Genomic DNA, 275,506 nt, shown 5'->3' with positions numbered 1-275,506 from the left:
GCGCTCGTCAGCAAAGGCACATGAACGGGCGTGAACATGCGCCTTTGCTGACGAGCGCTTGTGCACTATGGGCATGCGTTCATCCATCTTCGCCAGCGGGGACCGCTGGAAGCCACTTTCGCCGCCGGCTGCCCCCCCTCCGGAGGGCAGAGAGGACTGTAAGAAAAAGTAAGTTAACTTTTGTTACACTTTATTTACAATATTTTAATAGCATGTCGAGTCGCTTTTCGCCCTGCGCCTTAGGTTTTCTTTTGATTAAAGTTGGGATCCACTTCCTGGTACCTGTCATTTCAAATGACATTTGAAATGACAGGTACCAGCACACCCAGGATACTGTATAGGCGCTGTATAGCACCTATACAGTAAAATGGATTGTGCTTCATGGACGCGCGTTGGACGCGGCTTGCATTTGCATGCCATTTAAATACAGTATCGAGCGGTAGGTGATCCGAACTGTGTGTGCGGCAAACGTGGGTGCGCCGGGCACTAACGCACCTCTTTCTACCGCACCTTACTGTATCGGCCCGTAGGTTAGACAAAGGGTCCATCAAGCCCAGGACCCTGTTTCCAACAGTGGCTAAGCCAAGTCACAAGTACCTGGCAGGATCCCAAGGGGTAGACAGATTCCAAGCTGCTTATCCAAAGAATAAGTAGTGGATTTCTGCAACTCTCCATTAATAATGGTTAATGGACGTTTGCTCCAGGAACTTATCCAAACCTTTTTTTTTTTTTTTTTTTTTTTTTTTTTTTTTAAACACAGCTATACTAATATCTTTCACGACATCCTCGGGCAATAGATTCTAGAGTTTAATTATGCGTTAGTACAAAAATATTTCTATTAATTTTAAATGTATTACCCAGTAACTTCATTGGGTGTCCCCTGGTCTTTGTACTTTTCGAAAGAGTAAACAACTGATTAAACAATTACTCGTTCCATTCCACTCATTATTTTATAAACCTCTATCATATCTCCCCTCAGCCATCTCTTCTCCGAGCTGGAGTCCTACCCTCTTTAGCCTTTCTTCATAGGGCAATTGTTCCATCCCCTTTATCATCTTGGTCACCCTTCCCTGTACCTTTTTTAAATTCTGCTATATCACCCTGACATGTGGTGACCAGAACTGAACACAATACTCAAGATGAGGTCACACCATGGAACGATACAGAGGCATTATGATATATTCGCCATTCCTTTCCTAATAATCACTAGCAGATGAACAGATTTCAATGTATTGTCAACGATGATACCTAGATCCTTTTCCTGATGGTGACTACTAATGGGCAACCTTGCATGGTGTAGCTATAATTTGGGTTTCTCTTCTCTAAGTGCATCACTTTGCACTTATCTATATTAAATTTAATTTACCATTTGCATGCCCAGTCTTCCAGTTTTGCAATATTCTCTTGCAATTTCTCACAATCCTCATCATTTAACAACTTTGAATAATTTTGTATCATCAGCCAATTTGATTACCAAACTTGTTCCCATTCCCAGGTCATTTATAAATATATTAAAAAGCAACGGTCCCAGAACAGAGCCCTGGGGTACGCCACTATTCACCTTTTTCCATTGGGAAAATTTACTATTTAGCCCTCCTCGCTGTTTTCTATCTTTTAACCAGTTAGCAATCCACAACAGGACACTGCCAACTATCCCAAGACTTTCTAATTTCCTAAGAAGTCTCTCATAAAGGACTTTGCAAATGCTTTCTGTCAATCCAGATACACTGTAATCAACGGGTTCACCTTTATCCACGTTTATTTATGCCTTCAAAAAAATGTTGCAAATTTGTGCAGCAAGATTTCCATTGGCTAAATGCATGTTGGCTTTGTCCCATTAAACTACGCTTATCTGTAGGTTCAGCAATTTTATTTTTTTTTGTAATAGTTTCTACCATTTTGCCTAGCACAGACATCATACTCACTGGTCTGTAGTTTCCTGGATCACCACTTGATCCCTTTTTTAAAGTTGGTGTTACATTGGCAACCCTCCAGTCTTCAGGTACCATAGATGATATTATTGATAGTTTACAATTTCATTTCTCAGTTCTTTCAGCACTCTGCAATGTATACCATCTGGTCCAGTTGATTTGCTACTCCTTAGTTCGTCAATTTGCCCTAGTACATCTTCAAGGCGCACTGATTCAGTTCCTCTGAATTATCACTTTGAATATCATTTCTAGCATGGGTATACCTTTTACAACTTCCTCAGTGACTACTGAAGCAAAGAATTTAGTTAGTCTCTCTCCTGTGTCTTTGTCATCCCTAAGTGCTCCTTTTACCCCTTGATCATTTAATGGTCCAACTGGCTCCCTCACAGGCTTTTTACCTCAAATGTACCTGAAAAAGTTTTTATTATGAATTTTTGCTTTCATGGCAAGCTTTTTTTCAAATTCTCTCTTTGCCTTCCTTATCCGCGCTTTGTTTCTGATGTGCCAGTACTTATGCCGTTTCCTTCATTTGGATCCCTTTTCCATTTCTTGAAAGATGTTCTTTTAGATATTTAGCCTCTTTCACCTCACCTTTCAACCATGCAGTCAGTAGTCATTTAGCCTTCTTTCCACCTTTTCTAATGCATGTAATACATCTGTTCTGGGCTTCCAAGATGATATTTTTAAACACCCATGCCCGAGTTAAACTCTTAACTTTTGCAGTTGCTCCTAACCATTTTCCTCATTTTATCAGTCACCTTTTTGAAAGTTAAATGCTGTTGTAGTAGATTTTTTTTTTTTGCACTCCCTCCAATTATTAAATCAAATTTGATAATGTTGTGATCACTATTGTCAAGTGACTCCAACACTGTTACCTCCAGTACCAAATCATGTGTTCCACCAAGTACTAGGGCTAAAATTGTTAGCCCTCTTGTTGGTTCTTGCCCCAGCTGCTCCATGAAGCAGCCATTTATTTCATCTAGGAACTTTACTTCTCTTGAACGTCCTGATTTAACATTCACCCAGTCAATATTGGGGTAATTGAAATCACCCATTATTACGGTGCTGTTTATTTTGTTAGCTTCCCTAATTTCTTTGTAGTATTCAATTGGCTGTTAGCTCATTCTGGCCAGGTGGATGGTAATACACCCCATTTCTATTTTATTCTCTTTTGCACCTGGAATTTCTATCCATAAAAAGATAGGAAAATTAGTTCTTACCTGTTAATTTTCATTCCTGTAGTACCACGGATCAGTCCAGACTGTTGGTTGAGCTTCCTTTCCAGCAGGTGGAGACAGACTAAAACTGAAAGGGTGTCCTACATGAGGACAGAGCCTATCCTGTAACCCTTCAGTATAACCATTATCAAAGCAGAAAACAACAAAACCAGAATAGGATCAAGCAAGTAACCATAACACTCAAATGAGCAACTGTAGAACAATGTGAGAAATATGATATGACTATACGCTCTTGCATATACTTGGAATATGAACAACCAAGGCTTCCGGTGTAATTGCTCAGTATTCTTGCAAAGAATGAAATATCAAAATCTGCAAGAACAAGCTTCGAGAGGACAGAAAAAAAAAAAAAAAAAAGAGTCAAACAGGGAAGGGTGTCTGGACTGATCCGTGGAACTACAGGAACGAAAATTAAACAGGTAAGAACTAATTTTTTTCTTTTCCCTGTACGTACCCTGATCAGTCCAGACTGTGGGATGTACCAAAGCTTCCCTATCCCAGGTGGAACAGAGACAGTCCCGCTCGAAGCACTTGCCATGAAAAGGAACCAGAAATCGGTGCTTGCACATCCAGACGGTAGTGTCGAGCAAAAGTATGGAAGCACGTCCAGGTGGCGGCCCTGCAAATCTCTTGCGGAGAGACTGATTGGCTCTCCGCCCAGGAAGTAGCCTGAGAACGTAGCGAGTGAGCCTTTAAGCCCTCTGGAATTGTCCGTCCTTGACAGAGATAAGCCGAGGAAATGGCTTTCTTCAACCATCGAGCAATAGTGGTCTTAGAAGTCGGCTTGCCCCGATTGGGACCACTCCAGAGGACAAAAAGATGGTCCAAGACCTGAAAGTCATTGGTAACCTGAAGATACCAGAGTAGAACGCGTTTAACATCCAGTCTACGAAGGTCACCTCCAGCGGTACCCGCAATCTCGTCTGGAGAAAACGCTGGAAGCTCTACCGACTGGTTGACATGGAAGGCGGACACCACCTTCGGAAGAAAAAAAAAAAAAAAAAAGAGGGCACCGTTTTGAGAGAGACACCGGAGTCGGAGAATCGCAAAAAGGGTTCCCGACAGGACAACGCTTGAATCTGAGACCCACTGAATGGAGGCAATCGAAACAAGAAAAGTTGTCTTGAGCGTAAGATCCTTTACCGTAGCCTGACAGAGAGGTTCGAATGGAGCAGAACAGAGAGCCCGGAGGACCAGATTGAGACTCCATGAAGGACAAGTATTGCGAGCAGGCGGACACAGGTGTTTGACTCCCCTCAAGAACCGAACAACGTCCGGGTGAGCCGCTAAAGGATGACCCTCGACCCGTCCGAGAAGAGAGCCAAGAGTGGAAACTTGCATGCAGAGAGAACTGAAGGAGAGGCCCTTGGAGAGACCCTTCTGTAGAAAGGAAAGAACTAATGAGACCGGGGCGGAGCAAGCTGAGACACCTGACTCCTCACACACAGTCTCAAAGACTTTCCAAATGCACATGTATGCTAGAGAAGTCAACTGCTTTTGGGCTCGAAGGTGGAGATGACCTCTTCCTTATAGCCCTTACATCTCAGACACTGCCGTTCAAAAGCCAGGCCGCTAGACAAAAGCGATTGGCCTGGTCGAAAAATACGGGCCCCTGCCGCAGTAGACTAGGAAGATGGCACAGCCGCAGAGGTCTGTCCATCGCCAGGTTGACAAGATCTGCGATCCATGACCTGTGAGGCCATTCGGGTGCTACCAGGACCACTGGCCCCCTGTGGAGTTCTCTTCTCCTGAGAATCTTTCCCTCTAGGGGCCACGGAAGAAACACGTACAGAAGGACGTCTGTGGGCCAGGGAAGAGCCAGAGCATCCACTCTCTCTGAGCCATGCTCCCTCCAGCGGCTGAAGAACTGATTGGCCTTGGCATTGCGCACGGTTGCCATTAGGTCCAGGTGGTGGGGGGCCCCACCTGCCGATTAGATCCATGGCTGCGTCCGAGAGTTCCCACTCTCCTGGATCGAGCGATTGGCAACTGAGAAAATCGGCTTGAACATTCTCCTTGCCTGCAATGTGGGAGGCCGCCAGGCAATCCAGGTGTCGTTCTGCCCAGGCGAAGAGACTGCTGGCTTCCAGGGCCACCAGGCGACTGTGGGTGCCCCCTGACGATTGATGTAAGACACTGTGGTGGAGTTGTCGGACAGCACCGCTTTGCCGTGTATGAGGGGCAGGTACTCCTGCAGAGCCAGACGCACCCCGGGCCTCCAACCGATTGATGTGCCAGCAAGTCTGAATGGGCGACCAGACACCGTGAGCGGACCGGGACAGGCAGACCGCACCCCAGCCTGAGAGACTGGCGTCCGTGGTTACTATCGTCCACTGTGGAGACTGAAGGGGCATGCCCCGGAGAAGAGGAGGGAGCGAAAGCCACCATTGCAAGTCGGCGACGATAGAGGCTGAGAGGGGGAGGACTATGTGGAACTGTTCTGACTCCGGCTGCCAACGGGATAGCAAAGCTTTCTGTAACGGTCGCATATGAGCAAAGGCCCAGGGAACTAGATCAATGGTGGAAGCCATAGACCCGAGGACCTGCAAGTAGTCCTAGGCCGTTGGCAACGGCAACGAGAGCAGATTCCGAATCTGGCCGATCAACTTGAGGGCCCGTGCACGAAGCAAGAAGACCTTGCCCACCCGAGTGTCGAAGCAGGCTCCCAAGAACTCTAACTCCTGGGAGGGCTGAAGGTTGCTCTTGGAAAAATTCACTAGCCACCCGAGAGACGCGAGGAGGGCTAATACCCGATTCACTGCCTGTTTGCAGAGAGACTCCGACTTGGCCCGCACAAGCCAGTCATCCAGACAGGGGTGAACTAGAATGCCTTCCCGACAAAGGGCTGCCGTCACCACCACCATGATCTTGGTGAAGGTGCGAGGTGCGGTCGCAAGGCCGAAAGGAAGGGCCCGAAACTGGAAATCCCGGTTGAGGATGTGGAAACAAAGATAGTTCTCGTAATCGCAGTGAATCGGGATATGGAAGTATGCCTCTGTTAAATCGAGCGAGGCGAGGAACTCTCCGGGGCAAATGGCCGCAATGACCGCTTGCAAGGTTTCCATGCGAAAATGTGGGATCTTGAGAGCTCGGTTGACAAGTTTGAGGTCTAGGATCAGTCGAAAAGCCCCGTCCTTCTTGGGCACCATGAAGTAAATGGAATACTGGTCTGCGGCGAGCTCCCTTTCCGGGACCGGGACAACTGTGCCCAGACTCAGGAGTCTGGCGAGGGTTTGCTCCACCGCTTCCCATTTGGAACACCCGCAAGGAGAGAACAGAAAGAGATCCGGTAGGTCGCGAACGAGTTCGAAGGTGTACCCGTCTCGTACAATGTCAAGAACCCACTAGTCCGTCGTGATTTTGACCCATTCCTCGAAAAAAAAAAAAAAAAAAAAGAAGTGGTCATCCGGAAACGGGACAGAGGAATGGGCAGACTGACCTTCATTGAGTGGCAGGCTTAGGGGTGGAGCGCGCAGGCTGGCCCTCGCGAAAGGGCCGACGCCCACGAAAGGGCTGCAACCAAGACAGACCGGGAAGAATAACCCCTCGAGGAGCCACCCCCGTCCACATGAGTTATACAGTCTCTGTCCTCGAAAACGAGGACAGGAGGGTGTAAAGGAGCGCGACTGCTTCGGACGATCCTCCGGGAGCTTATGGACCTTAGGTTTCTCCCAAGGAATCCATAAGTTTCTCAAGGTCCTCTCCAAACAGCACTTACCTTTGAAGGGCAGCGAGCCCAGCCGTGCTTTGGAGGATGGGTCAGCTGACCAATTGCGCAGCCAGAGGAGTTTCCTAGCAGACACCGCCGAGGCCATTGCCTTCGCCTGAACGCGGAGGAGGTCATAGAGCGCATCAGCTCCATAGACGATGACGGCTTCCAGACGTTCGGCCTGCTCCGCCTCTGCCGACGGGAGGTCCTGGGCGCCGAGTAACTGCTGAGTCCACCTAAGACCTGCGGGCAGCATGAGACTGCTGCAGGCAGTTGCGCGGACCCCCAGAGCCAGGACTTCAAAAATGCATTTCATATGCGCCTCGAGCTTGCGGTCCTGTCCGAACCAAAAGCAAAAAAATATTTCAAAGTGCTGTAAAAAAAAGTTAAAAGAATAAAATTTTAAACTTTTAAACCTTTATATCCTTTTTTTTTTAAACTGAGCACAGCACCGGGGTGCTAGGCCCCACAGCAGCCAGAGGAGGGAGAGACTAGAACTGGACCACCAGACTCGGTCCCCACACCTGGAAGCACTGACAGACTCAGGCTATGCTCTGCACAAGGGGCGAACCACCCCCCCCCCCCCCCGAGTCCGGCAAGTGCCAGGAGACGGTACCGTCTCCTGCACAAGAAAAAAGACTAAGTAAACTTTTTTTTTTTTTAAAAGAAAGAAGAACCAATCCAACACTAAAAAGAAGTACTTGCTTGAGCCAAAGAAAGAAGGATAGTCGGCTAACTAGCCGAAATCAGGAGACCGAAGGGTGAGCTGATGCACCTGCTGGAGACAGACAAATACCGAAGGGTTACAGGATAGGCTCTGTCCTCATGTAGGACACCCTTTCAGTTTTGGTCTGTCTCCACCTGCTGGAAAGGAAGCTCAACCCACAGTCTGGACCGATCCGGGTACGCACAGGGAATCAGCATTGCATTTTGTTTCCTGCAGAACTTTTATCCTGTTTGACTCAATGCCCTCTTTCTCATGTTGTGCCAGCCCTCCACCAATTTGATCCATCCTATCATTTCCATATAATTTGTACCCTGGTATCACAGTGTCCTATTGGTTATCCTCCTTCCACCAAGTCTCTAAGACACCAATCTTATCTACTTCTTCATCCAGTGCTATACCCTCAAACTCTCCCATCTTATTTTTTAAGACTTCTAGCATTTGTATATGGACATTTCAAAGTATGCTTTCTGTTTGTATTAACAATCTGCTCAGCAGCTGACAGGGCTAATTTGGAATCTTTCTGCACTTTGCCAAAGGGGATCAAGCGCCTTTAAGTATTTATTGCAACCTCTCTACTAGGATGCCCTACTGTCCCTGTTCTTTTAGTATCCTTCAAAGATAAATCATTCTGCCCCATATGCTTCTGAGCAACTATCTGCTCTCTCCCATCAACTAGTTTAAAAGCTATGCTAGCTCCTTTTTAAAAGGTTAGTGCCAGCAGCCTGGATCCATCCTTTAGGAAAAAGCACCCCCCAAAAATGAAGCTTGGTTCCTAACAAAGCTAAAACCCTCTTCTTTGCACCATTATCTCGGCTGCACATTGAAACTTTGGAGCTCTGTCTGCCTCTAGCGTTTCAGAGAATGCTACCCTGGGCGTTCTGCATTTCAGCTTTCTACCTAAGAGCCTAACATTTGGCTTCCAGAACCTCCCTCCTGCACTTTTCTATGTCATTGGTACTCACATGTCATGTACGGAGGCAGCCGGCTCCTCCCCAGCACTATCTAACATCCTATGTGATGCAGGAGGTCCGCCACCTTCGCACCAGGCAGGCAAGTTACCAGGCGATCCTCACATCCACCACCCATCTACCAACCTTCCTAATAATAAATCACCAACTATAATGGCTGTCCTAACCCTTCCCCTCCTGGGCACGTGTCCCTGGTGCCCTAGCCATGGTACGAGAGGATACTACATCACCTTGAGGGCAGGTCCTAGCTACAGGATTGCTTCCTGCCTCATCAAGCTGATGCTCTCCTTCCACTCTGTGTCCACTGGGCTCGATGTTGGTTTCTGTTTTGAAATAAAGAGAACCTGGAGTCGAATGGCAAGCTGCCCTCTATTCTTTATTCCCCCTGACTGGGAAAGCAAGAACATTTTGCTGAAGCAGATGGACCAGTAATTTTACTTTGTGCCCTCTTGACTTCTTAACTTTAATTAAGCCCTGCTTTGTAAATACATTGCCACTGGGAATGTGTCATCTGCCGGCCTTTTCCATGTTAAAATGACTTTTCCAGTGAAATTAAGCAATCATGCTGGCCCAGCAGCAACAGTGTGCAGAACAGGGTTCGTTTCCCAAGCCTGGTTTTTGTGCCTCGGACCAGCTAGGTTTGAGGCTACTGCACAGCTGTCTGAATAGCCCCTGGGAAGAAGGACATCCAAGCCCCAGCTCAAAGGCAACAGGTCCCAGCTGACGCGAGAGCACACCCAACCAGCTTCTGAAGGGCGCTGTAGTCTGCCTTTCACTCAGGGGGGGACGATAATTGCAGTACTTGGGTGACAAAGAGAGGAAATAAAATGGAGAAAACCCTTGGCTAGCTTCATATGAAAGCTCCTGGTAGCCCAGTCCAGGTTAGATCAGCTTGTTCTTAATCTGGAAGCCCAACATAATAGGAGGAAGTTTAGATCTAAATAAATATTTTTTATTTTTTATATGGTTGAAATCAACAACTTTGTGGCAAGATCACCACTGTGCTCCATCTATTTCAATGCTGACGCCACAGGGCTGGGCTGGATGCAGCCCAGCTAAATGTATCCATGGCCAACTATATACAGTAGTAAATGAATGATGGCAGAAAAAGACCCAACTGTTGCATCCAGTCTGCCCAGCAAATGTTTCTATTTATTTTTATTCTTTTATAGTAGTAACTGTGGCTGCATGCAGTTTACCCCAATTAACACAAGTTGTCTTTTTTTCTTCATTTAGCTGCTAGGGATCCTGAGTTTATCCCATGCCCCTTTGAATTCCATTACAGTTCTCATCTTCACCAAGTTTTCCAAGAGACAAGCTTTCTTTCCATCAGAAAGTGTTTGATTCTTGTGCATCATTAATACCTTTCAGGAACGTAAAGATCTGCAGCATTTTCCCCCCCATCTCTTCTCTCTTTATACACATTCATGTCCTTCAGTCTCATCTCAAATGGCTTTTGATGCAGACCTCTCACCCTTTTGGTTGCCTCTCTCTGAACTGTTTCCATCCGGTCTCCATCCTTTTTTGAGATACGGAGTTCCCGCAGCTGCTGCCCTGCACTGGGGCAGGGATCGCTGCTATGCATCGGGCTGCAGCCATGTGTTCTGCTGCTGCCGTGAGACTAACATTAATTAATGCTCTCATCTGGGAGTTGTTTTTTTTTTTTCTCTCTCAACTAAGAGACCCACATTGGGACTTCCTAACGAAGCGACAGTCCCTGGTGATGCAGCCAGTGTCTGTCCCTAAAACTTGCTCTACACATTAGCTTTGTTCCTCACAGGTGTACGAGGCTTACGTGCATTAATGATTTCCATACAACATCATCAAAGCTATTTGGACCAGTCCAATTCTCGTTTGTCAAAACATTGGGGAAACCAACATTTTAAAGCAAGAGAGATCAAATAAAATTGGTATTTCTTACCACTCCGCTTTCATAGCACAACCTTTAGGGTCCACAAAGATTTTGTTTCAAAACAAAAGATTGTTTTAATTCTATTAATCAGAATCAAATAAATAAATAAAACCCCACAACCTTTCACACTGTAATTTTTGAATGCCCAGTGTGTTGATAAATGCAGTCAGTGGCATATTTGGCTGTACTGAGGGCACGCACTTAATCTTACAGCTCGCATGCCTGGTTCCCCATATGTACTGGAAGTAGCAGAGTCTGATAAAATGGGCTGGCTCTATACACGGATGGGCCTTGGGTTCTTGTAGCCATGAGCAGGCCTTTTCAATTCTGATCATTGCATAATCTGTTAATGGCCTTGACCCGCTTTCATAAAAAACTCTCCTTCCCCTGTATCAGTTTGAGCTCTACGAAGGATTCTGATGACGATCAGCACAGCAGCACCCAGGTCATTATAGTAAGAGTGGTTAAGTTTTCAAAAAAACCTAGAAATTAAGATCAATAAAAATATATATATATTTTTTTTTATTGGACTAACATAATACATTTCTTGATGAGCTTTAAGTTAGCCCAATAAAAAGGTATCACCTTAAATATGTTTTGTTTGTTTATTGACCTTTATTTTCCATGCATTCAAGAGGACTAACACCCGCAATCACACTACCCTACCCAACCCCCTTCCCCATCCCTGAAAACTGATCTCCTCTTGGGAACAAAAAGGTAAAATCATAATCTACTAAATGAGTTCCCTGAAACCAAAATTATTCTTGCAGGCATTGCTGGGGTGAAATAAGCCAGCAGCTAAAACACGAGGGAATTAAAAACCAAATGATCAGCACATCGAATGCAAAATCTTAAGTAGCAGAACTTTTCCTGTAGCAACGGAAGATTTTTGTTTTGGTTTTTTTTTGGTTTGGTTTTTTTTTAAATGGGCTAAATTCTAAACAAAAAAGAAACCTCAGAGGAAAATATTCACCTGTAATTTTTAGGGTAGCCAATCGAGGTCACTATGGCAACAGAAACTTTTGCTCTGCAGAAAAATCACACCACACAAATTTGTTCATCTACTAATAATTTCACAAGGAAAAACCTTAAAAGAGCTGCAGCCTGAATGTTGTTGCTCAGTATTTCGGACCCAAGCAGGAGATAAATAAATGTGAGATATGCTCGCCACTTTAGATAGATATTGTTAAGGTGTTTGAATAATGAATGCATATTAGAGATGTGCAAATGGACAGCAGCCAGGGATAAAGTTTCGAGATTGGCGCTACTGCTCACAGTTTTAAAAAAACAAAACAAAACCAAAACAACAACAACAACAACCTTGTGCTAACTCAATCCCTTTTTCTAGCAGAAAAATCTGTCATTCAGCTGCCTGGCACCCCAAGATCTAACTTTCCAGACTAGCAAAATATGAACAAATGTGACCAGAGGACTGAAAGCTCCCCAGGGTTAAGGAGTCGGTAAATAAGATCCATCCATGGAAAAGTCTAGGAACCCCCTTTTGCCCAGGCTCCCAATAAATCTTGTATCCCTGCTTCCCCCACCAGGGGATAAAGGCACTGTCACTAGAGAGCATGGCCAAACACAGCTATGCTAGGATGGAGAGGGCCCAAGGTCCAGAAAATTAAAAAAATACCACGGCATGAATAGTTTTTGGGTGCCCCAGGAAAGCAAATGCTCTTCTGCTGCACTCTGCAAGTTACATCGGCTCCCAATGGAAGCGCAGATCGGGTTTAAAAATCCTCACCCTGACGTTTCAAACCCGCAGGGGGAAAGGCCCTGCATCTCTCAAGGGCAGACTCCGATGGTATCAGTGTGGAAGGAAACTTAAGATCCAGCCAGGGAGGCTTTGCTTTGTATCCCGGCAGGGCGTCGAGTTGAGAGAGCTAGGGAAGTTTTCCCATTCCCAGTCTTCCAATCGAGAGGACGCGTGAGATGACCATATTAATATTCAGGAAAAAAAGGTAAAAACCTGGACATTTCTGGTTTGATTTCTAATTCTGGTGACTGATATGGAACGTGGGTAATTGTGACTGCAAGACAGTTAAGTGGCTGTAGGAGATTATTGGATGTAAGTGGTGCTTTCGGTGGCTCTTGTGTTGTGTGCTTTGACGTTCATGATGATTAATATGTATGTTAGATTGTAAATTATTTTGGGAGGGTTATGAATGGGGAAAGCAATCTAGAAATGGTTTATAAAACAGTCACCTTCCCCAGCACCTAAAATACGCACCCACAGAACAGAAATGAACCAACACATTAATTAATTTCTTAAACAGATTAAGATTTCTTCATTATGAAATTAAAAATGGCAGGTAAATAATACAAAATAAACATCAAAGTAAATCAGTGCTTTCACACCTAAAAGTGCAGATTTTACACACAATTCTGTTAAATAAAAAATATCTTTTTTTTTTTTTCCAGGTTACAGAGATTTGGTCAGTAGCATGTTGGGAAGGTTTGAGGCAAAGCCGGGGAGGGCGAAAGTCAGGGGAACAAAAAAAAATAAAAAATAAAAAAAATCAGCACCCATGTCTCAAGCAGGGAGAAAGCAATGGCAGAGCCCATAGACAAAGGAAGACAGGATACATCATTAGGAAGGGGAGGGGCGAGAAAAAAAAAATTAGGCAGAATACCCAGCAATGGAAACCAGGAACTGTCAGATCTCCAGACATTCAAAGGACCGCGACTGGAACTCTGTAACTAGGACAGAGCCGTCAGGAGGGGGAATCTGAGCCTGTGGGACAGGAGAACGCGGGGGGGGGGGGGGGGGGGGGAGCACGGGACCTAAGGTTATCCTGTCCCCCCGACCTGGCATTTCAAGGGCATGGCATGACGCGATGGGCGTGACAGAGGAAGAACTGGACGGATTTGCCCTGGGTTGACCGGTTTCCACGCTGCTGAAAAGGAAGACGGTAAGACATGGAAGGGCACAGCCCGGGTACTCCTCTCTCAGTCAACGTCAGCAACTCCTATTCATCCCCAAACCAGCCCCTTTTGGAACAATAAGTGCAAACCAAGCCCCGCAGCGGAAGCCCGTGGCCCCCCCCCAGGACAGGATCTGTAGATTGGAAATGAGAAGGACCACACTAGGCTCCCCTCCCCCACTCCACCTCAGAGAAAAAAAAAAAAAAAAAAGGTCCAAAATAGGTTTACAACCTTCCAAACAGCCGGCACTCCCCTCCCTTTCATGCCTTCCTATGCACTGACAAAACAGAATACTTCTTTTATCAAAAGCATAAAATACTGCCAAAGAAAGACTCGAGATTCTCTCAGACTGCTCCAGCTTTACGGACGACAGGATGGAGGCAGACGAGGAGCCCACAAGGAGGTACTGAGGGGGGTCTCCTGCAGCAGTAGCACCAGTACTGATCTCCTCCTGAACCTTGCCCCCAGAAAAACAAAAAACAACGGGGCTTCAAGCTGTCAGCCTCCAGCCCCCCCCCCCATCTCCTCTTACCAAGGCTCCCAACATGCAAAGCAAGCAGCAGCGCCCCTCCCGTGTCAGCCTCGCAGGCGCTGCCATCCTGCAAGGGAGAAGGAACATGGTCCCCATTCTGCGCTCAGCACTGCCACTAGGAGAGGGGATGGACACCCAAGACGCATACAGGGACTCCAAGCAAGTTTGGGAAGTCGATGCCAGCAAGAAGCTGGAAAGAAGGGGGGTACGGTTTATGGACATTGGGCGTGCAGTCTGGAGAGAAAGGAAAAAAAAAAAAAGTCATCACAACTGCCCATCCGGAGCAAGACATTTCCCAGAGAAGAGGACAGGGGAATATAAAGTCATTCAGAATTAATCCCCGTTCAATTACTGCCATCAACACACACACACAGACCCTTCTCTCGAGACACACAGAGCAAGAGAAACAAACACCACAAATTGAGATTACTGTCCAGATTTCACAATGCAATAAAAGGCTTCCCCATCCCAGGAAGAAGTTTGTCAGTCAGTCAGAGCTGTCCATTTCCACAGTGGCGGAGGAGAGAGGCTACAGTACATTTAAATCAGCTGGGAAACCAGCAGGAGCTTTCCCCCTCTCCTGCCAAGTCCTCCTTCAGTATCTCCCCAACTGCCCTTCTCCAAAATACAAAAAAAAAAAAGGGGGGGGGGGAAACTTCGGAGGGAGAGGGAGGGAGACAGGCCACCGAGGTGGAGAACCACATCTGAAAGGAATGTGAGAGAGCTGTGCATGGAGCCACCTTCTGCCCTACAAGAGGCTACCACACGCCAAGGGACATCCAGGGCGTGCATCCCGCCTGCGCCCGTCTCCCAGCTCCAACGAGTGCATTTCCTCACGAGTCACAATGAACGTGTGTAAATCCGAAAGCAAAAAATAAAATGGCAAATGGATCCTTCTTCGCTTTCCCCCATCGCCGTCTTCTTCCTTCCCTCCCCCAGCCAACCAGGTTCGGTTTTCATTGAACAAAAATGATAAATCCTCCAGCGCTTCACACACACACACACACACACGCGCGCGCGCTACTTTTCCGTTCTTCCGGCGCTCTCCGAGATTTTTGGCAGTGGTATGGACAGCTCCAGGGCCTCTGGATGGACTTCCTGGGGTCTAACAGGCTCCTTGGGTGATCCACTGGAGATCAGCGGGGCCATGGTGACCTGGAGAAAAGAAACCGGTAGAATAAGCAAGATGGCTGTTCGTGTTAGTTAGCGCTCAGAACCAAAATACTCAGGTCACACAGAAAAGGTGAAGGAGAAAAAAAAACCAAAAAAAAAAAACCACCACAGCAAGAGAGGTAACTGATCAGTACAGCACCCTGGGCACTGCCTGCTCATCCACCTCCAAAAAAGGTTCACAAGTGTATGAGACACGAAGATAGCGGGGAGGTCTCTGGCCATGTTCCAAAGAGAGGCAGCACTGCTTGCTATGCACAAAGGAGGAGCAATCTGCAGACCTCTGCTTCCCCCGTAAGCATCAACTCAACTTTGAGATCCATATTAAAAGACACAGTCTGGATAGCAAAGTTTATGGGGCTAACTTTCTATCGGGCTAACTTTGGAGGTATATTCAGTAGTAGTGCAGCCTCACTATTGACCTCAGCCGGCTGTATTAAAGCTAGCCGCTAACTTTAGGACAGCTCTTTGGACCAACCAGACTTAGGGCCTGATTCTTCAAGGCATTTTCCCATAGACACAGACTGGGAGAAATGCTTTAGTGAATCAGGCCCTTAGCCGGCTAAGTCATCCAGCTAACTTTGAATATCAGAGTGAGCCGGTTAACTCAGTTCCTACCAGTTATAATCCTGGAGCATCCCTAACTTATTCAGCTAAATTCTAGCTGTTTAAACTTATTAGCTGGATTGAATTTAGCTGGATAACTCCCTAAATATTCATTTAGCTGGCTGAGTTAACTGGCTAAATGCCACTGAATGTGGACCTCAACATTTCTTATACACCTTTCTATATAAAAAATGATAAAAGGTTTGAATGCAGCACCATAAATAGATACAAACAGTCAATCAAAATTAGATGAACAATAGATTAAATAAAACCACATTTAGCTTAAAAAACCTGTATAACACAATAATCAATGTACAAGCAACACAGAACAATAAAAAAACAAACAAACCAAGGAAAGAAATATAAACAAAATAAAATCACAAGTAAGAATGTGAAAACCTCAATTAAAAGATAAACACCAGAGAAATGGGGGGAGGAGGATTATCGTACAGCTGAGATGGGAGTTCCCCTGGAAATGCTGTCCCACCAATTCCACGAGTTGGGGGGACAAAGACAATGCACCCACACAAAAAAAGGACACAAATACTGAATTAGTACAAAATTCATGAAGCATCACTGCTATATAAATGATGACCTCAACTAGCAACTGCAATGACGTCAGTCGCTCTGCTACAGCACAAAGGCACAGTCACCTGTAAAAGGAGGAGATCTGTCCTGCACAGCGCGCCCACGTCAATGGAAGGGCCCCCCGAGGCAAGCATGCAGCTTTACTTACCGCACTGGGTGGAGGAGTGCAGCTCTCCTGCGGGGGGGCCAGTCCCGGCAGGCCATTCTGATCCTGTAGGATCCCCCTTCTATCCAGCACACTGCAGGCAACAGGACCAAAGGATGCTTACATACACACAACCACCGTTATTTTTACCCTTCATCAGCTGCACCACCTCCTCCTTTCTGAAAGGTCTGTGGTGAGTTCTTCCCTTTGACCATGCTCCCCCCACCCCACCCCCCCCCCTTCCTCATTCAGTCCTAGTCCTGCTGATACGGATCGTGGCTACACTGGCCCACGTTACTGCCACGGCCTCCAACCAATACTGGGGAGCTGCAAATGCTGTCTGGAGAAGAGAGAAACATCTGAGCACAGCCTGAGGTAGTTTAAAGGGTTAAAGAGGAAAAGGAAGAAACGGACACTGGTGACAAAAAGCAGTGCAACCCACTCAAAGCTCAGGATTCTTTCAGAACCCCGACATCACTTCAGGTAAGTCATCCTGAATTCCCTGATCTGCACTTGCTGAGGCAATTTTTAGTCAGTGACGACATAAAGTGGCTACAGGCAGACAACCAGGCCTCTTATTGACACAAAACGTCACATATCACAAGGCACTCTTTAAAAGGAGACTACATTTTATTCTATCCTAGCTGAAAAAGCACTTTTCAATTATTAAGGCCTTCATTTTTCTAATCTGTGTTATTTGAAACCCTGAAGCGGAGCACACTCCTGAGCACTCTGAGTTGCTGTTTTCTTCTCTGCATTCTACTGGCCAAGGCCTCTCTGTGCCCAGTTATTCTTTCCAACAATACCTTCGGGCACAGAGCATTCAGAGAACTCATCCTGGACCAGCAAGCATCCTCGCCAATAAAAAGGAAAGGAAAGAGCCGTTTCAACAAATGTAATGAAGGAAATAATCCCCTCCACCACCACCACCACAGGCTCTACCAAGCCCCCTTGGGACTGGGAACCCCCTCTTTGACAGAAGCGCTCTCCTGGGCATACCAGGAGCCTGGCCCAAACTCCTGCTGCACCACCAGCGAGTCCTCCCGCCTGCTGGAGGCAGAGTGTACTGGGATCTCTCTATGCTGCACCGCCTATTCATAGTGGCGATGATATCATGGACAAATCGGTGTGCTCTGCCTCCATCTGCTGGCAGAGGCTGGGACTGGACTGGTGTAGCAGGATGACCCGGCATCCAGAACTGGATGGCAGAGCAGGACTGTAGGGTGCATCTAGTCTGCCACGTCTTTCCTAGAACAATGCCTTACACCTCAGCGCAAGTAAAGTTAAAACATGCTTGAAATCTATTTCAGACTGACTGTGAATACGAGTGACAGTATCCTGCACATGCCAGCATGGGTAAGTCATAAGTCCATAAAAAAACACAACTACGGTGACTGAGGCTGTAGACAATTCAGTTTTGAGAGAATGGACCAGTGTAAGAGTGCCTGTCCACAATACTGGGATCATGGAAAACGCAAATTTATTTCCTTTTCACTGGCACAACAGTACCACATCACGGGGCACCCGTTGTCTGCCCATTCCGAAGTCAGGTCTCCATTTCCCCCACCCCCTCCTGTCCTGTCACACCTCCCACCATTGCACAGATTCAGAGTCCCATCACTCCTCTCATAGTTCTCATCCGGACTGCTCAGGCCCCATATCCCTCCCTCTCACATCCCATCCTGCCCCCCTCGGTTCTCACCCGAACTGCTCAGGCCCCATGTTCCTCCCTCTCACATCCCATCCTGCCCCCCTCGGTTCTCACCCGAACTGCTCAGGCCCCATGTTCCTCCCTCTCACATCCCATCCTGCCCCCCTCGGTTCTCACCCGAACTGCTCAGGCCCCATGTTCCTCCCTCTCACATCCGATCATGCCCCTCTCGGTTCTCATCCAGACTGCTCAGGCCCCGTGTCCCTCCCTCTCACATCCCATCATGCCCCCCTCGGTTCTCACCCGAACTGCTCAGGCCCCGTGTCCCTCCCTCTCACATCCCATCCTGCCCCCCTCGGTTCTCACCCGAACTGCTCAGGCCCCATGTTCCTCCCTCTCACATCCCATCCTGCCCCTCTCGGTTCTCATCCAGACTGCTCAGGCCCTGTGTCCCTCCCTCTCACATCCTATCCTGCCCCTCTCGGTTCTCACCCGGACTGCTCAGGCCCCATGTTCCTCCCTCTCACATCCCATCCTGCCCCTCTCGGTTCTCATCCAGACTGCTCAGGCCCCATGTTCCTCCCTCTCACATCTCATCATGCGCCTCTCAGTTCTCACCCGGACTGCTCAGGCCCCATGTTCCTCCCTCTCACATCCCATCCTGCCCCTCTCGGTTCTCATCCAGACTGCTCAGGCCCCATGTTCCTCCCTCTCACATCCCATCCTGCCCCTCTCGGTTCTCACCCGAACTGCTCAGGCCCCATGTTCCTCCCTCTCACATCCCATCCTGCCCCTCTCGGTTCTCATCCAGACTGCTCAGGCCCCATGTTCCTCCCTCTCACATCCCATCCTGCCCCTCTCGGTTCTCACCCGGACTGCTCAGGCCCCATGTTCCTCCCTCTCACATCCCATCCTGCCCCTCTCGGTTCTCATCCGGACTGCTCAGGCCCCGTGTCCCTCCCTCTCACATCCCATCCTGCCCCCCTCGGTTCTCATCCAGACTGCTCAGGCCCCGTGTCCCTCCCTCTCACATCTCATCATGCCCCCCTCGGTTCTCACCCGGACTGCTCAGGCCCCGTGTCCCTCCCTCTCACATCCCATCCTGCCCCCCTCGGTTCTCACCCAGACTGCTCAGGCCCCGTGTCCCTCCCTCTCACATCCCATCCTGCCCCCCCTCGGTTCTCACCCAGACTGCTCAGGCCCCGTGTCCCTCCCTCTCACATCCCATCCTGCCCCCCTCGGTTCTCACCCGGACTGCTCAGGCCCCGTGTCCCTCCCTCTCACATCCCATCCTGCCCCTCTCGGTTCTCACCCAGACTGCTCAGGCCCCGTGTCCCTCCCTCTCACATCCCATCCTGCCCCTCTCGGTTCTCACCCGGACTGCTCAGGCCCCGTGTCCCTCCCTCTCACATCCCATCCTGCCCCTCTCGGTTCTCATCCGGACTGCTCAGGCCCCGTGTTCCTCCCTCTCACATCCCATCCTGCCCCTCTCGGTTCTCACCCGGACTGCTCAGGCCCCGTGTCCCTCCCTCTCACATCCCATCATGCCCCTCTCGGTTCTCATCCAGACTGCTCAGGCCCCGTGTCCCTCCCTCTCACATCCCATCCTGCCCCTCTCGGTTCTCATCCAGACTGCTCAGGCCCCGTGTCCCTCCCTCTCACATCCCATCCTGCCCCTCTCGGTTCTCACCCGGACTGCTCAGGCCCCGTGTCCCTCCCTCTCACATCTCATCCTGCCCCTCTCGGTTCTCACCCGGACTGCTCAGGCCCCGTGTTCCTCCCTCTCACATCCCATCATGCCCCTCTCGGTTCTCATCCGGACTGCTCAGGCCCCGTGTCCCTCCCTCTCACATCCCATCATGCCCCTCTCGGTTCTCATCCGGACTGCTCAGGCCCCGTGTCCCTCCCTCTCACATCCCATCCTGCCCCTCTCGGTTCTCATCCGGACTGCTCAGGCCCCGTGTCCCTCCCTCTCACATCTCATCCTGCCCCTCTCGGTTCTCACCCGGACTGCTCAGGCCCCGTGTCCCTCCCTCTCACATCTCATCCTGCCCCTCTCGGTTCTCACCCGGACTGCTCAGGCCCCGTGTCCCTCCCTCTCACATCCCATCCTGCCCCTCTCGGTTCTCATCCGGACTGCTCAGGCCCCGTGTCCCTCCCTCTCACATCCCATCCTGCCCCCCTCGGTTCTCACCCGGACTGCTCAGGCCCCGTGTCCCTCCCTCTCACATCTCATCCTGCCCCTCTCGGTTCTCACCCGGACTGCTCAGGCCCCGTGTCCCTCCCTCTCACATCCCATCCTGCCCCCCTCGGTTCTCACCCGGACTGCTCAGGCCCCGTGTCCCTCCCTCTCACATCCCATCCTGCCCCTCTCGGTTCTCACCCGGACTGCTCAGGCCCCGTGTCCCTCCCTCTCACATCCCATCCTGCCCCCCTCGGTTCTCACCCGGACTGCTCAGGCCCCGTGTCCCTCCCTCTCACATCCCATCCTGCCCCCCTCGGTTCTCACCCGGACTGCTCAGGCCCCGTGTCCCTCCCTCTCACATCCCATCCTGCCCCCCTCGGTTCTCACCCGGACTGCTCAGGCCCCGTGTCCCTCCCTCTCACATCCCATCCTGCCCCCCTCGGTTCTCACCCGGACTGCTCAGGCCCCGTGTCCCTCCCTCTCACATCCCATCCTGCCCCCCTCGGTTCTCACCCGGACTGCTCAGGCCCCGTGTCCCTCCCTCTCACATCCCATCCTGCCCCTCTCGGTTCTCACCCGGACTGCTCAGGCCCCGTGTCCCTCCCTCTCACATCCCATCCTGCCCCTCTCGGTTCTCACCCAGACTGCTCAGGCCCCGTGTCCCTCCCTCTCACATCCCATCCTGCCCCTCTCGGTTCTCACCCGGACTGCTCAGGCCCCGTGTCCCTCCCTCTCACATCCCATCCTGCCCCCCTCGGTTCTCACCGGACTGCTCAGGCCCCGTGTCCCTCCCTCTCACATCTCATCCTGCCCCCCTCAGTTCTCACCCGGACTGCTCAGGCCCCGTGTCCCTCCCTCTCACATCCCATCCTGCCCCCCTCGGTTCTCACCCGGACTGCTCAGGCCCCGTGTCCCTCCCTCTCACATCCCATCCTGCCCCTCTCGGTTCTCACCCGGACTGCTCAGGCCCCGTGTCCCTCCCTCTCACATCCCATCCTGCCCCCCTCGGTTCTCACCCGGACTGCTCAGGCCCCGTGTCCCTCCCTCTCACATCCCATCCTGCCCCTCGGTTCTCATCCGGACTGCTCAGGCCCCGTGTCCCTCCCTCTCACATCCCATCCTGCCCCTCTCGGTTCTCACCCGGACTGCTCAGGCCCCGTGTCCCTCCCTCTCACATCCCATCCTGCCCCTCTCGGTTCTCACCCGGACTGCTCAGGCCCCGTGTCCCTCCCTCTCACATCCCATCCTGCCCCTCTCGGTTCTCACCCGGACTGCTCAGGCCCCGTGTCCCTCCCTCTCACATCCCATCCTGCCCCTCTCGGTTCTCACCCGGACTGCTCAGGCCCCGTGTCCCTCCCTCTCACATCCCATCCTGCCCCTCTCGGTTCTCACCCGGACTGCTCAGGCCCCGTGTCCCTCCCTCTCACATCCCATCCTGCCCCTCTCGGTTCTCACCCGGACTGCTCAGGCCCCGTGTCCCTCCCTCTCACATCCCATCCTGCCCCTCTCGGTTCTCACCCGGACTGCTCAGGCCCCGTGTCCCTCCCTCTCACATCCCATCCTGCCCCTCTCGGTTCTCATCCAGACTGCTCAGGCCCCCGTGTCCCTCCCTCTCACATCCCATCCTGCCCCTCTCGGTTCTCACCCGGACTGCTCAGGCCCCCTGTCCCTCCCTCTCCCATCCCCTCCTGCCCCTCTCGGTTCTCACCCGGACTGCTCAGGCCCCGTTGTCCCTCCCTCTCACATCCCATCCTGCCCCTCTCGGTTTCTCACCCGGACTGCTCAGGCCCCGTGTCCCTCCCTCTCACATCCCATCCTGCCCCTCTCGGTTCTCACCCGGACTGCTCAGGCCCCGTGTCCCTCCCTCTCACATCCCCATCCTGCCCCTCTCGGTTCTCACCCGGACTGCTCAGGCCCCGTGTCCCTCCCTCTCACATCCCATCCTGCCCCTCTCGGTTCTCACCCGGACTGCTCAGGCCCCGTGTCCCTCCCTCTCACATCCCATCCTGCCCCTCTCGGTTCTCACCCGGACTGCTCAGGCCCCGTGTCCCTCCCTCTCACATCCCATCCTGCCCCTCTCGGTTCTCACCCGGACTGCTCAGGCCCCGTGTCCCTCCCTCTCACATCCCATCCTGCCCCTCTCGGTTCTCACCCGGACTGCTCAGGCCCCGTGTCCCTCCCTCTCACATCCCATCCTGCCCCCCTCGGTTCTCACCCGGACTGCTCAGGCCCCGTGTCCCTCCCTCTCACATCCCATCCTGCCCCTCTCGGTTCTCATCCAGACTGCTCAGGCCCCGTGTCCCTCCCTCTCACATCCCATCCTGCCCCTCTCGGTTCTCACCCGGACTGCTCAGGCCCCGTGTCCCTCCCTCTCACATCCCATCCTGCCCCGGCCCCGTGTCCCTCCCCGTCCCTGGCGATTACCTGGGCTGCACAGGTCCACAAAGTACTTCACAGCAATTCTTCATAAAGTTCCCATGGCTGTAGGGATTCTGCACCCGGTTCTTACCCGTCCAGGAGCCCTTAATCTGAGAAGGAAGGGGAGAGTAAGAAAGTTACGCCAAATTTAAAAAACACAAAATGCACCCGATGCCTCAAGCTGCTCCCCTCCGGTTCCTCCCTCACACAGGGAGAACACCGCATCTGCCCGAGCTCAGAGCAGAGTTCTGGTTCGTCATCACACTCTGCACTTCCTGCCCTACAGCTCAGGGGAGTAGTCACTGGGGCAGATTTTAAAAGCCCTACGTGCGCCAAGCCATAGGTCCGGCGATGCGCGCAAGCCCCGGGACCAGTGTGTGTCCCAGGGCGGGACAGAGGCCTCCGGCACAGCGGCCGTGCCAGGGGATCGGGCACCAGCACGCACAACCTACGCCTGCCCAGAAGCAGGCGCAACTTCCAAAATAAAGGTTAAGGGGGGGATGGAAGAAAAGTTCCCTCCGATTTTGGAGTGGCCTCAGAGGGAACAGGGAAAGCCATCGGGGCTCTCCTAGGGCTCGGCTCGCGCAAGGTGCACAAGTGTGCACCCCCTTGCACGCACCGACCCGGGATTTTATAAAATGTGCGCGGCTGTAGATTTGTGCGCACCGGGTTGCGCGCACAAATCTACACCTGCACATAGGTACTAAAATCTGGCCCACTATGTTTAGAAGGCCTCACCCTGTAGTAGCTCAGGAAGGGAGATGGAACGGAAATAAAGAGGCATTTTTCCTTTTAAAGAAGACCTGACAAAAACGAGGTTTCCAAAGCATTCAGGTCAAAACTGCAAATCTGCCAAGCGCAGGTTGCCTGTAGTATGGGTAAGAAGCTTTAGCCCAGATAGAGGGAGGGATAGTACCACCATGGGGGTCCTTCTCGTTAAATTAACAGCAGCCATGACTTTTCCTAAAACGGCTTTAGAATCCACCACCCTGGCGACTGTTCACCCTCACCATTTTCAGGGCTGTCCTACTCTCTTTAAAAATAAATAAATAAGTGTGATTCGTGCTGTAAGCAAAAGGACACAGATGCTTTAGACAGTGGATATAGCTCACAATTTGTTCCAAGGCTTAAAAAAAATAATAAAATAAAATAATAATAATAATAATTTAATGCTAGGAAAGGGGCGGCAACAGCAGCCGCCTAGACAAGAAACTGCCTGTATTCTGTGAGGGCTGCACTCAGAGGGAGAGCAAGCTTGAGAGAAAGAAAGCAAGATGTGCTTCCCGGAGCTTCCGAGTCTTGTCCTCTGTTGCTACTGCCCACCTCTGCAAAAACATCCTGCAGGAAAATGGTGTCTATTAGCAACCCACTATACACTGCGCTCTGAAGAATCAATAACTATTCACAGCCAAAGCAAGTCAAACCCAGCTCCGGGCTCCTGGGCAGAGGAGGAAACATTGCTAAGACAAGGAGCAGCAAGCAATCCTTCCATACCAGAGGAAGAGAGGTCCAGCAGCAACAGAGACAGTGCAGAGCTCGGCAAAAGTGTAGGGGGTGGGTGAGTGCGGTTGAAGGAAGAAGAGAAGCACCTCAAAGCGACCTGAAATACACACTACGATGCAAGATACTGCTCTGTGCACACTTAAATTACATACTTAGGCCACACTACCAATGCTGATTGTGTGTGTAGTGCTCCAAGACATATGCAGTGCTGTACAGATACGCATAAGAGATAGTCCCTTCCCCCCTACATCTTAAAATCTAGTTAAAGCAGACAAGCCAAGTAAGTGGGAAGAAACGCAGAAACAATTTAAAGCCTCCTGACGGTTCAGAGACAGCACTGTGCACTGCCATGCAGGGCCCCAGTCCAATCCCAGAATCTGATCATCTGCTTCCCAAAAATCGGATGGGGAGGCTGCGGACAGCTGTCATATTCCTTGCTCAAGGGTGACACCTAGTGGACGGGCTCAGGGTCTGTAACTGCAGGGTTCCGGAAGGAGCCCTGCGGCATGGCCTCTGACCTCTGGCCCAGGACCATTGCTGCAATGACCAGACCAAGTAATTTGGAAGGGGTGGGGTGGGGAAGATCCCTGGGTAGTTGTCAATGAAGGCTCGTGGTGCCAGATCCCAGCCTTGGTTCAGATTGAAGCAGGAGGAAACGGGGGGTGAATAGGTGGAGTTTAACAAGGCAATGGATCTTTAACTGGGTAAAACTGCAAGAAATCAGGAGGCCTCTATTCAGACTCAACCTGGATAGCAAAGTTAGCCAAATAAACTTATCCATCTACTTTGGAGGCATATTCAACAGTGCAGCCAGACTACTGAACATAGCCGGCTCTCTTAAGTAGTTAGCAGCTAACTTTAGGACAGCTCTTTGACTCAGACTCAGGAAGCTAAGTCATCTGGCTAACTCTTGAGTATTGGAGTTAGCAGAGTTCCTTACCTGTAGCAGGTATTCTCCTACTACAGCAAGATGTTAGTCCTCACACATGGGTGACATTGACAGCATGGAAAACATGTCAAAGTTTCTGGAACTTTGAGCATGCCCAGCATGCCCTATTCCATGCGTCCACGCGGGATCCCTCTTCAGTCTCGTAACATAGAATTACAATAAAAATTAAAACAAAAAAAGGAGAAACCCAACTCTGTGGGGTGGCGGTTGGGTTTCGTGAGGACCAACATCCTGCTGTCCTAGGAGAACACTGGTTACAGGAAAGCAATTCTGCTTTCTCCTAGGACTAGCAGGATGGTAGTCCTCACCCATGGGTGAATCCCTAGCTACAGGCTGCTCCCCAAACCAAAAGGAGACCAACATGCACAACAACCACATCTCACTGTGCTGTTGGTAACAGAGGGGGAGACAGCCTGAACCCAAAGCAGCGAGAGTTGGGTTCTACATCTCAAAGAGATTCTGAAAGAAGACTGGCCGAACCTATCATCACGTCAGCCATCCCTAGCCAAACAGTAGTGAGATGTGAATGTGTGGAGAGAACGCCACTTTACAGCCCTGCAGATCTCCATGAGAACTGCTTGCAAGTAGAGCCATGGCAACATCGATGGCCCAACAGAATGAGCCTCGACATGATCCCTGACAGGACCCCCAAGATGCAGTCCCGCCTGGGCATAACAGAAGGAGATGCAATCTGCTAGCCAATTGAATAGTGTCTGTTTGGCAATGGCAACTCCCAACCTATTCTTGTCAAAAGAAAAAAAGTTGGGTGGACTGTCTATGGGCTTCTGTCTGCTCCAGATAGAAGGCTAAGGCTCGCTTGCAGCCAAACTGTGTTTGTTCGCCTTGGTGCGAATGTGGCCTGGGAAAGAATGTTGGCAGGACGATTGACTGGTTAAGATAGAAATCCATCGCCACCTTAGGCAGGAATGTAGCAGCATGTGTACTCAAGACCACCCTATCATAATAAAACTTGGTATAAGGTGGATACGTCAGTAAGGCCTGGAGCTTGCTGAGCCTGTGTGCTGAAAAAAAAAAAAAAAATGACCTTCCAGGTCAGGTACTTCAGGTCACAGGCGCACAGCGGCTCAAAAGGAGCTTTCATCAGCAGAGCTAGCACCATGTCGAGGTCCCAAGATACAGTGGGAGGCTTCAATTGAAGCAGGCTCCGCATAAACGCATACAAACTATAGGCTGTATAGAGATGGGTGTACCATCTATACCTTTGGTGGCATACGCTAATTGCACAGAGATGAACTCTAATGGAGTTGGTCTTCAAACCAGCCTCCAATTGGAGTAGAAGGTAGTCAAGCAGTTTTTGCGTAGGGTACGAGAACGAATCTAGCGCCTTCTGCTCACACCACACAGAAAACCTCCTCCACTTCAAGTCCGTAGACTTTTATGTGAAAGGCTTTCTGGAAGCCACCAGAACCAGACACACATCCTCAGAAAGATCAAGCAGCTGCAGAATTAACCTCTCAACATCCAGGCTGTAAGCGCCAGAGCTTGGAGGTTAGGATACCACAGCCTATCCTGATCCTGCGTGATGAGATCTGGGGAAGTCCCCAGACTGATTGGTCTCCGGATGGACAATACCTGAAGGAGTGGAAACCAAATCTGTCTCTGCCAATGAGGAGCTATGGAGGATCATAGTCCCTCGGTCCTCACAAAGCTTCAAGAGTCTTTGTGATTAGAGGAATTAGAGGATACGTGTACAGAGGACCCCTTCCCCAATGTCGGGCAAAGGCATCTGAGGCTGGTTTGCCATCTGACCTGTACAGGGAACAGAACTTAGTCACCTTCCTGTTGCAGGGGGACACGAACAAGTCCACATTCAGGCTTCCCCAGAAACAGAAGATCTGATTCGCTATCCCCTGGTCCAGAGACCACTCGTGAAGTCTGAAGGCATGACTCAGTCTGTCTGCTATCACATTCTCTGTTCCAGCCAGTTACATTGCCCCGAATACCATCCCCTGGGACAGGGCCCAGGACCAGATCTGGACCGCTTCCTGGCACAGGAGGTACGACCCTGTGCCTCCCTGCTTGACGACATACCATATCACAGCTTGGCTATCTGTTTGTATCAGGACAATTTTGCTGGCAGCCTCTCTCTGAAAGTCCATAGCGCGTACCTGATTGCCCAGAGCTCCAGGAAGTTGATCTGACACCGTGCTTCCTGGGCAGACCATAAGCCCTGGATGTGGAGCTACCCACCCCAGGGTGGACACATCCATGGTAAGGCCAATTTGGGTAGGGGGATTTTGAAAAGAGATATTCCCCATTCCATATTCGAGAGAGCCTGCCACCAGGACAAAGAGACCCGGAGTGACTGATGCGAGCCTAGAGACTGCTTGGCCTGGTGCCACTGCAACCTCAGGTTCCATTTGGCTCTGCACATGTGTAAACGTGCCAAGGGAATAACATGGACAGTTGTGGCTATGTGGCTCAACAGCCTCAACATGTGCCGAAATGAAACCTGTTGGCTGTGTTGAATCACCAATGCTATGGACGCCAAAGTGACCACCCTGGAGGGTGGCAGGAAGGCTCTTGCCTGAGCCATGTCTAACAGGGCTAATATGAAGTCCAAATCGAGGTGATGGGCCAAGATGGGACTTTGGGTAGTTGATGATGAACCCTAGTGACTCCAACACCCGAATGATCAAGCCCAAAAACTGATCGTTCCCTGAGAAATGTTTTGACCAGCCAATCATCCAAGTATGGGAAAATATGCACTCCCAGTCTGTGGAGGTGCGCCCCCACCACAGCCAGACATTTTGGGAAGACATGTGGAGCTGCAGCTAACCCAAACAGCAACACTGTACTGGAAGTGCTGTTTTCCCATCACAAATCTGAGATACTTCCGGTGACCTGGGAAGATATCGATGTGCGTATATGCATCCTTTAAGAATCGAGGGAGCATAGCCAGTCCTCTTTTTGCAGGAGGGGAATCAGGGTGCCCAGGGAAGCCATCTTGAACTTTTCTTTTTTGAGAAACCTGTTCAAGGCCCTTAGGTCTAGGATGGGATGGAGTCTTCCTGTTCTCTTTGTAATCAGGAAGTACCAGGAATAGAATCCCTGCCCTCTTTGCCTTGGTGGGACAGGCTCGACCACTCTGGCCATTGAGAGGGTGAAGAGCTCCCAAAACAGTACTTCCTGATAGGCTATTAGCCCCCAAAACAGGCAAGGGGGGCAATTTGGTGGGACACCCAATAGGTTTGATTGGTACCCTTGACGGATGATAGACAGAACCCATTGGTCTGAAGTTATATTTGGCCACCGATCCGCAAAGAGCTGTAGCCCCAGTGTCTTGGATACAGGGGGCTGGCTTATGCTCCCTATGATCAAAACCCTGTCCCAGGATTTGGCTAGGGAGCTGCCTGGGCCTTGGGAGCTATCTGTTACCTGGGACGGTCATGAGCTCTGTGAATGGGGGTGAGGGGCCGGAGGATAGTACTTGCAGACCTCCTGGCTGAGGTGGGTGGGCCTGAACTGCTGGCAGAGAGCTGCTAGAGGGTCTCGAGGTAATCCCACACTTGGGCCACTGTGTCCCTCACCTTGTCTCTGAAGAGATTCTCTCCTGTGCACGGGAGGTCTTTCCTGTGCCTCCGGTCGGAGATCAGAGGCCCACAGCCATGCCATTCTGAGGGCGTTGATTCCCACTGCAGGGACTCTCGCTGCCGTCTCAAAAACACTGTAGGTTGAACGAATCTCGTGTTTTCCCCATTCCAGGCCTGACGCACCAGCGATAAGAATGGGTCTCTTGCTGCTGAGGCAGCTGCTTGGCCCCCTCCTACACCTGCTTTCAGAGGTTGCGCGAGTATTGGCTCATCTAGAGCTGGTAAGAGGCAATGAGAATGAACCCTTGGAACACTTTCCTCCCAAGAGCATCCATAGCTCTATGATCCTTGCCCGGGGGGCACCAAAGCATGGGTCCGAGAGCGCTTGGCCTTCTTGAGAGCAGATTCGACCATTACCGATTAGTGTCACAGCTGATGCTTCTCGAATTTGGTAGCTTGCTGAAGTAAATCCCATCCAAGTTCCTACTGATGGGTGGTACTATGAGGGGGTGCTCCCACAGCAGCAACTCCTTAAAGATCTTGTGCACCAGGACCACCATGATCTCTTTAGGAGCTTCCATAACTGGAGGATTTCCAGCATCTTGTGCCTGGCATCCTCCTCAGTCATTAACTGAAATGAGATGGCCTCCGCCATCACCCATACAAAGCCTGCAAAGGTCAAGGCCTCTAGAGGAGACCTCCTTCACTCACCTGGAAGAAACAGTTCTGAAGAGAGAGACCCTCAGAATAGGATGCTGCAGTATCATCCCCCCAGGGGTCATATGGGGCCACATCCTCACTGTAGTACACAGGGGGATGGGGCACTGGGTGCTTGGCCTTTGTCCAGAGGCAAGGGCATCGTTAGCAACAGTGCCGGCCCTGGCAAAGCTGGATGGGGAGCTACAGGGTTGATGTCCCTGCTGGCCTTGATGGAGCTTCCTCCTCCTTGGAACCGGCAATGAGCACCGTATTGGTCAGGGGAAGCGTCGGTGCCCCACTGGGCATTGACGGCCTCCTGGAAACCGGGGCCAACTGGGTCAATAACACACCAATAAGCAGGTTGAACTGTTCCAGCAGGGCGAGTGCTAGCATCTGCATCATCAGTGCCACTGGTTCGATGCCCTGCAACGCCTGCTGCACCACCACCTGGACTCTGTGCTCCAGCTCCTCCTCGAAAGTTGCAGATAACAAAACTAACTGGGAGGCAGGAGGGATGGCCAAATCTTCCTCAGATCCCCAAGGTGGATCGGCGACTGGCATAATCGCAGACTCCCGGCATCAGTGGAGGATGGGTACTCCTCGCCGCGAGGTCGTTTCGGGGGCATCAAGGCATGAGCCGGTGCCTTCCCGAGCCCGGAACCGTGCAAAGGTAACTGGTGCCAATGGCTTCCCTTGGTCTTTCCCAGTGCTGAGGTCGATGACAATGAACCCAGATGTCTTCAACCTGAAAGAGACCAACAGAAGCCGATCCCCAGTTCCCCTATCTGCCGATGGCGTCAACGGAACAGACGGCCCCACCGATGCCAATGGCTCAGTGTTCATCGGGGCAGATGCCACCAATGGCAATGTCGATGGCTCAGACTTCCTCAACCCGAAGAGTTGTCAAGTGGAGCGCGACATCCCTTATGGGTCATCCAGGCACACATGCGGCAACCCCAGATGGCATGCGATGCCCCCAGGCAGGAGACACAAACACACCTCGAGGGGGTCCATGAAGGACTGGAAAAAGTTTCCAAAGGCAATTTCTTAATGAAAAGTCATGAATTCACTCTACTGCGAGGCAAAAGCTCCAAGAAACTTTGACATAAGTTTTCTGTGCCGGGCTCCATCCGATGATGTCACTCGTGTGAGGACTACATCCTGCTTGTCTTAGGAGAAAGCCAGTTAACTTAGCCAGCTAACTCAACTCTCCCAGTTACACCCCTGGTGGCCCCTAACTTATCTGGCTAAGTTCTAGCCACCTAACTTATTAGCAGGCTATAATTTATCCGACTAAAGGCTGAATATAGCCAGGTAAGTCAGATTAAATGGCTTTTTAATATGGACATCCAGAGCTTTGCCCCACAAATATAAGAAAAGGAGGAAATGGCCAGAGGAGGCTGGAAGGAAGTGTTTTCTCCTTCCCTCCAGTCAGGCTTTTTAGGCAGATATCTGAATAAACTAAAAAGAGAGATTTTTAAGCGCAAAGATTAGACAAGAATGAAAAAACAGTACAAAACCATAGCAGCCATCAGACATTAGTAACTCTGGCCTACAGAAGCAAATCCACAGCTCTCGTGCTAAACTTTCAAAAGGGAAACTTTGATAAAATGAGAAAAACAGAAAAAAAACTGAAAGGAGCAGCTAAAAAGGTCAAAAGTGTGGAAGAGGCGTGGTCATTGTTAAAAAAAAAAAAAAAAAAAAAAAAAAATACCATCCTAGAAGCACAGTCCAGATGTATTCCACACATTAAGAAAGGAGGAAGGAAGGCAAAACGATTACCGGCATGGTTAAAAGGGGAGGTGAAAGAGGCTATTTTAGCCAAAAGATCTTCATTCAAAAACTGGAAGAAGGATCCAACAGAAGAAAATAGGATAAAGCATAAGTGTTGGCAAGTTAAATGTAAGACATTGATAAGACAGGCTAAGAGAGAATTTGAAAAGAAGTTGGCCGTAGAAGCAAAAAGTCACAGTAAAAACTTTTTTTAAATATATCCAAAGCAGAAAGCCTGTGAGGGAGTCAATTGGACCGTTAGATGATTGAGAGGTTAAAGGGGGACTTAGAGAAGATAAGGCCATCGGGAAAGATTAAATGATTTCTTTGCTTCGGTGTTTACTGAAGAGGATGTTGGGGAGATACCCGTACCGAAGAAGGTTTTCAAGGGTAATGATTCAGATGGACTGAACCAAATCACGGTGAACCTAGAAGATGTGGTAGGCCTGATTGACAAATTGAAGAGTAGTAAATCACCTGGAACGGATGGTATACATCCCAGAGTTCTGAAGGAACTAAAAAATAAAATTTCAGACTATTAGTAAAAATTTGTAACCTATCATTAAAATCATCCATTGTACCTGAAGACTGGAGGGTGGCTAACGTAACCCCAAATATTTAAAAATTGCTCCAGGGGCGATCCGGGAAACTACAGACCGGTTAGTCTGACTTCAGTGCCAGGACAAATAGTGGAAAGTGTTCTAAACATCAAAATCACAGAACATATAGAAAGACACGGTTTAATGGAACAAAGTCAGCATGGCTTTACCCAGGGCAAGTCTTGTCTCACAAATCTGCTTCACTTTTTTGAAGGAGTTAATAAACATGTAGATAAAGGTGATCCAGCAGATGTAGAGAATTTGGATTTTCAGAAGGCGTTTGACAAAGTTCCTCATGAGAGGCTTCTAGGAAAAGTAGAGAGTCATGGGATAGGTGGCGATGTCCTTTCGTGGATTGCAAACTGGCTAAAAGATAGGAAACAGAGAGTAGGATTAAATGGACAATTTTCTCAGTGGAAGGGAATGGGCAGTGGAGTGCCTCAGGGATCTGTATTGGGACCCTTACTTTTCAATATATTTATAAATGATCTGGAAAGAAATACAATAAGTGAGCTAATCAAATTTGAGATGATAAAATAGTTCAGAGTAGTTAAATCACAAGCAGATTGTGATAAATTGCATGAAGACCTTATGAGACTGAAAAATTGGTCATCCAAATGGCAGATGATATTTAATATGGATAAGTGCAAGGTGATGCATATAGGAAAAAATAACCCATGCTATAGTTACACAAGGTTAGGTTCCATATTAGAGGTACCACCCAAGAAAGATCTAGGCATCATAGTGGATAACACATTGAATTCATCGGTTCAGTGTGCTGCAGCAGTCAAAAAAGCAAACAGAATGTTGGGAATTATTAGAAAGGGAATGGTGAATAAAACGGAAAATGTCATAATGCCTCTGTATCGCTCCATGGTGAGACCGCACCTTGAATACTGTGTACAATTCTGGTCACCACATCTCAAAAAAGATATATAGTTGCGATGGAGAAGGTACAGAGAAGGGCGACCAAAATGATAAAGGGGATGGAACAGCTCCCGTATGAGCAAAGACTAAAGAGGTTAGGGCTGTTCAGCTTGGAGAAGAGACGGCTGAGGGGGGATATGATAGAGGTGTTTAAAATCATGAAAGGTCTAGAATGGGTAAATGTGAATCTTATCTACTCTTTCAGATAATAGAAAGACTAGGGGGCACTCCATGAAGTTAGCATGGGGCACATTTAAAACTAATCGGAGAAAGTTCTTTTTCACTCAACACAATTAAACTCTGGAATTTGTTGCCAGAGGATGTGGTTAGTGCAGTTAATGTAGCTCTGTTTAAAAAAGGTTTGGATAAGTTCTTGGACGAGAAGTCCATTACCTGCTATTAATCAAGTTGACTTAGAAAATAGCCACTGCTATTACTAGCAACAGTAGCATGGGATATACTTAGTTTTTGGGTACTTGCCAGGTTCTTGTGGCCTGGATTGGCCACTATTGGAAACAGGATGCTGGGCTTGATGGACCCTTGGTCTGACCCAGTATGGCATGTTCTTATGCCTGAGAACACCAAAAACACATCCAGAAATGTAGACGATTTACTTACATCTTCGTTGGTCGTCTGGTTCATCGACACTAGGAAAGTATGAAATCCAGTTAGGCCCACGACAGACCAGAGGGTAAAGAAACAGATGAAGACCTCCAGCACCGTAAAACACTGGTTAAGGAGTCAAAACTCTTTCCAGCCCTCTGCGGCAAGCAGACCATAGATTTAGGAGCAGTTCTGCAACACAGCAGGACCCTAGAGTTTGGCCATATGAAGAAACCATGCAATCAAGTCACAAGGTGGAGTCGGGGAAGTGCACAAAAAGTCCCAAAAACGAAAGCAGGTAACACTGCAGTGCCAAAGTTGCAAGGCTAACGGGGACAGTGGATTCACTTAGTCCCCGGCCTTTTACTACAAGGAGCAATGTAGCTTTGTACAGCAGAACGCATGGCTCCCCCCATCCAGAAATTCTAAGAGAACCTCCCTTAAAACCAAGGCATCTACAGTTCTTCCCAGTCGCCTGGATCGCAGGAAAAGGATATGTTCCAGGAGTTTCTTTCAACGTGTTCAGGAAACCAACTTTCAGGGAATCTATGAGACAGATCAAGAGGAAAAAGGTCATCCTGCCAGAATTACCCTGCACCGTCCCATGCCCCCCAATCCCACCCTCCCTAAGCATCAGAAACGGAGGAGGAGGACTATAAAGAGCAGCCAACTTACTCAGAGAGATGTAGACGATGTTGAAGGTGAAGATGTAGATGGTGAGGAGGGAGAGGGAGAGGATGAAGAGGTAGAAGTAGCGGTAATTCCTCTTTCCAACACAGTTCCCCACCCATGGACAGTGATGGTCAAAGCGCTCTGCGGGAGGAAGAAGAAAGCAAGCACATCCCAAAGTGACTTCATCTCGGCAACCCTGAATCCACGCACCGCCAATCCTAGCATTCCTCAGTCAGTGCCACACCTCCGCTTGTCATGAACCGGAGCTCCCATCACGAACCCACCATCCTCAGTCACAGTGGTGACCACCCCCCCCCCCCAGAGCTCCTATAACCAAACTCAAACAGCAAGCTGAAGGCACACTGGGCATCCCACCTCCCTAAACCCAGATCTGCTATTATTAACCCGTCACTCACTACTCTGTGACCTAGGGGAAAAAAAACCCAGCACCTTACCACTGATCCCCCCCTCCCCCAGTCCTTCATCCCGAGAGCCCAGCAGCATCACTCACCCACGCAGTTATCACAGATGCTGCAGTGGGAGGCCCGTGGGGGACGGAAGATTTTGCACGTGTAACAATACTTCAGCTTCACAATCTGGTTGTTGATCTGGACATTTTTAATACGGGGGGGAGGGCGCTGGCCCTGTGGCACATTTCCATTGGCTGCCTCTGGAAAAAAAAAAAAAAAAAAAAGCTAATCAAAGAAAAAAAAAAACCAAAAAACTTGATACTCAAGAGGCAAGGGGAAACCATGGAGAAAGCACCAATCATCTATCAGACCTTCAGGCAAGGGCACAGGGTAGGAAAATCCCTGCAGAAAACAATACAAACCTACCAGCAGCTCCCGTTGCCAGGCTGCTGAGGAGAGGCTTTATCAAAAGGCATCAGGCCCAGGCTCAAAGTCCACTCTGCACAGCAGAGATAAGCCAGGGAGCTCAGTGGCAGGTATGCTGATGCCGAAAACAAGCCCTCAGACCTTTCAAGCAGGGCAGGATGGGCCTAGGGCTAGTTCATGAGAACTAAGCAGTATCTGCACCCCGTGGCTAAACCTGGAGCACAGCAGCAACTGGGGTCCCCTCCTCACCCAGTCAGCTGGAGAGGCAGATCCAGTCCTGGTTTTGCTAAGGTGCATGCTGGGTGATGTGGTCCTGATTGCCTTAAGAAAAAGTAGAACTAATACTCCATGCATGCAAACGGGTAAAATCCAGGTCTGAGTCAACACCTTCATGTTGAACCGGGCGAGGAGGCAATTCCCACCGCATAGACAGTGCCGGAGCCATACCCCGACAAAGGACTGAACAGTTCCTGCAGCTACAGAATTAAGGACACCGCTCCTTTACACTATTGTACAGAAATACACCTAGAAAAAACAACCAAAACCCAAAAAGGGCACTGGCCATTTCTGTTTCTTTGCAAAAATCAAAGAGAAATGTCTCTAAATAATGTAAATTACTAGTGGGCTGTGACTCTGCCTTGAAACAACCACATCTTCATCTCAGAGCTTGGTCTCTGCTCTGCCTCAACATTCAGCTGTCAGTCCCTCTTCTAGGGGCCGACCTACAAAAGGCACATTGAGTATAGGGCAGCTTTTCATTCCCATTTCAGTATGGGTATTTTGGCACATTACAATATTGGAGTTATCGGGATTTCGCTGCTGAAAAAGCACACGGTAAAGCAGAATATTTAAAAACGCACGCTAGGATTGGCGCTGGAACATGTAAATTGCAGGGTAACGAGCTTCCTAGCGTGTGTCTCTTTTTACCACTGGAAATTTAACTCCTGCTCAAATGCAGACATTAAACTTCCCGCGTTAGAGAACTGGTACCCAGGTCTATTGAACACAATTTTCCTCAGCGGGCAGAACCTCCTCCCACCCAAAGTAAAAAAAAAAAATAGCCAGGTCAGAACAGACTGGGGTGAACCCCCTCCTTCCCACAGTCCAAAATTCGCTGGGCCAAGCTGTCAGACCACCTCTCTCCCAACCACCATCTTTATAAAATTAAAATAGCTACAAGCCCTCAAATTGGGCTGCCTAAATTTTAAACCTCCCCCAGGGAGCCTCAGCCCTAGGAGAAGCCATTACCTCCTCAGCAAGGCTGCTGTCCATGCCGGCACAGCTCACAGCTGTTCACGCATATAATAAATTTATTCACACCTTCACAAGCTGCTGATTGGTCCTTTCACTGACAGTTGTCAGCAAGCCAGTGACAGAGTGAATAAATTAATACTATCAGGCCAATTCAGTAAAGTGCGTGGGGGAGCGGGCGCTCCGAGGCGAGCGCCCGCTCTCCTGGGCGCGTGATTCAGTATTCAAATGAGGGCCCGCGCTAATAAGGAGGCGCTAGCGCCTCCTTATTGGCAGAAGCGGTGGCTGTCAGCGGGTTTGACAGCCGGCGCTTAATTTTAACGGCGTCGGTTGTCAAACCCGCCGACAGCCACGGGTTTGGAAAACGGACAACGGCAAAATTGAGTGTCTGTTTTCCAACCTGCGGGCAGTTTTGTTTGTTTTTTTTAATTTTTGGGGCCTCCGACTTAATATCGCTATGATATTAAGTTGGAGGTGGACAGAAAAGCAGTTTTTTCTGCTTTTCTGTACACACTTGCCTGGTGCCAGCAGGAGTTAATTTCTGAGAGTAAAATGCATGGTTTGGCCGCACATTTTACTTTCTGTATTGAGCGTGACTTAACTAATAGGCTCATCAACATGCATTTGAATGTGATGCGCGCTATTAGTTTCGGGTAGAGGTTGGTCGTGCGTTTTCCACGCACTATTACTCCTTATTGTATATGGGGTAATAATAGCGCGTCGAAAACATGCGTCCAAACTGTGCGCTCGGCCTGAGCGCACCATACTGAATTGGCCTGTATGTTCGGGTACAGCCATTGACAGCAGGCCCACTGAGGAGGTAAGGTCTTCTCTGAGGGGGTTTCGAATGTAGGTAGCCCAATTGAGGGCTTTCAGCTACTTTTGTTTTTGGAAGGGGGTGGGAGGAGTGGGTTTGGCCCACTCAGCCTGGCTAAATTTTTGAATGTGGGAGGGAGGGTTTTCAGCCCAACCCAGTCTGGCCATTATTTGAACCTGGGTGGGTCGGTGAGCAAGGAGGTTCAGCCCACTGGGTCACAATTTTTCGCTTGGGTGGAGGGTTTTTTGTTTTGTTTTTTTTAAAGCACAGGTTTTCTCTTACTGGCATGCAAAATGGCAGAAGTGTGTAAAAAAGCCCCCTGCCCCCCCCCCCCCCCACCCCCATTTAGCATGATTTTTTTTTGTTTTACTTTTGATCAAATTTGCATGTCCTTAGCTTCCTGCATCGCTGCCTGTTTTTACCTCATGTGTTAAGTAAAACCTGTGCTAAGGTTTAACTCCGGTTTTAGCAGGTGTTTTATTGGATTGGTCCCACACGGTTTAGCAAAGTTAACAGCTTTCCCATTCAATTGGCAGAGATTCTCTCCAGCTTGGGATGGCTTTCCCTGAAAAGCCTGCATCTCATTACCGAGGCGTCTGATGTCACACCCACCTCACCACATTCCAACCAATCAAATTAGTCTTCTTTCAGCTACCTTCAAACTGTAACATTTCCTTAAAAAAAACTTCAGCCTTCCTTTCATTTTTCTTTAACTTATATTAAAAGTTAATAAAATATAGTATTAGGTTTTTTTAAATTATAAAGATCAGACTTTTGGTCTCTTTCATCTAAATTTAAACATATTCCAAGTTAATATAATAATAATGGTATTTCCCTACTTAAAGCAACAGCATCGATTCAGTTCCATAAAATATCACCTGGGACTGACTGCATCTAGTCTTAGTCCAACATCTCTCTTCTTTTGTCCCCTCATAGTTGCCTTTTGTTTTTTTTAAACAGGTCATTAAAATAAAAAGGTGTTAATCTGTTTGTGTGTCAGCCTCCTTTCTCCCAGGCCAAATCCAGCAGCTTATGCTTAACATGACACCCACCTAGGGTTCCCATGATGACGACCGCACAGCAGCACCCTCCCCCCCAGTCACCCAGCTAAACCTACCCTCAGGAAACCATCAGCAACGCAACATGAATCGGAATGGGGGAAGAAAAAGGGGAACCTTAAAATTATTATTTTCTTTCACTGCCAAATGAATTACCTGCTACTAAATGCACTAGGCCTGTATCTTATGTGTGTATCTGTACAGTGCTGCATACCTTTAGTAGTGCTATAAGTAGTATTCATTTTAAACATGCAAAGTTCTGAGCTGTTGAAAAGGATGAGCAAAAATGGCAGGATGTCAGGCACAGGGGGCACCAGGGTGCCAGTGCACCATGCCGCTGCCTCTGCAGCAGCTTTTTGATTTTTTTTTTTTTTGGGCTCCCGCGCAGTCGCATCAAAGAATGACCCAGGTGATGGGCCTGGCCGAGTCCACGGCTGCTCGGGCAATCCCAGGCCAGTTGGCACGCAGCAGGGCTGTTTCATGGCCCTCCCCGTCTCCTTCCACCCGCTCGCCAAAGCGGCAAAGGCTGTGGAGAAGCAGTCCTCCAGAGGCGAAGCTGTGTCAGAGGCTCGCTGAAATCCTTGCCAGGGGCCACGTGCCAAAGCATGAGCAAGAGGGGTGGAAAAAGATCCTGACCCTCTTCTAAGCTTAAACCAAGCTTTTTTTTTTTTTTTTTTTTATTCTTTCCTACTAATGTCCCCATCTAAATGAAGCCTTTAATAACCTGGAGCAGTGTTTCCCCACCTTTTCAAGCCCGAAGTACACCTACATTAACAAAACGGTGTGCGGCGCACCAACCTCCATGGAGAGGAGAGGTCTCTGATAGCCAAAGGAAGAGCTAGGAAAGTACTGAAAGCCCAACCAGTCTCTCTTCCAAATTTTTAAAACAAAGGAAGAGAGGGGAACGAAAAACACATAGGAGCCTGTGACAATGGACCAGCTCCTTCTGCCAGTGCAGGAGAAGGGAGAACTCAGCGTGATGCAGTCAGCCAGCTCGGTGATTACCTTGACTGCCAGAGTCCCTCCAGTCTGCTCCTCATTTCACTCAGCCTGGGGATAAGATAGGAGACAGAAGGACTCAAAGGAGGGGGGAAAGAGGAGGAGGGTCTGTGTTGCAATCTAGTGCTAGGCACTACAGGGCCCAGCTCTTCATGCCCTGCATGCTGCAAGTTAATTACCGCCCTTGGGAGCTCATGCTGTAGCTAGGAAGAAGAGAGACGCAGGATTACACATGTTCTCAGAAAGGAGCACCTGCGTGTTTCAGAGCCCCTGTGGGGGGGGGGGGGGGGTCTCTTGCTGCTGCTGCAAGGTGCTAAGAGCACAGCCCAGAGGCTGCTCTGGATCCGAGCACCAGATGGTGGGGACATTTTCCTCTGCAGGCACACTGATGCATGGGCCACTGCTTCAGAAACGCTGACCGGGAGAGGGAGGGAAGGAAGGAAGAGAAAAAAAAAAAGACGTTGCTCTAAATTCATCGCCACAATTTGGCTCTGCTCTCCTAATTTAACCCCTTTTCGTGGTGCCCTTTTATTTGTAAGCTTGGCTGAAAATGGTTTAGGATTCTTCTTGTTTTTACATTAGCCAATTACCAGCAAGGGTCATTTTTCCCTGCGAGTACACTTCATTATTTATTTTTAAAGGGCCTTCTTCCATTCTGCCTTGGAGAATAATCCGTAGCAAGCGCCATGCCCTTGCTTGGGAGGGTGCGTTATGCAGGATTTTACATACAGGCCGCAGGCTCCTTCGATTCCAAGCAGCAGCACTTTAATCTTCTGGCTTGCACAGTTACTGAAAAACATCCAGCAGCCCAGCTAACCCTTTCCTGCCTCCTAGCCCTTCCCCAGAGCAGGGGATGGATTACGCTGGCTATCCTGGCAACAAAGGTCTCACTGGCCAGGATTTCATCTGAGCACAACAGTGAGGTGCACAGGATGCCGATCATCAGCCTGCACAGCTCCAGCCTTCAGTCCCAGGGCCAGCACATGACTGACGTGTAGCCCTGAATTTTCACAAAGACACATTTTATTCTGGGGCCCTTTTAGTGGTTTAAAGCTTAAAAGCTGCTTGTGTGTCAACACAGCTAACACTTGAAACACCAACCCTGGGCATATCTCCATGGAAGCAATACACTGATCTCCAGAAAGCAGGAACAAATATAAACTCAAGAGTGCACACAGGGAAGGAGATGGTTATTGATTTATTTGTTTAAAAAACAAAAAAAACACACACCACAATAAAGAATATTTGTTGCCATTCATATCTGGAAGCTCTCTGGATTTGCCCAGAAGTCCCAGGAAACGTGCATCAGGGATAACACTAAAAAAAAAAAATCTGCAGGTTTCTCGGTTTACTGCTCCTGCCACTCCCCTTCAGTAAGGCTGCAGGTAGGAGAGAAGTAAGCCTGGAGCACAGGCACTGCAACTGGGTTTCCAGGACTCGGGAGTCAGCCGAGGGTACAGGAAGGGTGCACAAGTTTGTGAGCTGCGACGATAATGGGCTAGTAAGAAGGCGTGCGCTGGGGTCAGCGAGAGAGATGAATGGATGAGGGTCAAAGGGGGTAGACTCAGGAGTAATGTAAGGAAATATTTCTTTACAGAGAGGGTGGTGGATGTGTGGAATGGCCTCCCCATGGAGGAGGTGATGATAGGAAATTTGGCTCTTACCTGCTAATTTTCGTTCCTGTAATACTACAGATCGATCCAGACCAGTCTGTTATTCATGCCTCCCAGCAGATGGAATCAGAGAACAAAAAACATTGAGGCATTGCTACTTAACTGAGTGCAATACTCACCTGCAGGACCTCAGTATTGCCCTGTACCCAAGCCAAGATACTTTAGAAACTCCTCCACACAGACATAGGAAACTAAAGGGTGGATACCCCTGAGCTATAAAACCTTGTTCCTCAAGAACCAAACAAGACAAAGAAGTGAATTCCGTAACTGCCCTCTAAGAAAAATTCTTTATTAAAACAGAAAATTTCTGTACTAAGCAGCAAAACTGGGCAGAAAAAAAATCAGTCTTTCGGAATCAAACGGGAGGGGCCTCTGGACTGATCTATGGAATTACAGGAATGAAACGTAGAAGGCAAGAACCAGCTTTCCTTTCCTGAACATACCCAGATCAGTCCAGACCAGCGGGATGTACCCAAGTACCCCTAAACCGGGTGGGGTCCCCGAAAGACCCGCGCGCAGGACACTCTCCCCCAAGGACGGCTCATCCTGCGCCCTGACATCCAGACGATAATGCCTGTTAAAGGTATGAATTGAGGACCACACTGCTGTCCTACAAATCTCCTGTGGCGACAGAAGTTGACTCTTAGCCCAGGAAGCAGCCTGCACCCTAACGGAATGCACCCGCAAACAAAAAACAGGAATTTGTCGTCCCTTAGAAATGTAAGCCGAACAAATGGACTCCCTAAGCCATCGAGATATGGTAGCCTTAAGAGGCTTTGTCCCCTTTCTTCAGTCCGCTGAAGAGGACAAACAGATGATCTGAGTGATGAAAGACATTATTAACCTCCAAATATCGAAGTGGTGTCTGCTGCACATTCAGAAGATGTAATTCTCTATGCGGAGGAGAATCTTTCAACCACTCTGGAAAACCCAGAAGATCTACCATCTGATTAACATGAAAGGCAGACACCACCTTAGGAACAAAAGGAAGGTACTGTTTTCAGAGAGAGATACTATTCCCGGAAAACCACAAAAACGGATCCCTACACGACAGAGCCTGAAAATACGAAATCCTTCAAGCTGAACAAATAGCTACCAAAATGACCGCTTTCAGAATCAAAATTTTCAGGGCAGCCCTTCTACAGGGTTCAAAAGGGGGGTCTGCAAATGACACGAAGAACTAGGTTGAGACTCCAATCCGGGCAGAACTTTTGCACCAGAGGACATAACAGCTCAGCTCCTTTGAGGAACCTTACCAAATCTGGATGAACACAGAGTCCTACCCTGAAATCTGCCTCTAGGCACACCCAAGGCAGCCACCTGCACACGAAGCAAGTTGTAAGCCAATCCCTTGGACAACCCCTGCTGCAGGAAATCCAGCACATGCGACACCTCCACCGCCAGAGGATCTAGATGATGCTGAAGACACAAAAAACTTTAAAAGTTTCCAGACCCTAATATATACCATAGAGGTCACCAGTCTTCTGGATTGAAGAGTGGAGATACTTTGATTGAAGGGTTTTCCAAACAGGTTATCAGTCTCTCAAAAGCCAAGCTGCGAGACAAAAGCAATCCTCCTGATCTGAAAATATGGGACCCTGATGCAACAGGTCTGGAAGATGAGTCAGACAGAGATCTTCCACCACAAGGAGCACCAGATCTGCAAGCCACGGTCCCAGGATGTGATTCTATGCGCCTGAGGACCCCACCTATGAGGGGCCAAGGAGGAAAGACGTACAAAAGAATTCCCATCTGCCAAGGACACACCAGAGCATAGAGGCCCACTGAACAGAGTTCCTTTCAGCAACTGAAGACTCTTAGTCTTGGAGTTGAGCCACATTGCCAGAAGATCCAATTGGGGAGCACCCCACCTCACACAGATGAGATTCCTCACCTCCGGCAACAACTCCCACTCCCCAGGATCCAATTGCTGCCTGCTAAGTAAGTCCACCTGCACGTTGTCTACTCCCGCTACATGCGATGTGGCTAGGCCTTTGAGATGATGCTCCATCCAGGCAAATCTCCTGGCCTCCAACTCCACTGCATGACCGTTCATGCCGCCCTGCCAATTGATGTATGCCACAGCCATCACGTTGTCACTTGAACCATGTGACCCCAGACCAGGGGCAGAAAAACCTCCAGGGCTCGACAGACCACCCTCGTCTCGAGATGACTGATGGACCAGAACTTCTCCTCTGGTTGCCACAGAACTTGCGCCTACCAGCCCAAGCACACTGCTCCCCAGCCAGAGAGGCTTGTGTCCATGGAGACCACCACCCAGTCCGGAGGCTCCAGATCCATTCCCTTCTCTAAACTGGATTGAGACAGCCAACATGAAAGACTGGACCTGGACTCCCAAAGCAGAAGCAAGGAAAGATGAAATTCCTCCGAGCAGGGACTCCACTTGGACAACAGCGCACATTGCAGTGGTCTCATGTGCGTGAATGCCCAAGTCCAATGTGGATGCCATGGACCCCAGGACCTGTAAATAATCCCATATTTTGGGTACCTCCAAACAAAGAAGATGCTGAGTGTCGAAGTGGGCCCCTAAAGAAACCAGCGACTGAGTCAGCACTGACTGACTCTTGTTCACATTGATAACCCAACCGAGAGTCTGTAAGGTAGACATCACTCTTTGGATGGACTTCTCACATTCCTCCCTGGACTTCACTTGAACCAACCAATCGTCCAGAAACGGGTGGAACAAAATTCCCTCCCGGCAAAGAGCCACAGCCACCACCATTACCTTGGTGAATGTGTGGGGTGCCGTTGCCAAGCCGAACAGGAGAGCTCTGAACTGAAAATGTTGACTCAACACTTTGAAGCGAAGAAACTTCTGATGTTCCTGCCGAATGGGGATATGCAGGTACGCTTCTGTCAGGTCTAGGGAGATGGGAAATTCTCCTTTGCGAACTCCTGCCATCATGGTGTGCAGTGTCTCCATGCGAAAGCGTGGAACCCAAAGGAACAGATTCACCTTCTGCAAAGCAAGAATGGGCCGAAAGGAGCCCTCCTTTTTCGGCATCACAAAGTAAACGTAATACCTTCCCTACCCTGCTCCTCCAGAGGGCCGGGAATAATAGCCTTTAGGGTGAGCAGCCTTTGCAATGTCCCCAACACTGCCTCCTGCCTGACGTGAGAGACTACATGGGACTCCAAAAGGCCACCAGAGGTGGGCACAGAAAATTTAGAGCGTAGCCCTCTCGTATCACCTCCAGCACACAACAGTCCAAGGTAATTTTTCCCACTCCTCCTAGAAGCTGGACAATCTGCCTCCTTCAGAGGAGAGACCACTGGCTTCATTAGGCTGATTTTCTGCTCCCAGTGCCCTGCCCGACACAGTCTCTGCTTGCAGGTGCAGTTCTACCATCTGCTGGAGTCAGAGAAATACTGAGGTCCTGCAGGTGGCACTCTCAGTTATGTAGCAGTGCCTCAAAGTTTTGTTCTCTGACTCCATCTGCTGGAAGGGGATTAATAACCCACTGGTCTGGACTGATCTGGGTATGTTCAGGAACAGGACAGAATGTGAATTCAAGAAAGCTTGGGATAAGCACAGAGGATCTCCAAGGGATTGGTAAACCTTGCAAAGCAGAGCAGTTGATGTGGATGGGCAGATGGGATAGGTCTTCACGATACGCATTACTCCTTCCTTTTACTTCCCACCCCACTCGCTAATCAACAGTGATGGCAGAGTGGCCACAACTAAAAAGGTGCACATCTTTTATGCTGAAAATAAAATATCAGGCCAAAAGGAGGATGAAGTGAATAAGCACGGGAGGGCAGGCTGGCAAACAGAAATCTCTGCTATTCTAAGCAGCAGAAGAGGGTGAAAGTGGGCACATGAGGGCCAGGCCTCCTCTGAGCTGCAGAATGCATTAACCACCCGATTCCCCAAAGCATGAACCTGATAAACCTTTGCATGTCTAAAAAAAAGGGACAAAGAAGATATAAAAGTTTGGGGATTTTTAGCCTTTCCAAATGATACTCAAGGTGACTTACGGTCTTCTTAGAATTCAGGATGAGGAAGTCCCTCTCCTAAAGAGCTTCCAATTTAAGGGGCTACCTGAGGCAATGAGAAATAAAGCAAGGAGTGTGGGATTTGAACCCTGGTTTCCTGGCTCATTGCTCTAATCGCTAAGTCACTCTGGAGGCATCGATCCACCGCAGAAAAAGATGAGGAAACCACACAGCCTGCTCAGGCTGTGACGTCAGCATGATCTATAGGCAAAAGTCAAAAGCCCCCCCCATCCATGTCTATATCTGCACACTCAAATGAGAAACAGCATTTAGTCAGAAAACAAACTGTCCTGCCGTAGTCGGCACTTATCCAAACATAAAACCAAATGCTGCCCCCAGCCCCCATCTATAGTCTTTAATTCTGCACCCCTCAGTGAAAGGAGAAAACCCACAGGCCCTTCCCTACACCAATAGCATAGTTCCCTCTAAGCTGAGTGCAGGAGCTATTTCTCATACATGTCAGAGCATCACTCACAGGTTTTACATGAGTGCTCACATACATTTTTCTTTGTGCTGTATACAGAAATGCAAAACTGACACGAAAACTGTTGGTTTAAAAAAAATTATTGCTCACACAAAAAAATTTAAAAAAAAAGTGCACACCCTAGTCATTCTCTGGAGGGAGCAATGACCAATAGCCTTCACCCCTGCACTGCTGACATGATCTCAGTGTCTCACAACCCCCCTTCTACCCAGGCCAGAGCCACTCGCTTCTGTAGCCTCATCTGTCAAATCCATTGGCTCCACCACAGCATCACCTACCCTGCATCCCTGCCACGACTGAGGTGGGTCTGCCTTCATCTAATGCCACTCTTGCAAGCTTCCTGCCACTGTCTGCAACACAGCCATCATGCACAGTGGCTGGCAGAATAACCTTCTAGGCCAGGACGCTCTGCTCACACCTGCTATAGATGCTCTGAATAGGGCAGCACACATCAGTGCAAACAAATGACACATCCGGAGACCAAAACAGAGAAGGGGGCAATGGTCACTATCGCCTGCTGCTCATAAACGCCAGAGAGCATGGGATGCTGCTCAGCTGCGGCTAGCCCATACCAACGGAGCTAGCTCCTTTAAAAGACAGGTTATGCACCGCCCCCAGCAGCGGTGGCACACAGGTTCATACTCGCTGCCTGACCAAGGGACAGGACGGCAGCCAGCACCTCAGCCGCAACCTCCGGTCGCTGCCTGCCTGCAGCTGGCCCTGCAGGACCAAGACTACTCTGACTGATCTTCCTGCCAACTCCAAGAAGTCTGGCGTGTCTCGTCTGGAAGAAGGCGAGGAGCCACATACTTTACAGATGGGTCCGATGTACGTTGCCACAGCACGTGACAAGTTTTATTTTTAGAGGAATACGTTGCTTCCCACGTATTGGCCTCAGTCCACCAATAAGTGTCATTGTTTTGGGGGGGGGGGGGGGGGATGCTTTTCAGACCAACCCAGACCCCGTGAAAGAGCCGACCCTGGTCTCTGGCTCGGAGCACTATTTTAATTTTTATTTATATTCCGCCTTTTGTGACTGGTCAGCTATTTCAAAGCAGATCACATTCAGGTACCGGAGGTGTTTCTCCATCTCCTGAGGCAATGGAGGGTGAAGCGACTCTCCCAAGGTCAAGCAGTGCCAGTGGCATTTGAACCCTGGTCTCCCTGGTTTGCAACCTGCTCCTCTAACCACAAGGCTACTCTTCCTGGATACTGAAAGGCAGAAGGGGGTCCCAGTGGCTGATGGAAGACCCTTGATTTCATCCCATCCAGAAGTGCAAAACAGCCAACACCATCCTTCCTGCAGGAAGGCTGGAAAAAAAACCAAAACATACTACTTTGTTTTTTTATGTTTACATGTTGCAATAAGAGACTCTTCTTTTGGTGTTGACATTGTGTCTCCTTCGTGAGTTTTCCTGGGCTTTGTGGTGTGTGTTTTGGAGTGCGAACACATAAAAAATGTAAGCCCTGACACAGTCTACTTATGAGCGGAATGAACAGGGCAGAGGCAGGAAGCCATGCGCGTGGATAGTGTGGAGAGACGCTTGTGCGGCAGGCAGCGTCCAGCACCACCACAAACGCCATGACGTTCTGCAGCCATCGCACTACTGTCTCTACACAAGCCGCCAAAAGCGGTGCTAAAAAAAAAAAAACCAACCACACCACACTTACCCAGTTCTTTTCCAACAGAATCACAAAGAAAAAAAGAAAAACAAAACCAAACAAAAAATATATGGACTGGTGCTGCCCATGATTTTCCATAGGAGGAAAAGGAAAACAAAAAAAATGCATCTTTCCTCCTATCGCAGGGCTTCTCAAACCTGTTCTGGGGACCCTGCAGCCACTCGGGTTTTCAGGCTATCCACAAGAAATTTGCATGAGATAAATTTGCTTATCTTGGAGACTCAGTACATGCAATTTATCGTGGATATCCCGAAAACTGACTGGCTGCGGAGTCCCCATAACAGGTTTGGGAAGTCCTGTCCTATAGGAAACCATGGGAGCGAAGCAGGCAAAGGAGAGGCCAGCTAAGCTATTTGCTGCAGAAGCCCCCGGAAGGTGAAGAGAAGCTGCGGGTGGCAAAGAGCTTGCTAATGAAAAGTAAAAGGTGTACCCCACCTCCTGCTTTTACTGAATATCTTCATTCAGACCTTGTGAATAACTCTGAGATTTCTATTTCAGTTTTAAACCCCACCTTTCCAGTCAAAAAGGCCATGAAAAGTGACAAGCAGTGAATCCAAATGAATCAATTACAAATCAATATATCATCAGAATATTACCAATATAAATATAAATGTAATAACAATCTAACAAGAATATATGCAACATTATGAATTCAGAAAGATTTTTCATTGAAAGGCAAGCTCAAACCATATTTAGATTAGAGGAATGGCTTAATTGGAGGTATATTATATTCTAATCTAACCTAAAAACTACCATCAATCCTAACCTATCCCAAATCCCCCCCTCTCACAGACAAGTTGGGAAACAATTGCAATGCAAACCAATAACTAACCAGATAGCCAAACCACAAGGAGGCATAAGCTGCTAGGGAGAAAGAAAGACAGAACAGTTATGTGGTAATAAGGGTATTCTATAGAACAGGATTTCCCAACCAGCTGTGCCTTCAGGCCGGGTCAGGGGTGCCATGGAAAAAAAAAAAAGTCACCTCAGCTTGATGCTCAGCTCTAAGTCAGCACCTGGCCTCTGCCCTTAGCACCTCGAGACACATCATGCAGGCTCCGTCTTCCTAGCTACAGCATGAGCAGCTCTGGCAGCCATGGGTAACTCACCGAGCCGGTTGCCCACATCATACAGACTTCTCCTCCACCGTATACAGCGTGAACTGGCCTACTGTGACAAGCTCATCTGTCTGTCTGCGCCCTCTCTTCCTTTGCTTTAAAATGGGGGGGGGGGGGGGGGGGGAAGACTGGAGGGGGCTCTGAAGCGCTTCCCTAATCGTGCCTTAGGCCATATGAGTCCTCTGCATGTCCACACTGCCTGCCCCACAACATTTTTGTTGATCTAGGTGTGCCTTGGGCTGTAGAAAATACACGGGCAGATGTGGGCATACCACATCTGACGTGATGCCAGTAAAGGCATGCTTCATGTGTAAACAGTTTATTCAATGTTTGCAATTGTAAGCAAAAAAAAAAAAAGGCTGTATGTGTATGTATTAAAAGGTTCCCAAGGCATCAAACCATATTGCCAAAAGGAGGAATAAATGATTAACATTTCCCCTTTAAGGAACAAGGAAGAGCTATTCCTATACGTGTGTCAATTTCACAGGCCATCTTTTTCAGCCACTTGGCCTGCCAATTCTTCCAGGAAAGGAGTTTACCCATCGACTTAAGCAATGGATTTATTTATAGTACCTATCTACGCTGCATATATATATAGTCACAAGAAATAGATTATAGATGCAGTTAACGCTCAAACAAGATATGGAAACTGTTCCTTTCAATTTCAGCTTGAAACGATATAACCCATTCTTAAATTCAAATACTCCCCTGGGCTGCAGGCAGGAACTGTTGTTTAGTAAACTCTCAAATTTGGCTACAGGTCTTTAATTCTGAAGGTTAGGACATTTAATTCTATTAATTCTGGCCATGCAGAATATTTTTTAAAAGCTTCTGTGCCACAAGAGGGGAATTCAATGTCTATTTGCGAGCACAGCGTGAAAACCAAAGCGCAGCCACCATTTCCCCTTTAAAAACGACGGCAGATATTCAGAAAACCCGCTAGCCCTGCTGCTCGCCTCCTAGGGTGGGGGAAGCAAACTCCACTTCCGCAAGCAAAAACAAAACTGAACGGACCAGGTTATCTGGTTCATGCAAAATCATTTGTTCTTTTCAGAAGTAATGAAGTTATTTGTGGCGTACTAATCCAGCTCATACAGGTAATAAATAAATAAATATATATCTCCCAGACACACATGAAAATAAGAGGGTTATGCTCAAATAGAAATCATTCATGAAAAATGGGTTTTACAAGTTTCTACTAAAGGTATTCTGGCAACAGGGAGCTCACGCACGCTGCCAGGACACGTGGATTTCAATGCGCGGACAGGCCTCTGTGCCGAGGTTACACGACTCAGTATGGGGTTGTACAGTTCTGGGTTTCTTTATCATCTCTCAAGGAACCTGTTGACTGGACTCTCCACCACATACTAAGCTAGATGCTGGGTTTCAGTTTTCCTGCTGTGGCGTTTGGACTAATGAATAGAACAATCAGTATTTTTAGATCACTTTTCAGTCAAACGGAATCCCAACACACGCAGCCACCTCTGGGGGGTGAAAGGCCAGGCAGCTCAGTCCCATCAGAAAATTGCAAGGAAATGTCCAAAAAAAAAAGGGGGAAAGCAAGCGAGAGCACTGTTGTCATGGTCCTGTTGCAGCTGATATTCAATTAATCCACAGGAGAAGGCCCAACAATGACGACTTGCTTTACCTCAGCCTGTGCCAGTTCCGCACAAGAGAACGGTGGTAACGTTGGGTCTCCATTGCAAGTGAGTGAATGCAAGGGTGCGTGAATGTGTGCACACGTTTGCATGTGTGTCAAATTTAGTCCACGGGGAGACCAGGCTGCGACTGCGAAGAACCGACGACACAAGCTGCACAATTGGTGCATCACTGAATGAAATACCAGTCTGATAAGTGAAATGGTTTAAGTGTATTTCCCCGTTTCTGAACAGTGCCCCGACTTCCTAGATAGGGGGTGGTGGGAGAAGAGGCGCCAGGTGGAAGAGCACAACCTTACACCCCCACCCCTGTAACCGCTGCTCATGCAAAAATAGGATTATCTACCTGCATTTCCACCCTCTCTCTCTGGAAACTTGTCTGGACTTGTCAACCTCCCGGTTTAACCTGTTATACATGTTGGTTTCTAAATACAGGATCTAACATTCTTGTGAGAACAAAGAAAAATAAAACCCGATTTATGCAAGCAATGGAAACGTAAAGCCCATGTGCAGTCAGGTCAGAAGGCCTCCAGGACACAAGTGTCAGAGAGAGTTAGTCTGCCCGAGAAAAAAAAAAAGCAAACCATCAATTCTGGAGCCACCCCAGTGAACAAGAGCAGGCTTCAGAGAAAATGTAAGCAGCCCTGGGTTATGGAAGCCCAGGTCAGCCCCTGTCTCAGTGACCTGCAAACCATACGCACAAAGTATTTGGTTTAATTAGTTTTCCTACTGTGAAAAGCTCTTAGGATTTACACTTTAAAAAAAATAAAATAAAAAAATGAATAGCCTCTAACTGCATTTTCTGAATAGCAAGATTCTTTTGTTCCTGTTCATGACATCAGAGCTCTTGGCAGCTCCCAGAGACTGGCGATGCAACTATACACCCTTAACCCATACCTCCATAGTGCACCAAAAGAGTCATGTTAAATGCTTATATTGCCTCTCAGCTACTACCGGTAATGTGCAATGCTGTCTAAATCTATAGCATTAGATTTTATTGTTTCTTTTTATACAACATCCCTCATGGTCTTTCCACAGTAAAAAAAAAAAAAAACAACACAACCCCACACTCAAACTTTATCAGAGTTCCCCCAGCCAAGAGAGAGACCCACCTATCTCCATCTCGATAAAAGCAGCTTCATCAGGCAGCGCTCGGGGGATCACCCCGGGGTCGCTAAAGCTCGTCCGCAGGAGAGTCGCCAGGGCAAACAGGAAGAGGACCACAGCAAAGACGGGGATGGCCGGGGACAGGTGCACAGCGAGGTAACGACACCTGAAAGAAGACAAAAAAAAAAGACAGTCAGCACCCCCTCAAGATCAACACAGAAGCTGCGAAAACATCAGAGAAATGAAGCCAACATCTGCCAGGACTGCCGAAACTGCCGACAGACCTGACCTCAAAGATGTGGCCCCCGAAGCTCTTCGGCAGGGCCAGGACTGTCATTTCTTCCAGAGGCGGCACTTCCCTACTGGGCATCTGGGACACACTGCCACCATCCCTAACCGGTCAACTTCAAATAAACCTTCAGTTGAGTCGTCCTACATGCCAGGTTGAAACCTGAACGTATTCTATTTTCAAAACTTTTTAATGCAGCAATATGAATTTAAAAAAAAAAAATGCTTTAGACCAGTCAATCAATAGTTAAAACAATCATGGCGATTGCCCCTTTAGATTCTGGCTTTAAATTTCATTTCAGAGAAGAAATTAAGATGTCACTTTCAGAAATTCTAGACATCTATTTAGTCTTCTCCCAGCCCTTCCCCCAATTATGTACCAAGTATATCAAGGTGCACTGTCCTGACCACAACACACAGATTCAGGGAAGCAGATTTAAAATTAAAAACAACCCCCCCCCCCCCAAAAAAAACAAAACAAAACAGGAAGCATAGGTAGGATAAAAGATGTAGAAAAAAAAAAGTGTAAGAAAGTAAATCTTTTCAGCCAAAATATAGAGGTGATGTAGGAAGAAGCCTCAATGCAGCAGCGGGGATTCCCTTCCCCTGCCTTAAAAAAAAAAAAAAAAAAGAAGAAACGGAAGACAGCTATTTTGCTGACTCTCCCTGATACTGCCACTTTCCAGCCACGTGAATAAGAGCTGCCATTAATTACAACGCAAGGCAATGCAGGTCAGCTTGGTGACATCCCTGTAATATGGCCCTACTGACACAACTGCACACCTTCAAAAGTAACAAATGCAGCAGGATGTGACTTGGGCAATTCAAGGGAGGGTGTGGGGTTGCCCTGTATAGTCAGTAGGCTCCCAGGATTTTTCACTAGGTTTAGAACTCCTGGTCAGGGCAGAGCTGTCGAAAATGGAGTGAGCTGGAGGGGGAAGTGGGGGAGGCTTGAGCGAGCCACTACATGCAGCACTAAATCAACGTCATAATAAATCAAGTCAAAATCTTTTTTTTTTTTTTTTAGCTGCATTAAATTCTCAAGGGCGAATATCTCAGGAGATTCCTCCATTTACGTCACTCCTGAATTCAGCAGTAAAATAATTATGTGGCACTCTAAAGGCCCGATGCCCCTAAGGATTTTCTTCCATGCTGTATCTTTGAGAGAAAAAAAAAAAGGCATAGCAAGTCAAGAATCACCAGATGACTCTGTGTCTAAGAAAGCTCAAGCTAATCGTGGTTCTAGCCCACTGCAGGGCTGGAAATGCAATCCTGTTGCTCCCTTGAAGAAATACATATCTAAACTACATTTCCATGCATGCAATGGGGCAAAACCCAGGACCGGCTCAGTCTGTGCTAAGCAACATGGAGCCCGTGCACCTCTATCGCCAGCAAGGCAGCACCCGCTAGGAACAGAAACCCCGCTCATGGATTACGTTCCTTCAAACCAAACTCGTTCCAGTTACGAGTTTCCAAAACAATGCAAACAGATAGCTAAACTTATTAAGAGTCCAACGTATTAAGAATCTTCTAATCAAGACTGCTTTTAAAAAACGCATGTTCTGAGGGAAAGCCGATTTCTCACCAGGCTGAGGGCAAAATCTGGATCCCCAGCATCTGCAAGTATCCTGAGAGAAGGAAATTTATCCCACTTACCTTACAGTTTAAATAAATAAAGACATTGCCAGCAAAATAAAAGCTGGAGGTGGGAACCTTAAAGCATCGCTGCTTCTTTTTCACAGTATAAATTCATTGTGCCACGAACAGGAGGAAATAATAAAACAGAGGAGCCACTTTTCCTAAAGCAATCACGTTTAGAAAGCTCTCCGTTACCCACCCCCATCCCCCCAAAAGCCACTGAAAATAAGCAAAAAAAAAAAAAAAAGAGAGACTATGGTTTACATTTAATTAACATGGAGCAAAAAAATAAAAAAAAAAAAGGCCAGTGGCACCAGGATTCCTCTCCCTAATATCTTAAACCCAAGAGTTTTGAAAGAAAAGGTCTTATTCCTAGTTCTTCTTCCTATTTTTTTCTTTTCACATTTTGTTCCTTATATTTTTGTTACTGTTTGGAACCCAAAGCACAGACCTTGGATGTTACCTCTTGTATAACTCACAGCCCTGCCTCCTGTGTGTTAAACATCTCCTCTGCTGTGGTTATTCTGGAGTGGTGCTTTATTTTGCTTTAGGTACATAGGGTCACTACTAGCCCAGGTTTCTAACTACCAGCACCCGTATTTTCAGAGAACTTGGTAGCACTGGGGGGGGGGGGAAATTCAGGGCCAGCTTGGTTGGCAGCTCCAAGGGAAACACCGGGCACTGCAAGGGGCGAGGCAGGGAATGCCGGTCACTGTGCGATGGAAGCACTTACCGCCTGGAAGTAGGGCCCAGGGTCTCAAGTTTCTGGAAGGCGTCCTGGGTGTGTGGCCCCCATCCCAGGGCTCTCGCTGCAATGAATTGGCCGAGAGAGTCGACGGCGGACAAGAAGCGTTCAGCAAAACCCTGGCCAGTAGTGAATAAGAGTTCCATGGCGCTGCAGCCCAGTGGAGCATGGGCCCTGACTGAGCTGGAAGCCCAGAAGGAGCAAGAGGAAACTGCCAGACCGGGGGGAACCCCTGGAACTAGTGTGTTCTTCCTGCTGGCTAAAAACAGTTTCTCCTCCCCCCCCCCCCCCAACGTCCCTGATGGTGCTATTGCTTTAATAATGATCTGAAGAGCTTCCAGCTTTGCTTAGACGCCATCCTGAACCCTTCGTCTCTCTGTGTGTGGCCAGCATGACCAGGGCTCAAGGGAGCCTCAGCACAGCACCCCCCGCCGGGGGCCTGTCTGCCTGTAACACCATCACAGCTCTCTCCCTGCCATCCACAGGGACCTCCCCGGGACTTCCTAATGCACTTCCTGTCCTGACATCCAGATTTTTCTGGGAGGAAGAACCAACCCCCCACCCAGAGAAACATTTAGAGCAGAAAAAAAAAAGGAAACGGGAAAAAGCAAGGCACAGGTTAATGTAGTTGGGGGGGGACAAGAGAGAGGGGGCCCTCCAGTTAGGCCACTTCTAAGGATATATTCATGAGCAGACTCCAAGATCAAGAGGAAGACAAAATATACAGCTTCTGCTGGAACCTGAGATTCTGAGTCCTGCTGGCCAAGCGCCACCCCCCCCCAACACAAAGCTTCTTTCTCAAGCCACCCTGCCCACCGGGATGGAACGTCCATTTCTGCCGTGCACAATCCACATCTCAGCTCGCCCACTATCCCCACCACTTGGCAGGGAGCATTACCTTCCCCTCCCCATCACAGCCCCTGACCCTACATCCTGCGCTGCCCGGAGGCTTGCCAACTCTCGAGGATCGTCCTGGAGTCTCCAGAAACTTATAGGGCTGCCTCCGGGACACTGCCGCAAGCCGTGCTGGACACCACATGCAGGGAATTCTCAAAAAAAAAACAAAAACCCTCAGGACTGGGGAATCAGCTTCCTCTTCATTTCATGTTTTCCTGAAGATTGGCATCCAGGCAGGGTTTGCAACGACAAGGTGCAAGGAGAAAGTCACGAGCCAAAAACAAAAAAAAAAAAACAAAAAACCACACACTCCTTTACCAAAGGAGAACCAGCTTTTCTAATAAATACAGTAACAATTATTTAGCTATTCTTATGTCTGGCATGGCATCTGGATGGCCCCGACATTTCATAGTTTCCTATGCCTAATTTTTCTTTAAGATTTTTTTTTTTTTTTTTTAAAGAACACTCACATCGGGTAAACATTCATTATTAAGATATCAAACAAACCCCATCAACCTTTCAAAAATAAAGCAACCCATTGCCATGCAAGGAGCTGGGTTCCGTTCTGCTCAGGGCTTCCCATTCCTCGGTCAGCCAGAAAGACTGCAAAAGGCAGTGTTCCCAGATCCCTGGAGAGCGAGCTAGGGGTGGGGGGGAGAGAGAGAGTCTCAGGTTATTACACAAATGGAGACACTCGGTAGCCAGATTTAGGGTCTGGGCTTGCAAGATTCTGGAAGGAACCCTGGGGCTTGAGCGGTGGCCAAGGACGGACATCAAGAAACTGAGCCGGGAGGAGGGTTATAAAACAAGGACCCCCACGGTAGTTGCGAAGGAAGGCTTATGGTACCAAGAGAGGCTGGTTGCAATTGAGCTTTTTAAAAGCCCAGAGAAGCAGGAGAATACCGCCAGGCAAAAAAAAAACAAAACAAAAAACATTGTCATGCTATTATTAATGCTTCAGCATTGCTCTGTTTGTGTAGCATGCTTGAATTTTACTTATGCATAAAAATCTGCCACGCACAGGTGTTTGTTTTGTATTGGGGACCATTGAGAGAACTTCTCTCGCCATCAATAGCCATGTTTAAAAGGCGCTAGTCGTGTGATGAAACCTCCAGGACTAGATCCAAGCAGAGCTGGCAATCTTAACCACCTTATCATCCTCTACCCAGACTCTCTGCATCACTGGGGCCCAGCTCTCTCCCCCCCCCCCACTGCTTAATCGACCCAAGCTCATCTTCTGTCCGTTCTCTCTCTCCCCCCCCCCCCCCCCCCCCCCCCCCCCAACTCCTCCACATCCAGCACAGTCCTTCTCATTAAAAAACACTGACCAGCCAAACCCACCTGCACTCCCTCTCCTCCCCAAAAGAGCAAACACTCTGATAAGCACATTAGGGTACTGATATGGTTCTCAAAACACAGGCCTTTTTATTCCACACTTCAGTTCTGGAGCACTTCAAGCTGCCTTTGCTATCTGGGTGCAGTCACCCTGTGGAACAACTCCAGAATCAAGAGGTGGAAAGCTTTCTGTGTGTGTTCAGACTTCATCCCGGCGTCAGCTTCAAACCACCACATGTACCCATTTAATCTAGAGTTCGTTACTCCTGGAATGATTAGTTCAGGAGTAAAACTACCACCCTGATAAGCATTAATTATTCCAAAAAGAATACGGGACGCAGTGTCTCCTCTCTTTGTAGTGTGAACACAAGCAGCAAATGAGGACTCATTCCTTGATTAGAGAGGAAAAAGGCGCCATGCATGCGTGTACATGTAAACAGTACAAGGAGAGAAGGTCACAAAACAGGTTTTTTTCTACCAGGACATAGCAGGAAAATGACAACCCAAGTTCTACCTCATTTTATGTAAGGTAACCCTATAGGGTAACCCACCACCCCAGAGTAGGTGATTAAGGATGAATATTTGTTGTTGCCAAACAAGTGAAATATCTCTGGTTTGCACGGAGCAAGGAAAACCAGGTTTGGTTGACATGTTCCAGTAACGTGCATTTATTAATGGCGCTGAGACACGTCAGGCTGCACGAATCGATGTTGTAACCGTAACCACTGCCATCACAAAACACTGACGGCACTACACGGGCACATTACACAACCAGCCCCGTGAAGTGCTTTGCTTCGTTAGCCGAAAGCTGAAGCCAGTCAACACGAACAGGCCGGTCACCCGGCAAGACTCGTTATCCAACCAAACGTTTCAAAGTGGGGAGAAAAAAAAATATTCAGGGTGTGCTAAACACATTTTATATCATTTCTCCACAGGCAATTTCAAATTCTCCTGCTCTCTCATTTTAATCTAGAATGGGAAGTACTCAGCCTTATACATTATAAGAGAGTGGAATACTTACTGGGATGGCCAGACAGCGTGACTGGGGGCGTTTTAAGTCAGTCAGCTTTGATTTAGGGGGGGGGGGGGTGGAAAACCCCAAAATGGGGAAACCAAGAAAACTTTAAAATGCTATATCAAAGCAGAGTGATAGCAACCATGGAGCACGTATACGAAAAGGACTCATTTTTACCCAAAAGAAAAACCTGGAATTTTGGCATAACGTATCCTGGAGAAAAGGTAACCAGCTGATATTGCTAGGTTTTGCTGCAAAGTGCTTACTGGTTTTGGATTGTCTCGCTCTCCCCCCCTTAGAAAGTCGCACCGCACTCAATGGACACTTTGCCCACATCAAAGATGACCCCTCCCCCCCCCCCCCCCCCATTCACTCAAACACCTCCTTTCGGCAGGGCTCTAGCCTGTCCTCGCTTTCTACGATTTCACCGTCACCTGAAAGCAGCGTGTGTGTGTGTGTGCGCATGCGTGGGAGAAGACACTTAATCCCATGAAGCGTTCTATCCGCAAGGCAGCGCCAGACACTTATCGGAGAAATCCGGGCTGGGAGCACGGCTCGCGGAAAGCTAGCATCATCTGGGTGCGAGAACTCACTCAAAGGCGAAGAAGAGCGAGCAGGTGCCCAGGATCAGTATCAGCGTCAAGTAGAAGATGCCCTTCTGCCTGGCCATCATGATCCTGCCATCGCAGCAGAAGGAGTTCTTGCCGGGCAGCTTCTCCCACTTCCTCGTCACCTTCCTCCTCACCATCATGACCGACATGGCTCCAGCCCTTGCAGTGTCCAAATCCGGCCCACACGAGAGGTCCTCCCCTCACAAGGGGGCTGCTATGCCAGGAAATCCAGGCCTCTGCTCCAGCAGGTCAGTTACGCAAAGCATCTTCCAGCCCTTAAAAGGAAACAAAAAAAAAGAAGATGAGGGCCCATGAAAACTCCTACATGCGTTTTCTAGTCCCCCACCTCCTCCCCAATAGCCCAGTGCTTGCACTCTCTCCACTCCCTTCCCATCTCTACTCCTATCAACTCTGTCCCAGATATTTGTCAATTCTCTCCCCCCCCCCCCCCCCCCCATCTCCACCCAATCCGAACAACCTTGCTATCTTTCCCTCTGCCACCATCTGCCTGCTTCTCTCTGGTTCCGCGGCCCTCTTTTCCAGGCCGCCCAGCACCGTGGCTCCATCCAGTCCCGCAGCTCTCTGGTTTCCTGTGGTCCTGCTGACAAGCCCCGTGCCTGCTAATCTTTCAGCGGCACATAAAACGGGCACGAGCGCATACATGCATTAATTTGGAATTCACGTGCACGCACGTATGCACGCAACTCTGAACTTACATGCACCCGCCTAGCTCGGCGAATATGCATCTTACTTCCAAGCTATCTGGTCAATTTTAAAAGCCTTGCATGCGCCAAAACTGGGAGAGGGCAAACCTTAAGTTACCTTGGTTTAAATGGCCCGCAGTATTTATTAGTTAAATTGGCGTGGCATGAGCCTGTGCACTCTCTCAAGGGGCTTGGCTGGAATCGCCTTTCAGCTGTAAAATTTAGATCCGGCCGTGGTTCAGAACAAACTTTCACATCTGGGGCACCACAGCTTTGGATTAAAGCTCGCTGGTTTCCTTTTACGAGCTTGGGTGAGGGGGAGCTGGGAATGAGAAGATTGGAAGCATGGTGTGGGGCTGGCTTTTTTTTGGTCTAATCGTATATGTATAATATGGGATTTTCATGAGATTTTATTGTGTATGCTACTTTTGTTAACCCCTTTTATTGCACTTTACTGGTTATGCGGTATTTACATTTTTTTTTAAAATAAATAACATATCTTCAATCCAGCAGGTTTCAAGGCTTTTTTTTTTTTTAAGCTAGACAGAGGTCCTGTCAAACTGATCAAGTTGAATGGGTGACCAGAGATTTAGACTTGAGGCAAGCACTGGATGCGATTTATTGATATTAATAAGGATTTGGATATTGTCCAGCACAGAGGCTCATAAATAAACTAATCATAGCCCCAAAACAACTGGGTTAGAAAACTGGTTGGTTAACAGACAAAGAAAGGAGTGATCATCAGTGGAGAGCCTCAGAGATCAGCCCAGCGCCTGGTTCTGTTCAATATCTCCATTAGAATATAAGACGCGCCATGCTGGGTCAGACCAAAGGTCCTTCAAATCCAGCATCTTGTCTCCAAAGTGAACAATCTGGGTCAGAAGCACCCTGCAGGATCCCAAACAGTAGATTTAATCCTTACTGCTCATTTCTAGGGATAAGCAGTGGCTCTCCCAAGTCTACCTGGCTAATATTAGTTTATTGTCTTTTCCATCAGATACAAAACCCTCTTTTAAAGCCAACCACGCTAGATGCCTTGACCATATCCTCTGGAACCAAAATCACACAACTTGATTGTGCACAGAGTGAAAAAATACTCTCCCCAATGTTTTAAATCTGCTGCCTGTTAGTTTCATGGAGAGTTCCCTAATCTTAGGGCCACCTGTAAGCGTAAATACCTGTTCCCTATTCCACCTCACTCATGATTTCATAAATCTCAATCATCTCTTCTCCAAGCTTTTCTTTCTAGGGGAGCCGATCCAACCCATCTACCATTTTGGTTGCCCTTCTCCGTACCTTTTCTAGATCTGCTATATTTTTTTGTGCATTATTAATACCTTTCAGGTATTTGAATGTCTCAATCCTATCCCCCATCTCTCATTTCCTCTTGGGCAGATATATTTAGGTCCTTAAGTCTTATCCTTCAGGGCTCCATTTTGGAAGCTCTTCTCTAGACTGCCTGTGGCTTGCCTAGATCCCTCCTGGAGGTGAACCTGGCAGAAATGGACCCAAGGCTCCAGACGAGACCTTACCAAAGATTAACACAGAGGCATCATCACCTTTAATCTAAAGATCATACTTCTCCCTGTGCACCTTAACATCTCTCTGGCGCTGGCCACTGCCAGATAAGCCTTCCCTGAGATTGTTCTCTTCTTTGGTGCACATCAGTAAAATACTCTTGGATTTCTGCACCCTTTTTCCACATTGGCAACTAGGATTCAATCCCTTGATCGCTCAGTTCTCATAGCTCCCTCCTCACTCTGCTGCTAGCCTTTAGTATCATCTGCTAAAAGACAAGCCTTGCCTACTAACCCCCCTGTAATATCACTTTGTGAGTCTCTGTAAAGGGATTAAGGTACTTTTATCTTGCAAATATTTCTCCCAGTGGAGAAAGGTAAAATATTGGCATGCTCTGTCCTGGGACCTGTGCCATTTAAACATTCATACATGACCTAGAAATGCAGGCAACGAATGAAGCGATCCAATATTATTCAAAGCTGTTAAAACACAAAGTGAGGAGTTGCAGGAAGACCTTGCTTGACTGGGCATCATCTACACGGCAGACTAAATTTAATGTGAACTAGAACATAATAAAAAAAATAATCCTAGTTATAGGTACACAATGCTGGATTTCATAGTAAGAGTCACCATCCAGGAAAAGGATCTCAGAATCCCTGTAGGCCATACACCGAAATCCTCTGCTCAGCGTGCGCTAGCCATCCAAAAAAAAAAAAAAGCAAATAGGATGTTAGGAATTATTTGGAAAGGAAAGAGAATAAAATGGAGAAAACCATAGTGTATATGCATTGATCCATGGTGCAACCACATCGAGTACTGTATTGGAGTTCTGGTTACCCCATTTCAAAGCAGCAAGCATTTTTTTTTTTTTTTTTTTTTTAGAGAAAAGGAAACTCTCCATAAAGGAAGTAGATTCAAGAGTAATATTTGAAAATATTTGAGTCAGCTTGTTAGCTCCGTGGCATGAGAAGAGACCTGGATTGAATTCCCAGCTCAGATCTGCTCTACAGGTCGGCTGAGGATGCTGCAGAGGCAGCACTCACAGCTCCTAGTGGGGAGGAGGTGGTAGTCATTGTGCAATGGTGACCTCTAGTGGTTGGATTTGGAGCCTACACGTGCAGGACTCCAGAACGATCCTGCCCAAGGCCTGTCACTGCAATGACTGGACTGATGTAAGCTGGGAGCAGCAGAATCAAAAAGTCCCTGCACAGTTATGAATGAAGCCACATAGTGCCAGATTCTGGCCTTGGTTCTGACTAATCGGGAGGAAACGGCTAGCTCAAAATAAAAAAAAAAATAAAAAATTGTTCACAGAGAAGAAGGTGGTGGATGCTTGGAACTGCCTCTCAGTTAAAGCGGTCAAGGCAAAAGACAGCAGAATTCAAGAAAGCAAGAGGTAAACACAGAGGATCCAAAGCCGTGAAAAAGTGAAGGCAAAGACTGAGATCAAATGTGTTCTGTGGCATTTTAAAAGGAAAGAAATTAGGCCTTTGGGTCCCCATTTACCATCACAGTCTGTGCTTCTATTTGTGAGAGGCAGTAAATGTGGAAAGCTCCTATAAAACAAAAAAATGTAACCACTCCCACGACTGGGAACCTAATGAATCAGGACCCTGCTGCTCTGCTTCTTACTACAGCCCAGGGCAGACATCACAACCAGAGGCGTAACCTAGGAACGCCACACAAAACGCTGAAGAGCACACTCGGGGAGAAGGAGGGGCTTAAGGTAACTGTCACTGCACAGCTTTATTATAAAATTATGAATAATAATGTAAGAAGAGGAAAAGCAGGAGCCAACAAACAGGAAGTGGCTATTTCAAGCCGAGCAGTGCTGCTCCTTTATGTTGGGAAGCTTTTTGGGTGGGTGCACATGAAGGGAGGGGGGGGGGGGGGGGGGGAAGAGGGGTTTAATCTGGACTGAAATGCAGTAGATAAGTTTTTGGAGAGTAGAATGGTACACGAGCGGGCATCTTCCTCCTGATGGGGCAAGCCTGGCAGCACTTCATAATGTAGGTAAACAGTGAGTCTCGGTTAGAGAGAGGCTTAGGAGAAAACGGATCTGAGAAAGAGACTCTCTCTCTCTCCATAGCCAAGTGAGAGGGTGCCTGGCAAGGGCAGGGATGCCCCCACTGACCTGACCACACATACGTGCAGACAAACAATGGCAGACCCAATTGCATAACCATGCAGGGCCCTGCTCGATAAGAGGACACTTCCCGTTCACAGCCGCAGGAAAAGTTATCATTAAAGGCCCAACTTGCTAAGGGCTTTTCTCCCATTCTGTATGAGGAAGGGGGGAAGCTTAGTCAATCTGGCCTTAAAAACGAGGCCCACCTTAGACTCTACAAAAAGATTTAAAAAAAAAAAAAAGAATTCTTGACCCAAAAGAGAGACTGATCCAAATTCACAAAGGTTACAGATAGGAGAGAGAGCAGAGCAAGCGAGGAAGAAACTGCTCGTTTCAAAGAAAGCAGTATACAGTTAGGCTTATGCTGCTTCCTTTCAAACTAAGGGAGAGAGCTCCCTGGGCAAGCAATATTTATCTTGAGACGATGACAAAAAAAATGCCTGGAAGTTCCATCATCACAAGAGTCAAAACAAAGATGGTGTGCTGAGTCCTGTGAGACAAGCAGGCGATAGCCCAGAATACTGCCGATCAATATATGCACGCACGCATGGGAACGCTCCGGAGAGAAACAGGAACTGCACAGTCAGAAGCAGCACCAGTCCAGGCAATTCCAGAAAACGCACCACACAACCAGAACAGTCAAAGCGTTTTAAAAACTATAGAAGGAACAGTTCCAAATGTATCTATTTTGTATTGTGCACCCACACCTAGTAAACTGCTCCTCATGCAGGCTTGTAGAGGGAGAAAGCAGTCTTCCCCAGAGACAAAGTCTTAACAATCAGAAAGATGCAATTATTATAATGCACTTACCAATGTGAAATCCCTAAGTGTTGTGCAAAAATTGAGTAAGCACTGAAGAGGACGCCTCTTATTAGGTAACGCTGGCAGGCTATGCAGGGGCCCAAGGAGGCCAGATGTTTGACAACAGCCATGGAGGTATTAGTAACTATTGAGACTAGGCATCAGCGGTAATTAAATTAGCTGGTTAGATTTGCAGGCTGCAAGTGCCCCAATAAATACAAGTCCTAGTAGAAAGAAAGGCACTCACATAGCTTGAGTCTGTGTGGCAGGCTAAATAGGGGGTTAGATGTTTGGGCAGCGGCCACACTACAGTAAAGTGCGCTCAGCTGAGCGCACTGTTTAACCCGGGTTGGATGCGCAAAATTAACAGCGCACATTCACATGTAAATGCATGTTGGTGAGGCTGTCATTCACCCCAGATACTGTAAAAAAAAAAGTGCACCCAATCTGTACATTTTACACTCAGAAATTAATATGTACCCTTGGGCAGGCGTTAATTTCTGAGCAGCCCAAAAAAAAAAAAAAGTGTACAGAAAAGCAGAAAACACTGATTTTCTGCTCGTAAAGCTGAGCGCCCATTTTCCTAACTCTCTTGACAGCCACCTCTCCTGGGCGAAGGAGGCACTAGAGGCGCACAATTGTCCTTAGCGCCTCCTTTTAAAACAACCCCTCATCTGAATGCTGTATCGCGTGCCCAGGAGAGGAGGCTGTGCGCGCGTTGAAAGAGCAGGCGCCCTATCGGACTGTAATATTGGTAGCTGTGTATATTATTACAAAGCATTGTGCTTAGATGTGGGAAGGAAGGGGGTGCTAGGTGTGAACTAAACAGGGGGATCCTGTATGCTCACCTGCCCAAAGATGATAAATTACAAATGAGAAAAACGAACAGAAAAAGAGTAATAATCACCAGGACCAGATGGCATCAACCTCGGCGACCTAAAAGAACTCAAACATGAAACTGCAAACCTGTTACTAGTAATTTGTAACCTATCATTTAGAACAACCACAGTACCTGAAGACTGGAGAGTGGCCAACATAATACCAATTTTTAGAAAGGGCTCCGAGGGTGATCTGTGAAACTATAGACTGGTGAGCCCAATGTGGTATCAGGCAAAATGGTAGAAGCTATCCTTAAAAATAAAAATCAATGGCCATAAAGATAGTCGTGGCTTAATCAGGAAGAGTCAGCATGGTTTTAACAAAAGGAAGCCTTGCTTTATGAATGTTAGATTTTTTGAAGATGTAAATAAATGTGCAGATAAAGGTGTGCCAGCTGATATAGTACAGGGCTTCCCAAACCTGTCCTGCGGACCCCACAGCCAATCGGGTTTGCAGGTTATCCACAATGAGTATGCATGAGATAAATCTGCATCTAATGGGGACCCAGTATGGGACAGAGGTATTTGGCTGTGGGGTCCCCAGGACAGGTTTGGGAAAGCTTGATATATCCGAATTTTCAGAAGGCATTTGACAAAGTCCTCAATGAGAGACTCCTCAGAAAAATTAAAAAAAAAAAAAGTTACAGGGTAGGAAGCAGTGACCGTTTGTGTATCGGTAACTGGGTAAAGAAAGGTCAGAGTAGGACTAAATGGTCAGTTTTCCAAATGGAGAAAGGTCATTAGTGGAGTACAGGGACCGGTACTGGGACCTGTGTTTAACATATTCATGAAGTTATCTGGAAAGGAAACTGAGTGAGGTGATCACCTTTGCAGATGACACTAAATCATTCAAAGTTATTAAAACAGCAGCAAATTGCAAGGGCATGCAGAAGGACCTTGTGGTACTAGGAGACTGGGCAGATGAAATTTACGGCGGAAAAGTGCAAAGTGACGCACATATGAAAAAATAATCCCTATTACAGATACATAATGCTGGGTTCCGGATTGGGAATCACCACCTAGGGAAATCCTCAGCTCAGTGTGGGGTAGCGGTCAAAAACAAAAATAAAATCAAATATTAGGAATGATCCGATAAGGAACAGAAAATATCATATCGCCTCTGTGTCGATCCATGATGTGACCACACCTTGCATGTTGTGTGCAGTTCTGATCGCCCCATGTCAAAAAAAAAAAAAAAAAGACATAGCAGAACTAGAAAAGGTGATGAAAGTGATGAAGGAGATGGAACGGCTCCCCTATCATTGGGAGGCTACTCAGGTTAGGGTTCTTCAGCTTGGAAAAGACATGGCTGAGAGGTTTATAAAAACACGAGTGGAGCAGAATGGGTAAACTCAGGATGGTTATTTACCCTTTCAAGTAATACTAAAAACAAGGGGATATGCCATGAAACAAACAAGAAAGAGATTTACAACAAGTTGTAGAAACAGAACTACTCTTTGGGATCTGAGTGGTCACAGGATGCCGGGTTTGACGGACCTTGGTCTGACGCAGGATGGCATTTCTTATGTTCCTCACTCAAGAAATGTTCTGAGTGAGGAACGATATCTTACAAGTGCTCATGATCTTATGCCTGGTAGCTGGGATAGCTCCTTAGCATCATAAACGCGAACATCTAGGCAACCTGGCTAGGTCGGTTGGATCTTTTTCTGCTGCTGTCATCTGTTACGTTACTACGACGTAACACTCACTACGTACACAAGCAACACCACTCTTACAAAGAAAAACATACCAGTGCCAACACATCCGGATGTACTGTTTTTAAAGACAGCCTAAGGCAGAAGACAGGGTAGCCTACTGTTCATTTTGAAGTCGGTATTCAGTGGTAACAATTATAGAGACAAGGGGTTTGGTTTTTTTAAACATCACTCACTCACTTTATTCACACCCAGCGGGGTATTCCCCAGCTTGTATTCCTATCTGTTCTGACTAGGATGTTACGTACTTGTGTGCAAAGAGCAGCAGCATCTTCCCTAGCACCACTGTCTTTCCCCTCTCAACCTCATAAAATGCCTAAGACTGGCTAGCAGTCCGATCGCCCAAGAGATGGCTGCACACAAGGTTGTCAGAGTAACTTAATGTTAACAAATACAGCTTGCTTTTTTTTTTTAAGAAGAAGAAAACGGAAATGTACTTCTTTTAATGACTTTGCACAATTTTACCAGCCATCACCAATACTCAACATAGTAAGGCCACCTGACATTTAAAGCTTTTCCTTTCTGCACTTATGACAAACTTTTTTTTTATTAATTTCTAGAAAAAGGTAAACAAAAACCTAGAATTCTTCAAAACTAATATTAAGAATCCTGGCTGCATGTCTTCTGAAGTGCTACAAACACTAGAGCACAGTGGGATCCTGTTTAAAGGAAAGGTGTTAAGGAAATGTAAATTATTTTGACTTCCTTCTCCCCATGACATTTGCAACATCTCGATGATGTCCTGGCCCATGCACATACTGGAGTACTTTAAATTCAATCTTCCACCCCTCCCAAAAAAACATGTTGTATTCCAGTTTAAATCTCTCTCTGAAGTGCTGGAACAGTAAAGTTCTGAGAGAGAGAGAGAGAGAAAGTGTGTGTGTAGGGACAAGGGGGGGGGGGGGTCTCAAATCTCCAGTGACCACCAGTACAATTCTAGCAGCTGCTCCCTAAATCAGCAAGGGTGGTTACTCAAATCCCAGTACACGATGCTAAGGTTCTGGATGTGTTTGGGTAGGGTAAAAATACAAGGCTCAAATTCGTATAGGACAGGTGTGGGTGTGTGTGTTTTCTAGCAAAGAAGCGGGACTCGTTCCATGCTCCAACCCTGCCATTTTAGTCCGTGTTGAGAATGAGGGATGCCACTTACTGATCCAGTGCGTATGCTCTGTGCCGAGGAAGGAATGGGAGGAATACAAACACCAAAGGAGAAACGTATTTGGGAATCTCCATTGTAGTGATGTGAGAAGAAAGGAGTGGGTCCTCTCCGGCCTCGGGACGCTCTGATTCAATGTGGGGGGGGGTCATCAGTCCTTCTGTACTGAGGGGCGCTCATGCAGCATGGGGATCATCAAACCCATTCTCTCTACTTTAACATGTTGGGGGGAAGGCATTGGCTAACTCCAGTGTCCTCCGCTGATCTGTCTCTTATTTCACCATTCCTCCTAGTACCTTCCCCGGTACTAGGAGGAATGGGAAGTGAATATTTTACGAATCAAGACACAAATATCTTATCCAGTCCGGGTCGCACTCGCAAGCTTTGTTAACAACACAATCTGATCGCGCCTCCGGGGATTATTTATACGACTCTTGTCCGGCAACACCACACCCATTCCACTCTACCCTGCGCCCCGAGTTCTGGGCGACCCCAGACAGGGTCAGGGTGGGGCCAGCCATGCCGCCGCCCCCCCCCCCAATGAGATCCCGCAGCACACGGTTTCCAGATGCGGCGTCTTTATCCCCCGCTACACCCGGTGAGTGAACCCAAAATAAAAAGCCTTCTCAAGAGAACACCGCGCCCGTGGAGAAAACGGGATGGATGGGGGGACTACATCAAGAGCCTCCCTCCACTTCCCTTTGTCACACCTCACCTGCGCCGAACAGGAGAAAAGGGCAATAACCTGGCCTGTGTGACGTCACAAGGGGGGATAATCCCCACTCCCCTTCTTCCGGCCACCGAGTTCCCAGCTTTTTCTTCTCCTTTTCCTTAGTATTTCGGTTACGATTGTTAGGGCTCCCCAGAGCGAACAGCAGTTCCTTTCTTACCCCGGGATTCTCGGGCTTTACACCCGATCGTATGATCCCCAGGGCACGGTGCAGTCCTCAGATTCCGAGCTTTTAATTACCGATCAGGCGTTCTGGGCTTTTGTTTGGGTCAAAGTCTGTTCCCAAGGGAAGCGGAAAAGGTTTTCCGGGAAGCAGCCAAGCCCCCGCCCTGGCCACCTTTGCCAGCACCGATATTCTGGTAATTTGTAATCTAGTACCCACTAGAGCGGCAGCATAGATTTCAGAGAATCGGATCGTACCTCTAGATCAGGCCCTTCCGCGTCAGGGCAATGGCTTCCACTTTTCTCGCGTTCGTGTCTGGTGCTATGATTGAATTGTATAAATACTGAATTAATTATTCCTGTCCCCCTTCTCCTTGGACCACAGGGCATTGCAAAAGCTCTTTAATTGAATGTCCTTGACGTCACAATCGGAACTCGAGCGACCTTCCCGATTGGCGCTCTGTCGTCACGAGCCCGGCTTCTCCCGTGTACTTTACCTTCCTATTAGTCGGCTTTGGTGTCACTCGGCTGCTTCTGGTTTGCTGTCAGGTCTTAATGCCGTTCGGCTCTCATTGTCTCCGAGCCCTTGCCTGGATCGCTTGGGTCTATAAAGATCTGAAGCCTGACAGAGTGGGATCTGCTAGGAACCGAACCCAGGCGGAATCGCTGCATCGTGATTTCCAAATGTATAGAGAGAATAAAATAGCATTAGCTGGAACCTCTCACCCTTGTACTCCCTTCCCATACACGTGGTTTTGCCGTACAATGGCAAACGAATCTTGCAGCCGCTCTGAGGGGACTACAGGGGTGGATGAGGGATAATGGACCACGCCGCTTTCGATAGCTATACCAGGGAGGCTATAAAGCCAAAAAAGGTGGGGTTTCTTTGGAAGATGTGCGGTAGGGTAGAGACTATGAAAATACGTTTCAGTGAGGCCCTTTAAAAATAGAAGGCTGGGTTAGGAGGATGTAAATGACAGACGTCCCCGCCCGAATTTTTGTTTATCAAAACTTAGGGTCTGATTACTAAGCTTTTTCCCCTTCCCACCGTAGAAATGAGAATAAGGTACAAAAAAAACCTTAGTAAATCAGGCCCTTAGACTAGTTTAGCTAATCTTATTGGTCATTTTTATTTTTTTCTTTCATATATTCTCAGCTTGGAGAAGAGACTGCTGAGGGGGGATATGACAGAGATCTTTAAAATCATGAGATGTGTTGAACCAGTACATGTGAATCCGTTATTTACACTGTCAGATAATAGAAGAACTAGGGGGCACTCCATGAAGTTAGCAAGTAGCACATTTAAGACTAATTGGAGAAAATTCTTTTTCACTCAATGCACAATTAAGCTCTGGCATTTGTTGCCAGAGGATGTGATTAGTGCAGTTAGTTTAGCTGTGTTTAAAAAAGGTTTGGATAAGTTCTTAGAGAAGTCCATTAACTGCTATTAATCAAGTTGACTTAGGGAATGGCCTCTGCTATTACTGGCATCAGTAGCTTGGGATCTTCTTGGTGTTTGGGTACTTGCCGGGTTCTTGTGGCTGGTTTGGCCTCTGTTGGAAACAGGATGCTGGGCTTGATGGACCCTTGGTCTGACCCAGCCTGGCAATTTCTTATGTTCATGCTTTTTGGAATAAAAACTGCACATTTGTTTTGGTAATAACTCCATTTTTAAATACATTTCTATAAACAATGGCAGGGAACCAAAATAAGGGACTGATGTAATAAGCTGCAATAGACCTGCTGAGGGTTTTTGCACATGGAATTGTGCTCGTTTCCCCATGCTAATCTTATAACCCACTCAAAAAGCTGTGGCTGGTTTAGCGCAAGTCCATGCTAATGCCATGCAAAGGCTGCACTTAACTATTCATGGGCAATACAGAGAACCATGCTAGCAGTAGTGTGGATTTTTTAGCTCCTGGGTCAGGGCAGAGTAAATACTTGTCTGGAAGTTGAAAATTAAGCGGCAGAAGAGAGGTCAGAGAGGGAACAGGCAAATGTCAGAAATGCTGAATGTTTTTGTAGCCCCTTCCAAATCTCTTTTGCATTTACCCCGCTCACCAGCATCTGCCATATTAGCACCCACGTGCAGCACGGTAGCTAGCCTATGGCCGATGTGGCCTCAGCCATAGGCGCCATCCTCTAGGGGCGACATTATGTGAAAACTATTGACCTCCAACCTCCTCCCTTCCCTCCACCCTGGCAGTAAATAGCGGTGCGGCCCATGGAGCCTCGAAACCAATCGATCTCCTCCTCCCGCCGGGACACTGCAGAACAATGCCACCCACAATCCTGACCCCTCTCTGCCCTGCCCATAGGGCAGCAAAAAATATTGGCCTCCTTCTTTCCCCGCCCCAGTAGTGCAGAGCAGGCCACAAAAAGCACTGGTCTTTTCCTCCCTTGCCCTGCCCGGCAGTGAAAAGTAGCACAGCTGGCAAGGCAGGCAGAGCTCTGGAGTCTCAATGCATGGATGAGACGATGGTGCAAGGAACAGGGATTCAGTTTTGTAAGGAACTGGGGAACCTTTTGGGGAAGGGGGAGTCTCTTCCAAAGGGATGGGCTCCACCTTAATCAGGGTGAACCAGGCTGCTGGCGCTAACCTTTAAAAAGGAGATAGAGAGCTCGGGGGGGGACAAAATGGCCGCTTACTGAGAGCACGGTAAACGCTCTGCTCTTACCTTTTTTCATTTTCCTTGTTGAAATTCTGTTTTTTGCTTACGGAGAATGCCTCATACGAAACGTAAGGCAAAGCTGAAAAGCCTGCCTGTTGCCTTGACTACAGAAATTTCACAAAGAACCATTACTGAGTGTTTCGGCTTACCCCCTGCTACGCCCATCGAGAGGACCGCTGACGGGCAGGAGCAGATCTCTCCCGTCCAGGTCGACGAAATATCTTTAAGTCGCGGGGCACCGGAAACGCCGTCGCCGGCGGGAACTGGTCTGATGAGACCAGGGGACATATCGGAGGAATTCCTGGGTGCTGTTTGTGAACTAGAAACCCAGCGGGAGGTGATGAAGGAGCCGGAGCTCCTCGCAGAGAAGGGAATTGAGCAGGGAAAAACTGCGGACCCAGAGCAAGGGCCGGCTGGAAACGCTGTGAAAATCCCCTTCGAAGCTAGCACACCAACTGCCGAGGACTCAGGCCGGAAAATCCAGCATGACCAGGGAGCAAAGCCTAAGGTCAGTAAAAATATAATAATTAAACCCATGATAATCACTCTGGACGCTATATGGAATGTGATTGTGAAACTGGATGCTTCTATAACATCATTAACAGAAGCAGTGGTGGAGACAGATAAATCTTTAAAAGATAATACTGAAAAAGTGAAAGAACAAGAAAAGAAAATACTGAGTATGGATGAGAGATTGAATAAAGTTGAGAAGATACAACAGTACCAAATTCAAACAGAAGGAGAGACTTTTCTAGATTTTCAATTTTTTTCAAACATAGTACGTGCAATGAACTTAAGAGTACTCAATTTTCCTGTGATGGATCAACTATCACCAGTGGAATTATTTAAAGAATATATGACGCATATCCTTAAAATACCATCAACATGCCTCCCTGTTATTGTTAAGGCGTATTATCTTAGAGCAAAAAAAGATTATAGGAATAATCAAGAAAAGTCAGAAGGACAAGACCCCATAGATTTAGCTCCAATGAATATTTCTGAAATTTTACAAAGCTCCATGGAGTTAGAAGTAAAAAAAGAGAGAAACACTTTTGATAACTTTTGCTTTTACTTCTGAAAGAGACATGATAATGCGATTCTTTTTTCGATCAAGATTGTCTACATTCTATGGACAAAAAGTATGGGGGTATCCCGATCTTGCTAGAAGTACGCAATTACGGAGAAGGAAATTTATTGCCCTTAGACAGGATTTGTTATCGAAGGGGGTAGTTTTACCTTGAAATATCCATGCAGATGTATGGTAAACTATATGAATGAAAAATATGTTTTTACAGACCTGGAACATCTAAAGGGGCTTTTGGGAATAAACGTATAAATTTCCGATAATTATTAGCAGGGGGTCCAGTATTTTCCTGTTGTAACATATACATGGTATTTGACTGCTCCGTTTTCTTGATGTCTCTCTCCCCAAGTTTCCTATAAGAATGGGGTTAGGTTCATTTCAGGGGTAGTGAAGTTTACTACATGTTAATTTCTATTTCCTATTTCTGTAATCTCATGTTTTTCAATGCAAGGTCATTCTTGTCAGTTTGTTTAATATGCAATAAAAATAAATAAAAAGGAGATAGAGCAGCTTTTAAACTAGACCACAGGGGAAAGCCAACAGTCGCTCAGCAGCACATGGTTCGGAGGAAGGTATCTTCAAAGGATACTAATGAAGTACTTGAGTTAGGGCATCCCAACAGAGAGATTCCAATAATAAGAAATGTAGTACATGTGCCTATAAGTAAAGATTCACCTGAGCTAAAGATTAAAAATTATCCCTGACAACTGAAAAGCAGAATGTTAAATCAAAGAAAAACGCTTTGAAATGTTTAGATGCCAGAAGTCTAAGAAATAAGATGGGAGAATTAGAGTGTATTGCGTCCGTCGATCTCAGATGGCTTCGACCTCTGTGCCTCACCTTTCTTCCTTCTTTCTCCACAAGCCTTGGGAAGATGGCTGCTGCCGCGTCATCATGCCGCTCTCTCCAGCGACCCCGTTACCGCTACGGTGATCGCCATGTTTCTCCTGAGGGCCTCCTAGGGTGTGTGCGCGCACGCCACCCACATCTTTATCCACGTCATGGCGGGAACCTCGGTGGCGGCCCCTCCGAGTGATGTCACGCCATCCAGGTATTTAGCCTGCCCTTTGTTTGCTAACAAACTGAGTTAGCAAGGATTGGAATGCTTCCGCTCTAAGCTACTCTGCCGCTTCCCAGCTGCCGCTGGAAGTTCTCTCTCTGTCCTTCGGGGACATTCATCTCTAACCTGGGTACCTGCTCCTCAGGGGCCCTATGGTTTCTTTCAGTTGCCTATCTGGGTACCAAGTACTCGCTCCTCGAGGGCCTGCCCTTCCTGCCTTGGTGCCTGCAAACCAACTTCTTCTGCCTGTCAGGATCTTCAACAACTACAGCTATCTGTTCAGTGAGTAAACTAACCTTGTCAGCTTGTCTCACCTCCAGCTTCAGCGCTGTGAGTCTACATCCGGGACTCTCTCTTCTACCTAGCGCAGCCTACCATCATTGGAGCGTGGGACGGATCTCCTCTGCCGAGGACCCCTGGGCTACTCTACTGGGTTACCTCATTGCTGCTACCCCTGGGCAGTATCATCAAGCTGTATAATAAACACGAATTCTCTGTGTCTGCATGAATAGAGTCTAGTCTAGTACTGCGGTTCCTCACGGGGCTCCTCCCCGTGGGAGTGGCCATCTCAGCAGTACCCAAGAATCCACTCAAACACCTCGAAACCATAACAGAGTGTATAGCAGTGAATGATGACAGACTTAATTGGCATCTCAGAGACATGGTGGAAGGAGGATAACCAATGGGACAGTGCTATACCGGGGTACAAATTATATCGCAAAGAGGAGCAACTTGGTGGCGGGGTGGCACTTTATGTCCAGGATGGCATAGAATCCAACAGGATAAAGATCCTGCATGAGACTAAATGTACAATTGAATCTTTATGGATAGAAATCCCTTATATGTTGGGGAAGACTATAGTGATAGGAGTATACTACCGTCCACCTGGCCAAAATGATGAGACAGACAGTGAAATGGTAAGAGAAATTAGGGAAGCTAACCAATTTGGTAGTACAGTAATAATGGGAGATTTCAATTACCAAGAAATCAATATGAGCAAGTACTGCACCTCAGGCAATATCGCAAAATACAAACAGTGCAGAGAAATGTTCAATCCTGATGGAATACTCTGAAGATAATGTAAAACATGAAGTGTTTTATTATTTCAATATGGCAACTCCACAAGTTTATACAAGCACCGGCTTAATGGCGTCCCCCGACATGGTCCTGTGTTTCGCCGCGGGCTGCATCGGGGGGGGATCGCCACCGCAGGGATTCACAGAAAAGCTGTAATATAAAGAAATTAACAAATATCAGGATTGTGAAAGGACTTACAACCGACCAAAATAAAGTACAAACAGTATAACATACCTGACAGCAGAATTTAAAGAATGACAGGGAGCGCAATGCCCTTCATAGTTGACAGGTATTTAAAGGAGACAGAGGCGCCAAAACCTACAGGAGAATCAACCACGTGAGTCAATCGACTCCGTTCATTGGTTCCCATTCCTGTAGTGCACCGTAACAGTAACATGGACCAGCCTACCCTGCTAGTGAATCTAAGTGAATAGAAACCATTCAATTTCCCGATTTAAACCTTTAGGAAACACTGTATCTAATGTGAAGATCCAGCGTTGTTCAATCCTGCCTAATAACTCAGCATAATTACCCCCCCCCCGTAAAGGACGTGGGACAACCTCAATCACGCAAAATGAAAGATCTGAAAGGGAATGTGACTTTTTAATCCAATGGTCAACCAAGGGTTCTTTTTCTCGCTGCAGACGTATGTTAGAGCAATGCTCTATAATCCTGGTCTTTATCATACGGGAAGTTTTCCCGACATACATTAAGGAACAAGGGCAAGTGATAGTGTAAACTACTCCTGACGTAGTACAATCAGAGTGAAAACGCAGTTGAAACCTTTTCCCTGTAGTCGGATGCATAAACCAAGTAGTAACGACCGTATGAGCACATACTGTGCACCGGCCACAAGGGTGGTGGCCGGGATCACTGATAGGATCCCGTGACACTGGCAGGTCCGAATGGATAAGTTTATCTCGAAGATTTTTGCCCCGACGGAAAGTAAACCGAAGGGGACCAGAGAACAACGTGTTTAAGGATAAAGCCTCCCAGTGTCTCCGGATCATGCCAGTGATGGACCGGCTGAGGGTGGAAAAGGGGAGAATGCAGTTTGTGACTGGAGGTTCAGAACGTCGGGAGGGGAGAAATAATAAATCCCGGTTAGTGTATAAAGCACGTTTCATCGCTTTTTTAACTATAGACTTAGGATACCCCCTTGATATAAAACGGGATGCCATATCATGAGCCTTATCCAGGAACTCACCATTGGTGGTGCACAGTCTGCGAAGCCTAAAAAATTGGCCAGTTGGAATGTTCTTACGCAGTGCGCTCGGGTGACAACTCTGGAAAGAAAGCAGGGTATTTCGGTCCGTCTCTTTCCGGTAAATGGTAGTCGAAAAACGACCGTCATCTACCGAAACGAGCACATCTAAAAAAGAAATCTGAGACCGATGTAAACAAAAATTAAACTGGAGATTCGGGTCACTTGCGTTAAGTTGATCAATAAACCTAAACAATTGGACCTCTGTGCCTAGCCACAGTAAAAAAATATCATCAATATAGCGGAGCCATAGTGCAACATTTTCAAACCCTTCTGCTGGGTACACAAAAGAATTCTCAAAGTCCGCCACGTAGAGACAGGCCAGACTCGGGGCCATAGTGGCACCCATGGCAGTCCCTTTTATCTGGAGATAAAAGGTGTTGTTAAAGCGGAAAAAATTCTTTGTGAGTGCCAAAGTGGCTAAAGATATTAAAAAAGAGGTGGGAATCCGTTGAGGGCCGATCCGAGAGTCCAAAACTTGTTCAATAACCCGTAAAGCAGCAGATTGGGGAATACTAGTGTAGAGGGAAACAATATCAAGCGTAACAAAAAGAAATGCTTCTGGAGGGACCGGTATCTGGTCAAGCAGAGTAATGAAGTGTGATGAATCCCTAACGTAAGACCTGATCTTTGGCACAAAAGGTTTTAAAAACAGGTCTACGAATTGGGACAGGGGTTCTAAAATAGAACCTATACCTGCCACAATGGGACGACCTGGGGGGTCCTGGAGACTTTTATGTACCTTGGGGAGAGTGTAAAAAATGGGAATGATAGAATATGATGGTGTGAGAAATTTAGCCTCCCGAGATGTAAGAAAGTGGCGGTCTACTGCCTCTTCCACCACTTGTTTGATCTGCTGATATAGCTGCGGAGAGGGATCTTCTGGTAAAGGGAGGTAAAAGGTGGTATCACTCAATTGCCTCAATACTTCAGACAAATACCGAGATTTATCCTGGACTACAATGCCGCCACCCTTGTCGGCCGGTTTTATGACTATAGAGGGATCGTTCTGAAGAGATAACACAGCCTGAAATTCAGATTTGGAAAGATTAAATTTAGTGTATTGTCGACTAGCTGACAACGTTGCAAGGTCTTGGTCAACCAACCGTTCAAAGGCCAAAATGAGGGGATCGACAGGACCCGGGGGGACCCAACGGGATTTTGGACGAACTAATGAAAAGTCTGAGCTAGGTCCGGTGTCTGCAAAGAACAATTTGATTTTAAGCAAACGGACAAAGCGGTGCAAATGAACTTTAAGATCAAACAAATTGCATTGAACCGTAGGTACAAAAGACAACCCTTTGCTTAACAGTCCTAGTTCAGAAGGAGATAACGGAGATAAAGGAAGAAGAGGTCTTGATATTGGGGGGTGGGGAACAGGAGTAACTTGTTAATATTTCTTCATAGAAAAGATGATGGATACATGGAACATCCTCTCAGTAGGCCAAAACAGTAACACAATTCAGGCAAGCATGGGTATCCTTAGTTGCAAGAATGTAAATATAAAGCCTGAGATCAAGTACCCTCTGCCTCAGGGCTTACGTTGTAGAGAAAAGGAAGTGGAATGGAGAGGAGAGACAGAGCAGGACCAGTTTGGATCTATGCAAGGTGGCCGGGGCCAGATGTGAACTCGTTCTCTCTCACAAATATACACACACACACACACACACAGACGCTTTCTCTTCCTGCTTCTCCCAGTGAACCTTCTTCCCCAGCCCCCAAGCACTGCTCAAGCCCCAGCCATTCTTCACGTGATGAGAAATGGTGGGCAAAGAATGCCTGGGGGTTCAGCCCTGCTAGGGCTAGAGGATCACTGGGAGTAAGGAGGAAGTTAGTGAGAATGGGCCCATTTCTCTCCCCCCCAGATCCTGTTCCTCCAGACCTCATCTCCCCCCAAGTTTGGTTCTAAGGTCTCACTTCTAATCCCCTAGAGGTCCTTAAGCCCCCCTGAAAATTTTCCTCACCAGCAACTCTCCTGTTCCCTCTCCATAGCCAGTAAAGCATATGTCTCCTCTCTGAGCCAACATCAACTGGCTCTCCTCTGCCTTGGGGAATAATAATAACAGGCTGGAATATTCCACCCAATGATTTCAGCCTGAGGCTAGAATTTAAAAATGTGGCCTTAGCTATGTCTCCTCACTCAACCCCCTTCACTCTTCCCCCCACCCTCCAATCACCTCCCTCATAGAGACTGCTGCCCCAACTCTCCACACAACCCACAGCCCCTCTGAGCTGCTCACTCTTTTGCTTTCCCACATCTCCCCTCACTCTTGTCCTCTCCTTCCTCTACTCCCTCATTCTCTTGCCTTCCTCTATATCCCCTCCCTTCCTTATCCTCCCTTTGATCACTACCCCCCCCCCCCCCCCCCCCCCCCCCCCCCCCCATCTTCTCACTCTTGCTCCTTTCCCCTCCTCCAGTAAGCTCACTAGGGCCAGAAATGATGGGGCCTAGGAAGCCAGCACAAAAAGCAGCAGTAGGGCCAGTCAACCAACACATCAGGTGGGGCAGACAGGTATTCAATTTGTGCATCTTCGACCTTGGCCATTCTCCAGTTGTACTGGGAATTTGCACAAAAATCAAGGCCATACGGCTGCCCTCATCTCAGCATAAGCAAATCCAACATTCGCTGCTCTGCTTCTTCTAGGGGCACTGTTCTGTTTTCATGGGGGAGTCAGAACGGCTTCCTTGGATCCCAGAAAAAAGCTGGCACAACACTGTGCTGTGTCATTCCACTGTAAACTAAGCACTAACGAACAGGCACAAAAAGGGATTGAATTAATTTAGCACAAGTTTGAAACTTGTGAGCAGTGGCAACATTCATAAGGCCCAGGTTGAAGCCTTAACAATTGGCGCTACAAACCTTACAAAACGTGTGCTAATTCGACCTCTTTTTGTGTTTGTTCTTTTCTCTACAGTATCTGCTTCAGGATCACACACTGGCCCCCGGCTCCCTATAGAACAGGTGAGAGGAGAAGTAGAGGGGGCTGGTCTCTTCTCTTTCTTCTCAAGATTCACCCTCTTCCCTCTTCTTGCTGGTTGCCTGGGTGGGAGGGGGCTGGAGCAAAGCACTCCTGGCCCTCTGTTAAAGCTGAAAAGAAGTGGCAGAAGACTGTTCCAGGCTATTCCCTCACAAATTAAGTCCTGTTAGATGGTCTCTAACTGATTCAATCTCAACCAACACAGAATCATGTTTTGAGTGATCATCTGCTTCAGGGAAACTTGACTTGGCTCAGGTCCACCATAATCCCCACAATGGATTATTTGCATGTCTAAAAATTGATTTATCATTAGTTATTCCTACAAACTAGGTGGCTTTTTTTTTTTTTTTTTTTTTTTTTTTGCAATTCCAGGATTTCCAATTTATCCATCTTATCTTGGTTCTTTTTAAGTATTGTCACATTACATGATGGAGTCTGCACAATGGAAACAGCCCTTCAGCTATACAGATGAGCATTTAGCAGGCATTCTGAAAGAATCATCATTGCTTCAGGAGCCCACGTCATATATTGATCCACATACTTGGCCTGATCTTTTGAAATTGCATAAACAATTAGTAAAGGCCAAGCTACACAGAGCAACAATTGTTGGATATATAAAACACATGATAGCCCGTGGATTGCATAGTCTTAAAGAACTGAAGATGTGTGTTGCGATACAGATTCTTTTTTACATAAATGGTCTTATATACTTAACGATTCATTGGTATTAAACATTGACCTTACTAAGAAAACTTTTAGCAACATCTAATTATTGATATCTAAATAGGAAGAACAGATTAAGAAGACTATTCCTCTAGCTGTTTTACTTCAATAGTTTTAAGAGAACTCAGGATGAACAGGATTATGTTTGAATGCTTAGACAAGAACCCAACAAAACCATCACATGTTACATTTCAATCCTCCAATGAGTCTTCTAATCAGCATGGGCACAGGTTGCATGGGCGGGCGGGGGTTCAGGAGTTGATGCAGAGGAGCAAGAGAGGAGGACAATGTATGGTGCAGACTAGTGACCAGATCCCAGACCGAGCTAGTACTGGTTTTTAGATTTTTAAGATCTCTACAGCTAAAGTGTTTTTCCCAGAACATTAACAAACCAGTACTGATAGATCATTGGTTAAATCCAAATCTAGGTGGATACCTGTGCATATTCTTAACCCTATATTGCAACTTTTAATGATCTAATATTATCTGATTTGCAATGCATTGGGCAACAACTGAAGATTTATTACAATTTGAATACCGAGGAATGATGTGATTTATTACAATTGCCTTGTGATCTTGATATAGAAATCAATAAAGATAAAGATGGAGCAATAATCCTTATGTCCAAGTCACATTTTACTGCCAAGATACAGCAGCAACTGTCTCCAACAAGACATTGCAAATTTTTACAAACACAACATGCAATTTATAAATTGAGGAAGCACATATGGTTAAGTCTTTAGCTAAGCAAGGATTTTTAACCATCAAAGAAGTAAATTATTTGATAAGAAAACATCCAAGTATACCAATGATTTATGGGTTCCTCCAGGTGCATAAGTCTAAACCAACAGTTCATTGCCATCTAATAGTATCTAATAGTGTCTACAAATTTGTCTATTTTGGAGCCCTTATCTGACTTTGTTGATTTATTCCTGCAATCATAAATATGTACCACTCATTCATATATTCAGGATATGTCCTATATGTTAAGAAAGTTATTGCGAGTGATAGATATTGTTGGTTGCCATAGATTTGGCATTCTTGTATATTAATATGCCACAAACATTGGCAATCTAAATCTTGTCACCTGTATTAGGTAGTGAAGATAATACAGTAATGGAATTGAAAAGGGCATAGGATAAATAGAGGATCCCCAGTAGCTAAAGGGAGGAGATGAAAACAAGAGGTAACCCATGTTGACTGGGGTAACCTGTGCAAAGAAGCAATTACCCTAAGAATAAAGAAAAAAAAAAAAAAGCTTGCTGGGCAGACTGAATAGACTACTTGGGTCTTTTTCTGCTGACATCTACTATGTTACTATAAACATTTGTCCAGTATCAATACATCATTATATAAAAAACCATTAGGATGAAATAGTTTACATTTCAAACCTATCATACTAGACCCTTTAAACTGGTTTTGTTTGTCAATCAGTTTTTTTACACTGTCATTTTTGTTCTGAAGTAGGAAATTTCAAGCAGCAATCACATCATATAACACAGAGGTTTGTGAATCATAGATACCCTATTATAGCAGTAGATACCTGGTACACCAATCTGGAAAGTTTTACATTATAAAGCTTCCACAGATATTGGTAAAAATGTGTGTACACTTCTTTTCCAACAAATTCCATGAGACTGCAGCAATCATTAGGCATCACTGGCATATTTTGGCCATTTACAAAGAATTAGCTGATCAACTTCTGATATTGTATTCTAGACGATGTAATATCAGGGAACTTGGTTAGAGCAGCTTTGCCTATGTCACACGTGCAAAATTCATTAGAAGGTTAGACATTATGCATATGGGTCATATTCATTTTGTCAGCAAACTGTTGGAGTTATATGGATACATCCTACATTAGGTATCAGGATATAAAATCTTTCATAAACAGCATACCAATTGTCAATCCCAACTTTGTTGTATATGCACTGCAGCGCCCTTGTCCATATGTATATGTTGGTTATATGAAAATTGTGGCCTTGGACACATCAAGGAATATAACCACAACTTGTTACCAAGATAAAAATTCTCTTTAAGCCTAAAAAAAATAGTGTCCAGTTTTTCAGACCACAATGCATAGTTTACAAGCAATGTCACAGTCACAGGAATTTCTTCCCGAGACTCATTAATTGGAGAAAGAAAATTATTACCTAGATAAATCTAGACTTGCTGAAGAACTAGCTACAGGCACTTCAATCCCCTAAGTATAAAGGCAAAACTTTAACAAAAGGAACAGCATCTGAAAAAAACATTTAACAATTCAATATACAACTTCAACATACCTGTAGCAGCAATTGAGGAAGATTTGGGAAAAATAAAAAAAGCATAAATTACTTTGCATAGAATGATTCTCCATATTCTCTATTTTCTGATGTAAATCTCATTATCCCTTATCAAGGCCAATGAAGATGTCTGTTAAGGTAATGATTTTGAGACTCCAATTATCATCTTCTTCTGTTCTTGAAATAACTGGGGTATCAACTTGTAGATGCAATTATGCAAAAGAAAAATTCTAACAAATCTGCTTATAAGATTGTTCCAGGATCGTGACTGCAGTCCATAAAGTCTCCAATATAATGAGAGAAGGTTTAACCAAAGCCGGAGAGTAGTTCAGTAAGCTCCATCACAAAGATAGAACTAGTAGTGTCCAAATCCCTTACCTCAGCAGAAATGGACCCAGTGCTGGGCAATACAGCAGAAACCACTCTCAGGTGTCCTAACTCCCTCCAGAACTGAATTCCTGTTCACACTTAAGAGATACTGGGGGCCTAGAATGAGGGCTGAGAAATGTAGGTCGCTCAAAGGAAGCAGAAGCAGAGCCCCCAAGCATTCCAATCCCTGATACTTGACTACAATTGGTGCAAAATGAATCTAAATTTGCCTGAGAAACAAAGGATGAGACCACCGTCTTAGCTGGAATCGGATAAATGGCTCCTTTCGTCTCTTTCTTCCCGCAGGTTCTGACAAACAACTGGGCTGGAATCTGACCCTGGGGCATACCCCTTTGATGCATGGCTTTGGTGTGTGTTGGTGCCTGCATTCCATAGGTGCCCTGTGATGACATCACTGTGATCATGACGGGCTTCAATGTAAATCAGATGTCCTTAGTCCCAGTGTGTTCCAGTCCAGGTTCCTCTGGAAATACAGTCTTTTAAAAGTGTAGGAAGTGCACCTTGCAGAAGACTCTTCTTCCAGTCTCGTGGAAAGGGTCTGGACTGCCATATTTTGTTCATTTGAGCAAAATGTTCCTCTGAGCTTTTCTCCTTAAATGTGACCCCCACTGGCAGCGGATGCCTGATAATTTGCCATGGACATCATGTAGGCTATGGCCCTCAACCTAGCCAAGCAGCATGCTCAGATGGATGCTGTTGAGATGCATGCCATGGTACTGAACACTTCATAGAGGGATCAAATAAGATGGTGTATACCAGGGGTGGGCAATTCCAGTCCTCGAGGGCCACAAACCTGTCGAGGTTTTAGGATATCCTAATGAATATGCATGACATAGATTTGCATACAACTGAGGCAGAGTGCATGCAAATCTCTCTCATGCATATTCATTAGGGATATCCTGAAAACCAGACAGGTTTTTGGCCCTCGAGGACCGGAATTGCCCACCCCTGGTGTATATACTCTGCATTCATGAGTGGCTGAGGATATGTCATGCTACCTTCACCAGGTGGAAGAAAAGGATTCAATTTTTTGTATACAATTGTGTAACTACTGAGCCATGTAGACATGAGTGGAATCTGTGCAGTTTTACTGAAATGGTCCAATAAGCTGGGATCCTTCCCTGGTGGAGTGCTAAGTATATCTTTGGGGTTTTTTTTTGCTCTTTTAAGAGCAGATTTTACCACAATCAACTGATGGAATAATTGCACTATGCCAAACTCTAGGGGTTTTTTGCATTTTATATTTGAGGTCTAGCTTTCATGCAACCTGGACACAGGAAAAACTGGATTTTTCCCCATATACTTGTTTGCAATTAATGCAGGATATCATAGATCCGCATAGCTGCCGACTCCAGAGTTTCCAGAATTTGGAGGAGACCAAAGACCTTTACCCAGGGATTTTTGTCCTTATACACATTAACTCTGAACACTAAAAACCTGGAGTAGGAAATGTCTTCGGTGGAGACGAGTGTTCTGGAGGCTCTGGGAGAGGATTAGTGGGGGGTTCCCCATCTATCCCCTCTTCTGAGGCTAGAGGTGAGAGAACTCTAATCTAGGACCCCAATGATGAAGGTGGTTGGCTGAAGAAGGATCCTTGGTCACCTTGGAGGGGTATATTCCTGGCGTACCATCCTCTGAATGGCTGGACTCCACTACAAGTGAATACCATGGGCTAGATCTATCTTGTGGGAGCTCTGATAGCATGTCCATATGAACTGGGTATAATGGGACTCCTCCTTGTGGGAGTAAAGTAGATATCTTGAAACCTTTTCTTTAGCCACCAAAGATTCATCAGCTCCACTATTTGGTCAAAAGGCTGATGTGCGCTCTGTCTTGGCATGCATGGTAGAACTTCCTCTTCTGACATTAGAATGGAATCCTGTGTATCAACTGGGCTCTGTAAAATCTGGACTGGAGGTCAGTTAGATGTGAAAGGTACTAGAGTGAAAATGGTATCTGGGGTCTCCAGGCTTAGCCCTTGTTCCATTAATTTTGCTGGTGAAAGTGCCCTGGTAATTGGTGGGGGCAGAGGGTATTATATACCCTTGTACCCTGTTATTGTCAGAAGGCCAGCATACAGCTGCTTGGGAAGTTTTGCAGCACAATGCTTTGATGATGGAACAGCTTTAATAGCACAAGGCATTGAGGAACGTAGTTCTAGGGCTCAAGATTGAGGACTTATGCATCAACAGCGCAGATACATCTCACACTCTACTTCTTCAGCACTGGCTGTTCTAGCAGCTCCACAGAGTGGCGCCTCTTCTTCAATATATGCTGCTTCTGTTTATTTGACCTCAAGGATTTGGCCAGTTCCTGTATCGGAGGGAGATGTTTTTCAGGAGCTCCTGTTCAACTCCATTCCCAGCAAGGCAGATGAAACTGTGTTTCAGGAAGAGGCTTCTGAGAGTTACGCAGTTCCTCCAATTTGCAGGCCCTCGATCTTTGGGTACACGTGGACTCCATCCACAATCATAAGTTGGCCTAGTTGTGGTCTGGTCCTAGACAGTGGTAGCATTGGTCATGTTCATCAGAAATTTATCAGTGTTTATTACAACAAGAACAAAAACAGGAGAAAATCAGTGGAAAGAAATTACTTTAAGTAAATAGTTTTGTTCTTTTATAATAAACTGATTAACTTCTGAGTAAAATAAAATAATTGAAAACAAAAGGTCTCTACACATATTCATTCCTTGAAACCACCGACTGTGGTTTTCTTCTTGCTGGACATTAAGAAAAATGTTTCCTTTTTTAAAGGTAGCATTTAAAAGTGCTGTTTGGGGACTGCTCAGGCAGTGATGCAAGTAAAGAAAAATAATTAGAAAGATTTACACAAAAAAAAGAGAGAGAGGTACATGTCCGTGGTAGTGCTGAAATGAAAAAAAAAAAGACAAGGGGGACCTCACAAGGCAATGCCTGCACTGGAATTCCCGCACATGCTTGGAAGAGGATAAGCTCTACTAGCTATGAAAGAGAGGTCCATTCGGTGCTACCAGATGATGTCACCCACATCATAGCCAGTTCAGCCCTGCTTGTCAACAAAGAAGTTGAATTATGAGCAATTCTTGATTTTTACCCTCAAAAGTGTTAAACCTTTTGTTTTGAATGAAGAAATTGAGTTTCACAGTTTACATTAAATGTGGGATCTTATTGGTTTAATGATTATATCCAATTTTGGTATTTTGCATTACTAGTACCGCATTCATTTTTCTACAATCGTATTGACTCAAATTTCAACATCTCTTATAGAAACACGTTTTTATTCACTGTGCAGATGATGGTGGACCAGAGCACAGCCAAATTTCCCTTAAGCAGAGGATCACTCAAAACACAGCACTGTGTCGGTTGAGCTTGAACTATGTTTGGAGACCATCTAAGATTGTTTTCACGAGTTTGAGATTATGTAAAGTTTTCACATGATCAAGTTTGGGAATTTATTTCAACTCAGACATCACGCATATATGTGAAAAAAGGCAGAGATCAGATGAATACTGAATATCATGAAATATGATTCTGGTGTCTGTAAATACTTTAGCATTTGACATATTTGCTTGTACTGCTAGACAGCCAATTAAGCCTTTGATCCAGTTTCAGGAAAATCAGAGGGACTCTGTACTTAACTTCCAAAATGTTTATTAGAACAATGAATTATAAGACACTCACTGTGAAGAACTGGAATCAAGAGTAACTGCAAAGGTGGTAAGAAGCAATGCCTCTCTCAGGGGTTTGTGGATAAAGGATACAGAAGAAGCAGCTAGCTAGCTAGCTTGAGATCCTTTTTCAAGTTAAAACCCTCCATGCAATAAACTGTCCCAGGCAGCATTGGGTCAAAGAGACCAATTAAAGAGAGAAACACTGAAAAAGAAACAGCAGAACAGGCAATGTCCAATCAGAAAGTTCAAAACAATCAAGCAGCAGCTCTAATGACCTATTAGAGCAAAGCTCTTATACTCTGCAAAAAATCTAAACTAAATAATATTACAACAGAACACAGGCTGGCAGTGCAATAAGGGAAACATATCAAATATAGTTACTAATAACTTTTTGTTATTTAGTATAAATAAGCATAGAATATTCACCACACTTCTATGTAAGAAACTAAGAAATGTACTCCAAGTCTATAGCCCAGAATGATTAAACTGTTGTAGGAGTAGGAACAGTATCCTCAAGGATCAAGCAAGCAACCTTCAATGTTTCATGAAGTTTCATTTATTTTCAGCTAGTGAGTTTCAAGATACCTGGATCCCATATCAACCAGAGCCATAACCTGGCAACTTGGCGCCTCACCTTACTCAAAACACAGCACTATGAACTGGAAGATGGTTACATTTTTCTCCTCCCTCATCAGGAACATCTTGTCTCCCATCCCTTCCAGCAACCCCCTTCCTCCCCTCCCTGAAACACCATTCTACCCTCATCCCCTCACCTTCCCAGTATATATTCCAGCTTTAATGGAACTCTTTTCAGCTCCTCCCCCCGGCATGGTCCAATGACTTTTTTTGTTTGAAGTTCATGGGGTTCTGTCATACAGATCCCTGCGAGGTTCAAACAAAAGATCATTGAATAATGTGGGAAAGAGGGATAGCAGCAAGGCTTCCTAGACTCACTAGGAAAAAAGTCATGAGCACCCATTACTCCTATATCACCAGACCCTTCTCCCCACCCCAGGTAACTGCATGGGGACTGTAATAAGCAGAAAAAAAAATGATATAACAAGGGGCTGAACCCCTGTTTGCTTCACTCACCAACCCCACCAATGGGTTTTCCACTGTGGAGGGGAGGAGAAAGGGGAAGGAGGAATGTGCACCGTTTCCTCCATGCGCTCTTCCCTTTTTCCTCTTCTCCCTCATCCCGCCCCTCTCTCATTTACTCCTTCCTGTCTCTTAACCACCTACTCTCTCTCATCCTTCCCCCTTCCTCCTCACTCAACTATCCTCCCCTTTGCTCACTCCTTCCCTGCCCTCTCCCACTTTCTCCCCCTTCCTTGAGTTCCTGCCCCTCATTCTCCCACCCTACTTTTCTTCCATTCCCCACCTTCACCCTTTTTCTCTCACCACCTCTCCCACTTCGATCCATATCTTCTTGCCACAGGTAGGACTGGGAAACCCCAGCAGCCTATTACAATTGCATCTATTTCCTCCTTCTCCACGCTTGGGGCCTGGGAAACATTGCCAGCCTTTCTGCTGCCACTACCACCCCTCACCCCACTGCCTGTGGTGGGCTGGCCCCACTCCCTACTGCAAACCTGCCACAGTGCCCACCCAGAGCTCCTTACAAAAAAAGGGGGGAAAAATGGATAAAGTGTGTAGCTTGCTGGGCAGAATGGATGGGCCGTTTGGTCTTCTTCTGCCGTCATTTCTATGTTGTATAATATAAAAAAGAAAAGGTTTTCTGGAGTTGGGGGGTTGCCTTGTCCACGCAGGTTATGGCCTTAGATAGGCTGTAGAGACCCTAGAGGTAGGGGGATGGAATCTGCCCTAGAGTTTTTGCCCTTTTCTCTGCTGCAGCCTCATCAGTTATTTGGCCACCACAAATTTTAGTCAGGCTGGCGGCACAGACTGCAGAAGGGGAACTCGCAATCAGCACCCTGCTACTCCAGAAGGCAGTTGGGGGGGAATTCCAGAGAATGTGGCTTGGTGGCCTCGGTATGCCACTGCGAACCCGGAATTAAGATCAAATCGCAATGCTGCCTGAGCTGCTACTGTGGGAGCCCATTAGAGGGAGGAAGCACAAGAAAGCAGTGGGGAGCACAGGGGCAGCCATTACTGTTGCTGCAGAGCTCTTGGGGGGGGGGGGGGGGGGGGGGGGGGGGGGAGGGGCAGTTGCTGTGACAGGTGACAGTCTCAGAAGCATCAGGCCACCAAGAAGAAGTGCTATGGCCAAGGGCATATTGGCCATAGGCTAGTTAAGGTAATAATAGCTACTATTTTTACTTATTTATCTCATGCCTTTTCATTAGTAGATCAAGGAGAGGGTTACCTACAGTTTCCGAATGTTGTTTCCTTATCCTCAGAGCGCTTACAATCCTAAGGGCCTGATTTATTAAGGCTTTTCTCCCGTTCTGAGTCTGTGTGAAAAATGCTTAGTCAATGAGGCTCTAAGTTTATATTTGAGGCAATGGAGTGAAGCAACTTGCCCATGGTCACAAGAAACACTGGTTCTCAAGGGTATATACCTAATAGTACACAGGAAAGATTTGATTTCATATGAAATATGGTGCATTAGAATAGCTTGGATTCAGGGATGGCAAACACCAGTGTGAGTTCCACAATAGATTTGAGTATTAGGATTAGGGAGGATGGACCGGAAGGCATCTACATGTATGTGACAGACCAGTACTCACTAAAAAATGAAACAGAGCAAGCAATGTAATTTATAGCTTACTGCTTGAGACAAAGAAATCTGGTCTGTGTACCGCCCAGTATAAATCCTCGTCCTCAGCACCAATTGCTCAGAATAGATAGAAGACACCAGATGCAGATCTGTTCTCCTGTGCAGTTTTGTCCTCACGTTTCAGGGGAGAATTGCTTAAGCCTTACGCCAACTCTTTGTGGGGTCAAAACCAGGGTTGTAGTACTAGTCTTTGGGGCCGCAAAAAGGGAAGTTAACTTATGATTTAGTGTGTTGCTATATTTACCTTTTTTCATTTTGCTGTTCTGACCATAAGCACGTTGCTAACAATTTTTACTCTATTTTCTTATATATACTATGTGTCACCTTACTGCACATATTTTTGTATTCAATTACTGTTTTTTAAAAAGTAACTTTTCTATTGATCTCCTTTGTCGTCTGCTTCCCTACATGATTTACAATCATTACAGGCCATTAAGTCTGCCTTTCAGGATTTCCACAATGAATGTGCAATATAATTGCATATATCTGATCCAAGAAACCTGGTTCATTTGGATAGCGTGGGTATCCTGATCCTGAAAACCAGATATTTGCTGCACTCAAGGACAGAGATTGCCATCAGTGAAGAACCCATAGCTCCAAATTAGATTCCGGAACAATAATTTGCATTTATACTGCATTTTATGCATGAGCGCTAATATGTTATGCTACTTAATGTGGGTTGAACATGTAAAAAGTACTAAACACTATCACAACCATATTCTATTCTAGTTTTTAAGGGACATGGGTAAACATTAAGCAAGGGAAGTACTGATTTTTTTTCTAGGTCATAATCCTAGTTTAGGCATTAAAGCAGCAAGTATGATCCTATGTACAATATATTTTGTTTACTGTAAGTAATAGGGATCTGGGGAGGGAACTGGAATAGAGGCATTGATGGCTGTTAGCTTTGGAAAGGCTAGAGGTATTCCCTGATGCTATCCCTTGCAGCCATGACACTGCAAGAGGCTGAACCTCCATGCTGCATCTAAATATGAACTAAGCAAAACTTCTAAGAGCATCGGGGACACACACTTCTCTTTAATAAATGAAAACGTATTAAGTATTCATTCATTCCTCTGGGCAGCAAAATTATGAATAATTAAAGCAGCCCAGACAGCACTGTCAGGAAATCAGCTGTTGATCAGACCTGAATGCTTAATTTTTTCTAGTTTACAGCCAGTAACTCAACAAAAGTCAAAGGTTTAAAAACAGAATTAATAATGAGCTTTTCATTAAGGCATTTCAACACCAATACCATTGGCCTCATTAGCTGTGAGTTTGATCCCCAGAAGTATGTTACATATTTCACACTTTACCACCTTGTTTCAGAAATATGAACCCAAAGTGATTTAAATCAGAGATAAAAATACCATAATATAAAACACCCCCTAATACAGAGAATAACCTCAACCCCACTCTTACTGAAGGATAGGCTGAGCAATTACAAAATTTAAAAACAGGCATTCCAAATAAACCCACATAAAAGTACACTCTTAAATGGATTTTGTTATATAGAAACGAGAATATAATTTAGTATTCTTCATATAGTGAAAAATGTATAGCATTTAGGATTCAATTTTCAATAACTTGGTAGTTCTACCCAGTAATCTTTAGCCAAATGTTTAGCTGCATATAACTTGGCTAGATTTGCAGCTGAAAATCCTAAATTTAGCCAGACAAGACCTGCCTAGCTAGATTTAGGACAGCAATTTGCACAACTGAAGATGTCCACTGAAAATCTACACTGATCATTAAATCTAAAACTCATCCTGGGAGAACCTCCAGAGCCTACTCGTTTCTGACCAGTTAAATTTGTGTGCTCTGTGAATTTGGGTGGGCAAATTTAGCTAATCATAGGGGACATCTTTCAAAAGCAGAGGGTTATCTGGCTAGCTTCTGAAGTTAAACCACAAATCACATGGCCTTGCAAGTCCTCCCTATAAAACAAATGGAGAACAATATTATTACAATGTACATTGGTGTCCGGTATCACTCATATGTGCTATAACCATATGTCGGTTATAACTTGAATATTCATGAGTAGCATTTTTAATTTTTATAATTCTTGTGAAATGAGAGTGCTCCCAAATAAAAATCTTTTTAAATGTTGTTTTTATAATCATGAAAAGTTTGGCTTAAACGCATCTTAAATTTGCATTTGCGTGTGGTTTTCCCAATGTACACCAGATTGCATGGACACCAAAGGGCATATATTATGCTTTCTGAAATACAAGATAGGCATGCTAGAAGTGAACAAAACATCTTAAATGTAAGTTATTATGACACAATGTCCACGAATTGGGTGGGGTTGCATTATTAAACTGTTGGCTTATTTTCAAAACACAGCTCTCCTAGTCCCTGAGGAAGACGGTCTCGACGAAACACTGACAGTGTTGGGCAGACAGCCCCATTTTTCACAGAAGTCTATCAAACGAAAGCAGTGATGGCTTTGTCCTGTATTGTAACAAGATAAGTATGGAGACTTCTTTTAAAAATAGGCGAATTGGGTTGACTGTGTGGGAGAGAGTGGCCTTCAGACAATTCATTCATCGTTCAATACATTGCTTAATAAGCCAAACGTTCATGATATAATAACTTAAAATTTAAAAAGATTTTTATTTGGGAGCACTCACATTTCACAAGAATTATAAAAAATTAAAAATGCTACTCATGAATATTCAAGTTATAACCAACATATGGTTATAGTGCATATGAGTGATACCGTACACCAGTGTACATTGTAATAATATAGTTCTCCGTTTGGTGATTGTTTAGCTTCTGAAGTTAGCAAAGTACACTTTCTGAATATTGACCTGTAAGATTTTTTTTTTACACAACATTAAATATGAATACAGACTAGATAGACAACCAACTATAGAAAAAAAAATACTGTTACAGAAAATATTTGGTTTTCTGCAGAATGTGACATTTAAATTCATAGCTGGATAATCCTAAAGCCTAGTGCAAGTCAAAAGCATCACCAGCAGACAGTTGGGTTCCCATTTCTTGTAGTACAAAGATTGTTGAAAATGTCATGCTCAGAGACCCTGAAGCGAAAATAAAGAATAAAGTGGAGGGAGTTTCAGGCATCATTTCAAGGAACATTTATACTGGGTTCTGGAACAACTTATGTGCTCTGCATGGGGGACTACTAGGGTTACCATCTCACCCCAGTTCAACCAAACAGATCGATCCAGTACTATTTTTGCCCCAGTATATGCAAGGAATATAAGGTTCTGATTTTCCCCATTGAGTTTTAGAAAATCAGAACTCCAAATCAATTCATGCAATGGGCAGAACCAGGACTAGATGACAGGGACTGGATGACTAGATGACTGTGGTACTACTTAAGTTAGGGGCTGAGTAGACTAAAAGAACAAACAGCTATCAACATAAGCCTTGGGTACTCTGGCTTCAGACCCTCATCCACTTGCCAGCATGCAAAATAGGAGTTGGTTCCAACCATCATGGAAGCCCAGGAGCAAAAAAACAAAAAAAAAGTCCAAGCGAAAGAATTAAACTACAGAGCTACAAATTGTTGGTAAAAAGGTGCAGTCCCAATTAGTTTAGTTTTCTAGTATTTGAACATATTGCTGTAGATTAGTGATTCCCAACCCTATCCTGGATGTACATCTATTCAGTCGAGTTTTCCTGATTACTACAATGAATATGCACGAGAGATTTACATACACCAAGAGTCCAGTATATGCAAATCTATTTCATGCATATTCATTACAGATATCCTGAAAACCCAATTAGTTAGGTGTGCCACCAGGATAAGAATATAAGAACATGCCATACTGGGTCAGACCAAGGGTCCATTCAAGCCCAGCATCCTGTTTCCAACAGTGGCCAATCCAGTACATAAGAACCTGGCAAGTACTTTTTTCTGCTTACTAGCTGCCTTATAGACTATTAAAAATAAACACACTAACTACTGCTTACTAGCTGCCTTACTGACTATTTAAAAATACAAACACACTAAATAATATTCCCAAATAGTTAACTTCGCCCCAATACTTTTAAAAAAGACAATGTCCCAAGCAAAAGTTACTGATTCCTTTCAGCCACCAGCAAGGTGATCCTCTCTTCTCAGGATAGGGTTAGGAAACTATTGTAGATAGTGGTCACAAGATGAGATTGCTTAGCTCACAGAGAAATATGATATAATATATGAAATGTATGACAGTAGTGCAAGTTTGTGCATGTTATTACCTAGAAAACCCAAATAAAATGGAAAAGCAAGTTTCTTACTGTAAACGGTGTTTTCCATAGATAGCAGGGTGAATTAGCCTGTGGGCAGAGCTTCTCTCACAGACCACAGAGCTTTGCCTCCGTGCAACTGCATGGCTCTTCCTGCGCGATACCGACTCTCCTCGGTCTGTAACATAGCTTTCTCAGTATCTTGATCTTGTAGAGGCTGTCCACGGAGGCAGGTGGGTTAGCATGGCTAATTCACCCTATCTACAGAAAACACCGTTTATGGTAAGCAAACTTGCTTTTTTCCCCCATCGATAAGCAGGCTGAATTAGCCATGCTGTCTGGGAGTCCCCAGCTTAGGGGTTGTATTCTGCACACTGATATATTCTGAGTAGGGGTGGTACCCACCTCCTGCAGGTGTAATTGATCTGGTGTGCTCAACCCACATGGTCATAGATAGCCTCAAACCCTTGCTGAGTGGTTTAACTCCACTCCGCCAAGCACTGGATCCGAAGATGCTTGCTGGTCAAGATAGCAGCGTGATGTGAAAGTATACAGAGATGGCCACATTGCTCTTTTACAAATGTCCAGCACTGATACCATGTGTAGATGTGCAATTGAAGCCACTACTGTGTAGGAAAGCTCTGCCAAGCACTTCGAGTAACAAAAATGCATGCATTATGATATAAGAACATAAGAAATTGCCATGCTAGGTCAGACCAAGGGTCCATCAAGCCCAGCATCCTGTTTCCAACAGAGGCCAAACCAGGCCACAAGAACCTGGCAATTACCCAAACACCAAGAAGATCCCATGCTACTGATGCAATTAATAGCAGTGGCTATTCCAAAAGTAAACTTAACAGCAGATAATGGACTTCTCCTCCAAGAACTTATCCAAACTTTTTTGAACCCAGCTACACTAACTGCACTAACAACATCCCCCGGCAACAAATTCCAGAGCTTTATTGTGCGTTGAGCGAAAGAATTTTCACTCAACGCACAATAAAGATTAGTCTTAAATGTGCTACTTGCTAACTTCATGGAATGCCCCCTAATACTTCTATTATCTGAAAGTGTAAATAACCGATTCACATCTACTCGTTCAAGACCTCTCATGATCTTAAAGACCTCTATCATATCCCCCCTCAGCCATCTCTTCTCCAAGCTAAACAGCCCTAATCTCTTCAGCCTATCCTCAGAGGGGAGTTGTTCCATCCCCTTTATCATACTGGTTGCCCTTCTCTGTATCTTCCCTATTGCAACTATACCTTTTTTTTAGATGCAGCGACCTGAATTGTACACAGTATTCAAGGTGTGGTCTCACGATGGAGCAATACAGAGGCATGATGATATTTTCCGTTTTATTAACCATTCCCTTCCTAATAATTCCTAACATTGTTTGCTTTTTTGACTGCTGCAGCACACTGAGCCGAGGATTTTTAAGTATTATCCACTCTGATGTCTAGATCTTTTTCCTGGGTGGTAGCTCCTAATATGGAACCTAACATCATGTAAATGCAGCAACGGTTATTTTTCCCTATATGCACTTATCCACATTAAATTTCATCTGCCATTTAGATGCCCAATCTTCCAGCCTTGCAAGGTCCTCCTGTAATGTATCACAATCCGCTTGTGATTTAACTACTCTGAATAATTTTGTATCATCCGCAAATTTTATAACCTCGCTTGTCGTATTCTTTTCCAGATCATATATATATATAAATTGCATGTTTTAAAACGATTACGTCCTTTTTTATTTTACCAAGACTATCGATCAGTTTTGCAAGCACTGATTTTGTCAGGCTTGGATTACTGTAACGGCCTATATATAGGGCTTCCCGAAACCACCATTAAACCTCTTCAATTGGTTTTGAATTCTGCTGCAAGACTCCTCACAGGTACACCTTTAAAACAGCATATTACGTCAATTCTACATAAGTTGCACTTGTTACCAGTTAAATATCGTATTCAATATAAAATTATCATGTTAACTCATTCCTTGTTAAACATAGATTCCACTTGGCTATGCACTGCGCTGCGTATCTATAAACCTCAAAGACAACTCAGATCAGAGGGAAAAAACCTATTGGAGTCCCTTCCATAAAAAATGCGGCACTAAATGTGACTAGAAACAGAGCTTTTTCAGTTGTAAGTCCTACATTGTGGAACGCTCTGCCTGACCCTCTAAGGCAGTGGTTCTCAACCCTGTCCTGGGGACCCCCCCCCAGCCAGTCGGGTTTTCAGGATATCCGCAATGAATATGCATACACTGCCTCCATAACATGCAAATTTTCTCTCATGCATATTCATTGCAGATATCCTGAAAACCCGACTGGCTGGGGGGGGGGGGGGGGTCCCCAGGATAGGGTTGAGAACCACTGCTCTAAGGCATATACTTAATCGTAATGAGTTTAAGAAAGCGCTGAAAACTTATTTGTTCCAGGCAGCATTCAAGGGCATTGAGGTTACCCATAGCATGCAGACTCTCTAGTTGTATTTCCTTCTTACAAGTCTTTAGGAGTTTTTAGGCCTTGATTTATACCCAGTAATCGGATTTGAGCTGTACTAGATTAATTCCTAATGTAGATCAGTGATACTGATACTTTGCTTTATTTTCTGCTCTTTAAGTTTTAAAAATAATAGCCAGATTTCTTATCCCATGTCACTTTAATTTTTATGTTATTGATAATATTATTTATTGTATTTTTTATTCTTGCTTTATTTTATTTTATGTTATTTTATTGAAGTTTTATTCCTTAGAATTTAATTTTTGTTTGGAAGTATTGTAAACCGCTTTGGTCAGCATTTAATGTTGGTAAAACGGTATATAAAACCATTAAATAAATAAATAAATAAATAAATAAATAAATATTGAAAAGCACAGTCCAAGTACAGATCCCTGAGGCACTCCACTGTTTACCCTTTTCCACTGAGAAAATTGACCATTTAATCCTACTCTCTGTTTCCTGTCTTTTAACCAGTTTGTAATCCACAAAAGGACATCGCCTCCTATCCCACATTTTAGTTTTCTTAGAAGCTTCTCATGAGGGACTCTGTCAAACGCCTTCTGAAAATCCAAATACACTACATCTACCGGTTCACCTTTATCCACATGTTTATTAACCCCTACAAAAAAATGAAGCAGATTTGTTAGGCAAGACTTCCCTTGGGTAAATCCATGTTGACTGTGTTCCATTAAACCATGTCTTTCTATATGCTCTACGATTTTGATCTTTAGAATAGTTTTCACTATTTTCCCCAGCACTGAAGTCAGGCTCACTGGTCTATAGTTTCCCGGATCACCCCTGGAGCCCTTTTTAAATATTGGGGCTACATTGGCCACCCTCCATTGTTCAGGTACAATGGATGAATTTAATGATAGGTTACTAATTTTAAACTAATAGATCAGAAATTTCAATTTTTAGTTCCTTAAGTACCCTAGGATGCATACCATCCAGTCCAGGAGATTTGCTACTCTTTAGTTTGTCAATCTGGCCTACTACATCTTCCAGATTCACAGTGATTTGGTTCATTTTGTCTTACTCATCACCCTTGGAAACCATCTCTGGAACTGGTATCTCCCCAACATCCTCATTAATAAACATGGAAGCAAAGAATTAATTTAATCTTTCTGCAATGGCCTTATCTTCCCTAAGAGCCCCTCTAAACCCTGTCATCTAACATTTTAAAAAGGATTCAAAAGGTGGGAGCATGAGCTCCTCCAGCAGCAAATTTATGTCCCAAGGGACCGGAGGCTATGTCACATGTGGTCTCAATTTCAGGATCCCTTTCATGAATCTAGACACCAGAGGATGGCTCAAAATGGGTAGGCCATTGAATGGGTGATGATAGGCTGCTATAGCACTCATGTGAACCCTTTCAGATACTATAGCTAGCCCTGCCTGGTAAAGTGCATAAAAGTAGTCAAGTAGAATTTCCAGCGAGCAGGAGAAAGTGTTGACCCTCCTCTCACCACACAAGGTCGTATAACGCTGCCATGTGCCCTGATAGTTTTTCCTTGTGGAAGGCTTCCTAGCTGACACAAAGATGTCCTGGATATTCCCTGATAACTGGAGGTGGTTCAATACTGTCCTTTCAGTCTCCAAGCTGTGAGATGAAGTGAGGAGTGTATGGGATGTAACAGTGAATCCTCCTCCTCCTCCTGAGTTAGCAGATGCACACTATTTCCTAATGAGATAGGAGGATAGATAGTCAAACTAGATAAGTGTACCAAGGCTATCTTGGCCAAGCTGGGGCGATGAGTATCACATCCACTACATCCGCAATGCATTTTTGGATCGTGGATATGAGCAGTATTGAGGGATAAGCGTAGTAAAGTCCTTTCATTCACAGAATGATGAATGCATCTTGGATGCATCTCTCCCGGCTCGCAAAGGGTGCGAACCTTCCAGTTGTATATTGTCACAAAGAGGTCCATGCATGGGAATCCCCACGTTGCAGAGGTCATCCACAACCTCTTGGTTGAGAGCCCATTTGTGGGGGTGGAATATCCTGCTGAGTCTGTTTGCTTCTTTGTTTATGATCCCTGGAAGATAGGCCGCTTCTAACGAGATGGAATGCATCTCCATCTACTACAGGATCTGGATCACTTCCCTGCAGTGTCCAGGAACCTGACCCTCCTTCCTTATGTAAAACATGGCCACCTAGTTGTCCATGTGGATGACTACGTTCCTTCCCCACAGATGATCTCGGAATGTGCAGAAGGCATTTATCACTCGCATCTCCAGGATATTTATTTGCTGGGCTCTCTCTGACAGGTTCCATAGACCCGGAGTCTTTATGTGCCCTAGATGAGCTCCACCGCTTCGTTGAATCATACGTGGTCAGAACTAACTTGTATACTAGGCTATGGAACAGGGCTCCCATAGAAAGGATCGGTGGGGACAACCACCATGTGATGTCCCACTTCATAGCTCAGGACAATGTCACTTTTCTGGACAATGGTTGGGAGAAATGCATCCACTGGGATTTTAGACCCCATTGAAGGTGGCTCATATGCAGACCAGTGTGCGGAACTATATATAAAACTGCTGCCATGTGGCCCAGAAGGGTTAAGATCTGGTGGGCCATGGGATGGGCGCAGTTCTTCAACTGTATTGCTATAGTGCGCAAGGTTTGATGTTTTTCTTTGGGAAGGTAGGCCTTCCCCACGATGGTGTTTATGGTGGCCCCTATGAACTCAAGAGTTTGTGTCAGATAAAGGCTTCCAAACAATCTATCATGACTAGCAAATGTGTTTGGAGTGTGGTCACTTCCGTTGCCACCAGAAGCCAATCATCCAGGTAGGAAAATAATTGGATTCCCTTCTTTCTCAAGTGGGTCACCGCTACAGCTAGACATTTTGTGAAGATTCTGGGGGCAGATAAGTCCATAGGGAAGAACCTTGTAATGGTAGTGCTGCATATTCACTTGGAAGCACAGGTATTGCCATGAAGAATGGTGCATAGGCATGTGGGAGTAAGCATCCTTGAGAGCCAGCCAGCACATCCAATCACTGGGTTGGAGAAAGGGAAGAATTGATTTGAGAGATGTCATCTTGAACCTTTCCCTCCGAATAAATTTGTTGAGGTCCCTCAAATTAAAATTGGGCAGAGGCCTCTTGTTTTCTTGGGAATGAGGAAGTATTTGGAGTAGAAACCCTTGTTGTGCTTGCTCGGAGGTATATGTTGTTGAAGTAGTGTTGAGGAGGTGGACCCTTGAGCCAGAGCGAGAGAGGGCGATGACTGCCGAGGAGATCTTCTCTGTGAGGACTCGTCTCCGGAAGGTGGCGTGGAGGAGAAGAGGACTCACAGGGCTGGATCCGGCCGGACGACCTCCCGCAAGGAGCGGGTGACCTATGGACGCGGGAGAGCCTCCGAGGAGCGGTTACTCAGGGCATCCACCAAGCCGAATAGGAACAAATCTTCACAGGCGAACGCTGGGAGTGAGACTGAAGATCCGAAGCAAAAGTGAAGAGACGGACCGAGGTCAAGCCTGCAGATCCAGACGAGGTACTGAGACAGGAAGTGGAGCCCAACACTGGAAGTAAAGCTAAGAGGCGTGAAGACACCGACAACAGCAAGTACTGGAGTAGGAACAGCCTGGGAGCAACAGGGAACTGTTGCGAAGGCAATTCCCTACTGTCTGAATGGGGTTTAAATACCCCTGTCAGCTGACGTCCTCTTCCGGGCCTGATCGGGATTTCCCGCGCTTGTCCCTTTAAAGGGGCAGGGCCTCCCGCATGTCTAGGGAGAACCCCGCTGAAGGGAGGAGGTTGGCGTCGGCGGCCATGTGGCAGGCTGCAGGAGGCCTGCCGCGGGTCGGGACGTGTCGGGCAGGGCCGCGGCGACTGGGGGCAGCGGCTGAGGAGGTAGGAAACCCGTGGGCTGCAACAAGTAGAGAGTTCATTTCCTTTTGCAATAGCTTGGCCTGCATATGGTCTCGCGCTGAGGGCACCAGCTGTGGAAGAGAAGGGTTCATTTTGAAGTTCAGCTGGCATCCCTCACGGATGATGTTTAATACCCAACAGGCTGATGTGATCGCCTCCCAAGAACTGTAGAATCTGGATAGCCTGCCCCCCACCCACCATCCACACAGGTAATGGTAGCTGTAGCCAGGCCCTCCTCAAAAACCCTGTTGTGGTTTTGCGTTGCTGCCCTGCTGTTGCCTTTGTTGACATTGGCCCCTTGCCCTATTTCTGGGCTGAGACGGTTGGGGTTGCTACATGGGCTGCTGGTACGCAGTTGTACGGTAGGGTGTGTATGGTTGAAAAGAGCGCCTTTGATAGTAGGACTTTTTGAAGGTTGGGTAATATCTTCTGATTGAAGATGGCTGTTCTGCCGGGGAAGCTAGGGACAGAACTGCTACATTCTGCTCCTTAAGCTGGGATACTGTTTCTCTCAGCTTGTCCCCAAACAGGTCAGCCCTTTACAGGAGAGATTTGCCAATTTCTCATTTACATCCTCACGTGTGGCACTGGCACGTAGCCAGGCCATTCTCTAAGTCACTATGGACCCCGCCAAATGCTTCGTATACTGTTTGAAAAAGGCACCGCAAGCCCTCTTCCAGATCCGTAAAGGACCGAGGCAGTGCATTGCCCGAAGGTCCCATGGTAAGGTGCGGCTTTAGGAACTGTAAATACTCAGATATTGAGTGATACAGAATTGGTGTTGCTGGATTTTGGCACTCAACATCGCTGCTTGGAAAGCTCTCCTTCCGAAGTCAACTAGGTATCGGTTGTCTTTACCCGGCGGGGTACTGGAATGAAGAAGAGACTTTTTACATTTTTTCCTAGCCGATTCTACAACTATCAAGGCTTGAGGCAGTTGAACTGTTCCATAGTATGGGGATTTCCTCATCTTGAACTTCAAATCAGTTTTCCTGGACGTTGCTGGTCCCGAAAAGGGATATTCCTATGCCTTATCCATTACCGCTTCCAGTACTGAGAGGTATGGCAAGGCTGTTGGTTCAGCTGGGATTTCAAAGATTTTCACGATCCCCAAGAACTCCAGTCTGGGATCCAGTTTCTTCCTGGTTTCAATTTTAAAAACTGCCCCCACCTTTTCTATAAACTTGGAGTAAGTCAGGTCTTCTGTGGGTGAAGATGGTTCAGGTGGTTCCTCCGGTGGCTCCAATGGAATTCCCGTAGAGGAGCCTGGTGAAGTTGGCGGGGAGTCCCCGGGCTCAGAAGCTGACTGGGGGGAGAACTGCGGTTGGAGGTCTGTCGCTTCGTCCTGTGGGCTGTGATTCTCGTGTGCAGGGGATAGTGACTCCTTCTCTTGCGAAGAATCGTCATATGGGGGGGCCAGGTGGTAGGAGACAGTGCTTGTCACTCTCTAGGGACGTGAAGAAATTGCTCAGAATTGTGGAGATCTGTGATATCGCCTATGAAGCTAGTCCCCCTTCCATAAGGACCTGATGTCCCTTTCCCTGGACTGTGGGTGTGATCCCTTCAAGATTTTGTTCTCCTTGGGCTTGACCCTCCTGAAGGCACTGCGGCTAGGAGGATTGAGGAACCTGGCCCTCTATTATGCACTGTTGGAGTGTGGGCCCTGTGCGATAGCATGTCTCTGTTAGTGGCTCTTGTAATTGAGGCGAGCGCGCCTTCCTCTTGAAGACACATGACATGACCAAATAAACCCTCTGGGACGATCCTGAATAATTCAATGATCAGTGGTTGTCCGAGAATGGTTCCATGTTAGAAAAACCCATCTCCAAGAGCTCCTCTGGCAAGAACACAATCTGAGGATCCTCTGTTTTGGGGGAAGCCTGAACTTCTATGCCGTCTTTTCCTGTTGAGGGCTCAACAGGAACGGTCTTTTTATTTTATTTATTTTTGGTTTTTATATACCGGAAGTTCCTGTATACAATACATATCACTCCGGTTCACAAATAACAGAGATAACTGTCGCCGGGGAGGCGGTTTACATGGAAGCACTTGCATTGTTCGGAGCAGTGCTTACAAGTTTCATTTTGGTGCATCGTGTGCGTTGCTACACAGCACATCCTTGCGTCATGCATTGTAAGGTTTTCCTCGATGCATGCATCGACCCCTCCTTGCGTCATGCCTGCTTTGTTTCAGCACATGCATCTGTCTGCGTGATACGACACTGGCAACGCCATCCCCGGCCTGGTTTTTGTGGTGTATCCCCCAAAGCCTGTGGTCTTTTTAGGGTATGAGGGAGCTTGAGCACTGCAGCAGCCTGTACTGCCTGGCTCTGCCTCTTTTTGTTTCCAGATGGCTCCAGGGAAGAGGCCCTCCTGGCCTGCGCAGCTCTTTGCGTTTTTGGCCCCGGGGACAATTGCAAGGACAGTCGTTCCAACGTTGCAGCATAAAAACCTGCCTCTTCCTCACAAAGTCTGGCTATCTTCAAGGCCCGCTGTTTCTGGGACCTGGGTGTCATTGTCCCGCAGTCCCTGCAGGTGGATTGGTCGTGTTCCGAACCCAGGAAAAGATAGCAGTAGTTAAGTCCATCCATGATGGATATAACCTTCCCGCATTGACAATACTTGAAAGCAAGGGGTTTCGGAGCCATGGTAGCACTTAAAAGTGTTTTCCCTTTTTGAATTCAGAGAAGGATGAAGAGAGACAAAAAGCTCAGAGTGCAGAGAGTTGGTATCGTGCAGGAAGAGAAGCTCCGCCCAGGGCTGCTCGGAGCTCGTCCCAGACAGCATGGCTAATTCAGCCTGCTTATTGACAGGAAAAAAAATCCTTTATCTTTGGCAAAAAATTACTTTTATATCGTCACTGAAAAAAGTTGAAGTACCTTAATGCATTTCTTTAGATGGTGAGGGATTGGCAGAAATTAAGACCTGCCTCTCACCCGCCTTAAAAGTCTATTCTTTTTTTGTAGTAGTAGTTTCCAAATGTTGGCATGAATGGGAATCCACAGCCTAACAGGGAATCTTCTCAAAATGATCCTATTTAAAACTAGTATTGCACTTGCTTGATTATTATTACTGTTTCTAAAGAACTACAAGACATATGCAGCACAGAACAGAGAAATCTCAATTATTTCCTCTTAGTTCAAGTGTTGAAGGAGAAAAAGAAATACAAGCGGATACTTAGACAATATCTGGTAATTTCCTGAGTTTTTGTAAATAAATAACAGTCCCCAATAAAGGTCTTACAATGAAGGTATTGCTTAAGTGATATAATGTTCCACTTTTTTTTTTATTTTAAAAATGTTTGTTCAATATTGCAAGAATGTCAATTTTGTTTTGGCTAAATATGAAAACTTGAAAATAAAGAATTAAAAAAAAAAAAAAGACATATGCAGCACAGTACAGATACACATAAGACAGTCCCTGCTCCATGGAGCTTACAGTCTAATCAAGAACCCAACAATTCCAACTGCAAGGCAGAAACCAATCAGCTGTAAACCAGATTTCTTTGCAAACTCACAGTACAAAGTAGTCATATAATATTTCTTTAACAGTAGCAATATAACCGTGCTTACAGCACAGAGCTGAAGGCCACAGCTCCATTCCCCATCCACCCTTTGTGTAGCCTTGAGCAAGAGACCTAGTCTGCCTGAGGCCCAATACAGTAGTGTGCACATCAGCGGTACCACATCAGACGTATCAAACTGTAGCTCTTGAGGGATTTACACAAGTAAATCTCATGAATATGCATGGTCTAAACCTGCAAACCAAATTTATTCTGAGGTCTCTGAGGCTTGGAGTGTGACACTCCTGCATAATACAGACAAAGATTATCTGGGGAAGGAGCTGCTTTTCAAGAGACAATGTTCCACTTCCTGTTGCAATGCATTGGACTAGCTAATATTTTTGGAACAAGAATAGTCATTTTCTACTTTGTGAAAAAGTTAAAATAAGAAGCATTTATGCCTCCAAAAAAAAAATAAAGAGGTAGGAAATTTAAAAAGTTCAAATTGGGAAAATAAGTAAAAGCCCCTACATGCAGGTAAGAGAGAGAGAGTTAATGATGCTGCTGAGATCATTGCTTCTACTGGGCAAGGAGGGCAGTGGGTTCCAGGACCATCTCTTCACTTTGGAAGAGCAAGGAAGCACAATGTGAGGGCTCAGGTACACAGAGGAGAAGGGAGGAAGGAGAGCAGCAGTGGCTCATGAAGGCATTTTTTGTCAACCCCTATAGCTTGTTAGCCTAGACCAGTGGTTTTCAACCTTTTTCCATCGTGACACACTTGAGAGACCACGCTCACACACACTGCTCATTAAAATTCACAGAAATTGCCATAAATAGTAAACATCCCATACCAAAACACCAATTTCCAGCACTCAAACAGTAACCACCTTATCTAAGAAAAGGCAACACTGAAAATATTACACCAGGCCGTAAAATTCCAATACACCTCCTATTAGGAAAACGGACCAAGCCAGGCTACTATAGAGCCCTACACAGAAACTACACGCCAGCAGAAAACCTCACCTGAATCACATGTGCAGACCCTCACCTGTTACGTCCGTTGGTCTCAGACGGCTCCGACCTCTGTGCCTCACCTTTCTTGCTTCTCTCTCCTCAAGACCTGTGAAGATGGCTGCTGCCGTGTCTTCATGCCGCTCTCTCCGGCGTCCCCGGATAGGCAGCGGCGACGGTGTACGCCATGACTTTCCTGAGGGCCTCCTAGGGTGCGCGTGCGCTTGCCACCCACATCTTTATCCACGTCATGGCGGGAACCTCGGGGGCGTCCCCTCCGAGTGACGTTATCACATCCTGGTATTTAGCCTGCCCTTCGTTTGCTAACAAACTGAGTTAGCAAGGATTGGATTGCCTCTGGTCTAAGCTGCTCTGCTGCTTCCCAGCTGCCGCAGGAAGCTCTCTCTCTGCCCTTCGGGGTAATTCATCGCTAACCTGGGTACCCGCTTCTCGGGGGCTCTTCTGCTCTCTTTCAGGTACCTATCTGGGAAACCGGGTACTCGCTCCTCGAGGGCCTGCTCTCCCTAATCTGGTGCCTGCATCTGATCTGTTTCTGCCGACCAGGATCTTCATCAATACAGCTAACTACTCAGTGAGTACTAACTCTCTCAATCTGTCTCACCTTCAGCGCTCGGAGTCTACATCCGGGACCTGCCTCTGCTACCCTGCGCTTTCATCTACTCAAGTGTGAGACTGGTCTCCTCTGCCGAGGACCCTTGGACTACTTCACTGGGTTACCTTCACTGCTGCCCACCCCGGGCAGTACCATCAAGCTGTATAATAAATACAAATTCTCTGTGTCTGCGTGTATCGAGTCTAGCCTAGTACTGCGGTTCCTCATGGGGCTGTAAATCGATGTGATATCTCAGATCAAATGTTGGTATATAAAAATAAAAAATAAAATAAGTTTGGGTAAGGAGGCCAAATCAGGGCTGTCAAAGGATGGGAATTATTACAAAATGGAAAACAAAGACAACAGTAAAATTGTTCTTACCTGATAATTTTACACAAGAACATAACATAAGATTTGCCATACTGGATCAGACCAAAAGCCAACCAAGCCCAGCAGCCTGTTTCCAACAGTGGCCAATCCAGGTCACAAATACCTGGCAGAATACCAAAAAGGTCAATAGTGGATATTCCCAAGTCCATCTTAATAATAGTGTATGGACATTTCTTCCAGGAACTTGTCCAAACCTTTTTTAAACAGCTTTCACCACATCCTCTGACAACGAATTCCAAAGTTTAATTATGCATTAAGTAAAAAAATGTAATTTTCTCCTATTTGTCTTAAATATTTTATCTAGTACCTTTATTGAATATCCCCTAGTCTTTGTACCTTTTGAAAAAGTAAACAAATTATTCACATTTACCCATTCCACTTCACTTATTTTATAGAGCTCTATCATATCTCCCCTCAGCCATCTTTTACAAGCTGCAGAGTCCTAACCTCTTTGGCCTTTCCGCACAGAGAAATCATTCCACCCCTTTATCATTTTGCTCACTCTTCTCTGTACCTTTTTTTTTTTTTTAATGTGGAGACAAGAACTGCAACGAATACTCAAGATGAAGTTGAACCATGGAGTGATATGGAGGCATTATGATATTCTGTTTTATTTTCTATTCTTTTCCTAATGGGTAAATATGAATAATTTGTTTACTTTTTCAAAAGGTACAAAGACTAGGAATGGATCCTCAATTCCCTAGGGAAAAAGCAGGGATCCACTCCTAGGTTGCCTACTACCAGAGATCCCTGGAAGGCAATTCAACTGGGCAAAATCAGCCCCAAAAGAGTGCGGATCCAGGAGCTAAAGGAGATTTATCAGACTGGGGCCTCACCCTGGCTCTGGGAGGATTTAGAAAGTCTGCTTGTCAGTAGCTGCAGGAAATAGAAAGTACTGGCAAGGACCTACGATCACTCCCCCTTTATGACAGAGGTCATGAACGGGGTGTGCCCTCTCTCTCTGGCAGCTGAGGAGCAGGGAAATCCCAAGTGTAAGGACTAGTCTAGCTTGAGGAAAAAGAAAGATCATTTATAGGTTCATCTATGACATCACACTGCCCTTGGTCTGGACCACCAGTTGCCAGGTGTCATCTAAATTTATAGTCCAAAGTAACTTCAAAACAAGCCTGTTTTTTTAAATGGAAACAATGTACCGTAAAAATTTGTTCTACTTGATAGAGGAGTTCAGCATTATCCATGAATTTACTAAAAAGAGAATTTGCCATTTCACATACACAGTAGAGTTAAACATTTCACATTTGGCTGTGTTTGTAATCAGAGTCCCGTGTGTGTAGCATAAATTGATTTCACTTCCCTGCTCATTTGCTAACTCCAAGTAAAAAGCAAAGAAGCAAAACTTCACACCTGATCTGCGTAAAGAAATGGATGCCTGCGCCATCTTCTAAGATGGCGCCGGCCGTCCAATGGCACCAGTAGCCCCTGTCACATGGTAAGGGCAAGGGGCCACCGGGCCTGGCGGCCCGAGAGCGGAAGATCGCTCCCGGGACCCCACTGGACCACCAGGGCTTTTAGTAAGTCTGGGGGGGGGGGGGGGGGGGGGGTTGTAATTAAGTTAATTTGAAGGGTTGGGTTTGGGGGTTTGTTTTGTTTTTTTTTAATAAATGTGCCCCTCCCCCTGCACTAACCTGAAAATGAATTTTTCCCGAATTTCAGGAAAACTCCATTTTGGGATTCAGGTATCCTGAATCCCGACGAATTAGGCAATTTCATTTAAATTGCCTAATTCATTCTAAATGAATGCACATCCCTACGGCTTTCTACAGTGTTACTATCCTTGAGGTAACAAACTCTACCTCTTTAAACTGAATGCTGGGCAGCTTGATGACATCATAGGTCTATTAGTCAATTTCAAGCAAATAACTGACTTTTAGACATTCCACAGGTGCAGCTTCTTACTATTTTTCATATTATTTAGCTGGCTTCTACTTGAAAAAGCATTTCTTTGAGCTGCCATTATTTATTTTTGTTACAACAGGGGCTAGTGCCCATACGTAGCATTCGTTGCCAAGCACGGAACAATGTATTGATGAAAAAAAAAGTGATTTATTTCAGTGGCTTTGAAAAGCTGTGAATTCTGATAAACATTCTTTCCCCTCTTTAAATCCTGGATTCATGTAGAGAAGATGGATTTCCATTCAGAAGCCTGATTTCTACAAAGTGTTCAGCACTTGCTTTTTCTTGCTTACTTCCTGATTCCACTGTAAGTTCCGGTCATGTACACACTTCATTTCCACAAAGCACTTCAGAACATAGATCTAAAAATAAAACAGGGTAGGGTTGAAATACTCTAGTAATAAAAAAAAAATAGGTAGCCCAATAACTAATAGTCTGAACTGTAAATTAAAAACTCAAAATGGATTCCTGGATTAAGCACTTTGGATGCACTCACTGTCCCTGTGCAAAGTAAAGTCAACTATTGCTCTAATAATAATTGTTGTTTATCATGCAAGAAGCTAATCCATGCACTGTAACTCTATAAAAGTAGCAGTTTGCTGTTTAAGCCAGGGGAAGTTGCAATAATATTTCACTTGCATGTGAAAGTTGAATTTTGGAAAAACTGTCAAGGCTCATGCTTTATAGCCTACCTACAAAAGTTGTGATGTGCCTTTCAAGATAATCAGTTAGGAGTTCAAGGAATCCAGTATTCTACCAATAAGCAACTGAAAACAGAATGCAATTTTCACACTTTTCCAGCTAGTAAACAGCAGTTTATTCACAGTAAAAAACCCTCTTGAAAACTGCTCTACCTGCAGGTAAAATTACCCACATTATTTATAGCATGATTATGACTACTCATGACAGAAAAGAAGCAGAATGAAGTCAGGGGATGGAAAATTCACATGCTTTTCCATGAGTACATTTGCACCTGCTTCAAAGCAGGTGTGAATGTACACGCTCAAAAGAGAAACCCATTACCCAATGGCCCGCATTTCAAGGGGCAAACCCCCTTTGAAATGGATTTGCAGGCCTTCAAGCACCGCAAGCTATTTAAAAATTGTCCCATAAAATATTTTGAAGGGCATGTATAGCTTGATTATTGAGAGCATGGCAAGAACTGCTTTGTGCATAAGATGGCATCTGCTAAAAAGTATTAATCCCCGGTTCGAATGGAACTGCTTGATCGTATAGGGTGCTTTATAATTGGAAAGCTAAAATCAACACTTAAAACACAATATGGGAATTGAAATGTAACTTTTTCTTCAAAACTTTAGTACTATTATTATTCGCCCTGCCAAATGCATGGACATATCGCCAAACAGAGGCTCACAGATCTTTTGTAAGTCTAAAAAGCTAAATGTTTGAAGGCTTATTTTAAGGCAGGTTCGGCAAGGAATCCCAGCTTCACTGACAGTGCCCAAGCTCTGAAAGATAGCTTTATATTGGGAGGGTGGGGGCAGTGCCTCCTCAAATGCTCCATGTGCAGATTATACTAGAGCTGCACTGGTCCTTGTTTGCCCTCCCTACATGTTGTCCTCCCCTCTCCCAACCACACACTAAGCTAAGCGAGCTACTCCTGGAGTTACTGAATATTTATACTTCAGTGCCTCTGGACGGACAGAGCTACAATGGCAAATATAGGCCACCAGCCCATCAGTTACAGAGATGTATTCATTCAATTATCGTAAGTACCGGTACCGGTTCACCCCAGGACCCACTGCTCAGAGCGGCACCCAATCCGCTTGCTGGGCAGACTGGATGGGCCGTTTGGTCTTCTTCTGCCGTCATTTCTATGTTTCTATCCCGCTGCTCTCGTCGCATCCTTTACACCACCCGACCTTCACCAAAGATTAGGGCCTTCCATCCCCAATCCGCCCCTTCCCTCCCCAACAGCCTTCGGGCAGAATGATGCACATATTCGCTCCATAATACATTCGAGATTTAAAAAAAACAACAAAAAACCTACTACTATCGCCAATGAAAATGGTTAAAGATCTCTTACCCCTTTCAAAATATTTCATCTGAACTCAACTTTGTTTCTAACTACAAAGGTTGATTGAGCTCCTCTGCCCGTGACGATTATGATATACTGTACCTGATCGATTTGCAGCAATAACCACAACGAGCATGCGCAGTATTATTAGTCGCCTCGGGACCGGAAGCAGCGGTTGAGTTCCAGGCGACTCTCGACGTCAGGTAGCCTTTGACCGCCGCGTAATGGTGCGCTTGCGCAGAGGCCCTCTGTTCCCCTCCCTCCCCTTTCCACTGTGTGGGCTACAGATAAATGTAAAAGGAAGAGTTGTGACTCATTGGTCGCGACAGCGCAGTGAACATTTTCTTCAGAAAATAAAGACCGCCTGTAAATTTAAAAATACATCCCGCTTTGGCGGGGAAATCGCTTATTTGGCAGCTTGAGCTCGCAGTGGTTTCCAAGGCGATACTTTTACTACAGTCAGCCCCGGGACGGAAGAGAGGCGCTTTACGGCAGCAGGAGCTCACGTGTGGGTTTCAGGGAGCTGGAACTGTCCAAGTGGAAAGGAGAAGATCAACCAGTTTGGCATGGCGGCTGCAGCGATGTACAGTGAGAGTGAGCAGCCGGGGCTGAGGTTAGTGACAGCAGAGTTGAGTTTCGTTGGTCTATAGGGATCCTAAATTCTCAGTTACCTGCAAAGTACTTGAAACACAAGTAGTTTGAGCCATTCCTGAGTTGCTGTAAGCCAGTACCAGTACCAAACCGACTTTCCCTCATTCCTTACATTCTTTATTTCACTTGCCGTTCTGTCTTAAGACCATAAGAAGCTGCCGTACTGGGTCAGACCGAGGAACCATCAAGCCCAGCATCCTGTTTCCAACAGTGGTCAATCCAGGTTACAAGTACCTGACAAGTACCTAAACATTAAATAGATATCAGTGGCTATTCCTTAAGTCAACTTGATTAATAGCAGTTCATGGATTTCTCCAATGCAGACTGTCATCTGCACTGTCCACCAGTGGCGTAGCCACGGGTGGGCCTGGGTGGGCAGGTGCCCACCCAACTTAGACCCAGGCCCACCCAACTGGCACCGGAACTGCAAGGCTGTCGCGGGATCCCATCCCCGCGACAGCGAACAAGAGAACCCACGCCTCGCGCGCCATCACGGCACACGTGGGGAAGCGCTGCTGCGGCCGTATGGCCAACCGGTCTTCCTGTTGAGGGGGGGGGGAGCGGAAGCGCCGCGGGCAGCTTCCTCTTCCTCCCCCCAAAGCAGGAAGATCAGCTGCCTCTCCTGCTGCCACCGGCCTCCTGCTATCTTCGGGCGTCGGGCCGTACTGCCCGCCGATCTTCCTGCTTGGGGGGGTGGGAGGGAGGAAGCGGACGTTGTGCGCTGCGCTTCCGCTCCCCCCACCCCCCCGACAGGAAGTTCGGACGCCCGAAGATAGCAGGAGTCCGGTGGCAGCAGGAGAGGCAGCTGATCTTCCTGCTCTGGGGGAGAAAGCGGAAGCTGTGCACGTGCTTGAATGTGTATGTGTGGATGAGAATGGGAGTGTGTGTGGGTGAAAACTGGAGCCTGGGTGTGTATGTGGGTGAGAATGGAAGCTTGAATATGTGGGTGAATGGGAGCTCGAATGTGTGTATGTGTGGTTGAGAATGGGAGCCTGGGTTTGTGGGTGGGTGAGAATGGGAGCTTGAATGTGTGTATATATGGGTGAGAATGAGAGCCTGGGTTTGTGTGGGTGGGTGAGAATGGAAGCTTGAATATGTGGATAAGAATGGGTGCTTGAATGTGTGGGTGAGAATAGTACCTTAAATGTGTATATGTATGGATGAGAATGGGAGCTTGAATATGTGTGGGTGAGACTGGGAGCATGGGTTTGTGGGTGAGAATGGGAGTCTGGGTTTATGTGTGTGGGTGAGAATGGGTGCCTGGATGTGCGTCTGTGTGTGCATAAGAATATAAGCCTGGGGAGGGGTGAGAAAGTGAGAACTTGAATGTGAGCTTGGGGGGGGGGGGAGCATATGAGAGTGAGAGCTTGAGTGTGTGAGAGGGAGTCTGTGAGAGAAAGCGTGTATGTGTATGTGTGTGTGTGTGTGTGTGTAAGGGAAGAAGACAGTAATAGAAGAAAGACACTGAAAAGGAATTAGGAAATGAGCTATAAGGGAAAAAATGGGAAAAAGAGACCAGGACCAACTGATTAGAAAAATACAAAGATCAGACAACAAAGGTAAAAATATATATCTATATTTTGAGATGTTAGCAATTTAAATATAAGCAACACAACCGCTCTCTCAAAATTTATGGACAGGTAGGAGCCGTGTATAAAATCATAATAATAAGAAGGCTAAAGTACCACAAATCACCGTGAATTATGTTTGTATCATTAAGTAAACCTCAAACTTAGGCGTAGATGTGAATGCTGTGCTGCATAATTTGGCATTATTTATCAGTAAAAAAACAACTAGTAGACCTGCATGCCTACAGCCCACCCATGTTAACCTTGTGCCCACCCAAAAAATCAATTCTGGCTACGCCACTGCTGTCCACTGATCTTGCACTTCAAAGTCTTCCTCCCATCCAGCCATCTCCACTGTCCTTGACTGCATGTTAACCTTGTTGCTGTCTTCACACCTGTTTGGCCACCTTAAAGATCCTCTGATACAATCGCTCCCAGATTCAGCTATTCTTTTGTGGTTATTTATTTATTTATTTAACATTTTTTTATATACCGATAACCGTTTGCACATCGTACCGGTTTACAATGAGCATGCGGAAGGCCATGGGAACTGACGCAACCATTACATGAAACAAAGGGGATTACATTAGAAGAATTTCACCTCCAATACTGTATTTTTCCCTTGGGTTTTTGGATCTGTAATGCCCAACTGCATTTTTTAGCAGTACATCTTGGCTGCCAGCCTCTAGAGCATTCCTCAAGCTTTGTTAGATCCCTCCTCATATTTTCCACATCTTCCTGGCTGTCTACCCTGTTGCAGATTTTAGTATTATCTGCAAGAAAAACTTTTCCCCAACAATTTTTCTACTAAGTCACACACGAAAATGTTGAAAAGAACTGGTCCCAGGGGCACACAACTAGTAATGCCCCCTCTTAATAGTGAACTTGACTTACCCCTACCCTTTCTCATCTCCCACTCAGCCACTAAGTTCCACACCAAGGGTGCTCAGTTTATTTATGTCTCCTGTGCAGAACCGTGTCAGAGGCCTTATTGAAATCCAAGTGCACAATGTCTAGTGCTCTTCCTTGATCCAACTTTGGTCACCCAATCAAAGAAACAGATCAGATTTGACAAGATTTACCTCTAATAAAGCCATGCTGCTTTGGATCATGCAATCCATTTGCTTCCAGAAACTACACTCTCCTTTGTTTTAGCAGTGTTTCCATTAATTTGTTCACCAGAGAAGTCATTTTATTTATTTATATACTGCACAAACCATGCTTACAAAGCCGAACAAAGTAGTTCACAGCAAAAACAGATAAAAATACATAATTTAAAACACATAAACAATTTTAAATTTAAAACCTCCCCTTAACAATCCATTTAAATTCAACCATCTTCTCAAATAGAATTGCAGTCCTGACATCTACATACCTGAAGCCCATTATTTCCTACCCTTCCCACCTCTTTCTATTTCAAATTTGCCCTCCTTATTTAATAAGCCATATTTTCACTTTCTTCCTGAAAACCAAATAATTATTTTCTTGACTAACTTCCTTAGGAGCAGAATTCCATAATTCTGCCCTAAACATGGAGAACATTCTTTTGCGATTCCTCCCCTTACCTACTTCTTTCCACGATGGCACTTATAACAAGTTTTAATTTCCCAATGAGCTCAATTAACCTGCTCCCCTACCTTTCTTTGCCTTGAAAACCAACATCATGATCGTAAACTTAATTCGCTCTCTCACTGGGAGCCAATGTAATTGATGTAACAGAGGGTCTGCACTTACTCTCCTCAAACAGCCAAAAATCAACCTGGAAACCATATTCTGGACCACTTGCAACCTATGAAAAGATCTTTCAGACTACCCTACCAACATAGCATTGCAGTAGTCTAGCAATGGGATAAAATAAGCCTCTAAAACCCGGTGAAAAGACTCTCTATTCAGAAGAGTTAATGGGTGTGACTGATGTAGTTTAAAAAATGCTCTTTGTAGAATTCCTGAAATGTGCAATCCCAACCAAAAATCTGAATCTATAATTACCCCCAAAACAGGAACTTTATCCACTAATCCTACTTCCTTCAAATCTACTTTTATTTTCAAAGGAATCAAAGTGTCCTTGGATACTTTTATCAACAATTCTGTTTTAGAAGCATTTAGCAACAACCTATTTATAATCAACCAGTTGGAGATCCTCTGCAAGCCCTCTCTTGCTCTAGAACAGATCACTCCACAATCCTTCCCCAAAGGAACCACCAACTATATGTCATCAGACTAACCAGCCCGTAGTTCCCAGCCTCCTCCTTACTTCCAGTTTTGTGAATAGGACTCACATCTGCCGCTCTCCAGTCTCCAGAACTACTCTTGACTCTAAGAAGCATTGAAAAGGTCAACCAGGGGAGCTGCAAAGACTTCTCTTAAGTTTCCTCAATACCCTCATATGAATTCCATCCAGCCTCATTGCCTTATCTACTTTGTTTAGTTAGCGCCTCATGAACACACTGTTCCGAAAATTGATTGAGGCTTACCTCACTGCCAATCTCATTTGCATTCATTTTATGTGGTCCTGCTCTAGGCCCTTTCACAGTGAACACCAAACAGATATTTGTTAAGCAATTTTGCTTTTTTCTCATTAACCTCTACAAATTCTTCCCCTGAGTCTCACAATGCCACTTTTACACTTCCTTCTTTCACTAACATATCTTTAAAAAAAAAAAAAAAGTCTTGTTCCTCCGTTTTACCGTACTTGCTGCTGTTTCTTCCATTTCAATTTTTGCATACCTGACTACCTTCCCAGCTTCTCCTAGGTTTTACAGATATTGTCGCCTGTCTTCCAAGTTTGTGATCTCTTGTAGGTTATGAACGCTAACCTTTTCATCCTTTCCTTTTCAGTTGCTTCTTAGAAAAACAAAGTGGCCTTTTTCCTCTTTCCTTTATTTAGTTTTCTAACAAAAAGATTAGTTGCCCTTTATAATATCTTCCTTTTAGTTTTGCCCTCTGCTCTTCTACTTTCCCTCGATTTTCCCGATCAGTTAACGACTCCTTGAGGTACTCCCCCATTTTAACTTGGCTCACTTTAAAATTTGGGGTACCTCAAGGCTCACTACTTGCAGCTATGGTTTTTAATGGATATTTTACTCCTTTATGCACCATTTTAGATAAGTATGCTCCATTTTCTAAAATATATGCTGATGACATGCAGATGTTTTTTCTTTGGAACACAGATCTTACAAACACACTGTCAAAAATAGCTTATGTTTCCATAAGATAAAAGCCTGGATGTTAAGTAATCACCTTGTACTGAATGTGAAAAAAACAAAGCAATGTGGATATCAAAATAGAATATACCCAGTATGTGACCAAGTTTAACTTTTGATGTTAATTAAATGTTTTTCTTTTTCTAAGCTGACCTATGAATCTAATTTAAAATTTACTATTACGTTATGGAATTTATAAATTGCGAATTTTGCATCATTTAGGATATGTTTTATCTCATGAAGATTTTAGAACTGTAGTACAGGCTTTCCTTCTAATACACTTGACCATAGTAATACTGTATTAATTGCTTTAGCTAAATACTGCGTGTGAGCTTTGCAGTTGTTGCAAAATGCTGCAGCACATATTGTACTACAGGGTCAATTGAGAGATCATGTAATTCTGCTATTAAAAAATTACATTAGTGTACATAGCTTTCCAGATATTTTCCTTTTTCCCATTTTCTGCACAAGTATTTATTTTACTTACTTTTTCAATTGTGTTCACCCATTCCTGACAATTCTAGTTTAAAGCCCTCCTTAGTAGGGCTTTAAACTAGAATTTGCCTGTCTTCCAGTCCGTGTTGGAAGACAGGCAAAATTGCCTCCAAGGCAATTTTCACCCCATCTGTGCATATCAAAACATTATCCCTCCAATCTTATAACTATTACTCTTTTCCCTCCCTTTTTGTCTTCTTTTCCCGTGCTCCCGGTGGAATGCCCACTATATTTCTAAGAAGCTTGTCTAAAAAAAAAAAAAAAAAAGGATGAATATAATCTTTATTTTTTATAGCATTGTGACATACATAATAAAGATGACAACCATAAACAGACTTGCTTAACGATATACTTCTCAATGCACATTTTTGTTTTGATGCTTATATACACAAAACTCCCCCTTTGATGCTTATATACACAAACCCCCCCCCTTAAACAAAGAAGCGTTACAACGCCACAAGACAGCTCAATCATTTATCATCAGTCATCCACACAATACCCATCTAACCACCCATCCAATCAACCAATCGTCCAACCAGCTTGCTGACTTAAGAGAAGCTTGAGAATCAACAGGTAATTGAGAATAAAATAATTCCCATGCTTACCATATTACAGAATCTAGCATCTAGTTGTTCCATTTGCATCCATAGTAGCATCTTTTGTCTCCAAAGGAGGGGGGGGGGGAAATCCTAATTTTAATTAATGTTGCATAATACTCCACTTAGCAGATAATAGGGCTATTCTAATACATTTCTGGAACCCATTAAGCAGTTAATTTGCCCATCTCATATCACCCAACAGTAATGTTGTCCCTTCATAAGGTGGGTGTCTACCAACCATCTTAGCAATTTGTTGAAACACTGCCTCCCAAAAAGGATCTAACTTGTTACATAGTAAGAAGGAATGCAAAATGGTGCCTTTCTTTATGGAGCACTTGGTATAGTCACCTGAATCAGTTAGTTATTTGCATTCTAAAGGCTTTAACCGTATCTACATAGCTGTGATTGAAGGGTTTTAAATTGGAGGTCCTGAAAAATGAAATCTATAGTTGTATGGAAGTGTTGCATCCGTCGGTCTCGACCTTTTGTGCCTCACCTTTTTCTCTACTCTCCCCGCTAGCCTTGGGAAGATGGCTACGCCGCATCTCCATGTCACTCTCTCCGGCATCCCTGGAACGGCTATGGCAAAGCCTCACGCCATGTTTCTCCTAATGGCCTCCTAGGGTGTGCGTGCGCATGCCATCCACGTCATGGCGGGAACCTTGGGGGCGTCCCCCTCGAGTGACATCATGCCATCCGAGTATTTAGCCTGCCCGTATTTGCTAGCTCATTGAGTTAGCAAAGACACGGATCGAGACAAAGACCAGATTGGGGTCGTGAATGGATGGAAAGCCTCCGGTCTGAGCTACTCTGCTGCTGGAAGCTCTCTCTGCCCTTCAGGGTATTTCACTAACCTTGGGTACCCACTCCTCTGGGGCCCTTTGCTCTCTTTCAGGTGCCTATCTGGGATCGGGTACTCTCTCCTCGAGGGCCTGCTCTCCCTGGTACAGTGCCTGTATTCAACTACTTCTGCCTGCTGGAATTTTCACTCATACAGCCACTAACTTAGTGAGTAATATAACTTCTCAGTCTGTCTCATCTACAGCTCTGCTGCGCTGGGAACCTACTCCTGGATCTCAGTGAGACGGGTTCCCTCTGCCGAGGGTCCCGGGACTGCTACCTCTGGATCACCTCACTACCGCCACCTCTGGTGGTATCCATCAGCTGTATAATAAAAGACAAAACTCTGTGTTTGTGCATCTCAAGTCTAGCCTAGTACTGTGGTTCCTCATGGGGCTCCTCCCCATGGGCGTGGTCATCCCTACAGTACCCAGGAATCCACTTAAACACCTCAAAACCATAACAGGAAGGCCATTACAAAAAAGGAGAAAATTTCATTAGGGGAAACACATTTCCCTATATTCAAAGACCAGTATGTCACCAGTGGAGAGCAGAGGTTCACAGACTTTTTAAGCAGACTTTGCTTATACCAATAGGAGAGGCGATTACGGAAGATCATTAAAGTTTGAAACTTGGGAATAAATGAGTCTTCAGAAAATAGCACAGCATTCCTTTCTAACAACTTATTCATATAATATCAGGCTTGAAGGTAAGCATAGAAATGTTTATGTGGGAGCTGATACTGGGCCTGCAATTGTTCAAAAGGGTGGAGCTTATAATAAAACTGAGAACTTCCCTCAGGCCCTTACTTTTCCATATGTAGCATATTGAATTAGTTAATTCTGGTTCAAATTCAGGGTTCCTAGAAACGGAATCAATTCAGTAGTCGTAGATGCCAACCCCCACCAGTGACGCATGCATATCCAGGCCAACAAAACTGGCTGAAGTGGTATATGATGTTTAATTCCTCCAGGGAGTTCCAAGTGCTTGAGATGCAAAATACCCGTAGGAGAATAAGGGGAGATCAGATACATAGCCAAGTTAGGCATGTCAAACTTAAATTCACCTGAATACCACTCCCAAGCAAATCTTAACTGACATGCCATATTGTAATAACGGAAATCGGGCATATTCAGGCCTCCATACTTTTTGGCACACATCAACTTAGCAAAAATGACTTTTGCTGGTTTGCCCCTCCAAATAAAGGTAGTGAGTAAAGAATGGAGTCTGCCAACATCTTTGGCAGTAAGCCGGCACAGTAGGATTTGTAGCTTGGAAAGTATTTTGGGTAGTAAAGACATCTTAAAAAGGGCACATCTGCCAAAAAAAAAGAAATGGGCAAATCCCGCCAGGCATGTAATTTATCCTGAATGTCCACAATAGGTTTAGAGATATTAAGGCTAAAGCTGTGATAAATCTTGTGGTCTGAGAACACCCAAATATTTAATATGAGAAGAAGCCCATTGAAATGGAAAGGCACCTACCAAGACTGCTTAGTGAGAAGAACGATAGGCATGGCTTTAGACTTACATTCACTTTTAAACCCACAAAGGTCCCAAATTGCTTGATTAGTGACAAAGAAACCGGGAGAGATATGATGAGATTTTGTAAAAAGACCAGCATATCATCTGCAAATAGACAGATTTTTGTTTGTTTTCCCCAAAAATAAACCTTGTATGGTAGAATCCGCTTTAATTTTTGAACTAACAGTTTAATTGTCAATAAATATAAAAGTGGTGACAATGGGCAGCCCTGGCGTGTCCCTTCACATAACTCAAAGGGTTCAGAAACCATGTTATTGACCAATACCCAGTCCTGGGGACCCGAATATAACAAAGAGGCCAATAGTGGTTCTGGAAGTCCAAAAGCTCTTAAGACCCAAAACAGTCCCATTGCACCCTGTCAAACGCCTTTTTGGCATCCAGACTTATTATAATGCCATTCTCATTTTCTTTTGTTCTGGACTAGGGGCCACTATTAATTTCCTAACATTGGTTATACCATATCATCCACAGTCAAATCCTGTTTGATCAGGGGTTATTAATTTAGGCATTACCGGATTGAGATATCTTGCTATTATAGAGGCCAAAATCTTAACATCTACATTAATTAAGGATATTGGTCTATAAGACTCTGGTAAGTCCAGATTCTTATCTGCTGTAGAGAAAACAGTGATCAGTGCTTGATTAACTAATAAGATGACCATTGGAAAAGTAAAAATCATACATCTGCAACAAAGGGGTAGCAACTTCCACCTTCAAAATTTTGTAGTACTCAGTCTCTAAACTGTCTATACCGGGAACTTTAGCTAGATGTAATTTAGTGATAGCATAAAGTATTTCTTCAGCTGAAATAGGTCAAGCCAAACCTTGTAATTGGGTAGGCGACAATGAAGGCCATTTGAAATCCTGAAAGAAAGCATCACGTATTTCAGCGGGGGGGGGATGGGACGTGCTGACTATAACTTTTTATAGAATTCCACAAAGACATCAGACAACTCAGGTGTAGTATGGAAGGAACAACCATATTTATCTTGCATTTTAAGTATATAGTTCTTAACCATAGTGGCCAAAAGTTTACTTGCCTTGTTACCATATCTAAATAATTGGCTATGAAATTGAACTAAATTTTGGATCTCTCTCTGAAATAATAATTAAGATATGACTTGATTTCCTTTATATGCAGCAAATCTTCATCACTCTTTTTAATATGAATCGCTTTTAGCAAATTGAGGCGGTCATTCAGACATAAGATTTCTTTGTCTCGTAGTCTATTCTTGCGTATAGTGTAGGCAATTATATGTCCCCGCATAACAGCTTTCCCAGCTTCCCAATAGACATCTGCTGAAATAGGGTATGATTAAAAAGCACATAGTCCTGCCATTTCTGTGGCAGGTATCCATGAAACTCTTTGTCATGATAAAAGGTTGTCTGCTTACGCCATTTAAAAGCTGAAGAGTAGGGCACAAATGATTCGAGCATTATTGAAACAGGTGCGTGATCAGACAGCACAAGATTACTAATATCAGCCATGGAAACTTGAGAAAAAATAGCCACAGAAACAAATAGATAATCATTTCTGGAGCAACTATTCTGAGAATGGGAATACAAGGAAAAATCAGTTTCTGTACAGTGAAGTGCTTTCCAAATGTCCACCAGTTGGAGTTCTTCACTAAGAAAGGAGAGATCCTCATTCTGTCTGCATTGCAAAGTGTTGTGTATTGGCTTAGTATCCCACTGATTATCTACCACTAAATTAAAATCACCCCCTAATATATACTGATGAGGAAAATTGCCTAATTTCTGTAACACTTTTAGTAAAGAAACTATGATTTTATATATTCAGTGCGTAAATATTACAAAAAAAAATATTTTTTTGAATGAATCGTGCCACGAATGAGAAGAAAACAGCCATCTGCATCAACAATGTTATTCTCCAAATAAATGGTACATTTCTGTGTATCAGAATAGCCATTCCATGCTGCTTGCTAGAAAAATAAGAAAAAAAACCCAACACTAGCCGACCCAATCTCACTTCAGTTTCAAGTGTTCAGATGAGTCTCTTGCAGAAATACAATTTGAGCTCTTTCTCTGCTATACATAGAAAGAAGCTTCCCTCTCTTAATGGGAGAATGGAATCCATTAACATTATGAGAGAAAGCTTTAAAATCAGCCATGATCTAGCAAAGAATACATATTGCAGAATCCATAGATCTTAAATATTCTAAGCACCTCCCAGCCTAGGTGCTCAGAGCCAAAACATTCATATATGTTAACAGTGATCCACACTCCGACCAGAGCACACCCATACTATCATATATACCCACATATACAGTCAACCCATTCATCCATATTTCCCTTCCTTCACACCAATGGGAAAAGATATTCTTACACACCACAAATAAATGACCCAATAGTTAAGATACAAAGAAAAACAGGTACTAAAACACACAAAACCAGCTCCAAGAGGCAGCATCACCAATGCAAAGCGTAGGGTTCATATCTTCTCATGGCAATGCTCCACTAGAGCAGTGGTTCTCAACCTTTTTTCTTTTGGGACACTCCTGGAAGATAATGCTTACAGGCGTGACATACTGAACACTTGACCATCACGGGGCTAAATGTAAACATATACTCTGCATGCACAGGAACCTGCTCCCCCCTTCCCTGTCCCCAAAGAATGGATGCAGAGCAGAACTAGGATATTTCAAATACAACTCGCTATATAAAAAAGATATTCTGATTCAGGTGCTATTTCAGTAACAAAAACACAAACTCCCTTACTACTAGGCGCACTGTAAAATACAAAACCTGAAAAAAACAAACACTCAGCACATGTGTAGCAAACCTTCCATAGCATTGCGACACTAATTCAATAAACTCAAACAGCAATAGCCCTTCCTATGAAAAGGCAGCAGTGTAGCACCAATGCATGTCCTATTGAGAATAAGAAAACGCAACAAAGAAGATTGATACAAATCCCTACCTACTAGTGAAATACCTCATCTCAATCTAAATACAGATCCAACCTTCACCAAATACAGAATAAAAGAGCACAAATTACAAGTATGGAGACAAAAACTGGAATGGAAACCTCAAAAAGCCACTGCATGCAGTACAAAACTGGAAAGCTAGAAACAAATACATATCTTCCTACACTAAGCAAAGTACAAAGATAGAAGAAATGCACATTCACAAAACTGATATATTATGGCTCTTGCACCCTGTCCCTCCCCTTTCATGCCGCCATCATCCTTAACTTTTCCCAATTACTCCCTTTCAATCATCTGCTCACACTCGCATCCCTGCCCAGCATTCCTGACCCCCCCAAATCCTCTTCCTTGTGCTCCCTCTCCCCCCTGCTTGACTCTCCCTACCCCTTCATCCCATCTTCCTCCCTGCCCAGCTATCCCGACCCCCTGTTTCCCACCTCCTCCTGCTCATCAGCTCCCACACTCCCTCTCCATTCCACCATCTTCACAGCATCCCCCACCCTCCACACGGTGAAGAGCCTCATCAGCAGCATCACTCCCAGACTCAGCAGGGAAAGATAAAGTTTGCATCCCATCAGGCCCAGAACAGCAGGATCTGGCAATGTCTCGCTCTGATCTGGGTGAAGGAGGAAACAGCCTCCCACTGGGCAAGAAAAAAGAAAAGGAAGTGAGAGCAGCCTCCCATCATGCCCAGTGTAAGAGAAGTCAACCAACTCCCACCCGGGCTGATAAGGAGGCAGCCTCCCAGGACCTCGCGACACAACTGGTGAGAACCACTGCACTAGAGGATCCTGAATAGAAAGGATAACCCATGTGCCATGTAGGATACATTGTTCCATCTACAGACAGATTACAAACCAATAGAAAATGTGCATATAGATGTGGGGTGTCCCAACAGGCTGTTAGTGGGCTGCTTATTCAGAGAAAGTGTCCCCGAATAAGTATTACAGAAAAAAAAATCAATAAAATGTATAAGTAGACTGGATAATGCTCCTCTTCCAAGGTGTAGGGGGCAAAAAAAAGGTATATCCTGCAGAGGAAGAAAAGAAAAAGAATGTCAGCAAGCAAGCAATAACCAAATTTAACTACACCATGAGAAATGACGACACCCAAATGGGCAGTTTATATAAACTATCGCAAAGGATAGGAAGTTCAACTGAACTAAAGATTAAAGAATGCATCCATCCGTATTTAATTGCAGGCATATTTTCAAAAAGGTAACGATAAAAACCTCATGAAGTATAAAAAAAAAAAAAAAACCCCAAAAACTAGAAAAAGACAGTTCCTGAAGGATTCTTCGTGTAACATGAAAGTACATCAAATCGAAGTGTGTCGGACCATATCACCAACATTTGTCAAGAATAGAAACAATCACTCCAAAAGGTCTGTTGATTCACAGATATATATAGACACAGTCAGGGAAAGAAAACAACTCAATCTTTAATAGAAGCAGCTGGATAAAGCTTGTGATCTGGCACAATGTTGCTTCCTTTTGCTGCATCACATAATTCACCAGGCCTATATCCTCATCCCCTGTATCAGACAAAGATTCGCTGAACATTAAGAATGTACTCTCCAATACATTAATTGAGGCGTGGAGGCAGCCAAGATTAGCAGTACCGCAGCCAGGGAGCCCATGCTTACCCCGAATTAGCCTTCAAAAAATTCTCCACTTGCTCCTTCCTTTCCAAGAATATTGGGCAGCCATTTTGAACCACACAAAGTCTGGTGGGGAATAATAAAGAAAACTTCACCCCTCTTTCTCAGGAGATAGACTTCTTTATGGAATGGGCAGAATACATCTACAGACTATCTCAGCCTCGCACATCACAGGAAAAGACAACATCAGAGCAGACTTTCTAAGCAGGGAGAGTCTGGATCCCAGGGTGTTGTCGGCCAAAACCTGTCGATTGTTGCCCTCTGTTAATAAGCTTTTAGCGCTACCATCCATAAAAGATGTACTGTACATTATCAGGTCTTTTTGATCAGGTGCGTTTTCCTCTGGAATGGTTCTTCATAAATTGGCAGATTTTTAATTGTTTTCTGTAGATAAGCAGGCTGAATTAGCCATGGTTTCATGGTGTGCCCCCTGGTGGCCCGATGCGGAACTTCTCTTAGAATGTTGAAAAACTTTGTCTTTGGCTCCTGTGCGGCTGTGCAGCAGGTTCCCGTGTGATTGACACTCTTCTCTCAGTTCTGTTTTTTCCCGCTGCTGTAACGGTCGCAGTTTTTGTTTTTTCTCTTCAGAAATAGACTCCTTTTTGTTTAACTCTCTTAACTGAGCCCCAAACGGCACTTTTAAGTGCCAAAACAACATGCCAAAAATCCTGGGATTCAAACTTTGCCCATGTGGCAAAATAATGTCTATCACAGATGGACATGAAAGATGCTACTGATGTTTGGGCCTAGATCACAAACAGGCTGAGTGCCGCAATTATGGCAGAATGTCCCCAAGGGCGCAAAGACAACGGGCAGCAAAAACAGCAATGCTTCAGGATCCAGGAGAAGGTACATCGGGCTCGTATTCCCCGAGCCAAACCCATTCCTCTCCAGGCAGGCAAACTAAGAGATCAGATCCAAAGAAAAGGGCATCTTCTTTTGAATGTCCTAAGGGATCTGGATCGGGTACCAAGCGGCCCCATGTCCATTCAGCACATCAAGTGTCGAAGCTTCCGGTGCATTGAATGCGTCGATGGAGAGTTATGATTTGTGCATTGACATCGAAGAAAATTCATTCGGAGTCAAAGCACCTTACCTTGACGCATGCATTGTCTAAATTAAAAGAAAAAGACTCTGCATATGACGCAAAAATAAAAATCCTCAACACATAGCACTAAAAAACACCATGACCCAAGGCCCTGTTAAATGAAACCTACCCAAACCATTAACTATATGGGATATGAAAACAGGTGACTTTAAGGAAGAGGGTATTCAAACACCCATCTCACATCCATCATCCTCTGCCCACCAAAAACGTCACAGGGTATTGGAGAATAACCCTTCTCCAAACGCAGAAAAACATCTAAAACTTCATCTAAAGACCTGCAAGCAACAGCCTCTCAATCAATCAAATCATAAGTATTCTTCAAACTTTCTTCGACACACTGGTGTCAACGAAAATACCACATTCTCCATCCAGCCCTTCAGAGGCAGAACTAGACATGATAATCATTCCTCCTTTGCCTGATTTCCGATCCGGAGATGACGACAGACAAGATTTTTCAAGCTCACCTTCTAAAGGGCTGACAGGAGAACCAGTTTTTTCCTCACCATCTTCACCGGAATCTCCGATAAGTATTCAATCAGACCCTCCGGAAGAACAACCAGAACCTTCATCACCCCCAGAAGACCTTTCGTATGCAAAATTCATAGAGAAAGTGGGTAACACCTAAATCTGGAGATTAAAAAACTCCCAGACCCAAGGGCAGACATTCATGGCCTACTAAAAATATTTGACTGCCAACAGAATCAACTGGTTCACCTTCCCACTCAGTATTAGATGGCGTGATGGATAAAGCATGGGAATCACCTTTTTCTACATCTTCAACTTCAAAGAAGACAGATATAAAATTCAGAATCAAATATCAAGGCATTATGGAGCTTCTAATCTACTACATTCATCTATAGTGGTAGAATCTGCCACGAAGAAGGCAAGAAGATTATATTCAAATACCCCTCCTACTAAAGATAGTAGATACCTGGATGATTTTGGTAAAAAGGTGTTTCAAGGAGCAATGCTTAATGCAAAGATCCAACAACACCAATTTTTATATTGCTCAATATTTATATGAATGTCTCCAGAACATTAAGACCAAACCGAACTCAGACATGCAAGACACCCAGAAAAAAACAGGGTATACTTGACATGGAAGAAGGACTTCGTCATCTACTTCGGACGATTTACGAGGGATTTGGTACCTCGACACGGATTACAGCATCAGCTATAGCAGCTCGTAGAATAGCGTGGCTTAGAGCAAGTGCAATCAAGGAAGTGGTCCATGATAAGCTAGCTGACCTCCCATGTAGAGGAGATCATTTATTTTGAGAAAAACAAAGAGATGGTAACGCAGTTAAAAGAACAAAGTGTAGCAGTCTCTTCTCCAACTGTGCCCACTGACCAGGCTCCACCACGGCATTATTACCCACCATACAGGAAACCATTTTACCCTAGACGATCATATAGTCCTTATACATCTTATAGATCTCCCCTATACCAACCTAGACCACGACCAAACACAATTCAAAGTCGGGGACACAGCAGATCTCAGAGAGCCCCAAAGCAGCTTCAACAGGCTGTTTCAAAACCACAGCAATCTTTTTGAAACAAATGGTGCCACAGCAACACCTCCTTTCATTTTATCAGGAGTGGGTGAACATAACATTATAAAGAAGGGGTGTCAGCTAGACATCCGCTCAAAGCCAACTTTACTATGCCTATCTCCATCTTCTCGGGAATCAGAGGAAATTCCACTCCTACTCCAGGATATACAATTACTCCTATGTCAGCATGTGATTCAAGAATTATCGAATCATCAATGGAATCGTGGATTTTGTTCCCAATATTTCCTCATTCCCAAGAAGAGTGGAGGTTTACGTCCGATTCTGGTCCGCAGGCCTCTAAACAACACCTTCAGAAAGAAAAGTTCAAGATGTCATCTCTGAAAACAATTTTACCCTTTTTACAACCCAAGACTGGATATGTTCTCTGGACCTCAAGGATGCATATACTCACATCCCAATGCACCCAAATTCAAGGCATTACTTTGTTTTCAGGTAAACTCAATCCATTTTCAGTACAAGGTTCTCCCATTTGGACTCTCCTCGGCACCCAGGGTATTCATCAAATGCCTAATAGTAGCTGTGGCCCACCTCCGAAAACAAGGCATAAAATTGTTTCCATACCTAGACAATTGGCTGATAGTAGCCAAAAACCCAAGTCTACTACAAAGACATCAGATTCAAACGATTACTTGCCTTGAAACTTTAGGCTTCATTGTCAATTACGAAAAGTCACACCTGACACCATCTCAAATGTTGCAGTTCATAGATGCAATTTTAAACACTTGCCTATGCAAGACATTCCTCCCACAGGAAAGAATAGAGATGTTTCAAAATCTAGCCTTGACACTGCGATTGCTTCCACGACCCTGAGAATATTGGGGCATACGGCAGCGGCCATGTATGTAGCTCCCCATACTCATCTTCACATGCGCTGTTTACAATGGGGCGTGAAAACTCAATGGAAACAACACTGCCATCTCATGTCAAAGAAAATAAAACTAACTCAACCGATGTCATACTACTTGAGGTGATGGCTGATCCCAGTAAGTTTACAGTCGGGCGCCCTTTTTCAGAACCCAACTCATCAAATAGCACTAACGTCAGATGCATCCACGAAGGGATGGGGAGCTCACATATTAGGCCTCAAGACACAAGGCCTTTGGTTCCCCAATGAATGCTTGCTCCAAATCAATCTTCTGGAGCTGCAAGCAAAACGATATGCAATCAAAACTTTTTCCCACATCCTACACAACAAAACTGTCATGGTCTACACAAACAATCGTGTAGCTATGTTCTAGAGAGAGAGTTATTTCAATCGCAGGCCCAAGTTTGTGGAACACCATGCCGGCACTTCTAAGATTGGAGACAGAGTCTAAAAAATTTAAGAAAGGCTTAAAGACCTGGCTCTTCGAGCAAGTCTATTCAGATAATACCAAAACAGATCACTAACTTCATCTCTCTACATTTTTTACTTTTATTATGGATTGTTTAAAGTTTTGCTTTAATACCTGTGTTTTTGTATGTATTTTAAATTTGTTACTGCAATGTATTTCTTTGAATTTTGTTTTAGGCCTTTGTAAACCATTGTGATGTAATTACGAACGACGGTATATAAAATCTTTTAAATAAATAAATACATAAACAAATAAGGCGGGTCAGATTTGCAGATTCTTTGCAAAGAAGCAGTTTTGACAATAGAGTGGGCCCTGATTTACTCCATACGTCTACAAGCCACCTATCTCCCAGGAACGATGAACCTAGAGGCTGACCGCCTCAGCAGAATATTTCACTCTCACGAATGAGAACTTTACCAGGGGATAGCAATCTCTCTCTTCAAGGAATGGGGAACTCCACACACAGACCTATTTGCAACTGAACAAAACACAAAGCTTCAAAACTTCTGTTCTCTATACCCAAGTCATCACAGAATAAAGCAGGATGCCTTCCTACTCAAATGGGAGGTATATAAGAACATAAGAAATTTCCATACTGGGTCAGACCAAGGGCCCATCAAGCCCAGCTTCCTGTTTCCAACAGTGGCCAATTCAGGCTACAAGTAAGTGGCAAGTACCCAAAAACTAAGTAGATCCCATGCTACTGATGCCAGTAATAGCAGTGGCTATTCTCTAAATCAACTTGATTAATAGCAGTTAATATAATTCTCCTCCAAGAACTTATCCAAACCTTTTTTAAACCCAGCTACACCAACTGCACTAACCACATCCTCTGGCAACAAATTCCAGAGATTAATTGTGCATTGAGTAAAAAAGAATTTTCTACAATTAGTTTTAAATGTGCTCCTTGCTAACTTCATGGAGTACCCCCTAGACCTTCTATTATCTGAAAGAGTAAATAACTGATTCACATTCACCCGTTCTACACCTCTCATGATTTTAAACACCTCTATCATATCCCTCCTGAGCCACGTCTCTTCTCCAAGCTGAACAACCCTAACCACTTTAGCCTTTAGCTGTTCCATGCCTTTAATCATATTGGTAGCCCTTCTCTGTACTTTCTCCATCACAACTATATCTTTTTTTGGATGTGGCGACCAGAATTGTACACAGTACTCAAGGTGCGGTCTCACCATGGAGTGATGCAGAGGCATTATGACATCCTCCGTTTTATTCACCATTCCCTTCTTAATAATTCCTAACATTCTGTTTGCTTTTTTGACTGCTGCAGCACACTGAGCCGACGATTTAAAGTATTATCCACTATGGTACGTAGATCTTTTTCCTGGGTGGTAGCTCCTAATATGGAACCTGACATCGTGTAACTACAGCATGGATTATTTATTTTTTTATAATTATCTCTTTATTGGTTTCAGCATATCAATACATAAAAAGTGAATAACACAATACAATAAAGCGAAACCAAAACAGTTTTACAATTTTACCCCCACCCAGATATCTCAAGTCTATTTCACATACACTGGGTAAAACTAACTGCATGGATTATTTTTCCCTATATGCATCACCTTGCACTTGTCCACATTAAATGTCATCTGCTATTTGGATGTACAATCTTTCAGGCTCTCAAGGTCTTCCTACAATTTATCACAATCTGCTTGTGATTTAACTACTCTGAATACATTTTGTATCATCTGCAAATTTGATTACCTCACTTGTCGTATTCCTTTCCAGATCATTTATATATATAGTGAAAAGCACGGGTCCTAGTACAGATCCTTGAGGCACTCCACTGTATACCCTTTTCCACTGAGAAAATTGTCCATTTAACCCTCCTCTCTGTTTTCTGTCTTTTAACCAGTTTGTAATCCATGAAAGGATACCGCCTCCTGTCCCATGACTTTTTAGTTTTCTTAGAAGCCTCTCATAAAAGACTTTGTCAAATGCCTTTTGAAAATCTAAATATCCTACGTCTACTGGTTCACCTTTATTCACATATTTATTAACCCCTTCAAAAAAAATGAAACTGATTTGTGTGGCAAGACTTGCCTTGGGTAAGTCCAGGCCTCTATAGCCAACTTTGTAACAGTCTACTGTCCCCTGGGCCTTTTACATTCTGACCCATCCCCCCCCCTTCTTGAAGCGCGCTCTACATTACCAGTAGACCTATCAAAAACTATCATTACTGGCGACTTCAACCTTCACCTAAAGTCCTCCCATCCTTACCCATCCGCATTATCCTTTCTGGACACCATGGATGGCCTTGGTTGGGAACAATCACTGGCCCCTACCCATAATCTAGGCTGCACTCTCAATATTCTATTTTGCAACCCATGCTTTACTTCTCTTCCACCAACATCAATGCATACAACCCGTTACTTGGTCTGACCATTCACTTGTTCATTTTTCCACCAATACTAAGGACAATGCCACCTCTGAATCCTCAACTAAGGAAGAAAAGATCCACCTGAAAAAATTCAGTTCAGAAACCTTTACTGAAGTCTTTCTACCAAATATGCCCAAAATGATAAGCCCAGATATTAATAGCTCCGTTTTCTCATGGAACTCCGCAACTGATCTCACTCTCAATATTACTGCACCTCTTACTCCATATTCTGTCAAATCTAAACCATCTGCTCCTTGGTTCTCTACATCTCTACATGCTCCGAAAACTATCCTTAGATGCCACGAACGCCACTGGTGCAAACATACAGTCTACTCCAAAAATTCATTTTTCTACTGTTTACGTAAATATAAAAGAGAAATAGACAAAGCAAAAAACCCCTTTACTCTCAGAAAATGGCAGCAAACAGAAACCCTTTCACTCTCTTCAATATCGTAAAAAAAGCTTAACAAATATCTCTCAATCCTCCTTCCCAGACATTGACAGTACTTTATGCAATCATATCGCTAACCATTTTCAAGACAAGATTCTTAACATTATTTAAAGTCTCCCACAAACCACTCATTATAAACCTGACCTTCCAACACCTGTCTACTCCTGGTCAACCTTCTCTCATGTACACCCCTCTTCAATTACACATATTCTACATAAAACCAAAATCTCCAATTCTCCTTTCAATCCCTACCCCGGTCACCTATTCAAAGCCTTAAGTGACCTTGCCAGCCCATTCCTAGCTCAGCTTGTTAACCAATCTCTAACTTCAGGTATCTTTCCTAACCTACTTAAACTTCCATTCGTCACATTCCAAACAAGAAAAATGAGAACTCAACTAATTTCTCTAACTTACATACTATTGCATCTCTCACCTCACTAGCAAAATTATTAGACTTAGTTGTCTTACACCAACTTACAAACTATCAATCTGAAAATGCCATACTACACCCTAATAGCACGATTTTCACAAAGGTCACAGTACAGAAACACTACTACTGTCTTCATGTGATACCTTTATTAAGAGGCTTCAATGCCAATACTGATTACATACTTTTGTACTACTCAACATCTCAGCTGCTTTTGATACTCTCAACCATCAAACTCTTCTTTATCAACTTGAGTCCATTGGCATAACAGACATTGTCCTGAACTGGCTCCGTTCCTACTTATCAAACCGTCTTCATTAAGATCAATATCTGTCAACATTCTTCCAACTGGTATTTTCACTCCTCAGGTAGTTCATCACTATCTGCTGTTCTGTTTTACATTTACCTATTACCCTTATGCCATCTTCTCAGCAGTTTCAACATCCAATTCAAGATATACGCTGATGACATTCAGTTTTTTGTCCCTTATTCATCATCATGGTCCACTACTCTTTCTACAGTCCGCCTTTATATCAAAATCATCAACTCATGGTTATCCCATAACCACCTGAAACTAAACACCTCAAAAACAGAAATTTGCCACCTCTCCTCTATTCTGCATTCTGCTTGTAGTCCCCTAATGCATTTGAACACTGATGATTTATCCATCCCCATTGTATCCAACGCAAGAAATCTCGGAGTAATCATTGACTCGAGTCTGTCCATGTCTGCTCACATCTGTACCATTGTCAAAAACTCGTTCTTTAAACTTCAGATACTAAAACGTTGCCACCCATTTCTTTTTGCTAAGGACTTCCAAACTGTCTTACAAGCCCTCATTTTCTCTGGTCTAGATTACTGTAACGCTCTCTATCTCGGACTTCACAATAACACCCTTCATCCATTACAACTAATCCAAAATACTGCTGCACGTTTGCTGACCAGAATCTCCTGGAAGGAACATATCACCCCAACTCTCTGTTTACTGCACTGGCTCCCAAGTTCACTACATAATTCAATTTAAGATCCTATCTATCTTACACAATCTAATACATAACGATTCAACAACCTGGCTTTCTTTGGGTCTACCAACCATGCAGACAATTACAATCATTACACAAAAACCTACTAGAAATTCCATCGGTGTACTTGGCACGGTTAGACATTACCAGAAGACATTCTTTCTAAGTAGCAGGCCCTACTCTCTGGAATTCCATCCCAGATTATCCAAGACAGCTATCTTCTAACAAGGAATTTAAATGCAGCTTAAAAGCATATTTATTCTCAATGGCATTTGGAACGCTCTCTACCGCTCAGTAGGTTGTCCCCAAGCATGTTTCTTTAATCCTATTCCCCTTACCCACCCATTCCCTAATCCAATCAGTCCCCCCTCTTAAATTTTTTTTTACATTTGTTTTATGTACGTTTTTATAAGTATTTTATGTATATGATTTCCTGTAAACCGTTTTGATGAACTTTGTGTTTTAAAAGCGGTATATAAATCTTTTAAAATAAATAAGTAAATGTTCAGTAGAATCTATATGGGTAGAAATCACATGTGTTGGGTAAGAGGATAGTGACAGGAGTATATTACTGTCCTCCTGGCCAAAATGATCAGACAGATGATGACATGCTAAGAGAAATCAGGGAAGCTAACCAATTTGGCCGTGCAGTAATAATGGGAGATTTCAATTAGCCCAATAATGACTGGGTAAATGTAACATCAGGACATGCTAGAGACATAAAATTCCTGGAAGGAATAAACGACTGCTTAATGGAGCAATTGGTTCAGGAACTGAGAGAGGGAGCTATTCTACATTTAATTCATAGTGGAATGCAGGATAAGGTAAGAGAGCTAATGGTGGTAAGGCCACTTGGCAAAAGTGATCACAATATGATCAAATTTGAACTAATGACTGAAAGGGGGACAATATGTAAATCCTACAAATTTCAAAAGAGAAACTTGGATAAAATAAGGAAATATATAGAAAAAAACTGAAAGGTGCAGCTGCAAAGGTGAAAAGTGTACAACAGGTGTAGACATTGTTTAAAAATACAATCTTAGAAGCGCAGTCCAGATGTATTCCATGCTTTACCGACATGGTTAAAAGGTGAGGAGAAAGAGGCTATTTTAGCCAAAAAAAATCCTTCAAAAATTGGAAGAAGGATCCATCTGCAGAAAATAGGAAAAAGTATAAGCATTGTCAAATTAAGTGTAAAGCAGGCTAAGAGAGAATTTGAAATGAAGTTGGCTGTAGAGGCAAAAACTCATAATAAAAACGTTTTAAAATATATCCGAAGCAAGAATACTATGAGGGTATCGGTTGGACTGTTAGATGATTGAGGGGTTAAAAGGGCTCTTAGGGAAGATAAGGCCATTGCAGCAAGACTAAATACATTCTTTGCTTCTGTGTTTACTAATGAGGATGTTGGGGAGATACCGGTTCCAGAGTGGTTTTCAAGGGTGATTAGTCAGATGAACTGAACCAAATCACTGTGAATCTCGAAGATATAGTAGGCCAGATTGAAAAACTAAAGAGTAGCAAATCACCTGGACTGGATAGTATGCACCCCAGAGTTCTGAAGGAACGAAACAATGACATTTCAGATCTATTGGTTAAAATTTGTAATCTATCATTAAAATCATCCTTTGTATCTGAAGATTGGAGGGTGGCCAATGTAACACCAATATTTAAAAATGGTCCAAGGGTGATCCAGGAAACTATAGACTAGTGAGTCTGACTTCAGTGCCGGGAAAAATAATGGAAACTATTCTAAAGATCAAAATCACAGAGCATATAGAAAGACAGGCTGTTTGAGGAGTCACTCCTTGATGATGTCACGGGGGGAGGGGGCGGGTCTGGAAACCCTGTTTGGCAGGAGACAGTTCAGCAGGTGGCAGGCAGGTCAGGCAAGTAGTCTGGGAGAGTGGATGGAGATAAGTCCCAATTGCAGATGGAGCTTGCTAGACCCACGGGCGCATAGCCCCTCCGGCAGCGCTTTTCAGCCTGATCGGAGTCTTCCCTTGATGACATCATAGGGGGACAGGGCTGGAAAGCCTGCTTGGCAGGAGACAGTTCTGCAGATGGCAGGCAGGCAGGTCAGGCAAGTAGTCTGGGACAGTGGATGGAGATAAGTCCCGATTGCAGATGGAGCTTGCTGTCCTGTTGGACTATCTATCCTCCCGGACATAAAGTGCCACACCCCCACCAAGTTGATCCTCCCTATCTTTGCGATATAATTTTTACCCTGATATAGCACTGTCCCATTGGTTATCCTCCTTCCACAGGTCTCTGAGATGCCAATTATGGCTATCTCATCATTCACTGCTATACACTCTAACTCTCCCATCTTACTTCTTAGACTTCTGCATTGGCATACAGACATTTCAAAGTGCATTTTTTGTTTGCATTAACAACCTGCTTTTCAATTGATATGGATAATTTGGAATTTTTTAGCTCAGGTGATTCTTTACTTATAGGCACATGGACTACTTTTGCTTTTATTGGAACCTCTCTGTTGGGATGCCCTAACTCTCTTGTTTCATTAGTATCCTTCAAAGATACATTGCTCTGAACCATGCACTGCTGTCGGCTTTCTCACTTGTTCTAGTTTAACATTAGGGGTGAAACTCTGATCGTAGACAATATTTATGTACCAATTGGAAAAGAAGCTTTCTTTGATGACCTTGCTCTGCGTTTATCACAATTTCATGGTTCTGAGTTGGACAATTCCTCCTCTGTAGAAACTGCTTTGAGAAAACAGGGCAAAACACACCTTTTTACCTGCATTGTAAGAACAGGAGGCGGACATTGAGCGACCCACAGAAACTTAGTTTTTGTAGCATTTAAGGCCAACTTATTACTACTCATCCACATACTTACAGTCGATAAATAGGTATTCAAGACTGTATCTTCAACTGCTTGGTTTGAGACAGGCACAATGTATGCCACATTGTCTGCATACTTATAATAACTAATTGCTAAGGATTCCAACAATTTTTCCAGTGGTAGTAAATATATAATAAATAAAATGGCCAATGTGCTTCCTGGAACACTAATCCTTATTGTATATGCCAGACCAGTGCAGATAAGTGGGGGTTATGTCTTCTTAAGAGCAGATGGAGGTAGAGACCAAAGCTCCAAGCTGCCCTTATTCCCCCTATAAAGGTGTAGTGCTGTTCTCATCTATGGACTCCGCTTCCTCGGATGGGTGCTGCGGGCCCCAATCAGGCTCAGTGTCTGAGGTGCCAACCACCGGAGGCAATTCCAGTTCAGATTCCTCAGAGGAGACCCTTCCAAATTTCCCGCCTTCAGAGACACCTGGATCCGTCAAACCCTTGTGGACCCCAGGGCCCCTGAAGGCCATTTTCGAGGCCAGATTCATGGGCAGCCTCTGGTGTTACATCCGAATGTGGTGCATTTTCTCGGGGGGGGGGGAGGAGGGGAAGCATTTGTGGCCTCCTTCTAGGTCAGTGTGACTCTCTTGGAATCTTAATTTGGTTCTCAAAGGCCTGTGTGTGGTGCCATTTCAGTCTCTCAAAAGGGCTACCTTAAAAGATCTCACTTTGAAGGTGGTTTTCTTGGTGGCTATTTATTCCGCCAGAAGGGTCTCTGAACTTCAAGCTCTGTCCTGCAGTCTTTCTTACGAATTTCTGATTCAGGAGTCTCATTGAGGATGGTTCCGTCTTTTTTCCACCTAAGGTGGTTTCGGCGTTCCACTTAAGTCAAGTAGAACTTCTGGCTTTTCCATATCTGGAACGCCGCTTGCTAAGGATTTAAGGCATTTGGATTTCAGACTCGCCTTGTTACGGTACCTAGAGGTTTCTAACAGTTTCAGATTGAACACCTTTTTGTGCTGTGGAGTGGTGTGAAAAGGAGTCAAAAGGCTTCAAAAGCCAGAATTGCACGTTGGTTGAAGGAGGCCATTGGTTCCGCTTACATTTGTGGCGGTCGTCCTGTCCCGGAGGGGTTAAGGGCTCATTCAACCCAATCCCAGGTGGCCTCCTGGGCAGAATATCAAATAGTGTCCCTACAAGATATTTGCAGGGCAGCAACTTGGAAATCTTTTCATACCTTTGCCAGATACTTTAGATTGGATGTTCAGGCGCCCGAAATTGCTAGTTTCGGAGAGAGCGTTCTTCGAGCGGGACTCTTCCAGTCCAACCCAGTTTAGGGAAACTTTGGTACATCCCAGGAGTCTAGACTGATCTGGGTATGTACAGGGAAAGGAAAATTGATTCTTATCTGCTACTTTTCGTTCCTGTAGTACCCCAGATCAGTCCAGAGTCCTGCCCAAGAGGTGTGTGCTTTTGGAGAGTTTGCTCGATCTGTCTTTTTGTCTGTTTTTCTCCATGAAGTTTTCCAATTGTTTATGGTTATATGTTGTATTTCCTCTGCTCGTTCGAGAGGGGTTGTTTCTAAAATTTGTAAGGGGTGTTTCTACTGTATCAGATTGGGTACATAGTAAAACTGAGGCACCATAGGTGCTACACCAGGTTATATGCTAGTGGCTGTAAACATTTCTCTGTCTCCATCTGCTGGAAGGGAGGCAAAACCCAGGAGTCTGGACTGATCTGTGGTACTACAGGAATGAAAATTAGGAGGTAAGAACTAATTTTTCTTTTTCCAGTAGAGGCCTCAGGGACTAAGATATGAAGCGGCAGGATCAGTCACAGGATCTTGGGCCTGTCTCAGGAAGAAGAGCAGGCCTGAAGTAGTGGCCCACATCATCCCTGGATGTGTCAATAGGCAACCATTATGGCTGGGCCTAAGGTGGCAAAAATTTAAGGGCAACAGGCTGGCTAAGATGTGCTGCCTTCCAACTCCACTGAATCTATAGCCCTCTGCTACCCTATAATAGACCCTTACAGGAAGTGATGGTATGAAAGCACTGTCCCTGGCCCACATAGATACACAGGGGAACTCCTACCTAGTCCCTCCAGGAGTTACAACCAGATATTTATCAGATACCTCCTCCTAGATCCTTCAATGGCAGCAACAAGGTTCCCCCTTGGTGCAAGCCTGAACTACAGATACCCGTTGGTCAGTAAGTAGTAAAGGCCTCCATAGGCATAGAGGGAATATAATTCCTCCTTTAATCAGATTATTTAGGGCCAAGGCAAAGCCTTCCCCAGTGTCAGTATAGGGAAATTTGAAAGTCTCCAAGGAAGGATGGGAAACCTTGGACCTTTAGATGCCTTAAACTCAGGGCCCCACTCATACTGTTCTAGTCTTCCTTCCCACATCCACCCTAGAGGGATCAGTTTTAGGTGCACTAGGCTCCTAAAGTTGTACCTTAGGTGCAGACCTTTGTGCACTTCACTCAATATGCTCTCTTCTTAGGGGGTTGCACAGCAGCCCAGAGTGGCAAGGCAATTTATTTTTCCTCACTCTAGAATTCCAGAAGTGCTCACCACTAGCACAAAGAAGGCAGCCCAGGAGGTAGCACATAGTTTCATCTTTAGTTATTAGGAACAAATTGAGAAAATTAGTAGCTCTCAGGTTCCCTGGTAAATGAGTCAGATTTGGTCTAGAATGGAGTTCCCTGGCAAGTCCAAGCAGCAGCTTCACATAGTGAAAACAATCATCTGATGGACGAACGCTTTGAGCTGACACTTTGAGATCCTGAAATGTAAGGACTGACAAAAATAACCTTGGCCCTACAAGGGGTCAGGTTTTGCACTTCCATGATGTTTTCAGTTAGCCTTAGGAAGTTCTTAGATGACAAGTTTGTATTGGTTATATCAGCCGGAACCTAAGATATTTCCTGTACTAATTCAGGGAGGTGCAGACAAGAGTGGCCCTCTACCTCAGTCAAATAATTTTGCCGTAGAAGATCCCACTGTTCTTTTTTTTCTTTCATCTTTGACTACTAAGAGAAACAGGCTACAAGATGAGGATATTTAAGGGCAGGGGTTGCTGAGGTAAGGAGTACTATAGATTCTGGTCGAGTCAGGCTCAAGCTTGCTACTTCAAGACTCTCTCTTAAACAAAATAATTTCTTCTGAGGAGTCAAGATCACAAATCTTCCTCCACTGTGGGAGGTCTCCTTAGCCTGGAAGTTGATGACGTTTATTGATATATGAAGGGATTGGCCATCCTTTCTTTACAAGTTTTTCAAGGTAGCATCTCTTTGATTCTGGTAATTGCCACTGGTAATTTAGAAGATAAAGGTATCTATGTGCCCAATTTTTGTCTCAAGCATTGCGCTTCACTGATTTCAGAATTAGGTTTTCTTCACTTAGGAGGGGGAGAAATTCACGGCCACCTCAAATTAGTTGTATATCTCCTGGGGATGTTGGTAGGTGAACAGGTTCTTTACAAATAAATCTTTGGGATATTAATAGGTCCTGGTAAAGCACAGAGACTTCTAAGGTCATCAATTTCAGGAGTAATCGAGGAGAGGAGCCTGGGGTTCACTCTAACAAGAGTTTGCAGGACTTAAGGAACCTGCTCAATGAGAGGAAGGAATCCTCATATATGAAATCATCATCTGGTTTTCCAGAGAATTATGGCAGGGCACCACCCTTGCTTCAGAGCTGTTAGGCACCCTGCCCGCGGAGCTATCCCCGCGAGCAGGCACTCACCTTCCCCCCACGTTGCTGCCTTCTTCACCCGACGCGGCACGGGTACCGCCAACGTCGGGCCTGCCTACGCGGCCGGAGCCATGGACCAGAGTTCCTCACGTGGCCCAGAGGCTGCCCTTGGTGTCCTGCTTCATTGCGGCGGCATGGAACCGCCGCCACCGTCCCTGGGATCTTCGCGGCCAGAAGCCGCAAGCCCCGGCCTGGATTGGCAGCTGGAGCTGCCCTTGGGGCCTCCTGCAGCGGCTGGAGCCGCTGCTGTCATCAGGGCCTGCATCCTGGCCCAGCCCTGTTCTCTATGCTGACGTTGGGCAGGACCACTGTCCATGGTCCTGCACAGCTTCTTCCTGCTTCCTGTAGACGCACGGCTGGATATGCCCTGGGCCTCACCTATGGACTGATTTCCTGTTTCTGCCCTATAAAAGGGCTGGTCTTGTCATTGTTTGTTGCCTTGCATCGGAGTTACTTCACTCTGGAGGCTCCTGCCTGCCAGAACTCCGTCAGGTCTTCTTCATGGAGCTCCTCTTCGTCTCGTCTTCATGTCAAGTCATGTCTCGATTGCCTGAGGTCCCCGTCCTGGTGTCTCGTCTTGGATCTTCCGCTTCCTGATGTTCCTGGTTCCTTGGTGTCCTGCTCCTGTGTCTTCAGCGCTCCTGAGCCTTCTGGTCCTGTCAGGCCTTGGTCCCTTGGATAACGTCTTTCCCGAGCGTGGAGTGGCCTGCTGGTGGAATTCGTTCCTGTGCTCCTGAGCCATCTTGTCCTCCCACCTTTGTGGAGCTTCGGATGACATATGGCTCCGATGTCGAAGTTCTGCCTCGGCTGGATTCTTCCCTGCACTTGTCCCGCTCTCCATGTGGTCCGTGACCAGCCTCCTCAGGCTGTGTAGGGCGCACAGTGTGACAGGGTGGTCCGCGACCAGCCCATTGGGTCCACCCGTGAAGGTGGGCTGAGTAGGGCGCCCTGAGAGACAGTGCCAATGTCCTCCTGCCCGGTTTCTCATCTCGTCTGGACTTCGTCAAGTTCCTCATCTCTGTTGTCGCATCGACCCTGGTCCGTGATGTCTTCACATCAGCCCTGGTGTCCTGTCTTCAACAGCCCTGGTGTCATGTCTTCATGTCAAGGCTGTCGTTTGCCCTCATCCTCAGGCCGACCTGCTGCTCCATGCCGATCCAAGCGGCAGGTTGGCGCTGGGAGCTTGCAGGCCCGGCAGAGGGTAAGACCGTAGTCCCGCCATGCTGGAACACACCGTCAACCCTCGGTCCGGTCCTGGATCCGTCTGGGGTCGGGCTGAGGCCCAAGAGCACACTAAAACACCCCTTACATAACAGAATGCAAGGCCATGTGCCCGACGATTGTGTTCCGGCGATGGATCCGCCTTTTTCCAGAGTCTTGTTTGTTCCTGGACTGGTTATAGGACCTAAAAAGTTTTTTCAGGATTTTGTATACTTGACCCGCTGGAGGCGTCAGCTTTGCCATTGCTATGACCTGCTGGAGGCGCCAGCTGTCTGGATAATATGACCCGCAGGAGGCGCCTGCATCCAGACTTCTTGTCATGTTGCCAGTTTGGGGTTTTTACGACCTGCAGGAGGCACCTGCACCCCTACTGGTTTGCTGGTTTTGTTTGCCCGCCCTGGGTTCCCTCCCCCAGGTCTTGTTGGTGTTTTTTGTGGGTCTGTCTTGTTTATGCTTTTGTTCTTTGTTTGTTGCTCGTTTGTCTTGTTCTCTGTTTATTGTTCGTTTGTTTTGTTTCCCGCCTGTTGCTTTCCATTCTCGTGTTTCCCGTCCTCCTCGTTCCCGTGTTCCGCTCCCTCGCTTTTCGCTCCCTCGCTTTTCGCTCCTTCGCTTTCCGCTCTCTCGCTCCCTCTTTTGTGTTTTTGTATTGTCTGTCGCGCGGTCACTGTTCGCGCGGTCTCCGGCTTTGTCCGGATGGTCGAGTTTTCAATACCAGTTTTTTTTTACCGCTCCAGCCGGAGATGATTGCGTTGAAGTCGAAGTCAACGGCAGCAAATGAAGATGGAAAAGATGCTCCGTCTTCTCCATACGAGCTCATCTGCCCTTCGGTGTCATTTCAGCGCATTTCGGGTATGTCGATATGTCGTGTCTCTCGCACATTCAGTGTGCGGGTCCGTTATGGACATAGTGTGAGTACAATTCAGGCATTTTTTAAACCCGGTAGCCATATCGAAGGCCGGACAGCCGTTGATGACCTTCTGACTGGAAATTTAGTTAACGGTATCGACCAGAAAAATTGTTTTACTCACCGGTGGTGAAAAAAAGGGAGACCCCCTACGGTGGGATAACTTTTTCCGAAAAATTTGTAACTTTTTCCAAGTGTGAATTTACCACATAGGGGTCCTTACCCACGAGGCTAATAGCAACGCGGAAAAAAGAAGACTGAAGGGAGACCCCTGTGGATCAGGGAATCATGGCATGCTGGGCATGCTCAGTGGGCTCAGTGTGCCAGTCAAACATTTCTAGAAACTTTGACAGAAAGTTTTCCGTGATAGGGCTCCGTCCAGTGACATCACCCATATGTGAGGACACTACATCCTTCTGTCTTGGGATAACACCTATTACAAGGTAAGCAATTTTGCTTTACCATACCCACGAGAAATTAGGTTGTCTGTCTGCCACCAGAAAGCCATCAGTTACAAAAATAAAACAAAATGATATTGAAAAAACATGCAAACACAATTTCAGAGTAGTCTCTTATCAAGTGTGACATACAACAGAACCAAACTCCCTTAGAAACATGAGTCTCAAAAGCTTAAGTTAAAACAATATGCTTTAATCATTTTCCTGAAAATTAAATAATTATCAGTCTTAAATAGGGAGACCAGCAGATGATTCCAAACATCTGGACCCACATAGGGAAAAGTTCTTTTTCTTGTACTAATTGTTTGTTTTGTCATTTTCAGTATGTTTTATATTTTGCATATGGCAGGGGTGGCCAATTTTCAGTCCTCCACAAACAGGCCTGATTTTCAGGGTATCCACTGCTTCCATTGCATGCACGTGTGTCTCATGCATATTCATTATGGATTTCCCGACAACCTGGCCTGTTTGTGTCTCTTGAGGATCACAGTTGGCCACTCCTAGTGTATAGGTTAGTATTTTAATTTATATATGTGCTTTTGCTATTGTTCTACACCTAGAGCAATATATATTTTTTTAACAAGCAGGCTACAAATTGTAATCCTTTAGTTTTATTTCAGCTATGTATCATGGTGCTGTCCTTACCACTCACTCTCTTTTTTATGTTTCTTTTTTTTTCTCTCTAGCAAAATTCAGTTTTCCACCCGCATGCCTGAAGAGGAAGATTTATTTCGCAGTGAATACCCTGTGAGCGCCAGTGAGGATGAAGTAGGTTATCTGTTTTATGTGAATTCTTCTCTGCGCTCATCTCCCTGTGTTCTGATCTAATTAGTTCCTTCAAAAAGATTTTTGTTAACAAAAAAAAAAAAGCACATACTTCTTCTGCTTCTGCCTCAGGGTAGCACAAGCTCAACTCTTCTGTGTTAAAGGTGAAATGAAAGAAAATGCACGGTTTGAATGAGGCCTGCAATCCAGATTGCTACCAGCTGGGATTATAAGTGCAGTCTGTGGATGTTTGGAGGAAAGATTTGGGGAAACTACCCCTTCCCCCTCCTCAAATATGGTTAGCCTGCTTAGACTCCCATTTAAGATGCCATCTTCTTAGGTCCTGAACCCGCCAGACAGGTTCCCTATCCTCCGAGAGCTATTCTGTGATGAATACCTCTTGTGTATTTCCTCAGAGGCTGTCATTGTTGAAATCCCATTGCAGTTTAAGCATTAGCACTGCAGTATGCAAATTGCCTTATTGCCTGGGCTCTTCTAGGGCAATAGTTTCAATGGAACCTCTGATATCTTAACTGCCCTTTAATTCCGTCTCGATTGACTTCTGGTGGCGGGACATTAGCTTCATCAGTGGCTGAAACTTGTGGTGTCACAAGTCTTAGCCTGGTCAGTCAATCTTGATCAGCTAAAAAAAAAACTCAATATACTTTGTTTTTAAAAGAAACTTATTTTTGTAAAATAGATTCTGCATAGAGATTTTTTTTGTAGCCTCTATTACAGTTTTAATGTATTATTTTGAAATAAATGTTCTTCCAAATATCTATTATTCTATAATTTATTACTCCACAGGTAGACATGCTGCCCTACACTCCCAAAAACATATTTATAGTTGGGTGTGTGACACTTGAGGCAGAACCAAACTCCGTGCACTGTGGAGTGATGGGAAATTTAAAAAATGACTTTTTCTAAGGGGGTGCCCAACCCTTGAGTAGCACCATGCCCTAATGACTGAGAATTTCTAACATAGCTGTGTAGCAGAGGTCTTCGAGAGCCACAATCCAGTCTGGTTTTCAGGATTTCGACAATGAATATGCATGAGATGTATTTGCATACAGTGGGGGCAGGGTATGCAACTAGATCTCATCCATGGTCAGTGTGCAAATCCTGAAAACTAGACTAATTTACAGTACTCAAGGACTGGATATGGTAATCCCTGCTGCATAGGATAAAATGCTTCTTGAAAGTACAAAGAGAAGCTTTACAGAATGATTGATTGCTGTCTGCCGGGCTCTTAAGCTCGGCAGTTGGTTTCTGGAGCATGACCCCCGAACGATTTTCATGTCAGCAATGGCGTGTAGGCAATGAGATAATGGGGACCGTGTTCATCTTTCTGTCCTGCACTTTGTATTAATGACTTGTCGCATCTCTTCTGCTTGACTAAAAGAGACAAAGTGAGGAATGTTTTCCCTTCATTTTCACTTCCCTGCTCTGTCTGCAGGGGGACAGCGATGAGGAAAGGAGGCATCGAAAGCTCCTGGAAGCCATTGGCTCCCTGGATGGGAAGAAAAGGTATGTTTTAATGTTAGTGCTATCAGGGGTTAGAAAATCTGTTTATTTTATATATAAAATTTTGTACGTCTCTTCCTCCTGCTAGACCAGTCATTACACTTGGGATTTCCTTGCTCCTCAGCTGCTGGAGACAGTGGGCACACCCCGTTCATGACCTCATTCTCTGCTATAAGAGGGGAGTGACCACAGACCCTTGCCAGTAGTCTCTGTCTCCTGCAGCTGCAAACAACTGTAGGCAGACGTTACAAACCTCCCAGAGCCAGGGTTCAGCCCTGGCCTGGTAGAGCTATCCTAGCTCCTGGGTTAACAGTCTCTCAGGGCTGATTTCCTCAGTATAGCTGCTTCCCCGGTAGTAGGCAATCTAGGAGTGGTTCCTGTGCGTACCCCAGATCAGTCCAGACAAATGGTTTTATGCATTCCTACCAGCAGATGGAGGCAGAGAAGAAAACTTTCAGGCACTGCTACTTAACCAAGAGTGCCACCTGCAGTCCTCAGTATTTCTTTGTGTCCAGCAGATGGTAGAGGTGCTAAACCTGCAGACTGGAATTTTTATTTTGAAGAAAGTTTAGGAAGTTTAGGAAGATTCCTGGAAGGCCCCCCCACCGTGTTAGGTTCCTTCGTGGGCCATCCCTTGGATCGAGCAGGGCGAGCGGGGGGGTTGGTAATCCCTGTGCTAGCTCAGCCCTTGGCAGTGTCTCAGTCGCTGAAGTATTTGGGGGCTCGGTTTGATACTCGATTAGGCAAGGTGTTCCTGACCGCGGAGAGGGTGGGACAAGTTGCAGGGTCAGGTTTGTCGTCTTCTGCAGTTGTGATTGTGCAAGCATGTGTGGAAGAGGAAAAGAAGTGAATGAGTGAGCATGTAAGGATGTGTGTGTATGGGCGACTGAGTGAAAATATGAGTGTTAGTATGCCATGAGAGAAACTTTATATGCATATGTGCTGTCCCGTCCCCCCCCCCAAAAGACATCCACACCCACAAGTCCATTAAAATCTCAGGATGACTGGAAATCAAAAGTTCTCAGGTGTGATTCACTGTCTCCTGCACGCCCGCTCTGGATAAGACATTTGTATTTGAATTTTATATTGTTTTAAAGACCTAAGCAATATATGTACATGATCACATACATAATAAAACAAAAGTAAAACTTAAGACAGACTCAACAACATAATCATTCTTAAGCAATGGGACAATCACATAGGTTGTTGTCAATTAATCAACAAGCCAGGAGATGTTAGATTTGTGAAAAATCATACAAATGTCAGACCCAGCAAAAAAGATTTAAGGAATGATTGGAAATTTTTCGTACATTCCACGAGTCTTAATGCTTCAGGTATTGCATTCCAGAGGGTGGGTGCAGCCACGGAAAGCGCACAGTCTCTTGTTACAGCCAGTTGCACTACTCTCACCTAGGGTACCTCAGGGAGGCCTCTGTTGGGATCGCAGTGTCCGTGCTGGCTGGTAGATTCAGAGCAAAAAGTGTTATCCATGGGAGAGAGTACCAAGCAGTTTACGAGTAAGGAAAAGCTCTTTGAATTGAATCCGAAACTGTACGTGTAGCCATTGAAACTGTAGCAGCGTTGAGGTAATGTGATCAGTACATTTTTTTTCCACTAATTAAGTGGGCTGTAGAATCCAAGAGCAGCTGTAAAGGCTTCAATGGTAAGGCTGGTAATCCTATATAGACAGCATATTGGTATTTTATTTATATAATTTATAATCTGATAATCCACAATCTTGGTGGATTACAACAAGACCTGATAATAAAGCAAATCAACAATGGTAGCAGGGGACAGCAGAATCAACCCTCCTCACCCGACACTCTCACTCACTGGCTCCTATCAGCCAAAACGGAGGAGGACGACAGAAGAAAAGGGGTAAGAATAGAATCCTTGTCTAGTTGCTTTGACTATAGGCTACCAGCAAAGGTCTATGGCCCCTCACCTTTTATAGCCATAATAAGGTCATGACAGGTGTCCTCTGTCTCCAGCAGCTGAGGAGCAGGGAAATCCCAAGTGTAAGGACTAGTCTAGCAGGAATCGAGGAAAAAAAATTATCAGGTAAGAACAATTTTATCTTCTGCAAAATTCTAATAAAATTGACTAATTCAGATAACATTAATGCAGTCATAAAAATAAAGCAGATTCAAACATGTGGACAAATAAACTCAGATAAAACCGGAATACTATCTATGCACCTGCTTAAAAAAACAATGCTTTCACTTTTTTTCTAAACTGCAAATAGTCTCTCTCCCCTCTCACATCACCAGATAAAGCTTTCCAAAATGGATCAACACATAAAAACAATCTGACTCTTGGCTCTTGCAACCACTGTTCCCTCTAAGCTGTGCACAAGAAACCCTGATATTTGCATTATACTGGCTTCTAGCTCACTAATTTGGACTCAGCTTATAAAAAAGTTGCAGAAAAGAACATTTTTGCACACATAGCCTTTAAAAGTTAAAAAAGAACATTGCTTACAACCTGTAATTCTTAAAAGATGGAGAGAAATGTAAAATTTGTGATATTAAATATGGCTCTAGCATACCTAATATGTCAATATTCAGAGAAAAAACCAATAGGAATGAACATACAAATCAACCTATACAGATCGCTCCCAAATGAATTATCTGCTCATCAAAAAAAATTTGCTCATAAAAAATATCAAAGGAGATGAGTAAATTTCATTCCGGACTCCCTTATGACTTTTTTCCAAGTCTTTTCAGTGCCTTTAATATAATCATCAATCCCCCTTTCTTCCCACCATTGTTTTAAATTGTTTTATTAAATTTGTTTTATATACAAATACTGCAATTTAAAAACTTAGCTGAAACAACCGCTGCGGTAGTTTCAGCTACGTTTTTAAATTGTTTGCACCTCCACTCTAAAGTCATCCCTTGAAATCAACGGGCGAATCACTTTGTTTAAAAAAGATAGTCTTAGCTTCCCGGTTTATTCACAGCCTTAAAGATAACTTCGAGTCCAACTAAAATCCCAAATCATGGACACCATTAGAAAACAAAGTTTTCCAAGCCACCATATTTCACTATGCTATAAATTAAAAAAAACAAAACAATTTATGGTCATCCAAGTTGTCTACCTCTTTCAAATGTCTATTAAGTAACTCCACTGGATAATTTCCATCTGGATTACAAGAAACACAAAACTGGCAGTCATCTGCATAAATGCGGGAACTGACCCCCAAGAAATGTAAAAACTCTACCCAGTGGTTGTAAATCCAGATTAAACAATAGGACAGATAACTCCAAACCTTGTGGGACGTCCTAATCAATAATTTTCCAAGAAGAGCAGCTTTTCCCATTTCTAACTACTTGTGTCCCATTGGACAGGAAAGAAGTAAACCATTCAAAGACATTACTTCATACATTTAGGGGAAAAGGTCCCAAGTCACTTGAGCAGTCACAGAGAGGGTGTTGTCAATTCACTGTAATGCAGTTTTATTCACGGTGATAAATCTGAATATTAAGTAGGATTCCTTAGTATTATTCTTTATTGTTGATGATGAATGCTTAGCAGGTGTGTGCTGTAGAAGGGTATCTATGTACGGCCATACTCAAGACCTAAGTCTGTTGCATTACAACTACCATTTTTACATAAGGCAGGAACAGCGGAAGTACTTGCCTCCAGCAACCAGTGGTGTGCTCAAGCGAGATTTGAAAAGAGCACTGGGGTCAAACAATCAGATCTTCTCTAAGTGAACATGCCAGGAAATTTAGCCACGGTTAACCACATGCTTAAAGGGTGCTGCCACTGTGGAGGAAGTGATATGATGAAGGATGCTGTCCCAGTGAGACAGAGGTACCGCCATCTATATCGGGGATGGTATTTGCCATCAGGCAGAACTGCCAATAGCTGCTTATAGTTTTAGGGCAAGGATAGGCAAGTCCAGTCCTCGATTGCTATCGATTTTCAGTATATCCACAAAGAATATGCTTGAGATATATTTGCATACTGAGCAGGCAGCATATGCAAATATTTCTCATGCACGTTCATTGTGGATATCCTGAAAAACAGACCTGTTGGTGGCACTTGAGGACTGGAGTTGCTACTTCTGTTCTAAGGGATCAATATGGTGACATGGTGCAACCAGATTTTTTCCCATGTGGTCCCTGCCTGTTGGGAATTTCTCATGCTAAATAAGGAAAGATCACTGGGCTTCTAATCACTTCCATGTGGCCAGAAAGGTATATTGAGAAGGAAAGCGAAAGGTTACCTTTACAATTGCTGCTATTCTCAAAGCAGATGTTGAGACTGAGACGTGAATAAATCTTTGCACACCTGATTTTTCCTTTTTTTTTCTTTTCTAGGAGGAAGCTGGCTGAGCGGACAGAGGCTAGTCTCCAGGTGTCAGAGTTCAATGTCAGCTCAGAAGGTGACGTGCATTCTTATTATGATCATGCTTCTGAGCAAGAGGCTAGAGTTTGGCTCTTACCTGGCTGTCTTTCTCTCCCATTCACATCCATGACTCACAGCTGAAGGGATGGCCTTGTATGCTCTGTGACATAGGCCCAGCCTCATATGCTGTATTTGTTATCCTATATTTAGGGACCTTCATTTTTGTTTTTTTTTTTTATTTTTCCTGGGAATTTATTGGACTTTATTTTCACAAGAATAAAAGCAGGAGAAAATCAATGGAAAAAAATAATTCAGCATTTTTCCGGGTGAATATCGGAGCTTAGTTTAGTGGACAGAAGTATGAGGACAGGTAAAAAAAAAAAAAAAAAAAAAGAAAGGAAGCCGAAGGGAGAGGAGTGGGTATGGGTAAGGGGCGACAGCAAAAGGGAGTGGATATGGAGGAGGGATATGAGGCGCTGAGAGAGCCAGGTGGGATGCTTAAAGAAAAGGGGATGGGGATAGAGGTGGGATGCTGAAGAGAAGTCTGTTCTCAAGAAAAGCAATGAAGGCTTTGCAGCCCCAACATAACTTACGGAACTATGTTGGGCCTACCGAGCCTTTGTTGATTTTCTTGTAGAGGATAGGAGTATGGATACAGATAGGAGTGGTGGCAGAAGGGAGAAGAGAGCAAAAGGAGAGGGTGGGAGCAGGAGGGGAGGAGGAGGTAGAAAAGGGAGCCCCCCCTCCCTGCAACAAAAATGATGATCAGAGAGATCACGTGGTGTACTGAGGGTGGAGGATGTGATTCCTTCCCTCTCGGCGGCCGATCCCTAGAATCGACCCCCATCTACATCGCCACGATCAGCCAAGCGCCTCTTTTTACAGAGGTGGGTGCCGTTTTTTTCTGGCTGTTGTCTTTCGGGCATGCCGACTCGCTCTGGGAAGGCTGTCAAAGACAAGGGGAAAGAAGGGCTGCTGGCTCACCCGGAACCCATCATGGCTGCCGCGGCAGGGCCTATGGTGTTGGCCGAAATTAAGTCAGCAGTCATTGAAGCTTTAGGACCGGAGCTTAAGTCAATATCATCAGCGGTGGCTGATATTTCGGCTAACTTAAATAAATTTGAAAGCCGCTGTACGGAACTCAAAAGCCGGGTGTCCGATGCGCAAGATGGCCTCCATGCGGTGCAGAACGAGGTGGCGGCGCTCCGGGCCGAGCTAGATAAGCATACAACGAAGATCGAGGACCTAGAGAACCGCTTGCGCAGATCTAATTTAAGATTTGTTGGCCTACCCGAATCCATTGAAGATCGAGCTCTCCCGTCCGCTCTGGAAGCCTGGCTGGTTAAGGAGCTCTCTCTGTCATCCACGCAGGGCCCGCTGCGAATCGAACGTGCGCACCGATTGGGAGTGAAGCGGCCGGCTGCGGACAGGCCCAGAGTAGTAGTGGCTAAGATTCTCAATTTTGCCCATAAGCAGGAGATTTTGGCTGCTGCACGCAGGGGTCGCACGCTACAGTATGAAAACCAGAGGGTGCTGATTTTCCAAGACTTTTCGGCAAATGTGGCTGCGCAGCGCCGGGTGATGGCGCCGGGTGATGGCGCCGGTGTGCACTCAGTTATTGGCGCAGGGACTCCGCGCCTCGTTAATTTTTCCAGCCCGTCTGCGGGTGGTCACGGAGTCCGTTGTGAAGTGGTTCACCTCGCCTCAAGAGGCCCGGTCCCTCCTGCACGTGGCGGGAGCGGCGGCGGAAAATGGCGCTGCCAATCTACCTCCCTGATATGGAACAGGGTTCGCCTTGTTCCACAATGATAGGCAACCTTCGGCTGGCGGTTCTACCCCAGGATGGGGTCAGTGAGTTAAGTTGGTCAACAGGCAGCGTGTTTTGTTGGGTTTTTATTATTGCCTGCTGCTTTGAACAACGTTGGAAGTTTTGCGGCTGTACAGATACTCCTTTCACTGTTTGCTGACTTGGGGGCCGCAGGTGCCCACTGTGGAGTGGAGCTGGGCACGATTTCTCTTTTTTCTATTTTTTAGGAATCGTGCGGAATTCCCCTTCATGCTTTCCAGACAAATTTGCGCCCTGGCATGGCAGTGCGGCCATGGCGGGCCGCTTTGGCGCTTCTTCGATTTGTGCTGTGCTGGAGGCTGACAGTTCTGCGATCCAGGCGTGTGGAGCCTTTTTCGCTGATTTTTTGGCACTTTTTTCTTTCTGGACTGGCCCCAAATGTTTCATGACTTGGTCATTCTATTCCTGGTTTTTATCATTATGTTTCAGGACTTGGTTATTTTTTCTCTGGTTTTTCTCATTTTGTTCTTGTTTGTTACTTTTTTCCCCTTTTTCTATCCCTTTTGTATTTTGCCTGACCGCATGATTGGACACACTGGGGCCTAGTAAAGCCTGTGGCACTATTTGGGTTTATAATTGTTTATATCCCATCTACTATGTAAGCGTATGATTGTTCATATGTGGCCTGGAGGTCTGTGGCCGACGAACTCTGACTAGGTTTCTATTCTTTTTCATGTTTGGTATCTTAGCCCTGTTAATTACCCATATTATCACTGTCTATTTTTATCCTTGTATTGATATACTGATGGGGACCAATGGATGCAGATGGGGGTGGGTGAGCTAACACGGTAGTGATCTCTCGTTTAGGGCAGGGGGGTATTCTCGTTGGGGGTATTGTAAGGAAGGGAAGGGGTAAGGGGGGGGGTTTGGGGTAGGGGTGTTAGCTGGGGGCTCCTGGGAATTCAATTGATTATGTTCCTTTTGACCTCGTTTAATTTCTTGGGGTTACACTCAGTCCTTGGGTATTGTCTTGGTGAGGGTTCCGGCTGGGAGGACCCTTGCCTGGGGTTTACTTGGCAGCTCTGTTGGAATGACTGTTATCTGATGTCTACTTAGCAAGCATACGTCTTTAATTACATGGAATGTCTGTGGGATTAATTCCCCCATTAAACGGACAAAAATTCAGACCCTTTTGAAGCGCAAGCGTGCAAGTATTGCGTTTCTCCAAGAAACCCACCTAACAGATAGTGAACATGATAAACTCAGTAGAGTTTGGGGAGGGCAGGTTTATTATGCTTCTGGCACTTCAAAGTCTGCGGGAGTGGTCATTTGGGTCCATCCACAGGTCCCACTGCAGGTCCACTCTACTATTAAAGACCCGAAGGGCAGGTATGTCATCTTGATCGCAGAGCTGAATCACGCTAAAGTAATTTTTTGCAATCTATATGCTCCTAATAATTATAGCCCAAGCTTTTACCAGGAGCTTTATCGATCACTTTTACCTTATGTCGATGATTGTATAGTAATTGGAGGGGATTTTAACACCTTCAGGGACGCCCAGCTGGATCGGTCTTCCTCCTCGGGGGTGACTGGGGGCTTTGGCAGGGGTCCTTCTTATCTGGAGCAGTCCCTTCAGTTGTTGGAGGTCTGGCGTCTCCTGCACCCAGGGGAAAAAGACTTTACACACATCTCTCGGGCCCATGGCACGCTATCCCGTATTGATTACTTTCTTTTGAGTACACATTGTTTGGCCCAGGTGGGGGACGCTACTATTGGGGAAATCGCTATTTCTGATCACGCTCCGGTCAGTTTGGAGCTGCAGATTGGGCTCCGGCCCGTGTCCGCTAATCAGTGGCGGTTTCCTTATTATTTGGTGCATGATGTTAAATTTCAGGAATACCTGCGTGCCCGTTGGACAGAATATGCCTCCCTTAATGCGCAGCATGTAGAGGATCCGGTCCTATTTTGGTATACAGCCAAAACGGTGCTGCGAGGGGATATCATTTCCTACATGGCCCACAGAAAAAAAGCTATTAACCACCGGATTGTGATGTTGACTGATAGGTTGCGGAGGGCCAAGCTTGCTTTGCTTCGTCAGAACTCACAGAGGGCCCGGGTGCAATATTATTCAATACAGGGGGAACTCAACATGCTGCTCCATCAGCGGGCTCGCAAGAGTTTTATGTACTATCAGTACAAGCTCTATCAGCATAGCAACAAGGCGGGGAAAATGTTGGCGAACTTAGTTCGAGCTACTCGTGGTTCCCGACATATACCGGCCCTCAGAGATTCTGCAGGTGGGCTGCTTACGGCTACTGGGGACATCCTACGTCGGTTCCAGGAATTCTATAAGATGTTATACTCCGCTGGGCATTGGAATCCCGATTCCTGTGCTCAGTTCTGTGCGCAATTACGTCTTCCCCAGTTGACTGGTGACCAACAGTTGTTTCTAAATGGCCCGGTGACGCTAACTGAGGTGCAGGCGGTCATAGTGGGGGCTAAGGCCTACAAGGCTCCGGGGCCAGACGGATATGGGGCGGAGTTCTACAAATGCCTACGGGATTTGGTGGGTCCTCCGTTGGTGCAGGTGATTGGGGCATTGGCAGGGGGAGGCTCTTTCCCGGCTCATGGTAACAGGGCCCATATAGTTCTTATTCCAAAGCCGGGTAAGGACTCCCTCGCTCCTGAATCATATCGACCCATTTCCCTCTTAAATTTTGATCAAAAATTGTTGGCCAAGATCATGGCGGACCGTCTCTCTACAGTGTTGCCTAGCTTGATCGGTCCGGATCAGGTGGGGTTCGTTCGCAAACGTTATGGCTTAACCAATATTCGTAAGGTGTTAGCGGCTATGTCTCTGTGCCAATTGACGGATATCCCCTTTCTTGCTGTTAGTTTTGACGCGGAAAAGGCTTTCGACCGGGTGGAATGGGACTATCTTTTCTGGGTCTTACAGCAGATGGGATTCGGGGGGCTGTTTCTTAACATCATTCGTTTATTGTATCAGAGCCCAGAGGCCGTTGTTGTGGCTAATAGTTCTATGTCCGAGCCTTTTTCCATTTCTTGGGGCACGCGGCAGGGATGCCCACTCTCTCCCCTTTTATTTCTCTTGCAATTGGAGCCCCTGCTCCTAAAAATCCAGGGCGCTCCCAAGGTTAAGGGGCTCCGTCTCCAGTCCACCACATTTAAATACGCTGCGTTTGCAGACGATATTTTAGTATTTCTTACTGACCCTCGGCATTCCCTAACTCCTTTGCTCCAAATTTTTTGGGAATATGGGATTTTTTCTGGCTTTCGTCTCAACCTAGACAAATCAGAGGCCCTGGCCTCCCCGGCCACCTTGTTGGGTGGGTGGGACGAGGACTTCGCGTTAAGGCGTGCGGATGACGCGTTTCGGTATCTTGGTGTCATAATCCCCAGAGACCTCTCCCGGTTGTATGGGTTGAATGTGAGTCCCCTCCTGAAACATACCCAAGATAGGTTGAGTAGTTGGGCCCGGTTGCCGCTGTCCTTGGGAGGCAGAGTTCACCTTTTTAAGATGGTCCTCCTGCCCAAGTGGCTCTACTTATTCCAAAACTTGCCATTGCAGCTGCGGGTGACAGACTTGCGACAGTTGGACAGGGCTCAGCGCCGCTTTTATTGGAGGGAGGGTAGATCCCGTATACCGCTGGTCTGGATGTGGGGGAGGGGGGGACTGGGTGTACCAGATTTGGCCTTGTATAATTTGGCTAGTCACTTACGTTTAATTCGTGACTGGTTGTTGACAGAGCACACGGTGCTGTGTTTGCCGGCTGATGTGGAATTGGCCGCCCCTATCTCGTTGCATTTTCTTTTGCAGGCCAGAGCCTCCTCGGTCCCTTCGCATCTGGTGCAAAGTGTTCTTATTCGGCCGCTGCGGGCTTCATGGGGGCGTCTTACGCGGATGCTGCAGATTCCGCGGATTTGCGCCCCGCTCCTTCCAATTCAGGGCAACCCAGATTTTACTCCCGGTTCCCAATCTGCGGCCTTTCAGCGCTGGCGTCGAAAGGGTGTTGATCTGATAGGTCGGGTGTTGACTCCGGAGGGGGCTTTCATGACTCTATCGGACCTTAAGAACTGTTATGGCATAGCTGCTGGGGAGGTTTTCCCCTATTTGCAATTACAATATTATGTCCGTTCCCTGCCCCCTTCCCTCTTGCAGACTTCCCACCTACATGCTCTGAAAGAATTGTTCTCCTTGGACACAGGTACACCGCCCTCCCTGTCACAGTATTATAAGCGCCTCCGGCACTTGGTGGCGGTGGACACATGCTCTGTTTTGGTTGATAGATGGAATGGGGATGGAGTTTTTACCATTAATGTGCGTATTTTGAAGGCCGGATTTGGCCGGATCTCCCAGCTCTCGATCAATTCTTATTTTAGAGAAATGCAATTTAAATTTTTGCGGAGGAGTTATGTTTCGTCGGAGGGGGCCTTCCACATGCGGATTTCCCCCTCGGCGGCATGTCCCCGGTGTGGTAATGCTAGAGGTACCTTATCTCACGCCTTCTGGGAATGCCCTGTTGTATATCAATTTTGGACCCGTGTGGCCCATTATTTAGAGAACTTGCTAGATGTGGTGCTTCCTATATCTCCATTATGGCTTTTATTTGGGTGCATTTCTCCGTTGCGTATTCGAGAGCTGGGAGGTCGCTTACTTATCCAGAAGGCCTGTTTGGAGGGGAAGAAAACCATTCTGTTGAACTGGCGTGAGTTGTCACCCCCGTCTTACTGGACCTGGAGAAATGGGTTCCATCGAATGATGCTGCTGGACGCGGCGACTATGCGGCATTCTCCCTCGCAGAAGAAACGATTTCTTACCATATGGGATGCCTACCTGCTTTCGCTCCCACGGAAGGTGCGCAGTTCGGTTCTCAACGACGGACATCAGCGGTTTCCTTGGACTGAGTGGCGATCGTTTACTGACTTTGGACTTATTCTTTCATCCTTTCATGAAGATGGAGAACGGGGTTTGGGTTGATTCTCAGGGGCCATTGGGGGGGGGGGGTCACGGAAATGGGGGGAGGGGGAGGTTGGAGGGATGGGGCAGGGGGTGGGCTAACTGCAATTGGGGGAGGTTGTTCGGTTTGTATATTTCACGGTTGTTCTTGAGTTGGGGAGAGATACAGTGTCCTGTCTCTTCCCGATATGTTTGTCTGCTGAATTGCTAAAACAATAAAAACCGTTTACACAAAAATGATGATCAGGCCTCTCTCTCCTCAGTCCCTTCCTCCTCTTTCTTTTTGCCTCCAGACCCCTTCCAGCATCTCACTCTCCCCAACCCATCTTCTCCTTCAACCCTCTAACCCCACACATGCTTGCTCTCATCCCCTGGCCCCATCCATCCTCACACCAACCTTGCTCTTTTCCCTTGCCCCTTCTCCTTTCCCCCCATTACCCTCGTTCACACCCCCACAATTCCCTCATTCCTTTGCTCAGAGCCCCCATCCCCTTCACTCCAACCCCATAATGCCTTCACTCCCTCGCCCCCCACAATCCCCTCCCCCCAGCACTATTGCGATATCATGAGCAACCCATCATTATCCCCCCAGCCATCGGTGTCATTTCTCACCTGAGCCCTCCTAAACAATCATGGCCTTGCAAGGCCTCGGCCTCTCTTTGTGCTCCTCGGCTGTCAGCTCCTGATAACGTCATTCAGGTGCCGGCGGCTGCGGAGCACAAAGAGGAATCGAGGAACTGGGTAAGTGACCAAGGTAGCAGCAGTAGTGGCCGCTGCCACAATACATGTACGCCAGGCCAAAGGCTTCAATAGGCATTGCAGCTACATGGTCCCTGCGGCCCTGTGCTTCTGACACCTATGAAAATCTGTTTAGCCAGCCAAGGCGCACAGCTTTATTATTCAGAGTACCAAAAGAGGCTGTGCTGATACTGAAGAATAAGCCGTCGTAACACACATGATATGTGTGATATGTTACAAGTATGGTCACATGTATGTCACATGATATGTTACAAGTATGGTCCCATGGCCAACCTTCAACAGGGAAGGGCACATCAGCTCTGGTTGAACTATTGGATTTTGCTTATTGCATTGTCTGTGCTATATAAGCCGGGCCCTTGATTTTGTTCCAGCCTTTTGGTAGGGGGAGTGAGAAGAGGTGCTCTGCTTTAGCACTTCATTTAAACACGAAACAATTAAAACCCCTCAAAAATCAAAACCACACATGCTAGAAAAGTCACCCGCAAACAGTATACAACGTTAAAAGCAAATGCTATAAAATCTTGAGCCAAGGAATGTAGTTTTGGAGATGTGGAAGTGCTGTTTGACTCCCCAGCTGAGGCTGGGTCTCTGGCGCAGGTGCGTGAGAGAAAGGTGCTGGTGAAACCTTGCTTGCTGTAGCTCTGTGTAGTAGGAACTGGTCTTGCAGTGTTAAGATTGTGAAAAGTAATAATCCTTTCCCCCCCTTTAGCAGAAACAAACTCAGCATCAAGTAGGAACATACAAACAGATATTCTTTTCCTTCCGATGCCAAATACAGTTACAGTCTTACCTTTAGAATCATGTGCCCAGACACCCTCCCTGATGCAGAGAGCTGCCTGTCAGAAAAAGCCCAGATCTTGTTCAGCAAGAGGCAAAATGGCCTTCATTTATAAGCTGGTTGTTGTTGCAGAATCCTGTCTTCCTAAATATCAGACTTGCATACCCCCAGCAGTTACTGAATAGTGGGATTATAAAGAAAACACAATTTGACTATTGGACTGAACCCTTCCCAGCCTTGAACCCCTGCGACCATGGTAACCTGTCATCCCTGCCTACTTCCGCGGCCCCAGGTAACTTTTCTCCTTCATGTCTTGACTCTTTCTGAAGGTGCCGGTGAAAAGATCGAACTCTCTGAGCTGCTTGGGCCTATGAAGGCCTCGCCCTCATTAGTAACACTGAAGAAGCAGCTGGCTAAGGTCAAGCAGAAGAACGTGGTGGAGCTGCCCCTCAGCAAAGAGGAGACTCAAAGGGTACGTGGGGAAGAGGGAGGGAGCTGGGATCTTTATCTTGAGTGTTGTACCATGGCACCTTGGAAGCCACTCATACCAGAGTTTTGATTAAACTGATTACTGAGTCTGACCATGCTCTCTTGCTCTCCCCTTTCACTACATTTTGCTGCTTCTTTTTCTTTTTTTTTTTTTTGACATGGCAGTTCCCTTCTGCTCCTTTGTATTTTTAGCTTATTCCGAGCTAGGACTGGGGTCTGATGCAGAGAGCCTTCATTTGTAACTACCTGGGGATGATTCCCTATATTTTATATCCCTCTGGCCCCAAGATACCTAGTCTGATCATTGCAACAATGGTCCTGGCCCAGGACTGATGCACCAGGGCTCCTTATGGAACCCTAAAATCATGGGCCATGCATCTGGCCACAATGTATCACTCTTGAATGATGACCAAAACTCCTTGCCGCACCCCTCCCCCAGCCCAGGGGCTGTGAACACTGCCTCTGCACCATCCCCAGTCAACCCTGGAGCGGAAGACCTGACTTAGGAATGGAATTGGAGGCCTTCCGCATGGCAGTGCCTATGTCTGTCTTTATATGTGCTATAGATAAACAGAACTTCACTTCCCTGCCTTTCACTCGTCTAAAGAAGCATGTGTGCTCTGTCCTGTCCTTGTATCTATTGCTTTATCCCTTTCCTGAGGGCAGCCCTGAAGCCAAGGCAGGGTATGTGGATACAGGAGGAGAGATTAGGATGCTGGTCGGAGTAGTTACCAACTTGGCACCCTTGTGCTCTCTGAGGCATTAATTGCATAATCACATTTGTCTGTTTGTGCTCTGATGGAATACAATTAGGTATACTGTGGAAGGTAAGTCATTGGGAACCAAGCTCTATTAAGCTCACCAGACATCCAGCTTCATGTAACTTTTTTTTTTTTTTTTTAAATGACCCACTATCAAAACCAGTTAAAATGCATTGTTGTCTCAGTTGGCTTGATCAGATGTCAAACAACAAACACAAGTTCTCTGTTAATATCATTATAAACCTACTGTAAAGGCCAGATTACTCAACTCTAATGGCTTGTGTGAGCTGGAAAACAAGGATCATCATATGTTTATATCATCCGTGATCTGTAACCGTTGGAGTTGGAGATTGCGTTCTTTCTCCATAAAGGAAAATTAGTTTCTTACCTGATAATTTTCGTTCCTGTAGTACCAAGGATCAGTCCAGGACACCTGGGTTGTGACTCCGCACCAGTAGATGGAGACAGACTAAAACTTGTGGGCGGAGCCATATATGCCCCTGTGTCAGTCACAGCCCCTCAGTCATACGTAATGTCAAAGTAGAACACAACCAGAGAACTAAACTAGCTATAAACCGCTAAAAGAACGGGGAAAGAAACACCCCTCCTGGAAACGGACTCTTCAACCGAGAGAGCTAAACAAGCGGAACAGAATAATTCAGAACAATGAGCGGACTCTCCGTTACTTCAGCGCAGCACTGCGGGCGGGATCCTGGACTGATCCTTGGTACTACAGGAACGAAAATTATCAGGTAAGAAACTAATTTTCCTTTCCCTGTACGTACCAGGATCAGTCCAGGACACCTGGGATGTACCAGAGCAAACCTACTGAGGGTGGGAAGCAGAGAGTCCCGCTCGGAGTACCCTCTCTCCAAAACCCCCGGAATCGGTAGCCCGGACATCCAGCCGGCAATGCCTGATAAAGGTATGTAATGACTTCCAGGTAGCCGCCCTGCAAATCTCTCGAGGCGACACCTGCGACGCTTCCGCCCAAGACGCCGTTTGAGATCGAGTCGAGTGAGCCCTCAGGCCCACGGGAAGTGGTTTTCCCCGCATCAAGTACGCCGAACCAATGGCCTCCTTGAGCCAACGGGCGATCATTGTGCGGGACGCTGCGGCCCCTTTCTTTGGACCAGAGAACAGGACAAACAGATGATCCGTGACCCGAAACGGATTAGTGACCTCCAGATATCGGAGGAGGGATCTCCGCACGTCAAGCTTCCTTAAGTCCCTTGCTTCTGGGACGGAGGACTCCCCGCCCACCAAAGCGGGCAGCTCCACCGATTGATTCACGTGAAAAGACGAAACAACTTTGGAAGGAACCGTCCGCAAGAGACTCCGGAATCTGAAATACGCAAGAAAGGTTCCCTACAGGACAGGGCCTGTAAATCGGAAACACGCCGTGCCGAGGCAATCGCCACCAAGAACGCCGTTTTTAAAGTGAGATCCTTAAGAGTTACGCGTTTCAAGGGCTCAAACGGCGCCGCGCATAGAGCAGAGAGAACCCAATTGAGGTTCCAAGCCGGACAAGGGAGACGCAATGGAGGACGAAGGTGCTTAGCTCCCCAAAGGAAACGAGAAATATCCGGGTGAAGCGCCAGGGACGTACCACGGCCCTTACCTCGCAAACAACCAAGCGCCGCTACTTGAACCCTTAGAGAACTGCACGCCAGACCTTTGGCTAGACCTGCCTGGAGAAAACACCAGAATGTCGGAAACTGAAGCCGAAGTGGGGTCCACCCCACGCTGCACGCACCATTCCTCAAAAACCACCCAGACACGGACATAAGCCAGAGATGTCGACTGTTTCCTGGAACGCAGCAACGTAGCCACCACCGCATCTGAGTAACCTTTACTCTTCAGCGCCTCCTCTCAAAAACCATGCCGCGAGACAGAAGTGATCCGCATCCTCCAAACAGACGGGGCCCTGATGGAGTAGGCCCGCCATTCCTTGGAGCCGAAGGGGTGCCGCTACTGCCAGCTGGACGAGGTCTGCGAACCACGGCCGGCGCGGCCACTCCGGTGCCACCAAGATCACCTTGGCCGGGTGCAACTCTATGCGCCGTAGAATCTTGCCGATCATCGGCCACGGGGGAAACACGTAGAGCAACACATCCGTCGGCCATGGAAGCACCAACGCATCGACGCCTTCTGCCCCCCGTTCTCGACGTCGACTGTAAAATCGCGGAGCCTTCGCATTGTGCCACGTGGCCATCAGATCCATGTGGGGCACACCCCACGTTTCGCAAATGAGAAGGAACGCTTCGTCCCCCAGCTCCCACTCTCCGGGATCTAAGCGATGACGGCTGAGAAAATCCGCCTGAACGCTGTCGACTCCCGCAATGTGAGATGCTGCTATGTTGCTGAGATGCAGCTCTGACCAAGCCATCAAGCGCTGAGCCTCCTCCGCCACCTGGGGGCTCCTTGTTCCGCCCTGGCGGTTGATGTATGCCACGGTGGTCGCATTGTCCGACAACACTCGGACTGCCTTTCCCCGCAGCAACGGCAGGAAGGCTTGTAGGGCCAGACGGACCGCTCTGGTCTCTAGGCGATTGATAGACCACTGGGCTTGCGACACTGACCATCGGCCTTGGACCGAGCTGCCTAGGCAGACCGCCCCCCAACCGGAGAGGCTGGCATCCGTGGTTACCACTGTCCAATCGGGCACCAGAAGGGAGACTCCAGAAGACAGATGACTGGGATCCAGCCACCAGAGTAGGCTGGACCTCGCGTGTCCCGCTGGAGGAAGCGGGAGATGGAAGTCCTCCGAGACCGGCTTCCAGCGGGACAGTAAGGAGGACTGTAATGGTCGCAGATGAGCGAATGCCCAGGGAACCAGCGCCAGCGTGGAGGCCATAGACCCTAGGACCGTAAGGTAGTCGCAGACTCGCGGTCGGCGGAGAGACAATAAGCGCCGTACTTGAGATTGTAGTTTGCACACCTGGTCGTGCGACAGGAACACCTTGCCCTGCTTCGTGTCGAACACCGCTCCTAGATATTCCAAGGTCTGCGTGGGTGCCAGATGACTTTTGCTGAAGTTGACCACCCATCCCAGGGACTGCAGGAGATGGAGGACCCTGGCCACCGACTTCCGACACTGATCCTCGGACCTCGCCCGAATCAGCCAATCGTCCAGATAAGGATGGACCAGGAGACCTGCTCGGCGCAACTGCGCTGCCACCACAACCATCACCTTCGTGAATGTACGGGGAGCTGTGGCGAGCCCAAACGGGCGCGCCCGAAACTGATAATGCCGTCCTAGAATGCAGAACCTGAGGAAGCTTTGGAACGACGGCTGAATGCCTATGTGAAGATACGCCTCCGTGAGATCCAGGGAGGCCAGGAACTCGCCGGGCCGTACCGTACCGCAGCAATGACTGACCGAATCGTCTCCATTTTGAAGTGAGGAACGCGAAGGCATCGGTTTACCCCCCTGGAGATGCAGAATTGGTCTGGACGTGCTGTCTTTCTTTGGGACGATGAAGTAAATGGAGTAACGGCCCTTGCCTTGTTGGCTGACCGGGACGGGGGAAATGGCTTCCAATGCTTCTAAGCGTCGGATGGTGTCTAGCACCGCCGCCTTCTTCTCGGGGGCCTTGCAGGGCGAGGCAAGGAACTTGTCCGCTGGAGTGCGAGCAAAATCTAACGCGTAGCCGTGTCTTATCACGTTGAGGATCCACTGGTCCGACGTTACACCGGGCCATCTCTCGCAAAAGGACATCAACCGCACCCCGACGTTCTGCTGGGGGCGCGGCGGGAGAGGGGCCGACCACCTTTCATTGCGAAGACTTGGCCCCTGTGATCGCCAGGGGACCCCCTTGCCTTCCGAAGCGCTTCCCCCGAAAGGACTGCTGCTGCTGCCACTGCGGGGCACGGGAGGAAGAAGACCTTTGAATGGCAGCGCCCAGAGGTGAGCCTTGGAAGAGCCATCTGCCGCCCAGTTGCATAGCCACAGGAGTCGGCGCGCCGAAACCGCAGCCACCATGGATCTCGCCGACGTGCGCAGCAGATCGTGGAGAGCATCTGCGCCATATGCTATTGCCGCCTCCAACCTATTCGCCTGCGCTGCCTCGTCTGCAGAAAGATCCGCATTGGCCTGTAGAACTTGAGCCCAGCGCAATCTAGCTCGCATAGCGAAATTCGTGCAGATGGCGGCTCGTACTCCCAGCGCGGAAACCTCGAAAATCTTCTTAAGCTGCACTTCCAGCTTCCTGTCCTGAAGATCCTTGAGGGCTGTCGCTCCCTTGAGTGGGATAGTGGATCTCTTTGTTACCGCAGAAACCGCCGAATCCACCTTGGGAAGTTTGAGAAGGTCCAGCGCATCCTCCGGGAGCGGGTAAAGCTTGTCCATGGCTTTGCTGACCTTCAGACCCAATTCTGGGGTGTCCCATTCCCGGAACAGGATGTCCGTTGAAGAAAAATGAAACGGAAAAGCCATTGCCGGACCCGTGAGGCCTAACAGGACCGGATCCATGTTCGCCTCCTGCCGAACCACTACCGGAGGGGCCTCTATACCCAGCTCCTGGAGAATGGCCGGAATTAAGGGTGGCAGTTCCTCCCTGCGGAAGAGCCGGACCACCTTGGGATCGTCTCCCTCCACTGCCTGTGATCCTTTTCCTGCGCCGGATGGAGCGGATCCGCCCGCTGCCACGTTGTCGGCCCCCTTTAGGGGCTCTTCAGGGGAATCAGTGTCTGCCCCCGTGGAGGAATCTGAGTCCGCCTCCTGTGGGACGCCACGTGGAGGCCTCTTCCCCCTGGAAGAGGCCTCGGGGGCACTTCCGCAACCCCCGATGGCCTCTTGGATTTCTTCAGCAGTGGAGCCTTGCAGGATTCCCTCCGGCCGCACTTGCTTTTCTTATATTTCAGGACTTTGCGCAGCAAAAGCGCAAAGTCCTCAGAAAAGGAGCCAGAATCGGAAGAAACCTCAGCGGGGCTCCCCGGGGCCCCCGAGGGACCCCCCCTTGCCGCGATTCGGGGGGGGGGGGCCCCCGAGGGACACCCCCCCGCCGCGAATCGTTGAGGAGACAGCGCGGGAGGCAAGGTTGAAGGCCCTGCCATTTCCCGCGCCATTTCGCGGCCCGTGGCCAAAATGGCTGCCGCTCCCGCACTGAGCGGGAAAAACTCCTGGGGCCTCTCAACCGCGCCCCCCCCGCTCGGCGGCGGTCGCGCGGGTCGCAAACGAGCCCCCCGAGACGCCCCGGACGACCCTTCATCTCCCGGGATGCAGGCAGCACAAAAGCCCTCGCGCGCCGAGCCGCAGGCCCTGCAAACCAAGCCACGAGGCATGCCGGCGAAAACGGCGCGAAGAAGGAGACCACGGCAGCAAAACAATAAATAAATAAAATTTGCGCGAACGGCCTCCCCCCCTGCCAGCAGCGCCCCCCCCCCGAGAGCAGACGCGAAGAAAACAGAGAGCCGGCACAAAAATAAAAACACACTTTTTTTTTTTTTTTTTTTTTACACAAAAAAACGCCTGTCGCTGTCCGTGGTCCTGGAGCCCTAATCCAGCAGGGGTGAGTGAACCGGGCTCCCCGGTGTCACCCCTGACGCTGCTACTAGGAAAGCCGGGTCCTCGACCCTAGCAGCGGCCTCAACCAGGGGGGGGTAGTCCCCTCAGGACCTCTCAACCCCCCTGGGAGGCAGGGCGGACGGACGTCAGTGACAATTTGGCAAAAATCCCAATTACAAACACCGTAGCCTAAACTGGCCTAAAACCAAAAAGAAATAACCAACCCTGACGGAGTACCAGAACCAGGGCAGGGAGGAGCTGTGACCGCACCTGCACCATCTACTGGAGACAGAGTAAGACTGAGGGGCTGTGACTGACACAGGGGCATATATGGCTCCGCCCACAAGTTTTAGTCTGTCTCCATCTACTGGTGCGGAGTCACAACCCAGGTGTCCTGGACTGATCCTGGTACGTACAGGGAATTAAGCTTACCCCTACCTGGGAAACATCTCTAGTAAGTCAAAATGAGGCGCACATCAGTATGCCAGATGTGGAGAATTAAAGGGAGATTGGTGGTTTGCCTTTTGACTAACCATGGCATATGCAGATATGATGGATATTTGGTGTGAGGCCTTTCAGATTTTCCGGGAAGGTTATAAAGTTAGCTTGTGTGTGTGTGTGTGTACTCGGCTGGTATTCCTGCTGTCCATCTTGTTCATTCTTTGTGGGATGAATATTATCTAAAGAAATAAAGGTTAACAAATAAAAAAAAATATATATATAAGGTGGGACTTTTTTTTTTTATTAGACTAATTTAATATATTTCTTGACTAGCTTTCAAGAGCTAATACTCTTTTTCCTCAGTCAGAATTCAAATGAACAAACGATGACATTACCAGGAAATATAAAGTAGTGGGGCTGCCATATTACTTTATGAGTCACTTATGGCAGCCGCTCTGCTTTATATTTCCTGGTAATGTCATCGTTTGTTCATTTGAATTATGTCTTGAGGAAGAGAGCATTTGCTCTCGAAAGGCTAGTCAAGAAATGTAGTTAGTCCAATAAAAAGGCATCACCTTATATAGATATACATATATATTTTTATTTGTTAACCTTTATTTTATTTTATTTTTTTATAGATAATGTCCATCCAGCAGGTTTTCCTGCTGTCCACAATGGACAGCAGGAAAACCAGCCTTTATTTCTGTGCATTCAAGTGGACTAACATAGCAGCCAAACTGCTTTCTGCATTATCTAAAGGCGAGAAATGTTTCCCCATTGTGATTTTCCTTTTTCGTACGTGCCAGTCAATGTTCTCAAGGCTCTGTGATGTAGGTCCATGTACATATAACGCTGGCAAGCATTGATGGGCGGCTCCGTTAGCCCTGATACCATTTTTCCATTGCTGCAGTGTCCTGGTGAAATTGCTTGCCATGCTCATCGCTCACCACTCTGCAGTTTGGTGGAAAAAAAATCTAGATGAGAATGCGAAAACTGTATTTTGGTGACGTGGCAGCGAAGGCTTTTGTATGCCTTAATGACATTTTCCACCAACTTCTTGTAATTGTCTGCCATGTTGTTTCTGAGAAAATGTGTTACAGCTAACTGGAAGGCTTTTCCTGCCATCTTTTCCTTGCCACGCAATGCACAGTTAAATGCATTATTTCTGGTTTAATTCGAGATCCTTTCCCTTCTTAATTCACTTATTCTTTACAATTTCCAAGTCAAAGGTCGTTATATATTGATCCAGTAGCATATCTTGAAATCTAAAGCCAATCAACAATTTGAAGCATCATTTTTATTCTCAGTGACCAGATTTAGTAACGTTTGACTACATTCATTTCAGAAGCGTTTTGGCTGTAGACCAGTGTAATCAAAAGTGCATGCTTATGGTGACACTACTTTTCCAGCTCATAAAAGCCATTTGTTTGAGTTGGGGTAAATCAGCTTATAGATGTTATGTTTGTGCTGAAATTGACTGGCTTTGTGTTCTGTTGTGCTTCTGTGGTAGAATCTTCAGCTTTCCTACATCTGTGTGTTCCAGATTTTTTTTTTTTGATTGGTGAGTATTATGTGAATATCTATGGTTGCTGACAGCCCAGCTCCTCCTAATGAGGCTTGTTTCCTTTTCCTTCCATGCAGATTCAGAGGCAAGTAGCTTATGAAAAGACATCTAAAGACATTACTAAATGGGATCGGGTGGTTCTGCAGAACCGGAAGGCAGATCAGCTGGTGTTCCCGCTGAACCAGGAGTGCCTGGCAGTGAAACCCATAGAAGAGGTGCTGACCAGTTGGCAGGTGGGTAGCCGAGGCGCTGTGTAGCTAATGTTTGTTTGTGAGAGAGTGAAAAGCTTTTCAGCCCTGATGTTTTTGGATGCGTGAGTGAATGGTGGTTGAGCTGTGGAGTCCTGGGAGTGCCTGGTGTTCATAAGTAACCTCTACAGCACTGCTCACAAATGAAATAAATAGGCACCTGGTACCAGAGGGTTTGCTTTGTGGTAAGTGATACTGAGTCAAGAAATACCCAGGCAGCTGCAGTCCTTTAGTGGGATACAGTGGGTGAGTGCTGAGGCAGAATTTGGCTTCCTTTTGGTTTGATACACCATTCAGTTGGTTGCAGCAGGTTTCTGGTTTCCCCTTGATAAGCCAGGCGCATGGCTGCAGCAGATTTCTGGCTCTCCTTTGGCTTCATTCAATGTGTGAATGGTCGTAACAGATTCGAATTTTGGTGTTTTTTCCTGCCAAACTGCACCATATTGTACAGTTTGTGAAGCAAGGGCTATGCTCTCCTGAAACCTGTTAACTGCGGTGTGTCGGGTCTAGGCAATCGCCGGATTATTGTGTCCTTCCTGGGGAAAGACTTGTCTCGAGAGGGCTATATTGTAAGAAGTAGTATTTGAATATGTTGTAATTGTAGGTGGAAAATTACCAGATACCTAAAAATTGATATTTGGTGCCTGCTGCTAGCATGGGCCTAGGAAGAATAGTGACCACAGCAATCAGATCTGGATTGTCTGCTGCCGTCGCTGCCAGCACTAAAGAAATGCTGGAAAGGAGATAGAAAAAAAATATGAAAACAAAACAAAGGAACCAAAAAAGACAAATGCCAAACAAAGCAAAAACATAAACTGAAAAGAATGTAAAATACAGATAAAGCAAGAGAGCAAAACTAGACAAAACAAGTTTTGGCTGGTGCCCAAGTTTTCTGAATATTTTTCCTCTCCAGGATATTTATACTTGTATTCTGCTCTTTTGAGAAACACCTAGGGTGGCTAGCAATCATTCATTGCTGATCTTTTAAGTAACTAATACAAAGTGTTCAATGTGCTTTGTTTTTAAAGAATTTAAAATCTTAATCCTTCCCTACTATAGGTTCCCTGTACGTACCTGGATCAGTCCAGACAGTGGGTTATGTCCCCAATCCAGCAGATGGAGTCAGCACACAAGCTTTGAGGGGGCGTCACCATATATACTACTACCCCCTCTGCAGGAGTTCAGTATCTTCTGACTCCAGCAGATGCGAGTAGGGGAATCAGGCTTCCCCTCCTTTTCCTTTTTCTTCACTTTCTTGCTTGATTATGGCTTGTTGTTGTCTTTTTCTGTGGATCAAGTTTGTATCAAGTTTGTATTAAGTTTAAAAAAAAAAAAAAAAAGGCAGAGTTCTTTCAACTTCTGGGGAGTGGCTTCTCTTCCTTGTCTCTTCTCTGCGGCCTTGCTGTTTATTTCTCATTGCAGCCAGGGGTAAGTTTGTTTTTCCTTTGTAGTTTTTTCCTTCACAGCTCAGCCCCCGGTGCCCGCGAAAGCCGGTGGAGCCGGCCTCTTCGCTCTTTACTCCCTCACCCGCGGCCATTTTACAGCTTCTCATGGGCTGCTGAGCCATTTAGGGAAAGATGTCTGGGGCGGGTCGTGTGGCCGGGAAGGCCCCCCCGCGGCACCCTCCTCTATTTTCGGACAGCGGGCAGTGCGGGCCGACCGGGCCCCCCCGCAGCGGCGCTTTTTGTGCGCGTGGCCCCCCCCCGTGGCTTTTTCTTTTCTCCTACAGCGATCCCGATGCTGCGGCCGTCCCGCTGTGCGGCCTGCGGAGACCCGGGGTCCCGGATTTCCCGGGAGGGCATCTGTGCACGATGCCTTCCCGGGGGGGAAGGTACCTCACAGTCCCTGACTGATTTCTCTTTTTTTGCCCGGGCGGCGCGGGCCGGCCACTCCGCCATTTTTGGCGGGAACGGCGGCCATTTTACATTCTGAGCGCCCTGAGGCGCAGGCCACGAGGGGGAACGGATCCCTGGAGGCCATGAGGGAGAACGGAGCCCTGGAGGACTCTACCAGCGGGGGTGTTCCCCCGATTTTGGTGCAGGAACCAAGCACCCAGGGCCAGGGAGCAGGAACCACGCCGCCCCCGAAGCGCACCCGAGCAGGCCGGGGTTCTCTCCAGAGTTTATCCTGCTCATGCATACCGCTTATCTGCAGGGGCTGGAAGCACCTGTGGGACCCCCCCCCTCCTAAGATCCCTCGGATGTCGCCCTCGACGCCGGCCCCCCCCCGACCCTCCGGGAGTGGGGGCCTCCCGCCTTCCTACCCGGGTCCGATCCACGCCTGCGCCAGTGGGGGCGGTGCCAGACCCAGCGGGACATGGACTTGACCTCCCGGACGGGGGACAAGGGGACGGCACGCAGGAGGGGGATGATCCGCGTACCCTACGCCTCTTCCAGAGGGAAGAGCTGGACGACCTCATCCCGCAGATCATCCAAGAATTAGATTTGGATCCGCCACCAGACCCGCCTGCCCCAGTAGCTCCCGCTGTCATCACTTCTTCAAGGAAGGGAGATCCTGTCCTGGCGGCACTCCGGCCGAGGGCTCGGGCTTTTCCCATTCATGACTCGTTTTTACAATTTCTCACCAGGGAATGGGACACCCCGGAGGCCTCCCTGAAGAGCAGCCGGGCTATGGAAAAGCTGTACCCGCTCCCCGAAGATTTTCTGGACCTCATCAAGGTCCCAAAGGTGGACTCCGCAGTGTCGGCGGTCACGAAGAGGACGACTATCCCAGTGACGGGAGGTGCGGCGTTGCGGACACACAGGATCGTAAGTTGGAAGTTTTCCTTAAGCGGGTTTTCGAGGTCTCCGCTCTGGGTATGCGGGCGGTGATGTGCAGTTCGCTTGCCCAGCGGGCTAGTCTCCTTTGGGTACAACAACTCCTCACGTCTCAGAACCTGCCGTCCGATGAGGCTGCCCAGGCAGATCGGCTAGAAGCCGCAGTGGCGTATGGAGCGGACGCCTCGTACGACCTTTTTCGGGTCCTCGCAAGATCCATGGTTTCGGTAGTGGCAGCACGACGACTACTGTGGCTACGCAATTGGGCGGCTGATACGTCCTCTAAGTCGAGTCTGGGCTCTCTTCCCTTCAGGGGCAAGTTCCTCTTCGGGGAGGATTTGGACCAGATCATCAAGTCCCTGGGGGAGAACGCTGTTCATCGGCTGCCGGAGGATAGGTTTCGACCATCCAGAGCATTTTCTTCTTCTCGGACCAGAGCCAGAGCTGGCGGGCTCCTGGTCGCGCTCCTTTCGCGGGCGTCGGCCCGCACACATTACTCCCGGAACCGGGAACCCCTATACCAAGTCTTCACAATGATGCCAGTCTCGCCCACTCCCCTGTCCCCAGGATTGGGGACCGACTAACATATTTCTACGCGGAGTGGGCACGGATCACCTCGGACCAGTGGGTCCTGGATACCATAAAACATGGCTACGCATTGGAATTTGTCCGTCCCCCGCAGGGAAGGTTCATCTTTTCCCCCTGTGGCTCGGACCTCAAGAGAGGAGCGGTGCAGCTGACTCTGGACAGACTCCGGGAGATAGGCGCTATTGCGCCCGTGCCCTTCGGAGATGTGGGCTCGGGCCACTATTCCATCTATTTCGTCGTACCAAAGAAGGACGGTTCCTTCCGGCCTATCCTAGACCTCAAGGAAGTCAACAAATCCCTTCGAGTCGTTCGGTTCCGCATGGAAACGCTCCGGTCAGTGATTGCGGCGGTGCATCGGGGGGAGTTCCTCGCCTCCCTGGACTTAACGGAGGCCTACCTGCACATTCCCATCCGCCCGGACCACCACCGTTTCCTTCGTTTCAAAATTCTGGACCAGCATTTTCAGTTCACGGCTCTCCCGTTCGGATTGGCGACGGCGCCGCGCACCTTCACCAAGATCATGGTAGTCGTGGCGGCAGCTCTCCGGAAGGAGGGCATCCTGGTTCATCCTTATCTGGACGATTGGCTCCTCCGGGCGAAGTCATTCGATCATGGACGCTCGGCGGTGACTCGAGTAGTACGGTTTCTACATTCCCTGGGATGGGTAGTGAACTTCTCCAAGAGCTCCCTCATGCCCTCGCAACGCTTGGGTTTTTTTGGGGGGCGACCTTCGACACCCTACTGGGCAAGGTTTTTCTACGCCAGGACAAAGCTCAATCCTTGCGGGATCACACACGACGGTTCTCTGCGTTACCAGAGCCCACCTCCTGGGACTACCTGCAACTCCTGGGAGTGATGGGGTCCACCATCGACCTTGTACCTTGGGCTTTCGCGCACCTCAGGACCTTACAGTGGGCGCTCCTCTCCCGTTGGAAACCAGTATCGCAGGACTACCAGATGATTCTCCCGCTCCCGCAGAATGCCAGGAACATTCTGGGCTGGTGGTTGGATCCGCCGAACCTGGCCCGTGGCGTGTCCCTCGATCTGCCAAATTGGGTGGTGGTGACCACCGATGCCAGTCTAGCAGGTTGGGGTGCAGTCTGCGATCGAAGCGCCACGCAGGGGACGTGGTCCACGGTGGAGGCGAAGTGGTCAATCAACCCTCTGGAAACCAGAGCGGTCCGGCTAGCTCTGCGACATTTCCTCCCGCTTCTTCAGAACCGGGAAGTCAGAATCCTATCGGACAATGCTACCACCGTGGCCTACATCAACCGACAAGGAGGCACGCGCAGCCCGCAGGTCGCGCTCGAAGCGGCGCTGCTGATGCAATGGGCGGAGTGTCATCTCGTCCGGCTAGCAGCCTCGCATATCGCCGGTGTGGACAACGTCCAGGCGGACTTCCTCAGTCGGCAACTGCTGGACCCCGGAGAGTGGTCTCTCTCAGACAAAGCGATGCAACTTCTCGTCCATCGGTGGGGGGCCCCCCACTTGGATCTGATGGCGTCCGCTCTCAACGCCAAGGCTCCACGCTTCTTCAGTCGCCGGAGAGAGCGCGGCGCGGAGGGAGTGGATGCCCTGGTCCTCCCATGGCCGCCACATCTTCTGCTCTACGCTTTTCCACCATGGCCCCTGGTGGGCAGGATGCTCCGCAGAATAGAAAGTCATCAGGGGACCGTGGTTTTCGTCGCCCCAGAATGGCCCAGGCGACCCTGGTTTGCGGACCTGCTACAGCTGGTGATCGACAGGCCAATCAGGCTGGGGCACCTCCCCCAGCTCCTACATCAGGGCCCGGTATTTTTCGAGCAGGCAGAACTCTTCTGTCTTGCGGCCTGGCTTTTGAGAGGCGCCGCCTCCGGCGTTGGGGCTACCTGGAGGCGGTAGTATCCACGCTATTGCGGGCACGAAAGACATCGGCCTATGTTCGAGTCTGGAAGGTGTTCGAGCTGTGGTGTACCAGCCAGGCCACGAGACCCGCTAAGGCTTCTGTACCTCAGATCCTTCAGTTTCTATAGGCGGGGGTGGAAAAAGGGCTCGCCTATAATTCACTACGGGTTCAGGTGGCCGCCCTTGGTTCGCTGTTGAGCGATGGGGGCTCTCTTCTACAGCATCCTGACATTGCTCGTTTTCTCAAGGGTGTCAAGCATATGCGTCCTCCGTTACGGGACCCTTGTCCCTCCTGGAGTCTTAACCTTGTGCTTCGCTCCCTGTCGGGATCACCGTTCGAGCCGCTGCGCAGCGCAACGATAAAGGATCTCACTCTCAAGACTGTTTTTCTTGTGACCATCTGTTCCGCTCGACGCATCTCGGAGATGCAGGCTCTGTCGTGTAGAGAGCCCTATCTCCGTTTCTCCGACTCTGGAGTTTCGCTTCGCACCGTTCCCTCCTTCCTTCCGAAGGTGGTTTCTGCATTCCATGTGAACCAGACGGTGGAGTTGCCGTCCTTCTCTTCCTCAGAGCCGAAGTCTCTCCGTCTCTTGGATGTCAAGCGCACTTTGCATCTCTATCTGGAGGCTACAAATGAGTTCCGGACCTCTGACCATCTCTTCGTACTCTGGGCCGGTCCTAAGAAGGGGTCTCAGGCCTCGAAGGCTACCATTGCCAGATGGCTGAATGCCGGCATTGCTGCTTCCTACATTGGGGCGGGACGGACTCCCCCACCCGGAATCGTAGCGCATTCTACACGTTCTCAGGCGGCTTCCTGGGCGGAGGTTCGCTCGGTATCCTCGCAGGAAATTTGTAGGGCAGCCACCTGGAAATCGTTACACACGTTCTCGAGGCACTATCGTCTGCACCTCGCCTCTTCGGTCTCTGGACACTTTGGCGAGCAGGTTCTCCGAGCAGGCCTCGCAGGTCCCCACCCGATTTAGGGAAGCTTGGGTACATCCCACTGTCTGGACTGATCCAGGTACGTACAGGGAAAAGAAAATTATTATTTACCTGCTAATTTTCGTTCCTGTAGTACCATGGATCAGTCCAGACGCCCACCGCGTTTGGGTTCTTGATCCTGCTCAGCTCTGCGCTACTTCTTGCTTGCAGTGTTCTGTGTCTTCACAGTCGTTTCTTTTCGCTGTTTTTCACAGCTCCCTACAAGTTGGTAGGATGTTTGCAGTTACTTGTTGCAGTTACAATTGTTTTCATTATCTGTTTCCACAAACTTGATCCTTCAGGGGTTTCTACTCTGGCTTTGATATACTCGATACTGAACTCCTGCAGAGGGGGTAGTAGTATATATGGTGACGCCCCCTCAAAGCTTGTGTGCTGACTCCATCTGCTGGATTGGGGACATAACCCACTGTCTGGACTGATCCATGGTACTACAGGAACGAAAATTAGCAGGTAAATAATAATTTTCTTATACACTGCTCATGCAATGTGTGTTGGCATTTTTGCTCTAGTTTTAATCTCCAGTTCTGCTGTCTGCTGCTTCCCTGCTATGGCATGTCACATATCCTCTGTCCTTGCACTGTTGCACATGGCCTCCTCTTCCCTCTCCCTGTTAGATCTTAGAAAATGTCTGACTGCATTTTCTCCCAGCAATAGAGAGGTGCTTACTCTCTACAGTGGGCAAAGTGAGGCAGGATAAGGGGAACAAATACATAAGAAATGCCATGCTGGATCAGACCAAGGTACTTTGAGCCCAATATTATGTCTCCAACAGTGGCCGATGTGGATCACAAGTACCCGGCAGGTATTAAAAATATATATATGTTTCTTGTTGCTCACTTGCAGGATTAAGCAACAGCTTTCCAAGTGTACTTGGTTAAGGAGAAATTACTTACCTGATGATTTTCTTTCCTCTAAGGAAGGCAGGCCAATCCACTCCAGTGGGTTATGCATGCCTATCAGTAGATTGAGACAGAGTAAAGCTGACTTTCTGACGTCATTGACATATACCCCTGTCCCGACATTTAAGACTAATTGGAGAAAATTCTTTTTCACTCAAACCACAATTAAGCTCTGGAATTTGTTGCCAGAGGATGTGGTTAGTGCAGTTAGTATAGCTGTGTTTAAAAAAGGTTTAGGTAACTTCTTGGAGGAGAAGTCCATTAACTGCTATTAATCAAGTTTACTTAGGGGATAGCCACTGCTATTAATTGCATCAATAGCATGGGATCTTGTGTGTCGGGGAAGACTATAGTGATAGGAGTATACTACCGTCCACCTGGTCAAGATGGTGAGACCGACAGTAAAATGCTAAGAGAAATTAGGGAAGCTAACCAAATTGGTAGTGTGGTAATAATGGGAGACTTCAATTACTCCAATACTGACTGGGTAAATGTATCATCAGGACAAGCTAGAGAGATAACGTTCCTGGATGGAATAAATGATAGCTTTATGGAGCAATTGGTTCAGGAACCGATGAGAGAGGGAGCAATTTTAGATTTAATTCTCAGTGGAGCACAGGATTTGGTGAGAAAGGTAACAGTGGTGGGGCCGCTTGGCAATAGTGATCATAATATGATCAAATTTGAATTAATGACTGGAAGGGGGACAGTAAGCAAATCCACGACTCTCGTGCTAAACTTTCAAAAGGGAAACTTTGATAAAATGAGAAAAATTGTTAGAAAAAAACTGAAAGGAGCAGCTACAAAAGTAAAAAGTGTGCAAGAGGCATGGTCATTGTTAAAAAATACCATCCTAGAAGCACAGTCCAGATGTATTCCACATATTAAGAAAGGTGGAAAGAAGGCAAAATGATTACCGGCATTGTTAAAAGGGGAGGTGAAAGAAGCTATTTTAGCCAAAAGATCTTCATTCAAAAATTGGAAGAAGGATCCAACAGAAGAATATAGGATAATGCATAAACGTTGGCAAGTTAAATGTAAGACTTTGATAAGACAGGCTAAGAGAGAATTTGAAAAGAAGTTGGCCGTAGAAGCAAAAATTCACAGTAAAAACATTTTAAAATATATCCGAAGCAGAAAACCTGTGAGGGAGTTAGTTGGACCGTTAGATGATCGAGGAGTTAAAGGGGCACTTAGAGAAGATAAGGCCATCACGGAAAGATTAAATGATTTCTTTGCTTCGGTGTTTACTGAAGAGGAAGTTGGGGAGGTACCCGTACTGGAGAAGGTTTTCATGGGTAATGATTCAGATGGACTGAACCAAATCACAGTGAACCTAGAAGATGTGGTAGACCTGACTGACAAACTGAAGAGTAGTAAATCACCTGGACCGGATGATATACACACCAGAGTTCTGAAGGAACTAAAAAATGAAATTTCAGATCTATTAGTAAAAATTTGTAATCTATCATTAAAATCATTTAACTGAAGAGATTTTGACTCCCGCACCAATCTGCCATCTTTTCTAACTCCTCCCCAAACAACAAACGCCCCTTAATAGGCAACTTGGTAAGGTTCAACTTTGAAATAGTATCAGCAGACCAGTTTCGCAGCCAGATGAATCTTTGGGCTGTAATCACTGAAGCCACCCCACAAGCCGTCATACATGCCAAATCATAGCCAGCATCCACCAGGAAATCAGCTTCTGGTTCCAGGTATTGGCCATTCTCTCCCAAACCTTCCTGGGCCAATTGTAACCCGGCCCTTGCCACCAATCAACAGCAAGCAGAGATTTGGAGATTCTTGGCCATTGCTTCAAAGGCCTGCTTCAAAATTGCCTCAATCTTTTGATCTTGAGCATCCTTTAAAGCCGCACCTCCTCCTACCGGAATGGTGATCTGCTTTGTCACTGAGCAGACCAAGGCATCCACTTTGGGAAACCGAAGCTGCTCCCTAGCTTTAGGATCCATAAGATACAATCCTGCTAAAGAGCGCGACCTCCTTTAAAATTAGCCTCAGGTGTGCTCCATTCCAAATCTATCAACTCCTGGATGGCCTCATGCAGAGGAAAAAAAACAGGATGCCTTGTGCAAGCTAACCATGACCGGGTTCTTCTTTGGATCCCTAGGTGCTGCTGGCAAGGTGTCCTCACAACCAAGGGCCTTCAAGGTCTACAAAATTAAACCAGACATCTTGTCCCTATGAAAAAGCCAAAGCATCGTTCTATGAGGCTCAGCACTTGGGGGAATCTCCCCCTCTTCCAAGATTGGCTCATTGGGATCCCCCACCAAGGATCCCGACTCTACACCTGAATCTCTTGAAGGATCCCTGTCTTCATCTTCCCCTCCTTCAATCTGTCCCCCTTCTCCTCTTCCCCCTTCTGAGAGGAGACAAGGATTCCTTGGAACATTTCCTAGGACCCAAGGAGGAAGACCTCCTGAAGTGGACGATCCCTAGCATCTTCCTGGGACCTTTCCCGCCCTTGACGAAAGCCTGAAGGCCCTTAAAAAAAAATGTCACCCACAAAATGGTGGAAAGATCCAGGCAAATCTTCTCTGAGCCCACTCCCGAGGGAATTGGTAGGAGAGGCAGCGGAAAAGATTCCTGACCCTCTCTGGTAGGAGCGGCCACCATACCCTTCTGCCTGTAAAACAGGAGCCTCTGAAGTCTCTGCAGGGGCAAATTTCCCTGAGGAGACATCTCCCTGAGCACTTCTGGCAAACATTGAGGATCCTCCTGGGACTAAGGACCTACATATAGGAGGCAGAGCAGATGCAGAGCTTCTTCCAGTGCTGCTCCCCCAATTTCATCTCACTTTCTCTCTCTCTCTCTCCTGATAGAGATGAGCAAACGCCTCCAACCACATGTCTCAGCAACTCCTGCAAACATCCAAAATGGCGCCTGCCATGTGTTCCCTGCAGTGCTGCACTGATCCCTCGACTGGCTCCAAAAATAGCCCCACAGCACTTTCCGACAACACAGCCCATCGCAGCCACAATCACAGCTGCCTCTCTCAATAGGCGTTGGCACCCGATCTCAGTGCTACCAATGCGTGCGCTTTTTTTTTTTAACTCTCCCAGCCAGCTACGCTGAAAAAAACTGAAATGGCCTGCATCAGCAAGAATGGCAGAGAGCAGAGGGAAGAGAGAAGGCCCAGACAGAGAAAGAGGACTGTGCTGCAAGGCTGAGCCCAAGGCTTCCGTACCCTACCAGAGTTCTTCCCCTGTCAGGAGAAGGGCTATGGCGACAGCCTTCACCTCACTCCTGTCCTGAATTTATTTACATAATTTTCCAGAATTTTTCCAGACTCTCAAGTGAGGGAGGGAGCTAATGCTATCACCACAGGAGATCAAAATGTCCTGTTCAACCCCAGTAGGCCGCAATCCACAAGCAAGGATGCATGTCCACCATCTGCTGGAGACAGAGAAATACTGGCTGGCTGGTGTCTGAGCTGAGCTATATGAGGGTGACATCAGCGAGCCATTGTTTTCCATCTCCATCTGCTGGTCGGAGTGCACAACCCACTGGTGATAACTGGCTTGCCCGGATAAAGAGGCATAATTGTTTATGGACTTTTTCTCCAGGAACTTGCCCAAACCATTTTTAAAACCCGCTTTGGTAATAGCTTTGATCAAATCGTCTGGCAACCTAACCCATAGCTTGAGTGAGTATGTATGTATGTATTTATTTCAAGGCGCTTATTACCTGCCCTTTCTACGTTCAGAGCTGGATACAATGTGGAAGGAATACAGACAATAGAGAGGAGGGAAGGTAATGTAAAATCTTAGGGGGGGGGTGGGGTAGTGTGGATACTGCACTCTGTATTTTATTTGCAAATTTTTGAAAAAGTTTTGCAATGGTTTCCCCTACACAGTGAGTGGGTGGATTGATCCTAGCACATGGGATACAGAGCACTGAGTAGGGGCTTGGTAAGCTCACAGTTCTGACAGATAACCCTATTATTGCTTCCATTTCTGCCCACCCAAACTGCGGTTCTTCTGTCTCCTCAGTGATCAGAGCACCTTCTATACTAATGTAGCAAGATTCTGAGAGTCCCTTGTGTACAGCTAATAAAACTTTGTTTCTGCACAGACAGCCTGGTTGCTCTGCCCTACAAGTTTTCTTGTATGGAGCATTATATAATATAAAATATTCCCAGGTCTAGTGTGCTCGTCTTTGCTTTTCTTTGTACTTATTTTGTTCTTTTTTTTTTTTTTTTTTAATAAAGACACGCACTCCACTGGAACAGGAAATCTTTAATATTCTGCATAAGAATAAGCAGCCTGTGACAGATCCACTGCTGACACCAGTGGAGGAAGCATCACTGAAAGCCATGAGTCTGGAGGAGGTAAGCACACTGTTGATTTGTAGATTCCCTTCCCCCGCTTTGGGACACTATGCATGTACTGTATTAATATAACAGTCTCAGAGCTATGAAAATCCAAAGCGTTCCTTCCCTGTTGTATCATGTTAACATACCATGTACATGTAATGAACGTTAGTACTGGTGGATGTCTGGATATGTGGCTTCTCTGCTTTACTGATGCTTTTTCTCTGTCTCATCCTTACCCTCGCAGGCAAAGCAACGTCGAGCAGAACTGCAGAAGGCCAGAGCACTGCAATCCTACTATGAGGCCAAGGCCCGAAGAGAAAAGAAGATTAAAAGCAAAAAGTAAGACACATCTTTTCTGTGAAATTCTTTCAGAGTCACACATAGGATTTATGGACACTGAGGCCTTATAACAAAGCAAGACAGTAAAAAAAGTTGCATTTAGAGTAACATGCTTATGCTAACATGGCTGCACAGACTAATAAGCTTACATAATATTGACGTTTAGGAACATAATGTGATGTACCTCTTACCATTAGCAGCAGAGATGGAAGCTTCCTGGGTACCAAATCATCCAGGCATCTACTACTGGCCTGGGTGGAACCCTCTTCATTGCGGCAGGCTGGGCCAGAAGAAGAGCTGCCTCTGCTAGAGTGAGCCAAGCTGGGAGGAGCCACTGCCATGGGTGAGCCTGGGTCCAGAAGGAACAACTGCCAGCACGAAGAGAAAAAAAATGAAAGAATAAAAATCAAATAAATAAAACTAAAACTAAATAGGGAAAAAAGACAAAAACAAAATTTAAATAAGCCAAATAAAAATCCAAAAATGACAAAACAAACAAAAAGGCAAAAAGTTAAAAAAAAAAAAAAAAAGGAGCAACTTTGGCACCCAAAATGTTAAAGCAAATATGTGATATTGTACAATTAATCATTTCCCTGTACGTACCTGGATCAGTCCAGATCGTGGGTTATGTCCCCAATCCAGCAGATGGAGTCAGCCAAAGCTTCGAGGGGGCGTCACCATAAGTACTACTATCCCCTCTGCAGGAGTTCAGTATCTTCTGACTCCAGCAGATGCGAGTAGGGGGAAAAAACCCCATCAAGGGAACAAGTGGTTACAGGTAATCGGGAGCAAGCCCAGATTCCCCTACTCGCATCTGCTGGAGTCAGAAGATACTGAACTCCTGCAGAGAGGGTAGTAGTACTTATGGTGACGCCCCCTCGAAGCTTTGGCTGACTCCATCTGCTGGATTGGGGACATAACCCACGGTCTGGACTGATCCATGGTACTACAGAAACGAAAATTAGCAGGTAAGTAATAATTTTCTTTTTTCCTTCAAACGTGACTCAATAATACTTTATTTGCACAGCACCTCAGCCACCAGAAATGTACTGTTCTGCTCACATGGTTCTAAACTGAGAAATATGATCACATTATGAGCAGCTGTACAGTCAGACAGCAGCAGAGTCTCTCCTCACCCATTCTCATCACAAATCCAAGGGGGATTTAAGGTCTGAAGAAATCATTTTCCACTCTGTCAGCTTTGCTGTGTGTCTCTTCTCCTGTTGGCTGGTTAACTTCTGCCATCACTTAAGAAGAAAGGATCCAGTTTTGCAGCTATATCTTATACTTTGGGTTCACAGGATGTTCTTTCAGGTTTTTGCATAACAGGTGTTCCCTGTACATACCCGGATCAGTCCAGACTACTGGGTTATGCCTCCCTTCCAGCAGATGGAGTCAGAGAAAAAGCTGAAAAGGCCACCCCTCTTAGCCCAGTGTGCCACCTGCGATCCTTCAGTATTTCTCTGACTCCAGCAGATAAAGGTGGCAGAACCTGCGGTCCTGATCCTTTAAAAAAAAAAAAAAAGAAAAACAGGGGTCTTGGTACCTCTGTTTACCTTTGGCTAGATCAACTACTTGATAAAGATAGGCTAGTTTAAAAAACAAAAAAACCCATTGTTTTTTGTACAGCAGCACAGGCATGCCTGGGGTTCTTACCCTGGGAGCCCTTTTTACCCGGAGCCTGCTTTCACTACCCGGTGAGTAGGGGGGATTTACCGGTGGGCCTGGAGGAGCCTTGTAGCTCGGATGCAGGGACGTTTTTCTTTCTTTCCCCTGGTTGATTAGAAGCTATATTAAAAAAAAAAAAAAAAGTGTCTTTTTCGCCTCTCGGGTCTCTGGAGATATTTACAGCTGATTACCTTGCTGCAATGCCACGCTGATCACGGTTTTAAGCCTGCAGGGAGCCGGCAGCGAGGCTCTCCCGCGATGGCCTTTGCTCCCGATGTATTCCCAGGGGTGAAAGCCCATCGATGTTGTCTGCAAACGGTAGGGGAGCGTCCGTCACGTGTTCGTGTGGTGCAGGGAAAAGTCAACTGGCTCGCAGCTCTCGGCCTGCCCCGTTCCCGATTAGCACAGGAACGGCGGCCAATTTTACCTGCTCCAGGCTCTGATTTGCTGCAAGGCTCAGGGGGAGGGGAATTCCCTCCTCAGCTATCGCCGCCGAATTTGAGCCCTGAGAGACCTCAGGCTCTGGTGCCTGACTCCCCCCCCCCCCCCCCCCCCCCCCCACCTCCGGGGTTTCCCTCGGGTGGGGGGGTCTTAAAGAGACAGCACCCTTTTTCCTCCCAATTTGTGCTTTTGCTACATAAAGCCTATATGGAAGCAGAAGCAGACTTAGATTTACAGGAGCCTCCTCCAGCAAAGGTCCCTAGGCCTGCTGAAGGTCAAGACGCTCCTAGAGTGTGGGTGGTTCATGCTATGGACACGGCGGTAATCCCTCTCGCTGACCCCCCGGATCTTGCTTCTCAGGAACCTCCCAACGCGGATGCCTCGGATGATGTTGACAAATCCGCACCGGTTGAAGGGGATGATCGCGGGTGCTCAGATTATTTCGCAGAGAGGAGCTGGACCCTCTAATTCCTCATGTGCTTTCGGAGCTGGATATTCAGGCTCCGCAGCCAGTGGCTGAGCCTTCTACTGGGGATCCTGTTCTGTCTGGTCTTTGGGCTCCCCTTAAGATCTTCCCTTTTCATCCGATGTTATTACAACTTAAGACCCCGGAATGGGACGCACCGGAGGCTAGTCTGAGGGTCAGTAGGGCTATGGAGAAGCTGTATCCGCTTCCGGAGGAGTCGTTAGATCTCCTTAAGATTCCTAAAGTGGATGCGGCCGTTTCAGCAATCGCCAAGCGCACGACGATCCCAGTTACAGGTGTGGCTGCGCTTAAAGATCTCCAGGATAGGAAACTGGAGATTCTTCTCAAAAGGATTTTTGAGGTGTCAGTGTTCAGCATCCGAGCAGCTGTCTGCAGTAGTATCATGCAGAGGGCAACCCTTAGATGGGTACAACAGTTGCTCACGGCTCAGGAACTTCCTCCGGTGGAGGCGGAGCAGGCGGAGCATATGGAGGTGGCAGTGGCTTAAACTGCGGACACTTTGTATGATCTCCTCCATATCTCATCGCGAACTATGTCCTCGGCGGTGTCGGCTAGAAGGCTTCTTTGGCTCCGCAATTGGTCCGCTGATGTCTCCTCCAAATCTCAGTTGGGCTCTTTCCAATTCAAAGGAAAGCTTTTATTTGGCGATGATCTGGAACATTTCATTAAGTCCTTAAGGGACAATAAAGTGTATAAGCTTCCGGAGGACAAGCCTAGACCCTCTAGGACCTTCGGTTCATCTCGGGGGTCATTTTCAGGGGCAGCGCTGTTATCATCCGGGCAGAGCTCCATCCTTTGCTCCTCGCCAGCCATCGACGAGGTCTCAGGCTTGGGCTCATTCCTTTCGCAGCTGACGGTCGGCTCGTGACTGTGCATCCCAAGGATTCTCTGGCAATAAGTCGACCCAATGAAGGTGCGCCGGCCCACTCCTCCGTTCAGAGATAGGAGGACGTCTCTTTCTGTTTCGTGAGGAATGGGCCAAGACCACCTCAGATCAGTGGGTTCTAGACATCAGAGAACAGGTTACGCTTTAGATTTTGCTCGTCCGCTCCAAGACCTCTTTTTGGTGTCTCACTGCGGGTCTCGGGCAAAACAGTGCATGGTAAAGCAAACTCTGTGTCGCTTAAAAGCTCTGGGAGCAATTGTTCCAGTTCTGCCGACTGAACACCAGACGGGCCAGTACTCTATTTATTTGGTAGTCCCCAAGAAGGAGGGATCCTTCCGTCCAATATTAGACTTGAAGAAAGTCAACAGGGCGCTTTGGATTCCTCGCTTTCGCATGGAGACTTTGAGATACGTCATTGCGGCCATCCACAAAGGAGAATTTTTGGCCTCTGATCTGATGGAGGCTTAGCTTCACATAGGAATCCGAGATTATCATCAGAGGTTTCTGAGGTTCATGGTCTTGGGCAAGCATTATCAGTTCCAAGCGCTTCCTTTCGGTTTGGCGACGGCTCCCTGCGTCTTCACCAAGGTGATGATAGTAGTGGCAGCGGCACTCAGGAGGGAGGGGATCTTGGTTCATCCCTATTTGGACGACTGACTCTTTCGGGCAAAGTCAGAAGAGCTTGCAAGAGGACAGTTCAGTTGGTCTTGCATCGTCTTCACTCGCTCGGATGGGTCGTCAATTTCTCCAAGAACCAGTTGGTCCCGGCCCAAGTGTTAAATTTCTTGGGAGCACGATTCAATACGGCTGTGGGCAAGATTTTCCTTTTACAGGAGTGGATAGACAAGCTGACGACGCAAGTTCGCCGGCTGTTGGCCCTCCCGATGCCCAAGGTATAGGACTACTTACAAGTTCTTGGGTCTATGGCGTCTACTCTGGAGTTGGTCCCTTGGGCCTTCGCTCATAAGAGGTCTTTGCAGAGGGCGTTACTTTCCCGTTGGGATCCCAAGTTGGAAGAGTTCCAGTTACCATTACCACTCTTGGATCCCGCCAGATCCAGTCTCAAATGGTGGTTAGTGCCGGATCATTTGCAACGCAGTGTGGACCTCAAAGACCCTCAGTGGGTGATTGTGACAACGGATGCCATCCTCTCCGGTTGGGGGGCAGTTTGCCAATTGCAGTCGGCACAAGGTCAGTGGACGTTTTAGGAGGCAAAAGTGGTCCATAAATCGCTTGGAAACGAGAGCGGTTTGTCTAGTTCTCCGCAGTTTTCTTCTTCTCGTCTGGAATCGTACAGTCCAGATTCTTTCAGGCAATGTGATGACGGTGGCATATATCAATCGTCAAGGGGGAACAAGAAGTCAGCCGGGGGGGGGGGGGGGGGGGGCAGACAAGTTAATGGTCTGGGCCGAATGCAACCTGACCCATCTGGCAGCTTCACACATAGCCAGAGTGGACAATGTGCAGGCAGATTTTCTCAGTCGTCAACAGTTGGACCCCGGAGAGTGGGAGCAATCCGACGAAGTGATGCAGCTCTTGACTCGCCGGTGGGGAGTGCCCTGCCTGGTTCTGATGGCGACTTGGCGGAACGCGAAGGCGACTCATTTCTTCAGTCGCAGAAGGGAGCATGGGGCGGAAGGAGTAGATGCCCTGGTCCTTCCGTCTCCCCGCGACATTCTCCACTATGTTTTTCCCCCTGGCCGTTAGTGGGCAAAATCATAAGAAGGATAGAGGTCCACTCAGGGTCGGTCATTCTCGTCACTCCAGAATGGCCACGGAGACCGTGGTTCGCAGACCTGATCAACTTGGTGGTGGACGGTCCGTTACGTCTCGGTCACCTCCTGAATCTTCTTCGGCAGGGTCCAGTATTTTTTGATCTGGCGGCTCACTTTTGTCTAGCAGCTTGGCTTATGAAAGGAGGCAGTTGAGAAAGAAGGGTTATCTGGATTCAGTCATCTCCACCCTCCTAAGGGCTCGTAAGACTTCTACTTTGCTCACCTACGTTCAGGTTTGGAAGGTTTTCGATTCGTGGTGTAGCGGGTTACAAATTTCTCCGCAGCGATCCACTGTTGTGCATATTCTTGCCTTCTTACAGGAAGGTTTGAAGAAGGGCTTGGTGTACAACTCGCTCTGGGTGCAAGTCGCTGCTCTCGGCTGTTTAAGGGGAAAGGTTGATGGAACATCGCTTGCCGCGCATCCTGATGTGGCACGTTTTCTGAAGGGTGCTAAGCATCTCAACCCCCTGGTTCGTCCAGTGTGTCCTTCTTGGAGTTTGAATCTGGTTCTGCGGGGATTGTGCGGTCTTCCTTTTGAACCTCTCAAACGAGCTACATTAAAGGACTTAATGCCTAAGACTGTTTTCCTCGTGGCTATCTGTTCGGCCAGGCAAACACTTGCGGATTTACACTGGCTCCCAATAGAACAGTCAAAACACTTTGCACAATTCATAAATTAATTAATGACGAAAACGCCAACTGGCTAAACACTGCTTTACGATTACATGTCCCACAAAAAAATCTCAGGTCGGCCAATAAAGCACTACTAACCATACCCTCAGTCAGAACAGCAAAGTTGACCCAAGTGAGAGAGAGAGCTCTATCTTTGGCAGGACCATTATTGTGGAACACATTACCACTTGAACTGAGATTAATGAAAGAATTAAAACTTTTCAAAAAAGGCCTAGAAACTTGGCTTTTCAAAAAAGCATTTCACAATGAGAGCGATGACTAACAATACATACAGCTGAAAGTCACCAACAAACAGAAAATTGACAATTTTATTTGTTACCCATTATTAAATATTAAATTGAAACAGTATTCACATATATGATTATCCCAAAATCATATAAATAGTAACCCCAACCCATCTCTCATTTAGAGTATATTACTGAACTATGTAACCGTAAAATATTGGCACACCATGGATAACTTAGAAACCTAACCAATCTATTTCGTGCCGAAATGTAGACCGTTGTGATGGTATATTACTAAACGACGGTATAGAAAAATTTTCAAATAAATAAATAAATATCAGATTCAAGCATTATCCTGCCGGGAACTGTTTCTGCAGATTTCGGAATCCGGGGTGTCTCTCCGAACGGCACCTTCTTTTCTGCCAAAAGTAGTGTCAACTTTTCACTTGAATCAGTCAGTGGAATTGCTGGCTTTATCAGACTTAGATCTTGATTCCCCTCAGGCTCGTGACTTGAAGAAATTGGATGTCAGACGTGTTCTCCTACAGTATTTGGAGGTGACTAATGATTTTCGGTTGTCGGATCATCTTTTTGTCTTATGGAGCAGTCCTAAGATGGGACATAAGGCATCAAAAGCTACCATTGCCTGATGGCTGAAAGAAACTATTGCTTCGACGTACATATGTCATGGCGGCCGATACCAGATGGTCTGAAAGCTCATTCAATCAGATCCCAGGCGGCATCTTGGCCAGAAAGCCAGTGTGTTTCGCCGCTGGAGATTTGTCGAACAGCCACTTGGAAATCCTTACACACTTTTGCCAAGCATTACCATTTGGACGTCCGCGCTCCGGATGTCAATTGTTTTGGCAGCAGTGTGCTTCGAGCGGGACTCTCCAGGTCCCACCCCATTTAGGGCAGCTTGGGTACATCCCAGCAGTCTGAACTGATCCGGGTATGTACAGGGAAAGGAAAATTGGTTCTTACCTGCTAATTTTCATTCCTGTAGTACCATGGATCAGTCCAGACGCTGGGATGTCTGTTCTGGAGAGTCCGCTCGGTTTTTTGTTATATTTCTGCAGAGTGTATCGAAGAATACGAAGATTTTGAAAAATGTTCAACTCGAAATGTCCAACTCAGTACTCCTTTCATGTGCATAGTTTTAAAGTTTATTGTTCAAATAAGTTTTTGGTCTAGCCATTGGTTGTTAAATTTTCTTCATTCTGCTTTGACATTGATTATACTGAAGGGATCTCAGGTGGCACACCGGGTTATCAGAGGGGTGCCTTTCAGCTTTTTCTCTGACTTCATCTGCTGGAAAGGAGGTATAACCTAGCGGTCTGGACTGATCTGTGGTACTACAGGAACAAAAATTAGCAGATAAGAACTAATTTTTCTACTTGACAGACTAAGCAGGTGCCAGACTTCTTCCCTGCTTAGTCTGACGAGCGTGGCAGGACTGCTCCATCCTCACAAGATATGAAATAGAACAGCTCATAGGTCTTCCTCTTAATAATAGCAGGAGCTTGTTCAAAACTAAAAATTATTACAAAGAGAAAATTGCATTGCCAAAAAGTAAGAAACTGATTATCTTGATAGCTAGCTGTACAGCAGTATCTGTTTTGTTAGGAAACTTGAATCTCTGACCTGACTCCTGAGATCTTTCACTCTGTGTGTATCCTGCAGCTGTAACCTGGAAATCTGAGTCTCAGAAACAGAATTCCCAAAACTCTGGGCCTGCCCAGTGTCCTCTCTGTTTTGGAAGGCCATGTTTTCACCTTCTTGTCCACTGACTTCTCTGAGCTTGTGTTCTAATTCTTTGCTGTTTCTGTTCTCCAGGTATCACAAGGTGCAAAAGAAGGGCAAGCAGAAGGAGGCTTTGAAGGAGTTTGAAGCACTAAGGATGAAGAATCCAGAGGCTGCTCTAGAAGAGCTGCAGAAAATGGAGAAAGTCCGAATGGAGGCAAGTACAGCAATCGCTGCCTGAGCCTCTGAACGCCTGCTGAAAGGAGATTGACTGACTGACTGGATTTGTTTCCTTTCTGCGCAGGAGCGAATGACTCTGAAGCACCAAAACAGTGGCAAATGGGCCCGGTCCAAAGCAATCATGGCAAAGTATGACCAAGAGGTAAGAGACTGAGATGGACACATAGGAATAATATGAAAGGAGAGAGCAGGTATATGGTCAAGGAAAAGGAAGAGGTAGAAAGGAGAGACCTCTGTCTCTCCTCAGATGAGTGCCTCAGATGACAGTATCCACAGTGCTGACACTGTGGATACTGTCATGGTTTTTGACTGAAAAAGTGCAACAATTCAAGATAAGTCTAACCATTATAATGATGGATTACATATATGGAATAATGCCAGTCAGAGTTTGAAATAGTCATTGACTTTATCAATTTTAATTTGCAAAAGAAAACTTTCTTGAAAAAAAATATCTTCAACATCATGACCTATGATTATGCATAAGGCCGAGTTGAATAGGCTAAGCCCTAACGAGGAAGCCTATTATGAAGGTCATTGCCTAAATATTTTTGGTGGTGCAGCGTCGCTAAATATTTACATCGTGTGAAAAGCTCTGGGTTATTGTATGTGTATTGATTGTTCCCAACACTTTTCTACAATAACATCAAGTCCCACTCTAGTTATTTTTAAGTGACAAATTCCATAAGAACATAAGAAATTGGCATGCTGGGTCAGACCAGGGGTCCATCAAGCCCAGCACCCTGTTTCCAACAGAGGCCAAACCAGGCCACAAGAACCTGGCAATTACCCAGAGTTTAATTATCCAGAGTTTAATTGTGCATTGAGTGAAAAAGAACTTTCTTCGATTAGTTTTAAATGTGCCACATGCTAACTTCATGGAGTGCCCCCTAGTCTTTCTATTTGTGGGGAAACCCTCACATCAGTGCACCGGTCATAGTACGTCTTTTTGATCAATTCCGGGATATTGCTGGTCTTACGATCAATTATTCCAAATCGGAAGTGCTATTTTGGATCCTGATCTTTCCAGTACCTGGGTTGGGAGACTTCCCTTTTTCATGGGCCCAGGAGAAATTGAAATATTTGGGGGTGTGGATCCCGAGAAACTTAAAGACCTTATATGCACTGAATATTTCTGAGACCTTGACTTCCCTTCAATCGCAGCTGGCATCCTGGCGTTTGCTCCCATTATCCATGTTTGGTAGATGTGCCTTGATTAAAATGGCCATTGTGCCTAAATTGCTGTACAAACTCCATATGTTGCCATGCTGGCTGCGGGCCTCGGATTTGAAGAAATTTAAACAGGCTCCAATGCAATTTATTTGGGCGGGCAAACGGGCATGCATACCCTATGTCACCCTAGAGAGCCCCAAAGCTCAGGGGGGTGTACGTCTGCCTGATTTTCAGGTCTACAATGTCGCCTGCCAGCTGCGTTTCATAGAGGAATGGATTACAGATGAATATATGTATTGTGAACCAGGCTTGCTCGCCGCTATGTCTGCACCTTGGTTGCCTTTATCTTTGGTACAGACTTCCCCTTCTAAGCTACGCAACCTGGACTTTCCTAGGATTTTAATGAACCCATGTATCAAAGCTTGGCGATGGTTGCAAGCTGCACAACGCTTGAGTGGTACAATATCTTTGTTGATGCCTTTACTAGGAAATGTTGACTTTCCTCCGGTAGGGAGTGCCCGGCCATATATAGTTGTGGGCACATCATGGAGTAGTGCTGCTATTTCACATGTACGATGATGAAGCCCAAACTATTCGGGCTTTCCAATCTTTAAAAGATCTCTTTCGGATTCCGTCTCAACATCTTTTTGCTTATTTTCAAACTAGACATTACTTGCATGGTCTGCACTGGACTAGTGAGTCTTTTAAGAACATAAGAATATGCCATACTGGGTCAGACCAAGGGTCCATCAAGCCCAGCATCCTGTTTCCAACAGTGGCCAATCCAGGCCATAAGAACCTGGCAAGTACCCCAAAACTAAGTCTATTCCATGTTACCGTTGCTAATGGCAGTGGCTATTCTCTAGGTGAACTTAATAGCAGGTAATGACTTCTTCTCCTCCAAGAACTTATCCAATCCTTTTTTAAACACAGCTATACTAACTGCACTAACCACATCCTCTGGCAACAAATTCCAGAGTTTAATTGTGCGTTGAGTAAAAAAGAACTTTCTCCGATTAGTTTTAAATGTGCCACATGCTAACTTCATGGCGTGCCCCCTAGTCTTTCTATTATCCGAAAGAGTAAATAACCTATTCACATCTACCCGTTCTAGACCTCTCATGATTTTAAACACCTCTATCATGTCCCCCTCAGCTGTCTCTTCTCCAAGCTGAAAAGTCCTAACCTCTTTAGTCTTTCCTCATAGGGGAGCTGTTCCATTCCCCTTATCATTTTGGTAGCTCTTCTCTGTACTTTCTCCATCGCAATTATATCTTTTTTGAGATGCGGCGACCAGAATTGTACACAGTATTCAAGTTGCGGTCTCACCATGGAGCGATACAGAAGCATTATGACATTTTCCGTTTTGTTCACCATTCCCTTTCTAATAATTCCCAACATTCTGTTTGCTTTTTTGACTGCCACAGCACACTGAACAGACGATTTCAATGTGTTATCCACTATGACGCCTAGATCTCTTTCTTGGGTTGTAGCACCTAATATGGAACCCAACATTGTGTTATTATAGCATGGATTATTTTTCCCTATATGCATCACCTTGCACTTATCCACATTAAATTTCATCTGCCATTTGGATGCCCAATTTTCCAGTCTCACAAGGTCTTCCTGCAATTTATCACAATCTGCTTGTGATTTAACTACTCTGAACAATTTTGTGTCATCTGCAAATTTGATTATCTCACTCGTCGTATTACTTTCCAGATCATTCATAAATATATTAAAAAGTAAGGGTCCCAATACAGATCCCTGAGGCACTCCACTGACCACTCCCTTCCACTGAGAAAATTGTCCATTTAATCCTACTCTCTGTTTCCTGTCTTTTAGCCAGTTTGCAATCCACGAAAGGACATCGCCACCTATCCCATGACTTTTTACTTTTCCTAGAAGCCTCTCATGAGGAACTTTGTCAAACGCCTTCTGAAAATCCAAGTATACTACATCTACCGGTTCACCTTTATCCACATGTTTATTAACTCCTTCAAAAAAATGAAGCAGATTTGTGAGGCAAGACTTGCCTTGGGTAAAGCTATGCTGACTTTGTTCCATTAAACCATGTCTTTCTATATGTTTTGTGATTTTGATGTTTAGAACACTTTCCATTATTTTTCCTGGCACTGAAGTCAGGCTAACCGGTCTGTAGTTTCCCGGATCGCCCCTGGAGCCCTTTTTAAATATTGGGGTTACATTTGCTATCCTCCAGTCTTCAGGTACAATGGATGATTTTAATGATAGGTTACAAATTTTTACTAATAGGTCTGAAATTTCATTTTTTAGTTCCTTCAGAACTCTGGGGTGTATACCATCCGGTCCAGGTGATTTACTACTCTTCAGTTTGTCAATCAGGTCTACCACATCTTCTAGGTTCACCGTGATTTGATTCAGTTCATCTGAATCATTACCCATGAAAACCTTCTTCATCATGGGTACCTCCCCAACATCCTCTTCAGTAAACATCGAAGCAAAGAAATCATTTAATCTTTCCGCGATGGCCTTATCTTCTCTAAGTTCCCCTTTAACCCCTCGATCATCTAACGGTCCAACTTGACTCCCTTACAGGCTTTCTGCTTCGGATATATTTAAAAAAGTTTTTACTGTGAGATTTTGCTTCAACGGCCAACTTCTTTTCAAATTCTCTCTTAGCCTGTCTTATCAATGTCTTACATTTAACTTGCCAACGTTTATGCTTTATCCTATTTTCTTCTGTTGGATCTTTCTTCCAATTTTTGAATGAAGATCTTTTGGCTAAAATAGCTTCTTTCACCTCCCCTTTTAACCATGCCGGTAATCGTTTTGCCTTCTTTCCACCTTTCTTAATGTGTGGAATACATCTGGCCTGTGCTTCTAGAATGGTATTTTTTAACAATGTCCACGCCTCTTGCACACTTTTTATCTTTGTAGCTGCTCCTTTCAGTTTTTTTCTAACTATTTTTCTCATCTTATCAAAGTTTCCCTTTTGAAAGTTTAGCACTAGAGCCGTGAATTTGCTTACTGTCCCCCTTCCAGTCATTAATTCAAATTTGATCATATTATGATCACTATTGCCAAGCGGCCCCACCACTGTTACCTCTCTCACCAAATCCTGTGCTTCACTGAGAATTAGATCTAAAATTGCTCCCTCTCTTGTCAGTTCCTGAACCAATTGCTCCATAAAACTGTCATTTATTCCATACAGGAACTTTATCTGTCTAGCATGTCCTGATGATACATTTACCCAGTCAATATTGAGGTAATTAAAATCTACTCACACAAAGGAGTCGGCGGTTAACCACAACATATAATCTAAATCACCCAAAAATGTGGAACCCAAATAACAAATGAATTGTTAGCCTAAGAAGGTGTCAGCAAGCCTTGACGTTATGTGTCACTCTCAAGCAGACACTAACCGGTCTTATCTATCATTCACCTTCATCATAACTTTAATGCAAAAAAGTATTTTTTCTTTTTTCTTTTTCAAAAATTAATTAAAAATGTCCTCCATTATTATTATGAAAAATGACTCTTTCATGTATAAAGTGGTAAAGGAGCCCTACACGGGCCAGTGTTTCGCTTGAGTAAGCTTCTTCAGGGGCGTATGGAAACACTTCAAAGTAGAGCCATAAATCTAAGATAAAATCAATAAAGAAAAGACATTGCATACTTGTAGGAAGGTGAAACAATTACTTATCTTATCTCGTAACACCACAGCTACCGTTTTAGACGGGACCAAACGTCTCAACCATCTTGGAAAAAAGGAAATGGAGGAACCCGAACCGAGGCTAGCGTCTCTTTAAATACGTCATTTGGATGACGTCAGCCATCAGCAATGAATGAATATCAGAACACCTGTCAAAATATACTGAATTCAAAAATGATCAGAAATTCAACCTAAAAATGAATATAAGTCCAGTTCACTATTCAAACCAAAGGGATGAACAGTTTTTAGACGATAGATCCACCGCTGTTCAGACTGTAGCAATATACGTTCTCGATTGCCTCCACGCCAAAATACAGGGACATGATCGATCGCACAGAAGCGTAAATCATCAAATGAATGTCCTAATTCAGTGCAATGAGATACTAAAGGTTCCTTTACTCTAGCATTTCGAATATTGGAACGGTGCTCTATCATTCTAGTCTTAAGCAGACGTTTTGTTTTTCCAATGTACATTAGAGAGCACGGGCATTGAATTAGATAAATGACCATGGTGGATTCACAAGTGGTATGGTGTTTCAAAAATATTTTGTAGCCAGAGGGAACAATCATTTGACCTGAAATTGTCAAGGAGGAAGAGCATACAGAACAGGAACTGCAGGGCTTATGTGAGCCTGGTGACATATCCAAAGTATGTGATGTCATAGAAGTGTCAGATTTGACCAAAAAATCTTTTAAATTCATGGCGCGAGAAAATGTAATACGGGGCGGTGTATTGAAAATGACATTGGTTTGCAAAACATGCCAGTACTTGAGTATAGATTGACGAATCTTGGATGCCACTGAGGAATACGGTAGGATGCAGGTATGACATGAAGAATCTTCTGCTGGTCGTGGCAAAAAAAGCCATTCACGATGCGAATATTTTGCACGTAAATAGGCCTTTCTAATACTTGAACGAGGGTATCCCCGGGCTGAAAAACGGTCACGCAACATTTTTGATTGTACCTCGAAATCCTGCACATCAGTACAAAGTCGTCTGAGACGAATAAACTGACTAACTGGTAAGTTACGTTTAAAATTTCTCGGATGTGCACTGGAAAAGTGTAAATAGGTATTTGAACAAACTGGTTTCCGGAAAAGCGATGTAACAAATCTCCCATCAATGATGGTAATTCTTATATCCAAAATGTGATAGAATAAGTTTCAATGGTGGCAGTAAATTTAAGATGGCAATTTAAAGCATTCAGCCAATCTAAAAATGATGCAAAAACGTCTTCATTCCCTTTCCATAATACAAAAACGTCATCAATGTACCTTTTCCACACCAGTAAATGACACTGATATGGATGATCATGAAGCCATTGTTCTTCAAAATAATGCATGTACAGATTGGCCAAATCAGGGGCCATAGTGGCCCCCATGGCAGTACCACACGTCTGAAGAAAAAATTCATGATTAAAGGCAAAGAAGTTCTTTTTTAAGGCTATTTGCAATAACTGTACCAGAAAGTCAGTAGGAATTCGATGAGGTCTAGGTCGTTGATCAAAAAAAGTTTCAGCAATATTGATTGCCTCATCTTGTGGGATCGAGGTATAGAGAGCCTCGACATCTAGGGTGGCCATTTTAAGATCAGTAGTATCAATCTGTAATTGTTCCAAAAAAACTATCATATCGGAGGAGTCTCTAATATAGGAAGGCATAGATGGAATAAATGGCGCTAGAAAGTGATCGACAAATCGAGATAAAGGTTCCAAAATTGAGTCACAGCCCGATACAATAGGACGTCCCGGAGGATGATTGACATTTTTGTGTATTTTGGGCAATGTATAAAACACAGGAACACAAGGATATTTCTTTGTGAGGAAATTTGCTTCTTTCAAAGTTAGAAAGCCAGATTGCGAACCCAACTGCACCACCAATGATATTAGTTTCCGTATATCAGGAGTAGGGTCAGCATCCAGACGTTGATAAAATCGTGTATCATCTAGTTGGCGCATGATCTCACATTCATAATCATTCCTGTTCTGCACAACAATCATACCGCCTTTATCAGCAGGCTTTATAATAAGGTCTGGTGCTGATTGTAGTTCCTGCAAGGCAGGAATTCAGTATATTTTGACAGGTGTTCTGATATTCATTCATTGCTGATGGCTGACGTCATCCAAATGACAGGGGAATGATCTTTAAGTTGGCCGTTGAAGCAAAATCTCACAGTAAAAACTTTTTTAAATATATCCGAAGCAGAAAGCCTGTAAGGGAGTCAAGTTGGACCGTTAGATGATCGAGGGGTTAAAGGGGAACTTAGAGAAGATAAGGCCATCGCGGAAAGATTAAATGATTTCTTTGCTTCGATCGATGTTTACTGAAGAGGATGTTGGGGAGGTACCCATGATGAAGAAGGTTTTCATGGGTAATGATTCAGATGAACTGAATCAAATCACGGTGAACCTAGAAGATGTGGTAGACCTGATTGACAAACTGAAGAGTAGTAAATCACCTGGACCGGATGGTATACACCCCAGAGTTCTGAAGGAACTAAAAAATGAAATTTCAGACCTATTAGTAAAAATTTCCTAGAAGCCTCTCATGAGGAACTTTGTCAAACGCCTTCTGAAAATCCAAGTATACTACATCTACCGGTTCACCTTTATCCACATGTTTATTAACTCCTTCAAAAAAATGAAGCAGATTTGTGAGGCAAGACTTGCCTTGGGTAAAGCTATGCTGACTTTGTTCCATTAAACCATGTCTTTCTATGTTGAAATTAATGGGAATACTTGTAATTAGCTACCTTAAAGTACCTACATCAAATATGTGATTCCAGCAGAGCTTGTCTAATCCAGAACCTATGTCCTAGGAGCACACTTGTTAGTCCAGCCATTTATATTTGTATGGATTGTAACCTCCATCCTTAGTACACACATCTGGTTTCTTTGCTGTCACCAGTCCAAATGATGTTCTGTACCCAGGTAATTAAATGAGAAATGAAACTATTGATCTCCACAAAAAAAAGGGCGCACTTGAGAACGTATTAGGAAAATGACAGGCTTATTCAGCGGTAGTACCAGTATGTTCTCTTCATGTGTCTGTAATGAGCACTACATCACCTAATTCCCCATTATAAAAGTACACCCAGTGATAAGGCAATAAACAAAAAGGGGGAGAATACAAATACCATCAATCAGTTCACAAAAGCAGAGATTGAGGTACCACTATTGTTTTTAGAAAATGATTTAATAATCATCAAAAGAGATGAATGCCCAGCAGTGATAAACCAATTACACAACTGAACAATGTCAATATATATTCAAAAAGTGTGACAATCATTTCAATAATATATAAAGAACATTATCTACAGAGGATGATTAGAATATACATGCTACTATAATTTTATATTACATATACATACTTGGGGTGGAATGAGGAGGGGGGGGGAGTGCAGTCATCACACAATGGCAACCCCTAGTGGCCGTAATTAGGGCCTGTGATTGCAGGATTCTAGAAGGGCCAGGCTGAGAGTTTCCACTGCAGTGACTTGGGAGGGAAGGGTATATAATAAGGGGGAAATCCCTGGGTATAATGAAGGCTCATGGCACCAGAGCCCAAAGGATGCCGTTTCCAATTGAGTTGGAAACCAAAGGAATAGGAGGAAGCAGCCCAGCCAGAAAATAAAACGATTCCCACAATAATGACCCGGTTACTTTTAGCCAGGTTATTCAGCAAGACCAGGTAAGTCTTCTGCTGAATTTACCTGGCTAACTTTAAGACTGTTCACAGTGACCAGACTTACTTGGATGAGATTAGCCAGGTAGCACTCCATATTGGTGCTGTCAGCTAAACTTAAGCTATGCTACCAGTGACACATGCTTTTGTACTGGTATGTTTTAGCTGGCTAACGACTTAAGCGGCTAAAAGTTAACCTTTTAGGAGCCCAGAAAATTAGAAACTCTGGGTTTGCCCAGCTAATTCTCAAATGCAGCAAGACAAACCTCTTTTGAGTATCATCCTCTATTTTGATGAACACCAATCGTCTACTGTTCCTGATATCAGGTAAGGGAAAAGGGCACCATGGTGAAATAAATCTTCTATTAACGATAAAGAAAGCACACTTTGCATCTGATTTTGACACGAGCAAAAAAGAATTGCTGGAAAACGGTGCACATAGGTAGGAAAACCCAGTCTTAAGTGTGTGATTTCCCTACCCTGCCTCTGGGAACGCCTCCCCTGTGTCTCTCTTTAGCTGGGGCACCAGTGGGCAGATTTCAGATGGCTTTGAAAATTGCCTTGTAGAAATGCTTGAATCTCTTTATGATTTGTTCAGAAGTGTTACCACCTCCTTTTTGACATTCTGCCTCTTCCTGTGTACCTTAACATTCTTCTGGCTCTTGCCATTACCTTGTTCCCTGTACGTACCTGGATCAGTCCAGACTCCTGGGTTTTGCCCCCCTCTAGCAGATGGAGACAGAGAAGTTTTCAAAACAAAACTCCGCCTTATATAGGATGGTGCCACCTACAGTCCGGCAGTATTTCTCTGTCTCCAGCAGATGGTGGAGGTGCAAGGCCTATAGTCTGTGCTGATTGTTCATTAGAGTTAGAGTAGTGAGTTCTGTGAGTTTTATCGAGTGTTCGGTCTGTAAAACCTTTTTACTTTGATTTAAAAAAAAAACAAAAAACAACTGTTTCTGTCCTGAGCCTCCCAGGGGGTTTGTAAGGTCCTGAGGGGATCATCCCCCACTGGTTTTTGAGGCAGCTGCATTACAGGGTCAAGGGCCCTCTTGTTCCAAGCTATCAGCTGGGTGCGACACTGGGGAACCCAGTTCACTCCACCCCGCCGGATCAGGACCGTGGACCACTGCCGGGCAAGTCTTTAAAAAAAAAAAAAAAAAAGTTTTGATTTTCTTTCGTTTTCTGTCAGTGTCACCAGTGCTGCGGCTCTCTTCCCTCCCTGACTCGGCGCTTGGGCGGACCACGATTATTTTTCTATTTTTTACAGAATTGAATTTTAGCTTTCTCAGGCCCGATGCCACGCTCAGCATGTCTGTGTGCCGTTCATGTGGCTCGGCCTGCGTGTGTCTTTATCGGGAGGGGCTGTGCTCGGCGTGTCTTCCCAGGGGGAGGGATCCTCCGGGGCCATGAAAATGGTTAAAGGCAAGGCTGCTCGAGCTCCTTAGTGTTAGCTGCACCGAGATCAGCTAAGGCAGATCCGTTCCTGCTGAGCGCGGGAACGGAGGCCATTTTGGAGTCTTTTATATCAGTGACTCATGTAGCTATGGGTGAGGGGATTCTCCCGCCTCCTCTATCTCCTCAGCCAGGGTTTCCTGGAGGGAGCGAACCTTTACAGTCTCTCTCACCTGCAATGGAGGATAGCCCCAAGGGGGCTTCTGACTCCTCCTCCTCCTCCTCCTCCTCTTCCTCCTTCTCCTCGGAGTTTATTTTATTTCTCCATAAGGCTTTTAAAGCCAGGAGGGAAGGGAAGCTGCAGGCTGGGGGTAAAACGTCCTCTAGTGGTCTTAAGTCTCTTTTTCGAAAGCGGTCTAAGGGAGTCTCTAGGTCCTCCAAAGCTAAGCGCCCTTTGCTTACAGGGGCTCATCAGACCGATACTGATTCCATGGGTCAGGATGCGGACCCAGGGGACCAGGACCTGCAGGGCAAGCCTCCAATAAGGGCGGATACAGACCCTGATCAACATCCACAGGATCCAGCACGAGGCTCTTACATTGTGGAAGGAGATGATCCTAAGGTGGTCTGTCTGTTTAGGAGGGAGGAGTTGGCTCCGCTTATCCCTGCCATACTCGGAGAGCTAGGCATAGATGTGCTGCCAGAGGAGTCCAGGCTAGGGGCCATGGATATAGAGAATGGGATACTCCGGATCTGGGATTGAAAGTTAGCAAGGCTATGGATAAGCTATATCCTCTTCCGGAGGAAGCAATTGACACACTGCGGGTGTCCGCAGTCACCAAAAAAGACCACAATCCCAGTCACGGGTCCCTGAAGGACCTGCAGGATAGAAAGTTTGAGCTGAAGCTCAAGAAAATTTTGAAGCCTCGGCACTGGGAGTGCGGGCAGCTATGTGTAGCAATTTTGCCTTTTGAGCGGGACTTCGCTGGGTTCAGCAGTTACAGGCTAATGCTGGTCTTTCCGATGCAGAAGCACAGCAAGCAGGGCGTCTGGAAGCTTCAATCATGTATAGTGCGGATGCATTTTAAGATCTATTACGGACTTCGGCCAGATCCATGGTGTCGGCAGTCTCGGCTCGTCGGCTCCTGTGGTTAAGAAACTGGTCGGCCGATATTTCCTCCAAGGCTCAGCTGGGGTTGTTGCCGTTCAAGGGTAAATTGCTTTTTGGCAAGGACCTCGAGGATATGATTCAATCCCTGGGGAGAACAAGGTTCACTGACTGCCAGAAGATAGGCCCAAGTCGAGGGGCTCCTTCATGGTCTCGATTCAGAGGGAATCAGAGATTTCATTCATCCAGAGCTCCAGCTTCTTCCTTTCGGCAAGCGTCCGGTCGCCAACAGTCCTGGTCTCAGCCCTTTCGTGGCCGACGCTTTGGCAGAACCGGGGCTACCCTGTCCGCATCTGGGGCCAAGTCTTCCCAATGAAGGGACGCCGACCCATTCCTCAATTCCAGCTATTGGGGGCAGATTGTCCCTGTTTTACGAGGAATGGGTCAAGGTGACGTCGGACCAGTGGATCCTTACTGTGATAAATCAAAGCTACGCTTTAGATTTCGCACACCGCCTTCCGGGGCAATTTCTGGTCTCTCCACACAGTTACGAAGAGAAACTACAGGCAGTACAAGATACCTTGAAACGCCTTCTGCAATTCAGCACCATCACCCCAGTTCCTCAGGTGGAGGAGCGAAAAAGGCGTTATTCCATTTACTTCGTAGTTCCCAAAAAAGAGGGGTCCTTCTGACCCATTCTGGATTTGAAGCACGTAAACCGCTGACTCAGGGTGCCACGTTTTCGTATGGAGATGTTATGGTCAGTCATTGCCTCAGTAAGAAAAGGAGAGTTTCTGGCGTCACTGGACCTAACGGAAGCATATTTTCACATATGCATTCGGGCCGACCACCAGAAGTTTCTGAGGTTCTCAGTGATGGGTCGCTATTTTCAGTTTCGAGCTTTGCCCTTCGGTCTTGCCGCTGCGCCCAGAACATTTACCAAGGTAATGGTTGTGGTGGTGGCTCATCTGCGCAGAGAGGGGTTCTTGGTGCATCCATACCTGGACGACTGGCTAATTCGGGCAAAGTCAGAGTCGCTCGGCCAGTTGGCAATTCGCAGAGTGCTTCAACTCCTGCAATCACTGGGTTGGGTGGTCAACTTAGCCAAGAGCCAACTGATGCCCCGGCACTGATCAGCTGGGTGGAGAAGCATTTAGTAAGTATTGCAGCATCTCACATAGCAGGAGTCGACAATGTTCAGGCGTACTTGCTCAGTCGGCACTGCCTCGATCCCGGGGAATGGGAGCTTGCAGACAAAGCTTTCCAGCTCATATGCGATATGTGGGGTGTACCCCGCATGAATCTCATGGCAACGTTTCAGAATGCCAAGGCTCCGCGCTTCTTCGGTTGCCGCAGAGAAACAGGAGCAGAAGGGGTAGATGCCCTGGCCGACCGACGTGCTGCTGTACGTCTTCCCTCCTTGGCCGCTGATAGGCAAAGTGCTCAGGAGAGTGGAGATACACCCAGCAGAAGTCATCCTTGTAGCTCCAGAGTGGCCGAGATGGCCTTGGTTTGAAGACCTGGTCAGTCTGGCAGTGGCGGGTCCCCTGCGATTACCACTGCTCCTGGACCTTCTCCATCAAGGGCCCGTGTGTTTGGAAGAGGTCATTCACTTTTGTCTAGCAGCATGGCTTTTGAGAGGCGCCGCCTGAGGAGCAAAGGGTATTCGAACGCTGTGGTGGCAACCCTTCTCCAGTCGCGCAAGACATCCACCAACCTTGCGTATGTGTGCGTGTGGAGAATCTTTGAATCTTGGTGCGTGGACCGGGCGATTGTTCCTACTCGGTCTTCGGTGTCGGATATTTTAGGTTTCTTGCAATCCGGACTCGCCAAGGGCTTATCTTGTAGTTCCCTGAGGGTTCAGTTGGCAGCTCTTGGTTGTTTGCTCGGTTCCATTCAAGGCATGGCGTTGGCTGCTCACCCCGATGTGACTCGTTTCCTAAAGGGAGCAAAGCATTTACGTCCCCCGATCAGGCACCCTTGTCCTTCTTGGAATCTGAACTTGGTTCTCTCAGCTCTGTGTACAGCGCCCTTTGAGCCTCTGAAAATGGCTACAATAAAGGATCTCACGTTAAAGGTGATTTTCCTTATCGCTATCACATCTGCTCGCAGGGAATCGGAGCTCCAGGCTCTATCCTGTAGGGAGCCGTTTCTGAGAATTTTGGTTTCTGGTGTGTCCTTGCGGACGGTTCCTTCCTTTCTTACGAAGGTGGTGTCTGCTTTTCACGGGAATCAGTCAGTGGAGCTTCCGTCATTTCCCGTTTTGAACCGGTCAGACCCTATGTGTAAAGACTTATGGAAGCTGGATGTTCGGGTGTTATTGCATTATCTGGAAGTTACTAATGCATTTCGTGTGACGGACCATCTTTTTGTGCTGTGGGCTTGTCCGAAACGAGGAAATATGGCATCTAAAGCTACGATTTCATGCAAGTTGAAAGAGGCTATAGGCTCGGCATATTTGCTCATTCTACCTGTTCGCAGGCGGCTTCTTGGGCGGTGTCAAATGGTCTCACTGCAGGAGATCTGCAGGGCGGTGACTTGGAAGTCTTTGCATACCTTTGCCAGACACTACAGACTGGATGTTCAGGCACCGAGTGAAGGAGGCTTTGGAGAAGCAGTGCTTCGAGCGGGCCTCTCCAGATCCCATCCCAGGTAAGAAAGCTCTGGTACATCCCAGGAGTCTGGACTGACCCGGGTACGTACAGGGAAAGGAAAATTAGTTTCTTACCTGATAATTTTCGTTCCTGTAGTACCACGGATCAGTCCAGAGTCCCGCCCGGGGAACACATGGAAGTAAGGGAGAGTCCACTCAGTTATTGATTGATTTGTTTTCAGATCTGCAGAAATTGGATTGACTGTCCTGAAGTGGTTCTACAGGTTCCGTTCCTAGGAGGGTTAAGTGAACCGGTTATTTCTTTTTCTTGTTGAAGAGTTATTGTACATAGTTATGGTGGTTTTTTGAGAGCCATTCTGCTTTGACATTGAGTAATACTGCTGGACTGTAGGTGGCACCATCCTATATAAGGCGGAGTTTTGTTTTGAAAACTTCTCTGTCTCCATCTGCTAGAGGGGGGCAAAACCCAGGAGTCTGGACTGATCTGTGGTACTACAGGAACGAAAATTATCGGGTAAGAAACTAATTTTCCTTTACAGTTTGGCAATTTTGAGATCATTTGATTAAACCCCAAATCGATCTCCAGTTTGATTAACAGCAATATCCACCCCACCCCCAAAACAAAATAATTGTGTACTGCAGATGAGTTGATTTCATTAAGCAACATTTATTTCTCCTTTGCAAAATGTCCAGTTGCTGTATTGGTCCTAGCGAAAAACTGTAGTTTTTGCAGACTGTGATACCTTGGTCCAATAAAAGGCCTGTAGTCTGGTATAAATGGAGAGCTGCAATATATCTTGATACTTCCCTCTTTTCATTTTTAAAAATATATCCAGGATAAAAGCACAGAGAGTTGAATGATTAGGTGCAAAGCACCGGTCACCTGTTTCTTTGTTTGGATGACTCATTGCCTTTGTAAAGTCTGAAGCCTGAGCCCTCACTGCAGCCACTTCTGCTGGTTACTGAGCACTTCTTTCCTTCCTGCTGTCCTCAGGCTCGTCATGCAATGCAGGAACAGCTGGATAAAAACAAAGAACTGACCGAGAAGCTCCAGGTGTTGTCTGACAGTGATGAGGCAGAAGTGGAAGAAGAGACCGCGATCCCCGCCTCTGTCAACGAGGCGCAACTAAGTACCGATGGCCCAAATCCCTGGATGCTGGGGAAGCTCAGCAGCAGTGCAAAGGAGTCTGACATTCAGGAGAAACCTCAGGAGCCGCCCATTGTGAGCAACACAGGGACCACGAATGAGGAGGAGGAGGAGGAACTGTCTGAGGAGGAAACTCTTCTCCAAGAATTTGAGGAGAGACGTAATCTTAGGAAACAGTCCCAGAAAGAGGAAGGTGGAGAAATGGAACAGTCCAAGGGTGAAATGGGTGAGTTTCATAGAAGGCCAATGCAAAAAGGTTAGTGCTTTTAAGCTGTATGTTAGGGACTTGTACCCTGGTGGTTCAAAGCCTGTCCAAGATACAGTGTAGCTCTGCTCAAGCCTTGTATACCTTAATGGGTAAAAGAAACCAAATTTAAAGCAGCATATATTCTCATGTTGAACCTGAAGCCAACTTCAGCAGGGACAGAGATGTGCAGTATTGGCTGTTACTATATCAGGATAGCTCACTTTGAGTTGTTGTAGGAGACAGTAAGGTATCTTGTGATATGTCCCTCATTGACTAGACAAATACGCATGTTAAAATATTCAGCAGCATGTGGATAAAACTATGCTGTCACACACTAGTTTGTTCATGGTCAAAAATGGCTTCAGGTTTATTGGTTAAAATCTCCCAATAGTTTCAGCAGAAAAAAAAATAACAAAAACTGGAGCAAAACTGGAAAATTTTGATACATCTACCCATATGTCCTTTCAAGGTAAAATATTTTTAAAGGAAGGTTTCAGATATGATGGTTTTGGTGGGAAAAGTATGACATTTTTGGGATAAATAACTGAGGGTACCCTGAGTCTACTGGGTGTTTGCTTGTTCTTCAGAATGATTGAAGAGCTCAATAACCTACTTTGAGAGTTTCTATATTATTGCAGGGAATTTTAGGGGTATACAAGAACACAAAACATTTGAAATTCAGATGATCAAACACTTTAAAACAAACACTAAAGGACTTTGGTTTTCTCACTCACTATCAGATATACCGTAGGTCCTTTGAACTGTAAAGATTTTTTTCTTTTTTGTCGGTCACCTCTGTCAACCCCCCTCTTCTCCCCCACCTCCTCATTCCCCTTTACTGAGATGTAATAACATATGCAGACAACCTCATGCCTAGCTGACTGACTGTACTATTTAACCCAGTGCAACTGTGCTGTATCTTCACTGACCAGATGAAAGGAATGCATTTTATTAAAGCCAGTCACAGATGTATTGAGTTAATCAGTAAAGAGGGATCACCTACAGCTCATTTGTTGACCCTTATATTTTTATGTATTCAAGTGGACTAGCACAGCAACCGCAATACTATATTATTGCATAAATGGCGTCAGACTTCCTGGTTTCTCTGCTCCCAGATAGTGTGGTTTCCTGTTAGTCCACTTAAATACATGGAAATGAAGCTCCAGATGGTCCAGTGATTTACTGGACCATCTCAGTGGCTTTCAACCTGGCAAGGTGCAATCCCAGGAGTGGAGAAAGGGAGGGGGGAAAGAAGCAGCTGGCATGGGCACAGCAGAAAACAGCTTGCTACCAGGGAAAAGAGGAGCCTGGGCTCAGGCCTTCCCTAAAAGAGGAGAGCCTGGCCCACCTGCCAAAGAAAACAGAAGCTGCAACCATTTCCTCCTGCCTGCCACCCCAGAGACAGCTGCTGTGGTAGAACAGTGGCTGTTTCCTCCTGCCTGCAGCAGCTGAGGAAAGACCAACCAAAACCAAGCAGAGGCTGCTCTCTCATCCCACCACCAGAGAGCTGCTACTGTTAAGCAACCCCACTACCTCTCCTTGCCGGAAAGATCCTCTGCAGTTGAGCAGGTCCACTGCCTTCCCCCATCACAGAGAGGTGTCCTGGCTAAGCCAGCAATCTCCTCTAGCTTGCCACTGGAAGGCAAGAGCATCTGCCTCCACCCCACACCCACCCACTAAAAGCAGAAGCTGGGCCCTACTCTTCTACCTACTCACCCAAGAAGAGAAGTCCTGGACTCAGTAGGACCTTCTATATCCCCCTCCACTGCTGTTTTATGTTGCACATATTGATAAAGGTGGAATAAAAATGTTTAAAATAAATCTGCCCCAGGCCAAGAAAGAAGAGAAGAAAAAAAATGATCTTCTTCCATGTCTGCCCACCTGCTGAATGAGCGAGAAGTCAGACGAAACAAGGCACCTGCCAACAAAGAAGTGGGGAAGAATGACATTTGTCCCAGCAAGGGAGAGAGGAGTTAGAAAGGTGAACCACCACCTAAGCCATCACCACTGAAAGTGAGGAAACCCAGGGAGTAAGGATGCTGCCATTCCCAGTGATGTGCTTAGATGAAAAGGCTTCTCTATGCTTGCCACTGTAAAACTCAAGTGCAGAAGCCAACTATATGTTGAAAATGCCTCATGGCCAGCCACAAAATACAGCCATGCTTTTGGCAAACTCTATGGCTCTAACCATATCTAAGGTTCATGCTACAATGGTGAATGCTCAGTTTTTCAATATTTAATAAAGGTTTACTACATTTATATATGTTTATTCTCCTAGGACAATCAAGATGGTAGTCCTCATATGTGGGTGACATCATCCGATGGAGCCCAGCAGGGAAAACTTTTGTCAAAGTTTCTAGAAGCTTTGACCAGCAAACTGAGCATGCCCAGCATGCCACTATCCGCACGTCCACGCGAAGTCTCCCTTCAGCCTCTCTTTTTCCGCAGTGCAGTTACCTCACAGTTAGTGCAGCTCCGCTTCTTTCTTGTTTTCTTGGAAACATCGAGTATTCTTTTCTTGTATCCATCGTCAGGTCCCCCTTCATGGTCAGTGCCTCCTTGGCGCGATAGGTTCCAAAATCTTTTTTTTCTGCTTCTTGCGGTCAATTCCCAGCATCCTGCTTTCCGGTAGCCAGCGGTCCTTGACCACACGTCGGGTATTTTTATGGCATCTGGTTTTTGTCGGTGCTCCCAGTGCACACGGACCATGTCAATCGCTGGTCCGCATGAGGTTTGTATATTCTGCGTGGGAGCTTTGCATGACGTCCGAGGGTGTCAGCTATGTGACCAGATGGCCCCCAAAGGCAGTCACGCACGCCTTGACAAGATAGAGAAACTTTTCGGTTCTAAAAAGTCCGCTCCATCCTCACCCACGTCGGAGTCATCGACTCCAGCGGATCAAGGGGAGTCCCTCAATACACTCCCTCTTGCTGCTCCTCCTCCTGCATCTTTTTGAAGGATCGAGGGAATTGTGATCAGTCCTCCATGATCTCACCAGATTCTATGACATTGGGATCCTCTGCTTCCTCGGCGCCAGGGAAAGACCAGGCCAACCACCGTGGGAGATCAACACCAGTTGCCATTAGCACGTGGCTCTGGTGCAGTGCCAGTGGCTGCCGTTCCGCCACTGAAATGACCCCGTGCCTCGGAGGCCCCATCCTCCGACATACCTTGGTGTTCCCCACCAAATATCGGTGCCGGGTACCATGCCTCCTCAGAGAACCGAGGAAGAGCCAGTGACGACTCATCCCCCTTCCTCAGTCCTGGCCTCACCGGATTTTCAGGAGGAGTTGGACCACAGAGTGCAGACTGCAGTGTTTGGAGCTCCGCAGAGCATCAAGCTGCGCTTGCCACCAGTCTCCATGCCAGTGCCGGAGCCTCCGCCATCTATTCTGGCCCCTCTGATCGATCGTCTGGACATCCTTCTAGGCGCTCCCCTGATGCAACCGGTGACCACTGATGCCCCCTTCGAGAGTGAATCCCTATCATTGGATCCGAGGAGGAGGAAGACGCAACCAGTGCTGTGTTCCCGAGGTCTCAGTTCCCCGAGCCTTTGCACGGGCCCTCTGGTCTCCCGCGGCGCTCTGTCCCCCCACTGCCAGGGGAACTGTCAATTTCTGCGGGGCCTTTGGTGCCTCCGAAGCTGTCGGGGCCCAAGACTAGGATCCTCCACAAGCCTCACCTGCGCCAGCCCCACAATGGCCTTAGTGAGGAAGAAGGCCCTTATGAACCGTGGGGAGACAATTCCTCGGAGCCTTCATCCAAACTCTCAGATGATCCCCCTCTCCGAGCCTTCCCCGCCGAGGAAAGACGCCCCCCCCCAGAGGATCTCTCCTTTGCGGGGTTCGTTAGGGCCGTGGCCGAGACTATCCCCTTCCAACTTCTTACGGAAGAGAATGTGCAACATAAGATGCTGGAAGTGCTCCAGTTTGTCGTCGTTCCCAAGGAAATCGTGGTGTTCCCATCCACGACATCTTTAAGGACCTTCTCCTTCAATTGTGGGAAGACCTGATCTCCATATTTCCGGTCAATAGGAAGGCAGATGCCACCTATCTGGTGCTAAGCAGGAAAGAACCTCTTATTGTGAGAAAAACAATGTGCAATAAAATGAAAAGTTATTTCTCACTATGTAATGGACTTATTAGACAGATTCACTGTGAAAATCCAGCAACCATCATACTGCACACCGGTTCCCATGTATCGGGAAACCTCAAGGAGCTTTAAGTGCTTCACCATGCTAGATATTTAAGGTCAGACGCTATTGTTATCCCTGCAGTGACAGGAAGATTTTTCAAAATCAGCGCTGTTCTTAGACATTATTTTGCTTGCTGCACCCCTGAGGAAGGAAGAGATTCTGAAACCATGCAGAGTCGGGCGTTTTTGTCAGCGAGCGGCATGAAGACCTGAAAGGAAACCTTTGACAGGACGTCCATTTAAATAGCCTTAATCAGCTCATTTATTTATTTATATATATATATATATATATATATATATGCATTCGATCTCAATCGGGATATCACATCGGTTTACATTCAGGTACTGTAGGTATTTCTCTATCCCCAGAGGGCTTACAATCTAAGTTTTTGTACCTGAAGCAATTGAGGGTAAAGTGACTTGCCCAAGGTCACAAGGAGCGACAGCAGGACGCATCGCATATACGTACCTGAAAGGGACCTTTTTCCCCGATTACAACTCAGTGCGGCATTCAACAACATTTAAATTCAGAAGACATTTCTCTGTCATCATACACAAGTTAAGTATTCAACTAACTTGTATTAGCTGAGTTATAGACCAGCTCTATAAGAGACATAAAATCCAAAAGCAACCGATGATTAAATATCTAGCACGGTGAAGCACCTATCTGGTGCAGCAGGCCTTGGGATTCGAAAGGCGGCATCTCCTCCACCAGTCGGTGGTAGTGGAATCTACCCTTAAAAAGGCCAGGCGCTTCAGCACCCATGCCTGCCTCTCCGGGGTGGGAACATAGGGAGCTCGATGCTCTGGGCAGAAAGGTCTTTTAGGGCACTATGCTCATTGCCCATATTGCCACCTACCAGTTGTATGTGACCCAATACAACCTGAACTTTTGGAAACAGGTCCAGGACCTCATGGAGAGCTTGCCGCCGCAGCAACAGCAGGAGTAGCTCTCGGCTATTGCCCTGCAAGGGTTAGAGATTGGCAAACATGAGGTGAGGTCCACCCTCGATATGTTTGAAATTGCAGCCCGTGGGCATCAGCACCAATAGAATGGCCTGGCTGTGGGCCTCTGACCTTCGCCTAGAGGTGCAGGAGAAGCTGGCTGACCTCCCATGCACAGGTGACAATGTCTTTAGGGAAAAGTTCCGGGATGCTGTGGCTCAGTTGAAGTCTTCCGGGCCAAGCACCAGGAAGCCCTTTTACAGGCAGCGGAAATATTATCCCCCCGCCTCTTGGGATCACACGCCGCATACTAGCTCCAGGAGCTGCTCCCAGCAACAGCGGGCACCTAGGCCTCAACCAGCGTCCCAGTAAGCTCAGGCCGCGTGCTTTTGACTGGCGGTGAGGGAGCATGAGTCAGCCACACGTTCCCCCAGCATTGGATCCCCCGGTAGGAGGCAGGCTGAATGACTTTGCACACCACTGGGGGGGGGCCATCACTTTGGACCAATGGGTCCTTAGAATAGTCCATCAGGGGTACCGGCTCAATTTCAGATGGCTCCCAGAGAACTCTCCCCCATGTCCATCGTGGGGTTCATCCACCCATCAGGTCGTACTTCAGACAGAACTCTCCGCCCTTCTCACAGCAGGAGCGGTAGAGCCCATTCCTTGTCCTCAGCAGAGCCGAAAGGTCTATTCAAGGTATTTCCTCATACCGAAGAGAAACAAGGCTTGCGCCTCATTCTCAACCTCAGGGCGTTGAACAAATTTCTCTTAAAATAAAAATTCAAGATGGTTTCTCTGGGCACTCAGATCACCCTCCTCAAAAGAGGAGACTGACTCTGCTCCCTTGATTTCAAGGAGACTTACGCTCACATAACTATCTTCCCCAGTCACACAAAATACCTCCACTTCGTGGTGGGGAAGGCTCACCGCTTCATGGTGGGGAAGGCTGTCTTTTGGGTTTGCCTCAGCCCTTTGCTTCTTCACCAAATGCCGAGCTGTGGTGGCTGCGTACCTCAGGCGTCATACGGTGCACATCTTTCCGTACGTAGACAACTGGTTGATTAAGAGCGACTCCTATCAGGGGCGATGTGCGCTTTAGCCCTGACAGTGCAGACTCTGCAATCCTTGAGGTTTGTCATCAACTACCAAAAGTCTTACTTCTGTCCATCTTCTCAGCTGGACTTTATAGGAGCCAGGCTGGACATGGTGCAGGCAAAAGTGTTTCTGCCCCGTGATCGGGCTCTTGCGCTCACCTTGTTGGCAACCTTTGTGCGCAGGAGCCGGCGAGTGACTGCTCGCCTTCTGCTCCGTTTGTTAGGCCTCATGGCGGCCTTTGTCCATGTTTACCCCTCCCGCCCGCTTGTGCATGCGGAGGGCACAATGGACCTTGCGTTCACAGTGGCAACAGGCTTCCCAGGACCTCGAGACTTCTCTCTCAGTCACGAAATCTCTGAGGGCAATCTCTGTCCTGGTGGGAAAACCTCTCCAATATGGAGAGGGGAATTCCCTTCCAGGTTGCCCCTCAAGTGGTCCTCACCACAGAAACCTCTCCTCAGGGCTGGGGAGCCCATGTAGATGGCCTCCACATGCACGGTCTCTGGACCACCCATGAAGCCCACCCCCAAATATATTTTTTGGAGCTTCGGGCAATCCGTTACACCCTCTGGGCATTCAGGGACTGGTTGTCACACAAGGACGTCCTGATCCGGATGGACAACCAGGTTGCAATGTGGTATATCAACAAACAGGGAGGCACAGGGTTGTTCCTTCTCTGTCACAAGGCGGTGCAGAGGTGGTCCTAGGCTCTGTCACAGGGGATGTTGCTGCGAGCGATGTACTTGCCTGGGACTATGAATGTGCTGGTGGATCGACTGAGCTGCTCCTTTCAGCCAGAAAGGTGGCAGCCAGAAATTTTCATTAGTGGGAAACCTCAGATGTGGATCTCTTCACCTCCCTGTATAACTACAAAGTGAGCAGCTTCTGCTCCCTCTCACCGGGGCGGAGGACATCTGGCGTGCGATGCCTCTCCCTTCATTGGGGGAAAGGTCTGCTCCTCTTGAAGACCCTGCTGAAGCTTCAACAGGATGGAGGTACTATGATCCTCGTGGCACCCTATTGACCCTGACAGATCTGGTTCCCTCTCCTTTGGGATCTGTCGTCAGGAACCCCATTCAGCTGGGGACCGTGCCCGATCTGATAACTCAGCACCAGGGTACTCTGCGCCATCTGAACCTTCGGACATTAGCCCTAATGGCGTGGATGTTGAGCTCCTAGTTCTCCAGCCCCTAGACCTCTCAGACAGTGTCAGGTGCTGATAGCTTCTCAAAAGCCTTCCACTAGGAAGTCTTATAGTTTGAAATGGAGAAGATTCTCTGCCTGATGTGGGGGTATGACTTGGATCCTTTCACATTCCCCCTTCCCAACCTGTTGGACTATTAATGGCACCTTTCCGAGTCTGGTCTTGAAACCAGCTCAGTCAAGGTCCATCTTAGCACTGTTAGTGCATACCTTTGGGGTGTTGCTGGCACACCCATATCGGTGCAGCCTTTAGTGGGTCGCTTTAAGAGGGGCCTGCTCCAATTGAAACCACCTCTTTGACATCCTGTTTCGCCCTGGGACTTCAACATTGTCCTGGTACAGCTCATGCGTCCTCCCTTCAAGCCGTTGCGCTCCTGCGACCTGAAGTTCCTCACCTGGAAAGTTATATTCCTAGTGGCGATTACTTCGGCTCGTAGAGTCAGTGAGCTTCATCCTTGATTAAATACCCGCCATATATGAGGTTTTTTTCATGATCAAGTGGTCTTGCATATGCAACCTAAGTTCCTACGTAAGGTCGTGACTGATTTCCACATCAATCAGTCCATTGTTTTACCCACCTTCTTTCCCAGGCCTCATTCCCATCCAGGGGAATGGGCTCTTCATACTTTGGACTGCAAGAGGGCCTTGGCTTTCTATTTAGAGCGCACAGCCAGTCACAGGCAGTCCACTCAGCTCTTTGTGTCCTTCGATACCAATAGGCTGGGAATGGCAGTGGGTAAACAGACTCTGTCCAACTGGCTGGTGGATTGCATTGCCTTCTGTTATGCGCAGGCAGGCCTTCAGCTGACATGCTGAATCAAAGCTCACTCTGTGTGGGCCATGGCAATGTTGGTGGCTTATCTGCGAGCGGTCCCCGTTGTTGAAATTTTCCGCGCAACAATGTGGAGTTTTCTCCACACGTTTGCTGCTCACTACTGCTTGGACAAAGGACATTGCCTTCTAGCCAATCCATTCTACTCAATGTCTTCCGGACCTGAACCCAACTCTTCCTACCTAGAACTCTTGCTTGGGGCCAGACTGTCCCCTGCCGACCAACAGCACCGCAGTTGTTGTTGTACCCGTTGGCACTTTGTTTGGTAACTGTTGGTCTCACCTACTGCCAGGGACAGCCTGGAGCTTGGCATTCACCCACATGTGAGGATTACCATCTTGCTTGTCCTAGGTGAAAGTGCAGTTGCTTACCTGTAACAGGTGTTCTTCTAGGACAGCAGGATGTTAGTCCTCAGGAATCCCACCCGCCACCCCACAGAGTTGGGTTCTCCTTCTATTTTGTTGTTTTATTTTTTCGCTCATATTTTTCTCTATGTTACAAGACTGATGGGGGACCTCGCATGGATGTGTGGATAGTGGCATGCTGGTCAAAGCTTCTAGAAACTTTGACAAAAGTTTTCCGTACAGGGCTCCATCGGATGATGTCACCCACATGTGAGGACTAACATCCTGCTGATCTAGGAGAACACCTGTTACAGGTAAGCAACTGCACTTTCAGGGGGTAAGATTACTTAATTTGATTAGTTGAAATAATTAGTAAATTTTATTAAACCAAGTGCAGAGGTGCAAGAGGAGTTCTCAAAACCCGAGGAAAGCTATTAGAGAGAGTTGATGTGATAAAGGTAAAAAACTACTACTACAAAGTACTAATCACAAGTGTTCTATAAAGAACTATAAAGCTGAGCAGGAGATGTGGATGGGCCGTATGACATTGATCTACCATCATGTCTGCTTTTATTAAATTTGTACAGTAAAAAGGTTTCTTCAATATCCTTGCCTCCACCCCCCCACCCGTCAGCATATGGCGATATAAAAGAACTTTCTGTCTCTAATCTTTCAAAATGCTGGAGCAGCAAAGCATTTAACCAGTATTTCTCAGCCTCCAGCAGATGGTGCAGGTCATGCAGCAGTTGGTGGCAAAGATAGACCCTAGGGATAGGGGACCCTTGAAGGTAAGATTCCACTTTCCTCTGCAGAGGGTTTTTCAGAGACCTTCAGGAGCTTCCAGGCAACTGCAGCAGAGGTTGCTTCTCCTTCACCTGAGGAACCAGTTCAAAGGAAGGGTTAAGTCCTCATAGCTATTCTTAAGTGTCCTGAAGGACAAAGAGGAATTGGCTGTGGAGTACAGCAGTTTCTAGAGAGTGATTATTAGACTGGTGCCTTCCTTTCTGCCAATGGTCTTATCTTGATTTCATCTAAACCAGGTCATCTTGCTCCCAGTGTTTCAGAAGAAGGATTGAAAGGGACAGAAGAAACACTCTATTCTCTTGATGTTCATTGGCTCCTGATAAGATATCTGAAGATCACTAATTTCTTCCAGGAGAAATTTAAAATGAATTCCCTTCATGCAATTTCTCTCCATCTAGAAGGGAAATGTATGTGAAGCATGCTTATGCACATATCCCCATCCATCCATTCCTCCCACTGGCTTTATCTGTGGACACCTCTAGTTGATATCAGTGGCACTGAGGGTCTGAACCAGATTCCTAGCTGTAGTAGTAGTGCATCTTGGTTGACAGGGCATCCAAGTCTTCCCTTACCTAGATGACTGGCTAATGACAGCAACTTCTTGGGTAACTGTTCTCAACTCCCTATTGAAATCAGTTCATTAGGCTTCCTGGTGAACTTCAATTCAAGTTCCTACCCAAAGAATACAATTCATAGGAGTATGGATAAATTCCCTGCAACAAAAAGCCTTCCTCCCATCAGACAGGGCAAATACTTACATAAGAACATAAGATTTCCCATACTTGGTCAGACCAAAGGTCCATCAAGTCCAGTTTGCTGTTTCCAGTAGTAGTTAATCCAGGTTAAAAGTACCTGGCAAGATCCCAAAAGGTCGATAGATTCCATGCTCCTTATCCCAGGGAAAGGCAGTGGATTTTCCCTAGTCCACCTTAATAATAGTTTATGGACTTTTCTTCCTAGAACTTGTCCAAATCTTTTTCAAACCCAGCACACTAACCATTTTTAACACATCCTCCAGCAATGAATTCCAAAGTTTAATTATGTATTGAGTAAACTGATTCACATTTACTCGTACCACTCCACTCATTATTTTATATACCTCTATCATATCTCCCCTCAGATGTCTCTTCTCCAAACTGAATAGCCATAACCTCTTTAGCCTTTCCTCATAAGGGAATCATACCATCCCCTTTATCAATTTGATCACCTTTCTCTGTACCTTTTCTAATTCCACTATTTCATTTTTGAGTTGTGGTGACCAGAATTGCACACAGTACTCAAGGTACTGTCTCACCATGGAGCGATATAGAAGCATTATGACTCTCTGTTTTATTCTCCATTCCTTTCCTAATAATTTTTAGGATTCTATTTACTTTCTTGGCTTCCACCACACACTGAGCAGAGGATTTCAACAAATTTCCACGATGATGCCTAGATCCTTTTCATGGGTGGTGACTCCCAATGTGGAACCTTGGATTGAGTAGCTATAATTTGGGTTGCTCTTCCCTATGTGCATCACTTTGCACTGGTCTACATTAAATGCCGTCTGCCATTTGTACATCGACTTTTGAATGTAGATCAGACAAAGCTAGAGATTCTAGTCCAGTGATGGCCAACTCGGTCCCTGAGAGCCACAAACAGGCCATATTTTCAGAATTTCCACAATGAGTATGCATGAGATATATTTGCATGCACTGCATCATATGCAAATATATATTAGGCATATTTATTGTGGAAATCTTGTAAACCTGACCTTTTAGTGGCTCTCGAGGACCAGATTTGACCACCCCTCTTCTGGTCGTCTTCTGTAGTAGCAGCAGTTCATGTAGTTCCACATGCAGTTCTTACACTGGGGCCTCCACTCCCAATGGGATCAATTAACTTTGATGACTTTAGTGGAAGTCTTGTGGAACATGAAACAGGAACTTCACTGGTAGCTACAACCTTTCATCCTCCAAGAAGGGGCACCACTTCATCTACTTTCTCACCAAGTAGCATTGGCGTTGAATGCTTGTTTAAAATGATGTGGAACACACACAGGCCCTTTCCAAACTCAAGGGACTTGGTTGTTAATAGACAATTTCAGATCAACTTAGAACTGAGAGCAGTAAGATAAGCTTTGACAACTTTCACTCATCTCCTCCAAGGGAAGAGTATTCTCATTCAAACTGACAATCAGGTAGCCATGTTCTACATCAACAAAGAAGGAGGCATGTGGTGATGGACCCTAAGCCAGGAGGCAATATGGGAACAGGCATGCAAACATCAAGCTGTCCTACAAACAACCTTCCTTCCAGGAATTTCTTACAAATTAGCAAGTCGTTTCAGCAGAGTATTTTACCCACACAAATGGTCCTTGAAACAAACAACTGCCATCGGACTGCTCGGTCTGTGAGGACTTCCAGCAATCAACCTATTCGCATCAGCAGAAAATAGAAAAGTGGAAAGATTTTGCTCCATTTTTTCCAGCAAAATCAGATGCGCTCAGGATGTTTTTCTGCTCAGCTGGAGTGCAAATCTCATGTACGCTTTTCCACAGATTCCATTGATCACCAGGACAAGGTAAAAAATTCTTGAGGACTGAGCCTGGCTGATTCATATTGTTCCAGTATGGCACAGACAAGTTTGGTTTGCGTACCTGGTACAGCTGTCCAGTGCCCCTCTGATCCATCATTACTAATTCAGGAGGGAGGACATCTCTATCATCCAAATCTTCCCTCCCTCAGTTTGACAGCATGGATATTGATTGTGTGCTAATCGCACACTTTTCCTTACCCAAGGATGTTGAGGATATAGTAGTGTCTGCCCAGAAGCCATCTACTAGAAGAGCTTTTGGTTTTAAATGGAAAAGGTTCTCATCTTGGTGTCTACAGACTTCCTTGGACCCATATGCATGTAGACCAAAAGACCTACTTAAGTACTTACTCTCTACCTTCCTCAGGTCTCTGTACCTCATTAGTGAGAATTAATCTCTGTGCCATAGCGGTTTACCACTTTCAAATCTATCCAAGTCCATGAAAGGCTTATGCCATACTAACCCTCCAGTTGTCAAACATTCTATTCTATGGGACCTGAATGTGATTCTAGTACAACTAATAAAGCCTCCGTTTGAACCATATGGACTCTGTTTCTTTCAAATTTCTCACATGGAAACTATTTCTAGTCGCAATCATGTCAGTCACCACACAGACACACTGACTTGCACATAAATGTGCTGACTTAACATACTGTTAAAATTATTCTCCTTATGTGTTGGATACATGTATTTCATGTCACTTACAGTCTTTGGTCATTGATATAATCAGAGGCTTAAAAAATGTTTCAAAACAGTAATTTGGCCTCTGGGCTGGTAAAAGCAAACCTTTTTGAGAGTGAAGATGCTCAACAACTAACAGTCATGACATTAGGCTTCAAAGGGTATATTCATAAGTAATATCAGGAAATTTTTGTGATTTTTATTAATGTTTTATTTTAACTTGCCTAGAAATGATGATAATATGGAAAAAATAAATATTTAAAATAAATACATTTGCTTCACAGAAAGGGTGGTAGATGCATGGAACAACCTCCTAGTGCAGGTAGATAAGGCAAAAACAATAACTATTTGAAAAAGCATGGAACAAGTACAAAGAATTATTAATTCTAAAGAAATGAGGTGAAAGTCACAGATTAACTGAAGTTTTCCTAGTGTGCAGCCAGATGGTTATGCTCCCCTGCCAGCAGATGGAGATGGAGTCCGGTTTCAAGTTGACATCACCCTAGTTACACCCCTGCAGTGACCTCAGCCCTTCAATATTTCTCCATCTCCAGCAGATAGAGGATGTGCTTCCCCTATGGGGATCGCTGTACTTTTTGGAAGAAAAAATTCTACTTTTAAATTGGAGAAAAGATTGAGCCCCGCTCTCCTGCAATGATACATAAAAGGTCCCTCTACCAGTTGATAATTCCTGAGGTGATTTCTGAGATCCCTCAGTGGTGTGCCTTGGTCCGGTAGCCGGTTCCTGGTGTGGACATTGCTGCTGAAGCAGCTGAAAGGCAGCGGGTGCAGGAAGCCAAGAGCGGTGGTGATGGCCAAAGCTCTCTCTCCCTGCAGTTGGAGATAGTCTCTGTACTCAGCCAGTAAGCAGTGAGCCCAGGTAAGTAAAAAAAAAAAAAACCCAAAAAAGAAGAGGATTACCTTCCAATTCAGAAACATTTGGACAGGTTTCGGGAAGACTTCCTCCAGTCTCCTCACTCTGCGCACCGTACCGATGTCATTCCTGATCTTGTTGGGGTAAAGGGAAGTAGGCTTCCAAGCGGTTGGTTGCCCCCCTCCCGGGTGGCCTAGGCCCCACTATAGGCTTGGTCGGCTCACCTCGTGCTAGGCCGTGGTGGTGCCATCTTGCATGTGTCCTTGTACCCTCCATAGACCGTCAGTACGCGCAGTGCGTGTCGGCTCTGAACATGCGCACATACACGCACAACTAAGCATACAATTCAACTAAAGCCGGGCACACTGGCTGTGCGTGCACCTCGCTGCAGCCCGCTTAGGCGCCCAAAATCTGTGCATATATAATTTCAAGCACAAGCCGACTGAACAAGCAGTTACTGTCGCCAATGGCTCCAGCAGCAAAGAAACATAAGCACCTTGCTCTCTGTGTTGCTTGTCATATTAGGGCTGCACAGTCTGACCTGGATTCTTGCTTATGTCAGCACTGTGAGGAAGCCCAGGGAGAGATGGCCTCCCCGGACATTGCTAATCCCGGATCCTCCCATTGAGAGGATGGGTCAGCCACAGCCTTAGCTGGAAGTATCCTGTATCTGAGAAATCCTAGGACTGGGTCATCCATGGGAAAGGGACATTCAGCGGCACCTACCCCAGTACCTCCTGGGCTAGGCATGGACCAGGCTGCTTTCACTTGGGTGGAATGTTTCCAAGGCCTTCAAGCCTTTGTACAGGCACAGTCTGCTATCTCACTTGCCCCTGTCTGAACGGAACCTCAGACGGTAAACCCTCCCTCTCTCAATCCTATCAGCACACCTCGAGGCATGTCTCACCTCACCAAGGGTATCCCTGGCAGAGACCTGGACAGCATGGACAAAGAGGAGGATGCAGATTCCTTGGAAGATGTGGAAATTCCCCTTGGTTTAGAACCGTATCGGACCATACTACGGTTTATCCATAGAGACGAATTGCCGGCCCTGGTTTCCCAGACCCTGAAGATGATAGGAGTCCCTGGGGTGGACTCTATGATAGAACCAAAGAAGAATCCCATTCTGATTTCCCTATGGAAAGTCTCTTGCTACTTTCCAGTATTGGAAGTCATTCAGGACTTGATTGACCTGGAATGGGACTCCATTTTAAAGCAAGTTTTAAAGGTGGACAGGTGTTAAAAGCTCTATACCCATTGGATGCGGCAGCGAGAGAACATTTACATTTCCCTAAAGTGGATGCACTGATCTGAACAGTCTCTAAGCGAACAACTATCCCAGTGGAGGGAGGAGCGGCCCTAAAGGATGTGCACAATAGAGTCCATCCTTAAACAGGCCTTTGACGCAATAGCAATGACCTTACAGATTGCTTCTTGTTGTGCCCTAGTAGCTGGTTCATGCCTGCTCCTCTCTCGGAAGGAGGATAGCTCGGGGGTGAATTCCAGAGTGGTTTATGGAACCTACCGCCACTTTTTAGCTGACGCTGGCTCAGATCTAGTCTGTACTTCAGCCAGAGGAGTGGCTTCAGCAAGAAGACAGCTATGGCTGAAGCAACCTCCAAGTAAAAACAAAGATGCCTTTTAAAGGATCACTTCTCTTCAGAAGCGAATTGGCCAGTAAATGGGGCAAACCTCCAGTTCCCCGGCTACCAGAAGATAAGAGAAAGCAGTTATAGCACTCCTCGCCTATGATGGGTTGACTCAAGAGCTCCCATCGCTTTCACCCCTATAGAAACATGGCATTTCAGAGGTCTCAGTCCTTTGGGGGCCAACAGCCCAAGAGAGGGCAGGCTCAGGTTCAGGATAGTCCTGGACCCCCAAATTAAAATTTGCCGACCCATCCTCAGAACGAGGAGATAGTGGGTCGACTATCCCTCTTCCATCAATGGTGGGTCGAGATCACTTTGGACAAATGGGTACTGGAGGTCATACAAGAAGGATATGCACTGAAATTTTACAGCACTCCGCTGGACATATTCATGGTATCTCCTTGCCACACTCAGCACAAGAAGCAGGCAGTGGAGACTGCCCTGTTAAGACTCCTCAGGATGAGGAGTCTTAACAGGGCAGTACCTGCACCCCAGGAAAATACGGGGCGTTATTACATCTATTTTATCATATCCAAGAAGGAAGGTAGGTTCCTTTCGCCCCATTCTGGACCTCAAGAGCATCAATCAACATCTGCAAGTGATTCATTTCCACATGGAAATCCTTAGGGTCCGTGATAATGACCGTACAACTGGGAGCGTTCTTAACCTCCCTAGACCTATCCAAGACCTACCTACATATTCCAGTCCATCAAGAACATCAATGTTTCCTACGCTTTGCAGTACTGGGTCGCCATAATAGTTTTGGGCGCTGCCCTTTGACCTGGCCACCATCCCCAGAACATTTTCCAAGATTATTGTAGTGGCAGCATTGAGAAAAGAGGGAATCCTGGTGCACCCGGCGGAAGTAATTGCCACCTTACTCCGCGCATGGAAGTTCTCTACGTCCCTAGTGTATGTGCGGGTCTGCGGAGAATTTGAGGCCCTACGTGAGGAACACGGTGTTTCCCCTAGACGGTTAAAATCCAACTAATTCTGGAATTTTTGCAGGACGGCTTGAATAAAGGTTTGACCCTTAACTTCTTGAAGGTCCAGGTAACGGCTCTCTCCGGTTTCAGGGGCGAAGTGCACAAAACCCGCATGTTGGTTCACCCAGGTGTGGCCCATTTTTTGAAAGGGGTGAAGCCCCTCTGGCCACCCCCTACAGTAGCCTGTTCCCTTGTGAAATCTTAATCTAGTATTGGAGTTTTTGATAGGGCCCTCCTTTCAGCTGCTGCGCAGTCTTTCCTTACATTTATTAACCTTGAAAATGGTGTTCCTGGTGGCTATATCCTCGGCACGTTGCATCTCTGAACTATAGGCCTTGTCATGTCAGGAACCGTTCCTCCAGATGACTCCAGGAGCATTACAGCTTCGTACCATTCCATCCTTGCCCAAGGTAGTCTCGGACTTTCATTTGATATCAGTCCATTTCGTTACCATCCCTAGATAAGGACAAGGACGTGGAATAATACCGCCTTCTCCGTCATTTGAATGTCAGTAGGCTTTTGATGCGGTATCTGGAAGTTTCAGAACCGGTCTGAAAGATGGACTGCCTGTATGTCCTTCATGGTGGAAGGAAGAAGGGCAAACCAGCTTCACAGCTACCATAGCTCGCTGGATTAAGGAGGTGGTCACGGTTAAAGCTCAATCCACTAGGGCTCAGGCAGTATCCTGGGCGAAAGCTAGACTGCTGTCTTCTGTCGACATCTGCCGAGCAGCGACATGGTCCTCCTTGCACATCTTCTCCAGGGTCTATTGCCTGGATGTTCAGGCCCGAGAGGACGCAGCCTTTGCAAGGGCGGTGTTAACCAGACTGCGGGCAGCCTCCTGCCCCGATTGGGAGTAGCTTTTGTACATCCCACTGGTCCTGAGTCCATCTGGCTACACGCTAGGAAATGGAGAAATTACTTACCTGATAATTTTGTTTTCCTTAGTGTAGACAGATGGACTCGGCGTCCTGCCCACAGCTGCCCAAGAGTGGTGCCAAGGATTCGCTCGAAGAGTGAATATTGATTCCAAGAGATTTTAGGTAAGCTGTCATCCAGTTCCTAGATCAGGGCATCTATAATCTTTCTGGGGTTCAGTGTTTGTTTGAGTACAGTTTCCGTTATCCGTTTTTAATCAAGTTTTTTCAATAGTACGTCTACAGTGGCTTTTGAAGAGAATACTGAAGGGCTGAGGTCACTGCAGGGTGTATCTAGAGTGACGTCAGTTTTGAAACCTGACTCCATCTCCATCTGCTGGCAGGGGAGCATAATCCTGAGTCTATCAGTCTACACTAAGGAAAACAAAATTATCAGGTAAGTAATTTCTCCACTATGGCACTATAGGAGGAAGTAAACTGAGCAGTCTAGATGGTTCTTTATCTACTATTATATTCTGTGTTGCTGTGTTTTTCTAATGATGAGGAGTGGCAATAAGTCACCTGCGTAAACCCCATCATCAAAGATATTAACAGCATCTGCAAGTGTTCAGAATCTTGACAGTTGAAAATTGGCAGCCCTACTAATATGTGATGTTGAGGCTGCAGAGTAGCAAGGCAAAAGGTTGGACATCTATGTAGAAGAGGATATTAATTATTTTAACTATTTTATTTCTAGAATTATGCATCATTTATTAATGTATTTATTTATTTATTTTATGTATATTTCCTATTGTAAACCGCCGTGATGGTTTTTTGATATGACGGTATTATAAACTCTAATAAACTAGAAACTAGTATGAAGCCTTGTGGGACATCACAGTTGAACCTCCAGGGGGATAACTTTGCCTATCAGCAGCTATTTGAATATCTATCCACGTGTGTATTATTTTCTTTTAAAGGCTAGCATTTGTTTACATCCCCTCGGAACGTCAGGGGATTCGCAGCCTAGCCATCATACAGCAGCACCAGCTGTGGGTGGGATTTAGGGTGTAGGCTTACTAGGCTCCAGAGAGATCCCCTACAGGGGATTCTCACTGTGATGGCTGGGTAAGAGAGGGTAAGAGAAGAAAAAGCCCTAGGCAGCTGTCGGTGAAGAATCATAGCAATATGGCTCTAGTTGAGCATGTTATGATTAAGTTGGAAGTTAAAGGGAGCAGGAGAAAACTCTGGATCTCATAAATTATATAGTAGTACTGCTTACTTCCCAAAATTCTATCCTTGCTTCATGGAAGAGTTGTGCAAATGTGCTTGCTGGGATGCTGTACCACTCTAGGATGAAGATCTGTAACTCTAGAAGAATTTAAGCAGAAAGATCCCTGCACATTTTTAGGCAGTGCATCAAGTGGGCAGAACGTCTTCCCAAGCAGACACTTTTCTGCCAAGTGTATTTTCAAAGCATTTTATGTATTTAACCTGAATTTATGTGTCTTTTCTTCTCAATTGTGCATGCTGTTCCAGAATTTCTACTATTGGGCATTTGTGTATTTAATGGCAAGATTCCTAAACGCTTGGTTACTGAAGACTTTGCAAGGAGGAGACCAGATTAAACATCCAGATGCAACTGAAAGTGAAATGTTGAATTGCGGGGATACCTTTATGCAGAGATGGGGTCTTTACTACTTTGATTTTAAACTTTGTTTTCAACACTAATGTTCCTGTTCTAACCTAGATCAGTCCAGTCTCCTGGGTTTTGTCTCACTTCCAGCAGATGGAGACAAAGTTTTACTGACACTGCCATATAACCTGGTGTGCCACCTACAGACCCTTAGTATTTTTCTATCTCCAGCGGATGGTAGAAGTGCAAATCCTGAAGTCTGGTGAAAAAAAAAAAGAGAGCTATGAGTTAGAATTGGAGTATTCCTCCCAGGAGCTTGCTAGGCCCTGGTGGGATTAATATCCCTTCTGGTGCTGAGATGGATGAGCAGGGGGTTGGGAACTCTTGTTTGGCTCAGTCCTTTCGCCGCTGGGGGTGGACAGCTGGTGGTGCCAGTTCCCGCCCTCCCAGGAGAACTCTTGACATCCTGCAGGTGTTCAACCGCACAGGGAAGTATCATTTGCTTCTGCTCTTCTTTGATTTTTAGTTTAGTAAAGTTAAAAACAAAAAAAAGCAGCAGATAGACCGATGGCAGGCAAGAGCGTCAGGATTACAGCAGCTGTGAGTGCTGTGGGAGGTATTCTTGAGCAGCAGTGGTGGTTAGCTATGCGGTCAAGCCTACTCGTCCAATACGGCACGGCTCGCTGAACATTGGCTGTTGGCATGCGGTAGTACCTGCTGCTCATGCGGGGATGTGCGCAACTCTCACGCACCAACTTCTGCTTCCACTGCCTCTCTAGAGGGGAAGGCGGATCAGAGCAGGCTGTGGCAGCATCGGAGTGGCAAGGGAAGCATAAATAAGGCCGCAAACATCCTCCTGTCTGGCACGGGAATGGCAGCCATCTTTGCTTCGACAGAAGATGCTTCACAGCCTTTGAGGGGTTTTGGATGATTTCCCTACCCCACCCCCTCCTTTGTCCCCAGCAGTTCAGAACCCTGTGAATTGGCAGGAGCCTAATTCTGATGAGGAGGGGACCTCCTCAGGAATGATTTTGAGGATTCCTCAATGTGTTCCTCGGAGTTTGTGTTGCTTATGCATAAGACGTACTTGGCCAGCAGGCACATTTGCACAGCTCGGCCTCAGAGACCCCTTGGATCGCAACCTAGTAAAAGACCTAGGGGTTCAAGGAAGCAGATTCCTAGGCGGACTCAGAGAGTCCTGGGTATGGCAGCACATCCAGTTGCTCTAGACAAAGGCTCGGAGGATTCACGGGAAGTGGTACTGCTGGTAAGTGTTTCTCCCGACACTGCTGCTGCAAGTACTAGACCGGATGTCGCAGAGCCAGATAAAGGGCTGGGCCAGGTCCTTGTCACTGGAGAGGACAACCCAAAAGTGGTGTGTCTTTTTTGCAAAGAGGAACTGTAGCTCCAGATCCCCCATATCCTAGAGCAGTGGTTCTCAATCTTTTTTCGGCCGGGACACACCTGACAGATGGTTCTCACATTCGTGATACACTGAACATGAGACCGTCACGGGGCTAAATGTAAATATACATTGTGCATCCTCAGGAACCCCCTCGACTCCCAACAATGGGTGCAGAGCAGAACTAGGGCATTACCCATACAATTTACCATATAAAAAACAATATTCTGGTTCTGATGACATCTCAGTAAAAGCAAAACAAAATCTCTTTACTGGCAGGCACAATACCCCTCCTTATGAAAATACAGTAATTTACCACTAATTTCATGTCCTATTGAGAAAACACAACAAATAAGATTGATACAAATGCCTACTTTCTAGTAAAATATCTCACCTCGGTCACACGCACAGAACTGACCTTCACTACAAATTAGAAATATGGAGTCAGAAACTGGAATGGAAAACCAAAAGGCCACTCTGCATGCAATGCAAACCTGGAGAAATATAGCACCTAACATAGTCCCAGGATCTGCAATAATACACACAAACTAATCCGCACAAAGTTACACCTGGATTATGGAACACACTCAAATAGTAACAACCATATCTATGAAAAGGCAACAATACAAATATTTAACCAGGCTCTGAACACTAATACACCTCCTATTAGGAAAACAGAACAAGCCAAGCTGCTATAGATCCCCACACAGAGAAATAATTGTAAAGCTATACTAATAAATGTTACAAAACAGTTGATGAACAGAATAACATCCAACAATTAAAAACTCATAAAAATTATTAAAACTGTCCAAATATCAATAAAATATTTCAAACAGCAGTCACATCACACAATACCCAAAAATTAAAATGGCAGTCAATCAAGAAAAATAAAAAGCCACCTTTACAATCCCTCTCCAGCAACTCTCCTACTCCTTTCCCTTGCAAGCCAATAGCACACACCAGAAGCAACAGTGGCTGCTGAAGCCCTGTCCTCAAGGTCCTCTTCCTTAGGGCCCACAACCAGTCACTCATACACAGTCTCTCTCACACAGACCAGTAACCTCCCTAACCAATCTCTCTTCCTCACCAACACACCAGTCACCTCCGTGACCAGTCTCTGTCCCTCACACACACACACCAGTCACCTCGCTGACCAGTCTGTCTCTCACACACCAGTCACCTCCCTGACCAGTCGTCTCTCACATACACACCAGGTCACATCCCTGACCAGTCTGTCTCTCACATACACACCAGTCACATCCCTGACCAGTGGTGTCTCTCACACACAGACACCAGTCACCTCCCTGGGACCAGTCTCTGTCTCACCACACAGGTCACCTCCCTGACAGTCTGTCTCTCTCACACACAGACACCAGTCACCTCCCTGACCAGTCTATGTCTCTCACACACAGGCACCAGTCACCTCCCTGACCAGTCTCACACATACACACACCAGTCACTCACTGGCCAGTCTTTGTCTCTCAGACACACACCAGTCACCTCCCTGACCGGTCCTCTGCCTCACATACATGCACCAGTCATTTCCCTGACCAGTCTGTCTCAAACACACACACAGACACCAGTCATCTTCCTGACCAGTCAGTCTGTCTCTCACAGAAACACATCACCTCCGACCAGTGTCTCTCTCAATCACACATATGCTCTCTCACTTACATACAAGCTCTCAATCACACACAAATGCTCTTGCTCCCAGTCTACCACACACCCACAAAGCTGCCATTCACGCACTCAGGCACCCATTCTACCACACACATACACACAAAGCTGCCACTCATGCATCCAGGCACTTATCTACCACACACACACACAAAGCTGGCCACTCATGCATCCAGACACTTATTCTACCACACACACACAAAGCTTTCACTCATGCATCTAGGCACAATTCTACCACCGGCGCACACAAAGCTGCCACTCACGCACCCATTCTACCACAGGCACACAAAGTTGCCACACACACACACGGAGCCTCTTCTCATTGCTTGGTCCAATAAGCCTGGCCTCCGCTTTTCAGCCGCTGCCGCACAGCATCTCTCTGCTCTTCGGCCGCACCAGGCTGGCCTCCGGCAGCAGTGCGCAGCATCTCTCCGCACTTTGGCCCCGCCAGCCTGGCCTCCGGCGGCAGCACACAGTCTCTCCGCTCTTCAGCTGTCGCCGGCCTGGCCTCTGGCAGCGGCATATAGCATGTCTCTGCTCTTTGGCCCGCCAACCCGGCCTCCGGCGGCGGCACCCACGGTCTCTCTGCACTTCAGCTGCCGCCGGCCCAGCCTCCCTCGGCAGCGCACAGGATCTCTCCGCTCTTCGGCCCCGCCAGCCTGGCCTCCGGCAGTGGCACACAGCATCTCTCCGCTCTTCATCCCACCAGCCTGGCCTCTGGCAGCAGCACACAGGGTCTCTTCGCACTTTAGCCGCTGCTGGCCTGGCCTCCAGCGGTGGCACTCCCCTATCAACTGCATCGGCCAGTCCACCCCTGGGCAGAAGGGAAACACAAGTGGGACACTGGGAGCTGTGACACATCTGCCGGTGCTTGGCAACACACTAGTGGTTGCGACACACCGGTTAAGAATTGCTGTCCTAAAGGAGTTGGGGATCAAGGTTCCCCAAGAGGAGTCTAATCAGGAAGGGGTGGATCCAGTCATGGATGGCTTAAGGGGGCCAGCGAAAGCTTTTCCTTTTCACAAATCTGTGAAGAAGCTAGTGGTCAGGGAGTGGAATACTCCAGAGACAGGCCTGAAGGTTGGCTGAGTGATGACAAAATTATACCCATTGTCTGACGATATGCTTGAGCTTTTGGTGCTTCCAAAGGTGGATGCGTCAGTGTCAGCGGTCACTAAGCCCATCATTCCAGTAGCTAGTTCAGCAGTGCTGAAGGATATGCAGAACATTGGAAATTCATCTCAAAAAGATTTTTCCGTTAGGCATACGTGCTGCTGTTTGCAGTAGCTTTATGCAGAGGGCTAGCCTGCGCTGGGTACAGCAGTTGCAGGCTATGAGACTGCTGTCTGCATCTGAGGCTAAGGAGGCGGCAGTGGCTTATGTGGCTGATGCCTTTTATGACCTCAACAGAACTTCTTCGATGATTGATGTTAGCAGTGTCGGCCAGGCATCTCCTTTGGCTAAGGAACTGGTCGGTGGCTGTTTAGTCCAAGTCGCATTTGGGAGCATTGCTTTTTAAAAGAAAGCCCCTATTTGGAGAGGACTTGGAAGAGCTCGTCAAGCGTCTTGGTGAGACCAAGGAGAATAGTTTGCCAGAGGATAAGCCAAAAGGAGGCAAGGGTTCCTGTTTGGGGCATTCCCAGTTCTTACCAAATAGGAGGTTTCAACAGAACAGGCCTCCAGCAGGAGCCCAGAGACAAGGGGTCTGAAGGCAAGAATCCTGGGGCCAGTCTTTCGAGGAGGTAGAAAACCAAACCGGGATGGCCTTAACCAGGGATCTGGCAGAGCTAACTCCTTACAATGAAGCAAAGTCTGTCCACTCTTCTGTTCCTCTTATTGAAGGACGTCTGATTCTTTTATGAGGACAGGGCCAAAAATCACGTCAGACCAGTGGGACTCTAAGTGTGATAAGAGACGGTTACGCATTAGAATTCTCTCGGCTGTTATGAAACTTGTTCATGGCCTCCCCTTGTGCCCCATTCAACAAGAGGATGGTGGTCCAAAAAATCGTAAATCGTTTATAGAGGCTGGGAGCCTTAGTTCCCTTGCCTAAGGGGGAACAAAAAACAGGAAGGTATTCCATATATTTTGTAGTGCAAAAAAGGAAGGGTCCTTCGTCCAATTTTCGATTTAAAGAAGTTAAATGTGGCTTCAGGCTTCCTAATTTTTGCACAGAAACCCTGTGCTTGGTCATCGCAGCAGTGCGCAAAGGAGAGTTTCTGGCTTTGCTAGATTTGACCAAGGCGTACATGCAAATAGCAATCCACTATCACCAGCAATTTCTGAGGTTCATGATCCTTGAGAAGCATTTTCAGTTTTGTGCCCTTCCTTTCGGGTTGGCAATAGCTTCACATCCCTTCACCAAGGTGATGGTGGTTGTGTTGGCGTTCAGCCATATCTGGATGACTGGCTCATTCAGGTGAAGTCAGAAGTCCTCTGTAGACAGGCTGTGTCTCAGGTCCTGCAGCAATTGAGGTCATTAGGTTGGGAGGTGAATCTGGCAGAGTCATCCCACCCCATCTCAAATTTTGGATTTCTTAGGAGCATACTTCTGTACCAGAATAGGGAAGGTTTTTCTCTCCGAAAATCGCATACTCAAACTGCAGGCACAGGTTCACAGGCTGTTGAACACTATGGTGTCCCGGGTCTGGGACTACCTTCAGGTTCTAGACTTTTTGGCATCCACTTTGAAGTTAGTTCTTTGGGCCTTCATACACATATGCAGCCTCTGCAGAAGTCTCTTCTCTCCCAGTGGGATCCATTGTTGGAGCAGTTTCATCTTCCACTGCCTCTCGAGGGGGGGGGGCCCACAGGTCCAGTCTTTCATGGTGGCTTGGTCAGGTCCATCTGAGTCGCGGGGTGGACTTGGATGTTCCGGACTGGATGGTAGTTACCACCGATGCCAGTCTCACCGGATGGGGGTGCGGTGTGCCGATCAGGATGTGTCGGCCCAAGGGCAATGGTTAGAAACAAGGGTGCTACGTTTCGCATTGCTTACCTTTCTGCCTCTGTTATGCAATTGCCAGGTGAACAATGCGACCACTGTGCCTTACATCTATCAACAAGGGGGAACCAAGAGTCGGGCAGAGGCCCAGGAGTTGTTTCACTGGATGGAACAGCATCTGGCGTTGTTAGCAGAATCCCACATAGCCAGTGTGGGCAACATTCAGGCAGATTTTCTCAGTCAGCAGTGACTGGATCCTGGCGAGTGGGAACTGTTAGAGGAGGCAATGGATCTTCTTCATCGCCTGCCTAGACTTGATGGCGTCTCAACGGAATGCCATGGTGCCTTGCTTCTATAGTCACAGATGAAAGCAAGGCAGAGGAGTCGTGTCTTGGTTCTGCCTTGGCCCCGAGGGATTCTTCTTATGTCCTCCCCCCCCCCCCCCCCGCCCCATGGCCGCTGGTGGGCAAGGTGCTATGATAGATAGAAAATCATTCAGAAGAGGTAATCCTGGTGGCATTGATGTGGCCATGGCAGCTGTGGTTTGCGGATCGGATCACTTTGGTGGTGGACCGACTGTTGTGGCTAGCACATCTACCAAGGCTTCTTCATCTACCACAAGAAAATTGGTTCTTACCTGATAATTTTCATTCCTGTAGTACCACGGATCAGTCCAGACTCCTGGGTTTTACCTCCCCTCCAGCAGATGGAGACAGAGACATTTTAACAGACTCTGCCCTATATCCTAAGGTGCCACCTACAGTCCGTCAGTATTACTCAGTATCAAAGCAGAATGGTTCAAAACCAAACTAACTATATACAAATAACACTTTATCTGAACTGGCTCACTAACCCAAATGGGAACAGAACCCGTTGAACACTGTGAACAAAAATGATCTATAGACCCAAATAAACAAATGCTGAACAAGCAGACTCTCCGTTACCTCTATGCATACAACTGGCGGGACTCTGGACATTCGTGGTACTACATGAACGAAAATTATCAGGTAAGAACCAATTTTCCTTTCCCTGTATGTACTCGGATCAGCCCAGACTCCTAGGATGTACCAGAGCTCTCTTACCTGGGATGGGACCTGGAGAGGCCCGCTCGGAGCACACCTTCTCCAAATCCCCCAGAACCCGGGGCCTTGACATCCAGTCTGTAATGCCTCGTGAAGGTATGTAAAGACTTCCATGTAGCTTCCCTGCAAATCTCTTGAGGCGAGACTTGTTGGCACTCCGCCCAAGACGCTGTTTGCGAACGTGTAGAATGGGCACGAAGTCCAACCAGTAGGAGTCTACCACGCAGCAAATATGCCGAACTTATAGCCTCTTTCAGCCAGCGAGATATCGTAGTCTTAGATGCCATATTACCTCTTTTTGGACCACAGCACAAAAAGATGGTCGGACATACAAAAAGCATTCGTAGCTTTCAGATAATGCAGCAAAACCCTGCAAACATCTAGCTTCTTTAAGTCTGTAGAAAGAGGATCCGATCGGTCCAGCTCTGTAAAAGACAGGAGCTCCACTGATTGATTCAAATGAAAGGAGGAAACTACCTTTGGAAGAAAGGAAGAAACCGTCCGTAAGGAAACTCCAGAATCAGAAATTCTCAAGAAAGGTTCTCTACAGGATAATCCCTGAAGCTCCAACACTCTACGAGCCGACGTGATAGCTACAAGAAAAATCACCTTTAACATGAGATCTTTCAGCATCGCCCTTTTCAGAGGCTCAAAGGGCTCAGCACCCAGAGCAGAGAAAACCAAGTTCAGACTCCAGGACGTGCAAGGGTGTCTGACCGGAGGACGTAAGTGCTTCGCTCCCTTAAAGGAACCTAGTCACATCTGGATGCGCAGCCAGCGGTACTCCCTGTATGGAACCGCGCAAACAACCAAGAGCTGCCACCTGCACTCTGAGAGCTACATGATAAGCCCTTGGACAGTCCAGCTTGTAGAAACACAAAATATCCGACACCAATGCACGGGTAGGAACAACCTCACATTCTACACACCAAGATTCAAAGACTTTCCACACCCAGACATAAGCGAGGGAGGTGGAACTCAAAAGCATAGCCACTACCGTGTCAGAATAACCTTTGCCCCTCAGGCACTGCCTCTCAAAAGCCATATGCCGCTAGACAAAAGCGATCAGCCTCTTCCAAACAGATGGGCAGTTGATGTAGAAGGCCCGGGAAATCCCGAAACCGTGGGGGCCCTGCCACCGCTAGGTTGACCAGATCCGCAAACCATGGACACCTCGGCCACTCTGGAGCTACGAGAATTACCTCTGCTGGGTGGAGTTCTATTCGCCTGAGCACTTTGCCGATCAGAGGCCAAGGCGGAAACATGTACAGCAGGACGTTGGTTAGCCAGGGAAGAACCAGGGCATCTATCCCTTCCGCTCCTGTCTCCCTGCAGTGACCGAAGAAGCGTGGGGCTTTGGCATTCCGGAATGTCGCCATCAGATTCATGCTGGTTATGCTCCACGTGTCGCATATGAGCTGAAAAGCTTCGTCTGCCAACTCCCACTCCCCGGGATCGAGACAGTGATGACTGAGAAAGTCTGCCTGAGCATTGTTGACGCCAGCTATGTGAGACTCCGCAATGCCGACCAGATGCTGCTCTGCCCAGCTGATCAGCGTTGAGCTTCCACTGCCACTGGTTGGCTTTTGGTTCCTCCTTGGCGATTGATATAAGCACCGTGGGCGCATTGACCAACCTGCCCTGGAGGATAGGAAGGAAAGCTCGCAACGCTAAACACACAGCTCTGGTCTCCAGACAGTTGATCGACCACTGAGATTCTTCTTGGGACCATTGCCCCTGCACAGATTTCCCCAGACAAACTGCTTCCCAGCCAGAGAGGCTGGCATCCGTGATAACCAGTACTGTCCACTCTGGCACTACCAAGGGAACTCCGCGGGTTAAGTTGTCTGAAAGGAGCCACCAATCGAAACTGGACCTTGCAGAATCCGTAAGGGGAAGAGGCAGATGAAATTGCTCGGAGACTGGGTTCCATCGTGAAAGCAAAGCTGACTGCAAAGAACGCATATGAGCAAAGGCCCAAGGCACTAACTCCAGAGTGGAAGTCATCGATGCTTGGCCAATAAGTCTCGAACCTGCCCCTGCAGCTTGCAAATGCGCTCCGCAGTAAGGAAAAATCTCCCTTGTTGCATGTCGAACAGGGCTCCCAGGAATTCTAAGGACTGGGAGGACACCAGATAACTCTTGGCAAGGTTGACCACCCAACCGAGCGATCTCAGTAGCTGAAGCACTCTGCGGACCACCAAACAGCAAAGCAACTCCGACTTCACTCATATCAGCCAGTCGTCCAGATATGGATGCACCAAAAATCCTTCCCTCCGGAGCTGAGCTGCTACCACAACCATTAATCTTGGTAAAGGTCCAGGGCGCTGTGGCAAGCCCGAAAGGCAGAGCTCGAAACTGAAAATGATGACCCAGGATAGAAAACCGTAGGAACTTCTGGTGAGCGGCACGGATGCCGATGTGAAGATATGCCTCCATTAGATCCAACGATACCAGAAACTCTCCCTTTCGAACTGAGGCAATGACAGGCCCTAGAGTCTCCATGGGAAAGAGGCACCCAAAGGCATCTGTTGACTCGTTTTAAATCCAGAATGGGCAGAACGGCCCCCTCTTTCTTGGGTACCACGAAGTAAATGGAATAGCAGCCTTTTCTCCGTTCTGCCGGAGGAACTGGCGTAATGGTGCCGAGCTGGAGAAGGCACTGCAAAGTGTCTTGTACCACCTTCCGTTTCTCCTCGTAAGCGCATGGGGAGACCAGAAACCAGTCGCGAAGGCGACGTGCAAAATCTAAAGCGTAGCCTTGTCTTATCACGGTGAGGACCCACTGGTCTGACATCAATCTGGCCTATTCCTCATAAAACAGGGACAGTCTGCCCCCTACAACCAGCACCAAGGAATGGACTTGCGTCTCTTCATTGCGCAGACTGGGGATTACTGGTTCTACCAAAGCATTGGCCTTGAAAGGACTGGGACCAGGTCTGCTGTCTGCTTGAAGTTTGCCTAAAAGAGGAACCGGTAGACCTGGGCGTTCGAAATCTTCGATTCCCACGGAAGCGAGACCGAGTAGAAAAGGAGCCCCTCAACTTGGGCCTATCCTCTGGCAAACGATGAACCTTATTCTCTCCCAGGGATTGAATCATGTCCTCCAGGTCCTTTCCAAAAAGCAACTTGCCCTTAAAAGGCAATGAACCCAGCTGCGTTTTGGAAGAAACATCCGCAGACCAATTCTGTAACCACAGAAGTCTGCATGCAGAGACAGCTGACACCATGAACCTGGCCGAAGTCCTCAACAGATCGTAAAGAGCATCCACACTATAAGCGACTGCAGTTCCAGGCGACCTGCCTGGAGAGCTTCCCCTTCCGAAAGATTGGCGTTGGCCTGCAGCTGTTGTACCCAGCGAAGGCCAGTTCGCAAAGAAAAACTGCTGCACATGGCAGCTCGCACTCCCAGTGCCGAGACTTCAAATATTTTCTTGAGCTGAAGCTCCAACTTTCTATTCTGCAAGTCCTTGAGGGCTGTCGCTCCCGTGACCGGGATGATGATCTTTTTGGTGACTGCTGACACCGCCGCATCCACCTTGGGAACTCGAAGAAGGTCTAAAGCTTCCTCCGGCATAGGATATAGCTTATCCATAGTTTTAATAACCTTCAACCCCAGGTCAGGGGTGTCCCATTCTCTGAACAGCAAGTCAGTTACGGAGAAATGAAAAGGAAAAGAAGTGGTCGGACCCCGCAGGCCCAACAACACCGGATCCATAGCCCCCATTCTGGATTCCTCTGGTGGCACTTCGATGCCTAACTCCCCTAGAATCGCGGGGATAAGCAGACCCAGATAATCCTTTCTAAACAGGCGGACCATCTTCGGGTCATCTTCAATAATATGGGAGCCGCGGCCTGAATCCTGCTGTTGATTCGCATCTACATCCACCCCCAGCGGGGGCTTGGATTGCAGGCCCTGGTCCTCTGGGTCAGAAACATGCAGAAGAATCTGTATCTGTATGGGGCACCACTGACCTTAATGGGCACTTCACTTTTGAAGACCCAGCGCTCCCCTTAGGTTTGGACCGCTTCCGTGGATTCGACCGTGGTACCAGTAAAGACGTTTTCCCTCCAGCCTGACTTTTTCCCTGTCTTCCCTTCCTGGCCTTAAAGGCCTTATGAAGCAGCAAAATAAACTCAGAGGAAGAGGAGTAGTCTGAAGCCCCCTCGGGGCTATCCTCTGTTGCAGGCAAGGCATGCCCCGTTGGTTCCCCCCCCCCCCCCCCCCCGAGGGCCCTTTGATGCGGGGATAGAAGTGGGAGAATCCCCTCTCCTACCTCGGCTCGCATCGCTGCCCTGAACTTGCTCAAAATGGCTGTAATATGGACTGTAGGTGGCACCTTAGGATATAGGGCAGAGTCTGTTAAAACTTCTCTGTCTCCATTTGCTGGAGGGGAGGCAAAACCCAGGAGTCTGGACTGATCCGGGTACATACAGGGAAAGCTCTGGTTATGGAAATTGATTGGACATGATATATGTCTAGTGAGCCTCTTTGTGTTTAATGGGAGCCCTAAAGGAAAGATTGGGAGCTGCTGGCTTATTACATTTTCTCTGGTTTGTTTCTAGATCCCAGCAGAGGAGAAACTTCTGATCCTGAAGATGAGGTAGGAGACGAACAAAGGTCAGAATCTAACGAACTTTTCCAGAATCTTCTGGATCACGACATGCAGCCAGAGGAGTCCAGGAGGAGGCCGATGTGTACAACAGGGTCTGAGGCCAGTGGGCTGAAGAAGGTGGCAGATCAGCTCTCTGAGGGGGAGGAGGAGGGCCGCTTCCTAATGGAGCGGCTGCAGAGAGTGCAGACCATGGAGGAAATAGGAGCTGTCGGCAGAGAGGAATGTGTAGGAGTCGAGACAGTGCAGAGAGCCCCACTTCCACAGGAGCAGCAGCACCCAGTGACCACTACACCCAGGAAGAAAAAAGAAAAAAAAAAAAGTAGTCTCATTAACCTGAACAATGTGCTGTCTGCCCCATCCTGCACAATTAAAACCCCCATGCTGCCTATGGCGGTGGAGGTGGAGGAAGAGGTGAGGAAATGTTCTAATACGATGCTGATTCTCGGGGTCCACCCTCAAGACTGATGCCTGTAGCGAGAGCTTGTGTTTATTTTACAGGAGGAGGAGGATCAAAGGCTAATTATTAAGGAAGCCTTCGCAGGTGATGATGTCATTGAGGACTTCCTGAAGGAGAAGCGCAGTTCAGAGCAAGCTGGGAAGCCCAAGGATGTGGACCTGACTCTGCCGGGCTGGGGAGCGTGGGGTGGCACGGGGCTGAAACCCAGTGCTAAAAAAAGAAAGAGGTAAAGAAGCAGGCCCTAGGCCCCCTGAGAGGTGGCAGTGGTATTATCATTAGAATTCTTATATTCCACATATTCAAAATGATCTCTGTGGATTACAAAATAATACATACTCAATCATGTTACACATTACATAGGAAAACCAAAAACCGTAACAATTGTAGTAATCGGGCAAATGTGGAGGCAGATGGGGTGTATAGCAGTGTCTGCCTCTGCTTTCCCTTACTGTGTTTAAACAAGCTGTCTTGTAAAGTTCCAGTAGGGGTTTTGGTCCTGGAGAGAAGTGGATATATATATATATATATATATATTTTTTTTTTTTTTTTTTTTTTTTTGCAGACACCAATACCTTTTATTGGACCATAAAAATTCAAAGATACATGGTCTGTAAAGAAGAGGGCACGTGTGACCCTGAACACTAAAGTATAATTGAATAATTTTTACGTTGGTCTAATAAGTCTCAGAGTTGGTGAAGAATCCAGTAATGTTGTGTCTCGGGAGCTTTCTGCAGTGCGCAGCAAGAACTAACACTCTCAGGATTTTTTCAGGTTTTTGATCAAAGCTGCTCCTGGCCCTCCGAGAAAAGACCACAAGCTGCCAAACGTCATTATAAATGAGAAGCGAGACCTGATGGCTACAGCCCACCAGGTGAGCAGTAACTCAGGCAATCGGGGACTGATGAGAGCAGTAAGTGACAGCTGAAAGGGGACAGGGATATGCAATAGGGGAATCACAAATATTAGGCTTCCATCCTCTGCCCCAAGAGCTAAATCTCACCATAGTCACATCAGGGACAAACAGAAGTGGGGGGTATATCAAGTTCTCTTCACTGGTAGAGTATTACACAAGACAAGTCACAATGTGCCTAATATATCAAGGTGCAAGTATTCCATTGACCATGGTGGCATCCCTGTTTGGTCCCAGTGGACAAGAGAGAGAGAGAGAGAGAGAGAGGGGTAAAAATATACATAATTCACAGAGATCTCATTCCTCCCAGGAGCATCAAAGCCAATGTGCAGCGAAAGCTCTTATAAGAATGCACAGGATCACTAATGCACTGTTTCTGCATAGCCAGCTTAACTTAGTGCCTCTTCGAAATTTTCTCTCATTTTGCATCAAAAGGAAAAATGCTTAGTAAATAGGGCTCGTAGTATTATATTCTTCCCAGAGAATATAACTTTTTTTTGCTGACCATGGACTTAAGGGAATGAGTTGTTAACTGCCTTCTCTGGCCAACCAATAAGGTGCGTTCAGCAGAGCACACAGTTTTACCCTTAGTTGTACACACCCTTTTTGTGTGCAAATGTTATGCCGATGCAGCAAGGAGCTTTGGGGTAGATTTTCAAATAGCGCGAATTGGCTTACTTTTGCTGGCGCATCAGCGCGCAGCAAAAGTAAGCTGGATTTTAGTAGATACGCGCGGAGCCGCGCGTATCTGCTAAAAAACCTGGATCGGCGCGCGCAAGGCTATGGATTTTGTATAGCCGGCGGCGCCGAGCCGCGCAGCCTACCCCGTTCCCTCCGAGGCCGCTCCGAAATCGGAGCGGCCTCGGAGGGAATCCTCTAACGCCCTCCCCTCACCTTCCCCTCCCTTCCTCTACCTAACCCACCCGCCCGGCCCTGTCTAAACCCCCCCCTTACCTTTATTGGGGGATTTACGCCTCCCGGAGGGAGACGTAAATCCCCGCGCGCCAGCGGGCCTCTTGCGCGCCGGGCCGCGACCTGGGGGCGGGTATGGAGGGCGCGGCCACGCCCCGGACCGCCCGGGCCGTAGCCACGCCCCCGTACCCGCCCCCAAAACGCTGCCGACACGCCCCGAAAACGCCGCTGCGCTCGGTCCCGCCCCCCTCCGAAAACCCCGGGACTTACGCGAGTCCCGGGGCTCTGCGCGCGCCGGTAGGCCTATGTAAAATAGGCTCACCGGCGCGCAGGGCCCTGCTCGCCTAAATCCGCCCGGATTTGGGCGGATTTAGGCGAGCAGGGCTCTGAAAATCCGCCCCTTTGTGTATTAAAAAAAAAAAAATGTCCATGTAAAAATGTGGGTCCTGCTTAGCGCTCTTGCATGGAAATCCTATACAAATGAAGGCATTAACTGTTATATCCCCCTCCCCCACAATGCAGAAGAAAAACTATGACTTAACTCAGTTTTTATTAGTGCTGGAAATGTTATTCCCAGTCAGAGGTGAAATAAAGTTTCCAGCACTTGTCAGTCTATGAGCAGAAGCTGAAGCTCCAATACCTGGACTTGTAATCGTAATTTATACACAGAAAACATGTTTTGTGTGGAGAAAGCATTTTCTCTGTGCATAAATACGCTTATATGCATAAAAAATACTTTCTGCACTAAGCATTTAGGTGCCTACAGGTTCTTTTGTGCACCCAAACCATGAATTCTGTGCATATAAATCACAGCTGAGACTCCTGCTCCCCTAAGTTTACAGTTGGCATCCTTTAGCTATGGATTAGCTTACTGTAGCTGGAGTTACCAAAAAAGTTTTAATCTGTGCCTTAAGAAACTGAGTGCAGAATTTCAGTGCAGGATTTTAACCCACATGTTCTTGCATCAGCCCCTACAGGCCTTGCTGAGTTGCCAAGGGTGGGGCAGCCTTGTTAGAGTGGTGAATGTCAAATACCTCACTTGAACCCCTGTCTAACTCAACTAGGTCTGTCACTCTATGAAGAAGACTTCGTGGCCAGAGAGTAAAAAAAAAATTTTGTAAGGTTGTGTCCAACAGCACTATCCACGCACAGCTGCCTTTGCAGAATAAGTAACATAGAACAGGCACAAGTGGATTGTTGGAAATTGTAATCTTAATGGTGTAGTAATTAACCCGATTGTAATGTTACCTAAGAGCGCTGCCCCTGTCTCAGCCTTTTACGTGGCAGACCAGCCCGGTCAGTGGTGGAAAACACAGACTTGTCTCTTGCCACAGTCATTATATATAAAGGCACACCTAATGACTGTGGCAGGAGACAAGTCTGGGTTTTCCACCACTGACCAGGCTGTTTTTTTTTAGGATGGGAAAATGTGTTTAAGGGGACAGAAGTTTCCAGGCTGCCGCTGTCGCCCAGCACTGAGCAGTACATGAACTCTACCCTGCATTGTGTCTCCTCCACAGGTGAACGAGCTCCCGTTTCCCTTCGCCAGCTGCCAGCAGTTCGAGAGCAGCGTCCGCGCGCCTATCGGGGCTACGTGGAACACGCAGCGCGCCTTCCAGCAGCTGACCGCGCCACGTATTATCACAAGGCCGGGGCACATCATCGCCCCCATTTCCAAGGAGGATGTTTTCCGGAGCGCCCAGCAAGCCAAGCCCGCCCACGAGCTGAACCCACGCAAGCAGTTGGCGCGCGTGCTCGCCGTCAGGACGCGCAGCAGAGGGAGACGGGGAGAGCGGTTCTAGTCTAGGGCACCTGATCGCGAGCTAAACATGGATCGTGTGTCCGGGCGTGGCAGCAGCTGGAGCATGAACCTCCTGCGGAGTGGCCGGAATCCTAAGCAGCTCTAGCTGTCGCTTGCTTGCGGTGCTGTCACTGCTGCCTTTGCATATAATGAGAGCAGGAAGGACTAGCATTTTCTGTTTAACCGTGCATCCAACCAGCTGAACAAATGCAGAAACTCTGAACTCTTCTTTTTTCAATAAAAATCTTATAGTATCGGGGTAAAAAGTAAATCCTACAGTGATTGCAATCACACCAGATGTTTGCCCCTTATTATATTGATGAAATGTGCACAGCAAACTTTTTGAAGCCATTTCTGCCTTGTGGGACAGGTCATGGGTATTTACAAATAACAGAGGGTTGGAATGTGCGCCGCCTCCCAAAAAAAAAAAAAAAAAGATCTCTGGTAATTAACATGTTTGCAAGTATTCAAATAAAGTAATCTGGAAGAATGGTGTTTCAGAGCCTTCTGCACAATCTCATTAATAGTGCTAAAAAAGAATATTTCTGCCTTAATCACAGTTTCCAGCACTCACAGCTACTCTTGTTTAACAGCGTGTGCCTCACGACAGCCACCCTCGCCTTTCATCAGTGACGGCATACCTGAATAGCAGGGGCTCTCCTGCAGAGTGAAATGTGAGCATTAGGAGAAGGCAAACTTGTATTACTAGAATGACATAGATGCAGTTTTTAAGAAATAAAAAGCTGCGGCCGGGTCAGTGACTGAATAGTGCAGATGATATGGGTTCAATTCCTGGTACGTCTTTGCTCCCCAGTCTAGCTGGGGGTGCTACAGCAGAGCAAGTACAGTCAGGCAGCTGTGACACTGGCTGGACTTGGATTACATGTGTACATTGTACAAGTCTGAAGGGAACTGAGTGGTTATAAAATAGGGGGAAAATACCTTCAATAATTTAAAATGAAGGCTCATGTTGCCATAACCTAATAGAGACTGGTTCCAGTTGAGCTCTGTGAGGAAAAAAAGCTATTTTTATTCCTGTAGTCGTCATTGAATACTATTGCCTTCCAGTGATCACTTCTCTTTGTGCCTCCCACTATCGCTCTTCTTTCAGCCCCACCCAAGAGCTGCCTCTGATCATGGCTCCTAGCAATACTGTCTTGAAGGAGATGGATCCTGTGATGTTTGCTCTGGTTTTACAGCCATCTCTCAGGCCAGTGCAATATCTGTGCAGGAAAAATGGGTATTCATGATTGAGCGCTCGTTTTCCTAATGCGTGCCTATCCACTTCTCCGGGCACCCATGCAGTAGGCAAATGAGCCGCTGCGTTAAAAAGGAGGCGCTAGGAGGAATTGTGCATCCCTAGCACCTCAGCATTGAGCACCCAGGAGAAATGTCTGTGCTTGTAAATTGAGCGTCCATTTTCCTAACCTGACCGCCATCAAGACTTTTTTTTTTCAGGTTGCTGCTTTCTGAGGATCCTCCGACTTTAATCTGAGGAAAACACAGAAATATAGTATTTTCTGCTTTTCTAATCAACTTTTGTTGTGATTTTCTTAAAATGTTAAAATGTAATTTCCTAATTTCCCTATTCTCATGCTAAAAACTTTGTTAATCTATTTGTTTCACTGTAAACCGATGTGATGTGCAAATGAACGTCGGTATAAAAAAAGATTTAAATAAATTAAATAAACTTTTGGGGACCTCCTCAAAACTTAAATGTCAGCTCCGGGGACTGGCGTTAATTTTGAAGGTTAAAATGTGCGTGTGGGGTGCCCAGTTAGCTTTTTACATCAGGGGAAATAGCTATATCGCCTCATCAATATGGCATTTACAGTGATGAGCGCTACTAGCTACGCCCTGGTTTTGGACGTGTGTTTGGGGCGCGCTGATCCCCCTTGAAAGCACGTCCGTACCGAGCTTTCAGTCCTGGTTAACCTGGGGGCACAGTATTTCATTGGGCCGGTCTGCGAGTGCTTCTCTTCTGCCGGCTTTAGTTACAGTCTCTCTCTTCCCTGGAATCCTTCCTCCTAAGAATGTTGGGACACAGCTGTGGGCTGTGATTGCATGTCCTAGTAATGCTATCTTTTTTTTTTTCTCTTTGGTACAGAGCTGCCCTCTGTGCTAAAGGCTGAAATGCCATTGCCCTTATACCAGCTTCTGAATACTATTATGGGAAAAATAGGCTTTCCAATGACAAAAGAACTACTAGAGGTTAAGACTCTTCCATTTGGACCCAGGGAGAGACAGGGAATCCCATTTCCTGCAAAGCAAAAAAGAGCTGTCCTCTTGCCAGGAAAATATTACTTTAAAAAATATGTCCTAACTGGCTTGTAATTGCTGTAACCCCCTGTAACGCTTCCATTAACAACCCATCTCTCAAAAATACACACTTTTAGTCTCAGGTCAACTCTTTAACAAAGTTGTTAGATGTTAATTGTTGCAAAGGACAGGTTAACAAAGGAATGCAAGTGTCTGATACGTTTCAGCCACTCCAGCCACCAGTCAAAGGTGAATTATTTTTATATTAAAAAAAATGCATACCACTGGTTTCAATAGAGAGAAGATCAGGTCCAACGGCCCCTGCAGCACACAGACACAGGAGTAAGGTTGCAGGGGCTTTTATTTGGAGATGTAACATCTCACTTGCAGCACTGCAAGTACTCAAGAGTAAGTAATAGGCTTATACTCAATCATAAATATCAGTCCAGGTCTTTTCACGATGAATTCTTCCAGTGATAACACAAAAACAGGCTGAGACAAGAACTATGGCTCAGGAGCCACATGTGGCTCTTTTCATGTAGTAATACCCACCTAGGAGCCACATGTGACTTTCATTTGCAAAATGCTGCTCTTGCTCTCCCATCACCATGGCAACTAGGCAACACAGGACAGGAGGGGTGGTGCAGGGAGGAGACAGGGTGTGAGGCAGGGGGAGGAAAGTAGCACAAGGGATGGGGTGAAGGATGTTTGGTTGGGGCTGATAATCCTCCATCATTGCTCTGGTGTGGTTTAGAAGATGTTCTGCTGGGGCTTCCAAGAGACGGGTGGGAGGGGAAGGTTGGAGGGATTGAGAAAGAGAAACTGGTGAGAACAGAATGGAAAGACAGACATTTTGTTTGGGGAAGGTAGAGGAAACTCAGACTGGTGAGGACAGGTAAGGGGAGAGAGACTGGTGGAGATTGCTTGTGGTAAAAAAAAAATAATTAAAAAAAAAAAAGACATTTGGAAGCTACTTGAGCTCCTGAGGTGACACCAATGGGTCCCTCCCTCAGTTGAGAGTCTTTGAGTCCCGTAGCCTAGCCAGGCATGGACTTAAAAAAAAAAAAAAAAGTGGTTGGAGGCCAAGGGAAGCTCAGCAGTTACAGCTTTCGCCTCTTCCCCCCCCCCCCCATAGCTAGAGACCCATTCATGCTCTCAGCCAGGGAAGGCTGAGCTCAGGTAAAGGAAAGTTAAAAAAAATTAAGTGAAAGAGTAGAGAAGTTTTATTTCCGCTATTCCTTCCTTACTGGGTCTTCTTCCTTCGGTGTTGGTGGTCAGCGTCTTTTCCCTTCTTCCTTTTCGCTTCTTTGGGGAGTTTAGTGAGGTGTGGAGGTGGTGCAGACTTGGCAGGTTGAGCAGCCTCTGTGTAGGCCCCGCTCTCAGTTTCTTCAGCTGCATGGTAGGCTGCAGCAGCAGTCATTTCCCCGCACGCTTGCATGTAACAGTGCGCACATGCAAGCCTATTTGTGCGGGTTAGGCTGTGGCCTATATTTGTGTAGTTATGCGCTGGGTTTCTTTTGCGCATACTTCTGCAGCTGTCCAGCGAGCACATATTTGTGCACGTGCCTGATTTTTGGGCGCACAAGTAGCCGCGTACAGCTCAGTGTGGGGAAGTATGGCGCCAGTGCCAAAGACGTCTAAGCATCTTGCAATCTGTTGCTTGCCATACAAGGGCAACACAGCCAGGGATTTCTGCGTGTCTGTGTAAGGGCTGTCTGGATGCACGAGGTGATTTTTCTGACGCCGGCCCATCCCCTCTGACACGGGAGTGGAGCTGAAGGCAACACAACAGGAGTGTCCCATTTTTCTTCCCTTCTGATGACAGAGTCATCTTCCAGGGCTGTTCTGTCAGAGAGCGTCCGATTTGGGCCTATGGGGCCTGGTGTGGACCCTTCCTCCTTTTCCTGGGTGGGCTTTTTGTAGGATTTACAGACCTTTCTGCAGGGCTACCAAACAAAGACAGCTATACTTTCTAAATCTGTTTGTGTGCTCGGTGTTGCCACTTGTCAGCCACTACTTGCAAGTGCCGCGGTGAAGCAGCCCTGGTGATTTTCAGGAGGATGTAGATGAGGATATATCAGATGACTCTGACAGGGATTTGGGTTTCTCCCCTCTGGAAGAGGGGGAAATTTCCCCGGATTTAGAGCCACATAAGACACTGCTTCATTTCCTAGCGTGTAGCCAGATGGACTCAGGACCAGTGGGTTATGTGCTCTTCTGCTAGCAGATGGGAGACAGAGTCAGATTTCAAAGCTGATGTCACCTTAGATATATCCCTACAGTGATCTCAGCTCCCCAGTATCTCTCCGTCTCCTAGCAGATGCAGACACTATCCCGCACACTAGCACAGTGTTAGGAAAATTACAGCAAGAAGACAAAATTACCTTATAGAAGATCGAGCCCCGCTCCCCTGCGGGGATACCTAAGGGTCCCTCCCCCCAGTTGAGAATTCCTGAGGTGATTTCCATTATCCCTCAGAGGTGTGCCTTGGGCCAGTAGCCAGTTCCCGGCATGGACTTAGCCCCCAGAGTGGCTGAAAGGCAGCGGGCGGCACCGAGCACGGCGGTGAAGGTAAAACCCTCTTCCCCCGCAGCTGGAGACCGGCACACGATTGGTAAGCGCCAAGACCAGGTAAGCAGAAAACTTTAAATTCAGGTCTCCGGTCTCCGAGGCTCGGATGCTGTACTGATTCCTCCTTTCTTCTGGCGAGGTAAAAAGGGAGCCACCGATCGGGTTGAGCAGCCTTGGTTGGGCTAGGCCCCGATCCGGTGCAAGGGTCCACAGACATGGAGACCCTCGGGGGGCGTCGGCGCCATCTTCCCTTCTCGACCGGCGGTACGCGTGGGGCAGGCCAGACGGCCGATGCGACTAACTTGTGCGCCTCCAATACAGACGAGCATAACCGCGCAGACAACTGAGCTGCGTGCACAACTGAGCGCACACCGCGCATAAACTACACGCGCGCATTGAAGCTCATTACCTGTGCACCCAGACAAAGAGGCAATGGCACCGGCGTCCAAGAAGGCCAGAAGGCACTCTCTTTGCACAGCCTGCCACATAAGAGCCGCGCAGCCTGAACTGGAGTCCTGCCTGTGTCAGCATTGCGAAGAAGCCCAGGGGGAACCAAAGCCTTGTCCCTCATTGTCTGGGGATGAGTCCGGAACTACTCATACGATAGCACCCCAGATCTATGCAACTCCGAGATGGCTTCTCCACAAGAGGACATCTTAGGGGCCACTACTCCGGCTCCCCCTGGGATTAACATGGACCCAGGGATCTTCTCCTGTTTAGAAATTTTCCAAGGGCTGCAAGCCTTCGTTCAGGCGCAATCAGCCCCTGCTGCGTCACGGGCTCAGTCTTTGCCGGACGCACAAGATCCTCCCGCCCTACTCGAATGCCTCGAGACATGCCTCACCTAACCAAGAATTTCCCTGAGAGGGACTCGGACACCTCAGATGATGATGGCGGCTCCCTGGAAGAAGGAGAAATCCCTCCAGGCCTGGAACTATACAGAACCATGCTTCGCTTCTTCCACAGGGATGAATTACCAGCCCTTGTTTCCCAGGACTCTGAAGACTCGGACCCTATGGTGGAACAAAAGAAGAACCCCATCTTGGTGTCCCTTCGTAAAGCCTCGTGCTACTTCCCAATGATGGAAGCCATCCAGGAACTGATTGACCTGGAGTGGGATGCCCTGGAGGCCAGCTTTAAAGGGGGTCGGGCCTTGGACGCCTTATACCCTCTGGAACCAGCGATCAAAGAACGCCCGCGTTTTCTGAAAGTGGACGCCATGGTCTGTGCCGTCTCAAAATGAACAACCATTCCTGTTGAGGGAGGGGCTGCATTGCTATCATGTTTCTATTGGCTAATACTTGTTTTTTTGTATCCAAAGACACTTGGGACAAGAAACTATAGATGATTCAATGGATTTTAAGACTGTCTATATTCCTTCCAAGGTCATAACTTCTGGACATTGCAATTTAAGTCCAGACTCCAGAGCATATGGCTGACCCCCACCTACGCCCACACCAGTGCCTGTACCCAACACTGTACCTTGCACAGAAGGCATTGCTTTGGTTAGGCCCACCGCTTCAGAGAGGGCTCAGTCTACTTTTCCCTCTCCTCTCCCGGGCCTCATCCTGTCAGCTGCTCGAATATCCAAGATCTCCGGGGTCATTACCCGTCACTTTACCTCTGAATTCCCAGACTCATCACCGGGGGGGATCTTTGCCATCACCTGTATCGGACCAACCGTATTTTCATGGCCAGGAGGGACAGGCCTATTCGGCACGCTGGGGCTCAGCATGATGTCAGGGTCAGAGGGGATGGTATTCGCTTCTTCCACCGTCCCTTCAGCGACCATTCCTCCCAGCGTTGATGTCGGATTATCTGCGAAAAATCCCTCGAGGTATCTAAAGAGGGTGAGCTTGATGTCACTCCTCTTAATCTCGCCTTTCTTTTTGTATGAGGCATTATATTTTGTGAAGAAACTTCAAAACAGGAAAAAATGCAGCGGGAGACTTCTTGCAGCGCTCCTACTCGGCGGCCATCTTGAAGCCTCCGATTCATTTGGGTTCTAAGTTTGTATACTTTGATCTTGTGCATTTGAGATCTTACCTTGATTCCCACACTAATTCTGTCTAATTAACTCCATATATTATATTAGCATTAATTTTATTTGAATGCTGACTTTATATTATTCTTCTCTTTTTTTTCCTTTAAAAAATGTTTGCTCTTATTAATCTCATGTTCTCCCTGTATTTCCTTCTAAATATGAGGAGGTTTTTTTAGCTAATGACTACTTTTCTTGTTTGATTATGAATAGTTTATCTGTATATGCATTTTTGTTTGCCAAAGCTCTCAGTTTCTTTCTGTACATCTTCTTGTTATATTTGAAAATTTCAGTAAATATAAAGGGGGGAAAGTGTCTGTTACTAAGTGATTGTAACTGTGCTATGTATGGAGAGAAAGAACACCATCAAGTACCAAAAGATGTAATCAGAGAACAAAAATATATGGCCTAAATATACAGAAACAGTCCTAGATGCTTGGGCATCACTTGCCTGTTTAAAAAGAACATCAGGCTCACCCTAATATGTTTTCCCCAGCATTTGCCCCCCTGGGAAGTGGGAGATGGGTGAATGGTGAGGGTTTGTGTGTGCTGGTGCAAGTGTGTTGTTGAGCTGGAGGTGGACCCTTGGCCTGGCGCAGAGTTGGAACAGCCCTCTGGTCAGACCCAGAGAGCGCCTGCTACCAGGAGGCGGCGCACACAAGGAGACAGAGGCAAGCTGGAGCTTCGCCAATAACAGTCCGGGTTTCTTCAGGTTGAGCCCTGGGGTACCCGGACCGCTGGACTTAGGTGGGCCTCTGGAGGTCTCCCAGAGAGATTTTTATTTATTTATTTATTTATTATTTTTGTTATACCGAGTTTCATGACAGATATCACATCAACCCGGTTTACAATTAACAATGTTGTGTACAGCATAGCGTAACGTATATTCCCAATAAACTGTGAAACTTTAAATACAGTGTATCAATACCGTGTGTGAGAAAGTTACAATAAAAACAGGGAGAAAATTAACTTGGAGCTGGAATAGGGGGAAAATGAACAATGCAATATATACATTTCTTCCAATTAATGAAAAAAGTATAGTAGAGTAAATAAATAAGCCTATGTGGATACATGTGATGGTACATAAATAAGAGACGGTTTAAAATAAGTGATCAAGGGAATAAATAAGACACAGTAGTGCCTGGAAAGATATGATAATAAAATGAAACGGTAGTGAGTAACCAAGAGAATAAATAAATAAGGACACAGTAGTGCAAGGGTAATGATATGATAATACTCAGCAGGTAAAGACGATAGTCCTCAGCAGGTAAAGATGAGTATAAGTTTATGGTAGATGACGGAGTGGTCAGGCAGGTAGATGACGGAGTGGTCAGGCAGGCGAAGGTCAGGCTTGGGGGAGAGATCAGCATAGTCAGGCAGGTGGAGGTCAGGCTTGGAGAGATCAGCATAGGCAGGTGGAGGTCAGGCTTGGAGAGGTCAGCATGGTCAGAATCAGGCAGAGGTCGGTACCAGGTAGAGATCAAGCGAAGTCAGTGAGAAGGCACTGGAGCTAGGAAGCCCGGGAGGCAACAAGGAACGAGATAACTTGTTGCAAAGGCAAGCTCTGACTGCCAGAGCTTGCCTTAAATAGTTCCTGGATGATGAGGTCCGCAGGTCGGGCCGGTAGCTTCTGCGTGCCATGGCCCCTTTAAATCCCACCAGGAAGCACACGCAAGCCTAGAGGCCTCAGAGGAGGAAGCAGCCAGCAGCGGCATGTCTGCCTCGAGGCACGGCATCCCCAGCATCTCAGGACCGCTGAGAGGGAAGCAGTGTGGGAGCCACTCCCTCCACATTGCGGAGGAGCCGGTTCTGCTCCGGAGACGGCGGCAGAAAAAGGGAAAGGAAGGCCGAGCACAGATCCCGCGGCCGGCCAGCGCACCATGTATTTGTTTGCCCTAGGTGAATCTTACAGCCTTGCACGTACTACCTGCCCTCAACACCCACAATAAAAAGTATGCATTTTATGACAGATTTTACATGAAAAAGACAATCAAAGGACAGTAAATTATCACAACAATATGTATAATTATATTTACATACCCTGCTGTGGTGCAATGAGGAAACCCTGCAAAAAAGACACCTGGAACCCTATGGTATTAGGCCTTTTGGGGCAGATTTTAAAAAAGTACGCACGCGCTTACTTTTGTTCGCGCACCCGGCGCAAACGAGTACGCCGGATTTTAATAGATACGCGCGTAGCCATGCGTATCTTTTAAAATCCGGGGTCGGCGCGCGCAAGGCTGCGCAAATCGGCAGCCTGCGCGCACCAGAGCCGCAAGGCCTGACTCCATTCCCTCCAAGGCCGCTCAGAATCGGAGCGGCCTCAGAGGGAACTTTCTTTCCGGGGCCCCCCACCTTCCCTTTCCTTCCCCTAACTAACCCGCCCCCCCCTGCCCTAACTAATTCCTCCCCCCCCCCCCCCCCCACCACACACCTTTATTTCAAAAGTTACGCCTGCCGGCGCACCATGTTCCGGTCCTGGGGCTGGTTCGGAGGCCGTGGCCACGCGTCCCGACACTCCTCCCCAGGAAAGCCCCGGACTTACGCGCGTCCCAGGGCTTGCTCGTGCCGCCGAGCCTATGCAACATAGGCTCGGCGCGCGCAGGGGGTGGAAGGGGCAGCTTTTCGGGAGTTACGCGCGTATCCCTTTGAAAATCTGCCCCATTGTGTGTTGGGTTTGGGCTTGGCCCTCAGAAAGCCTGAGTAAACTGAACTACCAGGACTTAATTTGTGGGAGGAACAGCCTGGAATGCAGTTCCGCTACCTCTTCTCAGACTTAAGAGACAGAGCAGTAAGGATGTTGTGCTCCCGCCCCCCACCACCGCCCAGGCACTGCAGCCTGCCATAGCAGAAGAAGGGGAAAGGGGATGAGTCTGGAGCACAGAACAACCACTCTCTGCCCTAATCCAGCCCTTCCGCTCCTGTTCTGCAGGGAGAGGAGGGGAAGGGGTGTGAGCCTGAAGCAGACACTGCAGAGCAAAGAACAGGCCCACACAAAAGAAAAGAATTAAATTAGCACAAGTCTGAAAGTTTTGAGCAGCAGTACCAATAATTAAGGCTTCATCCCTGGCCTTGATGATTGGAATCGCTGTTCACAACTTTCAAACTTGTGTTAATTCAGCCCTTTTATGTGTCTGTTAGCTCGCTGGCTGGAACCAGGGAGTTACAATGCTGGGGTCCATCTGGTGAGGGGGAGGATAACCCCCTGAGCTCTGAGTGCAGTCACGGATACTCTGTTTAGCTCTCACTCCACAGTTTCTAATCCCTGGGCAGGGGAGTCCTCCAGGGCAACCCACACGTTCCACTTAGTGTCTCAATGTCCAAAAGATGAGCAAAAAAAATCAGGAGTCCAGTAATGGTGTTCAAAATAAAACATATACTTGAGTTTAAAAATAAAATCCAAGCCAATATGGAGAAAATGAGGAATAGAATCAGGAAAATCAAAGTTGGAAAAAACGTTGTCTCTTTATCCATGACTCTCCTCCTAAATGTTCTTCTTTGCCCCTGCACCAGCATCCACTTCCATGATCCCTTCCCTTGGAGGGTAGGGTAGTCTCAAACAAAGGCTAGAAAAGGGTGACAAAAACCCATGTTCAAAACTAACCTTACAAAAAAGATAAATCTAAAACCTTTCTCAGCAATGCCCAAGATCGAAAACATCTTCACCCCAGCTGTTGACCATGAACAAAGGCAAAAGAGATGTGGAACCCAACCCTTCCATTTACCTGGGTGTGGGTTATCCCTTCCCTTCCCTCGGACACTGATTCAGCTCGGAGACAGCAAAGCCATCCACCCTCAAAACTCTTCTCTTGATGAGAGGCAATGACCATTAACACCATCTGGACTACCCACCTGGGGGACATTTGTATCCCTCAGACACCTCCCACAAAGAGGTGGGGGATAAAGCAAGGGGAGGACCCAACAATCGAAAGCCCTCTAGAAGATGACCAGGTCAAAAGTAGCATTGACAGGCTGGGTCACACCCAGGGCTTGATTTCTGGCAGAATGACCGAGAACGGGTATTCTGCTCGCTTCTTCCTGGACCTGATGACGCAGAAGTAGAAGAACTTGGGGTGTAAATCAGTTATGGCTGCCCCGTATAGAAATGGAGTGTGAAAAGTGTGCTCACTCGGATGTGGGTAAGAGAGAGATTGTGTGTTTGGAGGCAAGAGAAAAATCATATCCGCCCCCGACCCCACCCTCTCACACAATTCATACCCGTCCTCGGCCTCGCTCTCTCCATCCCTCCAACCCACCCTCATTCCACAATACAAATTAAGCCCTGTGAACTTCAATTGCAATATAGTAACCCTCCCATACGAAACAGCACTAACTGCCAGGACTCAAACAGCAAGAGCCCTACCCATGAAAATGCAGCACCGCAAATATTACACCAGGCCCTAAAACACCAATACATATCCTATTAGCATAACAAAACAGGTCAGGCTCCACATGTTCATTCTCACATACTTGCTTGTTCGCACGCATGCTCACTCTTCTCCCCCTACAGAATACCCAAGCGGCAGCAGCCTCCACCTTCAGTCCACACAGCCAACAGGACTTCTCCTCTTTCCTCCCGCGGCACGGGCCGACTCTGCTCCCACTTCTTCCTGATGTGGAAACTGCACCTCCTTCTTCCTACCCATGCAAGCCCACATAACAGTACTACTTCTGGGCCCATGCAGGAGGGAAGAATAAGGCAGCACAGTTGGTGCAGTTTTGCCCACTGCTGCACCACGCCCAAAACTGTGGTGCTATAGGCGGCTGCCTAGTGCCTAGTGCTTCCACTGGCCCTGCACTCTCTCCCACTCACACTTACCCCCACAAGCAATGTTGCTCCTTCTCTGCCTTCCCACACTTTCCATCTTGCTCTCTCTTTCAGCTCACTCCATCCCTCTCCCCTTCCCTTCCCTCTCAGTTGCACTCCTTCCTTTTCCTCCCCTCATTAACAACCCCCCTTCCCTCTCTCTCTCACACCCCCTTCCATTTCCTTCTCTCGTATCCATTCTCACTCACCCTGCTTCCTTTCCCTTCCATTCTCCCACCCCTTTCTCTTCCCTCCCTCTTATTCCTTTCCCTCCCACTTATTCACCCCTTCGCCTTTCCTCCATCCCATCTCATTCCCGCTTTCTCACTCACCCCTCCCCTCTCCTTCCTCCCATTCCTCTCACTCACTCACCCCCTCCTCTCTCTTACGCCTTCCTTACCCTTCCCTCACACCCCATCCACTCGCCGGCTGCATAAATTCCATGGGTCCTCTTCCTGCTCTTAGGGGGTGGGATCCCTGCTGGCACATCACCTTCCCACAGAGCCGCAGGGCCTTTATCCTGCCTACAAGCGGTGAGAACTCTGTGGGCACGTCGTAATTTGGCAGCACCAAACCGCTGCAACCGTTGGGATCTTCTTTCTGCCTGTGGGCAGCAATGGCCTGGGCCCAGGTGCCCACCTGTTTCCTGTTATGGATCAACAAGGACAAAACGGAAATCCTCTTCATCTCTCAGGGGGACAGCCACTCTCTCCTTAAATCGCCTTCCACTTCACCGGACAACAACATAACCTCATCTTACGTAAGAGATCTGGGTGTGCTCCTGGACAACCAGCTCAACCTAAAAGATTTGTTAACAACACTACTAAGGAATGCTTCTTCAAGTCCTAAAAAAGATGAAACCCCTTCTACATTCTCAAGATTTCCGATTGGTACTACAATCAATCATCCTCACAAAAATCGACTACTGTAGCTCCCTGCTCCTGGGCCTTCCCGCCAACACCATCAAGCCCCTGCAGATGTTACAGAACTCGGCCGCCAGGATCCTGACGAATTCAAAAAAGAACGACCACATCACGCCCATCCTCTACAACCTCCACTGGCTCCCTATCAATTTCAGAATTCTTTATAAAGTTCTGACCATTTTGCACAAAACCATACACAAACTCTCCCCTATTGATCTCCCCATTCAGCTGCGCCCTCACACCTCGGTCAGACCGATTAGAAGAGCCTACCAAGGTACTCTACACGCCCCCCAAGCAAAATCATCTCTAAGGAACAGAGCCCTATCCACGGCAGGCCCCACGCAATGGAACTCTCTCCCACCTGAACTGCGACTAGACCCCTGCCCAATTTCCTTCAAAAAAAACCTCAAAACGTGGCTATTTAAATCAGCGTTCCCAGAACCGCCCGGGTAGCCATACCAATTCACCGTAACTGTTTCATGGCACCCAGCAAGCGTGGTATATTGTATCAAGTTAACTCTGTATCTCATTTATTAAGTCTTTCGTACCTCATGCACCAATTTGGATCATCCTTGGTGCATCCAATGCCCCTCCTATTTTAATGTTATTTATTCAAATCCATTGAATGTTTTTATTTAAAGTTATTATATGTTTAAGGTTCTATGTAACGCTCTCATGCAAAGTTATTTGTTCCACTGTAAACTGGTTTGATTTGTATTCTATACAAGAAGATCGGTATATAAAAGTTAAAAATAAACAAATAAATAAATAAATGGATCCAAGTGGGGATCGTAGTGATCTAGATATTAAGTATGTGGATAATCGCCTCGTAGCACTTTGAACATCATTAACAATAGATAGAATTTTGTTCTGCATGGTTTTGGTAACCAGTATAGTTTTTTATAGGACAGGGATGATGTAGTTGTGCCTTTTTGCATCCTTTTATCAGCCATGCAGCGGAGTTTTAAATTAACTGCAGTTCGTGGAGGGCCTTGTACAATGCATTGCAGTATTTAGGAAATAAGCTATTAAAAAAAGTAAAAAAGGAATATTTTTTTTTTTATTCTTCTACCTGCTCTTCAAGGATCAAGAACTATTAACTGGAAAACAGTGTAGCATAGTAATTAAAACAGCAAACCTGGACAGCCTGGTCCCATTTTCCTGTAACAGCTCAGGAGCAGATTCTGTGGTAAAAGTTGGGGAATTCTGCAGAAACATTTCAGAAATTCTGAGGCATTTCTCTGGCACATTTGCCTCTGAAATAATGTACATTTTATTCTATGTACATTTTATTTAGCTGGGAAAAGGGGATTTTAGTGGTTGGTGCAGGGAAGGGGATCTCAGAGATGGGGGAAGGGAGAAAGGAAGGACTGAAAATGGAGGGGAGGATTAGAGTTGGCAGAGGAGAGAGAAGGGAAGGAGGATTTGGGATTGGAGGGGGATGAAGAATTCCCTCTCTTATTCCCCCTCCCTACCTAAGGCCGATCCCCTCTCATGCACTCACACACACACACACACACACACCAGCTGGATCCCCTTTCTCTCCTGCACAAACAGATCCCATTCTAGTCTCCTCGCTCTCAGGGCCCCTCCCCTGCATCAATCCCCTTCTCCCACCACACATCCAGGCCTGGTGCAAGCATATGTGGCACCCTAGGCAAACCTTTGGACATTGAACCTCCCTCTCCCAACTTAACTGCTGGCAGCAGTGGCACCAGCACTGGCAGGATCTTGCCACCCCCAAAATCTTGGCGCTCTAGGCGACCGCCTAGTTCGCCTAATGAAAGCGATGGCCCTGCACACACTTGCCCGACCTCTATTACCTATTCCTTCCTCACACACGCACCACCTGTCCCCTGCATCAATTCTCCTCTTTGCCAGTTCTCACCCCCCTCCTCCAATCCCTGCCGAGTCTTACTCTCTAGCTCTCTTGTCCCCTGCTGAATCAACCTGAATCTTAACTTTTCTCCACGATTCCTTCTATTTCCATACCAATTGGTCAGCAATAGGAGAAAGGAACTGATGATGTCTCGAGCCACATTGACCCCCTCCTCCTCTGCCATGAGGGCCTAAGGCACCATCACACTCCTTCACCTCCTGCTGGCTTGTATTTGCATGGGGGACAGGGGAAGGAAGGAGGAGTGCAAGATATATACCAACTGCTATGCCCTGACCCATTCTGGTCTCCTGCCAGGGGCAGATTGTCCTCTCGGGGGATCAGGCTTCCCCTGGTGAGTCGGTCAGTCCTGTCACGTGGTTTTTCTTTTTTTTTTTTTTTAACTTCTCAGCCAAAAAGAAGAAGAGGTGCTGCTGCAGCCCGAAAAGAAACCTGCGGGACCGTGGCAAAGACATCCTGCCAAGGCCAGGAGAGAGGCCTGCAAGGCCACGTGAACCTACACCCCTGCCCAGCTTTGCAGGAGCCGCGCAGTAGCAGTGGACTCCTTTTACCTCCCGGCAGTGAGGAGCAGCGCTGCCGTCCAACAGCAGCAAAGACAAGGCCCAGAAGAAAGGGGGAGACCTGAAAGCTGTAGGTGTGTATGCTTGTGTGTGTGAGAGAGGGCACCTGTGTGTATGTATGAGACAGCCTGCATGTGTGTGTGTCTGTGTGTGTGAGACAGCCTCCATGTGTGCATGAGAGAGAGAGAGAGCCTGCATGTGTGTAAGAGAGTGAGAGTGTATGCGTATGTCTGAGAGACTGTGTATGTATGAGAGAAAGAGAGCCTGTGCATGTGTGAGAGACTACTTATATATGAGAGAGAAAGAGAATCTGCATGTGTCTGTGAGAGTCTGTATGTGAAAATGAGAGAGACTGCCAGGGTGTGTGAAAGCAAGAGAGCCTTTGTATATGACAACGTGTGTGCGTGTGTGTGTGAGAGAGAGAGAGAGAGAGGATGAGTGTGAGAGCCTGTGTGCATGTGTGAGTAAGGGTGTGTATATAAGAGAGGGAGTGTGTAGTGTGTATGTGTGAGAGAGAGGAAAACGTTTGTGTAGCTCCCCCCCCCCCCCCCCCCAACTTCCCCAATCCAGGATAATCAGGGTTACTAAAAATCAACAGATCTCAGATCTTTTTTATTCTGATTAGTTTTAATTGTTGGATGTTATTTGATATGTCTATTGTTTTGAAATATTTTATTGGTTTTTGAGAATGTTTTAAAAGTTTTCTTGAGTTTAATTATTCAATAATCTTTTAATCAGCAGTTTTAAAATACATATTATTTCCGTTAGTATAGTTTTACTATTGTGATTGATGTGTTATATTTTTTTATTTATGAGGAATGATGATGTTTTTGATTTTCCATTGTTGCACTACATACAGAATCTGGTTTCTTGTGGTTTCCAGTTCAGTTTTAGTCTGCACATTCCTGTTTATACTTTATGGTCCTTTATTCTATATCTTGTGTCTGCATGTGTGACCTAAGTGAAGCATTCTGCTGGCATGTAGTTTCTGTGTAGTGATCTATAGTGGCTATAAAAACACAGTGTGTATGTGTTAGCATTTTTCAGAATAAAACACTATTACAAGAGAGAGTATGGCTCCAGAAAAGACTAATGCTAAAATTCTTATATAGTGAGTATATACTGCAATTTTGTTCATATAATATTTTTTATAAATTATTAATTACTTTTATTTTTGTAGAATCTGCCATATAGGCATGTCGCCCTGATCAGCAGCATTGCAAAACGCTGGGCATCGGCAGCAGCATGGTGGTTTAATACTGAACATTGCATTTTCATTGATGAAGTCATTACAAGACAAATTCTTCATTAATTTGATATAAAACATTCAAAATAACTTTTGCGGTAATAAAATATAGGTTGGTTTTGGAGGTTTTTTAGACCCGTGATTAAAATATCCATAGCAATTTACAAATTACAAAAAAATGTTCTTGCTGGATTCTGAGGTCTTTTCCTCCTTTAAAAGAACTGTTTTTCAGCAAGAAGTGTAAAGTTGACCTTAAGAGACTTGTAAGGGGAGTTTCTTTGGACTTTGTGTGATTCACCTACCTCTCCTTTTACCTATTTAATGTGGTGATCTATACCAGCCTGGCATGTTCTGTTTTCCTAATAGGAGGTGTATTGGTGTTTTAGGGCCTGGTGTAATATTTGCAGTGTTGTCTTTTCATAGGTAGGGTTGTTACTAATTGAGTGTTGGCATATAGTGCTGATTTGGTATGGGAGGTTTACTATATTGTAATTATAATACAGATTACTCATGTCTTTCTAAGAGCCAAGTGATTCCAAGTGTCTTTTTTGCTGGGCTTTCTGGTTGACACCACAGCAGTGCATGTGAAAATAATATACATGTTGTTGCAACATTTTTACCTTAGAAAACTATGAATGTCCTTTCTCATGTAAAATCTGTTATTATAAATGCACAGTTTTTAACTGTGTATGGTGAGTGCTGGTAAGGGGGGGGGAGGGGCACAAGGATCTAAAGTTCACATAGGGTGCCTAATACCCTTGCACTGACCAGAAGAGAGTCCACCACACATAGACCCCCACCATTCACCTAACTCCCATTTCTCCAGGGGCGGCAAATGCTGGGGAAACGTGGAAGGCAAGTCATAGAGTTCCTGGTAGTGTGGCAAAATTGCCAGCTTCCTAGAAATATTATCTGGCGCTCCCTGCTTCCCCCCCCCCCCCTGCAGCATTTCAAATCACGGAAAGGGCCAGACTCCAAGAGGACTCCCCTTGGCCTCTCAATGATTGGGGGAGTGGGGGGGGGGGGGGCAGCAATCTCACCCCTTGCCTCCGGCAGCAGATTGCCTTAAGCGTGTACCTGGCACCGATCTTTTGACACATTCAGGTCTGCAAAACAGCACCCCATGCAAAAATTGCTTCCAACGTCTGCCCCCCTCCCAGCCCCTCCCTTCCCTTTGGGTCTCCCATGTTTGCAGACTCAGAAACTGACTCAAATGGGTAGTATTGCTTCCCTGCCCTCTCCTTCCCACTCCCCCCCCCTCTTAATTTGATGCCCACTCCTTCTCACCTCCCCCTAAGCACACCCTTGATCCCCCCTCCTCCCCTCGCCCACCAAGTATTTAACCGCTCTACCCACCTCGTAAAGCCCCTCCCTGATTATTTCTGTAAATAAGTTCACCTGTATATAATGTTTTCATTGCATATACCTATCCATTTTATATCGCTTGTTAATTTGTACAGTTTTACCCCTGTTTTCTCCCCCCCCCCCACCTTCCCTGCTACCCAGTTCGCCTATCCGTTCTTTGTAAAGCCCAATTGGCTACTTTATGTTACATGGAAACCGATGTGATGTTATCCTAACGAATGTCAGTATACAAAAATTGCAAATAAATAAAATAAATAAATAAATGCCCACGACTGTCACCCTTCTTGCCCATGCTTTGCAAAAGCCCTGGGTTGAGTGATGCCATAACTGGGAAAACCAGCATCTCAGAAGCAAATCTGACATCATGAAGCAGATTACCCTGGTGCCAGAGGCAGATCATCCCCGGCTCTGTGCGCTAGTTAGTGTACACACACATTCCCCCAGTGCATCTAAAATATGCAAGGTCACGAGCATGTGAGGGCTTGGACGGCTCTGAGGGAATTTATTAGGCTGATAATGTTCTCGAGTCTGTTTCATCTTTTAATTTAAGACAGCCAATTAAAAATAACAGCACAGTGCACTCAAAGGACAGCCCGACCTGCAAAAATTGACTGCAACTCCTTCTGCACGTATTTTTTTCTAATGAGCTGGTGAGTTTCCAAATGTTATACACATATCCTTTCAGTTTTACTCCCGATAGACTAAGTAAACATTCTTTCAAGCACATCTGTCTTGTTTTGTAAATAAAGGCCAATAAGAAATGAATGAAAATATGATGATATTTTATTTCTTTAATTCAAAACCGTGGCAAAATAAAATGGTTCCACTGGGGCTCGAACCCAGGACCTTCTGCGTGTAAAGCAGACGTGATAACCGCTACACTATGGAACCGTACAGTGCAAGCCCATCCCCTAGTGTTCCCTATAGCCGTTGCAGAGCGGACTTGTAAGACGCAGATTCTTATTCCGACCTTTCGTCCCGCCCTATAGGCATCTCGCGACCGGAACCCCACCCTGGGCGCTGCCCGCCTGGCCCCTCCTTCTCCTCTTCCCGTCCCTTCGGAGCCACGTGTTTGTGCCGTGCAGCGTAGCTCAGGGTCGGTCCCAGGCCGCCCCTCCCTGGCTTTCTCCTTCCGGATTCAGCCTGCGCCGCCCCCTCGCTCGCGCGCAGGGTGCAGTACTATCCGAGGGCCAGAGCGGGGCTTGGTTTGGGCTGCGCGTTTAACAGAGGAGAAATGCAGGGGCTGCTCCGGCGGAAGAGGGACCCCTGTCCGCCAATGCGCCACCGGTATGGAGGAGTAGGAGAGATACCGGACGGAAACGCAGCATGGCACCAAAGAAAGGGTATTCTGATAAAAGTGCAGCCCTTCCTTGTCGATTTGGAGACCATGTTAAATGTATTTTATTAATGTCGCTACTATGTATTTTTTGTCTTGTGTTTTTTTTTTTTTTAAGCAATTTATATGCTACTTTGGCAACGCATGCACAAATATTCATGCCAACACAGTTTCGTGAATCTGAATCTAGAGACGGTTGTGGTGAGCCCTGTAGGAAGACGGAAATGCAGCGGGTCCCAGAGGGAACGAACGACCACCCAAAAATGTCCAACTGCCCTGGAGGATAACAGAATCTTGACAGCTTTAAAGCAGGAACAGTTAAGAATAGCAGGGGGAAAACTGCAGTTCTTCAAGCGTGATTTTTTTTTTTTTTTTTGCTTCTTGCCCTTTGTCACTTCCCTTATCATGATCTTGTATCCCACTCGGCGTGGTCTCAGTTCTGCAAACATTTCTTTTAGCCATAAAAATGATGGAATGTCTGGAGATATGTGGTCTTCACCTGGTTCAAGAGACATTAGGCTCTGTCGCTTGGAGATTTACCCTTTTTGTATAGTATTTTTGCACATCTCTGATCAGATGAGCTAATCTGATTTGTTTTCCAAGCTTTCTCATTTCCTCGCCTAATTTATTCGGCTTAGTTATCTCTTCTAGCAGTAGTTTGTAGTTTATAATAGTTTTAATTCATTTTAATACAGAATGTGTGTTCCAGAAAGATGTAAATACTATCTAACGTGGAAAAATTGGTTTTCAAATAAAACAAAATTCACATTACCAGTTTTAAAAATTGCACCTGCTTGGTAAGGTTAAGCAGCATGGATTTACCCAAGGGAAGTCTTGCTTCACGTTTTTTAAGGAGTTAATAAACGTGGATAAAGGTGAACCGGTAGATATAGTGTATTTGAATTTCCAGGAGTTTGACAAAGTCGCTCATGAGAGGCTTCTAAGAAAACTAAAAAGTCATGGGTTAGGATGTAGTGTGCTTTCGTGGATTACAAACTGGTTAAAAAAAACCAGGAAACAGGGTAAGATTAAATGGTCAATTTTCTCAGTGGAAAAGGGTAAATAATTGAGTATCTGATGGATCTGTACTTGGACAGGTGCTTTTCAATATATTTATAAATGATCTGGAAAGCAATAGGATGTAAGGTAATCTAATCTGCAGATGACACAAAATTATTCAGAGTGGTTAAATCACAAGTGGATTGTGATAAATTGCAGAAGGGCCTTGCAAGACTGAAAGACTGGGCATCCAAGTGGCAGATGAAATATAAGAACATAAATTGCCATGCTGGCTCAGACCAAGCCCAGCATCTTGTTTCCAAAAGAGGCCAAACCAGGCCACAGAAACCTGGCAAGTACCCAAACACTAAGGGCCAGATTTTAGTAGCTACGCCCGATTTTATAGCATGTGCATGCAGCCGCGCACATGTTATAAAATCCGGGGTCTGCGCGCACAAGGGGGTGCACGCTTGAGCACCTTGCGTGCGCTGAGCCCTAGGGGAGCCCTGATGGCTTTCCCCGTTCCCTCCGCGCCCCCCCCCCCAGCCCTACCTAAATCACCCCCCCTACCTTTATTTAAAAAGTTGCGCCTGCCTCTGGGCAGGCGTAGGTTGCGCGCACCGGCCAAGTGCGGGCGCGTGATCCCCCAGCATAGCCGCTGTGCCGGAGGCCTCAGTCCTGCCCCGGGACATAGGTGTGTCCCGGGGCTTGCGCGCGTCGCCGGGCCCATGCAAAATATACATGCATAACCCTTTTAAAATCCGCCCCTAAGTAGATCCCATGCTACTGATGCCAGTAATAGCAGAGGCCATTCCCTAAGTCAACTTGATTAATAGCAGGTAATGGACTTCTCCAAGAAATTATCAAAACCTTTTTTAATGTGGACAAGTGCAAGGTGATGCATATAGGGAAAATTAAGCCTTGCTGTAGTTACATGATGGTAGGTTTCATATTAGGAGCTACCACCCAGGAAAAAAATCTAGGCATCATAGTGGATAATACTTTAAAATCATCGGCTCAGTGTGCTGTGGCAGTCAAAAAAGCAAACAGAATGTTGGGAATTATTAGGAAGGGAATGGTGAATAAAACTGAGGATGTCATAATGCCTCTGTATCGCTCCATGGTGAGACCACATCTTGAGTACTGTGTACAATTCTGGTCACTGCATCTCAAAAAAGATATAATTGCATTGGAGAAGGTACAGAGAAGGGCGACCAAACTGATAAAGGGGATGGAACAGTTCCCCTATGAGGAAAAACTAAAGAGGTTAGGGCTGTTCAGCTTGGAGAAGAGACGGCTGAGTGGGGATATGATAGAGGTCTTAAAATCATGAAGTTAGCAAGTAGCACATTTAAAACTAATCAGAGAAAAATTATTTTTCCTAGCATGTAGCCAGATGGATTCGACCAATGGGTTATGTGTTCCCCTGCTAGCAGATGGAGACTGAGGTTTCAAAGCTGACGTCACCCTAGATATAACCCTGCAGTGACCTCAGCCATTCAGTTGTCTCTCCGTCTTCGTCTCCTAGCAGATGTGGACATGCTATCCCCACACCAGCAGTGCTGTTTAGTGGGATTGCAGTGCTAGTTTGAAGAAGAAATTTAAATTTACCTTTAAATTGGGAGAAAGATTGAGCCCCGCTCTCTTGCAGTGATACCTAAAGATCCCTCCCCCAGCTGAGAATTCCTGAGGTGATTTCTGAGATCCTCAGAGGTGTGCCTTGGTCCGGTAGTCGGTTCCCGGCATGGACTTTGCTGCTGAAGCAGCTGAAAGGCAGCGGGTGCAGGAAGCCAAGTGCGGCGGTGACTGCCTAAGCCCTCTCCCCTCGCAGCTGGAGACCGACTCTGTGCTCAGGTAAATAGAGAAGAACTCCGACGATCCAGAGATGTGGAAGGGCTTCGGTAAGTCTTTCCTCAGGTCTCCTTGCTTGGTGCGGCGTACCAACGTCGTTCCCGATCCCGTTAGGGCAGGGGTAGGGGGTTTCTGAGCAGGTTGAGTGCCCCCCCCCCCCCCAATAGGCTAGGCCCCATTTACCACTTGGTGGACTCTCCACATGGTGATCCACGGCGGCGCCGTCTTGCGCGTGGTTTGGTGTGGCACTATTTTCCCCCTTCGTCGGTACGCACGGTGCGGGCCGGCCCTCTGTGCGCCTAACGTGCTCGTAAGTGCGCGCATAAGCACATGCACTCCTTAGCGCACAACTGGCCACTTAGTTCTACGCGCTCAGAGGCGAGTTTGTGCGCACTCGAGAGGCAGCTACTGGTTAAATGCACAACGTACAGAGGTTATGGCCCCCGGCGGCAAAGAAGCTCAGACGACACTCGCTTTGCGCTGCCTGCCATATTAGGGCTGCACAGTCTGACCTGGAATCCTTCCTGTGTCAGCACTGTGAGGAGGCCCATGGAGGGCTGGACTCAGAACTTTTCCAAGTCCGGACCATCTCAGTCGGAGGACGGGGCAGCCACGACCTTATGAGGCAGCTCCGCGTTCTTGAGCAATTCCGGGGCTGCGTCCTCCCTGGGAGAGGGCAGTTCAGCGGCGCCTACTCCGGTCCCTCCTGGGCCAAATATGGACCCAGCAGCCTTTGTTGGAATTTTTCCAGGGCCTCCAAGCCTTTGTTCAGGCGCGGTCAGTCCCTGCCCAAGTGGAACCCATCTGGGAAGGCCTCACCCTCCCAGCCCTGTCAGCAGGCCTCGGGACATGCCTCGCATCACCAAAGGTATCCCTGACAGGGACCCAGACACCAGATGACGACAGGGATTCTTTGGAGGACGGGGAAATCCCTCCAGACCTGGAACCATGCCAGACCTTGCTTTGATTTTTCCACAGAGATAAATTACTGGCCTTAGTCTCCCAGACCCTGAAGACTCTGGGAGTTCCGGGCACGGACTCTATGTTGGAAACAAAGAAGAACCCCATCCTGGTGTCTCTACGAAAAGCCTCTTTCTATTTTCCCATGCTGGAAGCCATCCAGGAGTTGGTTGACCTGGAATGGGACGCCCCGGAGGCAAATTTTAAAGGAGGTCAGGCCTTGGAGGCCTGACCTCCTTTGGACCCAGCGATCAGGGAACACCTGCGATTCCTGAAAGTGGTCACCCTGGTCTGCGCCGTCTCGAAGTGAACAACTATCCCTGTAGAGTGTTGCATGTCCCGTCCGCGTCACCCTTTCAGCTCTGCTCCTGGACCATCCTCACTCTTGGCTGTGGGCAGCCGCCTACGTCCCCGAGCACCTGCTGCCTCCTCGGCTGTTCCTGACTCCTTCTCTGACCTCCTCAGCTTCCAGCGGGTCTCCCTGCATGGGCCGTGGGGAGACGCCATCGTCCGGCCTTCTGCAGGCCTTGGCTTAGGCGCGTGCACCTCTCGTATCTTTAAAGGGGCCAAGGCGGTCCCTTGATACCTCTGCTGGTTCCCGGCAACCCTTGCATTTCTTCTACTGGGAGTCATCGCACGGAGGCCCGCTTAAGACCAGCCGGCCCCGGCACCTAAATGTTCAACCTGCGGGGAACGAGGGCTGGTATTGGCGAAGCTCCAGTTGGCCTCCGTCTCCTAGTCAGCTCCGCCTCCCGAAAGTGAGGACCCGTGGGGCTTGCCCTATGGGTAGCGTCAACCCCACCTTGGGCCAAGGGTCCAGCACCAGCGCAACATAGAGGAGCAGCCTTGAAGGATGCTTATGATAGGCAGTTGGAATCCATCCTTAAGCAAGCCTTTGATGCAACAGCTTCCTGTTGGACTCTGGTGGCTCGCTCGTGTCTGCTCCTCTCGAGAGAGGCAGATAGCTCAGGGGCGCACGCCGAAGAGGCGATCGAACCCGCTGCAGCCTTCCTGGCGGATGCAAGCTCGGACCTGGTGCGTACCTCGGCCAGAGGAGTAGCCTCTGAGGTGGCAGCCAGAAGGCAACTATGGCTGCGAATTTTATTTATTTATTTATTTTAAGTCTTTTCTATACCGTCGTTTGGTGGGGACCGTCACAACGGTTTACATTAAGGCACATAAAAGTACTGATACTACAATTTGTCCGTTTACATAGGTGCCATAAGGTTCGGTAACATAGTTTGTTATCAATGTTCGTTGTTAAATTTGATTAATCATGTCCATGTCTTTCCTTCTCAGTTTTAAGTACAGAACTCATTTTACAAATGTAACTGATCCATTAGTGATGGTGCGCTATATATTAAAAACTACACACTTAGTGAAATTATTTATTTTATTTATTTGACATTTTTCTATACCGATCTTCATGACAAGATTCATATCAAACCGGTTTACATGGAACTTAGGGATTAACAACATAACCATATAACAGGAAGGCCAAAGCACAGTTACATATAACAGGGAGATTAAACTTGGGGGCTAGAGTAGCCAGGAAGTAAAAGGATAGCAAACTAGAGGTAGAATACATATGAACATACTGGGGCTTTTTTTCCAGTATATACATAATACATATGTATATACTGGAATTTCTGCAGTGTGTATGGTTGTTTAATTGTTCGTGCTTTGCCCATCCCTGGCTTCTATTCTCCCTTCTCTTTTTGGAAAGCTTGTTTAAATAGCCAGGTTTTTAAACTTTTTCTAAAGGTTTTGCTGTCTCTTTGTAACCTTAAATCCAAGGGCATGGAGTTCCATAGAATGGGTCCTGCCAATGATAGCGCCCTCTCTCTTACTTGTGTTAGTCTTGCCGTCTTGACTGATGGTATAGTCAGGAGAGCTTTGTTTGCTGACCTTAGATTTCTGGTCAGCGGACGCAACTTCTAAAGCAGACCTCACAAAGATGCCCTTTAAGGGTTCCCTCCTATTCGGAAGTGAACTGGAGAAACTTGCCACTAAGTGGGGCGAATCTCCAGTCATTAGGTAGTGGTATATCTTGTACCTGTACATAGATTAGAACAAGCTATAACTTATGTTTATCTAGTAGGGGAAAGTCAAAGTTGTTTCTCTTGGCTGGTATGGAGTAACGTAGGAAAACCGATTTTTTTCATTGCATCGCATTGCTACTACGGATGCCATAGTGATATTTGTGAAGATATAAGAGTTCAAGGGATAGCATGGTGGCATTTCGGGTAGGGGAGGGGTAGGACTGTGCTATGTAAGTGTTGTAGGTGGGGTCAGGAAGTCTTGAAGGGGAGAGATGGATGGTGTTATGGGAGGTATGGAGGGGGGGTGGGCCCTGGATTGGCCACTGTTGGAAACAGGATGCTGGGCTTGATGGACCCTTGGTCTGACCCAATATGGCAATTTCTTATGTTCTTATGAAAAGATATACATACATAGATGTCATTAACTTGAATTTTAACTTCGGCGTTTGATGACATAAACATGAGAAGTTTTACCAAACCCACAATTAAGTCATGTGAGAAAACGTGGGTATCAATACACATTTTCTTCAGTTTGGTTCAATTAGGAACAATGCCATATTAATAATGTCCAATAGTACATTGACTGAAAAATTTAATTTTAGGTATAGCTCACTGGATTGAGTATTGTTTATAGACAACAGAAAATAAAAATAAAATAGACTTTATGAGGCTGATATTTAGCGCTACTTGGCTAGATAAATAGGAACTTATCCGGCTAAGTAGCAGCCCCTGAATAATGGCTATGTTCAGTGGCCATAAGCAAAGAGAAAATAGGCGAAAGCCCAACCATCAAAGATAAGGGATCAATGCAATGAGGAAGGACACAAAAGATCAACAATGAACTTGTGGGTTCCCTCCTGACGCAGTCTCTTTGAAACATGGCCCGTGGCAGGAGACCATGAATCTATTGACATAACCTTTTGGGCTTGATGCTGACCACGGAACTCTTTGCTTACTTGTACACAATATAATAATCTTATATTTGAACTCCTATGGACATTGCTGAACTTTTGTGTTCTTCCTTGCATTGATCCCTTATGTTCAGTAGCCACCACTTAACCAGATACGTATTTATCCAGCTAAGTAGATAGCCAGATATCTTGGGGGCGCAGTGGGTGCATCAGGGCGAAGCAACTTGTCTGGTTGTTTTAACCAGATAAGTGCCAATGTTCAGAGTTTAGAATTTTAAGACTGGACAATTGGGCTTCCAAATGGCAGATGAAATTTAACGTGGACAAGTCCAAAGTGATGCATATAGGGAAAAATAACTTTTGCTGTAGTTACACAATGTTAGGTTCTATCTTAGGAGTTACCACCCAGGTAACTCCTGGGTGGTAACTCCTAAGATAGAGATCTAGGCGTCAGTGGAGAATACATTGAAACTGTTGTCTCAGTGTGCTGTGGTGATCAAAAAAGCAAACAGAATGTTAGGAATTATTAAGAAGGGAATGGAAAATAAAACTGAGGATATCATAATGCCTCTGTACTGCTCCATGGTGAGACCGTATCTTGAATACTGTGTGCAGTTCTGGTCACCACATCTCAAAAAAGATATATTTGCACTGCAGAAAGTGCAGAGAAGGGCAATCAGAATAAGTGACATGGAACGGCTCCCCTATGAGGTAAGGCTAAGGAAGTTAGGGCTGTTCAGTTTGGAGAACAGAAGACTGAGGTGGGATATGATAGAGGTCTACAAAATCATGAAAAGGTTAATGTAAATCGGTTATTTACTCTCAGGTAATAGAAGGACTAGGGGGTACTCCATGAAGTTAGCAAGTAGCTCATTTAAATCAAATTGAAGAAAATTCTTTTTCACTCAGCGCATAGTTAAGCTTTGGAATTCATTGCCAGAGGATTTGGTTACAGCAGTTAGTGTAACTGGGTTTAAAAAAAGGTTTGGACAAGATCCTAGAGGAAAAACCCATAAACTGCTATGATGGTAATTAATAAGCAAGAGTAGCTTGTGATCTATCTGTTTGGGTACTTGCCAGGCACGTGTGACTTGGACTGGCCACTGTTGGAAACAGGATGCTGGGCTTAATGGACCCTTGGTCTTACCCAGTATGGCATTTTCTTATGTTCTTAAATAATTTTTAAAAATGTTATAGCACATCTACAGAATTTTAATTATTATTTTTTTTTAATTAAGAGCTTTCTCCTAATATTTTTCCACACAGACTGGAGATAGTCATGCCAAAGAAAGCTAGGAAGCCTTCTGTGCATTAAAACCTCTTTCCTTACAGATGAAGTGCAGCTTTGCCTGCTTTATTTGGATGCTGGGTTAATGCCTGCAGAGGATGGGCTCTGGCTTTCTTCAGTGATCTGGATTTTGGAGATGTTCCTTTAGGTTCCTGTCAGCCATAGGCAGCTATAACATAACTGCTTAAAATGATTAGATAGCTCTGTGGCAAAGGGGTCAGGCTGAGTCAGTTTTCTTTTTCTCCTTTGGCATCCATGTGTTCGCAGTTCTGCTGTTATCACGAGAAATATGAATTATAGATCCATAGATGCACTGGGATATATCCAAGGCTCCTGGTCTTTTGTGATGCTATGGCAAGGGCCGCAAAACCTGCCCTTGCCATGGAATTGCACAATCCCCCAGGGTAAGAAAGCATGAGCGGTGTCGGGGCAGTAACTGGCGGGGTGGGGTAATTGTGCACACGTCCTCTCCCCCCCCTCTCCCCCACACACACACTTATTTAGCCAGTAGGAAGAAGGAAGTGAGTGGAGAGGTGGCGCAGCCCACATCCTTCTCTGCTGTTTGGGGCCGACTGGCACTTTGAGCCATGTGGTACTACAATTTCACGTGCCAGGTAGCGGAGGAGGAGGAGGCAGCCTGAGGTACCACTGCTCTTCTCCTGACGGCCCAGACTGGTGTAGGAGGGAGGAGCAGCAGGAGGGGGGGGAGGGAGGGAGAGGGGGGGATCTCAGAAGATAGATGAGTTGCCCAGGCACATAAGAAAGAACTGAAAATGGCTATATTTTTACATAGTAAAATAAAATGTACATAACTTAATATGCAAATGTGCTGCAGAGTTTCTGAAACTGCTGCAGAATTTTCTAACCTTTGCTGCAGAATCTACCCCTGAGTTGCTGCAGGAAACTGGGGGGGCTGTGGATAGATCCCGAGCTGGCTATCTCATCTCCTTTAGGACAGACAACAGATCTGGAAAAGAGAGTGTCGAGTGAGGTGATCAGATTTACAGATGACACTAAATTATTCAAAGTAGTTAGATCACAAGCCGATTGCGGCTGAAGGGACTGGGCCTTGCGAGGCTGAAGGGACTGGGCCATTAAACGGCGGATGGAATTCATGAGAACTTGGGAAAGCCATTGCTTGTCTCTGGATATGAGCCAGAAGCATTGGACCTATTTGTTGGAATCCTGCTAGGTACTTGTGACCTGCAGTAGCCACCATCGGACACAGGTCGCCGGGCTTCAAGGAGCTTTGGTCTGACCCAGAAGGGCATTTCTTATGTTCACAATGCCGCAAGGTGATGGGAGCTGCGTGGGAGTAGGAGAGAGGCCTGAGTGAGATGCAGTAGGGAATTCATGGGGGATTGAAATGTAAGGGTCCTGAGGAAGGTTGGAAGGGTATTGGGGTGAGGTGGATTGGAGGAGTAAGAAAAGGAGGGAGGAGTAAGTTCTCGGGGAAGAATTAGAATGAGGTAGAAAGAAAACAAATTACAGGTGAGTCAGTCCTGACTTTTCAGCGCCTGTTTCAAAGCCTTCAGGGAGGTTCTTGGGGGTGAAAAAGCTTTGAAACGAAGAGAGCAACACCGGCTCACCTTGTCCTGATGACTTAGAGCCAAGCGGGCACCTTTCGTAGAGAGAGAGAGATGGTGAAATGGAGAAAAGGGGAGAGGCGGGGTGAGGAGGTACAGAGATTTGGTGATGGCAGAAAATGAGCGAGAGAGAGGAAAAGAGAAATGTTGTAAACCGATGTACAGGTCAGGGCAAGAATGAGGGTGAAGGAAATGTTATCGTTTTAAGAGTAAGGAATTGGAACATGGGACAGACATCATAAAGTGTGTGTGTTGCAGAGAAAGCTGGTGTGATATCGGTGAGAAGAAATCAGATGTTTGCATGTGTTCTGTTCACAGTGAAAATGAATCCTGTGGAGGGGTTTTTATTGCAATCTCATGATTTATTTTTCTGTGTGTCTGTTCCAAATTTTTTTTTTTTTTTTTTTTTAGCAGTTCTGCGAGTCGTTTGGGTATCTTTCCTACCAACAGGCCTCGGTAACCCTTGCAGTCCCATAAATTTGGCATCAACAGCCCCTCCCCTTAACTCTGGTCAGTTCTTACCACACACTCAGACTTCTAGGAGAACCACTGGAGCACAGACGGCAAATGTGTTAGGCTAAGCTTCAAAGCGCTGAGCTGGGCGTCACAGCAGGGGCTGCCGCCCTGGCATTTGGACATCTCAGGTGGCTAAAGTCATTTGTCTCTGCGGGGACATCACTAGAGGCAGTAAATGGTGTTTGTCAGATCTTTTCCCTAGAGTGCCCCATAGGGCGAGGGACTTTGCTGTTCTGTTCTCAGTAACGGGGCCGGATTTCAGATTATAACGCCCACGGGCAGAGGGCCCGGGGGGGGTGGGAGATTTAGGCCCTCAGAGAGCAGCAGAGGGAATCCCTGTTTAAGTTGCCGAATTTGGCACCCGAGGCGCGGGCCTAGGCCTGAATTTGGCCCTCAAAAGAAAGGGGCCTTTCTATCAACCTGACTTTTCCTTTCTAAAAATGGTATTGAGAAGGCAGGAGGCGTCCCCGGGGAATTCATGGGCAACGTCCCGACCCCCTCCATGGCCTCTGGAGCCAGCTTAGACTGTGAGCCCCTCTGGGACAGGGAAACGCGGCACCTGAATTGTTAACGCTCCTGGAGCTCGGGTTTGCAAAGGCAAATAATTATTTCTAAACGCCAAATGCAGGTGTTTTTTTTTTCAGTCCTGGGCGATTGCCGGAGTGATTCATTTCATGGAGCCATTTGCACGTAAGCGTCTTTCTGTACAGCGTTTGAAGAGACAGAATTTGATTTTTAAGCATGCAGTCGAATTTCCATTTCTTCTTCCTTGAGAGAACTTCCCTCTTTTATATTTAGCCCCAAAAATATAACCATTATGCACTGTCTTCCTGCTACCACACACTCCCCTCCCGTGCACATTGATGAAAGGGTAAAGCCACCTCCAACCTTCTCGCACCAAATCTAGCTTTTAGGAGCTTGCAGATGTTGGCCTGTTTGGTACAGATAATTAAGTTTAATAATTCAGCTACAGTGGTTGATTCCTCTGGCTCAGCTGATTCCAGTCATTCCCTGTTCAGGCTCTGAGGGGAAAAAAAACCCCAAAAAAAAAACCTCAAGACCCAGTGCAAACTCAAGCCACACATTTTAATAACTGCACAAGCTGCAAAACTAATGCCCCTCGGGGATTTTCCGACAATGCATCTAGTGCAGAGGATCTGCTTCAGCGCAGCCCAAGAGTCACCGACCAAACGCTTACCATTTCAGTTCTTTCTCTAGGAGGAAGCACAACTTTTAAGACTGGCCGATGCACAGATGTTTGCCAGCTCTCGAACATCATAACCTCCCCCCCCCCCCTCCCCGAAGTGACCCAAAGTCACATCAGCTGCTGCACTGAGGATACGAGCAGAGGCCCTTGTGCACCGCTTTCTAGCCTCGCTTCCCAACTGGATTTCCCTGAATGATCCCTGTGAGGCCTTATGTTGCAGGGTAAGATGCACTGCTCTCAGTCACAATCATAATAAAAAGCAATATTGTACCTGGCCCCCCTTTTTAAACAACCACATTATCAGGCTAATCTGCAAGTGCTTCCAGGTTATTCTTTTGCAAACCACTGTGCCAGTTTATAGAAACAGAAACACGGAACATGACAACAGATAAGGAGCATGTTGGGCCCATGTAGTCTGCCTAATTAATGCCCTGCTGCAATGCCATAAACCCCAGCTGACGTCTCACTTCCCCTCTGCAGGTAAGGATCCTCTCTGCTTATCCAATGCTTTTCTTCAGTTTCATTACTGTCTTTGCCTTTGCTTCATCACATTCTCCGGGAGGCCATTCCACGCATTTACGCAGCTACAACATTGCTCTCTGCTTTGATGGCGGGGGGGGGGGGGGGGGGGGGGGGGCTGGAAGAGGAATTGGATTCAGACCACCACCATCACGGGCCCTGATTTTTACGGTCTGGGGTGCTGATACGCAAACATAATTGAAAAAGCTCAGGATTGCTTCTAAGGCCAAGTCCATAAGCGAAACCCATCAGCACTGTTGTGTGAGGGTGTTTTCGTGTGCCCTTGGGCCTCAGCCCGGCCCCAGGCGGATCCAGGACCAAAGCGAGGGTTGGCGACGTGTCCCAGGATGGCAGAGACACGGTCTTACCCTCTGCCGGACCTGCAAGCTCCCAGCGCCAACAGCAAGATGATGTTGGTAGGTGAACGGTCCTCTGACTGTTCCGAGCCCTTTCGGACCTGCCGCTGGGTACGGCATGGAGCAGCAGGCCGACCTGAGGATGAGGGCAGACGGAGACCTTGACACGAAGACATGACACCAAGGCTGTTGCAACGGCATCAGAGACAAGACGAGGAACTTGGAGAAGTCCAGACAAGATGAGAAGCTGGGAAGGAAGACATTGGCACTGTCTCTCGGCGCCCTACTCAGCCCACCTTCACGGGCGGACCCAATGGGCTGGTCGCGGACCACCCTGTCCCACTGCGCACCCTACACAGCCCGAGGGGGCTGGTCACAGACCACGAGGAGAGCGGGACGAGCGCAGGAGAGAGGATCCAGTCAACGTGGGACTTCGACGACGAAGCCGATGTCATCCGGAGTACCACAACGGCTGGAAGGACAGGACGGCTCAGGAGCACAGGACAGAGTCCACTGCCGGCATCTCCCAAGATGGAGCAGCGTCACCTGGAGATCCATGGCCGGCAGAACAGAAGGCTCCAGAGCACTGGAACAAGGACACCAAGGAACCAGGAATATCAGGAAGCGGGACGTCAATGACGAGACACCAGGACATCTGGACGGGGACCTCAGGCAAAGAAGACATGACAAGACAAGATGACTAGACGAGGAGCTCCATGGAGAAGACAAAGGACCTGTCGGAGCGCTGGCAGGCAGGAGCCTCCAGGGCTGAAGACACTCTGATGCAAGGCCAGGACATAATGCAAAGACAGCCCTTTTATAGGGCTGCTACAGGAAATAGTCACTAGGTGGGGCCCAGGGCATATCCTGCCGTGGGCCCTTTAAATGTAGCAGAGATGCGCGGCCGTGCGCCTAGAAGGAAGCAGGAAGCTGTGCAGGACCATGGACAGCGGTCCTGCACCAACGTCGACGTCAGAAGCAGCAGGGCTGGGCCTGGATGCAGGCCCCGATGACGGCAGCGGCTCCAGCCGCTGCAGGAGGCCCCGAGGGCGGCTCCAGCCTCCAATCCAACCCGGAACTTGCGGCCTCTGGCCGCGAAGATGGCATGGAAGTCGGCGGCAGCTCAGTGCCACGTGATGGCAAGAAGTCCGCGGCTCCGGCTGCGGTGAAGAGCAGGCAAGACGGGTGGCCTCCGGGCCGCAAAAGGAGAACACAGTCCGCAGCTCCGGCCATGTGGGACGACCCGACTTCGGCAGCTCCGTGCCGCGTCGGGCAACAAGCAGCAGTAGCCACGGTAAGGAGCCTGCTCGCGGGGGGGACGGACACCCTGGGGCAGGGTTCATAACAAGCACTGTCTGAATTTTCAAGAAGGCTCATCGAATTGGAAGCTTGCTGAGCAGATTGGATGGACCCTTTGGTCCTTTTCTGCTGTCATTACTACGTTATGTTACCACCCTTTCAGTGAAGCAACTTTTCCTGATGTTATTCCTGAGTCGATCCATGACTTCATGATCTAGTCCTTCCTTTCTGCTGGAAAAAGTTTGCCTCTTGTGCCCGATTTGATACCATTGAGCTATTTTAATTCTTTTGTTAGACTCCCTGTCTTTCTTCCACTGGCTCTACCACCCTCGAGATGGTCCTATAGTCTCCTGTTCAGGACAGACTCAGAAGCTTTGCTGAAATGCAAGCACATCATACCCAGTATCTGCCCCCGATCTAATTCTCTGGTCACCCAATTTATTTATTATCCCGATTGCAATAAATTGCCGTTTCCAATTGCTCGCAGTGATGAACAACCACACACATCACCTAAATAAATCAATCAGTCAAGAAAATTGATCAGATGTGTTTGACAGTCTCTCTCTGTTGTAAATGAGGTATCCTTCAAAAGTCCATGATATTTACAATCCTGCCCGTAGCTGGTAAATTTAATTTGTAGGAGCTTGATTCAATAAACCTGCACTCAAATATGACACCCTTTACTTTTTGCAAATATTTTCTTGCCATTTTGTTGGGTTGTCATTGTTGTGTATCTGCCAATGGAACATGATGATATACCTTGTATATTATATATTGTAAGGAGAAGGAAATCTTAAAAAGGCTTGTGGAAGGAAGGCAAAATAACAGGATGTCAGCAAGGGCAGAGGGTCAGAAATGTAATTATATTCAGCAAGAGTTCCCTTTTTTTTTTATGTGATTTATATTTTATTCCTGATAAAATATCATTTAAAGTTTCTGTAAGATCCATCCAACTTAGACACTTCCACCTTTCTGAATTGAAGCACCGGGCCTTTTACTAGAATTTCACAGTATGTGGCACACTTCAGTGATCATCATCCAAATCCCACTGCCGTTATCCCACAGATGGATGTACGTACAGCACAAACAGCTGAAGAGTGAACTGCAAGGAAGGACCTTTTTTAAAGCAGAAGTTGGGATCATAATAAAAGCTGTACATTTTTTTTATTACAAAATAAAATGAAAACATATACTAGGGCAAACCTTTGAATGTGACGTGAAAATCAGTACAAATATTTACTTATTTTCCACTTTAAATGGGACCCAGGAAAAATAAAATATGTGAGCTTTTCCAGTTCTTGGATCTAAATTCCAAGACATTGGAAAGAAAGCTGAAGAGGTGGAGTAATTGATGCCTTTCCATCCCCGGTAGAATTCACCTGATAAATATGATATTACCACCTAAATTCTTATAATTCTGCATAGGATCTCCAACTAATATCTACAAATCTGATATTTTATGCATAACCAGAGCTTCTTTTAGGTCTGACTCGTCTAGAAAGCAAAAAGTCTAGACTGTGGTTGAAGCAATTAATGGCCACAATACTGGCAGCAGGGCTCGCATTTCCAGATATTAAAAGGTACAGGGCAGCACCTTTATCAAAGCACTTTTTATGTTCCATGTAGCAGAGCTCTCACTTGTAGGCAGCATTATACATTGTTTTCATTTTTAGCTCAATTCAGTTTTTTGATTTGCATCTTAGTGTTATGGACTTGGAACCCATGGGCTGAGGTGGAGTTGGCGGAACCTGCAGGGTGGAGCCCTGGACGCCCCCACCGTTGGCTGGCGGAGTCGGATGAGGCAGAGGCCCGGGCTGGAGCTTCGCCTCTACCAGCTCTCGTTCCCCTCGGGTTCAGCTTTTGGGTGCCGGCAGGTCTTTGGTGGCGGCCTCTGCTGATGGTCAGAAGGTCTGTGAAGAGGCTGGAACGAACAAAGGAAAGTCAGAAGCAGGCTCGCGTCACTGGCAGGCGGCGTGTGGAGATGTCTAGGAGGCAAACAAAGGTCAGAGGTAGCAGGCAAGCAGGGGAGGTCCAGGAAGCAAGCCGAGGTCGATAACATGTATCCGTCCAAGGCAAGGTGGGACGGTATAAGCAGGGCACGGAGGCGTGGAGCAGAACAGGGCAGGCTGGCGAGGAGACGTGGAACACAGAAGAACTGAAGAGCAAGGCAACGATGATTAGTAGAGTTGAAAGGTGAGATGAAGACCTGGAACTGAAGATAGGAATGCAGGAACTAGAGAACGCAGGCAGGGAACGCTGAGGCAGTTCACGGTATAAAGCTGTAGAAGACCTGTTGCCGAGGCGAGGGCTGCAGAGAGGAAAGGCTTGTGACGTCATCCGAGGGCACTGCGGGGGATTTCCTGCCACAGGCCCTTTAAATTGCATCGTGCTGGGCACTCGTATACCTAGGGGTGGCCATGTGAGGAGCTGGCGGCCCTGCCACGCGTTGTGTCGGGCCTGCCTGGATGCAGCTGACTGCCACGCATCTGCCCCAGAGATCTTTGGCTGCGGCGGGGACCGGCAACAGTGACTTGGAGCTGGAGGTAAGTGCGGTGGATCGCGGTGGAGTCCTGCAGATCACCAAAAGCAACATTAAGACTTTTAGTTATTTTAAGTTTGTTTAATATTTGATGATTTTTATTGGACAGTTTTGATTTGTAATCTTTGTTTTCTGTTGTTGTTTTCTATTTGCAATGCCTTATAACCTCTTGTTAATATCTGATGCTGTAATCTGCCTTGAGCAAACAATGGATAGGTGGAGTACAGTATAAATTAAATAAACTAAATTAAACTGAAAACTCTAGGGACTGGATGGTGGGAAAACCTATTTACCATGCAACAGAAATAGAAAAACAGATTGCAACCTTTTCTCACTAAATTTTGTCTTGCAGAAAAAGCATTATGCCAGGTATCAAACACAAGATAGTAATCTTTCCAAGTAGATGGGTGTGGTGAGAAGCAAGCCAAAGAGTAGACTTCAGTTCAGATCTCTTGCCCCTTCTAACTTTATGAGGAAGCTTGGTGTTTGAGACTGAACTAAAAAAATCCAATATTCCAAGTATGCTATATCAGAGTAGAAAAGACGATAAGGGATATGATGAAACAGGATAGAATGACATCTTCTTCTCAAGACATCTGATGAGCTCAAAGTGGCCAACAGGTGGAGAAAGTGACAGCATAAGCCAGAAAGATGCTTGGGTGCACAGGTCTGACGGCATAGTCTGATGGAAGTGCGATCCCAAAGCCAAGAGGAGGCGGTGCACACATAAGGCAAGACTATACCAAAGCCCCAGTCAAAGTACATAAATCATACACCATCAAAATAAAACATAAAAACAAAAACGGGACACAAAAGAACAACTCAATCACCCAGGCGTTTACAGCTCATCTCAAAACAGGACCAGGCCTTGATTTTACAAAAACGTTGTTGAAACAAAAATGTTTTTAGTGGGCCTATACATGTCTTGCCACAGTCCCATCAGTCTAGGTTCCCGAGGGAGTGAATTACAAGTAGCCAAAGCTGCCCCAGAAAATGTATGCTCCCTTATATAAGCCAGCTGAGCCTGCGGTATTTTCGGGACATCTAGCAAGCTCCTCTCTGATGACTGAAGTGCCCTCATGGGGTTCTATAGCCTAAGGATAGCATTAACCTATGGTAAAGAGGTAAAGGATAGCAGCTTTTGTATAAGCATGGCAACCTTATATTTGATCCTTCACTGGACTGGCAGCCAGTGGAGGTCAAAGAGAACTGGAGTGATGTGGTCCTTCATACTATGGACAGAAATTATTTGGGAAGCTGCATTTTGTAACAGTTACAAAGCTTTCAGTGTCGACATTGGTGAACCCAAGTAAAGCGAACTGCAGTAATCCAGCACAGGCAACATATTAGCTTGGACAACTGAACCAAAATCCAGAGGTTGCAATAGGGGTCTGAAACAACGGAATAACTGCGGATTATCAAAACTGGATTTAACCTCAGCCTTAACTTGATGGTCACCAGACAGCATGGAACTTATTTTCATCCTGAGACTCCTTACATTACAATGTTCAGCTCCCCATTCTCATTCTTAATATGAGGAGGTATTGGTTGAGTATCACTGCACTGGATGACTATAATTTTAGTCTATAACAGATTCAGTGCCAGTTTATTATGAATAAACTAGTTTCTCAATGTAGTTAAGCAAAGAGAAATCATAGATGACTTCTTGGACAATATAAAACTGTATGTCAATAGTATACAATTGAAACCCTTCACATAGAGCAGTCAGTAGTTTAGAAATCAGTGTCAGATAAATATTAAATAAAAGTGCCAAGATGGCTGAAACCTGCAGAACTCCTGTTGGCATTGGGTGCCAGTCCAGATCTAGTATCATCTATCTTCGCCTGTTGCTTTCTCCCAGATAGGTAAGACTGAAACCAGCTCAGAATGGCACCTCCCAATAATACTTCTCTCAGCCGATACAACAGGATTTTGTGGTCAACCATGCAAAATCTAGCATCACAAGTACATAACTCTTGCCGCCATCAATACCTCTCCTGATGGCATCAAAAAGAGAAAGCAAAAAAATTTCAGTACTCAAGCAACGCCTAAAACAGAACTGAAAAGAAATTAAAATTTGCTGCTCTTCAGCAAAATCCACCAGCTGTTTTAAAACCGCTGATTCTACAATTTATCCACAAAGGACAGTGATGAAATTGGCAGGTAGTTGACCAAATCATCAGTGGATCTAAATTTGGCTTCTTCAGCAGTGACCTTACAGATCTAGTTTAAGACCTCAGGCATATGCCTTAAGATAGAGACAAATTAACAGACAGGCCGATACAGTAAAAAATGTGGGACAACTGGCGCTCCGTGTTGAGCGCCCCGCTCTCCCGATGTGCGCCCAGGCCTAGTTGTATTGGCCTGGGCGCGGCCAATTGCAGGGTAAACAGTGTGCTTGGCTGAGCGCACCTTACTTTATCGGCCTGTCTGCTGTTAAGAAAGAAACAATTAAGTCCTTCACAGGTTTCAGAATGGAAACATTACAACTATTAAGGGGGCATTAGGTAGCATTCAGCACGGAAATAGTATTCGAAATTTCCAGTTTAGAGATCGCCTCAAACAAGGACCACTTACTATCAGAGATATCTGAAGTTACTTGAAAGCACCGTGAGACATTTATAAAGGCGAGATATTCTGCAACTTTGCCCTTAGAAATTCCATAAAGTAATTCTCATTAATAGCCTCAGAGCTGCCAGTATGAGCTAATGAGGGACATTCTGGACCAGCAGTTCATTTTTGCACAATCCCAAAGAGTACCTTGGTACCTAAATACCTAGGTACCCAAAGAGTACCTGCTGCCTAAATCCTAGCTGTATTCAACATCTTACAAGGATTATCAATCAAACTCTTATAGTAGGTGTCAGTTGTGCAGACTGGAAAGGGCTTGGAGAACCATGACCTACGCCAAGCCCTTTCCAGCCTACGCAACTGACACCTACTATAAGAGTTTGATTGATAATGCTCATAAGATGTTGAATACAGCCTATGCAACTGACACTTGCTATTGCGAATTTCAGGAGTAAGCCAAGGTCGAGCCTTCATACAATACTAATAAGAACGAAGGGGGTAACTCGGCCAAAACACTGGATAGGATTTTGCCCCAACAGGATTTGGTGGTTTCGCTGTTACAGGGATTAAAAACCTTTCATCAGAAAGCAGCTCTCCCAAAAGCTCACTATCAATAGGTCCTCTCCTCAGAGAGGTCTGGCAGCTCTGAGGCACATCGTCAAGATCACACTTTCCCAGAAAATACATTGTAATACGACAGAGATTAGACCATGGCACAACTTTGACCTCGGAGTTAACATTGTATGTTGTAAAAATAGAGGCAATAATAAAAATCAAGTCAAGGGTGGTCCCATATTTATGCGTAGGCTCATGTATAATCTGTTCCAGCCTAAGTTCAACATATTCTCTAAAAACTGCTCACAACCTATAGATAGCAGAATAGCATTGACATGCAAATTAAAATCAGCCAAAATAAAAGTGGAATTGAGGTCGGCTTTAGAGTGTAGCAGTTGTTCAAAACAGGAGAGCAGTTAGCATCCATCAACCCAGGGGGAATATATACCAAACAAATACTCAGCTTGTTTGATGTTAACATGAGTATCTCATCTAAATGTTCCTGCTTAAATTTCCAACAATCCCTATATGCAATTAACAAACCACCCCTCAACTTCTCAGCTGAGGCTGAGACACTGCAGAGTACCCTGGAGGGCAGATCTGATTGACCAAGGCCAAATCAGAGTCTGTTATACACAGGTCTCTGTTATACTCAAAAAGGAGGGGATTCAATGGCAAGTAAATCATGCAATCTCACAAAACTAACTAACTGTGAACATAGCCACAAGTCAAATCTGGATTAATCTAAAAAACCAGCTTTATTAGAGATTCATCTCTTTAAAACATTTTTTTATTTTTAAATTTTATATTATGATTTTTAATTTTTTAATTTTTAATTTTTTATTTCTTTAGAGACAGAAACCTCAGCACTGGTAAAACAGGTTAGTTAACCAAGTTTTCTTTGGAAACCAGTATTTTCAATCACGGGTTTCTATTTGTCTCTCTTTATTTTGTTTAAAATTCTTTTCATATGAAAAGTATCTTAATTTATTGTTTTAATTTTCTAATGCAGTGTGTCTTGAGTGACTGCCATATTGTGTTACTTTAATGGTAGAACAGTTTTGCATATGATTTTCACTGCTAAGGAGAAAAGAATTTTAAACAAAATAAAGAGAGACAAATAGAAACCCGTGATTGAAAATACTGGTTTCCAAAGAAAACTTGGTTAACTAACTGTTTTACCAGTGCTGAGGTTTCTGTCTCTAAAGAAATAAAAAATAAAAAATTAAAAAATTAAAAAATTAAAAATCATAATATAAAATTTAAAAATAAAAAAATGTTTTAAAGAGATGAATCTCTAATAAGCTGGTTTTTTAGATTAATCCAGATTTGACTTGTGGCTATGTTCACAGTTAGTTAGTTTTGTGAGATTCAATTGGAAACTAGCTAGCCCCTATTTTTGTTGTAAGTAAATCATGCAAAACAGGGATATTTCTTTTCACAGATTGTGCATTCACTAATAGAACTAAATCTGAATTAGACTGGGATGGCAAAGAAACATTGCAACTAAAGCAAAGACAGGAATCTGTAACAGCTGTCGGGTTGAACCCTCAGAACTTGGACAGGAACAACAGCAACACTAAGGTAAAGTAGAAGCCAAACCTGGCAATATGAAGACATCCACAGAAACAGGACAGAACCACTACAGGAAAATTAGCAGACATGAAGGTCCATAGAAGCAGTGTAGGACCACTGCAGGAGGGCTGGATACATGAAGCAAATAGAGACCAAACAGGAACACTGGATACACAAAGCAATCTAGAAGTAAACAGGAACACAAAATGATTGACTGAGTCTAAAACCATGAAGATCAACCATAGGATCACGAAGACCAAGTGCTGCCAAAGTACAGATTATAAGCCTGGAATATAACCATATCCAAACAGTAACAAGATGGCCAGCAGCAGGAAGTGTGGGCCATGGAGCTGAGAGGATTAACCAGAGTGCCTAGACAGGAACAAAATGGCCACCAGCAGGAACTGTGGGCTATAGAGCTGGTATGACAACCAGAGTGGTCAAGAGCCCCACCCAGGCTCTCTGCTGGTGGGGGGCAAGAACTGCCCAATCAAGACACAATAGGGAGAGGCATGGTCAGCAGAAAAAAGGTGGTGATATTGCCTCTGTATTGTCTCCTCTGAGACACATTTGGAATACTGTGCACAATTCTGGAGACCGCACTTTCAAAGGATATAAACTGGATAGAGTCGGTTCATTTCATCATAAAGTGTATGGGGACAGACTTAAAGATCTAAATATGTATACTCTAGAGGAAAAGTAAATAGGGAAGATATGATACAGCCATTTAAATATCTTCAATGTATCAATGCACAGGAGGTGGGTCTCTTTCAATAGAAAAGAGGCTCTAGAACAAGGGGTCATGGGAGGATGAAAGAGGTGGATTCAGAAGTAATCTAAGCAAATATATAGAGAGTGGTGGATGCAGGGAACAGTCTTTCGGTGAAGGTGGTGGAGACAAGGACATTATCTGAATTCAAGAAAGTGTAGGATAAGCCCAGGGGATTTAAAAAGGAGTTGTAAGAATTGTAGAGATGGGCAGACTAGATAAGCTGCATAGTCTCTTCCTACAGTCATGTTTCTGTGTTTGTAGGAGAGGGATAAATATAGAATACCACAAAAATGGAGGATAGAGGGCCATTTTCAAATGTCATTTACCCGGGTGAATGGCTATTGACATGGGTGAATTTGATGTCTGAAAATGATACCGCCCTTTCCAAAGGTGGGCAATTTTCAGACAGATAAATAGCCATCTATCCGGGTAAATGACATTTGAAAATTGCACTCCTAGTGTTTATTTTCCCCAGGGTTGTGTTTGGGTCTATTCAAGCTCTGCTATTTGAGCAGTTGGAATATTGCAACGATCTTTACATGGATTTGCCTAAGAAATACATTTGTCGTACTGCAAGTAATACAAAAGGCAGCGGCAAAGCTTTTAATGGGTATAAGAAAGAAAGAGAACATATTATGCCAGTGTTATGTGATCTTAATTGGTTGCCAATGCAATGGAGGGCCCACTTTAAACTTTTAGCTATTGTTGTTCATAAACTCTTGTATGAGGAATTTTCTAGCTCTTTGGTGACTAAAATAGGCTCCTATGTTCCCGGACAAACTTTAAGGACAGCAGGGAATGTTTGCTTTCACACCCTGCAGTCCGGGATAGTAAGTGAGGCCGGGTTTTTTCGTTCATAGTTATATCAGTTTGTGGAATCCCCTTCCAGAAGAATTATGAGGAAAGATCTTAAAATCTTTTGAAAGTAAAAGCAGTGTATTGTAATAAAACGTATTGTGTTAATCTCTTTTTTATATAGACTGCATTAGTGTCTTTTATAATTTGTGATTTTAGGAGTCTATTGCTGTTTAATTTGAATTATGAATCTCTGTGTCATCCATTCTGCAAACCGAGTTGGAAGAAGCGGAATATGAAAAGTTTTAAATAAATAAAAATAAATGTATACTAAAATATTTTCAAAGATTTGTGATCTACTGTGCAAAAGAATAAGCCAGCAGGTATGGAATTAACTATTGATATTTTTTTTAAAAGACCCTTCAGTTTGGCGCATCCTTGTCAGTGATCTATAAATACAAGCTGCCACCCGCTGAAACTTCACCGGAGATTTGGTAACCCCTAACCCGCTTTCCCCCATCATCCATTGGCCTGCCCAGTGCCTGGGCCCCCTTCCAGCTCACGTGGATGCCTTCACCTGGCTAGTGGAGCCTGTTGACTGCCGACCGGGCCGGGCCTCCTTTGAGCCCATGCGGCTGCCAGAGTGACTTGGCTGTGCACATGCCTGTCTACAGCGCTGGCCCTGGCTGAAAGACACCATTGGCCCTATTATATAGAAATAGATAGGTAGATACACAAAAGTCAGATGTCAAGAAAACTCTATAAATCAAACTACTTCTAATGATATAAAAGAATGGTTCAGTAGAACAAAAAATCTAATACCTAATATAAATTTAGGGAGAGTCAGTTGAATATTACACAGGGAATAATTACATACCCAGTCTGGACTAGCAAGGCAGAAATAATTGTGTCTTTGATATGTCCTTGATTTCAGAAATAGGTACACTCTGATACGCTTCATGGAATTGTGACAATACCTTCAGGTTTTAAGACTTAGCACTAGATTTCATAAAGGATTCTAATAATTGCTTCAAAATGAAATCTGAAAAATCTTGGTTCTTTTAGAGGGAAGTAAATATTACAACAGGAACTTGAGAATATTCATAGGTGAACTTTTACTAATTGCAAAATACTATACCCTAATTAAATGAGCAGAACAAATCTCCAAATTTAACAATCCAGAAATAAAACGTACCCTGGGAATGAACAAAATGACAGAAAAAGGGTGTATTAGTACATTTTTTCACAATCTTGGAATTACATATATTTAATTTGCCAGGTCTGTGTGTCGGTCACTCTTGTCAGTCACACTTAAAAAAGCATATTTGTACTGCCTTTATGGGCCATTTAATGATTGGTTTTGTTTCCTTGGGGTGTACTTTCATTATCCCATCCAGAATTATCCCTTAGGAATCCTAATTAAAGAAGAAATACAATTAAAATGTGTTTTGCCTTCTATGCATTTCCTGTGTAGGCACATAAACTTTGCTTCTGAACACACTGTCTGGTCTCCTTTCGGATAACAATGCGTGCATTTTTATCCCCTGAGGCACATCACCTAGCCAGCGAAGGAAAGGGGTATTCCTGGTTGCAGGGTGTGTGGCGCGGGGGGGATGGGGGGGAGGGTAAAGGTGTATATGCATATTTTACATTTTGCCCTTGCTATTTTTAATGGGTCCTTACAACAGTATTTTATAAAAGTGCTTCCTAAGCATGTCCAGACAACAATCTATGAAACATTTGGTTATTCAAAACAGCATGGCTATTGGCCACTGGTGAGTCAAACAGCAGCGGTTTGGCTAATATCAGTTCAATCAGGCATACTTTGATCTGAAGTATGAATACTTCCTCCATGATGAGAAAGCTTTGCGATAAGGTTGCTAGATTTTTTGGTGGACAAATCTGGGTCACTTGTTCCTTATGGTGCTAGTGTTGAGCAAACATTTATTTATTTATTTCAAGGCGCTTATTACCTGCCCTTTCTACGTTCAGAGCTGGATACAATGTGGAAGGAATACAGACAACAGAGAGGAGGGAAGGTAATGCAAAATCTTAGGGGGAGGAAAGGACAGGCATCAAGGGATTGAGATCAGTTGTGAGAAGGGGGTCATCAGAAATGGGAATAGAAGGGGACAGGTTGAGGGTAGTCCATTGTCATCTTGGTTCGGAAATTCTCTCTTGAAGAGGAAAGTTTTTAGGGCTTTTTTGAAGCGTGTTCTTCCTCAGAGACATCTTATTGTCTTTGGTAGGCTGTTCCATAGGAGTGGTCCAGAAGAGTGGAAAGCGCGTTCTCTGGTTTCCACTGGGTGTGTGAGTTTTGTGGGTGGAGCATCTAGTAGCATCTGGTTAGATGATTTTAGCTTTCTGGTGGGTGTGTAAATTTTTATTGTTGAGGAGAACCATGGGGAGTTTAAGTTCATATACAGGGGAGCAATAGTCTGGTCCAGGGACCATCCCCTGGGAAAACTGTAGTACGCTACTTATAGACTCTACCTAAAGCCATATTCTTCTCAACATATTTAGGACCCAATATCAAGGTCCAAGGCTGACAGGTATGTCTTGCATAGGTAAGAATTAATTATGCATCAGAAAAGCCAAATCAGCTAATAAAATCCTGCTGTTCCCAACATGTACATTCCATGTGGGAAATATGGCCAGGTTGCGAGACTGTAACCCACATCCCAAGATATTGTACACTGGTTCTTTAATTAA

At 46.4% G+C, this 275,506-nt stretch overlaps 2 protein-coding genes, 1 long non-coding RNA gene and 1 other non-coding gene across 7 annotated transcripts; 1 reads left to right on the top strand and 3 right to left on the bottom strand.

Moving 5' to 3' along the window:
• Positions 1-12,757: 12,757 nt before the first annotated feature.
• Positions 12,758-67,420, bottom strand: ZDHHC9 (zinc finger DHHC-type containing 9). Of its 4 annotated transcripts, none has more exons than XM_029607415.1 (10): positions 67,268-67,420; positions 57,200-57,492; positions 50,694-50,854; positions 34,499-34,657; positions 33,991-34,128; positions 33,813-33,861; positions 33,331-33,433; positions 22,715-22,818; positions 16,458-16,548; positions 12,758-15,100 (listed from the first exon to the last, which is right to left on the bottom strand). In XM_029607415.1, the coding sequence occupies exons 2-10, from the start codon at positions 57,364-57,366 to the stop codon at positions 14,966-14,968; spliced, it is 1,107 nt and encodes a 368-aa protein (XP_029463275.1). In that variant the 5' UTR covers positions 57,367-57,492; positions 67,268-67,420; the 3' UTR covers positions 12,758-14,965. The 4 variants fall into 4 exon arrangements, with proteins under 4 accessions (XP_029463275.1, XP_029463273.1, XP_029463274.1 ...); XM_029607413.1 differs by lacking the exon at positions 67,268-67,420 and adding an exon at positions 66,833-67,251; XM_029607414.1 differs by lacking the exon at positions 67,268-67,420 and adding an exon at positions 66,863-67,251.
• Positions 67,421-105,080: 37,660 nt separating this feature from the next.
• LOC115094399 lies at positions 105,081-107,151 on the bottom strand. The gene is made up of 2 exons (XR_003857545.1): positions 106,998-107,151; positions 105,081-105,312 (listed from the first exon to the last, which is right to left on the bottom strand). It is a non-coding gene; the product is annotated as an uncharacterized LOC115094399 (long non-coding RNA).
• Positions 107,152-107,244: 93 nt separating this feature from the next.
• UTP14A (UTP14A small subunit processome component) lies at positions 107,245-231,929 on the top strand. Its single transcript, XM_029607411.1, has 15 exons — positions 107,245-107,601; positions 138,660-138,741; positions 140,195-140,265; positions 144,591-144,655; positions 153,249-153,391; positions 161,761-161,916; positions 173,310-173,429; positions 173,659-173,753; positions 181,764-181,887; positions 181,975-182,052; positions 196,570-196,948; positions 227,319-227,779; positions 227,867-228,051; positions 228,597-228,696; positions 231,168-231,929. Exons 1-15 carry the CDS (start codon positions 107,555-107,557, stop codon positions 231,447-231,449), a joined length of 2,388 nt encoding a protein of 795 aa, XP_029463271.1. The 5' UTR covers positions 107,245-107,554; the 3' UTR covers positions 231,450-231,929.
• Positions 231,930-249,935: 18,006 nt separating this feature from the next.
• On the bottom strand, positions 249,936-250,008 carry TRNAV-UAC. Its single transcript has one exon. It is a non-coding gene; the product is annotated as a tRNA-Val (tRNA).
• Positions 250,009-275,506: the final 25,498 nt, after the last annotated feature.

The sequence above is a fragment of the Rhinatrema bivittatum genome, chromosome 6 (assembly GCF_901001135.1).
Source record: "Rhinatrema bivittatum chromosome 6, aRhiBiv1.1, whole genome shotgun sequence".
NCBI classification, from domain to species: Eukaryota; Metazoa; Chordata; class Amphibia; order Gymnophiona; family Rhinatrematidae; genus Rhinatrema; species Rhinatrema bivittatum.
This window is presented reverse-complemented; position numbering and strand designations above follow the sequence as displayed.

Excerpts from the sequence above, each read along its gene's own strand:
- ZDHHC9 (XM_029607415.1), bottom strand. The coding sequence starts at position 57,366 with ATGTCGGTCATGATGGTGAGGAGGAAGGTGACGAGGAAGTGGGAGAAG. Across the intron at positions 33,862-33,990 it reads CATCGTCTACATCTCTCTGA|ATTCCCTGAAAGTTGGTTTC; the intron begins GTAAGTTGGCTG and ends TCTGTCTCATAG. Across the intron at positions 33,434-33,812 it reads TTGAAAGAAACTCCTGGAAC|GGTGCTGGAGGTCTTCATCT; the intron begins ATATCCTTTTCC and ends CCAGTGTTTTAC.
- UTP14A (XM_029607411.1), top strand. The coding sequence starts at position 107,555 with ATGGCGGCTGCAGCGATGTACAGTGAGAGTGAGCAGCCGGGGCTGAG. Across the intron at positions 153,392-161,760 it reads GCAAAGAGGAGACTCAAAGG|ATTCAGAGGCAAGTAGCTTA; the intron begins GTACGTGGGGAA and ends CCTTCCATGCAG. Across the intron at positions 228,697-231,167 it reads TGATGGCTACAGCCCACCAG|GTGAACGAGCTCCCGTTTCC; the intron begins GTGAGCAGTAAC and ends TCTCCTCCACAG.